This window comes from Ursus americanus, chromosome 32, assembly GCF_024610735.1.
Source record: "Ursus americanus isolate L20-20 chromosome 32, mUrsAme1.1.p, whole genome shotgun sequence".
Lineage (NCBI taxonomy): Eukaryota > Metazoa > Chordata > Mammalia > Carnivora > Ursidae > Ursus > Ursus americanus.
The window spans coordinates 29,011,400-29,288,753 of NC_142158.1; the positions used below are offsets into that span (position 1 = coordinate 29,011,400).

General features: G+C 54.8%; 7 protein-coding genes and 2 long non-coding RNA genes across 14 annotated transcripts in view; 3 read left to right on the plus strand and 6 right to left on the minus strand.

Moving 5' to 3' along the window:
• Positions 1-6,765, minus strand: part of LOC148107343 (uncharacterized) — an 11,398-nt gene extending 4,633 nt beyond the window's left edge. Inside the window, exon 1 of the long non-coding RNA XR_015722629.1 lies at positions 4,472-6,765. This is a non-coding gene — a long non-coding RNA (uncharacterized LOC148107343). The remainder of the gene's footprint in view (positions 1-4,471) is intronic.
• Positions 6,766-30,704: 23,939 nt separating this feature from the next.
• Positions 30,705-36,319, minus strand: BAK1 (BCL2 antagonist/killer 1). Its single transcript, XM_045795495.2, has 6 exons — positions 36,096-36,319; positions 33,982-34,082; positions 32,866-33,001; positions 32,358-32,501; positions 31,087-31,267; positions 30,705-30,994 (listed from the first exon to the last, which is right to left on the minus strand). Exons 2-6 carry the CDS (start codon positions 34,049-34,051, stop codon positions 30,890-30,892), a joined length of 636 nt encoding a protein of 211 aa, XP_045651451.1. The 5' UTR covers positions 34,052-34,082; positions 36,096-36,319; the 3' UTR covers positions 30,705-30,889.
• A 910-nt stretch (positions 36,320-37,229) lies between these two features.
• LOC123790913 (gametogenetin-binding protein 1-like) lies at positions 37,230-42,348 on the plus strand. Of its 2 annotated transcripts, XM_087858143.1 has the most exons (7): positions 37,230-37,779; positions 38,462-38,580; positions 39,023-39,117; positions 39,323-39,467; positions 40,348-40,487; positions 41,666-41,812; positions 42,089-42,348. In XM_087858143.1, exons 1-7 carry the CDS (start codon positions 37,307-37,309, stop codon positions 42,137-42,139), a joined length of 1,170 nt encoding a protein of 389 aa, XP_087714269.1. In that variant the 5' UTR covers positions 37,230-37,306; the 3' UTR covers positions 42,140-42,348. The 2 variants fall into 2 exon arrangements, with proteins under 2 accessions (XP_087714269.1, XP_087714270.1); XM_087858144.1 differs by lacking the exon at positions 41,666-41,812.
• A 19,082-nt stretch (positions 42,349-61,430) lies between these two features.
• On the plus strand, positions 61,431-128,447 carry ITPR3 (inositol 1,4,5-trisphosphate receptor type 3). Its single transcript, XM_045795490.2, has 58 exons — positions 61,431-61,789; positions 76,102-76,172; positions 87,456-87,577; positions 89,465-89,551; positions 90,210-90,368; positions 90,557-90,655; positions 90,973-91,056; positions 93,475-93,621; positions 93,809-93,904; positions 94,491-94,541; positions 94,717-94,859; positions 95,870-95,969; positions 96,062-96,222; positions 96,816-96,957; positions 98,929-99,090; positions 99,668-99,840; positions 100,399-100,518; positions 100,851-101,033; positions 101,877-102,128; positions 102,215-102,359; positions 102,843-102,984; positions 103,590-103,789; positions 105,332-105,461; positions 105,990-106,047; positions 107,144-107,309; positions 108,278-108,442; positions 108,533-108,607; positions 109,038-109,163; positions 110,268-110,390; positions 110,467-110,667; positions 111,583-111,834; positions 112,083-112,208; positions 112,353-112,478; positions 113,690-113,810; positions 114,367-114,557; positions 115,147-115,295; positions 115,447-115,555; positions 115,698-115,788; positions 115,882-116,051; positions 117,400-117,574; positions 117,749-117,933; positions 118,091-118,291; positions 118,422-118,532; positions 118,951-119,046; positions 119,171-119,272; positions 119,365-119,451; positions 119,998-120,108; positions 120,207-120,399; positions 120,646-120,771; positions 121,214-121,386; positions 122,083-122,247; positions 122,907-123,099; positions 123,503-123,607; positions 123,694-123,821; positions 124,645-124,810; positions 125,412-125,572; positions 126,743-126,904; positions 127,584-128,447. The coding sequence occupies exons 1-58, from the start codon at positions 61,701-61,703 to the stop codon at positions 127,650-127,652; spliced, it is 8,016 nt and encodes a 2,671-aa protein (XP_045651446.2). The 5' UTR covers positions 61,431-61,700; the 3' UTR covers positions 127,653-128,447.
• Positions 128,448-129,446: 999 nt separating this feature from the next.
• UQCC2 (ubiquinol-cytochrome c reductase complex assembly factor 2) lies at positions 129,447-143,367 on the minus strand. The gene is made up of 4 exons (XM_045795494.2): positions 143,190-143,367; positions 133,499-133,573; positions 132,616-132,685; positions 129,447-129,627 (listed from the first exon to the last, which is right to left on the minus strand). Exons 1-4 carry the CDS (start codon positions 143,325-143,327, stop codon positions 129,500-129,502), a joined length of 411 nt encoding a protein of 136 aa, XP_045651450.2. The 5' UTR covers positions 143,328-143,367; the 3' UTR covers positions 129,447-129,499.
• Positions 143,368-150,820: 7,453 nt separating this feature from the next.
• IP6K3 (inositol hexakisphosphate kinase 3) lies at positions 150,821-173,248 on the minus strand. 3 transcript variants are annotated; one of them, XM_045795492.2, is made up of 7 exons: positions 173,059-173,248; positions 163,991-164,249; positions 163,378-163,722; positions 156,875-157,079; positions 155,556-155,728; positions 154,280-154,455; positions 150,842-152,372 (listed from the first exon to the last, which is right to left on the minus strand). In XM_045795492.2, the coding sequence occupies exons 3-7, from the start codon at positions 163,574-163,576 to the stop codon at positions 151,905-151,907; spliced, it is 1,221 nt and encodes a 406-aa protein (XP_045651448.1). In that variant the 5' UTR covers positions 163,577-163,722; positions 163,991-164,249; positions 173,059-173,248; the 3' UTR covers positions 150,842-151,904. The 3 variants fall into 3 exon arrangements, with proteins under 3 accessions (XP_045651449.2, XP_045651448.1, XP_045651447.1); XM_045795491.2 differs by lacking the exon at positions 163,991-164,249; XM_045795493.2 differs by lacking the exons at positions 156,875-157,079; positions 163,378-163,722; positions 163,991-164,249; positions 173,059-173,248 and adding an exon at positions 156,684-156,868 and having other exon boundaries at positions 150,821-152,372.
• Positions 173,249-191,473: 18,225 nt separating this feature from the next.
• LEMD2 (LEM domain nuclear envelope protein 2) lies at positions 191,474-208,833 on the minus strand. 2 transcript variants are annotated; one of them, XM_045795488.2, is made up of 9 exons: positions 208,063-208,831; positions 206,401-206,441; positions 203,273-203,348; positions 200,125-200,201; positions 199,168-199,247; positions 197,389-197,534; positions 196,247-196,348; positions 196,062-196,164; positions 191,474-193,084 (listed from the first exon to the last, which is right to left on the minus strand). In XM_045795488.2, exons 1-9 carry the CDS (start codon positions 208,790-208,792, stop codon positions 192,934-192,936), a joined length of 1,506 nt encoding a protein of 501 aa, XP_045651444.1. In that variant the 5' UTR covers positions 208,793-208,831; the 3' UTR covers positions 191,474-192,933. The 2 variants fall into 2 exon arrangements, with proteins under 2 accessions (XP_045651444.1, XP_045651445.1); XM_045795489.2 differs by having other exon boundaries at positions 193,080-193,217; positions 208,063-208,833.
• On the plus strand, positions 207,756-214,257 carry LOC123790907 (uncharacterized). 2 transcript variants are annotated; one of them, XR_006779252.2, is made up of 3 exons: positions 207,756-207,934; positions 212,566-212,804; positions 213,209-214,257. It is a non-coding gene; the product is annotated as an uncharacterized LOC123790907 (long non-coding RNA). The 2 variants fall into 2 exon arrangements; XR_006779253.2 differs by lacking the exon at positions 207,756-207,934 and adding an exon at positions 208,938-209,143.
• Positions 214,258-214,737: 480 nt separating this feature from the next.
• On the minus strand, positions 214,738-223,276 carry MLN (motilin). The gene is made up of 6 exons (XM_045795726.2): positions 223,087-223,276; positions 222,651-222,663; positions 220,428-220,551; positions 218,475-218,591; positions 215,244-215,352; positions 214,738-214,751 (listed from the first exon to the last, which is right to left on the minus strand). The coding sequence occupies exons 1-6, from the start codon at positions 223,274-223,276 to the stop codon at positions 214,738-214,740; spliced, it is 567 nt and encodes a 188-aa protein (XP_045651682.2).
• Between the last annotated feature and the right edge of the window lie 54,078 nt (positions 223,277-277,354).

Below are 277,354 nucleotides of genomic sequence, written 5' to 3' on the forward strand. Positions count from 1 at the left end.
TTTTCTCATTTTCTATACTGAATAAGAATTACTTCTATAATCAGAAAATAAGCAGCAATTTTTTTTTTCAATTTTCGTTCAGATGACCTTAGGCAACTTAACCTGTCTGTGGTTTCTTTACCTGTAAATGGTAAAGGTAAAGAAACCTTTAGGTTACCAGGACATGAAAATGCTTAGAACAGGCCCTGGCAAGTGGGAATTGCTCAGGAAAGGCTAGCTATTAGCTCGGAAATTCTTGCGAGTATGGCGGTATGCGCCTGAGGCCAGGCCTGTCTCACCTGTGGTGACCCTACTTGTAAAGCCAGCCTGGGAAGCCGGCAGGCTTCTCCATCTTTCCACTGTGAACAGCTAACAAAGGTAGAAAGGGAAACTTAGAGCTGAGTTCACAAATTCCCAAGTCTTTAGGCACCAGGGAAGAAATGGAAACGTGAAAGCAGCAGCTGGGAATCTGACAAGTGGGGGGGTGCTATGGCTCCCTGGACAGGGGGACTCCCCAGAAGTACCCCGATTCAGCTCATTTATTTACTTATATGTATATATATATTTTAAAGATTTGTTTATTTTAGAGAGAGAGCTTAAGCAGGGGAGAGGAGCAGAGGGAGAGGGAGAGAGAGTCTTAAGCAGACTCCATGCTGAGCACAGAGCCCAAAGCGGGGCTCGATCCCACAACCCAGGAGATCACAACCCAGGCTGAAACCGAGAGTCGGGACGCTTAACCGGCTGCACCACCGAGGCACCCTATTTATTTTTTTAAAAGATTTTATTTATTTATTTATTTATTTATTTATTTATTTATTTATTTATTTATTTATTTATGAGAGAGTAAGCTCACACAAGTGGGGGGAGAGCAGGAGGAGAGGGAGAGAGAATCTCAATCAGGCTCCATGCCCAGCACGGAGCCCAAGGCGGGGCTTGATCCCACAACCCTGAGATCATGACCTGAGCCAAAATCATGAGTCAGACGCTTAACCCACTGAGCCACCCACATGCCCCTAAACATTTTATTTTTATGTAATCTCTCCACCCAGTGTGGGGCTCAGACTCACAACCCAAGATCAAGAGTTGCGTGCTCTACCGACTGAGCCAGCCAGGCACCCCAACTCAGCTTCTGTGAAAAGTGGGCCCTGGCCCAACAGCCCGCATCTACCCTGGGCTGCCTGGCTTGTGCCGTATCCACAGAACACAACTTAAAGTGATGGGAACTTTCCAGGTTGACGACAGGCCACCCCCATCAATGCTTCCTTCTCTTCAGGGTGTCTACAACTGGGTTTCAAGTATCTGTCAGTGCTGGGCTGGGACGTTGTCAAAGCACACAGCAATGGACAGTTTCTGTCCTCACCCACCAGCGGCCGTGTAAATGACGGAAACCGGCCGTATGACCGACCTGGGTAAGAAAGGCCGTCCAAGGGCTGCACAGCTGAGGGGCCTGTAGGCAAGTTAGTCTGACTGGTTCCAGTCTGAACGACTGGGGAGGGAATTCAGAGAGTAGGAACTAATCCTGCAGCAAATGTGAGCTGTCCGAGAATTCCAGGGACCATATGATTTATTGTCACAATGGGGATACTTCTTATTTCTCAGAGTGGAAAGGAATGCTATTAATAATCACATCGGGACATCGGGTCTTGACTGGAAATGCCTCAAACACATTGGGATAAACAGCTACCCAATTAAATTGGGTAAATTCCAGCTCTTCACCTGACAACCATCTACTTACATGGCAGGAAGAAACCACTCTTTTCAAACCACTGTGTACTAGTAAATAACCCAGAAGGCCTATTTCAAGGGCTTACTCCCCACAAAAGTTTGGGATCTCCCTCTCTGGAATCCTTGGACTGAAAGCCGACAGGCTCTACAGCCAGGATGAGGGCCCCGGTTCCCAGAGCTGATACGGTGAGAAGTGGTGCAGAAGGAAAGGCAGTAGAGATCAGCTGATCTCCCAGTCACTGGTTCCTCCCTAGACCCCTGATACCACACCAGCCTCAAGGAAGGAGAAAGGGAGCTATTCTGTGCAGCGGCTCCACCTGGACTCAGCGGGGTCAGGGGTTGGGCCACCCGTGAACCTCTGTTCCCCTTTCCTCACTGGACTCCAGAGGTTACAAGTCAGCCACTGGCTCAGAAGCCACTCGTGCAGTAATGACAAGAGGCCAGGATTACAGGCCCAAGACCATGTCCGTGGGTGACACCAGCTGGGACTGAAAACTGATGTGCGTTCTACCTAACAAGTATCTTCCAATTCTACAGATGGGAAACAGGGCTCCATTACATTCCCATGGTCTGTCAGATAATTATCCTATTCAGCCCTCTTCCTATGTTGTGAATTTTTAGCTTCTCAAATTTGCCTCTCTTTTTCCTCCTCCTGTACTAATGAACAGAATTCCAAGTCTGGCTTTGAAACTACAGAACTCCCTGACTACTGGTGAAAATGTCTCAGCAAGATCAGGGGGAAAAATATTTCTCTGTTCTCCTACAGCTGCAGAAAAGCAAGCACCATTCAAAGTCCCAAAAGTGTTCTTGCTAAGGTTATTATTTTTTTAAAGATTTTATTTATTTGAGAGACAGAGCGAGTAAGCGTGCTCGAGCAGGGGGGAGGGGCAGAAGGAGAAGCAGTTTCCCCACTGAGCAGGGAGCCCAAGGCGGGTGGGGGGAGTGGGTGCTTGATCCCAGGACCCTGAGATCATGACCTGAGCCAAAGGCAGACACTTAATCAACTGAGCCACCCAGGCGCCCCTTATTAAGGTTATTTTAAGGAGTCTTTCGAGACTCCTAGACTTCAGACATTGTTAATACATCCTGGGAAAGTGATCTTTAAAGTCTATAAATTTTAAAGGCTTTAAAGTCTCTAATTCTGATTACTTACTTAATAATTTGTAGTCCTGGGGGGCACCTGGGTGGTGCAGTCAGTTGACCGTCCCAAATCTTGATTTTGGCTCGGGTCATGATCTCAGGGTCGTGAGACAGAGCCCGGCAACCAGCTCTGTGCTCAGCTCAGTCTGCTTGGGATTCTCTCTCCCTCTGCCCCTCCCCCCACTCACATGCACTCGCTCTAAATAAATAAAATCCTTAAAATAATAATAATTGGTAGTCCTGTAGCACTACTTAAATAGATATGCTAGGTTTTTTGGAAGGTGTGATTTTTCATTCTTAAGCCAGGAGAGGATCATTATTAGCAACCTCGTCTAATCATCAGAGCATGGAAATAAAAATGAATAAAAACACTGGCTTTGGGGCGCCTGGGTGGCACGGTGGTTAAGCGTCTGCCTTCGGCTCAGGGAATGATCCCAGCGTTGTGGGATCGAGCCCCACGTCAGGCTCCTCCGCTATGAGCCTGCTTCTTCCTCTCCCACTCCCCCTGCTTGTGTTCCCTCTCTCGCTGGCTGTCTCTATCTCTGTCGAATAAATAAATAAAATCTTTAAAAAAAAAACAAAACACTGGCTTTATTGGATTTTGTTTTTAAACAGAATTTGATAATCAAATATTTAACTTAACAGCAATAAAGCTCCAACTGTTTCAATGTCTGGTGGCTGAAGTTATTCTTTTTGCCTTTAGCAAATCGTAAGAGGACTGAGCCAAGCTGTCTGGGTGATAGGGAGTGCATCAACCCTGCACTGGGGCCAGGGCCCAACCCCCAGCAACCAGGAGAGTAGAACAGGGTTGGGTTCTTGGGCCTTCGAGCAACCAGGGAAGGTCTTCACCTTCTACAGGCAAAACAGTCTGTCGTGTCAAGGTAACTTTCCAGTCCTCTTCCTGTTCCCCGGGGAACAGGAGTGATTTCACTAAGGGGACAGAGGTGAGGAAGGAGGGTTGGAGGTCCCACTGCCATCGCCCAGATACCTTTTCTCAGTCCACTTAGAAGAGGGGCCACTGGATTCAGACTGATGCTTATTTGAACATGAGGGTTCTGAGAATTTGAGGGGGTCCAGATCCAAAGTCCCGTTCTCTACTCTGCCTCTGTTTCCAAAGAAAAATGAAAATGCAAATTCTAAACAGAACATGTAAAAACTGTAAGTATTAGGGGCACCTGGCTCGCTCAGTCAGTAGAGTATGTGACTCTTGATCTCAGGGTCGTGAGTTTGAGCCCCAGGGAGACACAGAAATTACTTTAAAAATAAAAATAAATTAATTAATTAATAACATGGGGGAAAAAAACCCTATAAATGCTACTACATTCTGCTCACTCAGAAATCCTAAGTCCATTGGGAACCGAGGAGGGTGGGAAGAAATCCATCTTAAGCCTTCCTTCACAGTGACTCTGAACCACAGTTCAGACCTGAGAGAAAAGGCGTGGATAGGCATTGGTAATAGTAAAAGAAACCAAAAATAGATAAATAAAATAAACCAGAAGGAGAAAACCAACTAGAATGAACCTGTATTCTGAACAAAAGAATTCACAAGCGTTTAGCATTCCTACCATAATGGGTGCAAGCTGACTGCAGAGCAGGACAGGGGTCCCAAAGGCCTTCCTGCACTCACCTGGCTATGGTTCTCTGTCCAGCCAAGATACATAAGGCTTCCCCACTTTCCAAGTGGCTTATCACTTCAGTTTTATAGACTGAAAATCCTATTTGTGGGCAAGAAAAAGGATCCACACGTTAAGGAATCAGGGTATGAGGGCAACTCTCTGCTGATGAGCCCCCTAATTTCATGGCTCCAGGCGGGCTAACTGTCCTCCTCGTTCCTGCCCCTTGGCTCCTACCCACTGACTCTGGATATGCCATTTACGTCCTTCTTTCCTCTTTTCCCGTGACCAACTGTAGACTTCCCAGCTCCCAATATCTTGCTGTCCACTCTAACCTAAAAATACTTCTCAGATAAGTTTTTCTGAGGATCACCACAGAAATACAGAAAATGGGTAGAAAGCCTGGTCTGTGTTTCTGGTTTTCCAGATACCCTGGGAATTTCTTTTCTATCACCCTTTTGTAATCAAGGGTAGATTTCAATTCCCATTCATACATACTTTCTCCAACGCTTACACTAACTACAAAACGTGGGGGGCTGGCAAACTCCAGATGGGAATCTTCTACCTGAATGTCCTTCCAAATTTAATCTAATTAAAACATTCTGATACAGGATTACAGTGACAAAAGGAACTAAAAACTAATTTCCTGTATTTGGGGAGAAGTTGGAGAAATATGCTCTGAGGGGCAGAATATACTCTGAGGGCTGAATGGGCCTTGTCTCGCAAATCTTTTGTGTGTGTCTGGGATGAAAAGAAGACAGTGGCAGTGGGCAGCCCCCCTAGAAAGCTACCAGTCAGTCCCAGGCCTGGGATCCTGCTGTGGGGGCTGCTTACACAGAACTCTAGCTATGAGAAAGGCAAGAATTCCGAATGCTCAAAAAAACTGCCCACTTTAACAACTCTTGATCTTGGGGCTGTGAGTTCGAGCTCCACATTGGAGGCAGAGTTTATTTAGGAAAGAAAAAGAGAGAGAGAGAGAGAAAGAAAAAGAAGTATCTTGCCTCAGGGCCCAGCAGCACTTCAAGGCTGTCAAAATACTGGGAATTAGGACGTGCACCAGAAGAGCGCCTGCCATACCAATAAGGGACATTTCAAACCAAGGGACACGCAAAGTCCAAGCCTTTCCTCTGGCATAAAAATCATAATATAGGGGCGCCTGGGTGGCTCAGTCAGTTAAGCATCTGGATTGGGCTCAGGCCATGATCTCATGGCTCAGGAGATGGAGCCCCACGTGGGATTCGGCGCTCAGCGGGAGTCTGCTTGGATATTCTCTCCCTCTGCCCTTCCCCCACTCGTGCGCGCGCGCGCGCTCTCTCTCTCTCTCTCTCTCTCAAATAAATCAATCTTTAAAATAAATAGGTGAGTAATATAAATAAGAAATAAACATTGAAATAAAAACCAAAAACAGAAGGTTGAGCTCTGCTACTCGGACAGTCCGAAGCTCGGGAGGCTCTCCAGACCCCGAAGGTTCCACAACGCACGAGAAGGGAAATGCGGAGAAAGACCCACAGTTAGCGAGAAACTGCACTTAAGCCTTCCAGGCGGGCCGACTGAGGGTCACAGTAGCGCTCTTACTCAGTGTCATGGCGTTTCCGTAATTCTTTAATAGCACGTCCGGGTAAAGAGCCTTCTCAGGCCAGTCCAGGCGACTGCACTCTTGGTTTCTGAAGCCCACGTCCACATCATCGAAGGTCACCGGCCCTGGCCACGGGAAGTTTGTCCACTATGACCCAGGGGCGTCCCAGCACCTGCCCCTCGAAGGAGAAGTAGGGCTGGGAACTCGAAGAGTGGGGGATGGACGCGCCTGAGAAGAGACGGTCGGGGGACACCGAGCCGACCACCCGGGCACAAGGAGAGACACCGCTGGCGTCGACCCCCTCCGGAGGACTCGGGACCCGCACCCACTCCCCTCAGGCGCTGGCGGCTCGGCTAGGTGAGGTAAACGTGAGAGCAGAGGAAAAACGCAGAACGCCCGCCCGCAGCAGCACACCTGCCCCCTACCCTCACGGGACAGGGGAAACTGCACCGTTGGTCAACCCCGCGCCCGCAGGAACCTCGGGCCCCGCCCCCAGCCAGCTTCCGCGTCCTCTCTAGGCTGCGCGGAGGACCTTGCGTCTCGGCGGGCAGCTCCGTAGGACGCCTGGAGAGCGCGGCTGGTGTGGGCTTGGACCGGAAGCATGGCGTCCGGGGCCGCGGGGAAGGCCTGAGCGATTCGGCGAGGCTTGGCCCCTCACCCCTCACGTTTTAGCCGATCATCTTTAAAACTATTTTTCCTCTATTGTATTTCCTGTTGGACAACTAAAGAGGAAAAAAAGCCAATGGCACCCCAAATATACGGAAATAGCTACTGTTAACATTTTATTTTTTAAAATTTTTATTAAAAAAAATTTTTTTTTAAAGATTTTATTTATTTATTCGACAGGATAGAGATAGCCAGCTAGAGAGGGAACACAAGCAGGGGGAGTGGGAGAGGAAGAAGCAGGCTCATAGCGGAGGAGCCTGATGTGGGGCTCGATCCCACAACGCCGGGATCACGCCCTGAGCCGAAGGCAGACGCCCAACCGCTGTGCCACCCAGGCGCCCCTAAAAAAAATTTTTTTAACTTGAAGATTCATTACAGGATTATTACAAGTACAATAATCAATACAATGTGATATCACGATAAGGATAGACATATGCACAAATGGAACTAAGTAGACTGAAAGAATAGCAATAAGCACATAAAGGATTCGATCATCAGATTGATACAACAGATATATGCAAATTAAAGCTAGAATTAGGTACTATTACATACCTACTAGAATGAAATTTTAAAACAGTAATGATATCAAGTAAGGTAAGAATACGGAGCATCTAGAAATCTCATTTTTACTGATGAGAGTGCAAAATGGTATAACCACTCTGGGTTTTTTGTTTGTGGTTTGTTTTGTTTTATTTTTACCGTTAACATTTTAGAGAATTTTACTCTGATAATTTTCTACATATAGTTTGATATTTTTGTATCATTCCACTTGATGTTGTCATATAAGCGCCCCTCCACCCATACTGTGACACCCATTGTAATACTCCATTAACCGGATTATCATCATGTATTTATTCATCCTATATCAAATCACCCCCAGACTGAGCCCAGGAAATCAGCCTTCCACCGAACAGCACCACCGAATTGGGTCTCAGCCTGTCCTCAGGGAGGTGCTATGAAGCTCCTCACTGTTTTCTGTCCGAGGAGGACGGTACCTTTTTTACACAGCCCTTCTCTATAGGCACTCAAAGGAAGACATTTTTATGGTCTTGCTATCAAGAAAAGTTTAATAGAGCAACTGATTTGTTTTGGCCTCTGGACCCAGGGAGTTTTGCATTTGAGTTGAGTTGGCTATTAGAAAGCTAACAGAAATTAAGGAGTTGATCCCATTTACAATTGCACCCAAAATCGTAAGTTACCTAGGAATAAACCTAACCGAAGAGTTAAAGGATCTGTACTGAGAAACTATAGAACATTCATGAAAGAAATTGAGGAAGACACAAAGAAATGGAAAAATATTCCAGGCTCATGGATTGGAAGAACAAATGTTAAAATGTCTATGCTACCCAAAGCAATCTATACATTCAATGCAATCCCTATCAAAATACCATTAACTTTTTTCACAGAGCTGGAACAAACAATCCTAAAATTTGTATGGAACCAGAAAAGACCCCGAATAGCCAAAAGAATGTTGAAAAAGAAAACCAAAGCTGGAGGCATCACAATCCCAGACTTCAAGCTCTATTACAAAGCTGTGATCATCAAGACAGTATGGTACTGGCACAAAAACAGACACATAGATCAATGGAACAGAAGAGAGAATCCAGAAACAGACCCTAACTCTATGGTCAACTAATCTTTGACAAAGCAGGAAAGAATACCCACTGGAAAGAAGACAGTCTCTTCAACAAATGGTGGTGGGAAAATTGGACAGCCACATGCAGAAGAATGAAACTGGACCATTTCCTTACACCATACACAAAAACAGACTCAAAATGGATGAAAGACCTAAATGTGAGACAGGAATCTATCAAAATCCTAGAGGAGAACACAGGCAGCAACCCCTGTGACCTTGACTGCAGCAATTTCTTGCTAGACACATCTCCAAAGGCAGGGGAAACAAAGGCAAAAATGAACTATTGGGACTTAATCATGATACAAAGCTTTTGCACAGCAAAAGAGAGAGTCAACAAAACCAAAAAACAACTGACAGAATGGGGGAATATATTTGCAAATGACATATCAAATAAAGGGCTAGTATCCAAGATCTATAAAAAACTTACCAAACTCAACCCCCAAAAAACAAATAACCCAGTCAAGAAGTGGGGAGAAGACATGAACAGACAGTTCTCCAAAGAAGACATACAAATGGCCAATAGACACATGAAAAATTCTCACCATCACTTGGCATCAGGGAAATATAAATCATAAACACAATACAATACCACCTCACACTAGTCAGAATAGCTACAATTAACAAGTCAGGAAATGACAGATGTGGGCAAGGATGTGGAGAAAGGGGATCCTCTTACACTGTTGGTGCCAATGCAGGCTGGTGCAGCCACTCTGGAAAACAGCATGGAGGTTCCTCAGAAGGTTGAAAATAGAGCCACCCTAGACCCAGCAATTACACTACTGGGTATTTACCTCAAAGATACAAATATAGTGATCTGAAGGGGCACCTACACCCTAATGTTTATAGCAGCAATGTCCACAATAGCCAAACCTATGGAAAGAGCCCAGATGTCCATCAACAGATGAATGGATAAAGAAGATGTGGTATATATACACAATGGAATACTACTCAGCCATAAAAAAAGAAATCTTGCCATCTGCAAGGAAATGGATGGAACTAGAGAGTGTTATGCTAAGTGAAATAAGCCAATCAGAGAAAGATAATTATCATATGATTTCACTGATGTGTGGAATTTAAGAAACAAAACAGAGGATCATAGGGGAAGAGAGAAAAAAAATAAAACAAGATGAAATCCGAGAGGGAGACAAACCATAAGAGACTCTTAAGTGTAGGAAAAAACTGAGGGTTGTTAGAGGGGGAGGGGTGAGGGGATGAGGTAACTGGGTGATGGATATTAAGGAGGACACATGATGTAATGAGCATTGGTTATCATATAAGACTGATGAATCACTGACCTCTACCTCTGAAACCAGTAATACATTATATGTTAATTGAATTTAAATAAAAATTAGAGAAAGAAAGAAAGAAAGAAAGAAAGAAAGAAAGAAAGAAAGAAAGAAAGAGAAAGAAAGAAAACAAGCAAGAAAGCACGCTAACAGCAAATCTTACCTAAGGATTAAGGGGACTGGTAAGTGCAAGGGTAACTTTTTACCCAAATCTGTTTCTTCTCAGAATTCAACCTGCTGCCATGTTTCTATAGATAACATTCTTGCTTGGCACAACAATACGAAAATGTTGGTTTACTTGTTTTGCAGAGATTTGGGTTTCAGTAGAAACCAGCCAGAACCAGTTAGGACCTCCAACCTTCTCTTGGAGCATGTACTAGTGTCTGATGGATAAATATTTGATATAGAAGGGCCTACAACCTCATGCGGGAATCATACGAAGGGCGCCATTTTCTGATCATGGGTCGTATGAAGAGGCATGCAGAAGATCTGTAAAGATGCAGACAATGAGAGCACTTAACCCTTCCTTACTTATTAACTCCCTTTATCTGATTTTGAAATCATGTAGCTCCTCTTCCCTATACTCAGATCCTTTTTCATTTACCTTTAAATATCCCTGACTCTTCCCCCTTTGAAGAAAGGAATTTGAGGCTTGCCTTCCCTTTTCTTTTCGCTGCCGCTTTTTTTTTCTTTTCTTTTCTTTTCTTTTTTCTTTTCTTTTCTTTTCTTTTCTTTTCTTTTCTTTTCTTTTCTTTTCTTTTCTTTTCTTTTCTTTTCTTTTCTTTTCTTTTCTTTTCTTTTTTCTTTTTCAAATAATGCCAAACCTGGGGCCTGAACTCATGACCCCAAGGTCAAGAGTCACAATCTCCACTGACTGAACCAGCCAGCCTCCTCTCCTTTGGCAGCCTTTTGAATAAACCCTTTTCTTCCTGCATACTTGATGTCTCAGTGATTGGCTCTCCTGCACGTTGGTCATATGAACTTGGATTGGTCACAAATTTGGTGAGCCAGCCAGGAGCTCTTTGACCTTGGTTCGACGGCCCCAGCCATTAAAGGGAGTCCTGTGATGAGTCCAAGCAGCTGCCTAGGCTTTTCGTCCTAGGGACTTTCCCTGGGGGCCCCACCCCCATTTGGGTCCACTGACCTTGAGGCGCTTAATTAACTCTTAACTCTTGTGGCAAGGAAACAGCTTTTGGCTTCCATATGGACAGACATCTGTTTGGTGTCCACCAGTACAAGTGACCAAATGCTTCTTTCTTCCTCCCGTTTGGTTCCCTCCAAATAGGGGGTTTGGCTTTGGTTCTCTTAGCCTTTTTTTTTTCCTTGCTTTAGAAAAGGTTGACTAGGAAGCCATTTATTCAGTTGATAAAGCTCTGACTCTTAGAGTGGAACTAGAGAATCTTTGTTCACGAAGGTACTCTTGGCTTCATTTGGTTCATTTGTTGCTGTAGCTTGTGGTATCTTTGAATAAAACTGACTGTGTTGTAATTGGAAAATAGGAAATGAAAATTTGATCCCTGCATGCAGCCCTTTGGGCTATGTTCTCAAAAATTGGACTATGTTCAGTTATGAACCTATGAAAAGGAAAAAGATGATCTTCTTTTGCAGCACTGCTTGGCCACAATATTCATTAGACTTTGGGGGAAAAATAGCCAGTTAATGGGTCCTTAAAGTATAATACCATCTTGCAATTAGGTTTGCTGTGTAAAAGGGAAGGTAAATACCTTATGTTCAGTCCTTTTTTGCTTTTGTATCAAAATAAGCCAGCTCAGAAAAGATGTAAAATTCTACTCCAACAAACCAGTAACACTAAAAGCCTGTGTTGCCTGATTCTCACCAGGGAGAAGAGGATGATTTATTGATTACTTGGATTAAACTCCCCTACAGCTCTTCCACTCTATGGGGGCACCAGAGCTACTGCCTGTACTCAGCAGCCCCAGTGCCAACAACCTGAGCCCCTACAGAGCCCAAACCAGGACCCTCAGCCTCAGGGGGCCAATGGGTAGGAATGATTCTCCCCTTCTTATACCCTAACTCAATTTAGTCAAGGAGCCACTCGTTGCCAGGGAGGACAGTATCTGCTCAGGCAAGTCCCAATCCAAGGCTCAGATGGGGGGTAGGAGGGTAACCTGTAGGAATGATTAGGGTTCACTCTCCACCCTCCACCTTGAATATGTTTAGCTGCAAAAGCAATATACCTACTTACAGAGATGACCCCAAGAGGATGGAAAATTCATTCCCATCTATTTTTGCCACCCACAACCCCACTTACACAGATGTACAAAATTTGTTAAATATTCTCCTCACTTCTGAGGAATGCCACATGATGCTAAAAAAGACTAGGGAAGAAGTTACCTGGCTGCGTGCTAAAACCCCCAATAACTCCCTAAGAGCTAATGCCATGATGCCCATTCCTACTGTGAAGCCCAGCTGGAACATCATTGTTGGGGACCGAGGTTAGTTGAACAATATCGGGGTGGTATTTAGCTGGATTAGGAAAGGGGGTCCCTACACTTGTGTAGTCCCAATAGTTTAATTTTACTTTTGTTTTCCTCACCTGAGGAAAACATATCTAGAAAACTGTTTCTGTGGCTAATGTCAAAGAAATTACTGCCTATGTTTTCTTCATGCTTTAAGGTTTTAGGTCGCACATTTAGGTCTTCAACCGATTTTGATTTGTTTTTGTGTATAGTATAAGAAAGTTGGGACACCTGGCTGGCTCAGTCGGTGGAGCATGTGACTCTTGATCTCAGGGTTGTGAGTTCGAGCCCCACACTAGGTGCAGAGATTACTTAAAAATAAAATCTTTTTTTTTTAAAAGAAGTGGTGTAGTTTCATTCTTTTGCATGTAGCTATCCAGTTTTCCTAATACCATTTGTTGAAGAGACTCTTTTTTCCCATTGTATATTCTTGCCTCCATTGTCATAGATTAATTGACTATATAATCATGGGTTTATTTATGGACTCTCTGTTCTGTTCCATTGATCTATGTGTCTATTTTTGTGCCAGTACCATAATGTTTGATTACTACAGTTTTGGAGTATAGCTTGGGATCTGGGATTGTGATACATCTAGCTTTGTTCTTCTTTTTCCAGATTGCTTTGGCTAGGGGTGCCTGGGTGGCTCAGTCAGTTGAGCATCTACCTTCAGCTCGGATCACGATCCCAGCGTCCTGGGATTGAGCCTCATAGTGGGCTCCCTGCTCAGCAGGGAGTCTGCTTCTCCCTCTACCCCTCCCTACCCCTCCCCCCGGCTCGTGATCTCTCTCTCTCTCTCTCATGCTCTCTCTCCTCAAATAAGTAAGTAAGTAAATAAATAAATAAATGAAATCTTTTTTAAAAAAAAGATTGCTTTGGCTATTCATGATCTTCGGTGGTTTCATACAAATTTTAGGATTATTAGTCCTAGTTCTGTGAAATATGTTGTTGGTATTTTGATACGAGCTGCATTACACCTGCAGATTGCTTTGAGTAGTATGGACATTTCAACAATATTTGTTCTTCCAATCCATGAGCATGCTATAGCCTTCCATTTGTTTGTGTTTTATAGTTTTCAGAGTACAGGTTTTTCACCTCCTTGGTTAAGTTTCTTCCTAGGTATTTTGTTCTTTTTGGTGCAATAGTAAATGGGATTGTTTTCTTAATTTCTCTTTTTACTACTTCATTATTAGTATATAGAAATGCAACAGATTTCTGGGTATTAATTTTGTATCCTGTGACTTTACTGAATTCATTTGTCAGTTCTAGTAGTCTTATGGTGGAGTCTTTAAGATTCCTATATATGGTATCATGTCATCCGCAAATAGTGAAATTTTACTTCTTCCTTACCAATTTGGATGCCTTTTATTTCTTTTTCTTGTGTGATTGCTGTGGCTCGGAGTTCTAGTACTATGTTGAATAAAAGTGGTGAGAGTGGACATCCTTTTCTTATTCCTGACCTTAGAGGGAAAACTCTCAGTTTTTCACCCCTGAGTATGATGTTAGCTGTGAAATTTTCATATATGGCCTTTATTATGTTGAGGTATATTACCTCTAAACCTACTTTGTTGAGAATTTTTATCATGAATGGATGTTTTACTTTGTTCAGCACTTTTTCTGCATCTATTGAGATGATCAGATGGTTTTTATCCTTTCTCTTGTTAATGTGTATCATGTTGATTGATTTGTGAATATTAAACTACTCTTGCATCCTTGGAATAAATCCCACTTAATCATGGTGAATGATTTTTTAAATGTATTGTTGGATTTAGTTTGCTACTATTTTGTTGAGGAATTTCGTATCTTTGTTCATCAGCGATATTGGTCTACAGCTAGCTTCCTTCCTTCTTTCCTTTTCTTCTTTCCTTTTCTTCTTTCCTTTTCTTCTTTCTTTCTTTCTTTCTTTCTTTCTTTCTTTCTTTCTTTCTTTCTTTCTCTTTGTCTGGCTTTGGTATCAGGATAATTCTGGCCTTGTAAAATGAATTTAAAAATTAAACTATTGGGACTACACCAAAATAAAAAGCTTTTTGCACAGTGAAGGAAACCATTAACAAAACAAAAAAGCTACCTACTGAATGGGAGAAGATATTTGCAAATGATATATCTGATAAGGGGTTGATATAGAAAACATATAACTTATGTAACTCTACAAAAATATAGAACTTATACGACTCTGTGCACACACACACACACACACACACACACACACACACAATTTGATTATAAACAGGCAGAAGACCTGAATAGACATTTTTCAAAAGAAGACATACAGATGGCCAATGGACACATGAAAAGATGCTCAACATCACTCATCATCGGAGGAATGCAAATCAAAACTACAATGAGATATCATTTTACACCTGTCAAAATGGCTAGAATCAAAACCACAAGAAGTAACAATTGGTGAGGATGTGGAGAAAGAGGAACATTCATGCACGGTTGATAGGAATGCAAATCAGTGCAGCCACTGTGGAAAACAGTATGGATGTTCCTCAAAAAAATAAAAATAGAATTACCATACAATCCAGTAATTCCACTACTGGGTATTTACCCAAAGAAAATGAAAACACTAATTCCAAAAGATATATGCACCCCTATGTTTATTGCAACATTATTTACAATAGCCAAGATATGGAAGCAACCCAAGTGTCCATCAATAGATGAATGGATAAATAGGATATGGGGGCACTTGGGTGGTGCAGTTGGTTAAGAGCTGACTCTTGGTTTCAGCTCAGGTCATGATCTTGGGGTTGTGGGATCAAACCCTGCATCGGGTTCCACCATCAGCACAGAGTCTGCTTGAGATTCTCTCTTCCTCTCCCTCTACCCAGCCCACTCGTGCTTTTTCTCTTTCTCATAAGTAAATAAATCTTTTTTAGAAAAGGAAAGAAGATAGAGTATATTTATACAATGGAATATTACTCAACCATAAAAAGAAGAACATCTTGCCATTTGCAACAACATAGATGGACCTAGAAGGTATGATGCTAAATGAAATGACTAATTTATCAGAGAAGGACAAATACCATATGATTTCACTCATATGTGGAATTTAAGAAACAAACAAAGAAAGAAAAAAGAGACAAACAAAAAACAGACTCTTAAATACAGAGAACAAATTGGTGGTTGCCAGAGGGGAGGTGGGTGGGGGCATCGGTGAATAGATGAAGGGAATTAAGAGTGCACTTACCTTAGGGCACCCAGCTGGCTCAGTTGGTGGAGCATGTGACTCTTGATCTCTGGGTCTTGAGTTTGAACCCCACACTGGGCATAGAGATTACTTAAAAAAAAAATTTATCTTGACAAACACTAAAAATTGTTGAATCATTATATCACACACCTGAAACTAAGATAACACTATATATTAATTATACTTGAATTAAAAAAAAGAAAAAGAAAACCAGTCTCTAAGCAAAGAAGTTTGAATATGTTCTAAGAAATAAAGCAAGGGGCGCCTAGGTGGCTCATTCAGTTAAGCATCTGGCTCTTGATTTTGGCTCAGGTCATGATCTTAGGGCCTTGAGATTGAGCCCTGCGTGGGGCTCCACACTCAGCAGGGAGTTGGCTTGAGATCCTTTCCCTCTATCCCTCCCCCTGCTCACTCTCTCTCTCTCTCTCTAATAAAGAAATAAAAAGATTTATTGAGAGAGCATGAGATGGGGAGGAGAAGAGGGAGTGGGAGAAGCAGATTCCCCACTGATCAGGGAGCCCGATGTGGGGTTGATCCCAGGATACTGAGATCATGACCCGAGCTGAAGGCAGACACTTAACGACTGAGCCACCCAGGTGACCAAACTTAGAGACTTTTTCATGGATACTGGGGCCACAGATTCAGTACGGAACTCCTGGCTCTCTCTGCTATCAAATCAAACCAAGGCTTTAATGGGAGTCTCTGGGGGAAGTGTTGACTAAAACCTTCTTACAACCACTAGCCTGCCAGATAGAACAAATTCACCTTAAACACAGCTTTTTGTATGTGCCTGAATGTCCCATCCTTTTACAGGGATGTGACCTATTAACTAAATTGAATGCCGAAGCTAATTTTGCACCTGGTCGCATGGATATAAAAGTACCACTGGAGCAAGCTTGTGCCTTTCAAGCAATGCTTCTACATCAAGGTGGGAAGTCCTATCAGAGCTGCCTGAAGAAGTTATCCAAAAGGTTAAGATCAGATGTTTGGGTCAATGGGAAGCTGGGACTAGCAAGCATGCATGTTAAACTTTACGGTGACACTCATGCATGTTAAACTTCATGGTGGAGGGGTGCCTGGGTGGCTCCATCAGTTAAGCATCTGCCTTCGGCTCAGGTCATGATCCCATGGTCCTGAGATAGAGTCTGCTTGTGCTCCCCCTGCTCGTGCTCTCTCTCTCTCTGACAAATAAGTAAAATCTTTAAAAACAAAACAACTTCATGCTGCGGTAAAGATTATGAATGTCAGACAGTACCCATCAAAGGAACAAGCAAAAAGAGGCATTCAGCCCGTTCTCTCTGCCTTCTTAGAATTTGGCCTCATCGGCCCCTGGTAATCCCCGTACAATTCACTTATTTTGCCTCTACAAAAATCAGGCACCCAAGACTTAAGGGCCATTAACCAGATTGTGGAGTTTATCTACTAGGTGCTCCCCAATCTATATACTCTCTTAACAACCTTGTCTGGGGCCTTTAGATGGGTCACTGTTCTGGATCTAATGGACGCTTGCTTTTGCATCCTTCTCAGTTCAAATTCCTGTGAACTGTTTGCACTTGAATGGGAAGACCCCTGAGACTAAGAGTAAGCAACAAAATTGCTGGACAATCCTTCCCCAAGGCTTTAAAAACTCCCTCACCATTTTTGTGCAAGTCCTAGCTAAAGATCCGAGAAACCTCTAATTGGAGATGGGACTCTCCTCCAATGTGTGGATGATATATTCATTGCCGAGTAAAACAGAACAGTCTTCACAATTCAATACTATTTTGACTCCAGACTTTTTGGCTGAGGGAGGTTACAAAGTTTCAAGGAAAAAGGCCCAAATCTCCCATCCCACAATAACATCCCAGGGTTTCGGGCTTTCATCAGGACAAAGAAATCTGCTCCTTGATAGAAGGGAGGCTCTAGCCTGAGTGGCAGTCCCTACTGCCCAGGAGACAATTGTGCAGGTTTCTAGGAATGACTGGGTTTTGTTGAATTTGGATACATAACTGTGTTTGTCTGATAGCTAAGCCCCTTTATGAAACACTAGAAGAGAGAGATAATAAGCCTCTTGACTGGACTGGAGAATGTCATAAGGCCTTCTGGATTATCAAAGAAAAGTTGTTAACTGCCCCTGCGTTGGGCCGCCTGGATATTAAGAAGCCTTTTGATCTGTTTGTTCATGAATGACAAGGAATTAGCTTTGGAGTCTTAACCCAAAATCTTGGCAGTACTAGAAGATCCGTTGCTTATTTCTCAGAGCGTTTGAACACTGTTACCAAGGGATGGCCTGTCTGCTTAAGAGCTGTGGCTGCTGCCTGGGATCTGGTACAAGAAGGAGAAAAGTTTACTTTGGGCCAACCCATCACTGTCTACACTCCCCCCACTGTGTGTTTCCCTTACTAGAGTGAAAAGGGGAATACCGGTTAACATCTAGAAGATTGGGCAAATATCAAGCCATTTTACTAGACAACCCCAATGTTACTTTGAAGGCTGTCTCCCCTTTAAATCCTGCTATCTTGCTACTTTTTAGCATTGAGGGACCCATTTATGATTGTATTCAAATAGTTGAACAAGCTCATTCCAGCTGTCCGGACCTAACCGATGTGCCATTGTAGGATCCTGACATGGAAATGTTCACTGATGGAAGCAGCTTCATGGACCAAGGTCAACAGAAAACTAGATCTGCAGAGATTACCAGCCACGGAACTTTGGAGGTGGGAGCTCTTTCACCAGATACCTCCACTCAAAAGGCAGAACTCATTGCCCTAACAAGGGCCCTTCATTTAGGTAAAGGAAAAAGGATAACTATATATACTGACTACGCTTTCTCAGTGATTCATGCATATGGGGCCATACAGGAAATAAAGAAATTAGACACAGCCAAGAAGTTCTAAACTTATTAACTGCAGTAATGAAACCAAAAGGAACTGGCAGTAGTTCATTGCCCAGAACATCAGAAGCCAAATAATGATACAGCTCAAAGAAATAATCAGGCTGATCAGGCCATCAAGGTGGCAGCCCATATGAAGACTCCAAAATCCTCTATGATGCCTTTAGTGCCAGATGCAGACTTAACTAAATACCAACCCAAATATTCCTTGGAAGACCTAGGAAGAGCTAAGGAATGGGGATTTGGGCACAATGCTGTCATGAAAGCTAACCGGAAATATAATGAATAAGGAATATTCCTTATTCCAGAACATCTTATGGAAGAAATAGTCATATTCACCAAAGCGTCATTATGAGCGAGAGGCTACTCTTCAGTGGGTCCAAATGTATATTGTGGGCCCCAAACTCCAGAGAATTATCTCAAAGATTGTCCAGAAATGTGACACTTGTGCTAAGAACAATCCTAGGACTGGGCCTCCACCAGTTCTAAAAGGTATAAAACTTGGAGGCGCCAGTCAGTAGAGCATCCAACATCTGATCTTGGGCGTCTGATCCCAGCGTTCTGGGATCGAGCCCCACATCAGGCTCCTCCACTAGGAGCCTGCTTCTTCCTCTCCCACTCCCCCTGCTTGTGTTCCCTCTCTCGCTGGCTGTCTCTGTAAAATAAATAAATAAAATCTTTAAAAAATCTGATAACCTGAAACTTTAAGGTTTTGCTCAGTTAAATGATAAGTGAAGTTAGATTCATTAATTTCCAGGTTGTTTCTTTTTTTAAAAAAAATATTTTATTTATTTGTGAGAGAGAGAGCATGGGGGGCAAGGAGGGGCAGAGGGAGAAGCAGACTCCCCACTGAGCAGGGAGCCCAATGTGGGGCCCAATCCCAGGATCCTGAGATCATGGCCTGAGCCGAAGGCAGATGCTTAACTGACTGAGCCACCCAGGTGCCCCAGATCATTTCTAAATAAGATAAATTAACAAAACATAGGTTTACTAAAACATAGTTTCTCTGCTTTTGGCTCCCTGTTACAGAAAAACTAAAGATATTTGGGTCTATTAGTAAACATGTTTTGTGTCATGCTGAGAAATTTACTATGAGAAGGCGCATGTTTCTAAAAATTATGAAATGTATTCATAAATTAGCCAATCTAAAGAATGCTGGTGTATCAGTTCACAATTGCTTCCTTTTTCACTTTCACTAGAAATTAAGGTTCCTAAGAGTTAAGAGTTAAGGATTTTTTTTTTAAGAGAGAGAGAGAGAGAATATGAGTGAGCAGTGGGGAGGGGCAGAAGGAGAGGGAGGGAGAGAATCTTCAGCAGACTCCACACCCAAAGATTTTATCTTTAATGTAATCAGCCTAGAAAAATAAAGTTTCTTTTTTTGTCTTCTATGTTAGGTCTTTGATCACTCAAGAAAGTTGAATCTTCTCACCATTAAAAAAGCTGTTTTGCTAACAACAATGTAACCCTCTGTATTTGCTTTTAGAATCTCTTAGGGCCCCCTTGGTTAAATAGGTGACTAAGTTTTGTAATGATCTGTAATCCCATTTAGGCATGTGCTTTAAAACCTTCTGATATTTTGGGGGCACCTGGGTGGTCCAGTTGGTTAAGCATCTGACTTGATTTTGACTCAGGTCATGATCTCAGAGTCGTGAGATTGAGCCCCATGTTGGGCTCCACACTCAGCACAGAGTCTGCTTGAGATTCTCTCCCTCCCTCTTCCTCCTGCTGGAGCACTATCTCTCCCTAAAATAAATAAACAAATCTAAAAAACAAAACCTTCTGATACCAAGACATTTGCCAAAATTCAAATTTGAAATGAGGTCTTGACGAATTAGGCTTGTTAATTTGGTATGTCAAATTACATGGGAAGCATTGTCAAACATGTGATAAAAACCTTCTTAGGTTATACTATAGAAGTGAGTGCTGTAACTGTTGTAGAAATTATATAAAATTCCTAAGGTTTTGATATGTCTTGGTATAAAGTCATCACTTGCAATTCTAATTACTGAAGCGTTATGTGTCACCGAAATAACCAGATTTCCTTGTCATCTGCATTAAAATGAACTCTCATCAGATCTCTAATCGTGGGCATTTTTGAGTCTTTTGTCATTTACAGTTCTTGTTTTATTCTGATACTCTTGCAAATGTGTTTCAGCTTCAAGGAGATTCATGGAAAGGACTTTTGACAAATAAAGGTTTTCGATGCCTTTAAGATCATAAAACTAAGCTGAGTAAGAATTTCCAGAACTAATGGGGAAACTGCACTCAAACAGAACAAGAATTAATAACATGAGACTGAATGAATTGAGAAAAGATGATTATACTTTTTATGACTCTTATTTGAAACATTGCTCGTTCTCCAATGTTTGCTCTTCTGGATTTAAGGAAATTTTTTCTCTTATCTATGACTTATAGGTATTTGGTGAAATATTCTTTAGTAAACAAATACGGAACATCTTTCTCCCTATCTGATCCCCCCAGAATTTGGAAACTCAGTGAGCATTCTTACTTTCATGGTGATTAGTTGTTGGTTTTTTAGAAGATTTTATTTATTTATTATAGACAGAGAGTGAGAGAGCACGGGTGGGGCGGGGGGGGGGGCGGCAGAGGGAGAGGGAGAAGCAGACTCCCTGCTGAGCAGGGACCCCCCATGCGGGTCTCGATCCCAGGACCCTGGGATCATGGCCTGAGCTGAAGGCAGACGCTTAACTGACTGAGCCACCCAGGCACCCCTTCCCTGGTGATTAATTACCTGCATAAGTTCAATAAGAATTTGTTCTCCTTGTAAGAGGACACCATTGGAAACACTGTTCATATTACTAAGGGTTTGACTGGAATGTCGTATCTGAGGGAGACATGCGTAGACTCGGATATGACCAGACAGCTTTAAGGAACTAAGACTGACTTCATGGAGCCAGTGAAGACACCTTGAAAATATCAGCCTAGTACCTTACTTAGAGGGTTCCCAGGAGCCCCACCAGGGGAGTAAGGAAGGTCACTTCCTGGAAGATTCAGGAACGTCAGGGTATTTTGGGGACCTCGAGAAGAGAGGAGTTCAGCCAAACCTATAGGTATTGCAGGCAAAGTCTGATGGCAAGTTTCAGTTTCGCTTCTTAGCCAATTTCTATCTGAAATTCCTTATGAAAAGTTCCAGCAAAGCAGATTTAAAAGAACCTATGTGGCCAATCACTATTCTTGCTGAGCTTATGTAAATGATTAGGCCAAATTTGTTAAAACTGGACTAATTTTACAAATAAACTAGTCTTAATTTGGCTATCTTTAGTGGAAATGGGGGCGATTTTAGAGAGAAAAATTATGTTTCAGTAACACAGCTTTGTGGATATTAGATTCTAGTTCTGATTAATTGTCTTTGAGTTTTAAATGACGGGGTTGGATACTGAATTCTTCGGGTTTCCTCAAATCTCTGAAGTTTCCAACTTTTTCCCCATTCTCTTGACTTGGAATCATTGAGAACTAAAACTGCCCTTTTTCCTAAAGTCCTGCAAACTGAAGCCGAACAATGGGACATAAATGTTAGAGAAACTGTCACAATGGCCATGTGTAGACAATCTTAGTACCTTAGTGTATGGGCCACGCGAGAAGATGGCCAGAGACATTCAAACTGCAAACCAGGAAAATCTCTGATTGCCGCTGCCTGCCCTCAGTCCATCTGAAGATGCTTGAAGCCTGACATCTAGAAATCTCACTGGCACCACTCAGGACTCAGACGCTGGATTTATAATTTGCCTCAACCACTAACCTGTGTTTTTCTTTTGTTTCCATAGAAATGTTTCTATTTTATTTTATTTCATTTTATTTTATTTATTTGAGAGAGACTGCATGTGAGTGAGGAGGAGCAGAAGGGGAGCAGAGGGGGAGGAAGAGGGACAAGTAGACTCCATGGCTGAGCACAGAGTCAAAGGCAGCCCTTGATCCCAGGACCCCAAGACCATGACCTGAGCGGAAACCAAGTCAGATGCTTAACCGACTGAGCCCCCCAGGGGCCCTGGCCATGGAAATGTTCCTTATTCATTACCTGATTGCCTCTACAATATAAGCCTGAGAGCCCACCTGTAGGACCACCTCCTGAGATGAGACAGCTGTTAACTGAACTGAACTGTTCTCATATGGAGCCAACTTTGTACCTAAGGTCCAGAGCAGAACACTGAAACTCTGGCTATGCAGGAACAATGCTGATCTCTGATTTTTTTTGTTTTTTAAAAGATTTTATTTATTTATTTGAGAGCGAGAGTGCGAGTGAGAGAGCACAAGCGAGCATGAGCAGGGGGAGAAGCAGAGGAAGAGGGAGAAGCAGGCTCCACGCTGAGCAGGGAGCCCAACATGGGACTCAGTCCCAGGACCCTGGGATCATGACCTGAGCTGAAGGCAGACGCTTCACTGACTGAGCCACCCAGGGGCCTTGTGATTTTTTTTTTTTAAGGATTTTATTTATTTATTCGACAGAGCTAGAGACAGCCAGCGAGAGAGGGAACACAAGCAGGGGGAGTGGGAGAGGAAGAAGCAGGCTCATAGCGGAGGAGCCTGATGTGGGGCTCGATCCCATAACGCCGGGATCACGCCCTGAGCCGAAGGCAGACGCTTAACCGCTGTGCCACCCAGGCGCCCCCCTTGTGATGTTTTTATAAGAAAAAAATCTTGGTCAAAAGGGGGATCTTCTCATTACTTCTAACCAGCCTTGGGCTTATCTAGGTCTTGACAGTTGGAGAATAGGGGGGTCTACTTACTAGGGAATTTGGTTACCCCTTTCTCTGTTCACAATTCCAGGGAACTTTTCAACTTTTTGCTGAACAAAAAGCGAATCAACACCAGATGGGGATTACTTGCCTGGTTATCAAGAGGATGGACCTTGGTGTTCGTTTGGGAGAAACTGTTTAGCGGCCAACAAAACTGCTCTTGCCATTGTTGCCCAACAAAAAGAAAGGCAATTCGTTGGCAAAGGTAGTGCCTGATAATCACACTGCTTCGCCCTGTATTCTTGCAGAACAGGGTAGAATGCCGTCGCTACACCACTGGCTGTGTTTATATCAACGCTTCTGCTGCAGTAAAAACTGAAGTCTCATCTAGATAAAACCAAAGAGCCAGTCACTTGGCCACGGCAAATTTCCCCAGAGGTGCTTGGGAAAAGCGAGTGGTTTACTGGATTCTTTTTCTGGATTCCCCAAGGGATTAGGTAAATGTTACAAGGACTACTAAAATTTGGGTTATCTATACTTTTCATTTCATTAATTGGATATGTGCTAATCAAATGTGCTTTGCAGTGTTGCTCCAAAATGGCCAAAGAAGGAACTAATATTTTGGTCATGCAGAAGGTACTCGTTAAGCCAAGGACCAGGGAACTGTCCCGATTCCTTCAAGGCTGAGGAATGATCATAACTTGGGGGGACTGAAAATGTGCCCCATAGGATTAATAAGATTAAGACTAACAGGAAATGTAAAGCTTGTTTTTCAGAGACCTGTCTCTCCCTAATCAGATATTGTTTCTTTTCAGACCCCACACAACGAACCCACTGTTTCCACAGAGGCCTAGACTCGCATCAAAGAAGGTCACTGATTCAGTTTCAACCTGTGAACGGCAATGCCCTGCAGGCCTTCCCTGAGATAATGAGCCCAAGATCCCCTCCAGCTTATACCAGCTTTCAGAGCATAGCCCCTCTTGTCCTACAGATGACCTCCTGACAAGCGGGGCCAAATTTTGCCTCATTTTAATGTTACGGCTCCACGCCAAAGTGAACATGGGATGTATGTTACATGTATGTTTGCTCAAAACACATGCTTCATCTTTCCTCACGAGTAGTCTTTAATTTCCCTGCCCTTTGCATCAATATGTATATAATCCCACGCCTAAAATTATAAACATTTGTTCTGATCTCACTTGGGGGAAAGAGATTTGAGCCAGCCTTCTGTCTCCTCTTTTTGCTGCCTCTTGAACAAATCTTTTTGCTGCTGCATACTCGACGTCTCAGTGATTGGCTTTGCTACGCGTTGGGCAGACCAACTTGGGTTCATTTACACTATTTGCAGTTGCTCATGTAAATCAATGTTCAATTAATTAAAGTTGTAAATTTACAAACAGATTTTCCTAAGTTTTTCAGTTTAACTTGCATAACTTTGATGTTCTATTTAGAAATCTTGTGATTTTCATATAAAAATAAAAGTAATAAGTTGTTCCTTGATTAATGTTCAATTAGCCCATGGGCTTGACATATTAAATTTGCTTGAACATTACTCTTGCCATTCACAAAGTTAGCTAATTAAATTCTCTTACATATTTAAACTACATTTACAAATTTAATATACTTGATTTTTTCAAGCACTTCAAATTCCTCATAGGGCCGATTTACAAGTCAAACAAGAAAAAATCTTAAGCATGTAAATGACTCTCATAAACCTAATATTTCAAGCTTTTAAACGTGGCAAATCAAGTTATCTTAAAGATTTCAATAGTGTTTACAAACATAATCAAATTATCTTCTACCTTTCAGCTTCAAATTACAAGTCTGAAATAATTACACAATTCAATTTGAAATCACAAGACTAATCTGTCAGATTCTCTAATATGCCAACTTCTCTTAAATATTATACACACATTACACACACAGACTACCTCAATCTCCAAAAATCTTTTCCCTAAGGGGGCACCCGGCTGGCTCAGTCTGTTGAGCATCTGACTCTTGGTTTCAGCTCAGGTCATGTTGTCTGGGATGGAGCCCTGCATGGGGCTCCTCGCTCAGCAGGGAGTCTGCTTGTCCCTCTCCCTCTGCTCCTCCCCCTGCTCATGCTCTCTCTCAAATAAATAAATAAATAAAATCTCAAAAAAACACACAAAACCCCAAAACTTTTCCCTAGGGGCACCTGGGTGGCTCAATAGGTTAAGGGTCTGACTCTTGATTTTGGCTCAGGTCATGATCTCAGTGTCCTGAGATAAAGCCACCCCTTGGGCTCTGTGCTGACCGGAAGTCTGCTTAAGATTCTCTCTCTCCCATCCCCTACCCCCACCCATGCTCTATCTCTCTCTCTCTAAAAAAACAAAAACAAAAAAACATCTTTTCCCTAACCTTACACAAATGAAGGAACATTACGGACTTCTTTTTATATAGCATTTTCCTTCCCAAGGTGGTAGAATAAAATGTCTTCTGTTTGTATTTTTCTTGCCACAATTCTATAATCATCTTATTGATTTGTCCCTACAACTAAAAAAAAAGTCTTATAATTATCCTTCTATTTTTTAATTTTATTTGCAAGAGAGAGTGAGAGAAAGAGAGAGAGAGCACGCATGAGCAGAGGGAGAGAGAATCTCAAGCGGACTCTGTGCTGAGCCCAGAGCCTGTCGCAGGGCTCAAACTCACAAGCCTGAGATCACAACCTGAGCCGAAAACACAAGCCAGATGTTTATTCGACTGCACCACCCAGGCGTCCCTGATAATTATCCCTCTAAATGTAAACCTAGATTTAAACAAAACTAATCAGTGTATTAATTTATATTATTTATCTATGCAAAGGAACAGAAACAACACTTGTGATGGAGTGAACAATGCAACTGACCAGTATCTTATACCATCCTGGTCTTTCTTTAGTATACTTTTTTTTTTTTTTTTGCTTCATCTATAAAATGGGCATAGTAATTTCTGTCTTAGAGAGCTGTACAGCCAAACAAGACGTCTGTCATAAGCTTAAGAACTCAACACATGTTCATTTCCTCCTTTCTCCTTTTCTGGCACCACAATCTTTCCCCAAAATTCAGATTAAAGTGGAGAAATTCCAGGGCCTCTCCTTCTTCTAAGTGTAAGGGCAGGGGGCATATCTAGGACGCAATTTTGTGAAACAGAAGAAAAATTACTTTCTCCAGAGAGGCACCCCCTTCCTCACTCTGATCCCTCCACTGTCCGCAGTGGGGTTTTGAGATGATTTGCTGCTTTAAAAAATAGAAATAGGGTCTGTTTTAGAACTAGAATAGAATATGGGTTCAATCCCCATGTTGGGCATAGAGATTACTTAAAAAGAAACATAATGTATATATTTGTATTTTGTATTTAAAGGATACGTTAAGGGGGCGCCTGGGTGGCACAGCGGTTAAGCGTCTGCCTTCGGCTCAGGGCGTGATCCAGGCGTTATGGGATCGAGCCCCACATCAGGCTCCTCTGCTATGGGCCTGCTTCTTCCTCTCCCACTCCCCCTGCTTGTGTTCCCTCTCTCGCTAGCTGTCTCTATGTCTGTTGAATAAATAAATAAAATCTTAAAAAAAAAAAAAAAAAAAGGATATGTTAAGGATTCCAAGGTCATGTGAAGACAGTCTGTTCCATTACACTATACACTCTACTATATATCACCATACACCAGGATTGCCCCACACCCTGACCAGGACAGCACTTGGCTTTGAGCCTACACACAACCCTTCTCTCACATGGCCCAGTAGCAGTGTTATTCAGGTTCCTGGAAACCTTGTTCTTTTTCAGGAGACATGGGAACCCACATCTCTAAGCCCAACCCAGAGCTCCCCTTGCACTCCGATTCACAGCATCCACAATTCAGAGATGCAGAACGTGCCAACTTCACCCTGCCTTGCCCTGGTGTGGTCCACCTGAGAATTTGGCAAGATGTTCCCATTCTGGAGGAAGCCTACCCATCCGCGGGAAATGAACTGGAGAAGTTGCCCTCAGTAAGGTCAGAGATCAGGGGTCAGATCAAAACATGAGAAGGTTGCTGAGTGCAGCTCCCAGGCAGCCGATCGTTGCAGAAGTCCGAACTCTGCAAAAGGAGCTTCCCGGTGGACGCGATGCAGCAGGCAACTTTGAAGAACTGTCTTCATGCTATGTTCTTAGCCAAAGCTGGGAAAAGTTGAGGCATTAGGCGCCAAGAATGACTCCAAGATTGCAAATCAAGAGTTAAGTGGAACTGGGAGGTATTCTGATTTGTCCGTTGATTTCAACAATGGGTGCCCACTCGAATGTTACTCTCCAGATGTCACACACAGGCCTTCACATCCTCACAGGCATCCATTTGGTTGCCGAATCCCATACTCCAAGTGGAGGGAGATTCTGTGGCTTTAGTCCCTTCAGCTATTAAGGGACTTTTCTCAGAAAAATCTGGTTCCTGTTCACATCAGTTCATCACCTGATCTTGGTCTTACGACGCTGCCCCTCTACTGAATCATTCACACAATTTGCTGGGGATCTGCTCCCAGCCATGTGCTCAGTAGGCCAGATCACTGCTTTTTGTTCCTTTATTATCTGGTGGGCTGAATCCCCCCCCCCAGCATTTTTAATATGCCAGGAGTCTGGTGTTCACCTTTTTAACATGTCCAGCAATTGGTGAACACGCCCCAGAAGCTGTGTGTGTTTGCTGGGTTTCCGGTTCCTTTGGAAACTCCCACCAATCTTTGGTAATTCCATTCCGTCTCCCTCTCTTTCTGTCTTACACACACACCTGCCCACACACGCGGAATCAGAGTGAATTAAATCCATATTTTACAAGTGTCTTTGATCAGGGGACTTTACATCTGAGGTGTGTACAACTGGAACAGGATGTGGTGGTGGTTTCTTTTATTTTAATTAACTAAAGAATTAATTGTACTTATTTTAATGCTATTCGGATGGTTAGGCCATAAAAACTTATATTCAATTCACTGAGTGGTTTGGGCAAAGGGAGGATTTTCTTGTTCGGATGGACACCCAGTGACCTAAAATAAACTTTTTTCAGGTTGGTAAAACATTAGGCACATGAATGTAAACTGTGGGGTGGGGCGGGGAGGCAGGGAGGCTCTGGGTAAAAGGCAAGTCAGGTTTTATACTCACACAGCACAACTGAGCAAAGGACACCTGAACAGGCTTCTCTCCCCGGGCTGTACTACCTACTCCTGGTCGGTGGCTCCACAAGACAGGAATCTAGACCTCTGTGATGGAAACGAAGCTACAATTTCAGAGGAACCACAATTTTGAGAATTTAACTTCCTTAATACCTGCAGAATCCATCTGCTCCCTTGCACCCCTACGACCTCTGCCTTTTTCTGTGCCTCCCAACTTCTCACGCCCTGCTTTCGCCCTGCTTTCGGCAAGCCCGGAACGCGGTGAGATTTCGGTTTTGGAAACTTCATTCTGGCAGAACAAAGGATGGAGTGGAGGGGACCAGGGTGGACTCAGACCAAATGTTTTGGGGCTCCCCACGCCTTCAGGATAGAGTTCCAACTTCTTCCTTACAGGGGCAGAAAAAGCCACAGCTCCTGCCACTGCCCGCCGGACTTCCTCCCAGGCTTGGAAACGCCAGGTCGTCCAAAGAAGGTCCTCAAGCCGTTCTCAAAACCCCGCAGGGAAGAGGCGGGAGGTGCATCCGGAGGCCCCGCCCACCAGGGGCACGCTGGCGTGCTCGGTGCGGCGACGGCCATCTTGGATTCGGGCAGCCCGCCCATCTCCACGGTCTTCCTCTTCTTGTGGCGGTGGCGCGGCGGCTGCGCGCGGTGGGCAGAGGCGAGTTACACCCCCTCCCCGCCTGAGCCTTTGGTGGTCCTGTGCTGGAAACCAACGGCCCCGGTCCCCACCTGGCCGGCCTCTACGTAAACCATCGAGCCAGTACCCTGGTGGCAAGTGCCAGCTCCCGCCCTATCTGGGCAGGTACCTCAGATTCCTTTATCTGTAAAGTTGGAGTTTAAGCCCCCCACCTTCCAACCCCCCAGGTCACGAGCTATAACACCTACCGATTGGGCGTGTATGATAAATTCTCAGCGTGAGGCCTGGCACGCAGCGTGTATTCCCTGTAGGTTGTCTAGGAGCTTTTCCTGCGGATTGCAGGGCGCCTCGTAGCCACCACCCTTCCAGCCACCACTGTTGGGGGGGAGGGGGGCAGGGGGGGAGCGGCTTGCCATGACTGCAGTCTGTACGTGGACCCTTTGAAGACCCAAGTCCAAAGGGAGAGGGGACTGGCAAAATGTCCTCAGGGAGTGGCAGTGAAGCCCCTAAGTCCTTTAGGACTCGCATGTGACCATTTTGGAAGGGTGTCACAAACACAGACCCGAGTGCCCAGGACTGGAAAGACTTTGGAACATTTGAACGCCCCCGTCCTTGTTATTTTTATCACCCCTAGCTGCCTTCCCATAGGGACTCCAATGCAGCACATAATTCCTGGAATGAAAAGCCCTGTGTGTGTGCTAGATGTGGCGAACATGGGGAGGAGGGGGCTGAGACACTGCATCGGAGGCAGAGCCAGGTGCCAGAGGGGGCTTTTTGGGCCTGCAAGGATGGTGGCACCAGGGAGGGGCATTCAAATCAGGCCCGAGGTGGCCTCTGGGAGTCCCCAGACATGCACAACAGCTCTACCAGCTCCACGGCCAGAGCCCAGCAGTTTGGGGAGCAGTAGGGAGCTGGGGCCTGGGAGAACCACACCTAGCCTTCTACAGGATTGTGAAGTAATAAACCGGATGAATGCCAGGCATGCCCAGGTTCCCCCAATCCAGCCTGGTGGAAAGAGGGGTAACAGAGGATACAAAAATTATCACATGGGAATTAGGGGATTAAAGTTGATTAAAGTTTATTTTTAAACATTCCGAGGGTGAGGGCTGGCCAGCGGGCTCCGTCTGCGTCCCCCCCTGCATTTGGCTTACTCAAGAACTTCTCTCTCCTTACCCCAAACCTCTAGGTATGAGAGATAGACAAGACATTCCCACCCCCATCCACAGGACAGGCTTACGCAGGTGAGGAGTGTGGAGAGTTGAGGGGTGGGGGGTAGAGTTCAAGTATTCACAGTTTCCCCGTCCACACCCCCAGATTACACTGTGCCCAGGCCTTGAGGGAGGATCCTAACTCCGGGGTTGCTGGTGACGTTAACAGCCCTTTTCTCACTCAGAAACCTCAAATAAGCTCCTTACCCCCTTTCCCTGACAATAACAAACTAGTCCTAAAGTTTATAGTCTGGCCAAGGAGGGGACCGCAGCACTCCACTTACCCAAGACCCCTCCTTCCTTATCTGGAGTGATGGGGGCAAGGTGGGCTTCACTTGTAGTGAATAGACTGGGTTTAAGTGGTAATAGGTGAGGGAAAGGGGGAGCACTGAGGATCTTGGGAGGCAGGCTGGGGGGTGCTGATGAAGTTCTGACAGCTCTGGTCTGCACCCCCACTCCATCCCCATCCAACACCCAGGCCCAGAATCCCTGAGAGTCCACTGCAAAGGCAGTATGGGGTGGGGGGAGTGGGAGCAGGGCGATAGCTTAGGAAGGGCCAGGACTGGGCTCCAGGCCCAGCAATCAAGCTCTGACTTTCTAGAACAGCTGAATCCTGGGGAACACAGGGTGGCCTACTAACCCCCACATCCCAGACATCCTGGGTGGGAATGGGGGCGGGGAGAGTCCTTCCAAGGGCATTATAAAAAGATATAACCATTAAAAATTTGGGGGGAAATGACTCTCAGCTTCTTGCTTCCCCAAGTTGTCAATCTCCCATGTGTCCAATAGACAGGGCTGATGGAGTCCCAGAGAGCCGGGGAAGGCTACAGCCCCTCTCTGACAGGATGGGGCCCAGAGAGGGGGCCCATTAGCACCATGCAATGTTGGGGCACCCTGGCAGTCTGACTGGCCCCTGGGCAGGGGCCCTCCTGAAGCTGGAGTGCCCACTTGCTAAAGCTTCTGTTTGAGGGGGGCCCCTGCAGGGGAGGGGGGAGGGGAAAAGGCTTGGCTGAAGTCCAGGCAGGGGTGTCTGCTAGGATCCCAAAGGGCCCCTCTGGGAGTCATGATTTGAAGAATCTTCGTACCACAAACTGGCCCAAGAGAACCAAAGACAGAACTATCAGCACGTTGAGGATGGGGCCATTTCCCAAGTTCAGGGCTGCCACCTGCCAGGAGAGACGGAGAGGTCACAGAGGGGCTGACAGCAAATCCAGGCAGGCCAGGGCTGGGCTGGGGCCGGGAGAGAGGTGGCACTTACCCAGCCGCCCCTCTGCGCAATCCACCGGGCAATGCAATGATGCAGCATGAAGTCGGCCACAAAGCGGGTCACCTGGCCCAGGAAGCCGGTCAGCCCACGCTGGTAGACGTGTAGGGCCAGGCGGTAGCCGAAGCCCAGGAGAGCCACCACTCGGCCCCAGTTGATGCCGCTCTCAAACAGGCTGCAGGCAGAGTGGTGATCCTGTCAGTGGAGAACCCCAGAAGGCCCTGCGGCCCGCTCTTCCTCTCCCACGGCCTGGTAGCCACCCGCCCCGCTCCCGGCTGGAAAGCAAAATGGCCGAGCTGTGAACCAAGGTGGCAGAGGCTGCCCCAGCCTGGCCTCAATTTGGGCAGAGCCTGCATCTCTGTGAAAGGAGAAAACTCAAGGTGCGTATGAGCGGGACGCTGCTGCTGGGTTGTGGCCGCAGCGCCCTGAGCGCCGAGGGACAGAGGGCAGGGAGGGCAGAGCAAGCAGACAGAGGCAGTAGGGAGATTACCTGTGGCTGTTGCTGCTGGCCTGGCAGCCCGAGAGACAGCAGAAAGAGAAGGACAAAGAGGAGGTTAGGACAGGTCTTGGAATCTGAGTGGGGTGGGGATGGCCTCAAAGGACAGGGGCAGGACGTTTGGGCTCTGAGCGCTGACCTGAAGTCTGTCACCTACCCCCACCTTCACCCCAGTGTCAGTCACCTCGAGGCCGACTCCTAACCCAGATTTAACAACAGATGACACAAGTACGGCCACTGTTCTGAGACTACTTCCTCTATTTTATAGACGTGGGGCCTGAGGGCCAGAGGGTTTCATAAAGCCTGTAAGTGGCAAAGCTGAGATTTGACCCAGGCACGTGGTCTCTCTAACCACACCCGACTGCCTCTGGGACACCAGACTGTAGCAAAGGGAAGCCATGTCCAGGACATGAGTCACCTGACCGTCTTTGGTAGGAGTATGATTCCGAACTGGAAGGACAGCTGAGCCTTAGCGGGGCTGGGGAGCTCTGCCGACAGCCCCATCCTGGGTGCCTCGCTAGTCCTGATCTACCCGGTCAAGTCCTCAGTGCCCCAGCTCACAAGAGCTGCAAGCTTCTACACCTAAGATGAGGAGTCTGCGGCCCAGAGAGAGAGAGACAGGGGCCCGAGACCACGCGTGAGCTAACAGCAGATACAGGAACGGCACACACGTCTCTTGACGCTGACAGAGAAGCGTGTGTCTCCCATCCCACGGGCGGGACACAGTGTGAGGGCGACAGCACAGCAGAGAGGCCGGGGCCAGGGCTACCTCGAGGCGATCTTGGTGAAGTACTCATAGGCGTTCTCTGCCGTTGGCTGTAGGTGCTGCAGCATGGTCTGGAACTCAGAGTCGTAGCGCTGGTTGATGTCATCCCCGATGATGGCGAGCTGCCGACCCACCTGCCCCATGGTGCTGGAGGAACGGGAGCCAGGTAGGTGAGCAGGCCCAGGGCAGGCAGGGCTGGGGCCTGGGCTCACGGAGAAGGGGTTCCGCCTGAGATGCCCCCGGCCTTGTGGACCCCTCCCTAGACGTTCCTGACGGTGTGCTCAGACATGAGGGCCGAGCCCAGGGTCATGGGGCAGGCACGCGCTACAAAGGGTGCAAGGTCCCAGATGGGGGTGGAAGCCCAAAATGGAAAAGGCAAAGATGGGGGAAGGACAAGACCCCCCCCCCCGCCCCAGGCCTCCCCAGCTCCCTGGACCTACAGGGCAGTGACTTCACATGAGCCTCCACTTCCCTGAAGATGTCCCTGTGGGCCCAGGAGCCCTTTGCTCACCTGCTAGGTTCTAGGGACAAGGAGACCATTTCTGGGTCAGCAGGCGCAGCCGCCCCCTCAGCCTCCTGCTCCTGCCGATGGCGGTAAAAAACATAGCTGCGGAAAACCTCCTCGGTGTCCCGGGCTACCTGCTCCTCTGAGGATCAAAGCCAGCAGTCAGGGAGGAAGGGCTGGGCTGGCAGCCCCGTGCTCTGTGGATGGCTCACTCTTCCTCAAGGCCTCCCTGTCCTCACCCGTGCACAGAAGCGTCCCTAACTCGAGCCCTCAGTTAACACCCGGTGCTTACTGTGTACAGGACTGTCCTCACAACAGCCTTGTGCAGTAGGTGAACCCCAGTGTACAGATGGGGAAGCCGAGGCACGGGGCGTTCATGTAATTTGTACAAGGTCACACGGTTAGAAAGAGCAGTGGAGCCAGGACGTAAGGCAGGCACGTGGGACTTCTAGTGTGAGTTTTCATGTGTACAGGTACCCAGCCCTTATGGCTCAGGGAATGTGGGAAATAGAATTTGAAAATTGTAGCTTTGGGCTCAGAAAAGTCACATAGGGCCATAGTGACAGACGGGGCACTGAACCCAAAGCCCAGGGAGCAGTGGGCTGGGGACTGCAGGCGTCCCTGATGGTCCCCTTGGAAGAGGGAAGAAGGGCAGCCATCTTACCTCCTCCCCAATGCCGTAACAATCGCTTTTGCCAGTTAGCACGCCTGACGGGGTGATAAGCCTAGCAACTTCCTTCTTTCCCCTACTGTAGGAATAGGATAGCCACACCCCACTCTTCTGGCCTCTCCTCACCCCTTCCTGCTCCTCTTCCTTGGGATGGCACTGTGCCCACCTCACACACCCTCCCGGGCCTCTCCTAGCCTCTGCCCCACCCCCACCCCCAGGCCCAACCTCCTCCCCACTCCCAGGGCTTAACCTGGACTGCACTCCAGCTTCTGAAGCCACCTGCACCCACCCGCACCAGGTGGGGAGACGCTTTTCTCCTTTATCAAAGGTGAGTGAATGGGGCAGGACAGCCTGCCTGTAAGTCCTGCCTGGCCCTGTCCACTTCTGCTCTCAGCATCCTCTCAGACAGCCCTGGTGGTTATAGGATGGGTGAGGGGCAGAGAGACCCTTACCAGAAGTAGAAGATGGGGCCGTCTCTCCACAATCCTGCCTGGGAGGACCTGGGCCTTGCCCGGATGCCATTTCTCAGGTTCTGGTGGAGGACAGGGTTAGCCTGTGGGGATGGGTGAGAAAAAGCAGAGATGCGGACGGGCAGGGAATGTTGACGAGAGGGTCCCACAGCCACGGGGGGGGGGGTCCCCCATCCCCCAAAGACCCCACGGTCCTAGCTCCAGCCGCCTCTCATTTCACCACCTTGGGTCCCTGTGACATCTGCTGGCAGAATCAGAACTTCCTAAGCATTCTACTAGCAATCCTTCAAGAGAGAGGGAGAAAGGCAGGGCAGTCCGGATTCATAGCTGGGGACCTGGGGCCTACAGCCAGGGTCCTGGGGAGGGGTGATGGCAGCATTGCCCTCGTGGATCTCAAGTCATAATTCACCTCACTCCTGGGCAAATGAGGCGAGTTTTAGAGGCTGGGGGCTCTTTCCGCTGCTCCTGGGGGCCTTCTGCACCCTACCTAGCACAAGCTTACCGTAGGGTTGCCACCTTCTAGCCAATGACCCATGAAAGCTGTGCTTGAAGGTCCCACTTCCCCTTGGCTGGTCAGAGCATGCCTGTTTTCCAACTCAGGCCTCTTAGCCACAAACACTTCCTGAGCACCTATGCCTTACTTACTTTGACCACTCCTCCAAGGGTGTCAGACACTGAAAATGTACATTAACCCAGCAAGGGAAGCGTCATCATACCCATTTTACAGAGGGGGAAAGTGAGGCACCAAGAATTCAGGGCCCGAAGGCCACATAGCTAATCAGGGAGTCAGGGTGGTAATTTGAATTTTCATCAGTTCATACCCTCAATACTCACTTAAGATTTATTTTCCAGTTTGTAGTTAACTGTTGACATCTCACCTGTGCTCTACCCATTCCTGCCTTGCAGTGAGCTGAGGAAGCTGTCTACACAGCTCCCCTCCCCCGCCACGTGTACCCCCACCATATACCTGCTCTCCTGTCCCCAGCCCATTTTCCTCTTTGCGCAGTCCTGGCCACAGCCCCGATCTGCTCTGTGAACCCTCGACAGAAGGAGTATTTCCTGGACGTGAGCTGTTTCACTTTCAATTTGCACCCCTTCCTACCCACCCCTCCAAAGCTGCCTCCTTCAGCGTTTTGGGGAAGTGCCCCTCCTCTTACTCCTGCGGAAGGCACAGTCCTACCCCAGGCCGAGGACAGCCACCTCCTCCTCTCAGGGAGGACCTGAGTACCCTGCCCGCTTTCCTCCTGCCTCTCAGGCCCGGGGCCATTTTCGAAAGTGCCCCAGGGCGAGAGCTCTCAGGAGGGGTGGGGGAGAGCTCTCCACCCCTCCACCTCCAGAGGGCAGGGAGAAGGGGAAAGGCAGACCCTCCCGTCCTCCAGCCCTGGGTGCCAGTATGAAACAGAACTTTGCTTGGCACACCCCCATCCCTGTGGCTCCTTCCGGAACAAGATGCCCTTCCCTCTCCCCTGGTCCCCCCCACCCCCGAGCAAAATCGGCACCCCCGGACAGCAAGGCAGGAAGGAGGATGCTGACTGCACCACCAACTCCATCCACCGCTACCCCAGGGGTTCGCTGCTGGGGAGTGGGTGGGGCCTCAGAGCGGCCCCCAGGGCCAGAGGCCTGTGCCGCCCTGGGCCTACCCCTGCCCTCATCCAAGTAGCCTGACTTCCTGGTAAGGGGAGTCCCCTGCTCTCCATTTGCTGGGCCTAGGATGTTCCCCAGAGGGAGATGCCTGGTTGGGCGGCAGACCCGGTCTAGGGCTCTTGGGGCAGCAGGAAGTACCATGAAAGTTCTCTCCCTGCCCTTGACCTTGGCTCTGACCTCCACTCCCAACCCCCCAGACTGCTAAAGGACCTGGTTCTTTGGCACCCGACTCTTTGGCGCCCAGGGCCAGGGCAGGGCCGGGGAGGGGTGCCAGGGCAGCTGTCTGAGGGGCAGCCAGAGGGAGCCCTGGCTGGATCAGGCCCCCAGGCAGAGCTACCCAGGCAAGTCTCCAGATCTCCCCCTCCCCACCCGGCTGCCCGCGGGCTCCTTGTACCCCCCTGGGGCTGGGGCTGCCAAAAGCCGGGAGGATGGCCAAGACCCTCCCACCTTACCTGCCCGGACCCTAGCCCAGGCCCGGATGGCTCACAGGGCCGAGGCCAGAGATCCTGAGGGGACAGCGGCTGCTCCCGGGGGGTTGCGTGCCCAGGCCCGGCTTCCAGGCAAGGCGTCAGCGCAGTCCCGGCGTCTGGATGCAGCCTCCGCTTGTCCCAGAACGGCCCTAGGGACCCGCGAGGCTGCGGTGATCCTAGAGGTGCCGGCGGCTCCCGGCTCCAATCAGCTCCCTCTAGAGGAAGTTGCTGCGTAGCCGCCGGACGTGGATGCAGGGCCTCCAGCCTGGGGGTCGGTCTGGACTGGTACGGAGGGGAGACGCTCCACCCCTCACACTTGGCCCAGGTCAGGTGGCATGGCTCCCCTTCTCCCACTCCTGATCTTTGATCTGCACCCCCTTTCATCAGTCAATACCAATAAAAAAGCCAGTGTCTTAAGCATGGAGGTGTGCCTTGCTCTTTGGTGGCCGGCTGTGGTCCCACTGAAGTTTTTCATAACCGTTGGAAGTGGGTGCTGTCCACTACACCTGTTTTACAGATGAACAAACTGAGGGTCAGCGGGTTTGAGGACTCCCCAGGTCACTAAGCTGGGGTTATAATCAAGTCTCTCGATGCCCTGAGGAGTGATAATACTACATTGAGATTCGATGTGCAGTTAAGATGTGCACAAGGCGCTCTGGTGGAGGCTCGAAGTCCTGAAGGTGACAGGCAGGTAAACAGAGATGGGAACGGGGTGTCTGGGTACCACCTGGGCACGTGCCAGTGGATGCCGAGAGGAGAGAAAAAAGGGAAGACAGCAAATATCTGGCCGTGGGGAATGGTTTTCAAGGGCAGAGGCCACTCCGTGGGACCAGAGAAGGACAAGCCAGGTGTAGGGAGGTGTGTGCAGAGGCCCGAAGAGCCCCTGCCCCATTCTTGGTCCCAGGACCCCCAGCCCCCATGCCTCCTGAAGCCTCATCAGCCACCCCAAATCTGCCTCCCTATACCTCCTTCCCCTGCCTCATCCACCCCCTGCCCTCTCTGGCCCCAGCTAATCGACCGCCCCCACCGTGTCTTCCTCCCAGCCTCCCCATTCCCCCCCCCTCCCTGACCTTTGCCTTCTAGAACTCCTGGAAGTTTCCAACTGGAGGTTTTAATTTGAAAACTCCTCCTGTTCTTAAGCAGTTGGTGGGGTGGCTGCTGCAGCCCCTCCCTCTGAGTCAGGGTCTCTCAGGATGGAGGCCCCAGCTCCACCCCCTCCATCCCCTCCATCCCGACTTTTGGGCCGCTCCTCCATGTTCCGCTTTTTCCGCAGCCTGATGGGGAGCAGGGGCAGCCCAAAGAGCTCTGACAACGCCCTGATGCGGAGCCGGGCATGCCCCTCACAAGAGCAAGATGCCACCCGCCTGATGACAAACCGCCAGGGAAGGGTGGGGAGGAAGGAGCTAAGACTGCCCACCACACTACCCTACACGCTCTCCGTGGCCTTGCCACGGCACGATCCCAAAGGGCTAGGGATGGGGGACCCAGGGGCCCAGACCCCCACCCCCATGGAGGTCCTGAGGGTGGGGGCCCAGGGTGGAGAGGTGAAGCCCATCCTGCCCCGGGGAAGCCAGGAGGTGCTGGGCAACTGGTCTGAGAAGGAGGAAAGGGAAGAGAAGGAGGAGGCAGTAAGGGAGGCCTCCGGGGATACCAGGATCGAAGACAGGTGAGGGACTGGGCTGTGTGGGTGGCGGGCAGGGGCCTGGAACGGGGGTACTGGGGCAAGGATATGGGGCTGAGATGGGAGGACCCAAATTGAGGAAGGCCCAGGAATGTGGGTCTTCAGATGGATAGAGGACTGAAATAAGACCCCTACCTGGGTGAGGAAGGGACAGATGTAGCAAGGGTGGGAAGGAGCCTGGGGGCTGGGGGCGGGGGAAGGTTTGGAGGGAGGGTACCAGAGATGGGATGGGTCTTCCCACAAGTCAGGGGTTGTGGGTGGAGGCACCAAAGATGAGAGAGGGACAGGCTGGGGATTGGGAGGGGAGAGTGCCAGGGTGAGCCAGGCTGCCATTGCTTCCCAGCTCCTTCCTCGTCCCCACTTCACCCTGCCTTTCCTCCCCACTCTCTCCCTCCTGGTTCCCACTCCCATTTGGACCTGGCACCACTCCCTGTGAGTAAGGGGGCCCACCTCCTGTTCTGTTCCCTACCTTCTTCCTCACTCTGCCTTCAAGGAGTGACAACCCCCCTGAATGATGAAGACCAAGCAGGGAGCTGTTGGAGGCGGGAGGGGGGAGGGGGCTGAGCAGAGCCTATGGGAGGGCCTTGGGGAGTTGGGGGCTTTAGGGAGCCTTTGCCACATCTCTGGCTCCACCTGCCACCCCCATCTGACTATGCTTTGGGGTCAGGGGCCACTTTGCCCAAGCCTTGGAGGTGGAACAAGGATGCCCACAGAGGGCCACGGGGCCACTGGAGGTCAGCCCCAAGACCTTCACCAGGGAGGAGGAGAAGGAGTGTCTGCTTGACGGTGAGTGTGGTGGCCACAGGCATTGGGGCAGTGCCAGAAATAGGCCCTCTTCCTCAGACTCCTCGGGGGTGTGGGGCCTGGAAGGACACAGAATGGTTTGAGGGAATGCTGGGGGCAGGCTGCCTGGATTTGAATTCATTCCATTCCACTATGCCAAGCTGTGGGACAGGGGCAAGTTGCTCAACCATTCTGCGTCTCCGTTTCCTTGTCTCTGGAATGAGAATGGAACAGTATCTACCTCAGAGGGCAGTTGCAAGGAGTCAATGAGATGCTCTTTGCGGAGTGCCTAGTACTGTGCCTGGCACATAGGAGGTGTTTGCTAAGAAAACGAGGGACCTCTCCCTCACTTCAGCCTGCTCCGTGCCCCTGTCCAGCTGGGCCTACCTAGGCCTGGGCTGCTCCTTGTTCCTGTCAGCCTGTCAGTGACACTGCGCCTTCACAGGAGACCTCAGGCTGGCCTCTTCGAAGGTGGGGGCAACTCCTTGGAATCGCCTCCTCACCTTGTACAAGCAGCTTCAGAAATCAGCCATGACCAAGGTCTGTGCGACCAGGCTGGGGCAGTAGGGGGTGAAGCCTGGGTGGGGCTCCTCCCCACACTTGGCTGGGCCCCAGGATTTTTGGCTTGGGCAGACCCCTCTTAACTTTTGGGGAGCTGTACCCTCCTGCTTTTTTTTTATCTGGGGGTGAGGCTGCAGGCTTGGGTCCGTGTCCTCATCTGATCAGCGACGGGGCTTGCCCTCAGTTTCCTCTCAAGGAAGGCTTGCCTGATGAGAAAGGCAAGGAAGAGGAAATGGAGGAAGAGGACGGCTCATTCAAGCTCTGTGTCCCAGGCATTGTCACCCTACAGTCACCGCTGCATAAGACTTTTAGGTCAACAGATACAGTGGGTAAGTGCGGCATGCAACCTGCTCTCAGGCCCGGGGACTCCCCTCGGCCCCTGCTCAGGGGTGTGATACCAGTTCTTACCACCAGGTGGGACCAGAGGACCTAAGATGACCACTGGAGCCGGGGTGTGGGGGTGGGGCTGAGGACCCGTGGCTCGACTGGAGAAGTCTAAGCTAGTCCTTTCTCCAGGTCTGGGAGGCAATAGGTGGGGACGGTGACTAGGGCTTGTGCTCCCAGGAGCATCACCCTTTCCCAGGACAGACTTCTAACCCATTCGGTGCCCCTGTGCTGCCCAGACGTGGTGAGAAAGGATGGTAATAGCATAACATGATCACTGTTGACATTTGCATAGCCAAAACTATGGGCCAGACCCTCTTCTGAGCATTTTTCATGAAATGCCATATCACAACTCTAAGGTAGGTCCTCTATTATAATCTCTACTTCATAGTGAGGAAGCAGAGGCATAGAGAGTTTAAGTAACTTGTCCAGGGTCACACAGCTAGTATGTGGCAGAGCTGTGACTTGCACCTCGGCAGTTGGGGTAGTCCCAGATCCTTGTTCTTGAGTCTGTGGCTGGTGGAAGGTGAGGGCAGATGTCTGCCCCTTGCATGTTCTCCCCAGGAGGTGAGAACATGCACACTCAAGCATGCAGGAGGGAGCCCACTGGCCAGGGAATTTCCTGGGGAAGTCAGGGAGGTGGGGAGGTGGTTATGCGGCCAGCTCCAGGTAATGGAAATGTAGGGGCCAGGGCTGGGGGTGACCAGGGACTGCACAGGGCTGGGATGAGGCCTGGAGAGCCGGAGCCGTCTCTTCTCCCTTCCATCGCCGGCAGGTTGCCCCACCATCTCCTGCCTGCCCCATGCCCATTTCTCTGACTCTCAGGTTTCGTGGAGTCGGAGTTAAAGAAGCTTCTGACAGTACAACGGGAGTCCCGCCTCTGGAAGATGGGCAGCCATGAGGGCCGAGAGCTGCTGACCCAGCCAGAGATCACGCTGGAGGAGGCGGGCATTGTGGACGGCCAGGTAGGCCCGGCCTGTCCCGGACCACTGCCCCCTGCCTGAGGGCACTGGAGAAAGTGGGGCCTCCCACCTCCATAGGCCCCTGGCCCTGGCTCCAACCTCCCACGGCCTGGGTAGCGAAGGCAGCATCCCTTCTTGGTGGTGGTATTTCTGAGAGTCGGAGCCTGACCCCTGCACACACACACTTCTTCATCCGTCTCTCCGTCTCTTACTTGACCTCATAATATTGCTCTTGTTCTCTTTTCTCCCCCATTCTCGCCCACGCTTTACTCCCACAAAAACTTGTTGACACTGGCCTTCAAGGTCGGGCCTGTCCCAGCTTCTCTGAGTGCCCATGGACGGATCTGTGGTTGGAAAACGTGTTGATGTCCTTTTAAATTAATTCGCATTCATTCGTCAACTCATTCTTTCATTCCGTGGACATTTGGCCCTGACAGGCTACGTAGCTCCGTTTTGTAGGAAAGTAAAGGGACGAGCATAGGGTTCAGAGGCCAAAGGCTTTAGCCGAAGCCCTGCTCTGGCCTGGATTTGCTCTGTGGCCTTGGAGGCAGGCCTTGGCTTCTTTACCTGTAGAGGGAGACTGGTGGGAGAACCAGACGGCGCTTGATCTTAGCCAAAAGGCCGAAGCTACTAAAGGATCAAACAAAAGAGGGGATGCCTGCCAGCTGTCAAGGGCACTGGAGTGTTAGGGATGTGACTTACCCCTTTGGGGGAGTGCATAGCAGCATCGCCTGCCCCCCCTCCCCCGGTACTGAGGGGCAGCCCTCTCACTGTCCTGAGCCTGTGGGCCTGAGTCACCGGCCCCTCCGTGCTCCAGGGAACAAGGCTGTGCACCTTGTCCTAAACCACAGGGGTGGCCCCAGCTCTGGCAGGGGCCCTTGCTTCTGCCTTTTCACGCTAAAGGGATCTCTCGTCACCCTTCCCACCCTCTTTTCCTCCCAATCCCCTCCAGAACCACCCCCAAGCCAGCCTGCCTCTTTCTCAGGGGTAGGGGTCACAGTCCTGGGGTAGCCTGAGCAACATTGGGGGTCCCTAGGGAGTTTCTGGGTAGTGGCAGGTTGGGGCCCAGCTCAGGCCTCACTTGGGGGACAGAGCTGTCCCAGGAAATATCTTCCTGCTGTGGGTGTTTTGAGGGTCCTATCCTCATCACCACCCCCCACTCTCTCCTTATCTGCCCTTAGGGACACCAAGCTGAGGGGGAAGGAAGCCACCCCCCAGCCTTTGGGGAATGCTGGGGACCTAGGGGAGGGGCGCTGAGGCAGCTGAAGCACCACCCAAGGCTGGAGGGAAGGGTGCAGTGTCCCCTTGGTGTGGTGTCCAGGACAGAGGTGAGGGAGGGGAGGGCTTGGCTGGGGTGCCTGACTCCTGGGGCTTCCAGGGACCACCCCCCAACCAAGTTGGAGGGAGAAGGGTCCCTCATTTAGTGGGAGGGAGGTGGCTCAGGGTTGGTGGCCTTGGCTGGCTGTGGGGACATGGGGGAGGGTCTGGAGTGGCCTCAGGATGCTTATCTCTTGGGGGGTAAGGGAACGGTTCTAGGGGTACAGAGCAGGAAGGGAGAGCCCAAAGGCGCTGAAGGCTTTTTCTTCACCCATTTCTGCCCCCAGCACTTGCTCCTGGAGGAGATGGACGAGATGGGAAACTGGCCTCCAGAGTGAAGCTGGTGCTGGCCCGAGTCTGCCCTGCTCCCACATCCCTTCAGCCTGAAGAGGGATTTAGCCTCCCCCTCATGAGGGCACATCCAAGGCGCCCCTGGGGCCAAGGGGTCTTGAGATCAATGGTATCCATGTGTCTGCAGGTTGGGCCTGCCCAGCAGAATGTCCCCACCCATCAGACTCAGGCCTGTGCTTTTATTAATAAAACCCACTTTGACTTTGGCCTCCTTGGCTGTCTCTGGACCCCACGCCTCCTCCTCATGTAAGAGCAAGCTCAGTTTATCCAGGGTCTCGGTCTAGCCCCCAGTGTGGCAGCCCCAATCGCAGAGCCCTGAGTTCCAGTGGAGGGGCCACAGTGGAGGACAAGAGGTTTGATGGACCTGACCTGGGGCTGGGGAAGGACTAGGGGTCAGAGTGCCAGGAAAGCCCCTGCAACCACAAGACCAGACCCTGTTAGTAGGAGCATCCCTGACTTCCCTCCTAAGTTCCCAGGCCAGGCTCCCGGCCTCGTGGGGAGGATCCGGGAATTCTCCAGCAGGAAATTCCTGCCCAGCCAGCACAGGGACAAAGCCAGGAAAGCAGCCTTGGGGCCATGGGGACCTGCTTGGAGGGCTGGGCTGGGGGCAGGTAAAGGGTCCCTGGGGAGTAATGCAGGAGGGCCCCTGTTACAGGGGTAGGGGCAGGGCCCCATCCTGCTGCCCCTGGTCACAGCCCCTCTGTGCTATGCTCAGTGCCAGGTGCCTTGGGGGATCCTGGTCAGAGGGAGGTCCAGACTTCTAGAAGACCCAACTCTAAATCCCAAAAGCAAGGATAGGCTTGAGTCGGGGGCACACAATGCCGTACCCGTATTGGCTATGGAATGGGGCACCCTCATACCTGACTTTTCGGGGATCCGGTGAGAGGGAGGGCCAGGCCCAGTTTGGACACCAGGAGGTGTTGTTCGCCTGGAATCCTTGACTCAGCCTCTGGGCTGGGGGCTGGTGGAAGGGCCATCTGACTGTCCCCTGAGTCAGCCAGGAAGCAGCCTTGTGACACCATGACTCACCTGTGCCCTAATTATTTCCTCCCAGAGTGTTGGCTGTTGGGAAGGGTGGGGGCCTTAGACTGTGGCCTGTGGGGTTCCCTGGTTCCACCTGGACCCTTTGATCTCTCCCAGGACAGACGTAGCACTCCTCGTGGACCCCGTGGAGAGGATGCCTTCTCTCCCTCCCCCATCCTAATAGGCCCCGTGACCTTGTGCCAGCCCATACCCAGGCTTGAGTGGGGAATCCCAGGGCCCAGAGTACTGGAGGACAGAGCTCCTCCCCTCCCTCTTTGCCCTCCGAGTGGGGCCAGCCAGTGGAGTGCACAGGCAGCCCCATATTGGGTTGGGGTAGGCTGGGCCCCCACTGGCAGCTCAGGCTCCTTGGCCGCCTGTGTGAGCCAACTGGCCACTCATTGGTCATCTCTGCTCCTGGGGAAGGGACATCTCATCCTCGGCCCCCACGAGAGTGTGGCTGCTGGGGAGCGAGGGGGTAGGACCCTTGATTTAGTACGGGAGACTCTGAGGTGATCCCTCACTTCTCTGCTTCTCTTGTTCCCTTCCTGTCAAGTGAGGGTCATGCCATCTCCTTGTCCACCTCCCCCCATGCTCCGGGGGGTTCCTGTAGAGAAGAAGGTCTGTGAGCTGGGAGGTAGCCTGTGGGAGCAGGAAGAGGGTCTGCACACTGGTGCAAGGATGAGGACCTCGTCCCAGCCCCTTGAAGTCCTTGGTGGGTTTGTGGATGGGCCCGGTTTGACATTCCTGAGTGACAAAGGCAGGAGTGATATGGCCCAGGGACCTGCTGTAGGGGAAGGCCCAGTGAGCGAGTGCAGAGGGCTGGGCTCAGGCTCGCGGCCCACATGGAGAGAGCTGGGCATTTCCCAGAGGCTTCCAGGGACCTCTTCAGGTGCATCTGTGGGTCAGACCTGAGGACCAGGTGGCACTGAAAGTGGCCCTCCTCCTCCCTGCGCACATGGCGGGGGAGAGCTGCCATGCGATGCCCTGTGGGTTGGGCCCTGCACCAGTGTGCTTGGCTCAAAGGCCAGAAGGCTCTGGAGCGCAGCCAGGGTGCCTCTCTCTAATCCACTCCGAAGGGCCAGTGGGGTTGGCAGTGGCCCTGGGCCGGCCTGCGGGTTTGAGGGGAGCCATTACTGCCAGAACTCGCCAGGTCTCAGCTCCTTTCTGGGTTTCTTGTCTCTCCCATCTTCTTCCAACTTTCTCTGTTGTCTCTGCATGTGTGTCTCTGTTTCATGCTCCCCCACCCCCCACCATGTTTCTCTTTCTGTATCTCGCTTTTTCACTGTATCTCTGGTGAGATAGAGGTAAGAAAAGCAGCCTCCAGATTATTCTGAAGGCATTTTTGGGAACCAGAGGTGGCCAAAAGGAAGGGGGAGGGGAGTGGCGGGGAGGATGGTGCAGAAGGTCCCAGGGAAAAGTGGTTGGGGTCAAAAGCTGGGCCTGCCTTCCTGGGGAGCGGGTAGGGTCTCTCTCCCTGCGGGCTCCTGGGCAGGACCTTTAAGGAAGATGCTGCCTTGGGCCAGGTCTAGAGTCACTGGTTGTCAGTTTTGCCTATCCCAGGGCAAGGGAAGGGCAAAACCACCTGTATTCTTTTCCAGGTGGGCAATGAAATGGAAAACAGAGAAGTAGAGAGATGAGACTCATTGGGTTGGAGCCCCAGCTCCAACACTGAAAAGCTCATGTGACCACAGACAGGTCCCATAACTCTCTGAATCTCAGTTTCCACTTCTGTGAAATGGGCAATTCATGGGGCTTCTTGTGTGGGCTGAATGAAGTGCTATTTGGCATCGAACAAGTACTTATCAAGCATCCCGTTCCTATTTCAGGCACTGGGGAATAGAGCAGAGAACAAGATGTACAGAACTTTTATTTTTTTTTTAGCATTTTATTATATTGCTAGAAGGATAGACAATAAACAGATAATACATCGGGGAGTGACAAGTACTGTGAAGAAGGATGAAGCTGGATAATGGGATGCTGTTTTAGACAGAATGTTGGGGTGGGAAAGGCAGCTCTAAGGAGATGATGTGTAAGCAGGTGGGAGGAAGTGAGGGAGGGAGCCAAGGGGGTTTGGGGGAAAGGGCCTTACAGCAGAGGGCATAGCAAAGTGCAAGGGCCCCGAGGCACTGGCTTGTGTGAGGAACTGGAAGAAGACCCTTCTTCTCAGTGGGAGAGGAGTGAGTGGGAAGGGGAGGACTAGGAGGTGAGGTCAGGAGGGAAGGCAGAGGATATGTATTTTGCCCAGCTGGGTTTTTTCTAGGGCTTATTTGATCAGAGCGAGGAGCGACATGATGTGGTTTAAAAGTCTTCCTTGGCTGCTCAGGGGGCAAGGGACTGTAGGGGGCAAGGACAGACGCAGGGAGGCCACATCGGAGGCTGCTGGGGTCTCAAGGCAGGTGGCCTCACTGGCTGCTGTAATTATTACAAGGATACGGGGCGGGGGGGGGGGGGGTCTCCCACAAGGGAGCGCCCCCTGGCCGACGCCTCTGTGCGGTGGTCAGCCAGGGGCTCCCCCCGCGGAATCTCCCAGCCCCGCCCCCGAGGGCGGAGAGGGGCGGGCGGAAGGCAAGCAGGCGGCCCGGGTCGCGCGTGGGCGACTGCAGCGCGAGGGCGGGCGGAGGCGGCTGCCACGGCTGCCAGTGCAGCGTGGCCGCGGCCCCCCCGCCCCCCGGAGGCCCCGCCTCGACCGCAGAGCTTGCGCATCTGGGCGGGCACGCGAGCCGCGAACGCGGGCTCTTTCTACCTCTGCTGGAGGCGCTCTGATTTAATTTGTGAGGAGACCGAGGGTAAAAGACACCTCCCTGCCCACAGGAAATTAACAGCCGGCGCTGTGGGGTAACAGCAGACCCCGGCAATGAAAGCAGATGATGATGTTCCCGCAATAGTGGTTTGGAGACATGCGGGAGGGAGCCTGCCATTCCAGCAGGAAGGAATCCAGAAGGCTTCAAGGAGGAGGCACCGTTTGTGATTTGCGCTTGCAGGGGGAGGCGGAGTTCAACAGATGAAGTGAGGAGGGGAGGGCATGCCTGCTAGGAGAGCTCCGTGGTGATGGGACAGTGTCCAGCCGGCACCACCACCCCACGGTCCACCTCCCTAAACCATCCTGGACTCCTCTCCTGGGCCTCGTGCTCAGTCCACCTGTTCATGTGTAGTCCTTTGCTGCCCGCCCTCCATCCCTCTTCACACGTGCTCTCTCCGTGCCTTTCCTGGCCCCAAATCACAGCCACAGCTTTCCGGGCCTCTCCCAGCTGCTGCCCTACCACTGCAGGTCTTCCGTGCCCCGCCCTCTCCCCCTCCCCCCTCCTCCCCTCCTCCTCTCTCCCCCGCCGCCCATCCATTCCAGCTCAGCTCCAGCCCCTATACTCCTGGAGCGCTGGCGTCTCCCGGCTCCAGAAGAACAGGATCTGCGAGTTCAGCTGCTCTCCCCTACCCTGGACAGATACACCCTGAGGACACGCCCTGGGGGGCTTTGTCTCCCTGTCGGCTGTGGCTGGCACACAGTAGGCTTAACACCCGCTGCTAGACGGAGGGGAGTGTAGGTGGGAGGAGGGGACCCAAAGATATTGCCGGAGAGACCGGCAGGAGCCAGATTGTATAGGACCACTCTGACCAACCTAAATGGCTTGGTGTTTATTCCCAGGGCCCTGGGAGCCATAGAGGGCTAAAAGCTAGGAGAGTGGCATGGAGAGGTATACCATGGAGGGTGGAGTGGATAGGACAGGGGCTGATTGGCCAATTAGGAGGCTGTCACAACTGTCATAGTGCTCTAGAGGGTTATGGGCCCAAGCTGGGACAGTGGCAGATGGAGTAGACAGGAGGACACTTGGGTAGCCGTTCTCAACTTGGGGCTATTCTGTCTGCCAGGAGCCATTTGGCAATGTCTGCAGACATTTTTGGAGTTAGGGGAGGTTGCTACTAACATCTAATGTGTAGAGACGTCTCTAGCTCAATTTCGTCATCTTTAATAAAGGTTACTAGGAGGATTAAATGGTTTAATACATGTTTGGGGGTTAGAAAAGTGGTTGATACATATTAAATGCTATGTAACATGAGCTACTGTTATTTTAAAGCATAAATCCTCTGTTCAGAGCCCTGCACTGGCTCCCCATCACCTAAGTGTGAGCCCGAGTCCTTCCAAGGACTGACAGGGCCCCTTCTTATCCAGCTGCCTCTCCATCTTTGACCCCATCTCCTGCCCTCCTCTTGCTCTGTGTGCTTGGCCTCACTAGCCTCTTTGCTGTTTCTTGCACACACTCCCTCCACTCCTGCCTCAGGGCCTTTGTAGTCGCTGTTCCCTCTGCCTTGGAGGCTCTTCATCTAGGAATTTATGTGATTCACTTCCTTACCTCCTTGAGGTCTTTGCTTAGCTGTCACCTTCTCAGGGGGTGTTTCTTAACCACTGTATATGTTGGGGGGGAAAAAGGCATCTATTCCCCTTCGTCCCCTACTACTGGCTCTGTCCCTGTGCTCCTGTACTGCTTTATTTTCTTCAGAGCACTTTCATCATCTAACATAGCGCCTGTTTCATTTTTTTTTAAAGATTTTATTTATTGGGGCGCCTGGATGGCTCAGTCGTTAAACGTCTGCCTTTGGCTCCGGACGTGATCCCAGGGTCCTGGGATCGAGCCCCACATCAGGCTCACTGCTCCGCTGGGAGCCTGCTTCTTCCTCTCGCACTCCCCCTGCTTGTGTTCCCTCTCTAGCTGGCTGTCTCTCTCTCTCTGTCAAATAAATAAATAAAACCTTAAAAAAAAGATTTTATTTATTTATTTGAGAGAGAGTGAGCACGAGAGCACAAGCCGAGAGCATAATCCGGGAAGGGGCAGAGGGAGAGGGAGGAGCAGACTCCCCGCTGAGCAGGGCAGCAGATGAGGGATTTGATCCCAGCACCCCGGGATCATGACCTGAGGTGAAGGCAGACGCGTAACCGTAACCGACTGAGCCACCCAGGCACCCACTATTTCATTTTTTCCTGTGCTTATTGTCTCTGAAGTGGAACGTAAGCTTTATGAGGGCAGGCACACTTGCCTGCTTTGCTTGCTGCTGTGTCCCCAGGGCCTAGATACTTATAGCACATTCCGAGTGTTCCTTAAATATTGCTTTAATGAATGAATGGAGTGAGTGAGCGAAAAACCTTATCAGGAGTCAGAGAAGTAGGAAATGAATGGAGAGACGGTAGAATGGTGGAGGGGAAGGGAGGGCCTGAGTGGACCTCTGAGAGGGGCCCAACCCGAGGTCCTGGCATGGCCCAGGGCACAGAGACTTGCTCATCTGCCCTTCCCGGGCCTTCATCCCAATCTGCTCACTGGGATCTTCCTGCATGCAGTGGCCAGCTCTGCCTGCCAGGCCCTGAGCAGGGCACCCCCAGCCCAGGCAGATGGCCAGGCCTGAACAAAGTGTCCTTTCCCCTCTGATAAGCTGCCTCCTTCCAGGGGCACGCAGGCCAGGACATGTCCTGCTGCTCAGGAAGTGCCCGAGGGCCTGGGTGGGCCTCTGGAGTGGGCATGGGGCCGCGGCAGTAGCCACCCTGCCTGGAGGCCGAACAGAGGGGCAAGGGACAAGGGGCAAGGGCCAGGGCCAACTCCAGCCCACCACCCACTCCAGCTTGCAGCCACTCTTCATTCATTCCACAAAGCTCTACTGAGAGCTGTCCGGAATGTGGCTGGACGAGTCCCTGCCCCTGGGGGTGAAGGCTGCCGCGCACTGGGACGCTGGCCTGCCTCAGCTGCTTTGCCCTGGCCACTGTGCTATGCCGTTGGGCTACAGCAGCTTCAGGGCCGGCGGGGACAGGTGGGGTACTGAAGAGGTGTCTCACCTCGTGGCCTTAGGGCGGGGACTGAGGACCTTGTGTTTCTCCAGGCCTCCCTGACCCCTCAAGTCTCCACCCCCACCCCCTGCAGGTGTTTCCCTGTGCTGCCAGGAAACAACAATTTCTGATGATTGGCTGCTGCTAATTCTAATGATGTTGCTTCTTGGGGGCCCTGAACCCCAAGACCCCAGGCCCAGGATCCTAGCCCCTTCAACCCACATAGGCCTTTTTCTGGCTCGGCACACACTCTTGACTCAGCCCCTTCCTCCTGAAGCCCTATCGTCCCCATGGCCCTGCCTCAACTTTCCCACTGCGCTGCAAAATCTGTGTCCTACAAGAGCGGAGTTTGGTAACGGGGCACAGGATCTTCTAGTGAGTGCAGTAACCTCCCCTGTACATCCACACACGCCAGTGCTTGTACACGCGCACGCACACACTTAGATACCCCTTGGGCATAGGCAGCCCCCCACATACCTCTCCACGTGGCTGCCAGCCCTGGGCCTCAGCGCCTGAGGACTCCTCGGCGTTCACTGTCATGGGCAGGCAGCATGGGGCCGACGCAGGTGCTGAGAGCCAAGCTCTGTCCTCTTGGGGCCCCTGTCTTCAAATCTGTAGGATGGATGCTGGTCTCTTGGTATCCCTCGGGCCCATAACCTGTGAGGTCCCAGTTAGCATGGGGAGGGATCTGTTCTATGATGTTACCTGAGGTAGTTTAAAAACATGGTCCCAATATCCTTTGGCACTCTTTCCAGGGAGGGGGTGGGATCTACGTCCTTCTTCCCTTGAATCTGGGAGGGCTGTGGCTGCTTCCACCAGTAAAATACACTGGAAATGATGCTATGGGACTATGGAAGCTAAGTTATAACAGGCCCATAGCTTCCTCTTGCTTTTCTTAGGACAGTTGCTCTGGGATAAGCCAGCCCCTACGTGAGAAGTCAGACCACCCTAAGATTGCCCAGCTGGAGAGGCCCCATGGAAGTGGTCTCACGCAACAGCCTCAGCTGAGCTCCCCGCTATGGGAGGGAGATGTCTTGGGCATCCAGCCCATCAAGCCTTTCAGATGCCTTCAGCCCCAGGAGACATCTAATAGCATTTGTATAAGACCCCAGGTGAGAGCTGCCTAGCAGGCCTTTCCCAAATTCCTGACTCCTAAAGCTCTGAGCAGAATAAAATGGTGGTCGTTTCACACCCCTAAGTTTTGGATAATTTGTTATGCAGCAGTAGTAATCCAAACATTACCCCCAAACTGTTGCTGATCTTTCCCTTGGTCCCCTTTCCACCTTGTCTCCCAGACTGAACCCCTCCTCCACTAGACCCAAAGCCAGGAAGTGGTTCCCTGGGCTCTTGGAACGCAGTGGGGAAGCTGGGACAGGATACCCACCCTCCCTCTGGCCCCAGGGGGTAAATAGGAACTGCATGGGTTACCCTGAGGGCAGTGACCAGCCAAGCCCCTACAGAGACCTGCTGGGTGGCACCTCCACCCTCGTCCATCTATAGCCGGGGCCCGGGGGTCCCTGGTACCCACCTCTGTGCCTGTGTTGGTCCTCAGCTAGGCCCTGCCCTCAGCCCGTGGCCCTCCATGTCTCTGAGGCCCAGCCTCCTGACCCCCGTCTGTTGGCCAAACAAGGCTGGAGCTGGATGGAGGTAGGAGAGCCTGTCGCCAGAGCTCAGAGCTGCAGGAAGCTGGGGCCTTGGACGTGAGTCAGTGCTGGAACTACTGACTGGTGTGGGGAGGGTGCATCGGAGATGTCCGTCATTTCGTTGACTACTCAGCACCATCCCCTATGGTTGGTAGTTCATTATCCCCATCTGACAGATAAGGGAAGTGAGGTTTAGGGAAGTTGTTTATTCAAGGTGAAGAGCTAGGAAGGGGCAGGTTGCCTTGGAGAGCCTGGTGGTGGTCCCTGTGCACTGACTGCCCCGCAGGGAGCAGAGGTCCTCGGTGTGACCTGCTGGGGCGGAGGGGACCCTGAAGCTGAGCCCCAAGGGATGAACAGACATTGGGAAGATGGAGAATCCTGGCAAAGGCCTTCGGTCTTGGTTTCCTCACCTTTCAGGTGGACAGAATAGCTGTGCCCCTGCCGGGGGCTGTTTGAAGATTCATTGCGTTGATAGAGACGGGGAAGGACTGTAGAAAGGTTCAGGAAATGCTCATTCTTCTTGGCTCTGAATGGGAACAGGGTAAGCAGCCGGGTGTGTCCTGGTTGGAGGTCTGAACAGGTTCTGGAGGCAGCCTTCCAGCTCCCACTCCCAGCACTCAGGCCCCGAGGGGAGGGAGCTGGAGAAGCTGAAGGAAGCTAATTAGTTTGGAACCCCTGAATTTGGGTTTTTACCCCGGGCAGTCTAGCATATTCCTCTCTTAAAGAACGTCAAACCTCTGTCATCCTATCCTGCATCTTCCATCCCCGACAACCTGGAAGTCCTCCCTGCTGTCTAACTTCTTTCCCTGCTGATGTGCATTTTGTCCGTAGGGACCAAGGCAGAGCTAATGAATCATGGTGGTTGGCGCTGGAGTCTGCAGGAATCGGGGCAGGTGCAGCCTGCATGTGGCCCACAGACGGTGGTACCCAGAGAGCACCCATCCTGGGCGTGGGGGCCCACTGCAGTTGAAGTCAGAGGAAAGCTCTAGATGGAGGCTGGAGGCGCAGGCCCTGTCCCGATGGCGAGAAGCTCTTCCTGGCCACCCCTGACGAGGAGTTCTAGGCAGGGTCTGGGAAGGCAAAGGAACTGCCCTCTGGTGAGCTCTCGTGGGTGAGCACATTCTCCTCCCAGATTTCCTGTCTGCGACTCTTCTGCAGAGGGAGGATTAAGCCGGCAGGCTCTGGGGGTCAGGCAGGACTGAGCCGGGGTCCCAGCTCTGTCACTTATTAGCTGTGTGGCACTGAACAAGTCCCTTCACCTCCCGGAGCTTTCCTTATCCACGACATTGGGGACAGCGTACTAGCTGTACAACCTTCACCAACGTGTTAGATAGCTGTTTCTACTCCATCGGTAGCGTGGGAACGATCCGTTAGCCGTTTGATTGCCTTCAAGTCCCCTCCACTGTGCAAGCCTCAGTTTTCTCCTCCGTAAAATGGGACGGGGATGAGGCCGCCTGAGTGCACTAATGCAGCCATAGCACCACCTAGGGGTGGGCAACAGGTGTTGGCAGTGGTCTGTCATGAATCCTTTCCCCTCCAGGCTCCTGCTCCAAGTGCTTGGAGAGCCTTCGTCTTAGTTCCCCCAGGAAACCCCCGGACAATACTGAGGGCTGGCTGATGTCTCGGGCTGCTCCTGGGTGTGGCTAAGTTCAGAAAGAGGGCAGAGAATGACAGCAGTGCCGACCAAAGAAGGAGCTGCTAAGGTCCAGCTTGGCCCAACCCATGTAGGTCTGCTCTGGGTCAGGGGCTGGGCAGGAGCTGGGTGCCCTGGAGACTGGGGGGCTGAGGCCCTCGGGGAGCTCTCATCCTGCTGCCCCTGCAGAGTGGCCAGCACACAGCACAGACTCAATAGGTATCTGTCAACTGGCTGAACGCAGGCCTCCTCCCCAGACTGCCTTGATGGTCTGAGGCTGGGTTTGTTCATGCCTACCAGGAGGGCCCCTTCCAGAGAAAAGCCTGTCCAGCTTTGACAGCCCAGACCCAGAGGGTTTTACGGCACTGGGGCCTCAGGAAGGCAGCACCTTGCTCAACAACTTGGGGTGTTTCTGAGCACCCTGGGACTGCCTCCAGAGCTTGTGATGTCGGGGTGGGTCTGGGGGCTAGGCTTCACCAGGCCTCAGGAACCCTCCTCTCTTCATCTTGGGCTGGAGAGGAAGAGAGTCCCAGGAGCTCGGTGGGGGTGTGGGAGGAAGAGGCTGATTGCTCAGCCCGGGAGTCCCTCCTCTCCCCCCGCTACTCTCCATCTGGCCAGCAGCCTCCCCCGCTGCCCCAGGACAAGGGCCCTAGTGTCTGTCAGCTCCTGGGCAAACAGCAGGCCTTTCTCTCCCTCTCCTCTCCAGAGCGCCTCAGCCGTGACCCTTCCCTGCCCCCTCCGAAGGGCATGGCACACCCCTTGCTGCTGGACCTCTGCTTTCTGAATGATCCAGAAACAGAGGCTGGCAAAGCTGGCATAGGAGCCAGCCCTGTTTGGTGGGTGAACCCCTATATTTCAGCCATTCCCAGCTTTGGCCAGGCAGCCCAGGCAAGGGCCGGCTCACAGGGCCTCAGTCCTGCCAAGGTGGGCGTGGGGCATGGCTGGAGGCCAGGACCCAGCCCAGGTGGACTTGACGTCATCGTCTTGGTCTCCTGCCAGACAAAGGCTGCTCCTGCCTGGCCCTGGCCCCAGGGAGATTTTCCATGCTGGTCCCCTTTCCCAAGAGGATCACTGGGATGATGTCCCCTCTCCTTCTCACCGTCCTCTCTTGTTGGCAGGTGAAGGGCAGAGGCCTGGGCAGCTTCCCCTCATGGTGCAGGGCCCTTTCCCCAAATCTGGAAAGAGGCAGAATTGCCAGAGACCTGCCCCCTTCTTGGGGGCTCCAACGTGCTGACTTGGATAGAAGGATGGGGTGACCTCAGAGAGTGACTGGGAACTGTAATCAGCCTCCACTGTGACCTCCATCATTCCTGACTCCGACTCAGAATTCAGGGGGTTTTGCAGCTCAGTCCAGACTCCTGTACTTACTTCTCCTGGCCAGTGGGTGTAATGGGCACTCAACAACTGATTGTTCAGTGGGGGAGGGGACTCAGGCATGATTTGTGGAGAGCTTGATAAAATCTTCTGCCTTATCAATGTTCCCTCCTTGGTCATCCCACAAAACAAAATCCACCACTAGATTGTCATTTCTTTCGATCCACAAGCACTTCTCTTTATTCAGACCCCTCAGGACTATGCAAATAAAGACAATTGCAGAGAATATTTGCTGACTGAACTAAGGGCTTTACAAAGTACTTCCTTATGCTAGACATTCTCCACTCACCCCTCCAGGTCCACTGTCTATTCTTCTGCACTTGCTCTGGGCAGCCCTGGGAAGCTGACCTCTGTGGCCTGAAGTACTTGGCTCCCTTGCCCTCTGAGCAATGAGAGGCGCTGGTAAGACTGGAGGGCAGGAGAAGAGAGAGGTGCAGGGGTTTGTTTCATGGGCCACTTTTCAGGCTTGGAGCGGTAACAGCTCTCCACAGTTGTTAGCTCCAGGGTGCTGTACCATCCCTTCTCCGGGCCCTTGACCCTGCCGCACCTCTGTGGGTGGACCCACTCGTTAACCTCTCTTCAGTCCCTCGTTGGGGACGTGTTGGCAGTTTCCTGCTGGGATCTTGCTAATACAGTGCTCGATCCTTATTTTACACACAAGAACATGGAGGGCCAGAGGGGCTGTGCAGCTTCTCCGTACAGCAGACAAGTGGTCAGAGTCAGGACTCCAGTGGTCCTGCTCCAGAACTTCTGCTTTTCATTTCTGCTTGTGGAGGTGCCTGGGGAGGGGTCACACCTTACCTGCCCGCACACCTCAGGGCACAGGAGGAGGGAAGACCTGGGTAGACCCCCCTGTTTCAGGACTCCAGAACCAGGATGTTTCTCAAGAGGTCAAAATGAGAAGGAATCATGCTTCCTTCTGTGATCAGAGGAAGTCCCAGAAGATTCTTTTCTCTCTTCACCAGCCCAGGAGCACATGTTAAAGTTAGCTGGCCACATTCTTACCGTCCGTTTCCTCTTTGGTCCCTTGCATGTGAAGGTGGTCAGCCATGTCTGAAATAAGTAAATATGGCATCGATGACTGGGGCGTGGGGGTGGGGTGAAGGCAAACAGAACAAGTATTGTTTCCTTTCAGGCTTCCTGAGAGGGTGAGTGTGTGTGAGGGTGTGGATGAGAGTGTGGGAGTTAGAGTGTGAATGTATGAGGGAGAGTGTGTGCGTGTGTGAGGGAGAGTGTGTGACAGGGTTCGTGTGAGTGTGTGAGAGTGTGAGGGAGAGAATGTGAATGTGTAGGAGAGAGTTGGTGTGAGTGTGTGTGAGAGAGTGAGTGTGTGAGACAGTGTGTGAGGGAGAGTGTATAAGAGTGTGTAAGAGAGGGGCGCCTGGGTGGCACAGAGGTTGAGCGTCTGCCTTCGGCTCAGGGCGTGATCCCGGCGTTATGGGATCGAGCCCCACATCAGGCTCTTCTGCTGTGAGCCTGCTTCTTCCTCTCCCACTCCCCCTGCTTGTGTTCCCTCTCTCGCTGGCTGTCTCTATCTCTGTCAAATAAATAAATAAAAATCTTTAAAAAAAAACAAAGAGTGTGTAAGAGAGCATATGTGAGGGAGAGTACACGAGTATATGAGGAAGACAGTAGGTGTGGGTGTGTGAGGGAGAGTGTGAGTTTGTGAGGGAGAGTGTAACTGTGGCATGTGCGAGTATGTGACGAGAGTGTTGGTGTGAGTGTGTGAGGGAGAGTGTGTGAGTGTGTGTGTGTGAGGTGAGTATTGGTGTGTGTGAGGGAGAGTGCAAGTGTGAGTGAAGGCTTCTGAGGCGGTAGCGAAGGTGGTGGCTAAGTGGTTACTGTGGGCTGGGGTGGCCGCCCAGGGCAGCTTATGGCATGGGGAAGGAATTCTCTGGGAATCCCAGAGGGCCTGGGCTGGCACCCCACCCACGGCGGGTGACCAGGCTGGGTGGTTGCTGCACTGAGTCAGCCCTTCTGGCCCGACTCCGCCCCTCCTGGCCCTGCTACCCTATCCGGAGTGAGGGGCTGAGGAAGCCCTTCAGAAGTACCTGTTATTTGCTTCAAACCACAAGATGGCACAGCTAGCATGGGGGGTGGCATTTCTACCCCTCCCAACTGCAGTCATGGAGGGCCAGAAAAAGGTTAAAGAACAGTCAGAGCCAAGAGTGAAATCTGGGAAGGGGATGTGAACTCTGTTTACAAGAAGTAACCTGAGGCCCAGAGAGGTCTGTACTCTGTGCAAAGTCACACAGCAGAACTGGGAATGAGTCTCCAGGAGGCAGCTGAGGTGTGGGTGGGGGCATACTGGTGAAGGAGGCCTAGGATTCACAGCTGGTAGCCCCTCCTATGTCCAATTGTCTTCTTGCCCCCACAACCCCCGAGTGTTCCCTCTGAGTCCAGGGAGAGGGTCTGAGCACCACCACCCTTTCTTTTCTCACCTCTTCAGGCCCAGGTCCGACAGAGAGTGGAGGCAGGTTTCCTGGAAGTCCTGCTGGCTCTTGGAACTTGGGGGGTGATGATTTGAACATCTTTATTTTTATTTATTTTGAGTTATAGGCTGTATATTCACATAGTCCAAAATTCAAAAGTTAAGAAAAGAGATGGCAAAAGGTAATTTCCCTCCAATGTAGCCCCTATCCCCTCCACTCCCCCTCCCAGAGGCCCCCGCAATCACTGGCTCCCTGTGAATCCTGAGTTTGGGATTTCTGACCAGAGCTTCCCGTCCCTTCTGTTTTCCCTGTAGGAGAGGCTCCCATGGGAGGTGGGTGCAGCGAGACACCCAGCCATTGACGTTGGGGCCTGGACCAGGTACCCATTTGCCCTGGGGCTGGTGGTGACCTCCTTCCTGTGTCTGAACTTGGCCCCAGCTTAAGAGCATCCTGCTGGAGCCACTCAGGAGGGGTGGGGCCCACTGCTTCTCCTTTTCAACTGCTTAGAGCAGCACCCCTGGAAGCTCCCTACCCTCCACCTAGGGGACCCGGGCACCTGCACCCTGAGCTGGGGCTCCCACAGTATCCTTTTATCTCTTGATATAATTTATACACTTTTGCCACACTTTTTCTCCTTGACAGTTCAAATCTACACAGACTTGGGGCGCCTGGGTGGCTCAGTTGGCAGAGCACGTGACTCTTGATCTCGGGGTCATGAGTTCGAGCCCCACACTGAGTGTAGAGATTACTTAAAAACTATCCACACGGACTTGTTAAGCACTCACTGTGAGCCCGAGCTGGCCTGGAGACACAAAGTGAAAGGGACACAGCCTGCTCCAGCGAAGAGCTCACAGTCGCCTGGGGGAAGCCAGAAAGGAGAAAGATCATTCCAGTTCCAGACAGCCCGTGATATGTGCCTTGGTCGGAGTGGGGGAATTATAAATTCCACATTAAAGAGTCTGACAATGCCAAGTGTTGGTGAGGGTGTGGTTCAGTGGGCACACTCCTCGGGTCTGGTGAGAGGGTGAGGAAGAAGAGCCACTATGGAGAGTAATTTGGCAATTCTAGGAAGGACCTTCCCTGTGATCCAAAAATTCCACTTTTTAAAAAATTAAACCATTCTTTTTTATTTTAATTTTTTAAAAAAATTTATTCATTTGAGACAGAGAGATACAGAGAGAGCAAGCATGAGCAGGGGGAGAGGCAGAGGGAGACATAGAAAGCCAGCTCCCTGCTGAGCCAGGAGCCCCACGTGGGGCTTGATCCTAGGACCCTGGGATCATGACCCCAGGGATCATGAACTGAGCTGAAGGCAGACGCTTAACCATCGGAGCCACCCAGGCGTCCCCCAACAATTCCACTTTCTAAGTTCTCACTCTAAAGTAGAGTTTTTAAAAAATTTTGATAGTATCCTCAATAAGCATACACCGCACGTTCATGACTGATGCAACTCTCACCCTGCTAATTACCCTGACCACGTGTGATGCACGTTATTTTCGAATCAGTTTTGAGTTTTAAAAATGCTGACCTTCACCCGCTAAATTGATTTGACCCATTGATAAGTCTCCAGCCGAAGTCTGAACAATGCTCCCACGTGTGTGCACAGGAGACAAGAAGGCTTACTGCAACATTGTTGTCATAGCAAAAACTGAAATGGGGCTTTCGTGATTACCAACAAAATGGGTAAAGAAATTGTGACATGGTTGGGAAGTGGACTATCACATTGTCACGCCACTGCCGCACGTATGAAAGGGTACACCCAGGGTGAGACCATCTAAAGCCGTCCAGAAGGGAAAGCCCTGCAGAATGGTGGCATATTATGATTACGGGTATGATACACCCGTGTTATTTGTGAATACATCCCTATGTGGCATAAACATGAAAACTGCACAAAATGATGCCTACAGCAGAATAGCGTTATCTCTGGAGGGAGTTGGAGGGGAACGGAGTGGGGGGGTAGCATAAAGAACTTCGACTCAAGTTTCAAGGTTCGGTCCTTTTTTTTTTTTTTTTTTAAGATTATTTATTTGAGAGAGATTGAGTGCGAGAGCACGGCTGGGGGCTGTGCAGAGGGAGAGGGGGAGGGGCAGAGAGAGCCGAAGAAGCAGACTCCCAGCTGAGCAACGTGGCATCATCCCAGGGCCCTGAGATCATGACCTGAGCCCAAGGCTGACTGAGCCACCCAGGTGCCCCTTAAGGTTCAGTTCTTAAAAAAATATATTGGAACCAAATTTTGCAAAATATTAACATTTGACAAAGCTGAAGGAAAGGCACCAGGCCCTCACTATATTTTTAATATATTATTTTATTTAATTTTATTATTTCTTAAAATATTCCATAATAATACTTAGGGGACTGATGTTCCAGAACATCAGGGAAGGAGACTTTCTTCTGACTGTGAGAAGAAAGAGGGGAACTACGGAGGGAAGCCCATGAGCAGGTGCAGAGGTAGGAGTGGATGAGGTCCTGGGTAATGAGAATGCACACCTAGTCCTTCCTAACTGGGGACGCCTTGCTGATGGCCTTATTCGCTTCCCTCCCATGCTGGCACCACACCTTCCCTATTTAACAGATGGAAACAGAGTCTGGGACTCGAACCCAGGCCTGTGAGTCAGAGACTGTGCTCTTGAGCAGTCTGCAGGATGGTTCTTCCTTGAAGAACAACCTTTGTGTCTGCCCGGGGTGCAGGGGCAGGGAGGTGGAGAGAGGGTCTGGTGTGCTGAGCTAAGATGTGTAGACTGGATTCTGTCAGTGATGAGGACATTCAGGAGGATTTCTAGCAGGGGAACAGTGGGGTGAACTCATTATAGTTGTAGCATCTGAACCTTTCTTTAAACAATCTCTAACTCCGAACCCAGAATCTAAAAGAGCTTACAGGGCGCCTGGGTGGCTCAGTCGGTTGGGCGTCTGCCTTCAGCTCAGGTCATGATCCCAGGGTCGTGGGATGGAGCCCCGCGTGGGGTTCCCTGCTCAGCGGGGATCTGCTTCTCCCTCTGCCTCTGCCCCTCTCCCTGCTCATGCTCTCTCTCATAAATAAATAAAATCTGAAAATTTTTTTTTAAATTAGAAAAAATAAAAGAGCTTATAGTAGAGTTGATTTGACAGAAGCAGGTGACAGGGCCCTAGAGCCCCGGGATGGATCCTCTGGGAACACAGCATGGACGCCATGTTCCAGAAGAATACCTAGAAGCAGTGTGTGTGGCAGGAGGCTGGCAGTGGCATCCCTCCTCCGGTGGATAAGAGTTGTGCTGTCTTCCCTCTTCCCCCCAGTCCTCCTGGTTGGTGGAGGCACAGAGGTCCAGAGTACTCCTGGGCTGGGTGTGGAGGGAGAAACAGTGGCAAGTGCTTCTGGGGGAGAGAGGCCTGACCTCCACTTCCTGGCTGTGAGACCTTAGCTAATTTATGGAACCATCTATCTGACTCTCAGGAGTGGGAAGACATGGGTTCTTGGATGTGGCTGGGGCAAGCAAGGCGCATGTTCCGAGTGTGGCCACTGGAGAGGGTGCTTCCAGCACATTCCTCTCCATCCTTGCTGTGTGGGGAGTGGGGAGGGCAACTGGGCTGGGGCTCAGCAGAGGCCCGGCACATAGTAGGTCCTCAATAAATGCTTATGGAATGGATGCAGATGTCTCCCTTCTATCCATGGGGGCCTGACTTCTGGGAGCAAGAGTAGCTGTTTCCACAGGGCTCCAGGGATGGACAGAGCCAGCTCCAGGGCAGTGTGGGAGTACTGGAGAGAGTACTGGGCTGCCAGTCAGCGGCTGGGCTTCTGGCTCCAGCTGCCACGAATAATATACAGTGTGACCTTGAAGTTTGGTGCGCGCTTTCTCTGGGCTTTTGTCATTTCTTTTTGGCAGAGAAATCAGAATGAGGTTTTTCAAACTGCAGTTAAATGTTTGGTACATTTAAAAAAACAATTAAATGGGTCACAACCAGTATTGAAAAACCAAACAAAATACAGAAATAGAACAGAAAATATCAGAGTGCATCGCAGGTCATAAGGGTAAGTATTGTTTTGTGAAACTATTGTTTCAATTATATATAGATGACCATGTGGACTGCTGTGATGTAAAATGTATTTATTACTGTGGGTCCTGGTAAGAAACTGTAAAACACGGAGCTCAGCAAACCTGGAGGTGGCCCCCCTCCCACCTTCTAGGGGTCTCTGTGAAAAAGCTATACACCCAGGACTCCTCTCTTCATTCACTTGGGTCAGCAGCTGTCTCCTTGCTCTAGCTGCCTCCACCCCTCCCTGGGTCTCTCTTCTTCCTGCTTCAATCCAGTCCCCTCCTCCCTTTCTCCCGGGGACAACCCCCCCACCCCCACCCCCTTCCCAGGAAGTCCGGGTGGGGGTTTCAGAAGAGAGTAAATGTGATCCAGTGGGGGTGGCCGTGGGCACTCTGTCCCAGGAGTTAAGATAAAAGGACTAAGGAGCAAACACCCAAGCACCCGGGGAACAGAATAGAAAGTAGGCGAGCAGGGGACGTGGGTTTGAGGGCAGGACTTCGTGCTCCAGAGCTCGGCGGCGACACCGCAGCGGGTCACTCCCAGAGGGCCAGCACCGGCCTTGTCATTGTTGGCACTCGGTGCGCTATTAACTAGCCAAGGTAGCTTTCTCTTTCGCCACCTCCCCACCCCCCTTAAAAAGAAAGATAGAAGGAGCCAAGAGTTTTGGAGCCAACTCCTGGAGAGGGAGCGGCTGAACTGATTCGGAAGTTGGATCTCTTTGTACACAGGAATGCGGAGAGAAAAAAACAAAACCCACCCCATTGCTTCATTTCCCCTCCAAGCCCAAGCGCTTTCTATTGTGCAATGAAAGGGCTTTTCACGTTGAGAAAAATGAATCCCGATTTGCGCTGCGAAGGAATGAGCGCGTCTCTGCGTGCGAGACGGCTCTCAGCTGGGACGCTCCCGGGTCCTCCGCGCGCGGCTCAAGGTAGCGCCTGCGGGGGCGCTGGACCCCCTTCCGCGCGCGTCCGCACTGGCTCTCACCGACCCGAGGGCAGGGGAGTAGATAGCCCGGGGAATCCCGAGGGCAGAGAGCCCCCACTACGGCTGGGCCTCCCAGGGATGGCGGTTCCGCGAGTCTGTTTGGGAACTCGCTGGAGCTGTAACTCCGAAGCGGGCGACCCGCTGGAGCCCCAGGACTCCTCGCAGTCGCGCGGGGCAGGCGGCTCGTTGGCGCCCGGGAGGCCTGGCCCCGGACGCGCGAGGGGCGCAGGGCGCGGGGAGGCGGGCAGGCGCACATGGGTGCCGGCGGGCCGGAGGCGGCGGGGTGCGGGGGGGCCGGGGTGTGGCTTCCCCGCCTCCCGGGCGGGATTTGCATGTGTGTGTGGCGGCCCCAGACTTCCTGCTCCTTCTACGCTGCAGGTACGCGCGGGCCGGGCCGGGCGGGCGGGCGGCGGGCGCGCCGAGACGCGGGCACCTCCTCACCCGGACGCCACTAGCGGCTCCCGGGCCGCGCCGCGCCGCCTTCCGCTCGGGTGGCCGCTAGCCCGTCCCGGCCGCGCCGAACGCCCTGCTCGCGGGTGGGGGCGCGCCCCTCCGGCCTCCGCGGTCATCTCCGTCCTCTGCACCGAGCCTGGCCGCGCGCCCCTTGGCGCCCCCACCGCCCCGGGTCCCCGGCGGGCCGCAGCCATGAGCGAGATGTCCAGCTTTCTCCACATCGGGGACATCGTCTCCCTGTACGCCGAGGGCTCTGTCAATGGCTTCATCAGCACTTTGGGGTGAGTGAGCCGAGTTCGAGGGGGGCGCGGGCAGGGAGGGGGCGCCGTGAGCCCTGGTGCCACTTGCGGGCGTCCTGCCGCCGCCCCCGGACAGAGAACCTGGAAGTCCCCAGCTTCAAAGAGCGAGGTAGCGGTTCGCCTCCTTCTTTTAGAGAAAGGAAGTTAAATGTTTGCCCAGGTAGAAGTCGGGGACCCTGCGGGAGTTGGTGGGAGGTGCCCCGTCCGCGAAGCCTCCACCCTCGCGCGCTTGCCTTTCTTCCGACCCGGAGGAGAGGCCAAGACTTCCTCTGCAGGTGGTCCCGGGGCGGGGCAGGTGGGTGGCTGGGGCCTGGGTTGGGGGAAGGCATCCGGGCCTGGACGTGACTGGCTCTGGGGGTGGGGCGGAGCTGTAGGGGAAGGCAGGCTCAGCCCGGAGCCCGGAGTCCTCTAGTTACGGTCTGGTCCAGTCGCACCTTTGAAGGGTCTTACCTTTTCCTTCTAGTTCTCTCCTGCCCTGCCCCCTTCAGTAGGAGTGCCTTCTCTAGCCCTCCCCTTCCAGGAGTCCCAGGTCCCGGCCGGCTGCCCCTCTCCCCGCCTCTCCCTGTCAATTTCCTGCGCGGCTCATCTGGCGCCCCTCGGTCCCCGGTCCCAGGATCTCCCGAGCACTTTACAAACATTAATTAATTCTGGCCGTCACCCCCCAGGGTCTGGATAGCAGGAAATCTATTCAAGTCCCCGGAGAGGGCTGGGCCTAAAGCAGGCGTAGGGCAGGAAAGGAATTAGGCAGAGCGAAGAGGTTTATCTTCAAAGCAGCAGTTGGGTGAGTCGCTGGGGGTTGGGGTAGAGTGGTTTCTCCACCTCTCCAGCCAGGCTCCAGGGCAGGGCCTGCTGCCTTTGTCCCATTTTCAGTCTGGGGACTTAAGTTGTCTCATCCTCCCCACCACACCCCCTCCTCATCAGGGTACCAGCCAGCCACAAGGTGCCTCCTGTCTGGGGGCTTTGGAGGACAGCCCTAGAACCCTCAATCCAGGTCTGACTCTGGACCTGGCCTGGCCTCACCCTGAGCCTGGGAAGTGGGAGTCACCTGGCTCCCTCCGTGTCTCCCAGGGTTGTTGGGAGTTTGGCTCTAATCCTGTTGGAAAGCGAATCCAACAGGCCTGTGGGGGTTGGTGGGCTGGCTCTGCCAGCAGGGGATTCTCACTGGGAACTCCAGCATACCTGCTCTCCTTATCTCAGCATCCTTCGTGACTGTCTCTTCGTGATTCCCTCCCCGTTCAGATGTGGACTCCCCAGCCACCAGATTTGACCGATCTTGCTCATTGCCCCAGAGGATGGGGGTGGAACCACATCTGGGCCAGCATCTGTGCCGGCCTCCCACAGAGCACTGACCGGGGTGGTGGGGGTCCCTGGCCGCTCCTCTGGCCAGGGCTGTGCTCGGGGCTAGCCTGCACATCAGAGGCACACAGTGAACTCCTCTGGCAATGCTGAGGGAAGCAGGAGAGAGTGTGGGGGCTGTGGGGGAAATGGGGGCAGATGGTGGAAGCCCCCCTCCTAGTGTCTGAACAGCACTGGGGCTTTTGCGAAATGATAGACTTCTCTGTTGCTTAGTGCCTGCGTCAGGGCTGAGCACAGAGTGGGTGGTTTTTAAGTACCTGTGAGATCTGTCAGCATCGGGAGAAGCATCCTCTTCTGCCCTTCACACAGGCCTCATCCCCGTACAAGAGTCTGTCGCCTGCCAACATAGCTTCCTCCTGCCTTGGTCCTTCCTGCCCCCGGAAGCTGCTTCTTCCAGTCCATTTTGACCCTGGAGCAGGACCTGGTGACCTCCAATAGGGCTTCTTTCCGGGGTGCCTCTTCCCTGTGCAAACACCTCCAACAGCTCCCAACTTTCCAGCAATGGATGCCCGCCTCCCGGCTTGGCCTTCATAGCACCCTAACTTAATTTTTTTTTCTAACTTTTCTATTTTTTTCCCCCCACCTCCCCTTTCACAGCCTCTGAAGCGCTAGGTGCATGGCACTACTCTGATTCCCGGAACCTACCCCACTCTCTCGGTCTCCTTACCTTTGCTCCTGTGCTGCCCCCGCCCTTCAGCCAGCCTCCACCTGGGTAAATCTGACCCACCCTCTAAGACCTAGTGCAAAGTGACCTCTTTTGAGAGATCCAGCTCCTCCTCTCACAACCTGGCAGAATTAACCCTTCTTCCTCTGTGCTTTGCCCGGCTTTGCCCAGATTCCTCTCTGGGATTGTGCTGTTTCACGATTAGCTGGAGGTTTCTCTGTAGGGCCATCTAATGCTGGGCAATTTGCCAGGATTAACTGATTAATTACACCATGCATCCGCTCAGCGTGTCCACAGCCCGTGTACGGGGCACTGGGGACTCGGTGGCGACGGACGGAGCAGTGTGTCCCACCTTCTTGGAACTTAGAGTCAATGAGAGAATGATTTCTGAGCATTGCTAAGTCCTTGCCACTCAAAGGGTGGTCCGCAGTCCAGCAGCATCAGCATCGCCTAGAAGCTTGCTAGAAATACAGGACCTCAGACCTCTGCCTGCCCCTCAGAATCTGGATGCTCGTCCCTGTGGGATTTGGTGCCTTAAAGTGTAAGCTGTTCTGCTCTAAGTCAAATTCTCTCTGCCCCATCCTCACCAGCATCTTTCTTTCTCTTTCTTCCTTTCTTTCTTCCTTCCTTTCTCTTTCTTTCTCTTTTCTTTCTTTCTTTCTTTCTTTCTTTCTTTCTTTCTTCTTTCTTTCTTTTAGATTTTATTTATTTGAGAGAGAGAGAGAGCTCAAGCAGGGAGAGGGGTGGAGGGAGAGGGAGAAGCAGACTCCCTGCCAAGCGGGAAGCCTGATGCAGGACTCGATTCCAGGACCCTGGAATTATGACCTGAGCCAAAGACAGACAGTTAACCGACGGAGCCACCCAGGCGCCCCCTTGCCAGAATCTTTCTGCCTTTCTCCTTAACTCTGGTCCCTTTTGGCCTTCACCCTGGCTCCTGGTGCCCATGCCTGTGAACCCTAGAGGCTGATTTGACTGAGTTCCCAGGCTAGCCCAATGCTTGATGTCCAAGAGGTACCCAGTAAGGACTGGATGAAATGAATTTGTTGAAAACAGGGGCGGCCTTGGTGGGCAGAGGGCTGGCCAGCTGGGAGATGGGAAAGGGGGGCATTGGTGGAGCAGGGAGTCTGGGGAAGCCTTTAGATTCTGGCCAGACTCTACGGGGCAAAGTGGAGGAGGCCAATTAGAGCTTCCTGAATAATTAGAGCTCCCGGGGAAGATTGTACATTAACTCTGGGTTGGGAGGGTGGGAGGGGTCTGGGCAGTAGATCCTGGAGCAGGTCGAGACCTCAGCAGGGACGGGAAAGCAGGCCCACGCCTGTTCTTGGCAGGAGAGTGTGGCCAGGGCCACTGCCTCACACCTCACCCTGGATGGAAGGCAGCAGAGGCCAGGGCTGGGGCGACTGGTCAGGGCCGGGGAAAGGTGGAGGATTTAATGTGGCTCCTGGCCAGTGGCTGTGGGGACCTGGCCCTGAGTGTGCAGGCTGGGCCCCTCAGAGTCTGATATCTAGTTCCGTGAAGATCTCTCTTCAAGGCCACTCTCTCTGAGTGGCCAGAGGGGTGGACCCAGCCCACAGGGTATAAGTTGGGGAGTGTAGGTGACCTGGGTCTTGAGACTGAGCTCCCAACATTTGTCAGAGTGCCTTGGAACACCATTTGGGGGCTCTCAGGGCCTCTGGGCCTGTAATACCCAGGGCTGGGTGATCACGGGGCGTAGGGTCAGAAGGGGCCCCCTTTGGGGTTCCCCATCCACCTTCCAGCTTGACTCACTTCCCCAGGGCACTGGAGGTCAGCACCCAAGATACACGGAAGTAAATGTGGAGGAAGCCTCAGGTCCCCAGGGTCAGGACCCTTGGGTCAGTAGCCTCAGGGGCACGGCTCTCTCCTGCTTTGTCACTAACTCGCTGGGTGATTTTGGCAAGGCCCTGCCCTCTCCGACTGTGTTTCTGTCATGCCGGATGTCCTCTAGAAGTGCTCTGTTTGCACCTGACAATCCCCCTGGGATCTTTAAAAAAATTTCAGCCTCTGAGTCCCAGGTCTGACCAACTGTATCACTATTTCTAGGGCTGGAGTCTGAGGGTTGGGTTTTTTAAAAGCTCCCCAGTGATTTTAGCTGGGGGGGAGGAACCCCTGATCTAAGGGCCCTCCTCAGCTGACAGGCTATGAGGAGGCCTACCTGTTGGAACCACCTGCCCCTTGGTCCAGAGAGCTCATCTCTTGGCCGTCATCAGACTTCAGTAAGTCATTCAGCAAACATGAATCGAGCACCTACTTTGTGCCAGGCACTGTTCTAGTCACTGGGGAATCTGTAGTAACCAAGATAGAGTTCCAACTCATTCTGGGCTGTACACGGGGGAGCTGGGGGAGGTGGTCTGTAAAAGCCCTTTGAGCCTTAAGTCTCTGAGACGCATATAATTCCAGGGGGGAGGGCACTGTCCCTCCCATGCAGCCTGCATTTCTGGGGCAGATTTCAGACCTGCCCTTGGCTTTCATTTAATTGTGATTTCCCTGGAGATGCTGAAACTTCCCCTGTCCTGTGCCCCAAGGCAGGGTCTTGGCCTCAGCTAGGCTGATTCACACAACTCGTTTTTTGAAAATATATATTTTTGGGGGCACCTGGGTGGCTCAGTTGGTTGAGCATCTGACTCTTCAGCTCGGCTCAGGTCTTGATCTCAGGGTCGTGAGTTCAAGCCCTGTGTTGGGCTCCATGCTGGGCATGGAGCCTACTTAAAACACAAAAACAAAAAACACGCACTTAAAAAAATACATATTTTTTGTTGTTGTTCAAAAATAATGTATGTCCCATGGAGGAAACTGGAAAAACTCAAATAAAAAATTACGTGCGATACCGCTGTGACTTATATGAACGTGCTGTATGTGGATCTTCTAGCCTTTGGTTTTTTTAGCCTTTTATCTACACCAATAAACATTTACAAAACGATGTCAGACTGCACATACGGCTTTGTATCTGGTCATTTGGGGGGTACGTTAGGCTGTATTTTCCTATGCCCACACGCATTGTTTCGGCCACATAGCATCCCACGGTATGATGTATCCTAATTTACTCCGGCGACTCTTGCTTCTAAATTTTTGCATTATAAACAGTCTGCACAGAACATCCTAGCCCATACATGCCCGAACGCTTGTCCAGTTATCCTCTCAGGCTAACTTCCCAGACGTGGAGTTCTGAGATCAAAGGGAAGGCCCATCTTTCCCTCGCAGGCTCTCACTCTGCTGGTTTCTCTGGTGGTGGACGTGCTGCCAAGGTGACCCTGCGTCCCAGGGGCCTGACCCTGCTTCGCGTCCTGAGTTTGAGAGTGTTGTGCTAGGGGGATGTGGGGAGAAAGACCAGCCTCCGCCCTCGAAGTGGGGCGTGGTGGCTGTGATGGCGAGGAGGTGACACGGGGAGAGGAGTTGGGTGGGTGTTGGCCTGAGGACACCAGCAGCCCCAGGCTTCCACCGTGGGATGTGGGACGGACGCCAGGGACCCGGGCTGCATCCGACGCCCGGCCCTAAAGAATCTTGCTGTAGCCACTTCACACACTCTGCCCTGCCCTACATTCCTGACCCCACGTCCCCTCCCCGACTTGGCCCAGTGGGGCTGTGGGGTGGGTGGGGCAGTGGCTTGGGTTGGGGGTGGGGTGCTGTGCTGGATTTTCGGGTGGGGCCGCACCAGCCTTCTGCTCTCAGTTTAGGGGGAGGTGTCTGGATTTCTGTTGCCCCTGAGCCCGTGCCTGGAGGCCCTGTAGTCTTGCCCAGACCTGCGGTCCACGCTTCCCACCCATGCGGACTGGGGGGCTCCTCCCTGGCAGTGGGGGCAGTGAGAGAGAAGGGGAGGAGGCCTGGGAGAGGGGAGGAGGGCAGAGCCCAGATCTCCAGTGAGTTCATCACAGGCGTCTGAGTGTGAGCTCTGAGCCTCCCTGTGTGTGTCACATTGGTCGTGTTGGCAGTGACACCCAGCGTTTGTACCCGCAGTCACGGTTCCCTGCAGTGGCGACTCCTGGTGTAGCGAGGCTGAAGGACTTGCCCGGGGTCACATAGCAGGGGCCCGCTGAGAGGGGGCTGCAGGGCCTTTCACATCAGGGACAGTGGGCGCAGAGATTAATCTAGGCCTTGACAACACAGCGAGCCCAGGGTGTGGGTGGGGACACTTGGGGAGACAGGCAAGAGGGACAATGCAGGGCAGTAAAATGATCCCAGTGGCGGTGTGTAAACGTAGGTATTTTTTGGGCTGGCAGGTGGGCCAGGCCAGAAGAGGCAGAGAACGAAAATCTCAGCCCCGGGGGCGTGGTGGGGCCGGAGGGGGGGGGGCACGGGCAGGTGCAGGTGCTGGGCCAGACACCTGTGTGTATTTGGTTCGCAAATCCCTCCCTTCCCTCAGCCAGCCAGCTAGCACCCCCTTCCTCCGGCCTGCAGGAGTGCTGTCCTCTCCAGGCTGTGAGCTGAGAAATGGCTGACGGGGTGATCTAGGTCATGAAAGGAGGACTGAAGTCTGTGTCTCAGGGCTGCCCCTGCGGGCAACAGGTAGACTTCACTCAGTTTTTACGGTGGGGGGCTCTGCCTTTACCTGTCGCTTTGGCCCCTCACCACCGGCCTGAGGCATACGTATAATTCAAGAGAAGTAGAAAGAACTGTTTAGAACACCCGTATGCCCACTACTTCGACTTAATAATTGCCCACATTTTGCCATATGTGATGCATCTATATTTTTGCTGAAGTGTTTTATGGTAAATTACATAATTGCATGTTTTCACCTCTAAATACTTCATTACACAGCTGTAAGGAATAAGGATATGTTCCTGTGTAACCATAGTACCGTCATCACACCCTTTAATAACTTCCTAATAGCACCCAATGCCCTGTCTACGCTCAGATGTGCCCCATTGTCCTCAGTCTTTCTTTGTTTTTTGTTTTTTAAAGATTTTATTTACTTATTTGACAGAGAGAGAAAGAGAGCACAAGCAGGGGGAACGGCAGGCAGAGGGAGAGGGAGAGGGGGAAGCAGGATCCCTGCTGAGCAAGGAGCCCGACGTGGGGCTCGAACCCAGGACCCTGGGATCATGACCTGAGCCGAAGGCAAATGCTTCACCAACTGAGCCACCCAGGCACCCGTCTCAGTCTGTCTTTGGCCACTGGTTTAATTTGGGGTCCTCTCAAGGTCCCCATGTTACATTTGATTCTCCGGCCCTCACCTCTTTCTTTCCCACCGTGATACTGAGTTCCTGACAAGACAGGGCTCGTTATGCTATAGATTGTCTCACTTTCTGGATTTGTCAACGCTGTTTTTGCCACTGTTTCCCAGAGAGCTCTGCAGCAGTCTGGAGCCGGGCGGGCCGGGCCTCAGGGCCTGCTCTGCTGAGTCCCGAGGCCTCAGTTACTCTGTCTTGCAGGACCAGCGGAGTCTGGTTCCAGGTTATGGAGAGCAGGAGAAAGGCCTGGGCAGGCCATTGGATGAGGCCAGCTGGACGGTCCCTGCTTGCACCTTCTCTGTTCCTTCTCAGCTTTCCCGCTTGTCTCTCTAGCTCCCTGTCCCTCTTCTTAGCCTGACAGGTGCATCTTCCCATGTAACCAGCCGCACTGTTGAGACCCCAGCACTTGCCAGAGTCCACGGCCTGTGGGCAGAGGCAGCGCCCTGAAGGCTTGCACGTTAGCCAGGGATCTTTATTTCTATTGGGCCAAAAATTCATTCATTTTTGCCACCTCCGTGCCTCACTGGAGAGATTCTCGGGGTTCTCTGAGTATGTGGCTTACTGTCCTTTTTAGACATAAGGTCTTTGAAGAAAAAACCTACCTGCCTGCCCCTTGGTCCAGAGAGTCTATCTCTTAGCCTTCATCAGACTTCATGAAGTCATTCAACAAACATTTATTGATTCATGTTCTTTTAAATTCCATATACTGGTCACTCTGGTGGCAAATGGTGGATCTTTGGTACAGAAAGATATGCAGAGGTTAAGTAAATGGATGTGTTTGCAGAGATGCAGAAATGAATTTCTTTTCTCTAATGAGCCAGGGATCCCAGCCAGTGAACCAGGGTTCCTGTCCCAACATCCCTCCCCACCCCCAGCGAGTGGGTGTGACTTTGGGTATTTGGAGAAAGGGACTCCAACGCCCGCATCCACCACCAGCCAATCCCAGTATTCTAACAGTGCGCACATTGGGAGTGGCTGTCCTTGGGTCTGGCCTAGATTTGTGGGGTGGTGGCCCGTGTCCTGGGCTGGGAGTCAGCTATCTGGGGTCTGGAACTGGCTGTTCTTTAACTTGTGTGACCTGAGCTGGTCGGTTTCTCCTCCATGCCTCAGTTTCCCAGCTAGCTTGGGGAGGGGCTGTCTGGTGTCCCTCAGGCATCTCCCAGTCTATGATTCCCTGTCCTGTGGCTGATTTGGTGGTGGGTGCAGGCTTTGACTCGGGCTCCTCTGCTAGTTACTTGCCCCACTTCTAGCTCCCTTCTTCCTCTTCCTTATCTAATCTTTCCAAACAGCATTGACCCGCCCCACTGCCTTTTCTGTCGTTCCCACTTGGATCTCAAAGTCCAGCCAGGGCAGAATGGGGCCACCCAGGTCCCTGGACGCATCTGCCTTCCTCTTTTCCCTCCAACCAGGGTCTTGGGGTGCAGACCCCATGGGCATTTCAGGGACGGCACCCTCCTCCACAACTTGGTAGAGCAGAATTGTCAACCATCTCCTCTTCAAAGGGTCCAGGGCAGCCCTGCCCACAGACCTCCTGCTACACCCCTCCCCACTTATCCTCATCCCACTGCCCACTTTGCTGATGCCCTGTTCGGCCCTGCATAGTCCAGGCTCAAACTGGCTTTGTGCCTCCCAGCAGATGGAAGACTCCTAGCAGGGACTGTCCTCACGGCTCCGAGTGCCCTCTGGCTGGCCCTGGAGTGGGGAGATGCGGGGGTCTAGGACATGGCTTCTGTCCTCAGGGCAGTCAGCATGGTGGCTGTGAGCTTCCTGCCCCACCCAGCACATAATGGCTTCGCTGTAAGGTTTTGTTGAATGGATGGAGACCTAGCCTGTCCATGTGCCATCAACTGACCAGCTCTGTGGGCTGAGGGGGGCGGGGCGGCATTTAATTTTATTCAGTGAACCTCACACTGAACTTAGTAAAACTAGAATTAGGTATTGGATGTAAAAACAGCTTATAAATTAAAACATGTTTGGCACTTTGGAAAGTTGGTTTTTCTACTGTGGTCCTGGCTGGGGTGCCACCCGCTTTTAGACGAGGGGCGATGTCTGTGGTGGGGTCAGGCAGGGAACTCTGTAGGAGCCTAAGCGCGGCCTTGAAGATGGCAGGACTCGGACGGGGATTCTGGTGTGCAAACGCCTGGAGGTGGGACGATATCAGGGGGCTGGCAGAGGGTGGGCGTCGGCCCTTCCTGGGACCTTGGGAGGAGACCGAGGCTCTCGCGAAGGGTGGGAGGGGTCCGGGTGGAGTGAAGCGACGCGGCCACTTTCCCCCAGCAGAGCTCGGCTCTGGTTACGGCGCCAGGTGCGCACCCGAAGCCAGGCACCTGTGACCCGTGTCCTGCTAGTTTTATAAACACAGATGCCCCCCCCCCCCCACCGTGAGGGAGAGTCGGGGGGTACGGCCCGGAACGTGCGTGCCCCGGCGAGTCGCTGAGGGGAGGAAAGCGCGGACGCGGCGCACGTCACCCTCCCGCCCCCGCGCGTGCCTGCAGTCGAGACAGGCCGGGGCGAGGCTGCGCGGCGGGGAGACGGCCGCACGTGGGGCGGCGAGTTTCGCTGGGCGGCGGGGACAGGGGCGGGGCCTGGCGGCGGGGGCGGGGCGGGGGCGGAACGGGGCGGGACCGGGCGGCTGAGAGCGCACTGTGGACCCCGGGTCCGCGGGCTCTCGGGGGTCCTGCGCTCGGCGGCCACCGCCCGGCCGCTGCCCCCACCCGGGCTGCCCCCTGAGGCGCCCCCTCCATCAGGACTTAACCTGTCTTGGATCCCGGCCCTCGGGCCTCCTTTTGGCTTCAGGTCTCGGTGCAGCCCATCCGATAAGAGCTTCCCTGCTTATCTGTTAATGGTTTCTCGCGGCACCCCTCCCGCCCCTTTTGTCGGTAGCACCTTCATGGGTTGTCTCAGTACGAATGAGTACACACAGAGGAATGGAGGGAGGCTTTCGCGGGGGCGCCTGGGGACATTTGGGACTCTAAACATCCTGCCGATGGCTTCTTTGCTTACAGGCTAGGTGGGGAGCTGCCCTAAGCACCAGATGGGAGATAAAAGGATGAGTAGGGCAAGGTGCCACCCCTCCGACGTTCCTGGGAGGGTGCACGGAATGTAGCCCAGCGTTTCTAGGCGATGTTGATTCTGCTAGTCCGGGGCCCACACTTGGAGGACAGAGGGTGTGGAATGTTAGAGCCAGGAGGAACCTCTGAAAGGCCCATCTACTGACCTTGTTTCCCTGATACCTTCGGGGAACACCCCTGCCTCTTTTCTCCTCCCACCTGGCTTGCTTCTTTGCTCTGGTCCCTCCTACAGACGTTCCTGTCCCCTCTCAGCTGCAGGTCGAGGATGAGGATGATGTTTTCCTTCCCAACCTTGTTTGAAGTTCTCCTGGAGGCCATGTGCCTCCCTGTCCCTATGTGGTTTCAGCTCACACTCCCAAAGTATGTCCTGCTTTGTACACCACGGGGCACTGGGGAGGGGCTGAGTTGGAGACATCAGGGCTTCAGAAGCTGTGCCAGAGTGGGAGGGGACAGATGGACATCCGCATGATGACCAGGCAGATTTGTGCCAGGGGGATTAGGAAAAGCACGCCAGGCATCCGAATTTGCGTGTGTTTTTCCTGCACGTGTGGCCCAGACAAGGAGTTCCCAGGGGAGCTGTGGTGGGGTCAGGGTGAGGATGGGTTTTTCCTCAGACAAAGTCTCTGAGGAGGTGGCCTCCCCAAGGCCTTGAGCACCGGACAAGATGGGGCTGTTGGGGGCTACCCCAGCCTGCCCTCAGCCACACTGACTTCCATGATGCCCTGTGGCTGTCCAGCACCCCCAGCAGTGCCGGGTCCCGGGCCCTGGCCGGTGCTTCCTCCCTTCCCCCATCAAAACACAACCATCCCGGTGTCCCCTCCCTTCAGGGCTTTGCTAAGAGACAAGCAGCTAATCTGATCACTAATGTCTTACAGGAAATTCTATGAATTATTCAAGGCTCTGTACAGCTCCTGGCTCTTCTTTCACACCTTCTCTGAGTGGCCAAGCTCTGACCTGTTCCTTCCCTGAATTTGGACACAATCCATAGTTGGTACCACCAGCTGGCACTAATACATATTCTTTATATCATTAACTCTTCTGAGTGTGTGACTTGTCTTCCCAATGAGATTTTGAACTCCCCGAGGCGGGGACCTTACCTTTTGCTTCTCATATCCTTTCTGTAGAAGCCAGTAAAATGAATTCGTTCACTCACTGTGTATTGTGTGTGTGCGTGCTCTGTGCCAGGGATACCGCAGGAAGCCAAACAGACACATCCCTGTCCTCATGGCCCTTCCATCCCCGGTGGGGGGGTTGTAACCAAAATAGACAAACTGTAAAATATACAGCAGGCCAGGTGGTGAGAAGTACTGTGGGAACAGTGAGGCAGGGAGGACGGTAAGGAGTGTGAGAAGGAGCAGTTCCAAGTTTTAAGAAGGATAGGGAGGGAGGGTATTCAGGGGAATGGGTCATTTGAGTGGAGATCTGAAGGAGGTGAGGGAGGGAGCCAGGAGGGTGTCGAGGGGCAGACGAAAGAACCAGTTCCAAGTGTCCTGGAAGGTTTCAGGAGCCTGGAGGAGGGCTGTGGGCTGGAGTGGAGTGGGCAAGGGGCAGGGGAGGAGATGAGGTCAGAGAGGTGAGGGCTGGATCGTGTGGGTTCCAGCTCTTGTGAATTCTTGGCTTTTATGCAGAGATGGGTAGTTCTGGAGGGTTCTGAGCAGAGGACTGCCCTGACTTGACTCACCTTTTAAAGTAAAGGTGTGTGTGCTGTGTGGGGAACAGGTCTTAGGGAGAGGAGGGGGACATCAGGAGATCGATGAGGAGGCAGTTACTCACATCCCAGTGACAGCTGGTGGTGGCAGAGATGAGAAGCGGTCAGATTCCACACATATCGTGAAGATAGAGCCCACAGGGTTTCCTCACAGTTGGGGTGTGAGAGGTGAGTGGAAGAGGAGCCAAAGATCAGTCCAAGTTCTCAGCCCAAGCAATGAGAAGAATGGAGTTGCCATCAGCTGAGATGGGGAGGACTTTAAGAGGAGTGCATTTAGGTGGCGGACCAGGAGCTCCGTTTTGAACCTGCCGAGTCTGAGATGTCTCTGGACATCCAGGTGGAGGTGTTCGAGCTACGATCTGGAGTTTGCGGGGGGGGGGGGGGCGGATATGGGAGTCACTGGTGAGTGTCTCAGTGGTCCTTTGAACCCATGAGTGTGGCTGAGATGCCCAAGGGTGTGCGAGCAGATGGGAGAGGGCAGAGGGCCAAGCACTGAGCCGGTGCTGGGGGCCAGGGAAAGGGAAGGAGACAAGGGGGGTCCTCAGAGAGCAAGCTGCCTCTCCCCTCCCCGTCATTGTGAGGTCCTGCACAGCATCTGCTCTGACGCCGCTCGGCCTGGCTTCAAAACCCAGCCCTTCTGCTTGCTGGCTGTGTGTCCCTGGCCAGATGGTTTACCTCTCTGTACTCAGGCTTCTCTGCCTGCCAAATGGAAATAATAACAAAATAGATTTAGAAAATTAAATAACAATATATGAAAACATTAGACACAAAATCCTGCTTGCTTTCATTATTCTTATGGATCACATTGAGTAAAGTGCTGGTGATGCCGAAAGGAAAAACAGCGGCCTGTCCTCAAAGAACCCATAGTGTAGATATGGCAACTAGTGGCAATAGGAAGAGACAGGGCAGCAGGCCAGGCCAGGACTGGGTGCTGCAGGAGCGCAGGGGAAGGAGGCCCAGTGGGAGGGAGGGCACTGGCCAAGGAAGACTTCACAGACTAGAGAGAGGGGCTGAGGGCAGAAGAATAAATGAGGTCTGCTAGGCATGGGTCTTGGTGGGAAGCCAGGGGGAGCTGGGCACGAAGGGCATCGCAGACTGCCACTGCAGGGGTGGACACCTCTGTCACGCTGAGAGCTCCGGGGACCTTGGGATCAACTGGGGGTTTAGCATGGTTGGAGCAGGAAGTTGTGAGGCTAACTAGGGAGTGGGTAGAGGTCAGACCACAAAAGGCCTTGTTAGTCAACCCAAGGAGGGGAGGAGGAGAAGGATGTTTTGGAATCAGCTCTGTGACTTCAGGCAAATTATCTCACCTTCAAACTCAGTTTCCTCCTCTGTAAAATGGTGTTAATGACTAGCCCCTGTGGGAAGTTGGTGAGAATTCAGACGGAACAGCTGTGAAGTGCTGAGATCGACTTGGCCTCTGAAATGGTGGATCATCATCACCGTATCCTAGAGGCTGGGATGGCATTGAAGACTTAAATGCAGGGATGGGTGGATGGATGGATGGATTGTTTGGTGGGTGGATGGGTAGATGGGTAGATGGGTAGATGAGTGGGTGGGTAGATGGATGGATGGATGGATGGATGGATGGATGGATGGGTGGATGTCCTCCAGAGATTCAGGATTAATTCCAGTTATGGCTTAAGAGGGGGGATTTTGGGCCCTAAGGGTAGGCCAAACAGGAGGGTATGAAATGGGGCCTGACCGAGGTTGAGAAAGTGCAAGGTTCATTGTCCTGTCTTTGAGACCAAAGGATGGTCCCCCTCGTTTTGTGTTTCATTAGCTTCTCCCATCTGTCCATCTCTAGTCTCTCTGTGCCTCTGTTTGTACCCTTCTTATTTTTCTATTTATCTTTTCTGTTCTGCTCTCTCTGTCTCTCCCTTCCACCCTCTCTGAGTCTCTCTGACTTCGTCTCTGTCTTAGTCCTCTTCCCTTTCCTTCCTCCATTGCCCGCTGCCCTTTCAGGTCTGGGCAGCAGGGTCTCAGGGCTTTCGTGAGAGTTATATCTGCAGTGTGTGGCAGCCCAGACTGGAGGCAGACCCCCTCATGGGACATCTCTAGCTCCATCTGGCAGAGGGCGGGGGCCAGGGGTGGGCCAGGTGTGTCTCTGTGCTTTCCCTGGGGCTCCCCCATCTCTTTTAACAGTGGTGCCAGGAAAGGGAAAGACTTGATGGGTTGGGGGGGGTTGACAATGATGGAGAGGGGTTTTTTGGAGGCCTCTCTGATGCCCTGAATCCCCTGCCCCGAGGGAGGGATGCCCGGGGAGATGGTCCCTTCTCTCCCACTGACTGGGCTATCTTGTCCCCCAGGTTGGTGGATGACCGCTGTGTGGTGGAGCCCGCGGCGGGGGACCTGGACAACCCCCCTAAGAAGTTCCGAGGTAAGACCCCCGCCCCCACTCCCAGCCTTCCTCCCAGGCTGCTGGGTCCTGGCCCTGGACAGAACTCATTAGACCCCGTCCAGCGCCCACAGGCCGGGTTAGACGAGGCGCTGCCCTGCTGCCCCCATCTCCTTCGGCTTGCGCTGCCATCTTGGCACAGATGGCCTCTGCTTGCATTTCCTGGTGGCTGCACCCCACTTCTCAGGGGCACACCCACTTCTGGCTGGGAGCTGTTCTCCCCCCAGCTCCCCACCAGCCACGAGGCCTTCTTTGTCTGCATGACCGGGCATTTTCTGAGGGAGCAGGGGAGGGAAAGAGAATTTCCTCAAGCTTTAGGAGGTGCGGGGTGAGAGCTCTTCCGCGTGCTTCCGTCTCCTCATCTGCGTGGTGAGGGGATCGGAACCCATGATCTCCGGGTCCCTTCTCCCGAACCCCCTGTGTGCCCCAGCCCCGGGCCGTGTGGATGACTCCGGCCCTAGGGGAGCTTGGGGAGCCCCGACCTGGCTCCGCTGAGTGACCTTGGGCAAGGGCCTTCGCTCGTGAGGCTGGGTGTCCTCCGTGGTCAGTGGGCTCCTCAGCCCCGCCCCGCAGGCCCAAGGGCGCTGAGGGAATTAAATGCTCTCCTGCTGTCACGTGCCCAGCCAGGGTAAGGTGTTATTGTTGTGATTACCTGCGAGGCCGAGACAGACAATCAGACAGATCCTGGGTGTGGTGGGCAGGGTGGGAGCAGGCAGGAACACGCCGGGCTCCTGCCACCTTGTCTGCCCACGTGGCTGCCTCTCCGGGGAGAGATTAGCTGGGATTGTCCTTGGGAGGGATGCTGGGAGGGAAGCGGGGGTTAAGATAATCCTGTGGCATCCTTGGCCGTCTGTCTGCCGGGGCCTTGCCCATCCATGGGAGGGTGGAGGAGATGGAGGGGGGCCCTCCCAGCCCGCAGAGGGGCCCCACGCCTGCTGTTCTGCTTCTGCTTCTGCTTCTGTCAGGGGCCTCTGTGTGGGGCTTTGTGCCCGTGGGAACCGCCTCTGGCCCTGGACTTCCCTCACCACCGGAGACCCCTCAGCCCTGCACCATCGGGCCGCTGCCTCTCTCACCTCATCCCCTCCCCCCTGCCTCCACCGGGAAGGCGTTCTGGTTGCTTTGTTCGCTGTTTTATTTGCGGTATCTGCCACATAGTTGGGGTCTGGTACACATCTGAGGAATAAACGCAGGCGTCAGCCCCTCCTCAGGCTTCCTCCTGCCCCTGCTGCCTCCCTCACGCCTGGCTTCTCTGTTCCCATTGATGTGACCCATCCAGAGTCCCTCAGTTGAACCCAGCCTCCAAGGCTTTGGGCCCGGGCTTCAGGGGTTTCAGGGTGCTTGTGTGGGCCCCCTGCTTGGAGGCCCAGCTCTGACCATGCCTGCCCCTGGGTCCTGAAGGTGGAGGTGGGGCCTGGGCCTCTCCTGGAGCCTGAAGTAGGAGAGCTTTGCAGCCGCTGATGGAGGGACAGGTTTCCACTCTAGCTGGAGGATTTAGGTACATTCTTAGGAAGGGTGAGGGTCCCCAGGGTAGGCTGAGGCAGGGCAGAGAGCGGGCTGGGGCTGGAAAGGGAAGGGGTGTGCGTGTGTCAAGGTGTGTGCAGTCAGCTTTGTGGTGTGGCAGATGGTGACAGGGAGGTGGGTGTGGCAGAGGAGGATTTGCCCTAGAGTTCCAGTGGACAGAGTTTGGGGCCAATTTTTGACAACAGAAAAGCCACTTAGCAGAACAAATACTCCTTTGACTTCTCCTCCTCCTCTCCTGTTGCTCCTTCCCACTCTCTTCTTTCTCTTCCTCTCCATTTTCCCGAAGCCTGTGAGTGGGGCCCTCCCCAAGATCGGGGGGGGGGGGGTTGCCCTGTGGTCCCTGTGGCCTTGCTATGCCCTCGCTGCACCCAGCCAGCTCAGAGAGATGGAAGAGGGGACTCAGCCTTCAGCCTCCTCCCTGCCCTCTCTGCCCCAGGTCCTGGCCTGTGGTGTCTTGGTGAGGCAGGCAGAGGCCCCTCAGAACTCCCTGGGGCCCTATTTGGACCTGAGAAGAGCTGACCTTCTGGGACAGGACCCGGTCTCTGTGCAGCCCAGTGGCTGGTGGGTACAGTTGGAGTGTTAGAATTCAGGACAAGAGAATTTGGGACAAATGACTTCTTCATTTTGAGACAGAAGCTGAGAGAAGAGAAAAGCAGAGCTTGGCCTCACACCCGGGAGTCCTGGTTCTCTCCTGTAAATACCCTGGCACTGGAAGGAGGTTCCAGCAAGGGCGTGGGGGCCATGGCAGGCATGTTAGAAGTTGGCCAGGTATTGTCAGAGATGGCCGTGTCCTGAGCCCCACAAGTACTGTCCTGCCATCCTGGGGTGGGCCCGGCCATTGCTGGGAGCTCTGGTTTCTCCCTCTCTCCCCCTGCAGCTTGGTTGTCCTCACACGCTGACCCTGGAGCCCCCAGGCTGAGCTGGCAAAGCCCAGTGAAGCCCCCAGCCTGCCTCCATCAGCCCCTGATTGGCTTCTCGTTTGTGGTTTCAGCTCTAGCCATCTTTTGAGGCCATTCCAAGCCCTGACATGTTCTGGGAATTCTTTCTAGAGTCTGCAGGGCCTGGGGAGGCCCAGGCTACTGGTGCCCCAGTGTGTGGGGTACCCCATTTCAGCCCAACACCCCTGACCTCTGCCTCGCCGTAGGAATCTTGGGGTTATGGCTGCTCTGAGTCACGTGCTGCTGAGCAGGCCCTGGGGTCTGGGCATGTCCCTCCCGTGAGCCCTTTCTCTGTCTCCTCTTCCATGCGGGGGCATGGGGAGACCCAGTGAAGGGCTTGGACCGCTCTCACCGCCCAGTCTACCTTAGGGAAGCTTAGAGCCCACACCCCCAGCTACAGTAATGTACGTAGGGGCCACGTACCCACCCAGGCTGGTGGGATGGGGGGTGGTGCCAGCGAGGAAGATGACCAAGTGGCCTCCCTGTGTTCATATGGCAGGGTGCCCCCCAGCTCCCCCAAGCCTATGCTTCTGCTCTACCTGTCCTGCCTTCCAAGCCCAGTTTATTGGGGTTTTTTTTGTTATTATTAAGACATATTTCAACTCTGCGCTAAAGTAAAGAGAGCTCTGTCAAATCCTTTTTGCCATGTTCACTTCAGACCTTGTCATTTTTTAAAAAAAGATTTGTTTATTTACCTTACTGAGAGAGAGAGAGAGAGAGAGAGACAGAGAGCCCTCGCATGCGCACCGCAGGGGGGGGGAGGAGCAGAGGGGGAGGGGGAGGGAGAGGGAGACAATCTCCAGCAGACTCCGCCCTGAGCACAGACCCTGATGTGGGGCTCAATCCCACACCCCACCGCCCTGAGATCCTGACCTGAGCCAAAACCAAGAGTTGGATGCTCAACCGACCTAGTCACCCAGGCGCCCCCAGACGTTGTCATTTTTAAAGCCTCTTATGCCTGTAACTGAAGCCCTCTGGGTCTTCTCCCCGATCCCTTTCCTCTCCCTCCCTCTGCAGAGGCAAATACTCATCAGAAATTGGTGTGTATCACTCAGGAGCCTGTTTTTATACTTTTGCTATTAATCCACAGGGCTTCATTCACAAATGATATAGGGTATTGTTTCCCGTGTTTATAACCCCGTATACGAAAATCTTTTGGCACATTTTTCGTTCTGCACCGTTTTTGAGATTTCTGCATGTTGACACCCGTGGCTCTGTGCATCTGGTTAATTGCTATGTAATATTCCACTGGGTGAATGAACTGCAAGCCATTTATCGGTTCTCCTGTTGATGGACAGTTCACTCATCTCCATTCTGGCAGTTGCCGGCCGGGCTGCGGTGAGCGCTCCCATCCACATCTCTTTGGGCTCCCGGGCAAGAGTTTCCGGGGTGTGTTCTGAGGGCGGGGGGTCCTGGTTCGAAGAAGCTCTTCTGAGGCTTCCCCCGGGGCTGTGCGTGCTCAACCCCTACAGACTGTGGTTGCGTGTCCCCCCTGCTTCCACTGCGTTCTTGCCACACCTGGGTCTGTCTCACTTAAATTTCTTCCAGCCTGCTGGGTGTGAAATGGCATCTCACTGTGGTTTTAATTTGCATTCCTCTGAGGACTAGTGAGATGGAGCATCTTTTGGTATGTTTTTTGGCCCTTAAAATTTTGTTCTCCCCTCCCTTTATAAAAGTAAGGCAAATACAGATTCCAGGTTCAAGGCGAAAGCAGTGAAGGCCCACCTCACCCTCTCGTACCTTCTGTCTGCCCATCCAGGGGCAACCATATAGAAAAAGAGACTAAGTAATTTATTCATATGATTAAACCATCAAAAATTGTACAAACAGGTAGAGAGGGTCTGCTCCCACCTGCCTGGTCCCCCCACTCCCCTCCTCTATGATCATCCCTTCAGGTGACCACTTTCCTGAGTTCCTTATGCAGCCCCCAGGGTTCCTTTATGCAAATACAAACATATATTCAGGGATCCCCCCTTTTTCTTACACAGAGGTAGTATTCTATATACACTCTTCTGTTTTTTGTTGTTCTTACTTTATAAATTTTAACTATGGATCCTACTGGAGACCTTTTCATATTAGCGTATAGAGATCTTGAACTCTCTGTGTTTTGTGTTTTGTGTTTTTTTGTTTAGACACCCATTTTTGTTCCGTATCCCGGACAACTGTGTGAAAATAGTGTTTCTCCAACTTAGCTGGTTTGAAACATTTAGAAAATATTTATTTATTTTTAAACTGTGCTGAAGATCTCTAACATAGTTTCCCATCTTTTTTTTTTTTTTTAAGATTTTATTTATGTATTTACGGAGAGAGAGACAGCCAGCGAGAGAGGGAACACAAGCAGGGGGAGTGGGAGAGGAAGAAGCAGGCTCCCAGTGGAGGAGCCTGATGTGGGGCTCGATCCCAGAACGCCGGGATCACGCCCTGAGCCGAAGCCAGATGCTTAACGACTGAGCCACCCAGGCGCCCCCATAGTTTCCCATCTTTAACCATTTTTAGGTGTACAGTTCAGTGGCATTAAGCACACTGTCACCGATATATGGCCACCGCCACCATCCAGCGGTAGAACTGTTGTCTTCCTGCAACACCGAAACTCTAAGCCTGTGACGTAGTTACCGCCGCCGCCCCCTCCCCAACCACCGTGCTACTTTCCATCGTGATCAATTTGACTATTCTAAGTACCCACACGAGTGGAATCCTCCAGTATTTGTCCTTTTGTGACTGGCTTCTTTCACTTAACATCATGGCCTCAAGGTTTACTCACACGTAGCGTGTGTCAGAATGTCTAACCTCTCTCTGCTATGGCTGCAGAACATTCCATTTTGCGGCTCCCTTGGAATGTATTTAACCAGTCCTCTCTGATGGACACTTGCGCTCTTCCTAATCTCCATCTTTCCTGAAGACCCTTGTCGCTTGACATTTTGTACAAATGCAGGTGTGCTCTCCGAAGCTCGGACCGGCGGCGAGGTTGCCAATGGAGGGACCGAGTGGAGGGACTGGGGGCGGCTGAGATCAATGTCGTAGGAGAAGGCGGTCCCTTTGAGCTCTTCCTTGTTTCTCCTGTTCGCTCCCAGGTCTCTCCATGCTTATTCCAGGAGAATTTAGTGCCCCCGGGCCACTCCTCCACTTCCTCTGCCCCATCCTCCCGAGGGCAGCCTGTCGCGATTTCCCACTGTCACCTGCATAAACCCGGGGATCATGGTTCCACCGTGGTTTCTCGGCAGCCAGCCCCCCTGCGCCGCCCCACACCCCCTCCCTCTGCGGCCAGACGCACTTTCAGTTTTACATCAAGACCAAAGAACTTGCCTCCTCTTCTGGAACCACAATGGAGTCTTCCGTGTTTTGTTCAGTAGGTCGAGTGTAAATGTTGAAAATAATTAGAAGCAGGTGTTTACATGATTTACACAAAGCTTGGACGTTACCGTGACCGTAGAATTTTATTCCCAGTGCTCCGTTCTCACCTCCAGTCCTCGGCACTGGTGCTTTTCACCTTGCTGGGGCGGCAGAACTATTTGGGGTTGGGGGTGCCTTTACAGATGCATATCCCCTCACCTCGCGCCAGCCTGCTGAATCGGTGCGGGACGTGGGAGTTTGTATTTTTTTCTTTAAAGATTTAATGAATTTATTTATTTTAAAGAGAGAGAGAGCATGAGTGGGGAGAGGGGCAGAGGGAGAGGGAGAGAGAGAATCCCAAGCGGACTCCCCACTGAGTGTGGAGCCAGACGCGGGGCTCGATTTCACGACCCTCAGATCATGGCCTGGGCTGAAACCAAGAGTCGGATGTTCAGCCGACTGAGCCACCCCGGCGCCCCAGAGTTCGTGTTTTGTAAAGCTCCCCCAGGGGCAGTGGCTTTTGGGGTGTTAGGATCTTTGGTTTCAGGGAAGGTCATCAGACTTTGTTTACTATGTGAATATCCTCTTGTCTGCAGCCTCACGGGCCCTGTGTCCCCTCAGCCACGAGTGCATGTCCCCCAACACGCACAGTCCTGACTGTTAGCAAGCTCCTCAGACCCTGACTTGCTGCTGCTGCTCCTGTGTGAGCCCAGTCTCCTGGCCACCCTCCCACACGTCTTCCTCTCCACCCTCCTGCCCCGGGGTTTGGTGAGAAGAAAGGTTCCAGCCCCTTCTGGGGTTCTGATGGGGCTGCCTTTGGGCCAAAAGCACCGTAGAAGCATGGAAGTGTGCATAGAGATGGGCCACAAACATTTTAGAGGACTGAAGTCATTTATTCATTCAGCAAGCAGTTCCTTTTTTTTTTTTTTTTTAAGATTTTATTTATTTATTTGACAGAGAGAGCGAGAGAGCACAAGCAGGGGGAACAGGGGGAACAGTAGAGGGAGAGGGAGAAGCAGGCTCCCCACTGAGCAGGGAACCCGATGCGGGACTCGACCCCAGGACCGATGCAGGGCTCGACCCCAGGACCCCAGGATCATGACCTGAGCCAAGGCAGACGCTTAACCATCTGAGCCACCCTGGCGCCCCTCAGCAAGCATTTCCTGACAAGTATTACGGGCCAGGCTCTAAGAGAGGATCTATGTGAGGGAGAAAAAGACAAATGCGACAAGTTCAAGGGAGTCTGTTTCCAAGACAGAGCTAGAAGAGTCGGGAGCCTGGAGGGATCCCGTCTGGCTTCCTTCCCGCTCCTGGGTTGCAGTAGAGCAGTGTGCTTCACTCAGACACAGGCTCTGACCCATTAGTGGTTGTGCGAAGTCCCTTCAGTGGCTCCCCCATCCTTTAAAGACCTGGAGAGAATAGAATTCGGATGCGTCACCATATTAGGGGTCGCTCTTTCTTCATTCATTCTTCCTTCAGCTCCTTCCTTCCTGTTAAATGCGTTCAGTGGGTTTTTAAATGTGGTTTTTGAAGCTTTCTTATTTCTAGAGATTCCATTTGGTTCTTTTTCAGTCTGTGACGTTACTCTTTATAGTTTCCTCTTCTCTGAGGGGATCCTCAGGCTTTTGTGGATTGAAGCGGCACAGGCGTATCCGTTCTACAGCTGTTGTCTGTGCCTGGAGTCTCTTCACGTCTATTTGTACCGTCTGTTTGGTGGGTTGGTTCTCTCTCACGACAGCTAGCTCCCAAAAAGGCCCTGGCTAGCTTCGATTGTACACTGGCTATTGCATTTGAGAAATCTGGTATGAGTGGTTGTGGACCAGGAGGAAGGTACCTTCTTCGAGAGAGGGTGTGCATATCCTAATACCAGACTCCTGGGGCTCCACCTGTCCAAGAGTGCCCGAAGCCAGGCTCGGGTTCAGGGTTTCCTGCACCATCCAGGGCATTCCAACAGGGCTCTAGTTGCTGGAAGGAGCTGTTCTGCCTCGGGTTCAGCCTTCACTTGGGAGTGTAGCCCTTTGGGGTCCCAGCTTATTGAACGGGGGGTCTCCTGTTAGACTCCCACCTTCCATGGGCCTGCCTTGGATTTCTGCCCCCCCCCCCCCGATCACCTGGTGAAGCCATCCACATAAAAAGCCTGTTTTCTGGAATCAGTGAATATCCTCAGGGTGAAAGTAGCCTGGGTGTTTCTGTAGCTCTCTAACTTCCCCCCCCCTTTTTTTTTTAAGATTTTACTTATTTATTTGACAGATAGCGACAGCCAGAGAGAGAGGGAACACAAGCAGGGGGAGTGGGAGAGGAAGAAGCAGGCTTCCAGCAGAGGAGCCTGATGTGGGGCTCGATCCCATAACGCCGGGATCACACCCTGAGCCGAAGGCAGACGCTTAACCGCTGTGCCACCCAGACGCCCCTCTAACTTCCCTTTGATCCTCTGCTCGGGCCCAGTAATTCTTCACTATTTTGTCAGTTCTTTGTTCTTTCAGAAGTCTTAAAATAATACCGATTTGAAAAATCCGGTTGTGTTAGTTGTTTTCTGGTTGGGTTGGTCCAAAAGATATATTATAACCACAGTTCTCGGCCCCGTCAGAGCCTGCCCTGCTTACCAGGGATGGAAGCCCCCGTGTTGTTTCGTGAAATAGTGATCCAAGAATGTCTTTCGTCGGTGAGTCAGTTCAGAAAAGCTTACGAACCTCTGCTCTAGGGCGACCTGGGTCAGCATCTCTCTTTCCTTCTGTTCTCTTTTCGGGATTGGGGGTGGTGGGGGGGTGGAGGGGTGGGCGTGCAGGGAGACCAGGGAGCTCATGATTGCCAAGGCCTGTGGGCTCCAGGCTCACTCAGACCCAGGGTCCTGGCCTGCCCCCTCCCGTCCCAGACCCACAGTGTGACTGGCTGCTGTCACTTCACTGCTCCGTCCACGTGGCGCTCTCTTGCCCTTCCCTCCACTTGCAGTGCCTCATCCCTTCCCTCCCTTCTCGGCTATGAGTTCAGGCCCCACCTCATCCACCGGAGGGAGTTCATCTGGCAGGTATTTGCTGAGCCCCGGGCTAGGCGCTGGGGACACACGGGGATGAGCTCCGTGCCGCCCCGCCCACCTGCCGATGAGCCAGTCAGAACGGGAGCAGCTTGACTGATTAACTGGAATTCGAAAATAATACAATGCGTATCTACATTTATGTCATATAAAATGGGGGCTCCAGGGCCAGGGTCTGAGGGAGCCTGGAGCTGGAGGGGGAGGGAGCGGGGCCAATATAATGCCCTAAGTGTGAGAAAAAAGAGACATAAAAGGAAAGCGATTTCTAATGAAGTAATGCGCGTTTTAGAAGTCGATGTCGGGCACAACTAGAAGGCCCAAGGAAGCAGTCGGAGCTTGCCTGTGAATCATGACGAGGGCAGCCACAAACGCAAGCGTCTGGCGCGGCCACGAGTGATGCAGTCTCTGAAACAGCACAAAAAAAAAAAAAAAAAAAAAAGAAAAAGAAAAAAGAAAAAAAAAACTCCTGGTAAAGTTTGAACAACACAAAAGACAACACAGATTCCCTTAGCTTATATCTGAGTTGCATTCCTGAAAAATTCACTGTTTGCTAAAATCAGGCAAAAAATACTTTGTGTTTCTGTGTGCCGCTCTGGGCCCCGAGCACTGCCCGCAGCCGTCCGCTGTGAGCTTGCGCCACGCTGTTCTCAGCAGGAGTCCTGCCGGACAATCTTTATGGTGCCCGTGCCCGACACCCCTGTCCCGTCCAGCTCCCCTGTCCTGCCCACTAAATGCCAGCTGTTACCTCTCTTGGGACCACCCCCCTCCCCCCACTTTGCCAAACAATCCCTGGCGTGGGCCACTGCTCTGACTTCGGCGGGAAACCGGTGGTCTCTAACAAGGCAGTGAGATTGCTGTGGTAAGCTGGGGGGCCTGGGGAGCCCTGGGAGCTCCAGCCCAGCCTGAAGAAGCAGGAGGACTTCTTGGAGGGGGTGACACCTGAGCTGCTTCTTGTGTCCAACACACTGAGTGCTTATTTCTAGAAGCGATGCCCGCTCGTGCTGGTGGTGTCAAGGTGGGCCAGGCAGGGCAGGTCTTGGTGACTCTATCCACTTATGGAATTGCCATTTCCCCTCTCCCTTCAAGGAAGTTCTGTCTTCTCTGAACTTTGACTCCCTCAGTCTTTCTTCCTGAAGGCACCAGGGGCTGTGTGCTCATGGGTGTGAGAGAAAATCCAATTTTGCTTTTTTTTTATTTTTTAAGATTTTATTTATTTATTTGAGACACAGAGAGAGAGGGCACAAGTGGGGAGGAGGGTCAGAGAGAGAGGGAGAAACAGAGTCCCCTCTGAGCAGGGAGCCCAACATGGGGCTCGATCCCAGGACCCTGAGATCATGACCTGAGCTGAAGGCAGCGACTTAACCGATTGAGCCACCCAGGTGCCCCCCGTTTTGCTTTTAGTTCCTGGGGGCTGGGTGACCAGCTTTGACCAGAAGAGGCACTTAGCCTTCCTTTGGAGGGCAGATGGAAAGGGCCTGAAGGAGGGGCGCCCGTCCTGGGCGCCATGCTGCTGGACCCCGTGCAGCCGTGGAGGCCCAGCCCTGCGGCATGAGAGGGGTCTAAGAGGCCAGGAGCCCAACCCCTTGTCCAGGCTGTGATTCCCTCCTGTGATGGGGAACTCACTGCCACGGAGCATATAGCCAATGCCATTGGCAGCCCAGGCCAGCCACTGAGCCAGCGCTTCTCCGTGACCCAGAATCCTCCATCGGCTCCTGCCACACTTCAGAACAGGATTTTCCAGCTCATGCTTCCTTTGGATAAGTAGAAGCATCGGCACCCTCTCTGGAGTTTGGGCTTACGAAAATCCTGGTGTTTTGTCTGCTCTCCGAAATAGTGAACCTGTTTGTGGAATTTTGAGGGGCCCGGTCTTAGGTCAAGATCCCTGGAAGCAGAGCCTGTGGAGGAGGGGTCTCAGGAGGACGGAGTGAGGGAGCCTTGCTCATTCAGGGCCGGGGAAGAGCCAGGCAAGGATGTGGTTTCAGGGCGATCGTGCGGGGAGCTGGGGAGTGACCAGCACCACACACAGGTCGCCTCCAGAGGCCGGACGATTGTGTGTGCGCGTAAGCTGCTTGGAATGAGCTGCTCCTGGGGGGCCGGCGGGGGGGGCAAGATGTAACTTCCCAGGCGTCTGTGGGCGAGATGGTGGTGGGCCAGAGAAGGATGCAGCTATTAGCTGTCAGCCACCAGTGGCCACAGAAGCGTTCACAGACGGGGCTGGGGTGGGGGCCCAAGGGCCTCTGATAACTCTCCCACAGGGAAGAGGGCATGTGTCCGCCTCCCCGGTGCGATCCTGCGCTCACGCCTTCTCCAAGTTCTTCAGGTTCTTCCGACCGCTACCTCTCCACCCTAGTGGGGCGGGTGGGTGGGGAGGGATGGGGAGAGTGGAGGTGGGATTTGGGGGCCGGGTTGCAGACGGATCTCCCCCCTTTGCCTGCCCTCCCACAGACTGCCTCTTCAAGGTGTGTCCCATGAACCGCTACTCGGCCCAGAAGCAGTACTGGAAGGCCAAGCAGACCAAGCAGGACAAGGACAAGATCGCCGACGTGGTGCTGCTCCAGAAGCTGCAGGTGGGCGTGCAGCAGGTGCACCTGTGTACGTGCGTTGGTGGTCCGGGCGCACGCGGGGGGTCGCCGCTCATCAGAGCCCAAGGGGCCCGTGGCTGAGTCCAAAACCCCAGCATGCGAGAGATCGGTGTGCGTGGGTGCGAATGAGGTGAGCGAGGGGAAGTAGAGTGCCTTGCCACTGACCCACCCATCTATATGGCCCTCTGTGCCAGTTAGAAGGACGTGCTCCTTCCTCCAGGCTGGCATAGTCCTCTCTGCCCAGAGAACATGGCTCAGATGAGTGAAATGTGGACTAGATTTCAGCTCCCACCCAGCCCTTCGGCTGGACACCATGGTGCAGTGAACAACCTGTACAGCTGTACATGGATTTACCACTAGCTTCTGGTGACAGTGGTTCCAGGGAACCTGACTTGAGAACCAGTCTTAACCTCCTCCCTCATTTTATAGAATTGGATCCTGGGGCCCTTAGAGGGGCTGGGCTCTCCATGCTCATCCTGTGAGTTCGTGGTAGGGCCTGAATGGCCCCCAGATCTCTGACCCACCTTGGGCTTGTTGGACGTATCAACAGTGCACAGTGTAAGGGCCTGGTGGTTGCTCATGGGCCTCTTGGGGGCAGCAGCTCAGTGGACATCCTAAACAGTCCTCTCTGGATGGACCTCAGGGCCCCAAGCCCAGTCCCCACGAAAAAAAGACCAGGAGGCTTTAGCTGTGGTCAGCAGCTTTGCAGCCGGTTTCTGAGGCCCTCCCTCAGGCCTGGCGCTCCACTCCCTGTCATGTAGACGTTGCTTTCTTGTGGCCCCCTCCCCGAGGAGGTGGGTGTGAAATGGGCTATGAACTGGGCTGGAAAGAGGGGGTTGGGGGGTGGGCTGCCTGAGCTCTGTCATAAATACCCCATCTTTCTTCCTGGGCTGGGGTCTGTCACAGCATCCTTCCTGCTGCTGATGTAGGCCAAGGCTGAGCTGGGGATCTGGCCTGGGTGTAGGGCGTTTCCATGTGCGTGCGCGCACGTGCACACACACACACACACACACACACACACACACACACGGTCATATCGTCACACACTTTAGGTTTGTAGCAAGTCACATGGTACAGGGCAAGTTTCCCTAACAGCCACCCTTGCCCCAGTCTCAGTCATGAGGCCTGGATAATGGGACTGAGGAGAAGCAAGGGGCGGAAGGGCCAGTGCTTTCAGGGAGTGCTAGTCTGATGGAGGAGACAGAGCCCTGTCTCTAGGAACCCCCAGTCTGATGGAGGAAATAGAGTCAGTCTATCCCTAGGCAGCTTCTAGGCTAATGTGACCGAAGTGCCTAAAAAAGGGTCCTAAATGGGAAGCCAACCAAATCCTGAGGGCCACTAGGGTTGGGTCTGTCTGAGTTGCATGTGGCCCACCAGTGAGGGCTCCCTGGAGGCGGTGGCTAGGAGCACATATCACAGAGCAGAGCGGTGGAAGAGGAAGAGGAAGTAGCCCCAGGTGCATCTGTCAGAGTTTGGTCTGGGCTAGGCGTCCGGTGTTGGGGACATCGGGACTCTGCCAAGATGGGGGCAGTGAGGCACAGCGTAGGCTGTCTGCTGGTGGTGTCAGAGGGCGTGTCAGAGGGAGCTCAAGCGCTGCTGGCAGGTCCCCTCCAGAGGAGGTGGGGGGGAGGAGGCAGGGGATCGGGGTTCAGTTCCCCTGGGCTTCATGCTCCGTGCTCTGTCAGCTCCTCATCAACAGAGGGAGGGAATGGCCTGTATGGCCTCTGGGGGGTCAGTCCAGGCACAGTGCCAGGAGCTGTGTGTGTGTGTGCGTGTACGTGTGTGTGTGTGCATGTGTGTGGGGGTAGGGGACGTGGCCCCGCAGGAGCAGGCTTCTGAGCCCAACTTCCACCTCTGCGTGTGTCTGCGCAGCACGCAGCCCAGATGGAGCAGAAGCAGAACGACACGGAGAACAAGAAGGTGCATGGGGACGTGGTGAAGTACGGCAGCGTGATCCAGGTGAGACCCCCTTGCATCGCCCCGGAGACGCGGGGCTGCTGTTGGGGGCAGGTGGCGGGTGGTGGGTGGCGGCTGGCATGCCCTCCCAGGGTTGTGTCCCCAGCGGGTGGCCCCGCGGCTGTCTCTGTGACTGCATATCTGCTTCTGTGTGTGCGTCGCGCTGTGTGGCCTGAGCTGAGCCGGTGGGTGGGTTCTCCGCACACTGGACACCAGCACAGATCCTGCAGGCTGAGTCCCAGTCTTGGCACTGGGACCTCGGGCAAGTTCCCTAACTTCCCAGTGCCTCTGTTTCCCCAGCTGTAAAATCCGGCCGGTGATAGTACTTCCCTTTTGGTCATTGTAAGATTACATGAATGAACACACAGCAAGTATTTAGAAATGCTGGCTGCTTCTTTTCTGATCACCCAGGTGCCTGACTGGGGCGTGTGTTTGTGTGTGTGGCTGCAGGCGTTTCAATTTGTGTGTTTATGTCTGTGTATCTGACACTGCATGTGTGTCCAGCTGTGACCAAGGTCCAGTGGGCTCCCCAGAGCCCCCTTCCCCGCTGGGCTGGCGTTGTGGGGCCCCGTGCCCTCACCTGCGCCCTGCCTGCCCCCCAGAGCCCCCTCCCCGCTGGGCTGACCTCCCTCGGCCCCTGCACCCTCACCCCCGCCCCCAGCTCCTGCACATGAAGAGCAACAAGTACCTGACGGTGAACAAGCGGCTGCCGGCCCTGCTGGAGAAGAACGCCATGCGGGTGACGCTCGATGCAACAGGCAACGAGGGCTCCTGGCTCTTCATCCAGCCTTTCTGGAAGCTGCGGAGCAACGGGGACAATGTGAGGAGGCCCGGGCTGGAGGGGCGGGTGGGAGGTGCAGGCCACAGCTCCAGAGCCGCTCCTGCAGGGTCTCCCATGGGGGCACTGGATGAGGTCACGCCCACTTCTTAGAGGGGTGGACAGAGATCAGAGAGAGGCCTGCAGGCCTGGCCCTTCCCACCTGCGCCCTGTTCCACCCGTGCCCGTAGGTGGTGGTGGGGGACAAGGTGATCCTGAATCCTGTCAACGCCGGGCAGCCTCTGCACGCCAGCAATTACGAGCTCAGTGACAACGCGGGCTGCAAGGAGGTGAGTGGACGGCGGGGCCCCTGAGGGCCTAGACTCTCGTCCTCCGGTCCCGCCTGGCCTGCTGCGCCAGCTGGGTCTCTCCACTCCTCTGCCTGTTTCTCCACGTCCACCCCCTTCTCCTTGCCCCAGGCCGGCAGCCCTAGGCCGCCCGTGCTGGGGCCTGTAGGACCCTGGCTGAGAGAAGACGCCTCCTCCTTGTGCTCTGATGGGAGCTGGGCTGGTCCTCCCCTCACCTCCTCATCCGGGCCTTTCCCGTGCCCCAGCCTCCAACCGCTGGGGGTCTGCCTGGCGTCAGGGTTCTCTCTGCCCTTCCCCAGGTCAACTCCGTGAACTGCAACACCAGCTGGAAGATCAACCTGTTCATGCAGTTCCGAGACCACCTGGAGGAGGTGCTGAAAGGGGTAAGGACTGAGCCCCGCCCCCCTTACCGCTGCCACCTGCCTGCTGGCTGCCCTGCCCATCCCCTCCCCCGCAGGGCCCGCTTCCTCCCCCCACCCCAGCTAAGCTCCTGTTCCGACCCTCCCCTCCATGTGCCCCCTTCTCTGGCTCTGCATCCTCTTCAGCCTCCCCCACCCCCACAGCATCCCAAACCCCTGCTCCCCCACAAGCTGGACCACCCCTTCTCTTGTCTCTGGACCAAAGCCTCCCTTTCCATCCTTCCTGGGTCCGGGCTAGCCTCCATTTTTTCTCTTGCTAAGGGTGTGCCAGTGGACTAGCAGTCCCCATTCCCTCACCTTGGGGGCCCAGATCCTCTGAGCACCCTGTCCCCTCCCCCACGCTGGCTCTGTGGAGCCGGGTCAGGCGCCCTGCCCTTTGCCCTGTGCCCTCTTAGGCAAGGGCCTGAGTCTGCTGAGTCAGGGCCTGTGCTCAGGTCCCGGACCCGCTGGCGTGGGTGCTAGGACACAGGGGTTGGCAGGCGCGAGGGGTTCAGCCTGTGGGCACAGTACTGCTGGGAAACACTGTGGTAATGACTCAGGGAGGGAGCAGAGCGAGGGGGAAGGAGGGCTGCAGAGACGTGTAGACAAGCCCTGAAAACCAGATGTGGGGGAGAGAGGGGGACCCAGAGGTTTAAGTGCGGCTTCAGGGGGTGGAGCCAGCCTATTGAGGGGTAGGTCGTATGTAGAGGGGCAGATTTGGGGGGTAGCAGAGAGGGTGGGACCCCTCAGCTAGGGGAATTGGCAGGCACCGGGCCATGAAAGGGCCATGTAGGGACAGGTGACAGGCCTGAGAGCAGCCACCTGAGGAGGCCAGCTGCCCTGTGCTCACTGCCTCTTGCCCTGCTGAGAAGCCTGCAGTGGCTCCCTTTGCTCTCCTGTCCCAGCCAGGCCGCTCTGTCGGGACTGCACTGCCCCCTCAGGCTGCCTCAGCCCCTCCTCCTCCCCCCTCCCGCCTCTGCCTGGGGGCTCTTTCCCTTCCAGCCACGCTCTGTCCAAATGCCTTTCTCTCCCTCCCTGAAGCCTGCACATCATCCACATATCGATCAAGCCTCAGCCTGTGTGCCACCTCCTCCCGGAAGCCCTCTCTGATTACACATTCCCCGCCCCAGATCTGTGTGGTCCTTAGAAAATGAAGCATTGTTGGGCCAAACCCCATGAGCGGCCCAGACTGGTTTTGGTGAATCTGACATGGCTTTGATGTTAGCGGCCAGGCAGCCTGGAAGTGAGGTTTGAGTGTGCTGAGCCCACCCCTTTTGTGACTCTCACCCTGTACTGCGTGGATACAGAAGTCAGGAGGTTCTGCCAAAGTAACCGGCTTCATCTCTGTATATTCACTCACTCACTCACACACTCGCTCGCTGGCTCACTGTGCATTCACTCCACAGGTGGTGATGAGGACTTTGTGTCAGGTGCAGGGTAGGGAAGCCAGATAATGCCGTTAGGGACTTAGGGCTGGGAACAGGTGTGGCAGCCACGAGCTGAGAGCCTGGCAGTCGCAGGAAGCGTGGTGGGAAGGCGCCGGCTCTGGAGCTGCACCACGGATTCATGTCCCCTTTGCCACTAGCTGTGTCACCCTCGGCAGGACACTTAACTTCTCTGCCTGAGTCTCTCCGCCTGTGCGGAGATAATGATCTAGGTACCCAGGGAGTTCTGTGAGGATGACGTGAGAAGTCCACGTAAAGGGCTCACGCAGCGGCTGGGAGGCACGTGGAAAGCGTGCAGTGTTATTATACAAATTATAGTCCTCGCAATTTCTGCAAGGAGGTCATAGTATCCCCATTTGCACAAGAGGAAACTGAGGCTCAGAGATGTGAAGGGACTTATCCAAGGCCACACAGCTTTAGAAGCAGAACCAGGTTCAAACTTGGTCTATGTCCAAAGCTCCGGAGATGAATACGCCACAGTCTCTGCACTCCAGCTGTTCCAGGCAATGGAAATAGAAGAAATGGGCAAGAATGACCCTATTTAAGGGGTCATTCAGCACCTAGGGAGGTGATATCCCTCCTGCCTTCACAGAGGGGGTGACTCGAGTTTGGCCTTTGGAGGTCAGGTCAGGGTACTAGAGGTACAAATCAGGGAAGGAGACAGTCAAGGGTGGGCCTGACATAGGAGGCTGGAGAAGGTTCTGGATAAGAGTGTGTCCCACCCCAGTCACCTGAGGTTCTAGATTTGGGGTCTGGGTGGAGCACCTGGCTGAGGGGCCAGCCCCTGGCCCTGGCCCCCTCCGGTGGGGCTCAGCACGCGTCTCACCCTCAGCTTGCTGGCTCTGCCAGGAGCAGGAGGGGCCACGCCAGCTGCGCCTGCATCTGAGGCGGGATGGGGTGTGGGGCTGGCCCCTGGGAAGGTTCCGGTCCATCCTGAGCCCATGACCCACGGCTGCAGGGAGATGTGGTGCGGCTGTTCCACGCGGAGCAGGAGAAGTTCCTGACGTGTGACGAGTACAGGGGCAAGCTGCAGGTGTTCCTGCGTACCACGCTACGCCAGTCTGCCACCTCGGCCACCAGCTCCAATGCCCTCTGGGAGGTGGAGGTCAGCGCTTGCCTCTTACCCTGGACCCAGCCCCCTCGCCAGCCCTGGGCCCTGCCCCTTCTTCCCCCATCACCCTGGAGGGTAGGAAGTGTGTGTGGGTGGAGTTCCGGGTGCCACTTACCCAGAGCTCTGCAGGCCTCCCCAGGGTCTGAGTTACCCCTTCCTGCCTCACCCCTGCACCCCCCAGGTGGTCCACCACGACCCCTGCCGCGGAGGAGCTGGCCACTGGAACGGCCTGTACCGCTTCAAGCACCTGGCCACAGGCAACTACCTGGCCGCCGAGGTGAGTGGGGAGGTAGAGGGCGCCCCGGGAGCTCGGGCTGTGTGTGCATGTGGGTGTGCGCGAGCCTGTGAGCCGGGTGCACGTCTGCACGCGTAGACACATGTGTCTGCGGACCCTGGCTTATCCGCAGTCTTGCATTTAACAAATACTATGAAATAAGAGTGTGACTGCAGATAAGCCTAATGAATATTACTGTGCCCCTACTATGTGCCAGGAGCTATTATGCGCGCTGCGGAATCCACAGCCAGCCAGATTCCCACCCCTCATATAACTTACATTGCACGTGTCTGTCCATAACATGCAGGCTTGTGTATACGGGGGCATTCGTGTGTGTGTGTATGTGTGTACGTGTGTGTGTGTGTGTGTACTCATTTGTGGATCCATGAAGAGGGCCATGAAGGGCAGGGCCCGGTGCTCTCACTGGTCGCTTCTTCAGGAATGACTTGGGCTTTAGTGCTGGGTGGGTAGCCCTGCGAGGGTGGGGGCTCCCTGCCCCTATCTGGGGTCCTCTGTGACCGTTTTGGGGTGGGTGTCATGTGAGCATAGCTCAGTATCCAGTAGCTGTCCCCATCTTGTGTCTGTTCAGGAGAACCCCAGCTACAAGGGTGATGCCTGTGATCCCAAGGCAGCAGGAATGGTGAGGACCAGAGCAGGGCTCCAGGGCCTGGGGAAGGGGGACCGTGGGGGTTGGCCAGAAAACCCTGGGAGGTGAGCTGGAGGGAGAAGGCCCATCGGGTGGGACCCCAGGTGGTTTCTCGGGGGGCTCCGAGAGCAGGGAGAGACTTCTGCCTGAGCTGGGATCCTTATCCCAGGGTGCTCAGGGTCGAGTAGGTCGCCGGAACGCTGGGGAGAAGATCAAGTACCGCCTGGTGGCTGTGCCCCACGGCAATGACATCGCCTCCCTCTTTGAGCTGGACCCCACCACGTTGCAGAAAACCGACTCCTTTGTGCCCCGGTGAGTGGGTGCTGTGTGCCTGGGGGCTGACCGGGTGCCCAGGCTGTGCCGTCCTGTCCCTGGGCTCCCTGCATCCCACGCTCCTCTGTTCTCCTGAGCTCCTCTGGCCTCAGGACCTGCCTGTCCCGTCCTGCTGGGGACCGAGCTCTCAGAGCTGGGAGCAGCTGACCACCACCGAACGCACGCCGCGTGCCTGGCCCCGGGTTCTGTGCGCACCAGGCGCTGCCTTGGTGTACCTGCTCTGTCAAAATGCCTTCTGTCCGGTGTTATCAGCCACCTGCCCCCGTCAGTCTGCACACTCAAGCATCCGCTGCACGAGTTTGTCCACGGCACACAGCGGGGTGGGGGGGGTCCCTGATCTTTAAGGCCGCCCAACCCTAGATGTGAGGACGTAACATCATGGAACTTCCCGGGTGTCGGTCAGGCTTTGGCATTTACTAGCTGTCTGACGTCAGGCCGCCTCCTCGGTCACTTTGCCCCGACTGCCGGATCTGTCAGGTGGGGATATCGAGTCCGCCCATAACAGGGCTGATGGGAGACGTCATGGGGTCACTCCCTGTAGGCCCACCAGCCCCTACCTGAAACCTGGGGCCAGGTGCGTTTTGAGATTCAGATTGTTTTCCATCTCAGAAAGGTAATTACATTTCATAATCAGAGACAAGAGTGTTTCTGCTGAGACGCGCGCATCTTGGCGCTAAGTGGGATAGATCGTCTAGTCTCACTTGTCCAAATGAATCTTGGTTTCAAGTTTACAAACAAGCCTGGGCTTTTGGAACGCTCTGGGTTTGGGAGTGCAGGTGAGGCCCGTGGCTAAGAGCGGCACAGGGCCTCGGGGCTGTTCGCTGGCCACTCTCCTCTGGCTTGGGCCCCTCCCCCGGAGGGGACGGCTTCCCTAGTCCCGTGGCCGTGGAGTCAGGTGAAGCTGTGGAGCCGTGGTGGGGCAGGGCTGGCAGACAGCGGGGCTGCGACCTGAGGCCTGCTGCCGTGCGCCGCCCCCGCCCCGCCTGCAGGAACTCCTACGTGCGGCTGCGGCACCTGTGCACCAACACGTGGATCCAGAGCAGCAATGTGCCCATCGACATCGAGGAGGAGCGGCCCATTCGGCTCATGGTGCGAGCCGCCCGGGGCTGGGGGGCGGAGCCGGGGGGCTGGGCTGGGCCTTGGCTTGTCCCTGGGTGCCCTGCTGACCTCTGTCCCTGCAGCTGGGCACCTGCCCCACCAAGGAGGACAAGGAGGCCTTTGCCATCGTGTCGGTGCCCGTGTCCGAGATCCGAGACCTGGACTTCGCCAACGATGCCAGCTCCATGCTGGCCAGTGCTGTGGAGAAACTCAACGAGGGCTTCATCAGCCAGAATGACCGCAGGTGGGTCGCACAGCAGAGCCCTCGAAGGGTCTGCATTTCATGAACCAAGAGGTCACAAGGCAGAAGCCGGGCAGGCTTGGCTGGCTGGGGTGGGGGAGACAGAGGTGGGGACTGGTTCTGGCAGGTTCTGGTGGATGGGCCCTGGGCCCTTGCCTCATGTACTGCTCATGTACTCCCAGAACCAACCCTGATGATGGGTTGAGGCTCAGAGAGGTTAGGAGACTTGTCCATGGTCACACAGCTAGTTAAGTGGCAGGGTCAGGACGGAAATGCAGAGCCCTTCACCCCAAACATGCTGCCTTGTGCCCTGTTGTCCCTTTCCAGATCCGAGTATGCTGAGATTCTTTGTCTTGGGGGCATTTTAGAATCCAGGGTGGGTGGGGCGAGGGGCATGCTTGAGAGCCTTTTGGGGTGAAGCTGGGGAGAGAAGTTGAAGGCCGATGACGGGGTTCGTGCTTTGGATAGCAGGGCGGGCGAGTGACTTGATGAGAGCGTGTTTGGGGCAGGGCTGGTTGCCCACGAGGGGCGTGTGATGGGTGGGTCCCAGGGGTTTCCCAGGGTCGGTGCCTCACACTTGTCACCCCTTCATGAAGGTTTGTCATCCAGCTGCTGGAGGACCTGGTGTTCTTCGTCAGCGACGTCCCCAACAATGGGCAGAATGTGCTGGACATCATGGTCACCAAGCCCAACCGGGAACGGCAGAAGCTGATGAGGGAGCAGAACATTCTCAAACAGGTGCGTGTGCACACCTGTGGGGGAAGGGCTGTCTCTCTGCAGCTTCTCTTCACCTCTCTTTAGAGCATGAGTATTTGAGCACTGACCACATGCCAGGCACTGCCCTAAGCGCCCTACACCTATTGGCTCAGCCGATCCCCTCCACCTGGGGGAGGTACTAGTATGATCCCCATGTTACCCGTGAGGAGACTAACGCATAGAGGTTGGAGTGACTCGACCGAGAGTATGCAGCTAGGAAGCAGCAGGTTGGGATTTGAACTCAGGATGTTGGGTCCAGAACTTGTCCTTTTTTTTTTTTTTTTTTTTTTTTTTAAGTAACTCTGCTTACCTAGTGTGGGGCTTGAACTCACAACCTGGAGATCAAGAGTCGCATGCTCTGCAGACTGACCCAGTCAGGTGCCCCAGAACTTGTGCTTTAAAAAAATAGGGGCGCCTGGGTGGCTCAGTCGGTTGAGCGTCTACCTTCGGCCTAGGTCATGATCTCAGGGTCCTGGGATCTAGCCCCACGTCAGGCTCCCTGCTCAACAGGGAGTCTGCTTCTCCCTCTCCCTCTGCCACCTCCCATGGCTCCTGCTCTCTCTCTCTCTCTCAAATAAATAAATAAATAAAATCTTTAAAAAAATATTTTTTCTGGGGTGCCTGGCTGGCTGAGCCAGTCTGTGGTGTGTGACTCTCGATCTCAGGGTCGTGGGTTCGAGCCCCATGCTGGGTGTGGAGATTACTTTAAAAAATATTTTTTTCTAAGTTTTGATTGTGAAACTTTTCTTTCTTTCTTATTTTTTTAAAAGATTTTATTTATTTATTTGACAGAGAGAGCAAGCACGAGCAGGGGGAGTGGCAGGCAGAGGGAGAGGGAGAAGCAGGCTCCCCCCTGAGCTGGGAGCCCAATGTGGGACTCGATCCCAGAACCCTGGGATCATGACATGAGCCGAAGGCAGACGCTTAACTGACTGAGCCACCCAGGCGCCCCTGATTGTGAAACTTTTCAAATGTTGAGAAAGTAATGAAAATAGTACAATGAACACTGTACAACCACTGCCTGAATCCACTTTTTTCCATTTTGCTGGTTTGGCTTTCCGTAACTATGCATCCGTCCTTCCGCCCGTGCATTTCCAAACAGGGCGCACCTCACCCCTGAGTTTCTCAGTGTGCATGTCCGGGAGTAAGGGCATTGTCCTCCATAAGCACAATACTGTTACCATGTGTAAGAAAATTAGTAATAACACCAATCCATATCAGATTTCTCTGCTTTACCCAAAATGTCTTTTTAAAGCTTGTTTTTTGAACCAGGATCCCACAAAAGTTTTCTCATTCCATTTGGTTGTATTTCTTTGGTTTCTGTTCTAGAACAGTTTTTCACACTCGCCCAATCCCTGCTTTTAAATTTTATTAATTACATTAACATTTTTAAAAGATTTTATTTATTTATTTGAGAGAGAGAGAGCACATGAGTTGGGGGAGAGTCAGAGGGGGAAGAAGACTCCCCGCTGAGGGGGCAGCCTGCCTTGGGACTTGATCCTGGGACTCTGGGATCATGACTTGAGATGAAGGCAGACGCTTAATGACTGAGCCACCCAGGGGCCCTACATGAACCTTTTTTCTGATGAGGCAGGTTTGTGTCTGGGCTCTTAGGCTCTGGCCGCAGCAGCCTGACCTGACTTTTCTCTTAACCTGAGACCCCTGAGCTCTTCCCTCAGACGCTGAGCCAGGCCCAGGATCTGAGTTGGTGTTAGTCACGTGGGGATGGGTGGGCTGAGGCCAGCGTTGGGATCCTGGCCAGAAGAAGGGAGTAGGGGCTGGAAGTGGGGCTGATGGTGGGTGGGCTCGGGTCTCAGTCCAGCTTAGAATCAGCTTGGGGTTCATGGCGGTGTGGCTTTGGGGCAGGGGGATGTAGGGGCCGAGGGCTCCTGGGATAATGAGTGGTGCAGGCAGGTGTAGGGGGATGGCTCCTCATATTCTCTTCTCCCCCAGATCTTCGGCATTCTGAAGGCCCCTTTCCGTGACAAGGGGGGCGAGGGCCCCCTAGTGCGACTAGAGGAGCTGTCAGACCAGAAGAATGCCCCCTACCAGCACATGTTCCGTCTCTGCTACCGGGTGCTGCGGCACTCCCAGGAGGATTACCGCAAGAATCAGGTGTGCTGCCCCCCACCCCCGCCCCCGGCCTGAGCCTTCCTGGCCCCCATGGCCCCACTCACCCGCTCACCGGCTTGCTCACTCCCTCACTCCTGCTTTTGTTCATTCAGCAAATAGTTTCGGAGGCGCACACCCGCTGTGTGCCGGGCACTGTTTTAGGCCCCGGGGATACAGTAGGGAACCAGACAGTAGGGCCAGATTCGTGGGTGTGCAGTCAGCCTCTGTGCTCAGAAGGGCCTCGAGCTGGGTTTGATGCTCCGCTGTGCCCATCTTGAAAGTCTCGATTTTTGAAGAAGGGTCCTGCTGTTTCATTTTGCGCAGGGCCCCACAAATTATGCAGCCCGTCCTGCCAGACAATTTCCTCCCTCACGGAGGCTTCACTCTGGTCGGGAGACAGGCTGGGAGCGGAAGTCTGTTCTGTAAACCCAGTCCGCTGCCCAGCGCGAGTTTCCTCTCCCAGACCTCCACCTGGCTAGCCGGAGTCCCCTGCCCGTGAGGGGGACCCCTGTCCCCAGGTCTGGGGCCGTGTGCTGGAGCAGAGCTGGGCTCCCCAGCACTCAGCTCGTCTGTTCTCCAGGAGCACATCGCCAAGCAGTTTGGGATGATGCAGTCCCAGATCGGCTACGACATCCTGGCGGAGGACACCATCACCGCCCTGCTGCACAACAACCGCAAGCTCCTGGAGAAGCACATCACCAAGACCGAGGTGGAGACCTTCGTCAGCCTCGTGCGGAAGAACCGGGAACCCAGGTGAGCCCGGCCACCTCCCTGCTGCGCCCGCTCCCTCCCCCTACCGGCCCTCCCAGGGTACAGAGGCATCGGGCGCTGGTGGTTAAAATACTGAAAAACCATTGCCTCCACCGGTGAAGTGCCATGTGTCTGAGGTCCTGGCCTCTGCAGCCCCTCCCTGGGACCCCTCGCAAGTGTGGCCCAATCTTGCAGCCAGGGGGTTGATGCCCGGTACAGCAGAAGCCCCAAGACGCTTCTCTGGTGACAAAGTCGGTGCCTGTATCGAACCAGTTGTTAAATGTTCTGAAAATCACTCCTCGTCCTTGGGCCCCCTTTACTCTGATCCCTGGGGCCCCCAGCCAGCCTCCCCCTGCCCTGGGGTGATCAGCCCATGACTTGTCCCTCCCTGGGCTGCTGGGAATCCATTGTGCCCATCTCCCAAGCTTTGGGGCAAGAGCAGAAGCAGAAGCAGTAACTGGTTCCAGGGGGCTGGGGCTGCCAGCTGGGGAGGGGGGGGCTTCATCCCCACCAGGGACCAGCCTCTGAGCCCCCTCCCCACCCCTGCGGTCACCACCCCAGGTTCCTGGACTACCTCTCGGACCTGTGTGTGTCCAACCACATCGCCATCCCCGTCACCCAGGAGCTCATCTGCAAGTGTGTGCTGGACCCCAAGAACAGCGACATTCTCATCCAGACCGAGTGAGCCATTGCGCTGTCTCCTGCCCACACCCCGGCCTCCGGCCTGCCCCGCTCCTCAGGCTCCCTAGAGCTTGGGCCCCGTGTGCGTTCAGGCTGGAACCGGCACCCTTGCTGTCTGCAGATATGCACCCTTGCCGCTGCGTGCCCAGCTCTGGGCTGGCACTGCGTGAGCAAGGAGGCCTCGGGGAATGAGCCAGACCCTCTGTCCTTGAGAGGCTTGTGGTCTGAGCAGTGAGTTTGAGCTGGCACTCCGCCAAGCTCCAAGAGGGGTCTCTGCGGCCGGGCATGCTCGCGGCCCCGCGCCCCCTGTGACGGGTGGCCCCGGTTCGCAGGCTTCGGCCCGTGAAGGAGATGGCCCAGTCCCACGAGTACCTGAGCATCGAGTACTCCGAGGAGGAGGTGTGGCTCACTTGGACCGACAAGAATAACGAGCACCACGAGAAGAGCGTGAGGCAGCTGGCCCAGGAGGCGCGGGCGGGCAACGCCCACGACGAGAACGTGCTCAGCTACTACAGGTGCCCCTGGGCCCAGCTCCTTCCCGGCCTTCAGCGCTTCCGGTGCCCCCGGGCCTCTCAGAAGGCCTTCGGCCAGTCCCTGCTGAGGGATGAGCTCCAGCAGCTGTGCGGCCTTCACTGGGGAGGCTGAGTAAGGACGACTGTGTCGCCCGCAGAGCTCAGCCCAGGCCCGGGGCCCAAATGAACCCCAAACCTGTCTCCACACATATTTATTTGAAAAATAAGATTACTATAACACTGATCCAATGCTGGCCATATACCAGGCCCTGTTCGAAGTGTCTCACCCAGCTACTCGTTGAAGCCCCACCATAGCCCTGTGACTACTGTCACACTCAGAGTTGGGGAGACAGGCAAGGGACGTGAAAGGACTTGCCCAAGGTCACACTTCCTTAGTGGTGGGCCACGGTTCAAACCCGGGCTGTCTGGCGCCAGGGCCATGGCAGGTAAGGCAGGGCTCTGAGCAGGAAGCCCAGGGCAGGCCAGTCTGCGGGCCTCCTTTCCGCTGCTCTTCCATCCAGGGCTCTCCCCTGCACCTGCTGCTCTGCGGAGGCAGATCCCCCTACTGCACTTCCCTCTCCTGCCTCTCCCAGCCTCTGGCTCAGCCAGTCCTCCTCCCGTGAAGACCTGTCCTGGCTGAGCCAGAAAGTGGATTCCTCCTTTGCAAGGAGGGGGAGAGCTGCAAATGCTCACTCAGAATTGTCTTTTCTGTTACGTTGGCGGGTGGCTGGTTTGACCTAAGTCCCTTTGCCACTTTCCCAAGGCCCCCGCCAGCCCAGGCCCGAGTGCTGGTGGCCCTCGCTGGCCCCCACCTGCTGCGGGCTCACCCTCCGCCCCGCCCTGCAGGTACCAGCTGAAGCTCTTCGCCCGCATGTGCCTGGACCGCCAGTACCTGGCCATCGACGAGATCTCGCAGCAGCTGGGCGTTGACCTCATCTTCCTATGCATGGCAGACGAAATGCTGCCCTTTGACCTACGCGCCTCCTTCTGCCACCTGATGCTGCACGTGCATGTGGACAGGGACCCCCAGGAGCTGGTCACGCCGGTCAAGTTCGCCCGCCTCTGGACCGAGATCCCCACAGCCATCACCATCAAAGAGTGAGATGGGGAGCGGAGGGTGGGCCAAGCGAGGCTGGGGTGGGAGGATCTCGGGGACCCTCATGCCTCCCTGCCTCCGCCCGCAGCTATGATTCCAACCTGAACGCCTCTCGCGACGACAAGAAGAACAAGTTCGCCAGCACCATGGACTTCGTGGAGGACTACCTCAACAACGTGGTCGGCGAGGCCGTGCCCTTTGCCAACGAGGAGAAGAACAAGCTCACCTTCGAGGTTGCTGGGCAGGGGGGTGGCGAGGCGGGCCCCGGGGTGGGGGCCTGGTTCCCCCCTCACTAGGAGTCAGCTGCCCCCGGGGCGCTTTGGGGGCTCTACAGAAGCCTCACTTCCCTCCGTGCCTCAGCCAGTTCAGGGAGACCGCATAGACCGCCAGGACTCCCCAAGTGGAAATCCTCTCCCCTGCCACGTGAGAGGGCTGCCTCCCCCTGGTCCACTCACCCCTGTAGGCCCCCTGGGGGGAGCACCCCACCTTCCTGCGTTTTTGCCCTATCCCGAGTAGCCTTCCTTGCAGGCCTCGCTTCCCCATTAGCTCACTAGGGGCGGCTGTGTCCTCTCAGTCATGCGCTCCCAGAGGCCCTGCCTTTTCCGAGGAACCTCGTCCCACCCTCCTAACACCCGCTCAGCCCTATTTTCCCGTCCTGGCCCCGCCCCTCGCGAGGCCCCGCCCCGCTCACCTCGGCCCCGCCCCCTCCCCCGCAGGTGGTCAGCCTGGCGCACAATCTCATCTACTTCGGCTTCTACAGCTTCAGTGAGCTACTGCGGCTCACTCGCACGCTGCTGGGCATCATCGACTGCGTGCAGGGGCCCCCGGCCATGCTGCAGGCCTACGATGACTCAGGCGGTGAGGCCTAGTGGCCAGGGCCACCCCCCACCCAGCCCTGGCCTTCCTCCGTCTCCTAGTGCCAGAGTCCTCTCTGATCAGTCCCCCTGTGCAGCCTGTCTCCTGGCCTCTGCTGGACCAGAGGGGCCCCTGTCCAGGCGCTGTGGAGACCCCGGGGTCTGGGGGTGTTGCCTTCCAGCGCAGCTTGGTCCTGAGGGGAGATAGGAGGGAGGAGGGGAGCCACAGGCCCTGCCTGAGGAGCTCCGGGTCAGACAGGGGAGCGGGTGGGAACCAGCCCTGCCCTCAGGGACACCCCCCCCCCCCGGTGGCATACACTCCTCTAATCAAAGAGTGCAGAGTCTGACTCCTGGTGCCTGGTGCTCCCCACATGGTGTCCCCTCCCCAAGCTCTGTAGCAGCTCTCAGGATGCCCCGCAGGAGAATACTCACTGATCTCCACACACAGTTTACCTTTGCCCTGGCCAGCCCCCCTTTGCCCAGATTTGGCTTAAAGCTCACCTCCCCCAGGAAGCCTTTCTGGGTGAGCCCCGCCACTGACAGAGACGGGATCAGACCCAGGGCTCCTGCTGTCCACCCCATGACCCCCTGGTGCTTCTCCCTCCGCAGGCAAGAACGTTCGGCGGTCCATCCAGGGCGTGGGTCACATGATGTCCTCCATGGTGCTGAGCCGCAAGCAGTCTGTCTTCGGCGCCCCTAGCCTGTCTGCCGGCACTGGCCCCACGGAGCCGCTGGATAGAAGCAAGTTCGAGGACAATGAGGACATTGTGGTGATGGAGACCAAGCTGAAGATCCTGGAAATCCTGCAGGTGGCTGGGCTGGGACAGTGCGGGGAGGTGCTGGGAAAAGGGCCGGAGAGTGGGCACCTGGGACGGGGAGGTTGGGAGGTGAGCCCCTGCTCAGATCACAGTATCCAGTACTGGAGGGCTCCATGGTGACTGGCTCTGTAGCCCCGTGGTTTCCAAAGCGTGGTCCTTGGACCCGCAGCATCGGTCTCACCAGGGAGCTCAGAAATGCATGTTCTCGGGCCCCGCCCCAGACCTCTGTAGGGATTAGAGGCACCCGAGGCAGGCCCGCAGTCTGCTGTGACAAGCTTCCCGGGCGATTCTGGTGTGCATGAAAGCCTAGCTCCATCCATCCCATCTTTGTACGGATGAGGAAGGGAAGCGGGGAGGGGACTTCACTGCCATCCCACAGTGATTTTGGAGCAGAGCTAGAGCTCTGAGAGCCCATTTCCTGGTGAGGCAGACACGGTCTTTCCTGTTCCAGGTCTTGTCGGAGACCCCCTAGCTTGGAGAAGGGGCCGCTAGGACCCCGGGAGTGCTAAGAATGCTTGCTTTTGAGACTTAAGTCTCCCTCAGTTTACAAGAACGAAGCATTTCTATCAATAACCTAGCTTCCGGAAGGGAATGTAGATGCAATTAAATGTCCTTATAATCTGCAGGCTCCAGGAAGTTCCCAACCATCTTAATGTTAATGCCTTGCTAGAGTGCAAAACAACCTTAACTTGACAATGGCAAGGCCTCTGGTATCCTGTGAGTCTTCTTTAACATATGAAAGTATTTCCTCAACCTCCCCTTTTCCTTACCTCCCCCAACCCCATGGTATATAATCAGCCACCCCTCACAACACGGGGCAGCCGCTCTTTCTGCCCACGGGTCCTGTCCCCGTGCTTTAATAAACCACCGTTTTTGCACCAAAAAAAAAAAAAAAAAAAGAATGCTTGCTTTTGCCTTGCTACCACCAGAGGATGGGAAGGGTAATGCAGTGACCTCCCTGCAGTCTGGGCAGGGCCTGGGCAGGGGAGTCAGAGGATTCTGATTCATTCTAGGAGCTAAGGGCTTCCAGATCGGCCTCGTGGGGTGTGGCCAGAAGCTCTGTGTCTCATAAGGATAGAGGCCAGTCAAGGGTGTCTGCAAACCCTCTATCCTCACCCCCCACTCCACACTGGCCTCTCGTGCTCCCCGCTAGTCTTCAGTTCCACACCCCCCTGCCCTCCAGCCCCTGGCAGAGCAGGGCAGGAGGATGAGAGCTGGCTTCTGGGCCTGGGGAGCTTCGTTCTCTTTCCTGTCAGTCACCTCCCTGGGAAGGGGGGACCGAGTGGTCTCTACCTCATTCAGAGGGGAGGTGTCATCCCTCATCACTGGGGTGAGAGTGGAGGAGAGGGCACTCCGGACCTCCGGGGACGGGAGTCTTGATTTTTTAGGTCGCGATGTCCTACGTAGCTGGGACATCTATGCCGAGACCCCTGAGTGCTAGAGCTCGTAGGGGTACCCCCTCCCTGCTCCTGGGGCACGACTGGCCTTCTGACCTCAGCCCAGTCCTCAACCCATCCCTCCCTGTTTCTCCAGTTCATCCTCAATGTCCGCCTGGACTACCGCATCTCATACCTGCTCTCCGTCTTCAAGAAGGAGTTTGTGGAAGTGTTTCCCATGCAGGACAGCGGGGCTGACGGCACAGCCCCGGCCTTCGACTCCACCAGTGAGCCCCCCCCCGCCTCCCCCCCCGCCTCCCCCCCCCCCCGCCTTCAGGCTGAGGCTGTGTGACTTACCCAGGGGTGCACATTAGTGGGGTGGAGGCTGGAGGATGCCTTGGGGCCAGCTCCCCAGCCCTGCCTCTGTTTCCTAGCCCATTTAATTGCCACGGTGAGAGGCAAAGGCAGACATCATTCTCTCCATCTCCTAAATGGAGAGACTGAGGCCCAGAGAGGGGCAGGGACTTGCCCGAGGTCACAGCCAGTCAGAGGCTGAACCAGAACAGGACCCAGGTCCCCTGATGCCCAGCTCAGAACTCTGCTCGCCCCTGCAGGGTAGTGGGGCTGCTCTGGTCCCTGCCTTGGCTGGCTCCACCCCTACCCTGGGAAGGCACATGCAACTGGGGCTGCCACCCAACCAGTGCAGGGGACGGGGTGGTTTGGGTACCTCCCTGCTCCCTCACCCCTGTGCTCCCCATCTTTCCTGGGCACGGACCTGCCACCTGCCCCCATCCACCCACTCTTGCTCCCCACAGCTGCCAACATGAACCTGGACCGCATCGGGGAGCAGGCGGAGGCCATGTTCGGAGTGGGGTGAGTCCGGGGTTGAGGTGGGGGGTGGTGTGTGCGGTTGGGTGGGTGATGCTGACATGGTGTGAGTACTCCTGTCCTTGGGGTCTCCAAGGCTGGGGCTGGCCCCTCCTCCTGGGTCTGCAGGACCCTTACGAGGCTCCGGGGCGGGGGTCTCCTTGGCTCTGTGCTTTTGCCCTCTCATGCCTACCTAGCCCCGGTGATATAGGGGCCACTTGGGCTCTTGTGTCATCTTGGTCATTCCCCTCCCCTCACCCAGGGCAGTTGTGGCTCTGTGCATCGGGACTTGGGCCAGGTAGCTGGAGGGGAGCAGGGGGGAGTGTGGGGGATAGCCTGCTGTACACAGGGCTGGGGTGGGGAAGGGGCGCCCTGGGAGCTGGGGGCTCTTCACCATTTCTGTGCCATGCCCTTGGCATCTAGTGAAGCCCTGGAGCCCCGGCTCAGAATGATTTTTAAATTCATAAAATAAAGCATGTAAATTACAAAGGAAACAGGAGCTTTGAGATGCAGTTATCAAAATATTGAAGAAAACAACTTTGAAGTGACGGTTAGATATGCGGCTCTTTATTAACACGTTAAGTAACGAGCTGGGCCGGGTGTGTAATTAGTACCCCGGTTTCGGAGAAGTGAGGCATGTGAACGGGATTCGCATTTCCTGTAACAGCCGTAAGGGGAGGACATCTGTGATTGTTGTTGGTGACAAAATCACAGGTACTGCTCATTTCTCCTCACTGAAGGAAATGCTGCATTGTAGTTAGAGGTTGGTACAACCGAAGATGTGAATCTTCCCCACCCTCCGTTCCTGGCCCCAGCCGATCTCCGCGAACCCCTGGCGGTGTTGGGGGGGTGTCTGTGGGTCCCCTGTGTAGAGTCCCTGCTTCAGCTGCATAATCAAGGGGAGGCCTGCGGGATCTCAGGGAACACGGGGATCACTCGGGGAGCTCAGGACGGTGGCTGGTGACACCCTGGGGAGAAGTCGTCACTACTCTGAGGGAGTCTTACACCGGGCACGGCAGCCGCTGGCGGGGGGCAGGGAGCGCCCCCCCCCCCGGGCAGCGGGGCGCTCAGTGCCCAGCGTGCCCCTCCCTCGGCGCCGCAGGAAGACCAGCAGCATGCTGGAGGTGGACGACGAGGGCGGCCGCATGTTCCTGCGTGTGCTTATCCACCTCACCATGCACGACTACGCGCCGCTGGTCTCCGGGGCCCTGCAGCTGCTCTTCAAGCACTTCAGCCAGCGCCAGGAGGCCGTGCACACCTTCAAGCAGGTGCTGCTCCCGACGGAGCCCCGCCCGGCCCCTGGGGAGGGGGGGGGGGCTTCGCGGACTGCCTGGCCCAGCACCGAGTGGGCGGGTGCCCTGGCCGTGCTTTGGCCTGTGCTGAGCACGGGGGGTTAGCTCAAGATGCTTATTTGGGGTGCTCGGCCTTGCAGAGCTCCTGAAAGGTGAAGGCCAAGTATCGGCCACCTTTATGAGCTCTCAGCCTGACTCAAGGCTTGTCGCTTTTTATGAGGTGAACAGCACTTGATAGTTTGCAAACCATACCATGTGTGCCTTTGCTAAGTGCTTCAAATCACACCTGGCACGCAGGCAGCCCTTGCTAAGGGGACTGGTTCTGTGACCGTGATGTCGTGTGGTCTCGACAGCAACCTGGGAAAGGCGACTGGCATTTAACGGGCGTGTGCCAGGCACTGAGCCTTGGCCTTGCATTAGTGGACTTCTTGCAGCGGCCCCTGGCAACACAGTTACTATTCTCATTCCCGTTTTACGGAGGGGGCATTGAGGCCCGGGAAGCTCTCCTCCCTTACCCTGACCGGAGTGAGTGAAGTGGGAGCCAAGGTTCACAGCCGTCCTGCAGCGGGCACTCAGTGCTGCCAGTATTCTTTGTCCTGCCCTGTTTGGGGTCGGAGTGACCAAGTGACAGGCCTTAGCGGCACCAGTCAATGAGCAGCTGAAGCCAGCTGAGGGGGCAGCTCATGATAAGGAGTGCAGGGAGGCCTTCGGCCATCAGGGCAGGCTTCCCGGAGGTGGTGGAGCATGGCCCGGCGGCCATCAGCGTTGAGGAGGAGCAGAGGCCTGGAATAGGGCAGACACCGGGGGTGTCCACGAGGCAGTGGACCCGGGGTGCCCGTCTCACCAGGCACGCCCATCGCCACCAGGCATGCCCGTCTCACCAGGCATGCCCATCGCCACCAGGCATGCCTGTCTCACCAGGCACGCCCATCGCCACCCTGCAGGTGCAGCTGCTGATCTCTGCTCAGGATGTGGAGAACTACAAGGTGATCAAGTCGGAGCTGGACCGGCTGCGGACCATGGTGGAGAAGTCGGAGCTGTGGGTGGACAAGAAGGGCAGCAGCAAGGGCGAGGAGGTGGACACAGGTGCTGCCAAAGACAAGAAGGAGGTGAGCGGGGTGGCAGGGAGCTGGGAGGCCAGGGCTCCCAGCGAGGGCTGGGCTCGCCTGACCCGCACTCCCCATTCCCTGTGTCCCCAGCGGCCCACAGACGAGGAGGGCTTTCTGCACCCACCTGGGGAGAAGAGCAGTGAGAACTACCAGATCGTCAAGGGCGTGAGTGGCCTGGGACCCTGAGGCCCCCCTGGAGGCCCCAGGGCCTGGCCTCTCCTGCCTCCCCACTCTGCCGGCCACTGGCCCTAAAATACACATCTTCCGGCTTTGCCTGCGCGTTCAAGACAAGCCTGCCCAGGTCCAGATGGAATTATTTTAAAGCGGAAGGAATTTAATGAAATTCCATTTCACAGTCATATTGTTGTATTTATTTTTATGGGTGGAATTGGGTTTTTAGTGTTTCCCTGCCTTGTTGCGGTGATCTGACTCAGCGACCGTGGCCTCCTTCCCCCTTCCTGTCCCCAATGCGAGCTGGGGCTTGGCTGGACTTGGCAGCGGACTCTGACCAGCCGGAGCTGGCGGGGGGGGGGGACAGGCGGGGGAGCCGGAGGAGGAGGGAAGGGGCTCTGGGCTCACCCCCCGCCCTCCCCAGATCCTGGAACGGCTGAACAAGATGTGCGGCGTGGGGGAGCAGCTGAGGAAGAAGCAGCAGAGGCTGCTCAAGAACATGGACGCCCACAAGGTCATGCTGGACCTGTTGCAGATCCCCTATGACAAGGTGACCTCTGACTTCTGACCTCTGACTCCCGGGACAGCTGTTCCCTGAACCCTGACCTAACCCACACCGCACACTAACCCCGAATGCTGACCTAACCCGGCCTCACCGCTGATTCTTGACCCTGACCCCGGCTTCTGTCCCCCTCTGGCCTCACCCTGAACATCTCAGCTTCACTGTAACCTGTGGCTGTTGCCTCCTCATCTTTTTTTTGTTTTTTAAGATTTTATTTATTTGAGAGAGAAAGAGCGAGCGAGCGAGAGAGAGAGAGAGATCATGAGCAGGGGGAGGGGCAGAGGGAGAAGCAGGCTCCTTGCGGAGCAGGGAGCTCAATGCGGGGCTCGATCCCAGGACCCTGGGATCATGACCTGAACTGAAGGCAGACGCTTAACCGACTGAGCCACCCAGGCGCCCCTGTCGCCTCCTTATCTTGATCCACGTTGACCTTTATCTGACCCCAGCCTCTCTTTGACTCATGATGTCAACTCAGACCTCCAGATGACCCCTGACTTTGATTTCATACCCTAGCCTCACTGTGACCTCTTACCCTGACCTGTCCCCAGGCACACCCTGGTCCTGGACTCCAAATTTAGCATCATTTCAACCTTTGACCCTCCATGCCTCCCCTCGGCTGCTCGATCTTCATATGTCCCAAGCCTCACACTGGCTCTTGGGCCTGACCCCAGCATTCACCGGACCCAGACCTCTCAGCCTTGCTCCCCCACGCCGGCCTCACCTCAGCCTCTGGCCCTCAGGCCTTCACACGTTTCCTTTTTTTTAAATTAAATTAAATTTTTTTTTTGAGAGAGAGAGAGAGCACAGCAGGGGGAGAGGGAGAGGGAGAAGCAAGACCCTGCTGAGCAGGGAGTCTGACACAGGGCTCGATCCCAGGACCCCGGGATCATGACCTGAGCCGAAGGCAGATGCTTAACCGACTGAGCCACCCAGGCGCCCCACACACATTTCCTTATCCCGACCTGGAGGCCCAGCTTTCACCTTGAACCTGGCCTCCTTGTGGTCCCAATCCCAAGCCCTGAGCCCCGGCCGCACCCGTCGGAGCTCAGGCGCGAGGCCGGCCTCAACTTCGTCCTCCGCTCCGGTGCCCAGGGTGACGCCAAGATGCTGGAGCTCCTGCGCTGCACGCACCAGTTCCTGCAGAAGTTCTGCGCCGGGAACCCCGGCAACCAGGCCCTGCTGCACAAGCACCTGCACCTCTTCCTCACGCCGGGGGTAAGGGCGCGAGGCGGGGCGGCGGCGGGGAGCGGGCCCCGGGCCCCCTTGGTGACGGCCGCCCGCCCGCCCCCAGCTCCTGGAGGCCGAGACCATGCAGCATATCTTCCTGAACAACTACCAGCTGTGCGCGGAGATCAGCGAGCCCGTGCTGCAGCACTTCGTGCACCTGCTGGCCACCCACGGGCGGCACGTGCAGTACCTGGACTTCCTGCACACCGTCATCAAGGCCGAGGGCAAGTACGTCAAGAAGTGCCAGGACATGATCATGACCGAGGTGAGGACAGGGCGGGGGGCGGGGGGGTGCCCAGGCGGCAGGACCCGGAGTTCGGACAAGTCAGACGGGGTCACGAGAGGGACAGTGAAGGTGCTGGCCACCGGAGGGAGGACTCAGGCCACAGAGGCGGGTCTAGGGAGCTCCCGTAACAGGCCTGAAAGAACTCACGCTCACTCCGCTGTTTCTCCTTGTATTGTCATGTATTTAAAAGTGGCGACGCGCCTGCTGTGGGCCGAGGAGCGTGTTACCAGGGGACGTCAGTGGGGTGCAGACTCGGGGCGGGGGCCACATCCTGTGGCTTCTGCGTGGGCGCCGGCGTCTGGCGCACTGTAGGAGCTCGGTAGACCCTGTGAGCCAAAGGCACGAAGGAGGGAGGGCCGAGTCTAAGTCTGGGGCAGACGTGGTCTCTGCCCAGAAGCGTCTCACAGGGCGGTGTGGGGGCGGGGGGATGGGGGAGCAGAAAGGGGGACGAGGGACCTGATAAATGAGGTGCCCTGCACCAGAAGTGCTGTACAGTGTGAATGATTAGTTGCTGTTATTACTATTACATAATTGCTGCCACGCGAGGATGCAGCTGTGTGCTCTGGGAGGCTTTAAATTCCCCACTGGGAGCAGAGGGCAGGGAGGGGGTGAGCCAGGTGGGGGTGGGATTAGAAAGGGCTTCCTGGGGGAGGCACCTCTGAAACAAGCCTGAGTGGGATTTCTTTCCTTAGGGGAGGAGGGGGCACTTTTTGTGGGTCCAGGGTTTGGCCCTGATGGCAGGTGGCCTGAGACATCAGCCTACGGCTGCGAGCGCCAGGCAGGGGAGGGTTTTCCTGAGTGTCGGGTGAGGGCCGGGGTCAGAGTCCCAGTCTCCCTGGTACGCCGGGGCCTGCTGGACCGGGGGGTCTGACAGGGCACCCCTCCTGCCCGCAGCTGACCAACGCGGGTGACGACGTGGTGGTGTTCTACAATGACAAGGCCTCGCTGGCCCACCTGCTGGACATGATGAAGGCCGCCCGGGATGGCGTGGAGGACCACAGCCCCCTCATGTACCACATCTCCCTGGTGGACTTGCTGGCCGCATGCGCCGAGGGCAAGAACGTCTACACGGAGATCAAGTGCACCTCCCTGCTGCCCCTGGAGGACGTGGTGTCTGTGGTGACACATGAGGACTGCATCACTGAGGTCTGGGGTGCCTGGGAGAGCTGCGGGGAGGGGGGTGCAGGGGAGAAGGACTGGTGGAGCCAGGCCGGGGCAGCTGTCAGCCTTTCATGGCCGAGCAGGAAGGGAGAGGTAAGGAAAGTGGGGGCGGGTGGGAGGGGTGCGGGCAGAGGAGCAAGGGGGAGGTCAGGGGAGAATCGGTGAAGTGCAGAGAAAGAGAGCCTGGGCCAGCGGCCCTGCTCACGCCCCTGACCTTGCCGCCGGCTGCGCAGGTGAAAATGGCTTACGTGAACTTCGTGAATCACTGCTATGTGGACACAGAGGTGGAGATGAAGGAGATTTACACCAGCAACCACATCTGGACTCTCTTCGAGAACTTCACCCTGGACATGGCTCGGGTCTGTCCCCCGGTGGGGGTGGGGGGGGCAGCGTGGGCTTGTGGGGTGTCCTGCTGGGCAGGGGTGTAGTTGGGAGCCTGGCAGCCTTCCAGGGGGTGGGCGTGGAGGGGCCCCCAGAGGATCTCTCTCTCTCTCCTGCCCCAGGTGTGCAGTAAGCGGGAGAAGCGCCTGGCTGACCCCACGCTGGAGAAGTACGTTCTGACCGTGGTGCTGGACACCATCAACGCGTTCTTCAGCTCTCCGTTCTCTGAGAACAGCACCTCCCTGCAGGTGAGCTCCTGCGCGCACAGCTCTTGTGCAGGGCAGGGGGGAAGGAGAATATATATTCATGTCTGCTTGTGCATAAAGACGTAGCAGAAGGACATAGACAAGTGTGTTAGTTACATATGCTGTGTAACAAATTACCCCCGAAGTCAGCGGTTTAAAACAACAAACATTTATTCTCCTGTAACTTCTGTGGGTCAGGGATTACCGTGGGGATAGTACCCTAGAACAGGAATTCCTAAACTGACTTGGTGTGACGGGTCCCAGGGTGGCAGGGGACGGCTGGCAGCACTTACTCACTGGACAAGATGGTCATGCCTACCACAATGGTTAGCAGAGCCCGGGCAGTAATCCAGAGGGCCCAATACCCAGAGATCTTTGGTGTTTTCCTAGTCGATCGGATGCCCCTAGGACTGAAATAGACAGCCTTCTGAAGTCTTACCTGCATCAGCAGAAAAGATCTAGCTAGGGAACCGAAGTTTCTCTTAAGTCACTGGAAGAGTCATGGCCCCTCAATCGATTCCCAGATTCCCAGACTTCATAGCCCAGAGCCCCTTGAAGGCAAGAGAGACAGGTTCCTTGGGGGAGGGAGCCTGTGACAATACCTAAATCATAATACAATTAATCACTGGATGGACACAAGAGCCCAAGCAAGGGGTTACTTATAGGTAGAGGGACTGACGGTAGGGTGGGTCCTGGTCTCTCAGCAAGGGTGGGTTTGTTTTGACACACATGCGTTTGGGCCCTGGGATCTCTTTGGGACTATGAGTAATTTGTATCAGCTTTTTCCACCTCTCATCAGTCCCAGGGCAGAGGTGGGAGAATGGGCTGATCGGGTCAAGGTTGGGGTGAGACTTCTTAAAGTATGCCTCTTTGTAGCATACTTTGGGTTTTGAACCATGGGAATATATCACCTTTTCACAATATTTATTTAAAAAAAAATTTTAAAGGAAAGGAAAGGGTCAGCAATAGGACTATAAGCCCCAGGTCTGGACCTTGGGGAGTTCTCACAGGGCTGCCATGTACAGTTGGGCAGGTTGTGCACTGCTGAGAGGAACAGGGGTGCCTTTTGCCAATTGGCACAAAGCTGCATGGTAGCTATTGGAAGCCTATTCCTCCACCATGCCCATTCTCAGTGGGCCCTGGTCACTGGGCCTGGGGCCGCCCAGGGTGGAGGGCGGGCCAGGCTGTAGCAGTAGGTGTGTCGCCTCTTGCAGACACACCAGACCATCGTGGTGCAGCTGCTGCAGTCCACCACGCGGCTGCTCGATTGTCCGTGGCTGCAGCAGCAGCACAAGGGCTCCGTGGAGGCCTGCATCCGGACCCTCGCCATGGTGGGTGAGTGTGCCAGGGGCACTGGCTAGCTCCAACCGCCCCTCCCCTCCCTTCACTGGAGGGATGCCTGCCCTCAAAACAAACACGTTATTCCTAAGCTCGCCCATCGTCTGCTCCCAGGTAGTTCTCAGTAAGTCCTTCTTGGTGTCTAACTGGCATCTTAGCGATTGAGAGAAACTTTTTTCCTTTGAGCTTTGAGTCAGTTCCCCGAAGAGAATGCTGGGTGACATCCCCCGCCCATTTGCAGTTGCAGATGGTTTCAGGCGGAAGGGAGGCCTGTAGATGGTTAAGGGAGCACTGGGAAAGGGGAGAGAGAAGGTGGGAGAGAGGAGGGGAGGGCTCTGGGTGGAGCCAGGGTAGAATCAAAGAAGCAGAAACTCCGTCTTTCTACCCCAAAAGGGGAAGAGGGCACCCCAGTCCAAGTGGGGGCCAGTGCATACTCCAGAATCTCAGTTGGTTCTCCCCGTCCCCCAGTACAGCAGCTCGCAGCCTGGCCGCTCTGGCTGGCCGAGCCCCGCCCCCCACCTGCCCTCCAGCACCCCCTTGTCTCTCCCCCCAGCCAAAGGCCGGGCCATCTCGCTGCCCATGGACCTGGATGCGCACATCAGCTCGCTGCTCAGCAGTGGCGCCAGCTGCGTGGCCGCTGCCCAGCGCAACGCCTCCAACTACAAGGCGACCACACGGTCCTTCCCCCGGGTCACGCCCACCGCCAACCAGTGGGACTACAAGAACATCATTGAGAAGCTGCAGGTGGGTGCGGGGCTGCCCGGCGTTGGCCACGAGAGCTGCTTCGGAAGCGCAGTTCCGGGCAAGCATCCCTTCCCGCGCTGCCCGCGCTCCCCAGGAAAGAGGCCCTGTAAGGCCAGGCCCTGCGCAGGGGGCCGAGGGGCATCGTTCCGGGGGAAGCCAGGACAGCCCAGGCCTCCGCTAGTGGGGTTGGCGCTCGTGAGGCGTGTCGGGACACCTCTCAGTCCCGATAGCACATTCCTGTTTAGGCGACACCCTCCTACGCACTGCTGAGGGGGTGTGGGGCCTCACTGTCCCCACATGGCAGAGACCGAGGCCCAGGGAGGGGGAGGCGTTTGCCCCAGGTCACACAGCTAGAGGAGGGGCTGGGAGAAAAGCCAGGGCCTGTGGCTCCCAGCCAGGGCCTCTGAGCAGGCAGACCACCTGCATCGTTCAGGGTGGTTCTGTGGGTGCAGGGCCCCTCAGACGGGCGCGGGGAAATCCGCGGGGCCATTTGGTGTTGGGGTGGGTGGAATGGCCGTGCAGCCTCACTCATCTTGGGCCCGGACGGCACTCACCTGGCCCGGTAGTGACTGTGCCGTGCCCACCCCAGGACATCATCACGGCCCTGGAGGAGCGGCTGAGGCCCCTGGTACAGGCGGAGCTGTCGGTGTTGGTGGACGTCCTGCACTGGCCCGAGCTGCTCTTCCTGGAGGGCAGTGAGGCCTACCAGCGCTGCGAGAGTGGGGGCTTCCTGTCCAAGTGAGCAGCATGCCAGGCCGCCGGGGGTTGGGGGTGGCGGTGGAGGGGGTGGGGGGTGGGGAGAGGCTGGGGCGTGCCCCAGCACAGGGCGGGGACGGGCTGCCCACAGGGCAGAGGCCGCCCCCAGCGTGCCCTCCTTCCTCCCGGCCAGGCTGATCCAGCACACCAAGGACCTCATGGAGACGGAGGAGAAGCTGTGCGTCAAGGTGCTGCGGACCCTGCAGCAGATGCTGCTCAAGAAGACCAAGTACGGGGAGCGGGTGAGTGGCGGGGCGGCCGGCAGGGCCCGGGGAGCGGGTGGGGGAGCGGGTGAGCGCCCGGGCCAGGGGCTCGGGGCCAGCGCGCGCCGGCCGGTGGTCCGATGGTGACGGTGCACCGTGGGGCCGCGCTCCTTCCGCCCAGGGCAATCAGCTGCGCAGGATGCTGCTACAGAACTACCTCCAGAACCGGAAGTCCAGCTCGAGGGGGGAGCTGCCGGACCCCGTGGGCACCGGTCAGTACTGCCGCCCCACCACCACTGGGCCCGGGGCTCTCCCTTCTGTTCCCCTGCCCCCCAGCTTCCCTCACACGGGTTCCCCCACTCCAGGCCTGGACCAAGACTGGTCAGCAATTGCGGCCACCCAGTGCCGGCTGGACAAGGAGGGGGCCACCAAGCTGGTATGTGACCTGATCACCAGCACCAAGAATGAGAAGATCTTTCAAGAGAGCATTGGCCTGGCCATCCGCCTGCTGGACGGTGGCAACACCGAGATCCAGGTGTGGAGCGGCTGGGCGTGCTGGGGCTCCCCTCTGGGTGGCACTTCCTGCTCAACGGAGGTCCGGTGCGCTACGTTGCTGCGGGGCCGGGGCTTGGCCGCAGGGCTAGGAGCTGGTGGCCAGCAGGAGTCTGGCGATGCGTGGGCGCCTCCAGCTCCCATAACTGCCCCCACGTCACGTGGCCTCTTTCTGCCCGCGCAGACCGTCCTGCTCAAGGCAGGCCCGAGCCTGTCTCCCCTCCACGCTGCCCACATCACGTCCATCGTTCCTGCCTCTCGGTCTCTGCTCAGGCTTCCCTCCCTCCTCTTCCATGTCCCCCTCAGCCTTTGGTGCCAGCCGAAGGACTGCCTCCTCTGAAAAGTCCCCTATGATTGCCTTATCCCCATTCATTCATTCATTCATGCTTTATTGTTTTCATTTTTTTAAAGATTTATTTATTTGAGAGAGAAAGAGAGAGAGGTGGGGAGGGGCAAAGGGAGAAGGAGAGAGAGTCTTAAGCAGACTCCGTGCTGGGCGTAGAGGCTGATGCAAGGCTCGATCTCACAACTCTGAGAATCTGACCTGAGCTGAAACCAAGAGTTGGACGCTTAACTGTCTGTGCCACACAGGCGCCCCTCATGCATTGTTTTAATAAGTCTGCACTTAGGGCCTTCCATGTGCCTAGCACTAAGGACTCAGCTGTGAACAGAAAAGACAAAATCCATATATCCTATGAACTGGTCCTATATCCTAGTGGGGACAACAGCCCATGACTATAGTCCCCACATGGTCTGGAGAACGTGCTGGACAGTGCTAATAGAGGCGAGGGGCCTGGGGGCGCTGGGGCAGGGATGGGGAGAAGGCCCCCGCAGAGGGACCAGTGCAGCGAGGACCCAGAGGTGAGCAAGTGGACGAGGGGGGTGGGCCATACCAGGCAGAGCAGCGGGTGCCAAGAGAGGTGGCAGGCCATCAGGCGGCCTCATGGGCCCTGTGAGGTGGGGCTTCTCCTGTGGGTGAGATGGGGCCACTGCAGGGTGTCAGGCAGAGGAGGGACAAGGCTAGACTTCAAGGGACACCTCTGCTGCTGCGTGGGGAGCAGACGGAGGGCCAAGGGCAGATGCAGATGGTGTGAGGAGGCTAGCGCAGGCCCCCAGCATCGCAGCGACGGCAGTTACGGACCCTTCCCCTCCACCTCTGACAGTCCTAACCGCCCCTGCCCCAGCTGCAGTCCCCGGGCACATCGGGGACCCGTCTGCGGCCCAGCCTTGTCCCTGCAGCATGGGAGAGAGCTCTCCAGGGACTCACCAAGGGCTGCTTAGCACCAGGCCCAGTGCTGAGGCTGTCCCCCATGTCACTGTCTCCCCCCCAGAAATCCTTCTACAACCTGATGACGAGTGACAAGAAGTCAGAGCGCTTCTTCAAAGTGTTACACGACCGCATGAAGCGGGCCCAGCAGGAGACCAAGTCCACGGTGGCCGTCAACATGAACGACCTGGGCAGCCAGCCGCGTGAGGACCGGGAGCCAACAGACCCCACCACCAAAGGTCAGAGGTCACGGCGGTACAGGATGGGGGTGCTGGCCCCAGGTCGGAGGGCCCAGGGTGAGGGTGGGCGCAGGGTGAGATGCGCAGGCAGGGGGCCCGAGGGCGGGAACACAGGGTGAGAGTGAGGGTCCGGTCCCTTCCGGCAGCCCCAGCCTCACCAGGCCTCCCCCGCAGGCCGCGTAGCTTCCTTCTCGATGCCGGGCTCCCCATCCCGCTATTCGCTGGGCCCCAGCCTGCGCCGGGGCCACGAGGTGGGCGAGCGCGGACAGAGCAACGAGATGGGCACGTCTGTGCTCATCATGCAGCCCATCCTGCGCTTCCTGCAGCTGCTGTGTGAGAATCACAACCGGGACCTGCAGGTGCGTGGCTGCCCCTCCCCCGCCGCCCGGCCAGCACGGGGACCCCCACCCCTGCCGTCTGCCCACTGCTCTGCCGCAGGCACAGGGCGGGCTCCCCGGGGCCGGCCTCTCCCTCCCTGCGAGAGCTGTGCCACGCCCACCGTCCCGTGCCCCGCAGAACTTCCTGCGCTCCCAGAACAACAAGACCAACTATAACCTGGTGTGCGAGACGCTCCAGTTCCTGGACATCATGTGCGGCAGCACCACGGGCGGCCTGGGGCTGCTGGGCCTTTACATCAACGAGGACAACGTGGGCCTTGTCATCCAGACCCTGGAGACCCTCACTGAGTACTGCCAGGGCCCCTGCCACGAGAACCAGGTGAGCTGTCCGGCAGGGCGTGTGGCCACGTGGGTGCAGGGAGCAGTCTGGGCAGGGGAGAGACTCAGGCCTCCAGAGCCGCCAGCGTTCTGAGGGGCCCGGGCCCCGTGTTCCCCACCGCCTCTGCCAGAGCTGCATCGTGACGCACGAGTCCAACGGCATAGACATCATCACTGCGCTGATCCTGAACGACATCAGTCCCCTGTGCAAGTACCGCATGGATCTGGTGCTGCAGCTCAAGGTGGGGCCCGTGGCCGCCCACGTGAGTGTGCATACGGCTCGTGTGTGGAGTGTGCCGACTGGGGTGTGCTGATGGGTTCAACACGCGCACACAGATGCGTGTGGGAGCAAACGTGCTGCGTGTGCACTCCTGGCGCTAATGAGTTCTGGGTTTATCTGAGGGCCTGCTGTGCGTGTGTCGCTCTCTGGGATGGTGTGCTCCTGCCGCGGGGTGCGGGTGAAGGCGGGGGGGGGGGGGGGCGCTGGATTTGCAGGACGCTTCTCAGCAAGTCCTGGGGGACAGTGGGGAACACGGAGGCCGTGGCACATCTTCCGGGCCTAGAGAGGCTGTTGGGGACTAGACAGAGGAAGGGGTTGTTGGGGGGCACGGTGAGGGCTCTCACACTGCGGCCTGTCCCCCTCTCCCCACCTCTCTGCAGGACAATGCCTCCAAGCTGCTCTTGGCTCTGATGGAGAGCCGGCACGACAGTGAAAACGCGGAGCGAATCCTCATCAGCCTGCGGCCCCAGGAGCTGGTGAGGCTGGGCCAGGAGTCCGGTGGGAAGGCTTGAGTGGGTGGGGTGTGGGGGGACAGGACAGGGATTAGGGCATTCCTACGCCCCAGGAAGACTGGCGTTCAAACAGGCGCTGCCCCACCAGGTGGACGTCATCAAGAAGGCCTACGTGCAGGAGGAGGAGCGTGAGAACTCGGAGGTGAGCCCACGCGAAGTGGGCCACAATATCTACATTCTGGCGCTGCAGGTACCAGCCCCCCCCGTGGCCCCGCCCCCGGCGGCCCTGCCCCCCCGTGACCACGCCCCGTGACTCCGCGCCTCTCTCCCCCTCTCCCGCAGCTCTCCAGGCACAACAAGCAGCTGCAGCACCTGCTGAAGCCGGTGAAGCGCATCCAAGAGGAGGAGGCCGAGGGCATCTCTTCCATGGTGGGGGCCCGGGGACCAGGCTGGATGTGGGGCGGGGCTTAGACTTAGGGGCGGGGCTGGGGAGAGATTGGTTGGTGGGCTGGTATCTGGAGGTGAGGCTAGGGATTGAGGGCGGGGAAGAGGGCAGAGGGGAGAGCGGAGGGCCCGCAGGAATCAGGATGAGGCCGGGGGCAGGGCCAGGAGCTCTGGGCGGAGCGCGACCGGGGGGCGTGGCCTGAATCTGAGTAAAGAGCTAGAATTGGGGGGTGGAGGGCCGGGCTCAGGGCGGGAAGAGTCAGACGGGCGGCCCGGCTGAAACCTAGACGTACAAGTGGAAGCGAAGCTCTGGGACGGGTCTGGAAGCCCAGAGCAGGACAGCGGAGGGCGGTGACTGCCCTCTGGGATTGTCCGGACATGGCTCTCCCACTACCCTTTCTTAATTTGGGGCTGCATCCTAGTTGGGCTGGGCTGGCTCTGGTCCGGTTGGGGAACCCTCGCGCACGTAGGGCGGGGTGGCAGGCAGTGGGGAATTGCGGGGCCTGACCTCAGCGGCCCCTCTACCCCCAGCTCAGCCTCAACAACAAGCAGCTATCCCAGATGCTCAAGTCCTCAGCGCCCGCCCAGGAGGAGGAGGAGGACCCCCTGGCCTACTACGAGAACCACACGTCCCAGATAGAGGTAGGGCCGGAGGCAGAGGGGGCACTGGGAGTGAGGGCCGGGCCCCTGGCCCTTGGTGGCAAGGGCCTAGGTGTGACCTCGTGTCTGTGTGCGCCCAGATCGTGCGGCAGGACCGCAGCATGGAGCAGATCGTGTTCCCGGTGCCTGGCATCTGCCAGTTCCTGACGGAGGAGACCAAGCACCGGCTCTTCACCACCACGGAGCAGGACGAGCAGGGCAGCAAAGTGAGCGACTTCTTCGACCAGTCCTCCTTCCTGCACAACGAAATGGAATGGCAGCGCAAGCTCCGCAGTGAGGACCCCCGCGGGGGCGGGCGGGCCAGGCCGGGGCTGGAGCTGCTCAGTGGCGCCCCCTGCGGACCCCCCTTACCTGCTGGTGGTGGCCGCACCCCACCCCACCCCTGGGAGGGTTCCAGTCACGTTTTCCTCCTGAAGTGGGGCCTGGAGCTCGTGCCAGCGCTGAGGGCCCGTGTGGGTGGGTGGAGAACGTGAAGGAGAGACCCCGCTCTCACCGGCCCGCCGCCACCCCCTCCCCCAGGCATGCCACTGATCTACTGGTTCTCCCGCCGCATGACCCTGTGGGGCAGTATTTCCTTCAACCTGGCGGTCTTTATCAACCTCATCATCGCCTTCTTCTACCCCTACATGGAGGGCGCGTCCACAGGTGGGGACACAAGGCTGGCAGGCTCCCCCTCCCTGGCTGTGGGCAGAGCCTTGGGGCCAGCCGGGCTCTGCCGGGACCAGAGGCAGAGTGGGGAAAAGCACCCTGGCCCTGCTCTTCGGGCTCTGCACCCTGGCCTGGGGAGACACAGACGTGGTCCTGTGGGACAGACGGGGTCCTTGACCTCGAGACAGTACATGCCCCTCGCTCCGTCTCTGTCACACACAAACACGAGCCAGAGGTCAGATATGGTAGCAGCACCTGAATGGGCCTCCTGCCTTAAGCCCCGTCGGGCAGGTGTGATGGTGGGGGGGGACCCTAATACCAGGTGACCAAGACCTTTCTAGGGAAGGTTTCTAGGAGGAGGCGGCTTCTCGGGTGTGCCGGGGCTGGGGCCGTGGTGGGCTTCACTGAGCGGTGCTCGCCCCTGCACCCTGGCCCCCAGGCGTGCTGGGCTCCCCACTCATCTCGCTGCTCTTCTGGATCCTCATCTGCTTCTCCATCGCCGCCCTGTTCACCAAGCGCTACAGCGTCCGGCCCCTCATCGTGGCGCTCATTCTGCGCTCCATCTACTACCTGGGCATCGGGCCCACACTCAGCATCCTGGGCGCCCTCAACGTGAGTGCCGGCGGGACCCCACCCCACCCCCGCTCGCGGCGCCGTAGGACCTCGCGCCGCCGGGGCCGCCTCCCAGCAGCCGCAGCTCTGTCCTATCCTGCTTGTCCCTGTGATGGGATCAAGCTTGTTAGAGACCCACGGTTAGGGCTGTTCTGTGCCTCCTCCCCTCCCTGGACCACCTGGGGCAGCCGGCACTCAGAGCGAGCCAGCCAGGAGTCACTGGGGGCCCCAGCTTCAGGGCTGCTGTGTGCACGGTGTTAGTGGGGCGCTGCCCAAAGGCACTATTCACACTGCAGACAGCACAGATTTGTATGTCGTGACGATTCCTGACCGCTGGAAATAAAAAGTATCTGGAGCGGGGAGGGGTGGGCCAGGCGCCTTTTCTTAACTGACCCGGTCGCCGTAAAGGCCAGGGTTGGTCTGTCCAACTCCGCCCTCCTTTACCTGCATCTCACTTTCTTCCTGGAGCCAGGGACCCCAGGGGCTTCTCCCCATTCTATCCCAGGAGCCCAGATACATTTCTGGAAGCATTTTCATTAATGCCGAGCCTGCCAGGCTGAGCAGGACCGGCTCAGATCCGCTCCACGGAAGGGCCGCCAGCCTCTGAGCTGGGCACTGGGCGAGCACAGTGGCAGGGAGTGGAGATCTGGGGTGGGTGGTGGGACACTGATCCCCACGCCCTGTACTCGCCCCCAGCTGACCAACAAGATCGTCTTTGTGGTGAGCTTCGTGGGCAACCGCGGCACCTTCATCCGGGGCTATAAGGCCATGGTCATGGACATGGAGTTCCTCTACCACGTGGGCTACATCCTGACCAGTGTCCTGGGCCTCTTCGTCCACGAGCTCTTCTACAGCATCCTGGTGAGCCTGCTGGGCGCTGGGGCGGGCAGGGGCGTGGGGGCGGTCGGGGCTCTCCTCAAGCTGCTGGCGGTTCCCAGCACCAGGCTCTCCGTCCCGTCCTCTTGCTGTGGGGCTGGGAGAGATGGATTTCCCGAGTCCTCCTCTGCCTGACTCCGCCTGGCCTTCAGGGCCCTGCTGGCCACTCCTGACCCCCGTCTGGAACCAGGGTTTGCGTCCCAGCTTGGACACTACTAGCTTTATAATTTGGGGCAAGTTTCTTAACTGCCCCGTGCCTCCATTTCTGTATCTGTAAAATGAGGATAATTAATAGCACGTACCTTCTAGAATAATTGTGAGGTCGCCATGAGCTTAATACACAAAAATCACATCGAATGCATCCTGGCAGGTAGCGAGCGCACTTTAAGAGTTGGCCATCTTTCTCCCCCCGTGTGTGGGATTTGCCTGCCCATTCACACATTACGCCTTCTTCTGGGCCACACTCCCTTCTCTTGGCCTTAGAACGCCAGGTTCCTCTGAGCAGCCTCCCCCGACAGGCCCACTAGGCTGGTTCCACCTGCCAAACACAGACCCTTCTGGAGGAGCCTGGGGGAAACCACCGGGAGCCGGGCAGCCCTGGGATCCAGTGGCGCCTGCGGTCCCTCATGGCCCTGTCCCTGCAGCTCTTTGACCTCATCTACCGTGAGGAGACGCTGTTCAACGTCATCAAGAGCGTGACTCGCAATGGCCGCTCCATCCTGCTGACCGCCCTGCTGGCCCTCATCCTCGTCTACCTCTTCTCCATCGTTGGCTTCCTCTTCCTCAAGGATGACTTCATCCTCGAAGTCGACCGGCTGCCCGGCAATCACTCTGGAGGTCTGGCGGCCCCTCTCCTTGGCGGGTGTGGGGACTGAGGGGGGCTGCACACATGACTTGTGTCAGGACCAGGCCCTGGGAGTGCTTATCCACCAGGCTCCCTGCCTCAGTTTCTCCTCTTGGGTTCCAGGGGGTCTAGCTATGCCAATCTGCCTCCCTTTTCCCTGGCACAGACTGAGGGGTGGGAGAGCCCTGGTTCGGCTCCCTGAAGAGCCTCTTGCTTGCAGACCCCCTTCCTGCCCTTCGTGCACAGCCCAGTGGGGGCGAGGGCACGAAGACCCTTCACTTGTAGCTGGGCAGAGTCGGGAGGCTTCGTGGAGGATGTGATGCTGGGGACACAATCTGGGGACTGAGAAGGCCCGCTATGTCCTTATCCTGGTGACCTCATCCATGTCCTCTCTAGCCAGTCCCCTGGGCATGCCACATAGAGCTGCCACATTCATGGGCACGTGCAGCGGGGACAAGCTGAACTGTGTGTCAGGGGTCTCGGTGCCTGAGGTCCTGGAAGGTGAGGGCAGTGTGCCTCGGGAGCCTGGGGGAGGGGCGCGGGGGCAGGGGGCTCGGCCTGGGTGTGAGCACACACTCCGCGTGTAGGGAACAAGGAGCTGGAGAGCACGGAGCGGGCCTGTGACACGCTGCTGATGTGCATCGTCACTGTCATGAACCACGGGCTGCGCAACGGTGGCGGCGTGGGCGACATTCTCCGCAAGCCCTCCAAAGACGTGAGCATGCCCTGCCCCACTCCCAAATCCACACGGCCCAAGCCCTGGCCCGGTCAGCCACTGTGAGGTCCTGCCGCTGGCTCACGGCCTGGCAGAGCGGCTTGGCCCCCACCTTGCATCCCCTTTCCCAGCTCTCCCACAGGTCAAAGTGCAGTTAGGTGGTTGTTGAGTTTCCCCACCTGACTCCGCTCACACATCCCTATCAGCTCACCATAGTCGCTCTAAGGAAAGACCTTGGCAACCACGCTTTGCCCAGGCTAGGGAAGGCGTGAGTCAGACGTCGGGCGGATCCCCGGCTACGCTGGCTTCATCTGTGAGGCAGGGCCCCAGCCCACGGTGGGGGCGGGCAGGGTGGGGAAGCTGAGTCGGCTCCACGAGGCCTCAGGATTTGACTCGGGCAGCCAGGGGTTACTAGTAGTCAGTCTGTCCTCAGTCGCATGGGGGCGAGAAGCTGCTTCCTGGCCAGAGTTTCTAGAATGTGTGAGGCCAGGCATCCTCGGGCGGGGCAGAGGAATTCAGAGCTGGCTCTGCCCCCCGACCAAAAGTCAGGGGCAGAGACAAGCCTCCACCTGCAGCCTCAGTGCCCCGCGCCAGACTCCTTCCACAGGGCTGAGACCCAGCTGGTATCCTGAGTCCGCTCTTTCCTGACCCACAGTCAGGGCCTGCGGTTGCAGTGCTCGCTGCCCGGAGTGAGGCTGGGTCGGCCTTGCCGCCCTCGGGGCCCCGGGAGCCAGACGCCTTCGTTCCCCTCTGCTGAGGGCCGGGCTCCTCGGTCAGCGCCCTGGCCCCTTCCTGAGCCTGGCCTCCCTGCCTCGCCCCGCAGGAGTCTCTCTTCCCGGCCCGCGTGGTCTACGACCTCCTGTTCTTCTTTGTTGTCATCATCATCGTGCTGAACCTTATCTTCGGTGTGATCATCGACACCTTTGCCGACCTGCGCAGCGAGAAGCAGAAGAAGGAGGAGATTCTCAAGACCACGTGCTTCATCTGCGGTGAGGCCCCGATCCTGCCCTCACGGGCCGAGGCGGGGCTGGGGCAGCCTGTCTGGCCTTTCCCCGGTTCCCAGGGCCGCTGGGGCTGCGGCTCGATGGCCGTCTGCTCACCCTACCCTTGGGGAGAATAGGACCCTGCCTGGGCTGAGAGAAGGGGGTGGGAAAGAGCCTCAGAAACCATTCCTCCGAACCTCAGTTCACAGAGGAAACCGAAGCTCTCTGGTCTCCGTCCAGCGCTCTTCGGACTGCTGGTAGGAGGTGCTAGCCCCTTCGCCACAGCCTAAGGAGCAGGCCTCCCCTGCGACACAAACCCCTTCTCAACTGTTCCTGCTTCGCCCGGCTCGGAAGGCTGGCTGCCACAGTCCTTAGCCGCCGTGGAGGGCCGCAGCCGTGGCAGGGCGGGGGCCCCGCGGCCAAGCGGCTGGTGCCTTCAATAGAAATGACCTAAGTAGGCCGGGGTGGGCTGTCACACGTGTTCACCAGCCCCGTCAGCCTGAGAACGAATGCCCCCACCGCACCAAGAGGCGGGGTCTGCTCGGCCAGGGGGCCCCAGGTGGCTCTGGGAGGCCGACGGTTTCGTCCTCACCCTCGGCATCCTCAGGTCTGGAGAGAGACAAGTTTGATAACAAGACCGTGTCATTTGAGGAGCACATCAAGTTCGAACACAACATGTGGAACTACCTGTACTTCATCGTGCTGGTCCGCGTGAAAAACAAGACGGACTACACGGGCCCCGAGAGCTACGTGGCCCAGATGATCAAGGTGTGGACCCGGGAGGAGCGGCCGTGGCCGCCGGGGTGGGACCGCTGGGAACACCTGTGGAAAGGCCGGCCTCCCCGGAGCCCCGCCAGCGGCCCGTGCTACGGAGGGGCCTCTGAGCTCTTCTGCACAGGCTCTGTTGTCAGGAAAGAGCCCACAGCGCACCCATCAGCCCCAAAGGATGTGCATGGTGTCCCCGGGGCCTGGGGGTGCCCGATAGTGAGGAATCGGGGGAGCAGGGCTGACGCTGCCCCGGCTGCTGCTCTGCGGACCATGCTGAGGCAGCCTTTTCCAGCTCGGCAAGAGGAGGGGCAGCTTCCCAAAGCTTTGGATGGTCCAGGCTGAGAGGGAGCCTGGAAAAACTTGCAACTACCAGACAGGAGGAATCAGAGTTACTCTGTCCGATTTCCGTAGTGATGAAGGGAGTGAAGGCAGTGAATTACAAAAAAAAAAGTCTTGCAGTGTTTCGGGAAAAGGAAGCCCATCCGTTCCATCAAATGTCGTACATCTTCAACTTACTGCACAACGGATAAACTGCAGGCTAGAAGGAAAGACCTGTTTGGGGGGGAGGGGGGTTCTATTGGTTGTCGAAGTCTGTAATTTGAACTGATCTTTGAGTACAGGTTTATCTGTTGATCTGAGAACTCACAGCTTGTGACAAGGAGCCAGAAAACTCACGGCCCCCTCCCCCTCCTCCCGTGTCCCAGGAAACGTGGCCTTGCCTCTCCGACACATGTCAGATGCCAGCAGAGTCTCCCCTCCCTCAACGTGCCATGTGTCTGACTCGCATCTTCCTGGGGTGTGGGGTGTGTGTGGTGGGGTGGGGCGGAAGGAAGGAAGGAAGGAGCTTCAGGGTCTGGTACCGAGCCCCTCCTCCACCTCTTGCAGGGTGTTAGGAGAGTAAACAGATGGTGCCGATATCAGAGAGACTTGAGGCCGGCTAACGGAAGTTAGCCTGTCCCAGTGCACTGGCCTCTCAACGCCCCGCTGAGGGTTCACCGCCAGCTCTCTGGCTCGGGGGAGGACCCCAGTCGGTGCAGATTTTCTCATGACACATCCCTGGGGAGTAATTTGTCCAGGGTGTGACAGCAGGCTCCCCTCCATTACTGCTTTTCTAAACGAGGCCTTCCTAGGCTCAGCCCAGCTCGCTCATCCCGCCGGGATCTTTTTCAGAACAAGAACCTGGACTGGTTCCCCCGGATGAGGGCCATGTCCCTAGTGAGCAACGAGGGGGAAGGGGAGCAGAATGAGATCCGGATTCTTCAGGACAAGCTCAACTCCACCATGAAGCTGGTGTCTCACCTCACTGCCCAGCTCAATGAGCTCAAGGAGCAGGTGTGTACCCAGGCCCATCCCGGACCCATCCTTGGGGGTCCCACGCTGCGCAGCTTCAGACCGTCACTGGAGGTCACAGCCCAGCCTCCGGTGCAGGGCGGAGGGGAGGGTGCTGGGGCTCTCACGCTCCTTCCTTTACTTCTTGGGTCTGGGGTGGAAGGTGCCACAGACACTCTTCCCCACCCCCCTCCCCGGAAAGCTAGACTGAGGTTGGCAGCCCCTGTCTGTGAGCCCCCTGAAAGACAGCCAAGTGGACCCTTGGTAGAGGTGTGAGGGTTCCTCCCCCTCCCTTCCCCCCTCACCCCTAGCAGCTGCTAGGGAGGCTCTCTGAGGGATTCACCAGTGATGGGGGAGGTCAAGGCATCCTACTTCTCAAGATCCCTTCTTGCCCAGAGCATCCTCCTCTCTATCCAGCAGTGGCTAAATGAGGCTAGACAGCCCCTCTTTTAGGGGGGGTGGTTCCCCAGCTGCACCACATCAGGGTTTGTGATGCACTAATCGAGGACAAGGGTTTGGGGCGGACATCCTCATACACCCTGGGGGAGCCTTGGGCCGCTGCCAGCGCTGAACGGCAGCTGGGCCCACTGGGCAGGGGGCCGGGCACCAGCCCCACCCCAGTGCCCATGGAGGGAGGGTGCCGGGCTGCCTGAGCGGATGTGTGGGCCCCATTTAATCCTAGATGACAGAGCAGCGGAAGCGCAGGCAACGCCTGGGCTTTGTGGATGTCCAGACCTGCATGAGCCGCTGAGGAGAGCCACCGAGGCCCCGACGGGGCAGCCGTCACAGACAGCTGGGGCGGGAATGCTGCTCCTTCCCCTGGGTCAGGTGGCCCGGCCAGCCCGCCAGCCTCTCAAGGCCAGGTGCCACTTGGCTTCCAGCTCCCATTCTGCTGGACACCCCCGAGCCATCCCAGGCTCTGGCCAGCATGGAGTGGGGAGCCGCGGAGCTGACAGTCCTGCCTAGAGCCATTGGAGACGACTCAGAAAGTCACTGGGACTCAGCTTACCTTAATGCCTTAGAGGAAGAGAAGTCGTCTGGAAGGACGACCGACCGCTTTGTCCCTTAAAGCAGTAACTGACATTCCTGTGTTCCTTGCGGGTCGTTAGGAGTGGGGTTGCCTCTTTATTCTAAGCACTACATTTCGGCTTCCCCTGCTCCCGGGGGAGGTGCAGTAATGCTGTTGTTGCTAGTGATTTTAGTGCTCTGTTATTTAACTTATTCAGGGGTACCATGCTCAGCCCTGGCTGCATGGCTCCCCCCGGGCCCCAGATCTGCTGTAGACAGCACGGAGACCTCATCATCCAGGCCATCCCTCTGGCTCGGCCCCACGGAGACTGTGACCCGAGGACGAAGAGCCTTGCTCCTGGGACCTGCCTCTTCCTAGTAGGCCTGCTGAGAAGCGTCACTGACCCAGATGACAAGGCCTGGGTGTGTTTGAGTGGCTGGTTTTTGACTGCTTGTTTTATCTCTTGGTGTAACATTTTACAGATCTTTTGGCCTAAGAACTAATGTTAATTGCCTTAAATAAATTAATAGAACTCTAGTCCCTGAGAAAGGGATGCTGTTTTCTACGTTCCTCAGGGGCTGTGGGGGTTCCTGTGGCACACAGGCAGGGGACAGACTATGAGCCCTTGCCCACCAGCCTGGCCTCACCTCGGGCTCTTGGTGGACACCCCGAGTGCACCCCGTTTTGCAGCAAGGCCTGGACAGAACCGTGTTGCAATAGAACTGGTTTGTATTTTATTGTATGTGTTTTAAAACATCCTGAGGAGTCCAGGTACAGATGAGGTCAAGAGCTCACATTCACTTCTTCCCCTTGAGGGGTGCCGTCAGCCCTGCCCGACCCCTTCTCTCGGCTCTGTGCTTGACAGAAGCAAGCTCAAGTGGGGGACATGAACATTTACGAAAGAGCTAAGGTTCCGTGAAATAATAAGGTGACCCTGTGTGTGGCCCTGGCCGGGGGCTTTCGTCCAGTGACCTCCCACACAACCCTCCCAGAGTGCTAAAGCCGACCGCAACCCGAGTCCCCGCCCGGCCAAGGCCGTCCGTAGCTCTACTCTGGCCCTTAAGCTAACCTGGAACGTGGGCTTTCTGCAAGGTCAAGGGCAGAGGACGTGGCTCCGTCCTTCTGAGTCAGTGCGAATGAGGGCCAAGCAGGCTCTTCTCATCTCTCCGCCCCACCACCTCCTGCTGCTTTCTGGTTGCAACAGGATGCCTTCAATATTTACCGCTGTTTTTGGCTCTCCCCCAGGAGCTCCGGCAACAAAAGGGAGCCTGAGAGTCTTGCCAGGAGCCAGCAGACCCCCGCTGGCAGGTGGGGCTCCTGTGGCTGCGCAGGAAGCACCTTGCCCAGAGGCCCCGCCACCTTCCCTTCTCAGGCCCAGACGGCAGACCTGCATTTCCTCTCCTCTGGAGACTTCCCTACCCTGACCGGCGGGCGGGGTGGACGCTCGATGGCATCCCTTCTCAGGCAGAAGCTTTCTTCAGAGCAGCAAGGGCTTCCTTTTTGTGAAAGCTGGAGGAGATTCCCAAACCGTGAGGATGGGGGAAATCAGGGTAGTTTTATTTATGATGGCAACGTACAAGACTCCACACTTAGGTGCGCGGGCGAGATAAGGACCGAGCCCAGGCCTTCTGCTTCTCCTCGGGATTCCTGGGGGCAAACTTCTCCTGCAGTTTCTTCCACATGCCTTTATTCACTTCCTTAAACTCTTCCAAGGTGTCTGCAAGAGGGGAAGACAATAAATAAATAAATAGACCGAAGTCAACAAATTGATTATATAAATTGGCCCCACAGGCTTTTGCCATCCGAGCACACCTTGATTTATACAGTGTGGTCCTGAGAGAGGGAAGCATGGCCCCAACTTCTGATAAGCAAATCAGATGGGCTCACAGAAAAATAACCGCTCGTGTGGATGGAGCACCTTTGTAGCAGGCCCCATGTGAAGCACCCCGTGCCTTACGGCGGTCTCCGCCCACATCTAAGCTGGGCCCCCGCTGCCCGGTTCCACAGGACCAGCAAAGAAATGGCCCTGCCATGTCAGCGACACATCCCTTGGGCCCAAAGGCCCAGAGGCTTTCTCTCAAAGCTGGGCCTGCGCCACACAGACCTTGCCGTCTCCACTTCTCAGATGTGGAAACTGAGGCAGAGGGAGGCGAGGTAACTTGCTCAGGTCACACAGCTTGGAAGCGCTGGAGCTGGGATGTGGAGCCAGGCAGTGTGGGCCCGCCACATGCTGTGGGCTTGAGCGAGGGGTGGGGGCAGGTGGACCCCACTGATCATTTCCTCACTGGGAAACAAATGATTTAGCCCTGTCAGCCTCAGGTTCCTCGTCTGTAGGTGGAGAGCGCAACACCTGCCTCCAAAGTCGCGGACTAAAGGAAACAGAAGAATTTGCTTGGCGCCCGGCCTGCACTCGAGAAAAGCTGGCCATCTTCATAGCTCTGAAGGCAGTAGGGGGCTGGCTGGTGAGAGCTAGTGGGGCCCTTGTTTAAGAACACACACGCACAAACACACCCACACCCCGCAGGAACCAAACCCAGCTTCCTCAGTCTTGGCACGACTGACATGGTGGGCCAGAGAAAGCCTCGTTGCGGGGCTGACCTGCTCACTGGAGGGTGTCTAGCAGCAACTTGGCCTCTACCCACTAGATGTCAGTAGCAGCCCCCCGCCCGGCCCCTAGCTGGGACATCTAAAAATGTCTCCAGACGTGGTCACACGGCAACGTGGCAGGTTCCCCCCTCCCCCCACCCCGTGGAGAACCACCGGTCTAAAGGCTCTCCAGGGCTAAAGTTCTATGCTGCCTAATTTTTTTTTTATTAAAGATTTTATTTATTTATTCAACAGAGATAGAGACAGCCAGCGAGAGAGGGAACACAAGCAGGGGGAGTGGGAGAGGAAGAAGCAGGCTCATAGCGGAGGAGCCTGATGTGGGGCTCGATCCCATAACGCTGGGACCACGCCCTGAGCCGAAGGCATTCGCTCAACTGCTGTGCCACCCAGGCGCCCCTATGCTGCCTAATTTTAACTGTATTTTAAATTTAGATTTTCACATAGTATTGTTTAAATTTCATAGCCTAGATTTTCCTTGGTTAACAAAACTTCTAGAGAAAAAAGAAGAACCTTCCTGAACAAAAAAGTAACTTACATTTATCGTCAGTGGGCTCTGGACTAAATGAGGACATACACTGTACCTCAGCCATGAGCCCAACATCCCACCCTGAAAACTTTCCAGAAGTCTAGGTTTTCTTGTGGGCACAAAGTGGGATGCTGAGGGGTTCTTGTCCACTTGCAAGCCATGAGGCCTCTGTTTCAGAGTCTCCCATGACCCCAAGCCCCGGGGGGACACCCTTGGGCCCCAGACCTTGGCCACATTTCAGACTCGCCAGGCCCTCAAACACTGTAAGGTGTGTATTCTTGCCTTGTCAGAGGAAACAATCAGGAAGCTTGTGCCACAGAGTCGCAACAAAAATATGCGGGTTCTCGTGAAAACAAATTATCAGCAAATTTCCCAGAGCTGAACTCCTGGCCAGAACAAGGTAAAGCCACAAGCCATTGATGGGGAGTCTTCCAACTCCCCGTCCTTTGCTGCAGTCTGTTGCCCCCCCACCCAATCGCAGAGGTGTCCAGGGACTAACAAGGAGGATGGAGGCTGGGCCTCTGGAACTTATTTCCATTCTAATTTCCAGTTCAAACTTTGTTCAAACCCTCTGGGGCCCTCAGAGTGACACGGTGCATCAATGTTGGTAACTGCATGCATCCAGGGACGGGAATACGTTTATGTACATATTTTTAAAAACTGTTGATAAATTAATTCTGCCTGGCCGAAACACCTTTACCCCAGTTTTCCAGAGTACTGTAACAAAAATAGGATCAGGGTTGACATACAATAGCAGGTGACACTGCCAGGTTTTAATCTGTTCAGAAGGCAAGAGTTCTCTGGAAGGCCAAATCCCCAAAACTTAGCTGCTGAAAGGCTGCCAGAGGAATAGGAAAGAGAAATTTCTAGAGTACCAGAAGGTGAATGTTTCAGGGCCATGCCCTTGCAGAAAAGGTTAGCCTATTTTTATATATGGTATCCTTGGCAATAAAAATAGTAATTTTCCAGAACCTGCCTACTTCAACCCAGGCTCCCCTTGCCACTACCCCCAACTCCCCCTTTGGTGACAATGGAGATGGGGAAGTAAGGAGGGGACAGCTAGGCAGGGTATTTCCTTTCCTGTTAATTGAGGTCTGTCGACAACTCCCAAACGTACCTAGTTAAACCCATATCTAACCCACAAACCACGTCCCCTGGGTCAGATAACTCTCCGACGGATATCCCCATACACGCTTATTGAATGGCTTTTTGTTTTAATTAAAACCCTCATTGTTTATAAAGCCCCCTTAGGACCATAAAAATAAAATTATTTTCCTTCCATCCTGATTTCAACTACTTCCATTTGGCAAATACGTATTCCCCTGTTCCCTGCTGCCCAGCCTTGAATTTAAAAGCTCTAAAGATGGATTTTCTTTTTTTAAATAATGCCTTTGACCTTCTCCATATTCTATGGCCAAAAAGCATGAGCCCCGAGGCTTCAGAATTTCCTCTGGGCTATTCCACAAGACTTTCCATCAAGCGGAGTGATCTTATTAGACAATTCCCCTTGGCTGCTCGAACTCAAAGCATCATTTGCAAACCGACCAGAAAGGGCAGCTGGGCTGTCAATACCTGTGGACAGGATCAGCTTGTACTCTTCCACGGACAGGCCACTGAAGCTCGTGTCTCTGGGGCGAGGGTACTGGTCACATGGGACAAAGAGGACAGAGAGGGTGGGGGAGAGATTAGTTCTGCAGTACAATCTGAGACCTGATGATCCTGGAGAAGCCTTGCTCTCCCCGCACAGTTCACCGCACAGTTCAGCCCACTGCAAGCCAGAGGCCCAGCTAGAAGAGCAGCGCCACCTAGAGGTCAAATACTTGGCTTCCCTTGACGAGACCCAAGAATCCTCCGGAAAAGTAGGCTGTGTGATTCAGGAGGTCTGGGTGTGGCCCGATTCTGCATTTCAAACCAGCTCCCAGGGGATGCCTACACGGCTGTCATGGACCCCACTCTGAGCTGAGAGGATTTAGAAGAAATCCCTTTTCCCTGTAAGCCAGGCATTTGGCTGTGTGTATCTCTGGAGTTACTGAACACATTGTTCAAGCTTGGGGAGAAGCACACTCAAAGGAATTTGACAGTAATCACGCCAGGGCCTGTCTGACTGGACTTTCCCAAGGCACCCATCTTTATCACCAGAGTGTGGGGGAAATGCCAGCTCCGTCAGAGTAGATGGGAAAATACACGTAAGGCCCAACAGTTGTCAGATACACCCTAAGCACACACTGGTCTATAAAACACATGGCTCTTATTCAGAATTAGAAATAGCTTTTATTTAGGTGACCTAAAAGCCTCTACCAGGCGCCTTTGTTGGCTTGGTTGAAATTACTGGTTACATTTGAGAGTAGCAAAACCGCAATTCTTTACAAAGCACTGTATAATCAGAGTTTCACTCTCTCTCATTGGTCACTTCCAGTCCAAGGGCTGGGGATATAAAAAGGACTGGCCCACTCACCTTGTGTTTGTAATAGTTTGAATGGAGTCGTGCTAAGCTCTCATACATCTGATCACAGGCCTCAGGCTCTGCAATCTGAAAAACAAAGAACCCCCCAAGGAAGTAAGCAAACAAGCCGGCTCCAGGAAGGACCCCACTTACGCAAGGCACGAGGCAGCCTAGCAACTTAGCACTAGCTTCCCCACTCCGTGGGACGCAAACTTGGCCTCCAGCTCCAGTTATTAGAAAGTTATTAGAAATCGCCTCATCATGAGAATCCACCTCATCAACTCCCCAACCTGCAGAAAAACTCCATCGATCCACGGGCAAACATCTGTTGGGCATGTGACCTGTGGATCACCGCACCAGCTGCAGCGCGGGCCACCCCAATGAAAATACAGCATCTGAAAGGTGAGCCTCCCGGCGGTGTGGGCGGTCAGAAACGGGGGGGGGGGGAGGCACATGCTCAGCGTACAGCAAGGGAGACGGCAGGCAGCGCCAGGTTCTGAAAGATGCGCAGGGGTTGGGGAGCAGAAGGGAGCACGGAGAGGCCTTCCCAGTGGAGGCATGTGTGAGCAGGAGGAGGCACGGATGCTATCTACGTTTCAGGTCCCATCAGTCTGGCCGAGGGCCTGAATATGCAGGGGAAGAGCCTGGGCAGGTGAAAAAAGCAAGAGCTTTTTGACTCAAACCTTCCATATGAAATGTATTAAATACTCTTTTATGAAAGGCAAAAAAAAAAAAAATCATCCGAGCTTTCACCTGTGGTGAGCCGTTACAATTTTACAAGGAAAGAAACAAGAAGGCAGTAGTTGGTTGAACTGAGGAGAATCCAGAGGGAGAGTCCAATTAGGTCCTGCCAGAAAGGAGAGGGCCCCAACACGGAGGACTTGCGAAGAGAAGGGGGGAAATCAAGACATACCCTGGTGCCCTTGCTGGAAACTACGGGAAAGACAGACACGCACAGATGCGAGGTGGGTCGTCCCCGTTCAGCCCTCTCTTTAGTCATCCCTTCCTTCTGCCCTTGCTAAGATTTATCTATGGACCGTTGTGCGATTCTGCCAGGAATTCTGAAAGCTCCCCAGAAAAAAACCTTTCTCTTTTATGTTTTTCCCCAGAATTCAAATGAAGAATTTTTCCAACTTAAATCCTTTCTCGAAGAAGGCAAAGCATAAATAAATCAGTCGTTAAGTGTTTTAATAAGGCAGCTCTGCTTCTGCCTCTGTGCGCGTGTCAAATGAGGTCCCCACTTCACAGCCAACAAAAAAAGATGATCCGTCGTGTAGTTTTACTTGATCTGTCCCTGGGTTCGGGCCACTCATCACGAGAGTGCCCAGGAAGCCACATCAGAAGAGAGAGGGTTCTGGGCTGAGGAGGTAGCCCGTGTCCGCTGAGTAATAATCAAAGGCATTACTTGGATGAACAGAAAGAAGGGATGGAAAAATATAAGAGCAGGAAGGGGGCGGGGGGAATCCAGCTGGAACCGAATTCTGCAACACACACTTCGGAGGAAAGCATTTCGAACATTATGGCTTCAGCGGGGCACACACAACCACGAGCTAGCACGGAAGGTAGGAGGACAGAGGGTATGAGACACAAAAGGAAACAGAGAATAATGCCAGCACCAAGTTTTAAATATTATGGCGATTATCAAAAGAAAATCGCGTGTTTCATCTTTTGCTTGCGATCTTCATTCTTGTGTGGACGGGTTCACTTACGAATTTAAAAGTCATGCACCGAGGGGCGCCGGGGTGGCTCAGTCAGTGAAGCGGCTGCCTTCGGCTCAGGCTGTGATCCCGGGGTCCTGGGTTCAATCCCCGCATCACGCTCCTTGCTTAGTGGGGAGCCTGCTTCTTCCTCTCCCTCTGTCCCTCCCCCTACTTGTTCTTGCTCTCTCTCTCTCTCAAATAAGTAAAATCTTTTTAAAAAAAATCACATGCCAAGAACCTGCAGCGTGCACGGCCCTGTGTAGGAGCAGGTCTCCGTGGCTGTGGAGAGCAGTGGAGTCACACCGCCTGCCTCGGAATCTTGGCTCCTTCACTTATCAGAAACGGGATGCTGGGCAAATCATGCGATCTCCCCGTCCCCCACACTTCAGAAAAACACTGCCACATTCGCTTTATCACCCTCTCTATATATACACGTTTTCTTTCTGATCCATTTGAGAGTAAGCTGGAGCGTGAGGCTCCTTCATGCCGTAATGTTTCAGTCTGTCTCCCGAGAACAAGGGCATTCTCTTATGTAACGACGGGTCAGTGATCAAATTCAGGACACCTGACATTGATGCAACACTTTCATCTAGTTCATCATCCGTATTCCAATTCTGTCAATTGTCTCGGTTATAATCCTTACGTAAAAAAAAAAAAAAATCCTTTTGGCCCAGGATCACCTACGGCATTTATGTGTCGTGTAGCCCTCTCCTTTCAGCTGGGACAGTTCCCCGGCCTTTGTCTTTCAAGCACTGACATTTCTGAAGCATACCCGCCAACTTAACCTTTCTTTTAAAAGAAAAGATAATAATAGTCCCTATTTCTGAGGGTGCTGCGAGGGAAAATGAGGTAATGCCTGGATTGCTCTGAAGTTGGGGCCTGGAACACTGATCAATGTGAGTGATTAGCTTTTCTTAATATTATTGGTAGTGAACGGCTGTAGCAGGAAACGCCGGCCTCCACCTCACCAACTACCCTGAGACAGGTAATCCTGGTGACAGTGCAATGAGGGCTGCGGTGGACCCTGCCAGGGGAGATCGACCAGCCGGCCGGAGGGCCATGGCTCAGGATGAGCAGCGGCTATCAGAAGAAGGGGGGGCTCTCTGCGCACAGGGCCAGCTAAAGCACATGCCCGGGGGAGAGGCACTGAGGGCATTCTCAGCAGATCAGTGTTGCCCGTGTGACCGCGGGGCTGTGGGCAGGGATGGAGTAATGAAGGCATGGAAGATTGCCCCACCCGACCACGCCACCGGCGCAGACGCTGTTGGCTCCCAGCGGCCACCAGGCACCCCCACGTCAGTTCGATGGGGATCAAACACCGACCCTGGGTCTCTGCCCGGTGAGCTGTCACCTGTGGCACCTCTTCTTTGCCTGATGGCTGCTCATCTGGACCCTCCCCTCCTATCACCATCCGACCACCTTCCCACCCGAGCCTTTATTCACACCTGCGACTTGCCCTCCTCACAGCTCTCCTGGGCTTCCATCACTGCTGTCAGGCCACCAACACAGCGCTTCCCGATCAAACCCCCAATCTAACGTGGTCCTCGCCCTTGGAAATCTTGCCCGTGCAAGTTCTCCTCCTGCTTCTCTAATGGTGAGAATTTGCCACGGGGCTACTCAGCTACTCCTACTACACCCTTGAGGCGATGAGCAGCTGTCCTCTTCCTTCCTGTCTTTTCCTGTCTCTGCAGGGGCAGCAGGGCAGAGGAGGGGCACAGAGGGAGGCCGGGGTCACCCTTGCAGAGCGCTGCTCCTGGGAGGGCAAAGGGCATAGGGTCTGAATGCAAAAAGCAAGGGGATGATCTGAGCTCCCTCAACCTCTTAAAATTCCTTCGGTATTAACGACACAGCCTCCTAGATATTTTATATAATGCCCGGGACTCCATTAACAATCCAAGAAGGAACCAAACACCTAATAAGAACCAATCACCAAAAAATGAACTGGTCACCCAACTTCTCGTTTGAGGCCAGAAGGTGTGTACGAGGCTGTAAGAGCAGCTCGGAGGAGGAGATGAAAGCAGACAGGCCAACTTCTAGCCAGTTGTGAGTGCCCGAGAGCAAAAGCAGCCACGGCCAATTCCAGGTACCGGGCACAACCAACCCAAGCTCATTGGGTTACCATTTAAAAGGATTATCGATAGAAGTATCTGTCTGATTCCAGAAGCCTTGCCACACTCCTACATCCTACACTTTATTCACAGACTCCAGTACAAATGTTTCTGAATTTGGAAATATACCGTTTTCCTGAAGAAATGTACTGTGCACTTTTAGAAATATTCTTACACACAAGCTTTAAATTACCTGATTTTGCATTCACACCTAATGAGATTACGGACATTTTAGGACTAATAGTAGCTCTGGGTTTGAAAAAGGCAGCAGTGGGACATTATGAAAAATTCAGCTCTGCTCCCTAAATGTGAATAAAATAGATGTTCAACTGACATAGTGTCCTTTATGGCTCTATTTTTGCTCCTTTTGCATTTCCCCTGCTCAGTCGTCAGTAAATTTCTCTTTACCATATTAAACTTTTATACATACAAATCGAAATCAGTGCCGCAGGCACTGATTTCGATTTTCAAAATTGAATTTTGGGTGGTGACTGCAACTGGTACACACAGCGCCCTGATTCTAGTCACACAAAGGGACGCATAAGCACTTTTGGGAAAGGGTGTTGCAAACTGCTTTGCTAATTAAGGTAGAGCTGGATTCGGTCCAGAAGGATCTATGAAAAAAGGTTTTCATGGCTTGGTAATGAACTTCTGAAATGAGTTCATTCCGTTACGGGAGCCTGTTCCCTTCAATTCTACTGCAAATCTATTTCTTGAGCACCTACTATGCAGAGTGCTCTGCTAGGGGCCTGCGAGGGGACATAAAACCCAGCCTCGGCCTCGGAGAAGTTGGCAGTCAAGCCGAGGAGACAAGACAGGTACGCATTAAAAATCAAACATGGGCCTGGGGCAGCGTGGAACCGAGCGCTAGAGTTACAGGAAATCAGGGCTGGGAGCGGGTCACCAGGCCGGGCTGACAGGCAGGTGTCGCAGGGGTCTTGAGTTTCAGTGCAGTGACAGTTCCCGGAGTGAGGGGGAGCCAAGGCCCGCACTGAGGAGCGCAGCGGCAAGGCTGGAGCTGGGCGTGGGTAAACGGGGATGAGGAGTGGCTGGGAGGACGCAAGAAAAAGCAGGGGACAAGGACATTTTAGGCAAAGCGGGGTCTTTCTTAAGCTGAGCCAAGGCGTGCTGGGAAGGCAGCAACTCTTGGCAAGCCTTGTGTGTCTGACGGGTGGTGTCCACAGTGCACTAGATTCTCGAAGGTTAAGAAGCACTTGCGTTGCGGCCAATGGGGGAGGCAATGAGAGGCCAGGGCACGTGCTGGGGTGTGGCGAGAGGCAAAACACAGGCTGGCACCAAGGCTCGGGGGACAGTGAAGGCCTCACACACCTGCCTGCCACTCAGCCAGGAGGCAACGGGCAGACCCAGAGCGCTCCGAGGAAAGCGGAGACCCACTGAAAGTGGTCAATAATTTACCCCTCTAGGAGGATGAGCACCTAGATCTCTAACCACGCGCAGAAGGCTGCCATCTCGTGGTCTCCACGCTACCTTAACTCACTTTAGCTCCGCCTGCAACTGGAGAGGAGAAAAAAGATGGCGCTGTCCGCATTCCCTCCCAGAGATGATTCTCCTCACAACTCCTGCTGTGCAGTGGGTTCAGTATTAGAGCTAAAAATAGCGTAACTGTCCTCAGGCCATGCCTCAGAAACTGGCCTTCTGGGGGCCCGCACCTGGGGGGGGGCACGCTGAGGGGGCGTCCCCGCGGCCGGCCCAGGCCAGGCAGCGGTGGCCACACCGAGGAAGCCGAAGACCAGGGCTCCGCCGGGTGACCGAGACAAGAGAGTCATATGCAACCTTCGCATTCTCCCCTGAGAACTGCGAATAGCATTTACGTTACTGCAAACCCAAGACACAGTTCAACTTTTTTCAAACGAGGCTGATGTGATTTAAACCCGGGCATAATGCAAGAACTCACTGGTGGGTGAGCCCCTTCCTGGGTGGCCGCGCTTCCAGGCTGTTCCTCAGAGCTGTGCCCTGTGCTAGGTTTGTGGGTGCTGGTGTGCAGTCAGGGATCTTTCAGGAAGCCGCTCCGTGCACCTAAAGAACTCATTAGAAGGACTGGCCCCTTTCCCTGTACTTAAGTCAACAATGGAGAGTTGTTTTGCCACCTTCTCCCACATTGTGATTCTTTTATGAAGCTCTTGGTGCTGCAGGGGATGTGTTTTCTTGAAGAAACTGTATTCAGAGGGGGCAAAACCCATAACCATTAACTTTCAAAAAACTGCACAAAAGGACAGAGGGTGTAAGAGGTGTTAAGTGTGTTCCTGCTTCCCACCATCACCTCCCTCTTGGGGGGTTCGGGGTGGACCGTGAGACTCCCCAAAGGGCAATCTCAAGGGGAATTAGTGGAGGCAGAGGTTTCTGTACTCTGCGTTCAAGTCTGAATGACTGACTCGCTTTCTAGTGAGTCTGGCCCTTCTGCACTGGTACCCCACCTGAGGGTCATCTTTCTTCCAATCTGTATGAGGGGGGTCATGGCTGGGGCAAAGAAAAGCAGGTGGCTAAACACAGGGAGACATTTACTTCTTTGGCAAAACTGTCATTGGTTCAAAAAGGTTGGAGCAGGGCATGAGAGAAAAGGGTGGCTTGATGTTCATGGAACAAGAGACCTTTTTAGCAAGAAAGAACGTGGGAGAAATGGCAGCTGAGGAGAGATGAGGCACCAAGGAGGCAACGCCAGATCAGGACCAGGACAGCTGCTTACTTGCCTGGCCACTGACTCCCAGGGGATCCTGAGTAAGTTGTTTTACGTTTCTGCCTTGTCTGTAAAATGGGAATAAGTGATGGCCACTTTCCCCAGCTGCACTGATTAAATTCAGTGAGAATATGCATGCAAACGAGTGCCTGGCATATGTTCAGTGTTATTGTTAAGGGGCAGGAAGCCAAGAGGCTGAGAGGACTGCCTGCCTCTCTCCACTACAAGAACAAGGAGGCTGTGGAGCAGAGCTGCCTCCCTGTCTAGTCCGATCTTTCTGGCAACTGGCGTAACCAAGGGAGAGCTCCCCACCCATCAGCCAACTGGGTCTAATGCTTGCTGCCGGCTGCCAGCTTAATGAAGAGTCTACCAGAACCACCTTTCTTTCTCAAGGTTTATAAATGTTCCGGGGTGTCAGTGGGAGTGACTCACAGTGCTGCTCTCGATTCTGGCAAGGGGCTGCTCCCTCTAAAAATTATCACCAAGATTTACTAAGCCCAGCAGCATTCTCAGGTGCCATCAGGATGAGGTACCATGACAGTGGTCCTGAGTAATGTGCTTGCTGCCACCATGAAATACTGGTTCACTCTACCAGGGATGCATTCATCAGCAGCTCCAGAACCATCAACAGAGCCATGACTTGCATCTAAAACCATGACTCAAATCTGTGTGGGCCTTCAACTGATTAGAACTATCTCCCCAGGTGATGACAAAGGATGACAACTCCAAAGGAGAAAGCTCTACCCTCCTTTCCTCGGTCCTCTTACACTACTAAGTCAAGTAGGCGAACATCACACTCTCTCACCTCCCCAAGGCTCCAGCCTCTGTCAGCCTCCCTGCTGGCTGCTTTCACCACCTGAATTTCAGTAGAGTAAATTGCACATCTACCCGACTGTTAAGTTTCTTGACGGTACGGACCAGGCTATGTCCCTCTTCTGGAGTTCTTAAGGTTCCCCCCACACAGCAGGCTCTCAAATTCTTACCACTCAGGACACAGAAATAGTCCTTCTCACTCTTCTCTACTTTTCTCCACCTAGTTCTGCCACACCTGCGACTGCGTTCGAATGATTTTTGTCTCGACCCATAACCGGTCATTTACTTAATCTATTCATCCAGACATTTACTGGTTGTCCTTTATGTGCCAAGAACTATGCTAGGCGCTGGGGGAAGACAATAAATGGCATCCTCTCTATTCTTAGGAGGCTCACACTACAAATACGTTGGGAACAGAGCCCTACAAAAGTCTAAGGAGTTTGTAGAGTTGGGACTGGATACAATTCTTGCCTTTGAGATCTTGATACGTTGGACCAGTGAAGACCACTGTAAAAGGTGCATCAGTGGAGTGCCCCCCCCACTTCCCCCAAGCCCTGAGCCAGACACTTCATCCATGCCCTCCACCCAGTCTGGGATCTGGTTTCAGTGGTGCCCCTGGGCATGTTCTTGCTCCATGAGGTGGTCTGGCTTGGCTCTTTGTTGGGCTAAGTTGCAAAAAAACATGTTCCTGCTTTGACAGGTCGCGGCCAAGTTTGGCAAAAGTCATTTCTTCAGGTTGTGTGTTTATGTATCCCATTTCCTATCTCTGACCTCTTGCCTGAGCGCCAGGCTCAAATATCCCACTGCCTACTTGACATTTCCACTTGGAGGTAAGTCCACTTGGCATCTCAAATTTAACATGTCTAACACTGAACTCAAGATGTTCTTCCCACACCCCACCTGCTCCTCATCTAGTCTTTCCCATCTCAGTAAATGGCACCTCCTCCCACCCAGTTGCTCAGGCCAAAAAAATCTAGGTGTTATCACTGGTTTCTCTTTTTCCCTTTACGTCACATCCACTATATTAGCAAGTCCCATTGAAGCAACCTTCACAGTGCAACCTGCATCTAGCCACTCCGTCTCCTGTGCTGCGTCCCTCGTCCAAATCACCATTACTTCTTGCCAGAGTAGCCTTTTCTCCAGCCTCCTTGTTTCTATCCTTGCCCCCTATAATCCATTCACCACATGCAACCAGAATGATCTTTTAAAACAAATAAATTAGGTCATGTCAGTCTTCACAAACCTCCCCAGTGGCTTCTCGCTGGCCTTATGATAAAATTCAACTCCGAACCAAAGCCTATAGGACCCTACTGGGCCTGGCTCTTGTCCTCCTCTGACCTCAACTCTTGGCAAACTCCATCTCACTCATTCCCCTTCAACCACTCTGGCTTCCTTTCTGTTCCCTAACACGCCAGTCTGTTTCCTGCCTAGGGCCTTTGCCTGGAATGCCCTTCCCACCAAGTATACAGTCAGCTCATCTTCTTCCCTTATGTCTCATCTATGTGTCACCTCCTGAGCCAGGCCTTCTCTATCAGAACTCGTATTACCCTTCTATCATGCTATTCTATTTTACATCTGGCACAGGACTGATCTGGACTATCGTACATATGTCTACTTGCTTACTGTGTCCCAGACAAGAATGCAAACTTCAACTTCAGGTGGACAGGACCCCGTCTGTCTAATTCACTGCTGTCTCCCCAGCACCTAGCACAGTTCCCAGCACACGGTGGGTGCTCAATGAATATGTGCTGTGTATGAATGAGTCCCAGAGCCGTCCTAGCACCGACCTGGAGGAGAGCAAGAACGTAGATCTACTACTCACACAGGGGCAAGGGTTGAGGTCCCAAACCTGCTGCGAGGGCTTACAGGGGCCCAGGTAGCACACAAAGGCTTAGCTGGGGCCCTGCAGAGGTCCTTGGGGTTCAGCTCAGTCACTGCACAACACTGCGGCGTAATAGCACTGTGTCAGGGAAACTACAAGCCTGCGACTGTTACCATCTACGACTGCTGTGCGCCTCAACCCTGGCTGCACCTAGAATCATCTGGTGAAGTTACAAAATACTGAGGCCAAAGCCCCAACCCCAGAGGTTCTGATTCAGTAAGGCTGAATGGTTCCTGACATCTAGATTTTTAAAAAGCTTCTTCAGTAACTCCAAGGTGCAGCCAGATGAGAGCACTGGGTAAAAGGCTGGGTGGTCGCTCTCTGCAGTTCCCGGAGGGGGGGTGGTGGTACAGGAGTGTCCGCGCGCACTGCGGCCAGGGAGGGAAGGCTCGCGCATGCGTGGACCCCACTGCTCGCCCGCTCGTCGGCCCCGCCCATGCCTCGTCCTTTCCACCCCTCGCCCCAACCGCCACCCCGCTACAGGCGGACCCCACAGTCCGGTCACCTGGGTGTTTTCTCCCTCCCGAAAGGCCTGTGCTACCCGCTGCCGCAGGTAAGCGCCCAAGTCCCGGCCCCGTTTGGTCTCGTCCACTGGCCATTCCTCACAGAGCTTAAGGAAACGCCGGTAGCGGCTGGCCGCCATTTTGGGCCCCGTTCTCCCCGCCCTTGAGGGAGGAGTCGGCGCGACAGGCGGCGCTTGCGCACTTAGGCTCTCCGGCTTCCAGGGGAGTAGGGCTGGGAGGGTGGAATGAGCATGCGCGAGTTCGCGGGCTCTCCGGCGCTCTCCGGAGAGGGGCGCTGCTCTCCTGTCTCTGCGAGAGGAGCTAATTCAGTGTTCCTCCTCCTGGTAACGGCCCAGCTCCCAGGGGCCAGTCAGATGCGGAGTACCCCAGGGAGAGGTTTGCTTCTCATTTTTCAATGACTGCACAAGCTCCAGACTAACAAACTTCCTCCGAGACCTCTGCTAATTTGCATAAACGAATACATTTGCATGTAAATACAGGTTGTTATTCGATGAAGATGTGTATGAACTTAATCCCATAGCACTAGAGAAAGCTGTTCGCCTCCCCTTCTCTCCTTTCACGGCCCGGTACTTGTCACTACCAGTTGGTACTGCTCCTTAGCTCTTGTTCGTCCTTCCCCAGGCCCTGTTAGTATCCCTTCAGAGCTTCCCTCCCCACACCAGGCACGTGTCCCTGGGAGGCACAGATCTGCCAGCTTGAGCAAAGTCAGCTGGGTTGATTCAGCCTGGGAAACTTGTTTTACCAGGTCTTTTCTTATATATCTCCAGCTGCAGCATCATGTGGGATGTCATCATTTTTCTTTTCAAGATACCCCCACCAGTTTCCTTAAGAAATCCTCAGCCTGGCTTTGCTGAGCCGGTCTCTGTCTTCACGGTCATACAACATTCAGCTTTCCCCAAACCTCTTCCTTCTCACCTGCCTACTTTGTAAAGGTAAATCCAGGAGACTCTTGCCTTCAAGGAGTAGACTTGAGTAGTGGATACACAACCCGAACACAAGTTCAAAGTGTTAGAGAATGCTGGAGAGTTTGGAGAAAGAAATACCACTTCTAGCTGTTCAGGGGAATAAGGGGAGAAAGATCAGAGATGGCTTCTGAAGGAGATGGCATTTGGGCTGGACCTTGAAGGATAGTTAGGATTTGGATGAGTGGGAATGAAAGGTTCCTGAGCAGCAAGAGCCAGGCCTGGGGCAGGAATGGGAGACAGAAGAGGAGGGAGGGGTTTAATCTGAGGAAAGACCAGTGGGTGGTTTTAACAAGGATCAGCTTCGAACTGTTCTGAAGACCTTAAGAGTAAAGACCTATTAAATGAGCACTTCTGGGGACCTGGGGTGTGCAGAGCACACTTGAGGTAAATGAGTTCAGGCAGTGCCTACCTGAGGTTAGGAGAGCTCAGGAGGAGTGGAAAATGAGGTTTTCAGGGGCACCCCCATCTTTTCCCAGTCCAGCAGTACCTTCCACCTCTATCCTCCACATCAGCTATATTTATAGCCACATAGTTTTGATGGCTGCCATGAGGTCTAAAGGTCAAGGATTGTATCTGTTTAATGTCAAGTTCCAGGCGCCTAGGGTTGTGCTGGGTGCCTAGGGGCCTTGTCATTCTGCCTGAGGCCTGACCACAGCTGTGGCTTTGAAGAGCACCTGGTTGGCTGACAGTGTCCCTAGGATGCAGGGACTGAGGTCCCTCTGTCTTCAGTGAGAGGAAGAGTAGCATGAGGTGACAGCAAATGGTTTTCGCCCCACTTGAGGCACAAGTGGAATGAGAGGTTGAGAAGAACAACTAGACATCCAGGGAACTCAAACCAGTGTCTCTTTCTAAGGCTCTCCTTTCCCCAGCACAATGTCTTCTAGGTGGGTTGTGGTTGTCCCTGGTTCAAATTGCCTTGACCACCTCTCTTACCCCCACTGGAGGCTTGTTTGGTTTGGTGGTTAAGTAGTGAGGCCTTGGAGTCTTACAGACCTGGGTTGGAATGTGGGCTTGCTCATTCATTCATTCATTTAGGACTACCTATGTAATTTGTGGAGGCCCAGTGAAAGGTGAAAATAGAAAGTTCCTTGTTAAAATATTAAGAATTTCAAGACAGGGGTGCTTGGATGACTCAGTTGGTGGGTTAAGCATCTGCCTTCAGCTCAGGTCATGATCTTGGCGTCCTGGGATCATGCCCCACGTTGGACTCCCTGGTCATTGGAGAGTCTGCTTCTCCTTCTCCTTCTCCTTCTGCCCCTCCCCCTGACTCGTGCTCACTCAAGCACTCTCTCTTTCTCAAATAAAATCTTAAAAAAAAAAAAAAAAAAAAGAAATTTTAGGACGGTAACAGCAGAACATTAAACCAAGTATGGGGCTCTTTGGAGTGCAGGGCCCTGTGTGACCGCAGAGGTCACACAGCCATGAAGCAGCCCTGAGCTCCTTCCCAGTGGTGGATGGGACCGGCAAGGGCCCTGGTCCTGTGGGTTTTACATTTAAGTGGGTGGAGACAGACAACAACCGAATAGACATATGATAATGATAATAATAGTGCTTTATATATATTAAGTCGTTTAGTAAATGAACAAGATAATTTCAGATACAGTAAGTGCTAGGGAGAGATTCCAGGCAGGGTGCTGGGTCCACAGCAGCTGGCGCAGGCGTGGGTCTGGGTGGTCTAGAGGAGGCCTGTGTATGAGAAAGACCTGGGTCACACAAGGGGCAAGAGTGGCTTCCCGGCAGAGGGACTGCAGAAGCCTTCAGAGCAGCCAACCTTGGGTGGGTTACTTAATCTCTCTGAGCTTCAGTTCTTCATCTTAAAATGGGAATTCTAATGATAAAGTAACACCTAACTGACTATTTGCTCTGTGTCAGGCACTGTTCTAAATGCCTTATACAGTAGTGACTCATTTAGTGCTCATAATGGCTCTCAGAGCTAAGTACTGCTATTATCCCCATTTTACAGAGGTGGAGACTCAGGTACAGAGAGGATGAGGGCTTGCCAGGGTCCCTAGCTGGTAAGTGGCGGAACCTGGACTCTGACTCCAGAGCCCACACTCTCCCCTCCTCCATCAGGATGCCCCTTCGGTGTTATCAGGAGCTGCATGCGTGGTGTCTTCTGGGATGCATTATAGTTTCCCAGGGGGCTCTAGGATCCTCTCCAGTCTTATGTTACCTGTGCCCCCCACCTTCTCATGCCTGTGGGTGGCCGGAGCCAGAGTCTGGGCCCATTGGCTTGTCAGTCACCCAGCGCCATTCTGGACACATTAATAGGCACTGCCTGGAATGTGACTTGGCAGTGCCAGTCCTTAGGGGATTGATGACCATTTTAACACCCACCTGCTGACTGTCACTCATTCCACACTGAATGCAAGCTCCCCTGGCTCCTTGAAAACCCCCACCAGGGCTGTACCTCCTGATCCATTTGGAACGGGTAGCTGTGCTCGGTGGAGTCCTGGTGGCTCTTTATAGAAACAGGCACCATAGGGGGAGGAGAGGAGGGAGGGAGCACTGCTTCAGTTTTTCAAGTTATAATGATCCCAGTAATTGAGACCCCGAATTGCACATTTAAATCGCTTGAAAGTAAAAATATCGTTTTGTAATGCTGGTGTTAATAATGTAAACATTAAAAACAAATTAAATACTTAGCTGTATTGTGGGGCACGATTGCCTGATTTTTCTTCTTTCAACTTATTCAACCGGAGGAAGTGATTGGCTGCCATACCCAGATATGTTACCATAAAAAGTGGGTCTGGACTTGCAAGGGAGAAGTTAGTCACTTCATGCCCCTGCATATAGGTGAGCAGGAAGGGGCAGGCTGGTAGTAGATTGTGACCTTTTTCTGGAGGTGAGCTGTTTTTCAAGACTCACAGGTGTTTAAGGTATGCTGGGGTAGGCTAATGGGGTCCTAAAGCGCAGCCCAGTGTACCCAAAGCCCTTCCGCTCTGTGGAGACATCTGTCATCTCCCCTGGGCCCTGCCTCCCTCCCTTTGCTCTAATCCATGTCACCTCAGAGAGGCCTTTCCTGGCCCCCATTTCAGGAGTGGCCCTACCATTCTGGGTCCCTGGAAAACACTAATCACTATTTGACAGCAGGCCCTGACAGAGAGTCATCTCTCACTAAATGAATCTGACGAGAGCAGATCACCTCAGAGTTTGGACCCGGATCTCCTAGCCTACCCATTCCCCGCACCCCAGCGCCTGCCCCTGTGAGACAGTCCTCTTCCTCAGGTCTGAGGGAGAAAGGTGAAGGGCAAGTCAGGAGCAGGTAGATTTCTGGATTTGATACTTGGATTAGCTCTCGAAGCTCCTGTCCCATTTCAGGGCAGCCTAGTAACAGAAGGGAGAAGTTCTGAGCGATGCATAATGAAAAGGACCCAACCTGGCTGCAAGTCAGCCCGCCTGGCTGGCGCTCAACTTGGTATTGTCCCAGAGCTGCTTTTCCCTCCCTCCCTCCCCTCTAGTTCTTGGCACCCACGCCTTCATTTTAGTTCTTTCCCTCATCTTCTGTTTTATGTTTTTGGCCACAGTGGATGCAGATTTAAATCAAAAGTCAGAAGTTTAGATCATTTTGAAGAGCTGCTGATGAGTGGTCCTGCCTCGCCATTTGTTTTATGAGACCGCTTCCTGCCCTTTCCAGCACGGGCTACAAGGCTCCGTGCAACTGAGAAGGGTGATGGGACCTGCCAGGGTGCTGCCCAGAGGCCCAGGGCTTCCTGATGACATTGCGTCATGGAAAAGCTGTAATAACATTCTGCTCTTCAGCTTCCTCTTCAATCGCACCGGGAACACCAGAGGGAGGAGGCAGGGCTGGGTGACTCTCCCCGGCTGTCCTTGTCCTCCCTGCTGGGGAGGTCGGGAGCGGGTTGCCTCTCTACAGCACCTGTCTTGAGGACCAAGTGAGAGTTCCTGGGGGGCAGATGGGACAGCTGAGGTAGGGAGATGGGAAGCAAGTCGGCCAGCACTCTGGGCTCACACTCACTGTCTGAGGACACTGCCGGGGACGGGGGGGGGGGGGGGGGAGGGTCTGCGTCAGAGCCCGCAGCCCTGGCACTGGCAGGCCCCTGCTCCCCCCCACGCCCCCACTTGCTCTTTATGTCTCTCCTTCTCCCTCCTTAAATCAGGTATCAGTTTGACATGAGGGTTTTGGAGGTTATAATAGAGACTGGCTAGGGTCTCATCAAACCCATTTCCTTTTCCAGGCACACAGTTAAACGACATCTCAGCCTGCTGGCATCTGGGGAGGGCCCACGGCTGGTTCTTGCCTCTGGAATGTGGGTGTGCCTTCTCGGTGCTGTCTAACTTTTAGGCCTTGTGGTCGATTGAAGGTGGTGGAGTCACAAGATGGAAGGTCCCTGGGTGACTGTGTGGAGTGGAGGCTCGCTCTTTGCTGACCAATCCTGATTGTGACGTTAAGCTACTGTTGTTTGGGGATTGTTATAACAGTTAGCCCACCCTGACTAATACCTGTGTGTTTCTCAGTTCAGAAAAGAGAGCTCCCCAGTCTGGGGTTGGAGAGGCTGCCTGGGAGGCCCTTCCAGGCTTGCAGACAAGAGGGAGCACTAAGGCGGAAGGTGTGCAGGCCCCTGACAGCCCTCAAGTGCTGGGCTTTCTCCATTTTCATCTTAATCTTTCCTGGTGCCTCTTCACATCAGCCCCGGCAGCCAGCCCTCACCCCTCTGTTCCCTGAGCAAAATGCTCGATTCCTGTCGCTGTGCTTGTCCATGATACCTGCCTTCTTGATCCCCTCTCAGACTTGCCTCCCTTTCAAGGCACAGCGGAGACACCACCTCCATGATCGTCCCACGTGACAGTGAGCCCTCACTGCCTCTCCTCTCCTCGGTGGCACTCTGGATGGCTGCACAAATGGCCCCCGTGACTTGTTGAAGCACCCCTGATATTTTCACGTGAGGGTCTTCACCTTCTCTTTAAGTCATAAAGTTCTTAAGGATAATGACATGGTCCTCACACTTATTGTTTCTTGCATGGGTCCTGGCACTATGCTGTATGTACCAGGCACTCGGAAAATATTTGTTGGTTGGATGAATGGAGGAAAGGAAGGACAGATTAACGTAATCACAAACACATGAGCTCCTCGGCCAGATTTTCAAGTGTCTCCACCGTCTGGGCTCACTCCATTTCTCTCCTCTTCACTCTACCACTCCCAACCACAAAATCCCCATTCTGGATGGGTTGGTCTATCCACAGACTCATGAGCATGCTGGGCTTTTCCTTCCCTCTGCCCAGCCAGCCCCTTCCTTATTCTTGTCATTGTTCAGGGCCCAAGTGAAGTCTCATCTCCTCCAGCAGTTTCTGTGATGTGTGTCGGCTGTCAGGTGATGTGTGTTTCTCTGTTGGCTGTGGCCCGACCTCTTCAACTTGGAGGATTGGGCCTCTGCACCACCCAGATGACTCCAGTGTGGCACTGGGGACTGGCTTTGTGCAGTTTGCCGTCAGTTCGTGTGTGTGACTCTTGCCTCCCCAACTAGAATCTACGCTCCCAAGAGCTGGATCTCCCCCAGTGCTTAGCAAAAGGATCAGCAGGGAAGAGGTGCTTAGTTCAGTGTACATTTGCTGGGTACTGGATATTCAGGGCCCCCTTACCTCTTTTGCCATTTTAAAGCAAACTCTCATTGGAGATCAAATACATATATGCCTGCCTCTTCTTCCCACATGTCTCTGTTCTTCTCCCTCTGCCTGGGTTTGCAATGCTTGGGTGGACTCATTCAGCTGGATCAGCAAAGCCTTGTGCAAATTTCCAGATAGTGGTGACCCCTCTGAGCCCAGGAATCTGGGAAGCACAGTCTAAAACCGGTAGCCAGCTTTGCCCCTTGCAACAAACTGTACTTTTGTTGATGACATCTTCAGGGGCATGTGGGCATTTGGTCTGGGCCTCGAGGGATTGGCAGAGTAGGAAGAAGGCCTCTTGTGAAGGGCATTGTTGGATAAAGCAGGGGCTAAGGGAAGATGGGTCACATGGGCAGGGGCCAGGAGAGTGATTGCAGCACAGTTAGGGACTTGGGTGGCCAGCCCTAAAAGACTTATATTCTAGCTGACCCCTCCCCCCAAATCCCCAGGCAGGTCCCACAGCACCCAAGGCTGAGAACGGGGCCAGGAATCAGAAGCTAAGGCAGGGAGCTTCGGACTTGGTTAAACCAGATTTTCAAGCAAGAAAGTGGCCTAGAAAAAGCAGTATTTCGGGCTCCACTTTGTTATCAGCAAATAGTTAGTTTTCGGCTGACTTCCTTTTTGCCACCCAACATACTTTGACTCAATTCTCCCACCATGGGTGCAGAGCATGCAAATTAATCACGTCGTTACCTCAGCCAAACATAATTAGGGAAGTTAACTTGCTTGGAAATCCATATAATGTATCCTAAAATTAAACAAAAAAAAATTTTTTTTTAAATCCAGGCCTTTTTCCTTCTGTCAGTGTGGATTTTTGGAAGGTTGATGGTAATTAGCCATGAGAATACAACAATTATTAAAAATTGCATTGTAGAAAGTTCAGATGAAAGGACCACTTATGAGGTCCGGTACCTGCCTTGTAGATACATGCAAATATTTGATTAGCCACCATTTTCCCCCGGGATCCCCAAAGGATTGCAGGAAATCGGTGAACTGTTCTTGCCGCACGCTCTAGTCAACAAGAAATTGGAAATGCCGTACAGCGTGATGATCAGAATACACAAAAGAAGGGGTAATAAGGCCGCCAAATAATCACTGGTGACCTCAGCAATTTTGTTAACAAATTTATTTCCCTAATTGGGTAACGTATCTTCGTGCTTGACTCAAGGGCATTGTAATAGGTTTCCACACTGCAGAAGAAGGAATTAATTAGACCTGTTTGCTCTTTGTTCCATATTTACACTTGTCCACCAGTCTTGTAAACATTGCGCCTGGTTTCCTTGGCTCTCCAGGCTTCTCTCTCCCGGCTCCCCACCCCACCCCCAAAATAAATAAATAGAAAGCGGAGAGTGTCATTTAACAGCAGTGGCTCATCTTTTTGCGCAGTCCGCCCCCACCAGAAGCTGCAGTTCGTGGTTAGAGCCGTTTTGCGGCCAGAATCGGCAGAGGCGTCACTGCCAGTAGGTACTCGGAAGTCTAGAAAGAGACCCTCGTCTCCACAGGCAAAAATGGAGAACCCAGGGTCTCGATTTGCCAAGGCTGTGTCTGGATTGCCCTTGTGCATTCAGACCCTGGGTAAGAAGTTGGCAAGACGGGCAGATCTGTCCCACTTCTTCCTGCCCCACCTAAATGCGTCTTAGGAAGATAAGAGTCACTCGTGAGCTCTGTCTGCTCTTGGGGTGGGCAGCGCAGGCGATCAGAAAAACCATACACTCGTGAACTCACTGTTCTAGTCTTCTTCAAGTAGAGTTTTTTGCCTCACAGCTTGCCAAGACTTCAGCATGACAACAAAAAAGCATTTTTAAACGCAAATTCTCCAGAATCTCAGTGTAATGCTGGCTTCTCCCTCATGCCGCGGGCCTCCCATGTACTCTACGATGGCGCCGTTTCACACTGACTGCCCAGCCCCCGACGACCAGCATTAGCAGAAGAGGCCAGAGTGCATGGAATTAGCTCCAGAGCCATTAATAGGCCCTGCCACGTATGGCTTTTGAATGTGGCTATTATTATTGCAAAGACCTCTAACGGTGTCTGGGGTACCCCGGCTACCAGTAGGTCCCTTGTGAGAACTATACTCCAGAAAAATCTGGAGAGGCCCAACAAGCCTCATTCTCCCTCTTGAATATCCTGCAGGATCTGGATGAGGTTTTCTAGGCCAAAAATGTAGCCTGAATCTGGTCCGTCGTAAGTGGTGTGCTCGTTCCAGGAGCCTTTGTATGTTGTGTGAGCAAAGTCAATCATCCGGATGTCAACTTTGGTGAGACCCCCGGAAGGGCTTCCATGGGCCGTCTGTGGAGCCTCCTGAGGAGGCAGGCCCCCTGGGGTCCTTTCTGGCAGCTCCTGCCCATCGTAGATGATGAGGAGAGAGCTGGAGTAGAACCGGTATGAGCTCTGGCTCCTAATGACCGAGAGGAGGGCCCGAAGCTGGTGCTGGATGGGCTCCAGGAGCTCTGTCCGGAGGCGGGTTCCGTCATGTAGGAACTGATGGAGGGCTTGTCGGAAGCCCTCGACGGAGAGTTTTCTTCCATAGTACTTGTCTTTGCAGAGAAAGTGCTTCTTATCAACTTGATAAACCTGATAATAAAAAAAGAAAGAAAACGTGAAGAATTGCCAACTCAAGAAAAAACTTGCAATGCTATGGCTGCAGTGTTATGAGCTAACATGATATATAAACAGATTTCCAGGAGAAGCAGGGCAAGAATGGCTGAAATGAATGGAAGGATGATCTTTCATCAAGCACCAGGGGAACTTTCACATTTTAAAATGCTTTCTGTGCAAGCCCTTAATAGGAATCCAAGGTCTACATATCCTTCACCCCACAAAGGTGACCCTCCACCCATAAAGAAAAGCTTTGGATCACCTTTCTTGTGAATTTCCAGTGTCATCCTCCAAATCATGATTTAAACCCTGGCTCCTGGCCTTTTTCCATTCAAATATTAGCAAACCCAAGCTAGAACATTTTAGTAGGAATCTGAGATCACAGCCAATGGCCTTGGAAAGCCAACTAGATTCAGTTTTCCCCAGTGAAGTTTATAAAGTCCTTTCTCTGCAGATTCTAAGGGAACAGTCATGGCTCTTGGGGTAGAGCAGGGTTGACTGATGATAAAACGATAAAAAGGCTGGATGAGGTAGAGATGGGGTTTTCAGGCAGCCAGTGCAGCTGAGGGGAGCCTGGATGGAACGGGGAGGTTCGCAGCAGCTCTGTGGGGCTGGTGGCTCCTCCTTGGCACCAGCTCCTCTCCCCCTCCCCTGTCATGTCTTGGCCACCAGAAGGGAGCAGATGGAGGAGATGCTGATGGGGGGCAGTGGCAGCCGCTCCCGTTGCATTCAGATGGCACAGGCACAGGCAGAGGCTGTACCAAGGCCAGTGGCTGGCGTGGCCGTGACTTGGCTCACTTCTGTCTGGCACATCTGGGAAGGACAGCCCATACCTGGCCAAGACAGTTTCTCAGGTCTTTCCTGCCTTCAGGTCACGTGGTGTGTTTATGGAAAACCAGTGTTGAAAAAAAACCAGAAGGCTATGATAGACTTGCTTTGGAGGGCTGGAGATAGGCTGTTAAATTAGCCGTCATAAATACATGACAAGGCGTCACTGTCTAAATAAATCAGATAGTTTTCAGAAGATTGGAGGTCCGGAGAGATTCCATTTACACCCCAAATCATCACACTCCATTCTCTTGAGGACTGCGTTCCAAGCCTTCCAAGGGACATCTGTGCAACAAATTTATAGACTCCACTTCCAGCGTCAAGGGGTGGCAGCTTCAATTAAGGAAAGCTTTAACGTGTACCGTCAAATCGGTGTCTGGTTTTGCTTTGAGGAGATAGACGGTAAGGGCGAGTGGGGAAAGTTTATTTCTTCCCGTTCTTCAGCCCCTGCCACAAGCCACATCAGAGCTGCAAAAATGGGGTAGAGTCTGGGCCGTAAAAAACATTAACCGTTCCTTTGCCTCAGCTGAGCAGGCTATGACCTTCCCACTTCGTTAACCAGAACAGGTAGCAAAGAGAAGCAGAAGACGTGGGGTAGGAAGTATGGCTAATAAGGGTTCAAAGAGCAGGGTGCCTTATGGCGCCTGAGGAGGAGAGAAGGGTTCAGCTGTACCCTTCAAGAGGCTGAGGAAGCCATGGAGTGCACAGGGAAGCTCTTTTCTGTGCTCTCCCCAGCCCCTGCTCACACACTGTCACCAGAGGTCTGCTCTCAAAGTGGACAGGACCCACGCGGCCACTAGGAAGTTTCACCCGCTGGAGACCCAGAAACCGAGTTAAAAAAAAAAAAAGGGCAGCTTTTTGGCACCACTACCCTGAAAGGGGCTCTTACAGAAATCCCGGTGTGTCCTCGAGCGGGATCTGCCTTTCCTGCATGGGAGGGCTGTGCCTGGCTGCCTCCTGTGGCTCTGTGGGCAGGGCTGTCCGCTTGGGAGACACCCTGCCCCGCGGTGGACATGCCAGGACGCCCAGCCCTGCGGCGGGCCCTCGCCACCCACCTGCATGCCGCAGATGCGCACGCCCAGGCAGGCCGAGGTGCTCTGCGCACACTTCCTCATGTGGCGGGCCTTCTTCTCCTCGGACGCGTCGTCCCCGTGCTGCCGGGTCCCCATCTTCAGGTCCAGGATACAGGGGTGCTTGTACTGTGACACGACGTTTTCCAGCAGCAGAAACCCTGGTCGCGCTAAGTTCAGGAAGGCTCCGCGGACGTGGAGGCTGCTGCCGCTCCGGAGGCGGTTAACACGCCTGGGCGGCTGCCTGGGACTCCCTTCTCTGAGCGCCGTTCCTGCTCTGCCGGCGCCTCATACACAAGCCCATCGTCCCTCTTTAAGAATTCAAAGTATTAGCTTTGCAGGCTGCTTTAATAAGTCCATTTATTTAGGGGGAGTTTATAACCATGTGAGCTTCTTTTCCTTTTCCTTTTTGCTCTGAGGTTGGAATTGAAATGCAGGCGTGAAATCCCTGGCAGGGCATGCCCAATTTACATTTTATGCCAGAAAATCATAAGGCTAAAACCTCGAGTCACTGAACGGGCCAGTACCTTTTGGGAGAAGTGGGTTGATGTTAGCTTTGGAGATGAGTTGCAGGAATATTAATTTCAGCGGAGTAATTATCCTGCAAAAGCTTCTTAGGGATTAGGGTTGCAGATGTGTCTTAGTAAATACTGTGAAACCAGTCACCCGTTTGCAGGAAGGAGCCCAGCACTGACAAAGGAGTATTTCAAGCCTAAATGTACTCACTGAGAACATGGCAGCTTGAGGATGAGGGGGGAGTGCCTCCCCTCAGAGTCTCCCTCTCGGGCACTTCCCTGAGGGGGGCACCACACCCCCCACCCCATCAGCTCCATAGGAAGACATCTGCAGGGAGAATTTGGAGGGCTAGAAGGGAGCCTGGGCTTTGGGGAACCCACCCAGCAAGGCCGTCATCATTCCTATCTGCCCACAGAGACCCCCAGCCCACCCCAGCCCCTCTGCCCAGGTGGCAGTGACACAGCCAGAGGCCTGGCCATGGGCACTGTGTTCAGCGTAATTCCCAGTCTGACTTCCCCCATATTCTCTGATTTTTCTTTCGGAAGGATCAGATTTCTTCCAGGGCTTAGGTTTGAGGGCTTGTGCCTTGATGTCTCCCTCATATCAGTCTCTCCCCACCCACCCCTTCCCTGGCCCCGTGTTGTGTCAGTGTCTCCCCCTCCTGCCCCTGCGCCCTTCTGTCTCTGTCACCCCCCTTCCGGCCCCCCACACTCTCACAGGCAGCAGGGAGTGCCGGCAAGGATACGGTGCCGCTGGTTCTCTGGGTACTCGGTGCGCAGGCGGCTCAGGTGGGCCTGGTGGCATTGCAGGCCCCACGGGTTAAAGCTCCTCCTCTCGGCCTGGTTCCCTTTAGCGTCTTCCACCAGGGAGGAGACTGGGGTGTTGAGGTGGAACTCGGACCTCAGGAGCGCGGCAGGGCTGCGGAGAGGGAAGCGCACGACAGTCAGGGCAGCCGTGGCCAGAGGGCTCGGGGAAGGTGCCCGTCCCTGGGACGGGGCTCTCCTGGGCTGGGCTCTGACACGGACTGTCCCTGGCTGCTCTCCACGATGCTTGCAGGGCCTCGGAGTGCCCGTCTTGCCCCATTCAGGCCCTGGGCACCAGATTGGGCCACACTGCGGCCCTGGCAGGGCATTTCTCAGAACCCCAGAAGAACTCATTAGAGCATGTCACCACCTCTGTCACCACCGCAGAGGGCTGAGTGGTTTAAATTCACTTGTAAGTGACCTGGATTCCTCTTGCACTATCGAGGTGATGCGGTGCGGGGACAGCGACCCTGCCTGGAATCAGAAGGCTGGGGATTTAGGCTGTGAGTGTGCCCTGTCGTTATTTCCTTGAGACCTCAAAATGCCCTCAGAGGTGGGAATCCTGGATCTTTGGTCCACCCTCTCTCCTCTCCTCTGCATCTTGGCTTCCCCATCTGTGAAATGGAGATAATGCGAACCCGCTTCCTGATGCTGAGCCAAGAGGCTTAATTAGATCCACTGTGCTCCTTGGGGAAGGGAGGTACTTTCATTGTATTAGCTCCCTTTTGTTTCCCATAAATGTTTTATAAGTCCCCAGGGGTCCTTTTCGTCTGAGAAAGGTCAGCTAACGTTATCAGAGGTTTTAGAGACCTCTCTGGGACCTCGGGTGCCCTGAGCTGCCTGGTCTCCGGGGTCCCACGGGGGGCTGCGTTGACCGCTGAGGAAAGGTGATTTCAGACTGCCATGAACCACTTTTCCTTTGTGGCAACTATTCTGGGTTTCTGCACCCCCCACACCCACCCAGAGACACTGCATGGTGTCAGTGACACAGGTATTTAATTAAACAAATATGTACTGAACGCCTGCTCTGTATAGGACTCTGCGGACGCGGCAGCTTCCGAGATAAATACCTCGGGGTCCTCCCTCTAAAACTGTGTGAGGGAAAATTCATTCCTTTCTTTGGCCGCATTGGTATTTCTAGAAGGAGGCTTCCTATGAATTGGTCACTTCCTCGGCCTGTTGGGGAGCTGTAGGCCTTGGTGCAGGTGGGGGCGGTGCTGGTCCCTGCTAGGTTTCTGTCATCCTGCCACATGGCCCTCACCTCTCCTCGAGCGAGTGAGCCAGCTGCCACTGGGCGAGGGGGTGGGCGCCACCGCTGCCGCCGGTGGTCTGCTGGAGAGTCTGCCATATTGCCACTGCCGCCGACTCCGTGGAGACCTTGAAGGGCCCCCGGTTCTCCTTCAGCGGGGTGGCCACCAGGCTGAGATGGCCTCGGCTGTCTTTTTGGAGGTGCACCGTGATGGTGCCTGCAGAGCACACGGGGGGGAGGGGGAGGGGGAAACCAGATGCAATTTACCTGGTGGACACGTTGCAAGAGGTGACATCCTTTTGAATTGTAGTTTAATGGCACTGATCAACCTCCCCCCTCCCCCTTCCCAACTCCTCTCTCAAGGAAGAGCTATGGGGACTGTTCCAGAATGAGCCAGGGCGGCAGAGCCTGCAGAAAATAGCCTTGGGCTGGTCTGGGCATAGGCTCTGCTTCATTGCGTCTCTCTGGCCTTTCATGCTTTGAACAAAGCCAGCCCTGTACATTTTGTTCTCACCTTCTGGTTTCTCGGTGCACAGTGGCACCTTCCCAGTCACAAGAGAGCTGTTCCAATGGGGCTCAACCTGGGGTCATCGGAGCCCGTCCTCCACAGAGAGGGCCCCCTGCCTCAGGGTGGCTGTGAGGGAAGTTGGGGCCCATCCCATTCCTCCCCTTTGCCTCCTTCATCATCCTTTCTCTCCCTTCCCTTTTTCTCTGTCTGACCAGCTTCTTCCAGGAAGCCCGCCTTAGACAGCCTTCCGGGGTTTGGCCTCTGTGTTCCCATCATTTAGACCTTGCCCCCCTCACCCTGATCTCTGGCTTTAACACAGATGCCTGGCATCTCATTCAGTTAGACACACAGCACATGACTATTATTGACGGAACATGGTTCTTTGATGGAAAACAGGAGACTTGTGGGATTTCTCCAGCTACGGTAACTCCTGACCGTCGGTGTTTGTAATCAAGGCACGGCAGCCTGCTCCAGTCGCTGCTCGTGAGAGTGGAGAGTGTGAGGAGACCCAGTGAACAAACGTGCTAATTGGGCTTCTCCTCCAGGACATGGGCCAGGTCGGGTAATTAGGTCTGGCATGCATGTCAGTGGCTCCATGGTCACCCCTTTTGGATTTCGGGCTCTGGTGGTACAGTCCAGGTCTTCCCCCATGGGCTTAGCATCTGAGCTAAGTGGGCGCCCCGCCTCATCAGAGTTCTGGGGGAGATGGCCCCGCAGGTGACTTTGTGAGGACTGGGTTTCTAGTGTCCCTGGTTCCCTGTTCTTCGTGCAGCTGATGCCTTGACTGTTCTGATGCCTCCTTCTCCCACCAAGCCAGGCTCCACCCTGCATTGTGCCTGCAAGGCACCCTTTGGAGTGCACCAGTGGCTTCCTCACCCCTGGGTTCCCAGGGGTTGGGCCAATGGAGGACGTTGGCAGGAGATGGGGTGGGGCCGGAGAAAGATCGAGGTATTTACCCCACTGGTTCCCTCCCTGCCACAGCATGGTCCTGTCCCTGTGGCCTCCCTCTTGCTGGGTCCATGATCCCGTTCCCTCTCTTTGGCCCTTCAGGCCTAGGGATGGTCACAGCCTTTCAGGAGTGCTGGTCCCTGAGTGCCTCAGCATCCCCAGTTGCTCCCTTAATCCTGAGTGCACTTCTGCGAACCGTCCCTTTGAAAACTCCCTTCATTTAAACCCCTTTCAATGTACCCCTCATGTCCTGCTGGGACTCTGACTGAGAGAAGGTGGGCTGCATGTGATCAGGTCCCCTCAGCCACTTGGTCACTCTCTCAACACAAGTGGAAATTTCTGCTGAGCCAGCACTCAAGGCAGCTGATTTCCCTGCTCGCGTCCCTGCCCAGGCTGGTCAGTGCAGACGCTCATTTCCAGGGCTGCTCTATAATTCAGCAAGTCGCTCTTCAGGGCCATCTGTGCCTAGCTCAGCGGTCTCTCTGGGCTAGTCCTGTCGTCTCAGATTCCCGGTGCCCTAATTTCGCAGCCTGAGAGTGACATTCAGTTCTTTCCAGCTCCTTAAAAAAATTCTGCGTTGCCTCAGCTCATCTCAGGCCCCTGAGTCCCTTGAATGAATAATGATACTACTAACAATACCATACCTGAACCTGGCATTTTGTCATTTACCTGAACCCGGCATGCCCACCAGAGGGGTTCCGCTTGTGAGAACCGGAGGCTGGTGGCAGGTCAGGGAAAGAACTGCAGTCGTAATAATCACTGCCACGTACTAGCTTCCTGCTTTTCATCTGTTACCACTGAGTGACTGCAAGCCACCGAGACTCAGAGGGATGGAATGACTTGCCCAAGGTCACACAGTAAGGGGTGGAGCTCTGAGAAAGGCCATGGCAGACGTGGCTAAGGAAGAAGGAACAAGCCGTGACACGGAGCCGAGGACTTTATCGGGAGACTCCGGTGTCGTCATGCTGTGTTTACTTCAGTCTGGATGAGGGACACTCCTGCTGTGTCCTCGTCACATGTTTTGGCCATTCTGTTCCGTGGGAGTGAACAGAGAAACCTGTTTTGAGAGGGTCATCAGTACAGAGGGTTGGGAGCGCCAAGAAGCCCAAGGACATGGTGTTTCTGTTTCTGTTCCTATTTCCTCAGGCAGGAGGGCTGCTGTGCTTATTTTGGGGAGGAGGCCTGACCTGGAAGCCAGCACCAGGCCCCAGGGCTCATCCCTCCACTGTGTGGAAAGGAGAGTGCGCTGCCGTCCGTGCTTGTCCTCGGGGAGCTTGGAGCTGCTGGCTGCTGGGGATCCCAGGATGGTGTGCCAGCCAAGGGCAAGGCCCTTTTGGGTCTTTTGTAAAGTTCAGCTCACCATCTGGCCTTCCCGCTCTGGGACTATGGTGACACGCTTGCCAGAAACCACTGTCTCGGGGAGCCCCAGCCCCAGGAGGCCTCCCCAGAAGGACAAGAAATGTGACCTTCCCCTGCTTCTCTAGGCTCCAGCTCTTGTCTCATCTCATCAGATTTGAGTGTCTGAATAAATGGAGATGAGCAGAGGTGCAAAGTAACCCAAAACCAATAAAATCTAAAAATCATTTCTATTTCTCATATTGTCAGAACTATCCAGCCAGAGTCCGTGTCCCTGCCTCTCGCTCCGTCTTCCTGCATGCCTCTGGCTCTATGTCCCCACCTATCCATCTTCCCTCCCTCTCCCACATCCCTCTCCAGCTCAGTCCAGAGCTTGCAATGAAGCCTGAGACCCATAGCAGATAGCCGCCTTGCAAATGATCTCAAGTTACCAGCTCTTTACCGAAGCAGCCTGTCAGTGGAATCCAGACTTCTTGGGGCTTGGATTGGTTTTTAGTCAAGAATTGTGTTGGTCCCAGCCTGGCTTCCGGCTTGCTTTGTGTGTCCATAGGGGCTAGGCCTGGAGGGACACAGGCTCCCAGCACCCTGCCGCCTCTGCCTGGCCGGGGGAAGCGGGGGACAGCCAGAGCTTTGTCTCCCTGCTCACCAGCCCTCTCCAGGCACCTCAACCAGCAGTCACGCCAGCTGGGCAGACAAGAGTGCTTACTGCCACAATTGCCATGCCCAGAGCATCTCAGCAATTTCGGTTTGGCCAAGCAGCTTCCCCAGCCTCCGGGAATATTCTGTCATGTGTTTATTTTTAAGCTCATGAGAGCATTTATTTGCCGGCGTCTATAATATGAATCTGGCTTGTCCGTTAACTAACCAGACTTAGGAGTATGTCCTTGCTCACCCAAAGCTGACAGGTACACTGGGAGGCAGAGGGATGCGGCCCCAAGATGTTGTCATGCCCAAGGAGCCCCGAAAAAGGTCCAGGCAAGCTCCTGGGAAAGAATTGCTGTCGTAATAATCACTGCCACGTGCTAGCTTCCTGCTTTTCATCTGTTACCCTTGGGACATCACTTCCAACTGCCCGACACTCCCTGCTGCCATCACAGTTCAGGACAGTGAGAAGGGAGAGGGTGTGCTCCATGGCATGCAGTGGCCACTACAGAAACAGCCCCTCTCTCTGGGGCCCTTCCTATGGGGGAGAACAAGGGAGACCCTCCCGTGGCAGCCTTGTGGGTATTCGAGGGCCCCTGACCTGAGGCCACTCGTTGAGTGATTCTGGGTAAGTCCCATCCCCTCCTTCATTGGGCTAGGCGACCCCTTGAGCAGTGGCATGCAAGGAGCCCATCTCTTGGGTGACAGCGGCTGGTGGAGCGGGCCTGGGTGGCTGAGAGCCCACACTTGGGAGCCAGACCTCAGACCTTTAATCCTGACTCTGCCTCTCACTGGTTGTGTGACCTCAGGCAAATCATGTCACCTCTCTGAGCCTTGGTCTCCTCACCTGTGAAATGGGTAATAGTAGTGCCTGCCTTGGAGTGTTGTTAACGAGGATTGAGTTGATACACAGAAACTATTTACAGTCGTGTTTGGCACTGAACGCTGAGGGTTAGCTGAGACCACTTTTCTCATCCAGTGAAGCAAGAAGCCTGCGCAGCCTGGGAGCCCTTGGAGGGACGGTTTCCCCTCTAAAACCTGACGTCAGCCGGCTGCTCCAGGCATCTGAGAGTGTGAGGGTCCTGGTTCTGGGCCTTTCTCTACTATCTCTCTAGATGTGCTTTTCCTTAAGTGGGGCCTGGCCCATGGCACTCCACAGATGGCATTCTGGCTGTTGAGTGAACCCGTGTTTCGGCACATGGAATCCTCATGTTTGGGTGTCACCCGAGTCTGTGGGCTTTGCCTCACCCTTGCCCTCAGCAGGGCTGTGTGGTCTCCCCTGAGGGGTGTCCTGTGGTTCCCTGACCCAGTCCCCTCCCAACTTGTGTGCAAACGCCATATCCTGGCCGAAGCCCCAAGGCAGAGGCTGGAACATGCTCTGTGGCCATTGGTACACGCAGCCGTGATGTCTTGGCTTAAATTGATCTCTATCAAGTCAGCAGAGCCCTAAGGCAGGAGGTACCAGGGATAGGCCTGACCGGGCCTGGGAGGCAAGGTAGAGTAGGGGTCTGGACAGTAGACCGGTGCCTGAGGGTACCCAAGAAGGGTGCCGTTCTCCCCCGCCCAGAGGAATGGGTGTGTGTAGACAGGACACTGGGAGGGCATCGGGATGGGGTCCTGGAGACCAAGCAGCCTCTTTCACTTTTGTGCTCTGCCTGTGGCTGCCCCGGCAGTCTGTCTCAGCTCCAGAGCTGTGCCCAACAAGCGTGAAATGCTGCGGGCAGGAGGCCACCCCACGCAAGATCCTGCCACCCCTTTGCTAGGTTGAGTTCAGTTGCAAAAGGACAGCCATTCATTACAGCGGGTGCTCTGACGAGCTGGGCAGTGACCCACAACTGATGGGCAACCCCGGCCTGCAGGGGAGGCCTGCAGAGCCGCACACCAGCCCCCCACCCCTCCCTCTCAGTGTGTGATGCTCGTGGGTCTCGTCGCAGACTCTTGGAAGGTCTTGGCAAGCCAGGATTGAAGCGGTGCTTGGGGCTCAAGACCTTGGCACCCTATCAGTGAGTCTCAGTCTGGGACATGCTGAATACAGATTCCTGGGCCCTGACCCCGGTTCCTCAGGTGTGGAAAGGAGCCTGGGCATCTGCATGTGAACCCCTACACCAGCCTTGGTCAATCCCAGAGCCCACTCTGGGAAACACCCATAGAGCTAGGCCCCATCCTTCCGGTTATCTTGATCATTGAAATGCAAGTGCGTTTTTGACTGACTTATTTGGATGTTATCATCACTTTTACTACAGATGCTTGGACAACGAGGGCAGAAGCGTATAGTCACAACATTTAAAAACCTTTAAAAGAGGTCTTTTTTCTGGGCAGACATCCCGTTGAGGGGCTGGCAGCTGGCAGAGTCATGCCCTGAGCCCTGTGAGCCACGTTTACTGAAGGCCAGGTGTGGACCAAAAGCCTGCCCCATGGATGCTGGCCAGCTGCCTAGAGTGCCCCTGCCTGGAGGCCTACAAATGGTGGCCCTCCCCACCCAGCCTTCTTCACTCCCCAGAACCCACCTTGTACTCTGATCCAGAACACACACGGCTCTGTGCCCCACTTGCCCAGCTCTCCCTGGAAGGCAGTTCATGGCCCTGGCTTGGTCACTGGATGAGGATGAGGAATTCTGGTTTCCTAAACATGTCAGGTCCCAGTTCCTTCATGCCCTGACCCAGACCTGAGGCTCCTCCCACCCACCTGGGTCTCCAGAGGGAGGTGAAGGAGGCCTCAGCCTGCCCTGTCTTTCCCAGCCCTGGCCACAGGACCCAGCCATGGCACTCCTGAAGCACAGACCAGATACCCTAGCAGAGTGGGGTGGGTCCGGGGTATCATTTCATTCCATTCTCAGTTCCTTGAAGCCTAGTAGCTTAAGCTAATTTGTAGGGATGCCAAATGGCATTAGACTCCAGGCCTGGAGGCTTGAAGAGTTCAGAGAAACTAGGACAGTGAAGGCCAACCGGGCTGTGGGAGAGGGGCATGTCTCCATGGCAACCCTCACACGCAGCACAGTGCACGCGGAAGCGATGGGGGCGCGCACGCAAGCCTGGCCTGGTCCGGCCGCCTGGACACTCACCTTTGTACTGCGGAGTGAAGCGCTTCATGGCCAGAGGCAGGGATTCGTAGAACCTCTGCTCCCGGGAGATGAGGGGCTTGCACACGGTGTGCTCATCGTACTTCATCACGCTCAGGTGCCCCCCGACCTGGTGCAGGAAGGGTTCTAGCCGCACGCCCACTCTGGCATCCCCAGGATCCGTGCTGTCCTGCACAACCATGTGGGCACGGCAGGAAGGCCTGGCGTAGAAGAGGCAGGTCCCAGACGGGAGGCGGGGCTGTCAGTGGTCCTGAGCTCTCTCCTTCTGGGCCTTTATCAGCATCGTAGCACAGCTGTCCCTCTGTCTGTCGGCCTGGGAGGGGGCCCCTGGAAAGCAGAGGAGGAAGGTGGAGATGGTGTGAGGGAGATGGGGTGCTGGCAGGAGCAGAAGGACCCACAGTTCCCAGCCACGGCCCACTGGTAGTTGAACAAGACTGTAAAGAGGCATCCATCACTTCTAGAATAATCTGTTATAAGAAACTAGTAACGGTGGTTGCTCCAGGGAGCCAGGATGAGAGGTAGACTTTCTAAATACTGTCCTGTGCCTTTTGAATTTAAATATTAAAACATTTAAAAAAAATCAAATAATACACACAACTGTAGACTTCCAGAGTGCAGAGACTGTATCTCAACTCCTCATATCACATTTCCTGCCAGCCTTTGGGAACATTGGTCGCAGGCCCAAGAAGAGGGCAGAGCCCCCGCTGTCGAGGCACTCGGCCTCTTGCAGGGGCTTAGGCGGTACAGGAAAGCTTCGTTTTTGTGCACACATCCGTCTGCATCACGGCTCCACAACGTCATTGCCATGTGAGTTTGAGAAGTTACCAAACCTCTCTGGGCCTCAGTTTCCCCATCTGTAAAATGAAATAGTAAGGATACTTACCTCATGGACTTAGGACAAAATTGAGATAAAGCCCATGAAAAGGTTAGGTGAGGGCCCAGAGCTAAGTACTCAATAAATGTGATTTATCATAATTATTTCTAGCGTTACTGCCGTGGTGGTCATATTTTCCCAACAGTTCTGGGTTGGAAGGAAGGCAGGCTTTCTCCCTGCCGCTTTGCACATAAGGGAAGCGGGACCTGAAATGTCCTGACCGGGCTCTGGTGCGGGCCAGGAGCGAGGCAGGAGGAAAGCAGGGGCTGCTTGTCTCTGGGCCTAATTCTTTATGACCTGCTACTCCGTTTTCCTCCCTAAGGGCAGGCTTACTAGAACTCTGAGCTGGAAATACAGCCCCGAAAGACATTCTGACTTTATCTCAGGAGAGTGCCCAAGGAGCCACTGTGAAGGGAGGCTCTTCTGGCCACATTTGTCCTGTCCCGTCTGAGAGGACGTTCCCACAGGGGTGCCCATCACTGCCGAGTTATTAATACTCTCTCCTCTGCTGGACTCCCGGCCAAGGATGCCAGCAAGCTAGGCGGCACTGGACATGAGTAACACTCTAAATGACCTTCAGTCCAGACCATGGGCATGGCCAGCTGGCTGCATGCATGGAGTGCCTAACAATTTTTTCAGGACTCCAGCTCAGAGAGACCCCCTGCCACCTACCTGGACCTCTGGCACCAGGTGGCGCTGAAAACCTCAGCCCTCCCATTTATCCCCCTACCACTCCTGGGGGTCTCCCTCTCACATTGGCTACTGTCTTTCAGGCCACAGAGTGCCCCTTTAGGAAGGGGGAGGTGTTTTGCCTGGGGTGTGCATTTGCTTTGCTGGGTGCAGGACGAGGCTTCTGAGAGCTGCCTGTAAGGCTGGAGCATGACTGGGGAGGTGAGGGTTGCCGGGCCAGGTGGCAGGGATGGGGGGAGCCTGAGGCCTGATGGCAAGGGGCCGTGCTGACGCAGCAGCCTAGGCCTTACCCGGGGTCTGCTCTCCCTGCACAGAGGGAGCCCCACTCAGAACCTGTTCCACGAGCTGAGAAGTTGGTAGGAGGCATCTAGGAGCAGAGGGAAGTCAGGAATCGGCGCAGCGATAAGTTGATACGTGACAGGATAGCACGATGGCTTGGCAAACCCAGTCCTACTTGCAAATTTGGTGAAGGCAAGAAGGAAGGAAGAAGAGAAACACCAAGGTGGCCCAGTACCACCTGACCAGGCATGGCCTTGCCAAGCCAGCCGAGCCGTGCAGACGCATCCAGGTGGCATCCCAGGAGAGCCCTCGTGCTGCCACACGGGGCAACACACCACCCTTCTTCCACACACTCCTGTCTCCCTCAGGGGCTCCAAGGACATCAGTGTCCTCTTGCAGTGGCGGCGTGGGGAGGAAATAACAATAAATGGTAGTAAAGCCAGAGAGCCTGCCTTGTGCCAGGCTCTGTATTGTATAGACCAACCCGTGTAAGCTTCACAACTGCCCGATGAGGTAGTGCTATCAGCCTGTTACACAGGTGGGGAAAATGGGAGATTAAGTAACTTGCCCATGTGCACCCCGCCAGTAAAGGAGGGAGCAGACACCTTAGCCCCATCGCGCACTTACCCAACCATGCAGCAGGGAGGCTGAGGGCTGCTGTGTACCCACTTTGAAAGTCAGGAAATTGAGCCCCATGGAGGCTGGAACTTGGCCAAAGTCACCTGCAAGTCACTGGCTGTGCTGGGATAGGACCCAGGTTTTCTTGTGCCTGAGACCTGGTCTCTCCCTTCCTAACCAGCCCTGGCCTGCCCTCCTCCAACCTGATGAAGTGAGTGCATGTTCCAGGGATGGGGGGCTCCGTGCCTCTGCAGACACCGTCTTGAGGGCTTGGTATTGACCTCCTTGGGACTTTCTGGCTGGGGGTGTCAGCAAGACCCAAGAAGTACCCTCATTCCCAGATATTCTCAGGAGCCCCGGCTGGACCTTCTCAGCACAGAACGAGCCAGGGAGATCCTGGGCCTCCAGGGCAGCCCATGGCACAACAATGCAAACTTAGGGTGGGTTCGTAGTGATGGGGGTGTCTGCTGGGTAGTGAGCCTGTACTTCTAAAATATCTAGATTTGGGGCACCTGGTTGGCTCCGTTGGTAGAGCGTGTGACTCTTGATCTCGGGGTCATGAGTTTGAGCCCCATGTTGGGCAGAGAGCTTACTTAAAAAAAAAAAGTTAAAAAAAAATCTAGACTCAACAGGTGGGGACACTGAGGCCCTTTCTCTCAAGGCTCACCTTAGGGTATAGATGAGGTGATCTCTGAGGGTCGTCCTGCTCCTGAGCTGTATGGTCTGTGGTTCTGACACAGGTTGGCGGCAAGGGGCAGAGGGAGGGTGGAGGGGAGTGGCGTCAGCACCTGAGCGAGGCAGGTGGGCTCTGCTGCCACTCAGGGAGGCACTCTATGGCTTCCCCGTGGCATGATGCTGACCTTCCATTACCGAGGTCGTCTCTCTGTCACTGTGTACAGCCTCCTGCTCTATGGGAATGGCTGGGGAAGACCTCCATTCTTCCCCGTCCTCCCTCAGAAGTCCCAAATAAATAATTCCGGCTGACAGACCTTTTTCAACCCGGACCTTCCTTTTGCCACACGCAGGTGCATCTGTCATTGGCATGGGCCTTGGCCTTTGATCAACGCCCTGTTTCCTCAGAGCCCTGGCTAGGGAGTCAGGAGCCCAGATTTGTTCCAGGCGTTCCCACCAGCTTGCTGAGGCCCCTGGGACGAACTTGTAATGTTCGTCTGAGTCTTGGTTTCCCGCCCACTGCCATAGCCTTGTCACGACGCTCAGGTGACAGAATGCACAGCGTTCCTTTGTGGAGTCCTCTTCCCAAGCGTCTCCACCACTCAAGGCTTGTCGCTGCGTGGGTTATTCTCAGGACTGACTCAGCTCGGGTGCTGGGAAGGCAGGTGAGGCGCCTGCCTGAGGCAGGACCTTACGCCCCCTCTGACACACTTGCTAAGTACACTGGGCTCCAGCCCACACTTCCCTCCATAGCCCCACAGCTGGCCCCTCACCCAGCATCCTGTCTTAGTGTTCCATGGGGAGGGAGAAGGAGAGAGGGAGGGAGGGGGGGAAGAGGGTGAGATGCCCCAGCCAGGAGAGCTCGGCTAGAAGCCCCCTTCCTCAGGAGTCGTGGACAAATGGCCCAGATCCCCATGTCCTCCTAGCCTGTCATTGGGGTGTGTCCTGAATGAAGGAACTCTGGGCTCACTCCAGGAGATTCAAGGGCTGAAATCTCTGTTGGGTCCCACTGTCCAGCTGGTGGTTAAATGAGGCCCCGTGCTGCCTCTGTGTCCATGCAGCCCCATGAGGCCCGGGTGACAGCCAGGCTGCCACTGGTCTGAAAGGAGGGTCATGGACAGCAGGGCCTGCAGTTGTATTTGGCTTCCCGAGTGGGGACAGATGACAATACCAGTGATGCCAGACACAGGAACAGAGGCCACCATCAGGCTGAGGCAGATGCGTGTCTTGTGGCTCATCAGTAGCAGTCGGCACGTTTTATTTCCCGAGAGTCTGTGTGTACATAATCTCTACCCACATGCTGAACCCAAGGTCATTAAAAATTACGGAAGCTACGCCCCTGCTCAAGCTTGCCGCTCCGATTTTAGGGCAGATGGCAGGCGAGACCACAAATCCGACTTGTACCGGTTCACACTTGGACTAGGTTAGTCATGAGCTATGTCTTACGAAGGCCTGTCAGCTCCTTCTATCTGGAAACAGGCTGGCTGCCCGTGGTCCCCGTCGGCGCTGTTCGCGGACAGTCTGGTGTTTCCTGTGGGAATGTGGTACGATTGCACTTCCCTTGCCCTTCGAAGGTAAGTGCAGCCACAGGACTCGCTTCCGCCGACATAACGCGGATGGGAGTGACACGTGTCACTTCCGGTGGGAGCTTTAAGGGCAAGCCGCTGCCCACGTCCGCTCTCCCTGGCCCGTCTCGGAAGCGCCGCTCCCTGAGCGACTGTGCATGTTGGACGCGTAGCCCGACAGAGAAGTCCATCCCGCTGTAGGAGGCCCCTGCGATGTGGGGGTGTTTGTTACGGAGCACGGCCTCATGCATCCTGACCAGCGCACCGGCTCACAGCCGGCTCCCCGGCACGGAGCCCGGGAGCTGAAAGGGACCTCACTGGAACCAGGCACTCACATACTTCCTGCACAAGTGTGTCCTGTGCCACAGGAGCCACTCCTGTGCCCCATGGCCTGTGGATCTCCGCTTCTGAGGAGACTCACTGTCCGCTGCAGAAACCAAGGCTCTGAGGGGTTGAAGACCGTTCGCCCAGTTGGGAGCCAGTGAACACTGTAGCTGGGGTGGGGTGCAGCCGCAGCGAGCCTGGCTGCTCTAAAGGCCCCAGGGCCGGGCTCCTGTCGGAGGCCCTGTCCACGCGGTGTGCCTCCGTGGCCTGCCTCAGAAGTGGGAGGCTTCCGGGAGCTCGCCCCCAGCTGGGCAGCGCGCTGCTGGGGGACAGGGTCCACGGGGGAGCTCAGCAGTGTGGCTTCGCAGGGCCAAGGGGGAAGGGCTGCCCCCCGCGGGCCCGTCTAGACCTTCCCGAAGCCGCACCCCGCAAGCGTCATCTTCAGCACAGTAGTACCCTCGGAGCATGATAACCTCTCACATGTGTATGAACACTTCTGTGATTACCGAAGTACAAATTCATTTAAAGGCATTATTGAGTCCCTAGTAGTTTTTATCATCATCCATTTTCTCAATCAGCGGATACTAAAAGTATAATGAGTATCGCAGGGGGACTCATAGGGAAGAAATTACGTTGAAACAGAGTCCTAGTTGAAAAGGTTAGGAGAGGTACTGCTGTCTCCTAAGGCGGGCGTGGTGTCACGGGTCCTGGATGGAGACTGAGGGGGGAGAGATGCCAGCTGGGCCTGGGTCTGGGGGAGGCTGAGGAGAGCCTGTCTCGGGGGCCGGGGGGCTGGTGCACGGGGAACAACAGGGAAGTGGCCAGGACCGGCCAGGAGACCAGAGGGAGGGCTGTGAGTGGCGGGCAGCCTGGTCCGGTTCACTCGCTGGCCTGGAGGGGGCCTGGCCACGCAGACCGGGACTGCCTGTCTGGCTCCTGCTCAGGCCACGGGGGAGGGCATTGCCTGAGATGGTGAGGTGTGGAAGCCTTCGGGAGCGTATCCCAGTAAATCTGATGGGGTGAGGGGGTGGGAGGTGTTCTGGGGAGGAGATAATGAAGAAACGGCTTGTGTCCAAGGGAGACCACAGTGTAGGGTGTGTCAGGCTGCAGATTCAAAAGCAGCGTGGTTTATGGCCTGCCCTCTCGCCTCTGAAGCTCTACCATACATTCCGCAGGCCTGACGGAGCAAAGGTTTGGTACAAGTACCATTCAATGTCTTTGCGATGCCCAAGGGAGCATTTTTTAATCTATTAGAGAGGAGAGGACCCGAAAACCATTTAAAACTGCTTAGGTCGTAATGGGCAGGAGGATTTTGGAGTTTCTCATGTGGCAGAGGGTTGTGTATCATCTGGGGCCGTCTAGGCTGGGAAAGCACAAGATTATTTTCTGGGGAAAAAAAGCCACGTTTTAAAATCCATTCTAAAAATGACTCAAGGGCTGTAGGATCGTGCGCCCTCCGTCTGCGTGGCCCCCCCGCCCGATGGGATCAATACGGAACACTGGGGGACTTCACACCTCGCCTTCTCAGCCATGGCTGAAATATGTGACTTTGCAGGGTGTCTGTTCCCCAGGGAAGGCTTGATACCCAGAACCACGGAGCAATGCTTCATATTCCTCCATCACACAAACTTATTTCGGGACTGATTTTATCCTTTGAGAGATTTTTTTCTCTTTCTCCTTTTCTCTTAACATTTAAAATCTCCCAGTGTTCCTCCAGTTTGAGGATCAAATGCGATTTTAATACAGCGATTATTAGTTTAGAAGCCCTTCAGCCACTGACAAATGTCCTTAGAAGCAGCAGCAGCAATGTTCTGAGCTTGCTGTCAGGGCGGGAGACGCATGGGGCAAAGATGACTCCGGAATCCCAGTGCCACTGGAAGGGCTGCTCCGGGCGAGGCAGAGGCTAGAGGCTTCTCCCCGACCTCTACTGTGTCTTGACCTCATGACAGCACCTTTTGTCCTGGGTACCTTGGGCGTGGCTAGTAATGGCTCCAGCAGCATCCCCCAACTCCCTCAGGACCTCACCTCCTTGAAGCTGCGTCCGGGATCTTGGATACCGCTAACCACCCAGACGTGCACATTTCCAACCTCTGACACCCTCCCCCACGCCTCCCCACCTTTCTCTAAGTACCGTGATCAGCAGCCACCTGCCTTATGTAAGAGGCCTTTGAGCCAGAGACAGAAGGTTTTGGCAGTGGTTAGCATGGCAACTTTATGGCCGCAAGAAGAAACGGCCGTTTAAGGTCAAAATGTAACCGTGGGTGGAGCAAACGTGTGAGCGTGCAGATGAATTTGTGAGTGCGTGTGTGAGCGTGTGGTCTCGGTCCTTCAGACCACAGGGTGGACCTGGCCAACTCCGATGAGACCCCTGTTCAAGGAGAAGACGAGCGGGCCTTTCCCCAGCAGAGGGCAGCAGCAGACATGCCAGAACGGCCCCGAGCTGGAGTCTCTGGCCCAAACCCTGCAGCCAGCCAGCCCTGGCCTCCACCAGGGAACACATACCGGACCCGGGTTTGCCAGGCCTGCCCTCAGACAGCCCAGCAAGGCGGCTGAGGGGCCCCTGCCCTTCCCAGGGGTAGTTTTTCAAGAGCTCAGAAGTTACCAACAAGGTCGATGTCCCTCCACATTCCCTTTTCCTCTCACCACGCCCTACTTTTTCTAAGGGGTGTCTGGCTGAGGGGAGCCTCCTGCCCATGGTGAGGCATGTTCTGAGGAGTGGGGTGCCTGGCTCCATTCACGGGATGAGGGACCCCAAACCAGAGATAGGGCTTGCTGAAGAGGGGACAGGGCATACGAGCTGGAGGGTACATCTCAGCTTGAGGGGAACATGGTCCTTGGCAACCCGACTCAACCGGTCCCTCCTGGGGGCAGCTGGACCCCACAGCGCCAGCCCTGCTGGATGAGGAAGAGTAACGGCTCTCGGCTCTCGGTGAGCCCCTGAGTCCCCCATTCCTGGCGCTCCTCCTGGCCTCTCATCTCACTTCCTGCAACAACCCAACGCTCGTAAAGTTGATTGCCGTTCCCTGCGGCTGCTGGTGAACAAGAGAGCAACCGTACGGAAAGGATTTATTCAGGTGTCCTGCTCAGAGCTGAAGAACGCAGGGGGAGCCATGAGATGGCTCAGCCTGGCCTGCCACCCCCAGGGTGCCCTGGGACAGAGCACACTGGGAGGGTCCCAGGGGCCACAGGCCCTTTGCAGTGGAGGAGCTTCTCAGATCCCTGATTAGGAGCTGGCTCTGATAAGCACAGCACAGGAGGGGACCGGGAGACCCGGTTCTGCCTCACATTCCCTGTTCCTTTTTCTCTGGGCCTCAGTTTCCCTTTCTGTACTGAGAGCTGTCTGACTCAGCCATGTTCTCACTCTCCTGTGGGACAACTGGCCCTTTAATTCAGCAAGTCAATGTGGTGATGGGTGGGAGGGGGGAGCTAGGGAGAGGTGGTTGGAAGAGACACTTTCAGATTGAAAGGGACTTAAAAGACATACTGACCCATATACCTTGATTGGATCCTGGTCTAAACAAAGCAATAAAAAACACCTAGGAGGCCACTGGGGAAATTTGAATATGAACTCCAGGTAGCCATTCTTCGGGAATTGTTAGTTTTGTTAGTGGGATAATGGCATTGGGGTTATGTAAGAACCTCCTGAGGTACTTTGGGGGGAATGCTGTGATGTCCAAAAATTACTTCAAATACTTTAGCCTTAGAGCAGTCAATGAAGCAAGTATGGCAAAGGTCAAACAACTGTGTAAATCCTGGGGTAGGATATGCAAGAGTTCATCATATCATTCCCTCTACTTTTTCCTGCAGGCTTAAAGTTTGTCAAGTAAAAAAGGTTCAAATATAAACTGGTAGCTTTTAAAAACTGTAGAAGCCTGGGCCCTGCCCCATAGGATCTGAATCTCTAGAGAAGGAACCTGGCATGGAGGTTTCTAGGTCCCCAAAGGTCCTGAGGACCATGACAGGCTCAGACAGGTTCAGGTCAAGAAGAGCCCATGGGGAGGGCTCCCCAAAACTCTGCCGCTGCCCAGGGCAGGGGCCCTTGATAGTGCCCTTGGTCTACCAGCACTCCATGGGGGCGCCCCATACCCAGGCCACGGGCTGCTGCCAACGGGCGCTGACATCATCCCAGCCTGGCGCACCCCTCCCCCCTACAGCGGAAGGGTGGGGCTGCCGGGACAGGACACGTCGTTCCTGGAGCCCAGGGGTTGCTCCCCATGTTTCCTGGGACAGCTACCTCTCTGAAGGGTTAAACAGTGCAAATCATTGGCTCTCACCCCTGTACCTGCCACACAGCTTCCTCTGCGGTCCCAGCTCCCCCGAACCCCCCCTGCCTCCATGCAGGAGCCAAGGTTAGAGACTCCTGGACACCCTAAGAAGGGTTGGAATTACTCTAGGGGCAGGAGGCAGAGATGGGAGACGAGCGAACGACAGAATTTCTATCTTACTGAGCCGACCCAGCAGCATCCGCATACACACAGGTGCACATAGACGTACAGGCACACACCCAGACAGACTGGCACCTCCGCAGGGTGGACCCTTTGTTGGGGGTGGGGGTCGTCCCGTCCTGGATGGACCCTCACTCAGTCACCATTAAGGGCTCAGCAAGGCTCTCCCTGCCCTATCCCCCAAGGCGGCACTCACCAGGGCCTTCTTCCTGGAGGGACAGCAGGGAGCGTGTGGAAGGGAAGGTCCAGGGGAAAGTAATCTCCTGTTTCAGTGCCCGCCGACTGCAGGCCTTCCTGGCGTCCCAGCTCCGAGAACTCACTGTCCACTACAGCGCTGGTGGAGCGGTCTGCCTAGACTCGGGTCTGCCCGGTGGCCTGGGGAAGGGAGGTCAGCTGACCCTGGGGAAGGGCTGGCAGGGGCTGGCACGTCCAGCTGTCAGCTGGTGTAAGGCTGCACAGAGCAGGGCCTGAGGGCCTGGGAGGGAGGGGGAGTGAAGAGGAGGGGAGGTCTGCCCCGCTGCCTGGATGGATATCAGGCCCTGCGCACCAAGGGCCGATTGCATAAGGCCCCTGGTGGGTTTTTGATGCCTTGAGGTAAGGCTAGGCTAGGGGGACTTGTTCTCCTTTCCCCCACCCTGTTCCCCCACAACTTTACTGACAGTTTGCTCCAAGCTGTGGCCACCAGAGAGAGAGAAAGGCATACAGAAAGACAGTCAGCCAGTCAACAATCAGCTTGAAGACAGTCAAGTAGTTTTTGAGGCCCTTGTGTGTTCCTGACTTGCTCCTTGCTCTGCTGGGCTGACGGAGGAACCTGCCAGACCAGTGATGGTTGTCAGGGGATTACAGTGGGGGTGGAGGACGGGGTGTTCAGCAAGTTGAAGGGCGATCCCAGTGTATTTGGGGGGTGAACATGGAGCTTAGGGGGGACTCCTTGCCCAGCATAGGGGGAGCAGGGAAGGCATCCTGAAGGAAGCAGCCACTGGAGACCTGAAGGACAAACAGGGTCATCCAGGTTGGGGTGGGGAGAGGGTGGTGGGAAGAGAGTGCACTAGATAAGGGAAGAGCAGTGCAAAGGCCCAGAGGCAGCGGGGAAGAGGGTGGTCAGGGTGGTGGAGGCACTCAGAGCCCTGGAGCATGCGGTAGGAGGGGAGTGATGACAGACGAGGCTGGGGTAGGGGAGGCAGGCCTCAACGGGTCTCTAACCTTGGCTTCTCAGGACAAACTGAAGGGCTTTATATAAGGAAGGGCCAGGCCCCGGTTGGCATTTTGAGCACATCCACTCTGCTTTGAGGAGAGTGGCTCAGGGAGGAGTGGATCAAAGATGGGCAGGTAGGTCAGGAGGCTGCCAGGTGCTGTCCTCCAGGTGAGCCCAGCCTGGTGGCAGGGCTGAGGCAGTGGAGTGGAAGGGAGTGGGTGAGTTCCTGAGATGTTAAGGAGACAGGCTCGACAAGGTCTGGTGATGTGTGGGAGATGGGTTGATGGGAAGAGATGGGTGTGGACAAAGGACAGAAGCTCGTCAAGGGACAGGCTTCAGGTCTTAGTGAGTCTGGACCAAGTATTAGGTCTGAAGTCTGCCCTTCAGGCAACTCAAGCTACCCCAGACTCTGGCTGTAGTTCCCTTGGGCCCAGGGCGCCCCGGTAGCCCGGGGCCCCAGCCAGCACCTTCCCGGGCCTCTCCAAGTGTGGGCACTCGGCCCCGAGGCTCAGCAGCAGCCATGGGGCTCAGCCTCCTCTCTGGACACAGGCTCTGCCCGGGCCCTTGGTCTCATCTGACTCTGGGCCACATCCCCCAGGTCCTTGCCTCCCTCAGGGTGCCCTCACCTGTCTCCTGGTTCTCACGGGGCTCCCCCAGATTTACTGCTGCCGCACTGAGCCATGATGGCTTTTCCATCCCCTCACCCCTGTTTCCACGTGTCCACGGAAAACTCATTCCTCACCGACAGCCTGTCTGCCCTCACTGCTCACGCACGGAGCAGATGAGCCCCGGGCTTTGATACGCCCAAAATGGGAGGTGAGACAGGACTGGAATGCAGGTCTCCTGGACCTTGTCCCAGAGTCCCGCCGTCACTGTCTGCGCAGTGCGCCCACTCTGGGGCCTGGCCTATCACCAGCTGCCCCACATGTGTGTTAGCGGCCGGAAGGCCTCGGCAGGCTTGGGGGCTGCCAGCAGCTGCCCTTCCTGTGGCCACCCTCCTTTCCGGTCCCCACCCTGAGTGCTCCCCACACCCAGACAGGGCAGAGCCCTGCAGGCATGACAGGGATTCCTGGGCACCCTGAGGCTGGGTTTAACGGGCTGAGGAGCCCATGCCCCTGCTTGCTCCCCAGGGCATCGGATCACATTTCACCAGGGCAGGCAGATGGTCCGGCTGGGCTGCTCCGAGAGCCTCCTGCGTACTTGGTCTCTCAAGCTGCCCAGCTATGTGCTGGGCTCCGGTTACCTGGCCCTGGAAGAGAGGGTGTGACCTCCTTTCCCCCCACCCTCCCCCACCTCCCCCTTGCCACCTGCTGGACTCCAAGCCCGTTCAGGGAAACCTTGAATCAACACGGCTGAGTGGCAGGCCCTTCAGGGCAGAGGAGAAGGAACCTCCCACCGGAGCCATTTGGCCAGGGAGCGGCCCCAGGGCCTCAGAAGGGTGGGGCCACATTCCAGGGCTGGTGTTCTGGTTTTATTTCGTTGTTGTAAAGAGCAAGGTTCCATACTGACTTCCGACACATCCATTTATTTCACATCTTTTCTGAGCCTCCACTAGGTGACCCGAGATAACACAGCAGTCAACAAAATGCGCAGGGCCCTGTGGTCACAGAGCCCGGGATCTGGTGCTTTCCTATTACGCAATCAAATGAGCCACTTTGTTTCCCGACTATGGCCAAGTGCTCCTCGTGGTGATTTTTCCAAAGCTCTGCTTTACCTGCAAGATACCTGCAGCTAAGCCTCCTTCTACAGCCATGTCTGGGACCACCTCTGCCCCACGACAACTCCCCACCCTCCCTCTGGGCCTGACCCTGCCTCTTCTCTAGGAAGTCAGCCCTGACCCATGAGGCTCGTCTGTGGACACGGCATTCCAGGCCAGCTCTTGGATGCCACCATTTGGAGACAGAAAATGGCTGGGGCTCATAAGCACACAGCCACCTATTGGGGGGGGCCACCCTGCTGGCTCAAGGCAAAGGGGTACTCCCCCTTTAGGCCCCCCCCAACTAATCTTTTAGGACCCCACCCTTCATTGCTGCATTCCCTGGCAGTTTATCCATCACCACATCCTGTGAATTTCAAGTCCCAAACTGGACTCCTTTTTTCCGTCTCCACAACCACCACCCTGTCCCACCATCTTGCCATCTCCTACATGGATGGCTTCAGTGGCTCCTTGTGGTATCCTCCCTTCTCACCACACCCCTGCTCCTACAATCCATCCTCCCCAGAGTGATGCTTTGAGACAATTCAGGTCATGTCACTTACCTGCTTAATACTTCTCAGTGGCTCCTGGTCCTTAGAATAAAGTCCAAAGCCCTCCCTGGGGCCCAGCCCTGCCCACCTTCCCAGCCCTATCTCCCAGGGCTCCCCCTCTCCTTCTGTGGTCTAGCCACACCTTGTGCAGGGCCTTTGCACCTGCTGTGCCTTCTGCCTAGGATGCCCTTCCCTCATCTCTCTGCCTGCCTAACTCCTCTTCACCCTGCAAATGTTAGCTCAAGTGTCACCTCCTCCAAGAAGCCCCCCCTGACTTCTCTGACATGGTCTGCTATCCAAGACCTTTCTTTAGAAGCATGGGTCCTAGATATAGTTGTGCTTGTACTTGTGTGATTATTTGCTCCCTGTGTGTTTTCCTTCCATGAGGGTAGTGACCTGGATCATTGTGCCTAACGCTGGGTCCCCAGCATGTAGCGTGGTGCCAGCCTCCTGGTACCTGTTTGGTGAATGAATGAAAGAATAAATGTAGGAATTCATTCTGGGTCTACAACTCCCCTTTCTAGGCTCTTGATGCCCTGGCTTTCACAGCTGGGGGTATGAGGATTCATGAGCTGGTCTCAGGGGGTTCCTTTTCTCTTCCTGGCCTCAGACATGGAGGCCCTGCCTGGTCACTGTGGCCTGTGACACCCTCCCTCCCTGCCTCCCTCTCTGCTGCCCCCATGACTCAGTTATCCCGCTCTAGAGACAACAACAACATGTTCCAGGACATGTCATCACCCCCTCATGGCATAAACATCATGGCAGCCATGGCTGCTGCTGACCCCCCCCGGGCTCCTGCAAAAGCCCCTACTGCCCTGTGCTGGGCCCCTCTTGCTGCACCCAGCTTGGCACGCCGCCTCCCCTTCCTTCCTCTCTTCCACTCCCTGGCCATGTGGGGTCCTCCAAGCCCAGTGTGCCCACCGCCCCCTCCACGGCCCTCCCTCACGTCCATTCTGTGTGAGGAGCCCCATTTCACAGGCCAGCACATTGAGGCTCAGAGAGGGGAAGCACCTCAATCTTGCGATTCCCTCCACAATCTCGTTTCTTCCTCCTTTTCCTGCCCGCAGGTTATTTCCTGAGCTGTCCTGGCTTTTTCTGTGTCCAGTTTTTCTTTTTTCTTTCACATTCTCTTGTCGCCTTTTCTGTTTCTACGGGTACTTCCTGTTCTCACTCTGCTGTGTTCTGGCCACTTGTGGGTGTGTGAGTGCCTCAAGGCGATAGAGCACATGGGGCTGAACAAGTATGTCCTCATCGGTGGGCTTTTGGGAATGGGTGCTCTGGGGATGGCAGGGCTATGAGATTCTGCCCAGAGACTCGGGCGCCGGGGGACCTCACCCAGGTCCTGGGTGCCTCGAAGGGAGTCCCAGAGCAAGGTGGCAGGGATGGAGCCCCTTGGCTTCCTTCGCAGTTGACACATTGATCTCACCTGCCCACCGGTGGTCCAGAAACTCCCCGGATGGCGGTGACCTGGGCCCTGTAGGGGTCAGCTGCCTCCCACATCAGCTACCGCCCCATTCCCTGGAAAGCCTGGGATAGAGCACACACAGAGCGAGGTCACTGTCCAGCCCCTCGCAGTTGGAGGAAGGCTGAAGGCTGGTGTCTGGCCACTCGCAGAGGATTGAGTGTGTGCTGGCCCCACCTGGCGCCCAGCTCCTGGCCCCACCTGGGAACTTCTGGCCTGGGCATTGGGATCCTGTCCCACAGCCCGCCTGGGCCCGTGTTGGACTCCCAAATGGCTGATGCACGAAGACCCCTCGAGGCACAGGCCTCGGCAGCCGCTTCCCCCTTACTGACCTCCTCCTGCGTCCTGGGAGCCTGGAATCTGAGGAGACTATGCAGCTGGGCAGGCAGGACCCCCTCTGTCAGTCTGATGCACCCCCTTGACTGGGACGCTGCAGGAGTGTCATCAACCAGTCCTGGGAGGAGCGTCAGGAGCACCCAAGACGCCAGGTGGGGGGTCCGGGCCTGACCTGGCTCAGCGTCGTGGGGGGCTCTGAGGGAGCCACTGCAGCCACCCTGTGGGTTATCCTTTCACGGGGGCAGCAAACATTCACATATTTCGTGGCCCCTTGTTCTTTACACACACACACGCACACACGCATGCACACACACACTACCTCATTTGATTCTCATAAGGGCCCTGTGAGGGGGGGCCTTTATCACTCTCGTTTTACAGCTGAGAAACAGAGGCTCAGAGAGGCTTCAGGTCACACGCTTTTCAGTGGCAGAGCTGGGATTTGAACCCAGGGTCCCCATTCCTAACGACTATTTGACTCACCAGCAGCCCCGCAGACGCACACTGATGCAAGGACGCAGCCCCACACCCAGGGGGAATGCCCAGGGTGACCCCTCCACTTCCCCAGTCAAGCGCACCGGCCAGCTCTGGGCAGGGAGGCGGCAGGAGGGAGGCGCTGGCTCATCGGCGTGTGCGGACACAGCTGGGGACCCCAGCCCAGGGCTGGTTCTCCATGCCGGGTCCCCCAGCTCACAGCTGGCTGAGGCGCAGCTGACGTGGGGCGCAGAGAGCCCAGTTGCAGCTGTGGGTACCGCAGGGCGAGGCTCCTCTGCCCCCACATAGTCGCAGTAACATCTAGCGGCCGACATCAAAGGCCACTGGAGGAAGGACCCTGCCCTGCCCGCGAAGGCCCAGAGGACTTTGCCACCACTGCTCGACTCAGGAGCTGCCCTCCTGGAGAGAACAGGCTGCCTGCCTTCGGGCCCACGGGGACGGCCACTGGCAGGGCCCTGCTCTAGGGCATTCCCCAGGAGATGAGCCCACCCTTCCAGCTTTGTTGGTCCCGCTGGTCAGAGCAGGGCTTTCCGAAAGAACCGGCATCTCAGAGCATCGGAGCTCGAGGGTCCCTCAGAGGCCCCTTGTACAGTCTTTTCATTTTACAGCAGGGAAGAGACAGAGAGGCTGCAGAGAGATGCCCGGAGTTGCACGGAGGCCAGTGGAAGAGCCACACTTGAACCCAAGTCCTGAGACTACTAGTCCCCCCCTACCCCCCTCCCTCCGGGCCGGTGGAGGACAGGCAAAGAGCCTGGCCTGTGGGTGGGGATGCACCTGGGTTTGAGTCCCCGCCCTGCTATTTCCCAGTGATGTGGCCTTGGACCAGCATCTTCACCTCACCGAGCCTCCGCTTCCTGATCTGTAAAGCCGGGATAATTTTCTTAGGGTGATTGTAATGTTGTAATAACATATTGCCAGTGAAAACCATTTCACACGGTGTGTGACCCCAGGCCTCCAAGATACGGGCTATCAGTGTAATTCTAAACGGCTGGCAGGGCCTCATGCAGACCGGACGGTCAGGGAGGGGACACCACAGTGGCTACCCTTCCCAACCCTGAACTGAGATTCATGCCCTGACATGGTTATGGGGACAGTGGCCCAGAATATTTGACCCTGGGACTGTCTCCCAAATGCACAACCTGTAGGTACGACAGGGACACACAGTGCGGTGGGAGCCTGAGGAGGGAGACGTTAGTATGCTTGCCGTGGGGGGCAGACTTCACGCCTCCGAGGGGAGGTGGCGTCCAGGCTGGGCCGAAAAGGGTGCCCAAAGTCCCCAGGCCGAGAAGTGAATGAAGGGAATAGCAAGGGGACTAGCATGCACAAAGGCACGCCACTAGAAGAGCAGGGCGTTTCTGGACGCCTGGAGTGGAGGTGCCCGGAGTGGAGGTGGGGGTGCAGGCAGGTAGGGAAGACACCTGTCTCACCTTTGACTCTGCCCACGTTCTGACCGTGAAGCGAGGACCACAGCTGCTTACAAGGGCCGCACTTCACAACTCGCACAGAATGTTCTCTCATTCCACACATGAAGAACCAGAGGCCTGCCGGAGGAAGTGGCCCCCCAGAGATGCATGTCTGGGCAGGAAGAGCCAGGAGGGGCCCAGATCTAACAGCTCTGCGGCCAGGGATGACTTTCAGATGTGGGGGGTGGGAGCTGAGGAGGATTGACTTGGGGGACAGGGACGCGCACCGCGATGCTCCTGTGCCCGCAGGCAGGTCCGGCCTGGGCCAGTGAGTGATGCTCAGGGATGACAGCCTGGGGGGCGGCTGATGCGGGTTATTTATGGCTGTTTCTCTGTGAGTCCTTCAGGGCCGAGAAGGTAATTGAATAAGTGAGCGTGAGCAAACTCGAGCGATCATTTAATTGTGACAGAAAATGAAGTTGGTTGCAGCTGGGGGCCGCCAGCCCATTACGGCCGGCCCTGGTTTCTGCTGAGTTGGGCAAGTGGGGCTGGAGCGGCGATCCGTCCTTGCTCTGCCCCCAACCCGTCCCCTGGCAGCTGTCCCCACGTCCCCACGTCCCCGGGGCCAGAGGCGTTGGTGGTCAGGGAGTTTGTTCTCTGGGCAGGCCACTCCCCGTCTCCTTCTTTGCCCCAGGAGAAGGCCCTGGAGGCCGCTGCAGACAGTGTGGGGCTGGGAGGACCTGGGAGCTCTGGGGGAGGCTTGTGGCCTGGGGGCAAGAGAAGGGGCTCAGATAATGAGGTTTGGAACAGCAACATCAGCGGGTACATATGAAGCCCTTGTTATGTGCCAGGTACTGTTGTAGACACGAGTTCTCTCAACTTAGTTAACCGTCCGGTCACACTGAGCTGGAAGCACCATTATTATCCCCATTTCAGGGATGAGGGCGCTGAGGCACTGGCTCCCAACTCAATGCGCTTCTCCTGGAGAATCCCCTAGGAGGCGCTGAGGTTCTGGGGTACAGCAATGATCCAGGTGAAATGCAGCGAGGACCTGGACCTATGGGTCCCACAGGACCCTGCAGGCTTTCTCTCTCACCTCTTTTTCAGCCCAGCTGGCCACCCACTGTCTGCCCCCAGGAAGACCAGGTTAGAAGGCTGGCCCCCAAGTTCTGGGACTGGAGTAGGCCCTCGCAGCCCTGGACCAGCTTAGCCCCAGAGAGCCTTGCGCCCTCTGGCACCCTGTCCAGCTCTTCTGAAGGAGCCGATAAAATTAGGCCTGCAATGTGAGAAGCCCGTTCACCTTCCCAGGCGGGGCCAGCCAGAGGCCCCAGGGCAATGCTGGGGAAGGCAGCTCCAGGCTGACTGGCAGGAGCTGGGGTGGGGTTGGGTCTAGACCCAAACCGGGTGAACTCAGGCAAGTCCCTGGGCTGTTGCATCCTATCCAGCAACACTCATGGCAGCGCCGGGCCTCAGTATTCTTCCCTGTGAAGCAAGATCTGAATGCTCCCTGCCGCTGTCACTGGGTGACCCCGTTGTGAGGAGCTGGAGACATCGAGAGAGGCTCCTCTTTCATGCATTCGTTCATTTGTTCATTCATTCGTTTGTTCATTCATTCATCCATCTATGGGACACCTGCTATGTACCAGCCATGAAACATGATTTGATTTTTAAAATGATGTCCCTGTGTTATTTTTGTAAAAATTAAACTTACTTCAAAAGAAGGGGAGGGTATTTTACCATAATTAAAAAAGAAAAAAGAAGGAAAGGAAGAGGAGTCCTTCTGGGAGGACCCCCGTTGCCCTGCTGAAGCCCACAGAGAGGTAGCTCTGGTTCAGGAGGGTCCGTGCAGGGGGTGCTGAGCTCTTGGAGGTGGGGGGCACCATGACTGTGAAAAACTCACCCCCCGTAAAGGGTTCCTCGAAGGGGTTAATCGCTGTGCCTCTCAGATGTCACAAGAGTATGACGGCAGCTTCCTGTAAACTCTCTATAAATATTCACTGGCTGCAAGCTTTGACCCTAAACCAGAAAGCAACTCCTGGCGGGTATGCAGTTCCAGGCACCCACTCGGAGAGGTGTTGGGAGGGAACAGTGGAGACCCAGCCCTCCCCAACGGCGGGGGTCTGGACTCAGAGTCTTCTTGTTTCCTGGATTCCAAGTCAGGTGCAGGACCAGGAGGGAGGGCGTAGTGATGGGGGTGGGGCGTGTTTGCATGTGGAATCTCTCTGATGTGCCCATGCACACCTGTTCCCACATACGTGGGGGTGTGTGCAGGTGTGAATGGTGTCTTTGGTTGGAGGGGTGTGAGTCTGTTCTGTCCAGTCTCACTCCCTGAACACAGGAACAGCCCTGGGAGACTCAGCTTCCTTCCCTTGCAGGTGTCTTTAGAGCTGGCTCTTGGCCAAAGCTGTGTAGCAGGCAAAGTAAATCCTGGGAAACCCACCCCCACTGCTGCTCTCTCCATTGGCCTCCTCAAGGTGTTTCTTCATAGGGGATGCTATGCATTCTCTCTTTTCTTTCCTTTGACAAACCTACTTGAAGGTGAGACTCTGATAGGTTTGCATTTTTAAAAAGGACAAAGTGTTAAGCTAAAGGAATGAATCTTTAATGGTGGAATTTCAGACCTCCTCCTCTTAGGAGAAGTTTTATTTGTTTTGGCTTTGGTTTGGTTTTGTCAGGGAAGCTTCCCTGTGTCCCCAGAGCCACCCTGCTGCCCCGGGCTCCCTCCTGGACACCCTTGGTCAAGTTACTTTCTCCATCACTTGCCAGAGCGTTAGGGGGGTGGGGGTGGGGATCAGCCGCTTCCTCTGGCTCTGAAATGGGCCCCCAGCCAGGGAAATCCACTCTCCACTCCTGCATTCGGCCTGTCCCTTTCCCTCCTGCCCTGGCACACCCTCCCCAGAGGGAGGTGTGGGGGGCACTCTGGGAGCCAGGAGTGATCTGCGCCCCCTCCTGTGGGGCTGGGGCTGGGCAGAGGACCCCAGCCACATCCGAGTCTCGAGTCTCGTTGACGGCTCTTGCGCAATGTCAGCTCTTACCTGGACCTAGCTCTCCCTGAGTGGGAGGCCTCAGCTGGCAAGCGAAGGAACGAACCCCTCATGCTCCCTCCGCCCCAGGTGGGTGCCCCAACAGCCAACCAGGCTGGGGGGCTTTATGCACCAGGGCAGGCTGCAGGGGACCGATCAGGCTCCCCCCCTCGTGCCCACCCCTCACCCCACTCTACCCCTTTTCTCCCAGAGCAGCCTTCTCCCAGACCTTGCTCCTCAGTCCTGGAGTGGGAGGAGGGAGAACGCCGTCTTTTTTTTCTTTTTTTAAGATTTATTTATGTGTGTATATATTTATGTATTCATTTGGGGGGAGGGGGGAGGGAGAGGAAGAGCTGACTCCCCGCTGAGCTCAACCCAGGGCTCCATCTCACAACCCCGAGATCATGACCTGAGCTGAAATCCAGAATTCGGACACTTAACCGACTGAGCCACCCAGGCGCCCTGAGCAGCGCCATCTGTAGGGATCTCTGGCTGTATCAGCCGGGACAGGGCCTGGGGACATGGCTGAGTCCCTGGGCCTCCCTGGCCGGTCTCTTCATCCTCAGTCTCCTGGCTCCGGGAGGCCCCCGGTGGAGCTGCAGGAGAGCTCAGCACTGAGGGTGGGGTGCGGTCACTCTGTCAGCCCCTGCTGTGGAGATCAGAAGGGAAGAAGGCCTCACCCCTCAGACCGAGCGCTAAGGCGCCTCCGGTACAGATGGCTTGGTGAGTGGGTCCCAGCTCTGGCCCCCTGAGTGACCCTTCTGAAGACCTGTACCTAGAGCTTCAGATCCTGCGGTGCCAGCACCCTGTCCTGACCTCCCCAGTCAGCCCAGAGCCCCCCGCAGCAGCAGGGCTCCTCACTGGAAGTCTCGGAGCTCGCCTTCCCCATCACCCCAGCCCAGCCCGCTGGGTGGCGGAACCCTGGCAGGACATGCCACAGCCTGGGTCAGGTCCTGTGGATCCTGTCTGCCTGGAAGCAAGGCAGCCTGACAGTTGTCACTACTGTTCCCAGAGCTGGGGGTAGGGGAGTTGACTGGCCATGCCTCCCTTCCGTCCTGCTGTGTTGCTGACCCCTGCTGGCCATCTCCACACACACCCTTCCCAGTCCAGGCATCCCTCCACAGAGGCCTGGTGCTTGAATGCTTCCAGAAGCCTGGCGCTTGAATGCTTCCAGAGGAAGAGTGTCACCTAAGTGTATCACAGAGCCAAGCAGTCACAGAACCTGGGTTTCAAATCCAGAGCGCATGCCCTTGCCGGCCAGGGATAGCCCCGTCTCACCCCCACCTCCCACTCGGCTCCATCTTGTTGTTACTTTTCCACCAAGCCCTGCTGTCCCACATAAACTCCCACCTTCCCCCCAGAACCTGCAGTGGATTCACTCCTCCTCCGGGAAGCCCTCCTGGACAGCTAAGGTGTAGGGAAAGAGGCTTCTTCCCCAGGTACCTTCTCACAGTGAGAGGAGGGGAGGTGGGGAGATAGGGAGCCCATGCCTGTGAAGTGAGTGAGTCCGTGGTGACACAGGGAGGGGCGTCTGTTCCTACTGCTCCTCTCCCCTCCAGATTTGGTCAAGGACCTTCTTGGCGCCTGGCAGGACCCCAGGAGTCAACATTTGGGAGTTCCTGCCCGGGCCTGATCTCATACTGACCCTTGGCAGGATGGCAGGGTCTGTGCCAGTGGGCACTGGCATCTTCCTGAAGGCCTGTGGCCCCGCCCTGCCTGGTATACCAGGTTCCGTTGGGGTCAGTGCTTGAGGGCACGGCTGGGGGTACAGACTTCCTTGCCCCTTAAAGGACAAGGAGCTGGGAGGAGGCACAGAAAGGCTTCCTGGGTTTGGTCAGCCCCTGCAGGGCGAGCAGCTATGGGGGTGTGCGGGTGGGACACAGGACACTCTGGTTACCGGGGTCTGCATTCTCCCCCTTCCTTTGATGACCTCTGGCACCTTTCCGTGGCCACAGTGACCTCGGTCATGCTCAGGCACCCTCATCCCTAGCTGCTGCCTTAAGCTCTTTCCATTTTCAGTCTAACTGTTGAGACCTCGGGGAGCAGCACTGCATTCAGAAGGATTCGCATGGGTGAAAAACTCCGTCAAGATCTAACCAAAAGCATCTCATGTAGGGCAAAACTGTCAAACTCCTCTAGTTCCATCCATTCATTCCATGCTAGCATCTCTGCTGAGTGCTAAGGCAGTCTCTGCTTACATACCTCCAGTGACATGAGGCTCACTACCTTTTCAGGCAGTCCAAGGCTCAAAATAGTGAGGACTTTCTTTCTCCTACAGAGCTGAGGTTTGTCTCCCTGAGGCTTCTACTCACAAAGCCTCAGAATCCCCCTAACCCTTCCCCTGATGTTTGGAGCGAGTGACCATCTTATTGCTTAATGTTTTCCCCAAAGTGAAGAGAAGAGGCCATTAAGAGACCCCTCTGAGAAAGGGGGAGGTGCCTGCCAGACGGGAGATGCATCTCACACCCAACCCTCAGCTGAGCTGCTGAAACTCCAAGCTCAGCCCTGCCAGCTTTGGGTGGAGAGTGGAGAGAGTTCTTGGGGGTCTCAGAGGTCTAGGCCTGATTCTTGGTGGGACATGTTTGAAGAGGGAGGCTGCCCTAGGGGTGTCCTGGCCATAGGAAAGGAAAGATAAGGGTGCCTGGGGGGCTCAGTCTGTTGAGTGTCTGCCTTCAGCTCAGGTCATGATCCCCAGGTCTTGGGATCGAGCCCCATGTCGGGCTCCCTGCTTCTCCTTCTCCCTCTGTCCCTCCCACCTGCTTGTGCTCTCTCTCTCAAATAAATACATAAAATCTTAAAAAAAAAACCAAAAAGGAAAGGAGAGATGGACGTGTGGGCCTGATTCCCAGGTGAATGGCATGGAAGGAAGCTGGGCTTGAGCTGCCTGAAAGACCCCTGCCCAACAGGACAGCCAGTCCATCCCGGACTTCAGACTCGGGCGCCCTGGCTCCCCAGTCCCTACTACCCTCCTCAACCTGGATGCTATACCTTTACTGATGCAGCCACAGACCGACACCCCCTCTCAAGTTGCTGCCTATAGAACTGACCATCAACCCTGGACCCCCAAGCCCACACTGGAGTTTTGTTCCACACCCCTCCCCCCCCGAGCCCCCAGGTCTGTGCAGTCAGGTCTGTGGCCCTGAGTGCAGTAGATTTACTTCCTTCCTCCCATGAGCCACTGTTCCTCCCCATTCCTCCGCGCATGGAGGCAGGGCACAAATAGATAAATAAAACGAAATAAACACGTTCATCCCTGTTAAGTTTCATCTCGTTAGATCCACCCCATCGCTCCGGCCTGTCAACTTCTCTTTGGATCCCAGCTCTGTCATCTGGCGTATTTGCCATCATCCCCCCCAGCTGTGTGGCATCTGCAAATTTGATAAAGTACATGGAGCGTGTTTGTCTCAGAGGAAGCCCCCTCCCCCCATTGGGTGGCGGAGGGCAGATGTGCACGGGCGCGTGTGTATACATGTGCGGGGTGTGTGCGCGCACACACACACACACACACACGCGCGCGCACACACACACACACACACACACACACACACGTGTGCGTTTTCCCCTTTCTTTTCTGGCTGAGGCTTGTCAGCCCTGTCCAGCCACTTGGATCCTGGTGGGGATCCTGGGCACCTATGTCCCCCAGAGGGCTTGGCACTCAGCAGCCACTCGCTGTGCCCGTGTCCCTGGGGCGATGGGAAGCTCCGGGTACATCCACATGTCCTCGCCTCCGTTGGCTGCTGTTTAAAGAGCCCCTGCCCTGGCAATGCCCCACTGGCCCCTTCTACTGAACTGGAGGCAAGGCTGGCCAGCCAGCACAGGCCTTGGCTCTCCCGGCCAGCGGTGCGGCCCTCCCTCCGCAGGTAGATACGCAAGACGCAGCGCCCCTGCGGCTGCTGATGGTGGAGTCAGCACCGCCGCATGGGGTGAGAGCTCCTTCTTGCCAGTGTACCTGCTGTGTGCTGTTTCTCTGATCCTTCTCTTCAGGGGACCCCAGACCTTCTCTTTGAGGTGATTACATAGCCGGGATAGGCAGCTTGGGAAGAGCCAGATCTTCACTGCAGAGCCTGCCTTAACAGAATGAAAAAGATCCCAGGGCCTAGACAGACCTTCTAGAATCTTCTAGGCCCTTCCCTAGCCTCCAGGCACTGTATGTTAGCGTACAGCGTACAGGCCTGTTCCCGTAGATCCCCTGGTACGATGGGAGCTGTTTGTCCTTCCCGCAGGGTAGGAAGGTAAAAGCTGGTTACCTACATCAGGGAGCTGAGGCTGGTAATAAGCCACCCCAGGTTCTTGGTAGTGGTTTCTACCAACATGCATTGATTTCTTGCTCACACTGCTACATGGCAGGTCAGCTGGGGATTCGGTCCCAGCCATCATGGCTCTGGGACCCAGGCTGAGGGGGTGGCCCCAGTTGCAGCACCACACCCTGGCAGAAGGAAAGACATCACAGATCGCGTACTAGCTCTTAGCGTTTCTGCTTCCACGTGCCATTTGTCACTTCCATTCCACATTTCACTGGCCAAAGCAAGTCATGTGGCTGTGCCTAATTTCAAAGAGAATGAAGCAGTCCGATCTTTTCCAGTGCCAGGAATTCTGGCAAATGGCCTCAGTGACAACTCTGCATACGGGCTGCTCCTGTCCCACAGAGCCATCCTGAGCTCCTGTCATACCACTTGGACGCTCATTCTCTGAGTCTGGCGTGGAAGGTTCTTCCACTTCCCACCCGAGGGGCTGTGTAATACACGCTCTTGGGAATTTTGTCCGTGTCTGGATCAGTTATCCGTTACGAGTCACAGACCACCCCAAAACTTAGTGGTTCCGTGTGACAAAATGTCATAGAACTACACACACACTCTCACACACACAAGAAGCGCCCAAATAAGGTCTGTGCCTGAGTTCGTAGTAGTGGTCAAGGTCATTTTCCTGGTTTTGACAAAATGCCATAGTTATGTGGGAGCTGGGTGAAGGGTACATGAGAAATCTCTCTACCCTTTTTGCATCTTCTTGTGGATCTCAAACCATTTCAAATTAAAAAGTTATAATGGTAATAATACGGGCTTAGTGGCTTAACACAGCAGCTGTGCGTGTACCCACGACTCTGCCACGTGGGCAGTGCTGGGCGGGAACGGCTTCTCCCTGCTCCCGTGGGACCAGTAAAAATGGCCTCACTCGTGCGTCTAGTGTGCCAGCTGGGGTGCTGGGACAGCGGGGGGCAGGCGGACAGTGGTCCCCCACGAGGTCTGTCCAGCAGGGCGGCTGGGCCACTTTCGGTGGTGGCTCTGGGCTCAGGGGGTGAAAGAGGACATGATCAGGCCTGAGGCTGGCACTGGCCAGTGTCCCTCTGACCATCTCCCTTCGGTTAAAGCAGTCGCAGAGCCCACCCAGATTCAAAGGAGAAGAGGTAGATGCCACCTCTTGATGGGAGGGGCGCCATCTCCAGTACATTGCCATCACCAGCTGTGTCAGAGGCTTCTCGATCTGCCACCCCGGCTCCAGTCCAACCCCCTCACCTGTGATGTGGGGGGTGGAGGCTGGAGAAGGGAATGGCATCAGCCATGCAGAGAACATCACCGATTCAGGGGCAGAGCTGGACTCCCACCCCAGGGCTTAGCCCGCCTCACCCCTCCGAAGCCCCGGCTGGGCGGTGGGGGCCCCCCTCACCAGCCCGGCACCGCTGCTGGGGAGTCTGTCTTGCACACGCTGGTGTTTGCAATCAGAAAGTTCAGCGGCCCTTCCAGTGTGCTTAAATTAGTCCCCATGAAAACCAAATCATTTCATTTGCAGAGAAGGGCTTAATTGCAAGGGGAAGGAGGCAAAGGGAATTCTGTTGCCTGTTTTCATTGAAGAAAATTGCTGTACTTTCCCCTGTCTCCTTCCTAAACAGAAGCAGCTCAGAAATTGGGCTGTAATCACAAGTGATACCTCCGCTTTCCTTTCTTCTCAGAGCTTGTTCCTGCTCTGACCTTCCCCCTGCGGCCTGGCACCTGCAGGAGGCGGTCCCTCCACCGTGGCCAGCACTCTCAGCACACTGCTGCTGCCGGGTTGAGGGGTTCGCCCTTGAGGTCCTGGGGGCCTCAGCCCTCGACTGGCCCTAACTCTTGGCAGGAGGAAACATCCTGTCACTTCCTTCAGAAATCTCGGCCAATCTGCTCCAAGCCCCCACTCCAGGAGAGGAGGGAGGGAGCCGCATGGCGCCCGGGGGAAGAGCAGACCAGGTGGAACAGTGAATGCAGAGGCTTAGTGGCAGCAGGGGGCAGGTGGGGGCGAGGGAGCAAACTGTGTGGCCTGAGAAGGGCAAGAGGGCAGGTCAGAGGAGCCTCCTAGAGCCTCTCTGAGGTCCTGGCTCTTCCCTGGGACTAAATGGTTTTACTCTTCTGGCGAAGCCACTGCACCTCAACAAACAGTGAGTGGCTCCCCTTATTTTCTTTGGAGAAGGGAAGAGGGTCTGAGTTCAACCGCAGCTCCACTACTTGCCCGACCAACCCGTACCTCAGTTTCCCCTGCCCCCTATAAAGGGGATAACAACACCTACGGCATGGGGGTGTGGTGGCCGTTCAGTGGGCCACGGCTCACTAGGAACGTGTCATAATGCTATCGTGTGTTGGTTAATGTTAACCATTTCTTTCTCAATAACGTCTCTTGCTACAGGGATGAAGTGATTGGTTAGCCCAAGGTCCCAGCCAATAAAGGACAGAGCCAGTCGTGAGGATGCTGGGGGCGCAGCACCAGGTGGCATGCCGCCCCCCATTCATCCCCTCTGCTTCTTTTCCCTGGTGCCTGCGCCATGGGCCCCTCTGTCGATTCTTTCCTTGTCTCTACAGCTTTCTCTGGGGACAGGGGTGGAGAAGCTGGCCTGGCTGCCCGAGCAGCCACTCCCCTGCCCTGTCCCTTGGTGGAGGCCGACAGGATAATGGATTTGAAGTCCACACACCTGCCTCAACTAAGGGGTGTGTGTGTGTGTGTGTGTGTGTGTGTGTGTGTGTGTGTCTCAAAGTCAATGGTGTATTAATTAAGGGGAACAGCTGCTACCGCAGTTCTTATGATAAGTCAGTGACAAATAGCCGTGTTTACCTTTCTTCTGTGTACCTTTCTCCCAGGCTCCGGGAGATGGCCTGGAGCTCCTGGGTGGATGTCCACGGCCGAGATTTGTGGGGTACAGCCTCTCCCTCCCTCACCCCCCCCAGCTTCTTTATCAGTGCCACCAAGCCCAAGAGGGCAGTTTGTCCCTGAGGAAAGACAGGTCTGCGGCCTTGGGAGCCTTGGAGGGACTGGGCGGAGCAATGGAAACTTCCCAACAACGGCTCCCACTAAAAAAGAGGCCCCGGGACCCCCTCCTCGGGCAAATCCCACCACCCTGCCCTGTCCCTTGTGCAGTAGGAGCTGCTTGAAAGAGAGACTTGGCCCTTCAAAGCGGAGGAGGGCTGCAGGGCCAGATCTGAGCCCCTGCGGCAGAGGACGCACCTTCCGGGCCTTTGTGCCTGCGCTGTGCTCAGTGCTCCAGAAAGGCCGGCGCGGCTGGCAGGGGCCTTTTGTTACCTCGCTTATTTTGATCTCGCTCCACTCTCCAAACAGCCTCACAGAAATAGAGCCGCGCATTAGCTCCCTTCCCAGCTTAAGACAAAACAGGGCAAAGGGAAAAAAATCTTTCGCCGAAAAACAGAAACGGGAAAGGGGGGCTCATTTTTGTCTGGGTTGTGTTTCTGGGTGCTTCGGCGATCAGTTTCTCCACCGAATTTCCCGCAGATGGGAGGAGAGCAGGACGGTGCTCCCGCGCCGGCCACCATCTACAGGTGGGACCCTGTGGAGGGCGCAGCGGCGCCAGCTGAGAAGGAACGGCTGCATCTTAGTGCCAAGCCCCTGCCTGCTGCTCTTCCCCACACCCCACTGTGCCCTCAGGGTAGAGACCCTCCCAGACCGCGGCTGGCCTCTGCAGGGGTGGGGCCCAGACACTAGTCTGCGGGCAGACTTTCATCTCCACCTCCTCAGAGGACACCATCAGCCGCAAAGGAGCCCCATCCAACCTCACTCTGCTCTTCCTTCCTCCCCCTCCCAGGGCTGAGAGGGACCAAGCACCCCCAGGAGCCTCTGGGGCCATGAAGGGTGGCAGAAATGGGGCCAAGGAAAAAGGTTCTACTGAACCCCACCCCTTGCCACTCATTCACTGGGACCAGGTGGGCGTGTTTTGAGTCCACACTGGGGGGGGGGGGGCTAGCCACACAGAGTGGTAATGGGGAGACTAAGGCTCTGGGAGCTTTTGTGGCTTGCCCGAGAAGCCAGTGGTGGAAAGGCTGGGGCCCAGAGGGGACTAAGGCCAGCCAGCCGGAGAAGGCCCAGGGCCCCTGCTTAGCCCGCCCCAGCCTCCTCTTCCGGCTGACCTCTCCGCAAGCTGCCATTCCTTACAATGTTGCTCTGGGGGGGGGGGGAGGGAAAGAACCATGGATGAGAAACACATCCATTTTTAATAAATAGTTTATTTGTCCAACAGTTTCAACCCTGATATTGAAGCCTGTCGCGGTGTTACTTATTCTTCTGGCTGGAGCCTGATGATGAGACCATCTCCTTGCCATGGGGCCGGCACTCAGGTTCCAGCCCCGGCGATCATCCAGACATCAGAGGAAATGAGAGAGTATTGCTCAAATGAGGGAGACGGGAGCTTTATTAAGGAAACAAAAAATACCAGGAAGACCGAAAGGGGGTGGTTGATGCCTTCTGGAGGCAGCTGTTTCGGCTCCTCCGCTTGCCCCTATCCCGCCTAACGCGGGTGAGAACATATGGGAATGAGGCTCTGCTGGAGAGGCTCCCCGCACTTAACTAATAAGGCCCCCCGCCAGGGCGTTTCTGGAGCTGGGCGCCCGCGCCGCTGGCTCACGGGCTCGGGGGCTGGCGGGGGGCCAGGATGAAGGTCTGCGGCGGCGCGGGCACGCTCCGCGCGGCCAGCAGGGGGCAGCCGAGCGGTCGCTGCGCAGGTTCTGGCTACGCGGCCCCGCAGTGGGGCCGCTGTGGTCGCCCTAAGACAAGGGGACCGTCGCACACTGGAGGCGCCGCACTCCCAAGGCCCCAGAATCCGCATCGTCGCCCGATGCAGTGCCGTGGCTGCGGGTCTCTCTGGTCTAGAACCGCGACTCCGTGAGAAGCACCACTGAAGAGGCCTGGAGGCCCGGCCCTGGGAGGCTGCCTCCGGCCACCCTGCCCTCCTATCTGCTCTCAGGCCTGTGCCTGCTCCAGGTTCCTCTCAGGCGGCCACGCTGGCAGCTCACTGCTCCTGACCTGAGGGTCCTGCGTGCCAGGACCTGTCATTTCTAGATAGTTCTTCTACGGTACTTATCCTACTTTCTAGCACCTTCCCCCTTCAGGATAAAAGAGGCCCAACCCAGCTAGAGGACAGGCTTTCTCCCCTCACCCTTGAGCTCCCAGGTAACACCCTCTGAAGGCACATGGACCAAACTGTTCCCCAACCCCTGCCGCCCCAGCCTGCCGCCCCGACCCACCTCCCACAGGCACGATGCCCACCCTGCTGAGCACTCACCAGCGGAGGGAGAGCTCCAGCCCACCTAACTGCACACTTGCTCCACAGGCTCTCACAGCTGCTGCTCTTTCATCTTTTCTATGCATCAAAACAACCCTTCTCCCCTTTTCTGCCAGCAATCAGGGCAGAGAGGACTGGACCAATGCAGAGGACAGCTACCCACGTGGCCTCTGACTCTTCCCCCCTGCTGCCCTTCAAGGAAGCCCATGCTTTCCTACAAGCTAATCTCTGAAGAGTCTTACAAGAGAGACCTTTGGAACCAGAGTCGGGAGGAGGGTGAAAGTCAAGGCAAGTGTGAATTCAGCACTGGCAGGTCTGGTGGCCTTGCACCCCTGGAAGGGACTGGCCTGGGACAGGCTGACTGGGAACAGGCCCCCCGGCCGGGATTTATCGCTCGGAGTCGGAGAAGGAAGAGGGCTTAGTCCATCTCCACACCAGCATATCTTCTCCAGCCACGCGGTGGGACTCTGTCTGGATCCGGGATTCGTTGGATGCCAGGAACTCTACAGCCCGGTCCCAGACCCGCTTCATGCGCCTCCTGCAACGAGAGGGGCCAGGCTCAGCAGGCCAGCAGCGCCCCTCGAAGCTCCATGCGGCGCTGCCCAGAGAGCAAGCTGGCCCGTGCACACCCTTTGTACAAACTGGGGACAAAATTCCCACGCGGAATTTATCTGTGGGAGGAAAAGGCAGCAGGTACTAAGAGAACTCCTGCAGAGGAGAGAAATTTCTTGAGCCACAGAGAAACGATTCCTCAACCTTCTCTGCTCTAAAAGCATTCAGTGAAAGGGAGCTGAAGGGAGCCGGAGGTGTCCAGAGCACCCCAGGTGTCCAAGTGGGAAGGGGCTGTGCCGGCATTGGCCAGCTCCTGCTGGGGGCTGTTACTGCAGCAGCCCTGGCCGGGCGCCCCCCACCCCCACCAGTGCTGGATGCATTTTACTGCCCCATGTGCGCCAATTAAAGAGTGGCCACTGGGCTGTTGAGTCCAAACTCGACAGTACTCTGGAGCATGGGGATGAGCTCAGCATCCAACTGGGGAGGCCAAGAAGCTGGAGCGGCTCCTGGACCAGAGCTACCAGGCAGGGCCCCTTCTCTGTGGCTCCCCGGGGCCTTGAATCCCCTTGGACAGCCCGCTATAACCTCTTCCCCCTCCAGACTAGACAGGAAGATTCCAAGCCAGTCAGGGAGGCTTGCTGTGACATCTTCTCTCTGATGAGTTCCTGTCTTTCGTCAGCTCTGCAGACTACCTCCCCGTGACCCCTCGCGTGGAGAGGGGCTGTGGGTGTGTACGAGTGGGAGCAGGAAAGGTTCAGCCCGGGGGAGGACAAAGGAGGGAAGCTCCTGAGGTGGCCTGTGGGTCAGGAGTCGGAGCGGGGCTACCAGGGCTTTCTACCTCAGAGGTCGGGTCCTGTCACCGACGACCCCTCGGCCTGTTTCGCAGCACCCACTCGGCTGGTCTAGCGCAGCCCTCCCTCCCAGGCTGCCCACGAACAGGCATCGCACAAGCTCCTGCGAGCCAGCTGCTCTCAGCTCCCCTACTTTCCTCGACAGCCAGGCCCCTCAGCCCTCCCTCAGTCTCACGGGCGGACCCTCCTCTGCAGGGCAGACCCGAGGGGGCCCACGCAGGGCCTACGGCAGCGGATGTGTCCTCACACCTTGAGGGCTCGGCTGCACTGAGGGGGGGCGGGCGGTGCTGGGAGATAAATCAAGAGGCTGAGAGCCACTGGGGGGTCAGCCCACCTGTGGTCTGTGCTGCCGCAGGGGAGCGGAGGCCGGGCGGCTCAGGCCCGAGACCGCGGCAATGGCACTCTTGCTCTTACCTCAGTCAATGTGTGGACGGCGCATAACCGAAGCCGCAGCACTAAGGGCTGCCCTGACTTAATGAGCTGCGAGGCCATCTCCCGACACCCCTGCGCCCCTCTTCCTGAGGACCTGTGGCTACCGAACAGCACAGTTTCCTTATGCCTTTCTCACGTCTTCGTCCTGAGAAACAACGCTCTAGCAGGGTGGGGGTCTGCACTTCCATGCCCACCGTCTCCCTGTGACCCAGGAGTGTGTGGCCCGCGGCGGGTGCTCCACAAACACTTGCTGACTTAACGAGGGCTTCGATGCCGCCCTCTGCAAGGCGGTGGTGCTATCCAGGTGACGGATGACGAAACTGGCTCAGAGAGGCCATTACCCACGGCCACAGACGACTCCAGGCAAGCCAGGAATTTTGGGGTAGTATGCATGTACCAAGTGACCTCCCCCTGGGAGTGGGAGGGCCATGTGGCTGCCTCCTGCTGGGGCCATGCTCCGTCTGCTCTCCCTAGGCTTCCTGCTGCACCTTTCCAAGGAGTAGGGTGGGCACGAAAGTTCTTAAGGATCTTCACCTTTAAAAGGGGTCTTAAATGTTTACTCTTCCAATTCCTCTTGGGTTGCACAGAAATACCACCAGCAGTGGGCCTCGAGCAAGTTCCTTAACCTCCTCGTGCCTCAGTTTCCTCATCTGTAAGATGGATTACTTGCTGTTCTCATGTCCCAGCGCCGCAGCGAGGATCGAGTGAGGGGGGGATGCGTCCGCGGAGGGCCCGGAGCAGTGCCAGCTCACAGCGAGCACTCGGCAAGCGCACGTGCTCGTGACCCTCTGAGGGGATGGCATCCGGCCGTTGACGGCAGCAAGCTGCTGAGCAGGGCCCACAGTCTGGGCCGACACCTCGGCAGGCCCTGCTGGCCAGCCCCTGGGACCCCATGCTCCAAAGCTACCCCACACTGGGTTTTGTCAGGGTCCATCCAGCATCTGCGGCCCAGGCATGACCATGGCCCTGCCACCCCCTCCTGTGCAGCGGTGTGCCCTGGAAACTGACCCCAGCCGTTGCTGTGAAACTCTGCTTTCAGCTACAGGCACGCACGTGTACATGTGCATAAGTGCATGGGAAGCGAACCAAGGTATTTTAGGTAACGTGTCATGGGTCATGGTTAAAAATGTCTGAAAAACAATCTCCTCCTTGCTAGTGACTGATTCAAAAATAGACAAGTAACCAGTTCTGGCCAGCAGGGCTTCAAGGAGCGTGTCACTGGCAGCTTCTGGAAATGTTTTCTCCTGCCTGTGAGAGCGACCAGAGGCCCATCTCTCCCCTACTGGCAGTGACAAGGCAGACGTTGATCCCGCTGCTGTGGGACCGGGACCACAAACATCACAGGGAAATGGAACCAGAGACCCGACTATTCTATACCTGGAGCCCACATGACTCTGGACTTCCACTCACAGAAACCCAGCTTGAGCCACTGGGGGGAGGAGGGCACTAGCGTCTGCCACCCAAAGCTCCCCAGTCAGCACTGATGCCAACAGAGGAGTGGGGTCACGCTTCCAGACCCCGTCTGTGCATTCCACCACAAAGAGCCGAGCGCTGGAGCGGTGGCAGGAGGCGTGCACAGCCCCCTCGCCTGTGTCCTCGGGGCTGAGCTGCGCCTCCCCCCCATAATGGGTGCTCTGGGCCTTCTCCTGTGGCACTTGCTGGGCTCAGCCCAGGACTCACCGGCTCTGTGGAGGGATCAGGGTGTCGCGCACGTGCAGGATGCCCACGTACGGGTAGCGCTCCATGTCCTGCTCCCAGTCCACGTAATGGTCCTGGACCACGTCTGCAGGGCAGGACAGAGGGCACTGTTTAGGGCAAGGCCCTTCTGGCCGGTGCCAGTGGTCCCTCCCCCAGGGGCCACACACCTATAATCTTCTTCACCATCTCATACATGGCTTGTTCCTCTTCTTCCAGCTTCCGCCACCGGTATTTCAGGAGGATGAGGAGCCCCCACAGAAAGGCCAAACCTATGAGGGAACGCAGGCCCCGTTATTGGTCACGTCACTTGTGGCCGTTCGGCTGCACGCCGGCTCTCCGCACGGGCTGGCCGCTGTGCTGGAGGCTGTGGGTGAGCCGCACGAGTGTCCTGACTACCTACTACGTGCCAGGCCCAGGCCGGCCTGCAGCTTACACAGGATGTGGGGATGCGGAGGGGAGGCGGGCTCTGAAGCGGTCATCTTCCTCCCGCCGGCTGTCGCCGCAGAGGCCTCCCCAGCTGTCCAGATTGCAGCCCCTCCCAGCCCCATTCCGGGCCTTTCATCTCCTCCCTTGTGAGCCGGAACACGGCGTTTCATACATATATACATGCAGGCCCTTTGTATTCCGAGATGCTGCTGCTGATAATGATGTCTGTGCCCGATGGCGTGGGTGAGGGAGCCGTGTGCACGCCCAGATGGCCTGTGATTTGTAACGCTGCCGTGTCTGCAGAGCCGGCAGCTTCCGTGACTCGGCCTTTCGCCTTCAGAGACACCCCGAGGTCTCTGCTCAAAGGCAGCCCCTGATGACAGGCGACAAGACCTGCGCTCTGCTTTGCAGCTCAGCCCCCTGGGCCCTTCCTGCTTTCACTGGGTACCTAGAGCTCCCAAGGAGATGTTTACATTGTTCACGGAGTAAAATTAGGCCAAGCCTCTGCTGCGCCTTCTCCTCCTTTGAGAGGCTTGCACTCTAGGGCCCTGGGGGGCGACGATGCTGGGCTCCAGCCAGGGCCAAGCTCCCCCCTCGGGGACACGGACAGTCCCCGACCCTGATCAAGGCTATTTTCCAGTTACCCTCCTGCTCCTGCCACCAATCTCTACAGGTAAGATGACCCCGGGCAGAGGCTGACTTGTTCATCTCCTCTGTCTTATTAGACAGACCTCAGGTTCACTAGACAGAAATGAACTCTCTCGGCCTGGGTTTCTGTAACTCATCACTCACGCCTGGGAGTGTCACTGAGCTGGGCTCCTGGGGAGGTGCTGTGTGAGCAGTCCCAATGGGCGAGGGAGGAGAAGGGCAGCCAAGGACTTACACCAGAAGAAGATGAGCAGGTTGGTGATGGCGGTGAACAGGGCGCGGCTCAGGCGGCAGCCCACACCCATGCGCGGGCGGGCGGACTCCAGGCAGACCACTTTGTCCACAGTCGTTACCAATTCCGACGGGTCTTCCCCTTTCAACCTGAAACAGGACACGGGGCTGCAAAGGCGTTCAAAAGCTCCCAGGAGCTGCGGGATCAGCCCCATTTTAAAGTAGAAAGAGAAGAAAGGAGGAGCTTCGAGGCCTTTACTTCTTAAATTGACTTGGTATCCTGGTTGCATGCTTTCCAGAAATTTCCCACGTTGGCTACTTAGAAAGAATAAAGCTTTAAAGACGGCAGCAGGCTTGCACCCCTACTGCTAAAGTGACGTCCCCCTCTGTCGGGTCTTTTGACAGCCCCTCTCAGCGTGTGGAAGATTAAACTGTAAATTGGATTCCCACCTCCCAGCATAGAGAAATGGAAATGTTTACTGAATCGCTGGCTTTGCGCTGCATGGCAGGAACTGAAAGAGTCTGGGAGGGTGTGCTTTTCCTTGGTGACGGTGACAAGGAGGCACATAAGCTGTTTAAGTGTAAAGGTTGGGGTGCTGTGAGGCTCGGGGAAGGACAACCCCCGGGCTCTCCGAGGCCAGGCCCCAGCCCCAGCGCCTCCACCCTGGCCCCTGAGAGGAGGTGTCAGGAGGATGGCCACGCCTGCTCCTTTTTCTGGACAGGTGACCATCTCGTGCTCCGGACTGCACACGGAATGCCCAGTATCTGAAGTGTCCCGATATCTCACGACCCACTTTGAACACTGGTCGTCTGAGCTGGCCTCGGCCACCCTCCCGACTGCCTTCCCCCAGTGTGAAAAGGCGAGTGCCATCATTCTTCTGTGCTAGCAGCTTCGGTGAGCGCTGCCGAGGATAAAATCCATATTCTCCTCCGCCGTACCTAACACACAGGAAAATCGCTCAGCCACTCAGGGAAGCAGTATTTTTTTTTAAGCCAACGAATGTTAATCGTGCCCTGCATCCAGTTATCAAGCTTTAGGCTGAGCTGCCCGAGGGGCTTCTGGTGGAGGCACGGCTGATGGAATTAGTAGTCTGGGTGGATTAGAGAGGAGGGAACAAAGCCCTAGAGGATATTTGAGTATCGGGAGCTGTGGCCTGAACAGAGACCCTGACAAACCCCGGGAAACGGGAGGGAGTGCCAGCGTGAAGAACTGGGGGGGGGGGGGGGGGGGAGCATCTCTGGTGTGCCCCTCCCCCACAGGCTGAGCAGCCAGATGGGGCCTTTCAGGAGGGTGAGGGGGCTTGCCATCTCTGCCAGCAGTGCTCCCCAGAGACAGAAATGAGGCTGAATTGCTCAGTCAGAATAAAATCCAGTATTTCCTTTTGCAGTGTCCATGCTGAATGAAACCAACAGACAGAAACATTTCATCTAGGAATGAAAACTAGCACCGGACGAACGGAAGTGCAGAAAAATGCCTTCTCTAGCCATCCATGTGGGACCAGGGAATTTAAAGGACGCAGAGGGAGTTACTTGAAACGCTTAGCTGGAACACCAGGCTCACATCCTGATCCCTGGATTTTGTGTCTTATCTTGAAATAATGGCTCCTATGCTGCCCCCCGAATGCTTCCTCCTTCCCTTGCCCGGCTGCCGGCTTAGCCCACGAGGACTCAGCCAGGAGGCCTGCCTCTAACTTCAGCCCCAAGACACATCTGTGAGCGCACGGCAGCCGGCCGATGGGTGAGGACCGTGGCCGCCGCTCCGCGAGGCCTTGCCCACACTCACCAGATGCCCACGTCCTTGTTACTGCTCAGTATCCAGGTCAGCGCCGCTTCGAACTTGGCGGACGAGTTGCCAGTCACATTCTGTGGGAGGGGGCGGGGGTTAGTGCTGCGTCTGCGCGGCCCAGCTGGAACATGACTCTCCCGCTGCATTAAGGAGGCCCTCTCCCGTGTCCTCCACAGGCCCCAAAGCCCCGTTCTGCTAAATGCACAACAAAGTGGCAGGTGGAAATCTGGGCTGATGAGAGCCAGGGAAGAGCTCTTGGGAGGAGTCGATGCGGAAGCACACAAGAGAGCAACGCAAGTCTGAGGCAGCCCAAACCAAAGAACCTTCTCAAGGCCCAAAGCGTGAGGCCAGAGAGCTGGCAGTTCACCCTGGGGAAAATGAAAAAACGCGTGGGGATGGGGCGGGGGGGAGGAGCGGGCAGTGGTCAGTCCCTGCCCCTCTCTGGGCCTCAGTTTCCTCATCTGGGAAATGACAATGAGCTAGGAGACCCCTAAGGTTTCTGCTGGCTCCGAAGTTCCAGAATTCTATCAAACTGGGGCCAGGCCACCAGTCAAACACATCCCGAGCAATCCGCACGGCAAACATAAAGCAGAGAACAGACAGGTAAAGTGTAGATCTGTAAAGCTGCTGGGAAGGGGAGAAAAGCGGGGAGCAAGTTACAGGGCCACTGAAAGAAGAGGCAGCCTGCACTGGCCGACCAGCTGCCGCACGCGGTGGGCTGGGCTCTGGCTCACAGCTCACCTTGGACCAGTCACCCCTACTGCTGCCTAAACTGAAAGTAGCCTAACACTCAACCAAGTTTAAAAAGAAAAAAAAAAAAAAAAAAAAAAAAGGGAAAACAAAAAAGCCAAAAAGCAAACACAAAACGGAAAGGGAAAAAAAGGCAGGGCTTGCAAGATCAGTACAAAAGCACCAGGACCTCTCGGGACCGGGCAAGCACCGCAGCCTACTTACTGCTAGGTATTCCTGGGCTTCCATTACAGGAATGCATTTGCTTTTTAGCTTCTCTGGATTTCCACATTCAAAATTACCTAGGAGGAAAAAACACACATTCAAACACAAAGAAGAGGTGGAAAAAAATTACTCTGAAATGGACTAAAAAAAATGCAGCAGGAATCAAGCCATCAGCTCTGATGGGGAGCATGTGGCCCCGCGGCTCTGGCTTCTGTGGGGCATCTTCACTCTGCAGCAAGATCAAAAGCCACTTAGCTTGGATCGATTCCAGATCATTAAAACCTGACCTGCAAAGCAGTACGGTGATTTGCATTAAATGACTAAAAAGCTGCCCAATCCTAAGGTCTGTTTGCAATTGATCCCTAAAAGGATCAGACAGATAGCTTTGGAAGGTACCAGAATGGCACTATAAATAAACGCAACCTGGGAAAAAAGAAAGGCGGGGAGGCCGTAGGCACTGCAGGGATTCTGACCGTGACATAGGCAGGACACCTAGAACTCCAGGCCCCGTTTTGAGGGGTTCTGGGGAGGGATGTCCAAAATGCCCCACAGAGAAAAAGGGTGTCTCTGTGCTGGGCAGTGGGGCCTCAGTGTGGTGCTCCAAGGGGCTGTTCCCTTCCGAGCACCCTGGGTGACCAACTCCCACCTAGGATGAAGCCCACCCAGGGCCACCTCCTCTGAAAAATCCCCGGCCTACAGCAGAATCTTGTTGGACCAAATCAGTCTGGACTTGGGGGCCTGCCACAGCCACTGGCTCTTGATAGCCCACTACGGTCCACCCACCACATGCTGCTTCCCTTGGGTCACCAGACTCCTTGAGATCAGAGACAGCACAGGGTGGGCCTGTACAGATCCTGAACTCCCAAAGAGCCTGACTGCTCTTAACCTGGCACAGCCTAGGGGCTGCGGATAGCCAGTCTGTGTGCTGGGGAGGGAGTGGCTGAGAATGAACTTGGAAAATCTTGAGAATGAACTAAAGCTTATCCCTCCTATGCCGAAGTTGATCTTGACCTTATGGGACCTCTGAGATCAAGCTGGCTTTTCCTGCCCCACCCTGATCGCCTTGCCTCGCTTAAGCCTGCCTGGACCACGGCCATGGTCTCCTGATGGGTTTCCTCCTCTCCCCTTTCCCATCCACATTTGATCAACTAAAGTTTGAAATGATTCTGCCTAAATGGCACTGTTACACGCAAGCTGCTGTCACCTTTGCCTTCCTGGCTCCTGGCTCTCAGCACATCACTCCCTGCTCAGAAGCCTCCCTGGCGCTCACTGCCCGCGGTGACCAAGCCCCCGCGGCCTGGCATCTATGGCCATCCACAGTGGGGCCCAACTGACCTTTCCAAACTCCATTCCTTCTGTTTCTCCTTCCCTGATGAGGCCAACTGCTTCCACCCTTGCCCCTGTCATTTCCTGCCTCTTCGGGCTCCGCCCTGCCCCCCACCTACGCAGAATCGATCCCTCTCAGGCTTCAGGGCCTGGCACAGACACCGCCTCCCCTGTGACGCTTTCCTGACTGCTCCAGCTAAAAGGCAGCGTGTCTCCGGGAACTTCTGGCCTCTCAGTTCTCATCCAGTCAGACCTCGTAACAGCCAATGGTCAGGGAGATATGCGGCCTGTCTCTTCTGCTAGACCAGAAGCCGCCTGTAGGCTGCAAAGGCCAGCACAATGTTCTGCCCACAGGTGACCTCCAAGGTGGGGGGTGCTGTGGGGGGACTACGGCCTAGTAGAGCCCTCGTTCCCCTGCAGTGAGACCCTCAGGGTCACCCCTGCCAGGCTTGTCAGAGGACCGGAGGCACTAGGCCCCTTGGCGGCATAAGCCAGGACTAGATATGGAGGGTGGGATGGAGGAGAAAGCTCTCCAGCATCCACAGTTTAAGACAGAGCTTCTCTAATTTATACTCTGCGGGTCTCTTGGAAATGCGGACTTTGATTCATAGGTTTGGAGGGTCCGCAGATTCTGCGTTTCCAGGAAGCTCCCAGGTGACCCTAACGCTGCTGGTCCCCAGACCACAACTGAGTCACTAAGGTCTGGAACACCCTCTTAGGCCAGAATTTATATTGCAAGCACTTGGGCCACGGAGAAGGGCCCCTGAGGCCTGTGATGCTGTGAGCTCCCACTCCACTGCTCCTCCAAGGAGCTCACAGATGCCTCCCTGACCACCACCAGGCTCCCGCCAGTCTGGAGGGAGGTGGTGGCAGAGCTGAGGCCCACAAGACCGGCCCCGAGGGCTGAGGGCCCAGCAGAGGTCCAGGCAGCCTTGGTTCCCGAGCAACAGCTTTAGACAAGGGTGGGCCCCACAGGTCAGAGGTACCTCCAAGAACACCTCGTAAGACTGAGTAGCGCCGTCTGGTTCTCGTGCCAAGTGTGTTTCTCTCAGGGCACAAGCTCTGGCCATTCACCTGTGCCTTTAGCAAGCGATTCTGAGAGGTGTGGGGAGCTGATATCTCTGCCTCAAAGAATAATTTTCTAAATAAAACAGTAGGGGAGCCTTCCGGGTGGACACTTTTTAGGGGGTATTTCGTGGGGGGGGGGGTGAAAATGCCCTCCTCTAGAGCACAGCACTTACTTTTCACTTTGTAAAAAAACAACCCCCCCCCAAAAAAAAACCGACCCAAGACCACTTGCTTAGATAGGGAGACAGCTTCTGAGAGGATAAGGGACTCGTCCAAGGTCCTGCGGCCAGATGGGGAGGTCAGGACCAGAGGTGACACCGGAGCCCTGGCAAGCTGCCCATCATGCAGACCCCTGCCACCTGCATAGGCCTCTCCCCCTGGCCTGGCCGACCATCTGTACAGGGAGGCCCTTCAGGTCAGAAGACCGGAACTGAGGAGTCCTGGGGCCTGGCACCTGCCAATGCAACACGAACCCCCAGAGCATCACCTGGTGAGCATCCAGAGAAAGCAGAAAGGCTTGTGCATGGGCCAGGACCCCTGGGACCCCTAAAGGGGATGTGAGAACCAACTGTAGGCTTAAAAAAGATGTGTCTGAGTGCAGAAGTGGGGAAGGCAAGACTTGGTTTCCGAGTATGTCTTCTGGGAGATCACGACAGAGCATCTCAGCCACCTGCCAGCCAGCCCCCGCCTGGCAGATGAGGGTAAGAGCCCACAACCCTCACAAGGGATCTCGGGCCCCGAGACGTGCACTCACCGGCTTGGATGGCCAGGAAGTTGTATAGCTCGTGCAGCAGCTCCAGCAAGGCCGCCTTCTGCTTGGCCTGACAGAACTGCAAGGGCACAGGACAAGCAGTCAGCAAGGAGGGGCGGGGGACGGGGGCTCTGTCTCTCTGGCTGGACCTCCTCCGCTGCACTGTCAGTGCTAAGCGGCAAGGAACCCCTCAGGACCCACATTCTGCAAAGCGGTGGGTGCAGGGACAGGCTGGATGGGTAAATATTGTTAACCGTAAAGCCTGAGGCGGAGCTAAAGGCAGCACGGTCACTAAGGGGCGGCCATCCTGGAGGCCCCCGGCCTCTGTCCTGCGGCTCTCACTGGAATAAAGGCCGTGAGGCGGGGCTGCGGAGCAGAGGCGATGTGGCTGCAGGGGGCTGCGGGGGGCTGCGGGGGCTGCGGCAGTCGGGCCTCCGCGGCGGGCCCGGCAAACGCCGTACTACTGCAGTCTCGGCTTCCCTAGGGCCACTCCCGTCTGCTTCTGGAGTCAGGTGTCTACATTCTGCCCATAAATCGTCTGCTCTGTGGATGAGCTGCAGCAAAGTCTTCACCTTAGACTGGATTCTAGACTGGAAATGGGAAATCTCTAGACATTGTGAAGCTATAGGGGACGAAAGTCATCTGTACGAGAACAGGAACAGGAAGAGAGGCACACCTAGATCTCCTGCACTTGTAGCAGAACTGACGCCATTTTGCTAGGCTGCTAGCTTTAGAGTATTTGAATGAAAGGCTGCTCTCCTTGAGAGTGAACGACAGGCCATGGGCTGCCGTGAGTCCGCAATGAATCTTCACCACAATCCTGACCGCACCCCGATTTCTCAGATGAGGAGCTCAAGGTTTAGAGACCTGCTAGGCCCCCAAGATCCCCTAGCTAGCAACTGCTGGAGCAGGTCGGCTCCAAGCCTACACCGCCCCCCTCAGACCTCCTCTGGGGTGTCACTGGGCAGGGCGCCCGACTGACGCCGAGGGTCTGGACTCGGGGCCTAGCCCGCGACAACTACAGAAGGAACCACGGTCCCCTTCCTTCTCGCTTGTTGCCCTCATCTGCAATGTGCGGGACTTGGTTTCTCATAGTCTCAGAGGCCAAGATATGTCCCCTCGTGTTGCCTAAAGACCCAAAAGCCTTTAAAAGGTACAAAGTGGCGTAACTAAGATTTACAAGTATGACCATTAACGTTCAGAAACAACTCTCCAGTCTGTAAGTAGAAGCAGGTACCCAAACTACCTTTTAAAGACGAATGAGATGGGAAGTGTTGTGATAAGAAATGTAATGAATACACAGGGAGATCCCAATTCTATAAACATATGTACACAGACAAGAGGGGAAGGAAATGCCTCCAAAATGTCAATGGCGATCAACTCTTGGTGGCAGAATCATGGCTGATTTTGTCACATTCTTCAAATTGTCTACACTAAACATCTCTTACTGTCACAACCAGATAAACAAACAAACAACAAAAGCGGTCACAATGAACTCTGCTCTGAACTCACCAACACTTAGGCAAAGCAGGGCTGATACCACCTAAAGGCAACAGAAGGAGAGAAGGCACCAGACCACGAGACGGCCTGACTGAGACAGCACACCCACTCCCAGCCTGTCCACACGTTTTCAGCAGCACAAAGGCAGAAAGAAAAACGCTAAGTGTCATAGTTGGCTGAGAAGGAAAAAAACACGTATATCTAAAACTCCAATGCCCATCTGGGTTCTGGGGGAGCCTGAGCCACACAAAGAATGAGACTTTGAGCAAGAACCTCACCAGAGCTGAGAAGCATCTCCCAACCTGCCTGTTTCTGTGTCCACCCTTCACGAAGGCCAAGAGCACCCCGTGAAGTCTCAGCTCAGTGGAGCCTGCCAATGATGCCCAGACCCTGCGTTTCGATGCTTGGAGGTTGCACTGAGCACATTTTCAGCAAGGCCCCGGACTGTGCCTGTCGGGGCTCACTCAACTGGGGCAAAGAACCAAGAGACAGAAACCAGAGAAGTCTTACGGACTTGTTTCCCGTTTTTGCTTTCAGGGTTCAAAATTCTCGTTTTCCTTCCAGCCACTACCTATTTTTCTGGGCCACTTCCTGTAATCATCAACTGTGGTTTTCATGACACAAGGCAGTTAAATTAAACTTAATATGAATCTGTTTTCACAAAACAATTGAGAGTCAAAGATACTTGGTGGATGAACGCAATAAAGGAAATAAAACACCCCCAAATGTATAGCAGAAGCCAAAGAAGAGATAAAACCTATTATCTGCACCAGGGCACCCCTTCAGTAACATGGGTAAGAGAGTGAACTCGTGACACTGTATTGTTTCATTCCCAGCCCCTGGGCTGCCAGACGTGGAGACTGAGGCCTCGGGAGAGGCCTGGCATTGCACACTTAATAATCAGACTACTAAGTCATGCCCTCTGGCAGCAAAAGGCTCCTCCTGGTAGGATTTATGACCTGAAAATCTACTGCCTTCTATCTCCCCCAGACTATCACCTGTGCCAGCATCCCAGCTCCCGGCTAAGGCTTCGTGCATGACTCATAAATGGATGGGGCTGCTAGCCTTCCCCAAATATTATTTGTAGGGAACATTAAAGCTTCATAAAACAAATCTATCGACTAGGAGGGCTAATTCTACTTCAGATATATTTAAAACAACCCCCCCCCTCACCTCATGATGTTCCAAATCCGAACAGCACTGTCAGCCACAGACGTACTACTTGAGGGAACGTGGACCTGAGAACCCCGCCTCCGGATGCTTAAAAACTGCCAGCCCTTCCTCTGGAAGCCAGGGAGCTTGAGAAGTCCTTCAGCCCCAACCTACTGCATCCCCCTAGATTGACTTAGGCAGAAGATCAAAGTCCCCAGCGCTGTGATTGATGGGAGCGCTTCCGTAACAAGCCCAGGGTTGGATCTTCGGAGTTCAATTCCCTCTGTTTCAAGTACTCCTTTGCCTGCCACAATTGAGTCTGACACAAACATCACAGAACACGATGTGATTCTGGTACATTACAGGAAGCACTCCTGAAAATGATCCTATTATGATCTTTTTCTGGGCCAGTTTACCTCCTGACGAGGCTAACATCCTTGGGAGGAATAACAAAAGCTAGAGAAGAAACTCAGACTCACCTTATCTGTTTTGCTTGCACAGTCCACTGGCAATAACTTCACTGAGACCAAGAAAAGAAACACAGAGGAAATTAAAAGTGTGGGTTGAGGAAAAGATCGCAAAAAGGGACCACTCTCAAAATTCAGGGGAAGTAAAACATTACCAACATAAGGGTGGGGATCAGGAAGATGTCATCTAAATGGGGGCACTTTTAAAATGCAGACAGTAACATGTAAGGGTTTCCCAATCCTGGATTAGGAACTAGGACGAGGACAGCTGGGTCCGAGGACAGCTGGGTCCAAGTCCTAGCTGGAAAAGATTAGCCACGGGCTCTTGGGTAACTCAACCTACTCTGAACCTCCATTTCCTCATTTGTAAAATGGGATCAATAAAGCTTCCCCTGCTTAACTTGGGGAGTTAACTTCACACAAGTCAATATACATGATGGTTTTGTAAACTGCAAACAGTTATATGCTGAACAGGGATTAGTACCATCATGGGAGGGGCGCTCCAGGTAAATCCCAGTATATCCAAGAGCTGCGGTCTTAAAGCGTCTCAGCAGTGAGTATGACAGTATACTGTTTGTTGTGGTACCAGTACAGTCCCACAGCACTCCCGGGTCTGCTTAATTTCTTTAGCAGGTGGATAAACTGCTCTCAAAGCCAAGAAATTATTCGGGCGTGTGCATGAGTCTGGGATCCCCATGCCCACAGACTTGTTCATATACCCAAACACCCATCTGCTGCAACAACTAAGACACAATTTAGCTTCTCCCTGCATCTTGGCTGTTCCTGCTAGGCATGGAAAGATGTGGCCTTGGCTTGAGGCTGGGAGCAGTATTAATCACAATGCTTTGCAAAGAATAGCAAAAGTTGGTGAACTCACAATGTCACTTTATACTTTAAATTTATACGCTTTACCCTTTACATTTATAAAGAAATGATTTCTATGTTGTTTTCTGTTAGACGAAAGCCCAGAGTTATCCAAGAGGCAAATTTCCCTTTTAAGAAACATACCAATCCTTAACTATTCATACTGTATCCTGCAGACCTCTTACTGGCATGTCTCATCACTAAAGTGTGGACAGAAGCATGGCTGGGAATGTCCTTGACTCACAGAACCCTCTCTGCACGCACTCCAGGAGGATAATGCAAGCAAGGATAAACGCCTCCATTTATATCAGTTTAAACTCTTCTGGTGCTGCAAAGCTGGGAACCCAACCAGATCCAATCTGTGGGCAGTGAAACCTGGGGTGACTTCAAATGGGCACTAATGTGTGAATGAGCAAGAGATCCAAGTTAAGAAAGAACTAAAAAGGAATGGGGGTGGACCTGTCTGTTGGAGAGGGGTGTGGTTTTCTCTAGAGAGGGAAAACCAGAGGTTGGGGTGGAAGTGACTAGGAATGAAGACTGCTTCCAGCACGTGGTTGAAAGGGAGATTGGTAGGGAGGGCTAGGGCAGAAAATGAGAACAGGAGAGAGTGAAGACAGAAATTATTGCAGGAACTCCAGCCCTCTTCTTTCACAGCCAGAGGAAGGAGAGTCAGGGTCTGGAGGTAAGAAGACAGCCAGAGGCATCTGACAAGGCCCGGGAATGTGCAGCCTGGCGCTGAGAGGAACGGGTGGCCATTCTGGTGGACACTCGCGCGCCCAGGGCCCTCCCCTGCGCCGGCCCGGGACGTACTGTTGTCCTCCGCCTCCTGCGGCGCCGAGGGCTTGCCCATCTTCACCCAGAGGATGCCCAGGAAGACGAGCAGCAGCCCCAGGCTGGCCCAGAACAGGAGCCGGGACAGGCAGCGCTCCAGCCGCCGCCCCGCCTCGGGCCGGCCCCGCGCCGCGCCGGCCGGGCCAGTTCGCGTCGCCCGCAGGCCCGGGCGCGGGTCGGCGCCGAGGAGGGCGGAGGGCGGCCGTGCCGGGGTCGGGGTCGAGGCCCACCAGCGACGGACTCCGTGGCCCGGCGCGGCCCTGTCGAGAGGCCGGGCGTCCTCGTCGTCCTCGGAGCTGCCCCGGACCGAGGCGCGACGCCTGAGCGGCGCAGGGCGGGCGGAGTAGGCGAGGCCGCGGCTCCCGGACCAGGAAGCCGCGGAGGCCCCGACATCGCCGTAGGCCCCGGAGGTCGCGTAGGCCGAGCCCGAGGCCGACGGGGAGAGCCAGGGCTCCGCTCGCAGGGAGGCCGCGGCGGGCCGGGCTCGCAGCGGCGCCTCCTCGCGCAGCCGGGCCTCCTCCCGCAGCCGCTCCTCGCCGCGCAGCCGGGCCTCCTCTCGCAGCCGCTCCTCGCCGCGCAGCCGGGCCTCGCCCCGCAGGCGGCGCAGCTTGTTGCGGTAGACGTCCCGGGTGGTGTCGGTGATGGGTCCTGGCTGGAAGCCCAGGGCCTGCAGCTCCCGCCGCAGCTCCAGGTCCGACAGGCCGGCCATGGCCAGGACGCCGCCCCCCGCCCGCCCCCGGCGCGCACCGCACCCGGAACTGCTCCCGCCGGCGGCCGCGGCGGAGCGGGCGGGGCCCCGCGCCATGATGGGAAGGTCTGGCTGTGCCGCCATGTTGAGAAGGTCCGCACCTCCCTGATTGCCGGCCATGATGAGGGGGTCAGACTCGGCCCTTTAGGCCGCCATGTTGGGGAGGTCCGAGGATTTTTTTTTTTTTTTTTTAATTTTTACCCCCCTCTTCTTCCTTTTTTATTTCCCCTTCTTGCTCAGTCCAGCTCGTCCGTAAGACTGATCGGTGTTTCTTTGCGAATATTCCACCCCATGCACCGTCCCCGGCACGCGGTAGGCATTGAGTAAAGTGTTGATTTAGTGGATGCATTGCTTAATGGTGAAAGACAAGCCACTGCGGAGAATGGAGAGATGGGATCCTTTGCCTCTCTCTGTGCTTGGGGAAGGGCTTTGTTTGGGTCGCGGGCTAGACGCCGGGCATGTTTTGAGACCCAATCCGAGGGCGGCAGGCCTCTCTCCTATGTAGGCCCTGCCCGAGGCCAACGTCGAGTGCTTCGAGGGGCCAGAAGAGCCAAATGCCCTTGGACTTAAGTGGGCAGGACAGGCTTCTGGTTGGTGGGATTTTCCGCGAGAGAGGGTAGGGGAAGACCCCCGAGACACAGTCTTGTGTTACTTGCAGATTTAGGTTGGCGACTTCCAAACCCCAGCAGTGCCACTATCAGATGTGTGATCATATCCAATTAACATTTCTAGCCTGCTGGCCAGTAAAGTTGGTAGGGTTGCTATGAGGATTAGAACAGGTAATTTGTACAAGGGGTTCAAAACAGTGCCTGGCACGCGCTCCTAAGTGTCTATACTTAACCCCTCTCTCTGCAGCCGCAGCGCTAGAACCTCCCCGCAGGGCACCCTATTTGATTACAGGAAGTCTCTTAGCGGAGAAGCTCCTAAGGGAGGCATGGGGAGGGGTGGCAAATGGAAACAGAGCTATGGCTCGCAGTCTCCCTTCCACCTCCCTCCCCTCTTGGTAAGCCTTCCACATCCTTCTTCAACTCCCTGTCCCAAACATTTGTGGCCGCCCTTGGCCTCTGAGGTTCCATGCCACTGCTACTCCTCTAATTCAGTTCTCCCCTTCCCTGCCTCTCGCCCAGCCCCCGCCTCATCTGCCCCTATTCCTTCCCTGGGTGTGGGCAAGGCCCCTCTGCCGGTGGTTTGCAGCCCTGCCACTTGCTGTACCACAGGGGTATTCCTACACTGGCCACATTGCTGGGAAAATTACAGCCTCTGCTCAGTCAGGCTTCCATTGTTAGCCTCCCCATATCCCCCAACTTAGCTGTTCCCATGTGGTGCAATTTTTCTCACCAAGTGTTGTTTTCCTTTTCTCTGCCTGTGTTTGCACGGAATGCCATGAATTTGATATAGTGATTGCCTAACACATATACCACATAATAGTATTTTATTTCTTTCTGAAGCACTGTTTGCATGACAAATGAGTTGGTAACATTTGTGCAACTCCTTGCAGCTGTGCAGTTTAATATATAAGGAATGAGCCTTTCGGCATCAATACTGGCCCCGTGTATTCTAAGAGGGCTTGAATCTGACGCTTAAACAAAGTGAACGTTCTGGCATTTCGCAGAGTTACGGTCTGTTTCATCACAATGGATCCCAGGGCGATTTAAAAATATGTCCTGAACTGGAGCCGCCCCCAGCAGTGGTCCCCAGTGTGGGCTTTGTCAGCCTGCCTTGCATTTGGGGACGCGGCGGCTGCTACCCGTACCTAGGGCCCAGTGAGCCCCACCCGCAAAGCCTGTTGTCTTTTCTCTAGCCTTGAACCCACCATGTTGGCAGCCGTGGCTCTCTGCTCCCATGTGGTCTACCCTCTGCCTCCACGGGGCTTCTAGCAGTTGCTGGATTTGTCTCACTGGTTCCAACGGGCCTTTGGGCTCGTGCACCACCCCTCACAGCGGGTTTGCCAATCCGCGCTCCCCTGGGGAAGAAGCCTCACCATCGGATTGAGAAAAGTCCATCAGAAAAACCCTCATGAGTCAGTCATCCCTCTCAGGTCTGGGGCCTTGCCATTTTCCTCCCGAGCTCCCTGTTCCAGTCTGTTCCAGTCCTGCCCCTTTGGTGGATTGATAACCCCTCCGAGGCCCTCCATCCACACTCTCCACCAATCTGCCCTCACCTGCTCGTTGCTGCTCCTGTCCCCCTGAATGGGCCCCCCCACCCTTTCTTCACTGCCCCCCATGTCTTCCCCGCTGCGGGCTCAGCCCTGGTGCTTCTTGCCACCACTGCCTCGTATCAGGAGCTGCTCCTGAGACTCTTTCGGGCACTCTCAGAGTTTGCGTCCAGTGTCGAGTATGGGAATGCATATTTTAAAGCAAAGGGCAATATTGCAAAGTCAGTGGCTGCCCTGCGTGCCCCCCTTTCTCCTCACTTTCTTGTGGGTTTTTTTTTAAGGTGAGCAGCTCAGGCTGTGGGCGGTCCTCCTGATTTATTAAAGGCAGAAGAGGAAAAACAAGCGCCCGTGTCCAAATCTACTTAGTAACCACATCCACGCGTTTAGCTGAGGTGAGGGGCCTCTAGGAGGAGGCTCTGGATTCCCAGAGGGCCGCCGCGCTGCCTGCCGTCCTGCTGACCTCTCTCTGTCTCAGCAGAGCCTTATAATAACAACAGCTATAAATCTTTTAGTGGGTTCCATTCTCCTTCTCCTCCTGCAAAAAGCCCTGCACACATTTATCAGGTCCTTAAAGATGCTGGGGGACTAGGGCCTCGTCACCTCCCCGCCAGCCTCGTGCACTCTCTGGGCTTCCTTGGAAGCACATCATGGGCGGTGCCATGCTGTGGGATGGTGGGGCACTGGGAGAGTGTGGTTGAAAAGTGGGGGACACAGTGGGTGCCATCTAGGCTCAGGTTTTGACTGGAATGGTCCCAGCGCGGCCCAGCTTCGGGCTGCCTTATCTCCATGCCCCCGGGAAGAGGAGAGCTACCTTTCATCCCTCCAGGTCAATGAGGGGCAACTAGAGTCACAGAGAAATGCCAGAACAGGTATAACGGGCAGTTATGTTGGCTGCTTTTCACAATTCGCTGAAATATAACAAAACTCTCATTCTTTTGGCCACACTTTGATACCTGTGGGTAAGAGTTCCTTTAGAGGCATAGGAATACATTCCTGATGTCAATAACGAATTGTGTATGAAGAAAAATGTAATGCTTTCAGAACACTTTCTTTTGGGCTTTGTCCATGATTAGATTATACTAAATTACAGAGTACAGATATCAGGCAATTACTCTTTGCTTTTAACTATTCAATTTCATGGCAAATCCACGTAGCTCAGTAATTATAAAATCATGCCGATGTGGTTACGGAGAAAATACCTCATCATTTCCATCTTGTGAAGCGAGGTTCAGGTTGCCCTATAATTACCCGTGGTCCTGTTAAGTGTAAAGTACATTCCAAACGAAGAGGGGTAATCTGTAACTCTCTGTAATTGCCAGTTTTCTGGAGAGATTCTTGCCGATTTCCCTGGATAAACCTCAGTAAGATGTGAGGAAGATCGCTGTCCTCACCTGACTGGTTCCACCGGGCACTTTCCCCTCTTCCACCCTGGCTGGGTCCTGGTGCTGGCCGTGGATAGCTTTAACCAAGAGTGGATCTCTCTTTACTTCCCTTTTGTGAAAATATGGTCATTTTTGTCTCGGCTCCGCTCAGGCTATTCTCCCCAACCTCCCCCCTCCCTGGTTTTAATTTCTTCCAGGGCTCTGCATGTCCTGTAAGCAATCGAGTCTGCTGTCCTGGAAACTGGAGGAACTCGTTGGAGAAAAGGAATTATTTGAGCCGATTGTGAGAAATTGAACTGTGGCAGGAGGAGGAAAAGGAGAGAAGAAAGGAGCCGACACATCTACCCAGGCGGCTGGGGCACCATGCATACAGATGCAGGTGGCGGCTGGGTCCCTGTTGCGGCTCATTACTGAGAAGCACATCAGAGGCCACTGGGTGAGGGTCAGGGACAACCGGGCTGCAGCGCTGAGCTTTGAACGGGGCTGTTCTGCAGAACGAACAGCATCCTCGTGCCACCTAGGTGCTGGGGCTGTGGAACCAATTCCCATTTTCAGAAATGCAGACCTCCTGGGCCAAGTCACCTAGGGGCCTCATTTCCTCTTTGGCACCTATTTCAACACTGCTGTCCAACCCCAGATCTTAAGGAAAATTCCCCAGTGGGGTGGTGGGCATGGGGGGGCAGGTGTGGGGGGCTGGGGTAGGGGGGAGCGCCCCCCTCTGGTGATGGGGGAAGGTAGTCTCACTGTAGCAACAGATCTGAGCAGAGAGTGAGGAAAAGACACAAAAGCTGTGTTTTCCGCCTAGAAAGAGACAGTGAGCATTTCGTTTGTTTTTTGCAGTGGGTTTCGGGAAATGGCGTGAACGGCACAGCGGAGCTCCGGAGGGCGAGAAGGGGTCTTGGATCTTCCCAACCGCATGCTTTGTAGATTTTCCTGCCTTTCTTGCTCCATTTCCTCCCCTGCCCCGTGCAGCCCTTTCTCCGTTTCTGACAGGGTGTCTTGGCAGGATTTCCCGAGAACTTGCAGCTGGGCTTGGGCTGAACCCTACGTGTCTGGGAAATTGTGTGACTGTGGAGCGGGAAGGGTCTGGGTCCCACGGAAGGTTCTGGTGTCCCTCAGGAGCGCTCAGAGCACCCCAAAGGAGCATCCTTTCTAAGGGTGGGGGTCATCTCTTTCCGCTAACTACGATCTGTGGCTAAGCTCACGCAGTGGTTGGGGTGGGTGGAAATGTGGAAGGCGCAGCATGTCTAATAGCTGGTAACCTATGGACAGAGGGAGATGTGGTTCCTCTAAGGCTCTGGTTTATAAATAAATGAACATTCATTAATGCAAAATTAAATTAGAATGAAATTTTCCCATCCAGTTTTGTTTAGAAGGCAGAAATAAGTGGGTTGGCTGTGGAATTTTGCTGCGGATGCTGGAGTGTGTGGTCACAAGACGATAATAATAATAGTGATTTGCTGGTGCCTGTCCCCCTATCTCAAGGCACACATTACCACCTTGCGTTTGCAAAGGCTCATTGAGGTTGAAGGGCTAGCTGGGGTTGAGTGCAGAAGTCTTACAACTCTCCGGCCCATTAGACCTTGAGCTTGACAATAAACAGAAAGGAGACTGGGGTTCAGGAGACCTGAATTCCAGTCCTTGCTCTGCCATGGACTGGATTGTGGGCAGAAAATGCCATCTCTCCTCAGCGGCACAAATCTTCCAGTTCCGTGGATCTGACTTAATATTTGAACGTAGAATTTATCAGAGGCACATGTTTTGCTCCTGTATGTACCACCACTGACGGCCAACTCCCTCTGAGCTTTATTTTTCTTTTACCCCTTTATGGAATGACCCAAGTTTGACCTTTAAAAATTAAAATATTAAATAAAAGAGTCTTTTCTGGATATTTCCCGCTTTATTTGCTGGAAGGGGGCTTGCCTGGGAGAGAGTATTTTCCTTGGGAGCCCGGCTGTTGGCCATGCAGGTTTCGGATTTCACGGCGTTCCTCTGGTGGGAGGGGGCTCCCGGTTTTCCACCTGCTCCCCAGAGGAGCAGTGGAGGAGCGGGCTGTCACTCGTCTGCTGGGAAAAGGTGGGGGGGTTTGCAGCTCAGGAACACCAGTGGGTCCGCCTATAAAACTGACTTCCATCTAAACCTGCCTGCGGACTGAGGGAGGAGTGGACACTGTGGGGGAGGGGACAGGTTGCTGACCAGGCAGCTGGAAGCTCGGCCTCTAGCTTTCTCTGTAGCCTGGGGCAAGTCATTTAACCTCCGGTTTCTCCACCTCTAACACTTCCTCCCCGCCTCTCTCCTCTCCTCTCCTCCTGGGAGCTCTGAGAAGTAATTAGTGGCCGTTCGTCAGACAAGTCCTAGCTTTGCACAAGTTACTTGGGCAGACCTGGAACCCGGCAAGGCTAAGTGGAGCTCAGGACTTCAAGTTGTAGAACAGATCAGGAAAATGCAGACTTTTGGGGCCAGACTGTTCCAGAGTTCCCTGCCGAGGAACTGCCCAGCCTTGGTGGTGTTTGGAGGAGGGAATGAATGTATCTGGAGCAGGGGGAGGGGTGGGTGTGTTGTTGTGGTCCGCTCTGCCTGGAGGCTGGGAAATTCAGGGTCTGAGCCTGAGCCTTCGGGGCAGGGCCTTGAGATGCCCCTGGTTGAGGAATTGGGCCTCCGTGGTCCCCAGTAGCTATCAGAGCCTGCCCTGCTCTGTGATGAGGCTCCCCTCAGAGACAGGGGCACCCTTTCCCGAGAAGACAGCTTCATGCTCTCAGGTGCAAAGCAGCAAAACAAATCGCCCTCCGCAAACCGCACTCAGATGCGCTCCTGGAATATTAACGCGGGGTGGTGAGGCCGGGCCCCAGCCACAGAGGCGCCCGCCTTCCCTTACCGTTCTGGGTGGACAGCAGCGCCTCACTCAGCAGCCCTTCCAGGGCGGCCCGGTACTTTTCCAGCTGCCTGGAGTTCATCTTCATTCCAATTTCCACAGGAGCAGTCAGCTGTGAAATAAGGCAGAGTTAACAAGAAGGAAGAGACACGGAGAGCGCCATTAACCCCTGGGTGCCTTACAAGTGGCAGGAGGGACTGCCAGGAGCCACGCGGCTCTGCGGCGGCCCCATTCTTGCCATCGATCCGCTGGGAGCCTCTGGCCTTCCAGGGCCGGCCAGGGAATTCTGGCAGCTCCCCCCAACTCAAACCAGGGGGCTGGATCCTGGAAGTCACCCAAGACTTGCTGGGAGGAGGATCGACAGACATCGCCTGGTGGGGAAGCTGGGACAGGAGGGGAGGGGTCGGCAGGAAACCCCCTGGCTTTTCCCGTGGGAGGAAACCCTCCCTCCCCCTTCTCCTGAACAATGATAGCTAGTCCCTGGAGCCAGAGAGCACGGGTGTCATTCCAAACGCTTTATGTGTATGAAGCCTCTCAGTAACCCTATGAGGCAGAGACCAGTGGTGTCCCCGTTTTGCAGATGAGGAACCTGAAGACAAAGAGGTAGAGTAATTTGCTCAAATCCACACAGGTACTAAGTAGCAGGTGTGACACCCAGGGGCCCTGACTTCAGGGTCTGTGCCACCAGGTGAGATACTCTGGCACTGTGGGGACACAGGCGAGACCCCAGGGAAGCCATCCGGAGGCTCTCATCAAGAGAGGTGGTTATGGCCAAGCCGGCGGGGGGCGGGGGGTGCTGACTGATCTTGCTGTCACCCCCAGAGCTTCCTGCTTCAGTGGTCTTGGTTCACAAGCCAGCCACGATTCCCTGCCTGTCTGGAGAGCTGTGATGGAGGCATCCCAGGGGCTCCCGGGTTGGGAAACGGGCTGGGGCTGCCTGAAGGGCCACTTGGAGGGTGGGTCCGGTTGCTGTGGGTTTCAGCCTCCAGTCATCCTCTACGCATCAGTGTCCTCACCTTAAAATGAGGAAGATGGATGGAATGATCTGGAAAGGACCTCCTGACCTGTATATCCTGTTCTAGGGAGATGGAACGGCCTCGCAGAGATGTTCCCTAGGATGTAACCCGTCCTTACACTGCTCGGGGTGGAGGTAGCGGGTAATTCTGATTGAGCTTCCCTTGGCCAGCTGAACCAGTCACTCCCAGTTCCTCCTGGGGAGCCCAAGGAGCGGGACAGGAAGGCACACTCCCCTACCCTTGCCACCCAGTGTGGTCACAGCCCCGAGGTCCCTCTCCGGGCCATGACTCACCTCCCTGTTTGTGGACAGCTTGCTGTGGTGACCGGACAGGGTGGGAGGGTCCTGGGCCAGTGTCCGGCAGGAGGTGGGAGGCGGGAGGGCTGGAGTCTAGCTCAGTGCTGCCCTGACTATTGTGTCCCCCTGGCAAGGCCCTCACTCTCTCTACATATCACTCTCTTCCCTTCCCAGGCCCCTTTACAGGGAAGTGTCCCCCGCTCAGTCCCGGGACCCCCTTCCTTCTCCATCCACTCCCCACCTGGTCCTGGCTTGAAATTCCAGCTAATTGCTGATGCCTCCCACATGGATGTCTCCAGCCCTAAGCTCTCCTGAAGTCCAGTTGTCTATATCCGCCTGTCTGTCCAACGCCTCCACCTGCACGCCCACCAGGCATCTTACAGTTCACAGGTCCTGTCTGACCTCTTGACCTTCCTCCTGCCCTCCTGCAGCCAGCCATAGGCTCCACCGTCTCCATGAGCGGTGAATCCATCCTAGGTCCTCTGGCCCAAACACGGGGCTTGAACTCATGACCCTGAGATTAAGACCAGAGCTGAGATCAAGAGTAGGGTGCTTAAGGGAATGAGCCCCCCACGCCCCTGGGGAGATTCTTTTAAAAGGTAAATCTGATCATGTCCCTCCTTTGCTCCAAAGCCCCCAGTGGCTCTCACCTCATCAGAGTGAAAGCAAAGTCTAAACAATAGCTTACAGAGTCCACGGGGTGGTCTCACCTCTCACTTTCTCTCTGACTCCTTCTGCCCCAGCCACTCCAGCCTCCTCACTGATCTCAGAATACACCAGGCCTACTCCAGCCGCAGGGCCTTTGCACTGACTACTCCTGCTGCTTGGAGTGCTCTTCCCCCAGACAACTTTGTGGTTCAGTGTCTCACTGTCTCCAGGTCTCTGAGCCAATGCCACGTACTCATGAAGCCGGCTCTGACCACCCTATTGAAATTGCAACTCATCCCTCTTTATTCTCTGCTTTATTTTCCTCTAGGCACCTGTCACTACTGGCCACACTATGAAGCTTGCTTTTTATCCTGTTTGTAGTCCATTGCTAGTCCTTCTGGTATCTCATTTCTGGCCCCTCACTGGAGTGTGAGCTCCACAAGGTCAGAGGATTTATCTGTTCTGTTCACTACTCTATCCCCAGGGCCCAGAACCATGCTTCGCACTTAGGGCTCAGCAAGTACTTACTGCCTGGATAAATTAGTCTGTGAAATTAAAGAGCTGCACTGGACAAGTTCAAGGCTGGCTCCGGCACGACAGTCTGTGCACCCTAACTCAGCACTGACCCGGAGGTCTTGACAGCGTAGTTGTCTCCTACGCTAGGGAGAGGAGCCGGCACTCTTGTCATCTGTCCCCTGAGACTGCAGTTGCCTCCTGACTAGTCTCCTGCCTCCGCTTGTGCTGCCCCAGATCTTCCTAAGTCAGATCAGGTGACTTCCCTGCTTTGAAGCCCAGTGACCTTCTAGACATCTTGCCTGGACCACCAGGCCCTGCCAAACTCTTGTCCTGTCCTGGCACGCCCTGGCCTTGAGGGCCTCACACCTACTATGTGCTTCCTGAGCAGGGCCTTTGCACTTCCTTTTCCTTCTGGAATGTTCTTGCTCTAGCTCTTTGCATGAGAGACTCCTTCATGTCATTCTGGTTTCAAATAAAATAAATGTCACCTCCTCTGAGAGGCCTTCCCTGACCCCTCCTCCAGCCAAAGCCATGCCCCCAAGCTCCACCTCGTTATTCTCTATCCTGCCTCCTTATTTGGTGCCTGAAATGGTTTATTGTCTCATTGTTGGTGTCTGTCTCCCTTTCTCCTAGGATGGAGCTTGTTGCCTGAATGTCTGGTTCGCTGCTGTATCCTAGCACAATCTGAGGCTGGCCGGGGGAGCCATTCCCTGCCCCCCCCAACTAGGTTTCTCTGTATTGTTGCCCTGTCTGCTCACCTTGATAACTTGGTTTTCTTCTTCCTCTGTGGGCTCCACAGGGTCCAGAGGCCCCACTTCCTCAGACCTCTTCTGTAAAGCCAGGGACTTCTTTTGACTTCTGTTGCGCTCCTTTTCCTAAGGGCAGAACACAAAATGGCACAAAACCCGGGTCTCTCCACTGCCCAGATGGCACTTGCCTGTCTCTGTCCAGGGTGCTAAGTGGCCTGAGCTTCCCATAAGCCAAAAGAATTCCTTTTCCCCAGGTGCCTCTACAACAAGGAGTCCAGAAATGCAATGGCCACAAAGGCTTCCGAGTTGCCCACCAACAGGTCAACTTGCAGAAGAATCCATTCCTTTGTCGTTCTAACACTGCACCCAGGTTGTTACTGTTAATTAAGTTAAAAGGCTGAAAATAATGGCTGCCCTTCATGCATATTAAGAGTGAAAATGTGTTTTTCTTAGCAGAGAGCCTATAAAAAAGGTGGCAAGACAGCCTAGCCTGCGAGGGCACCATGGGGTGGCCCAGAAACTGGAGTCCCTGGGAGGTGATTTATAAGAGGCGAGACAGGGAGATGAATTATGGAGGAAGGAGATTGCAGCTTCTTCATAAAAATCCTGGTGCCTGGCAATTACAAGGAGAACCACAGAGCCGATTAATGCAAAGTGTCCTTTGGTTGCCATTTTGCTAGTTTATGTTCTACTGAGTTTGACTGTTTCTGCCCCAAATCTTATGCGGCGTCCTGCTTGCCAGATCCCAGGGCACTGAGATCAGACACACCTCATTCCTCTGGTTTCTCTAATGGCACCCTTGGGATTCAGCTCCCGGCCTTGCCTGAGACATGGTGATTCTAGAACAATGGGCCGTCTCTTCTGGGGAAGCGTGGTGGAGGAAGTGTGTTTAGGGAGCCTGCCGCATCTACTCCGCATCTCCACGGCAACCCCTGAAGACAGGGGTGGGGGGGTGGGGGCTGGGGGCAGGGGGCAGCCTTGCCTCTGCAGGGGACACGGGTCACTGGGTCTGCGGCAGCCTGCTCCAGACACAGCATGTAGGTCCCTATTGGAACCTTGGTCTCAGACACATGGGACTCAAAAGTCCCATTTCTTCATCGCCTCAGGTTAGAGAGAAACACCTATCTGCCCAAGAAACTCAGAATCCCTTGATACCTAAAGTCGAAGTCATGGGGAACAAGGTCTGGCAGTCACTCTTTCGGAGGCCCTGCCGCCTGAGTTCGGTTAAGCCTGCCTGGTTTTCTTCTGGGTTCTCAAGAGGCAGCGGCTCTGGCCAGCACTCCACGGAGCAGCATCTGCTCTCCCACTCTGGGCCCACCGAATCCCCCTCCTTCTCTCTGCAGACGCCCAGCTCAGCTCTTACCTTTTCCCTGCAGGCTGCGACTCGCGTCAGCCCGCAGAGACCTCTCCCTCCTCCGAACTTAGCACTTACCATCAGTATCACTTGCTGGGCAATTAATCATGTCCTGCCTCTGACGTCTCCTTTGTTTTCTATTGTTAGTGAATTTTTCGTGTGTTTGTATCTTGGCTCCTGAGCCTGCTCCTTGAAGACGGAGGTTCTTAGATCTCTGCCTATGCCTGGCCTCTCACCCGGGGTGGCTCTTTGTATTCCAGGGATGCTCAGCAAATATTTATTGGCTTGTTAATTGAAAATCTCCGCTGAAGGATGGGCAGGGGTGGGAAAAGGTGTCACTCATGGGAGCCGTGGTCACCTTTGAGTGGTGCTAGGGAGGAGTGGAGGTGGCAGGGAGATGGCTGGAGTTTGGGGTTAGCTTGGGTCCAGGTCCTTTGTGCTGTCCTCAATGTGGCTGGCATAGCTGATTAAACGTGGGTTTACCAAAGGGATACTTGTGCATTAGAGAGACTAAGGCCACCTGAGTGCTGAGCAGGGCTCTGAGTCACTTGGGCCACACGGCGGGGGGAGGCAGGCAGCCTGGGCGGTGTGTGTGGGGGGGGGTTTACCCGAATCTTCTGGAGCTCGCTGTGGGTGAAGATGGGGACGAAGGCTTCTGTCTGGGAGGCCAGCATGGCAGCCACGTGCACCAGCAGCAGAGCAGCCACAGCCTTTCGGGACACCATCCTGGAGCTGGACAGGTCAGCAGGTTTAGGGCGCACACCCTGCCTGTAGCTGTGACCGTAAGTGAGCCACTTAGCCTCCCCTGATGTGGGTGCGGAGCTTGACCGGAGGAGCTCAGAGCCCCTTCTTTGTCGCAGAGCCAGGGGAGGTGAGCAAGCGCCTGGGAGAGGCTGCCTGGCCCCTGCCGCACGCTGGCGGAGAAGCATTCCACATGTCAGCCCCCCTCTTTGTTACAGCTGACGTCTTCCAGGGCCAGCGGGGCTCATGAAGTGGGAAAGACCACATGTCTCAGAAAAAAGACTAGCTTATCAACAGAATGGTGCCCCCCTTGAGCCCCCCCTGCTCCCTGAGCTGATGAGGATGACCAAAGGGATGGACCCGGGCCCAGATGACCCCGGCCCTCTCCGAGAGTGCCAGACGGAGACTCTGGGTCTGGAGAGAAAGGGGCTGGAACCCTCTGCCCAGATGGAGCCAGAGCCAAATGGAAAATTTCAGCAGGAAGCAGCAACCAAGAGCTGGAAGTGGGGTCTCCACCCCTCTGGGGGCCAGCACCGGCTCTGGAACAAGACCCTCCTGAGCTCCAGCTAGCTAGCTGCCTGTTGGTCATCTAGAAACAGCAGGGAGTCTGTCTGTTCCCTGCAACCTCCTCTCCCGACCCTCAGGCTGGGGGTGCCTGTGTGCGTGCGTGGGGCCTCCTGCATCCTAGGAAGAGGGTATGTCTGGATTGGCGGGCAGGAGGGGCAGCCGCAGACACCCGCCAGGAAACAGGTGGGCGTGGTGACCCCAGCAGAGCAAAGGCTTAAGAAACAGAGGTAGTTGGGCAGACCTCGAGCCAGGTCCGGATGGTCCTGCGGTGGAGGCTGGGGGAGGGTGCTGCCTGCTGCTCCCCAGCCTCAGCTGATTCCTCACCCAGTGCACGGTGCCCCCTTCAAAGCCCTCTCCTACACGATCCGCCCACTCACCTGGGAGCAGGTGCAATCTGGGGAGGGGAGGAGACCTAGACAGGTGAGGGGATTCATTCAAAGGTGGTGGGGGCTAGAAGGCTAGCCTTCTGAGATCTGCTGCTTGGCCCTGCGCCCCACTCCACGTTGCCTCTGCCTACAGAAGGTGGAGAAAGGCATGGCGGGGGACAACCTGCTGAATGCTTTCCGGGCCCCAACATTCCTTTGTTGAGTGGGGGACCAGGCCCCAGAGCAAGGAGGGGAGACCGGCGCAGCCTCTGCGGCAGGCGGAGTGGGGGTAATTATAAGGTTGCAGATAAACAGCTCGGGGCTCCCATAGCCCTTGGGCAGCCTGGATTCTGTTCACAGGAGAAGGTCCTGCCCTGGACTGGCCTCCAAGCTTCTCTGCAGGTCCAACCCCAATTACCCCTCTGGGGAGAATCGTCCAGGGCTGTGGGCTTCCACCCTGCCCCTCCTCCAGACCCTTCTTCTCAGTCACCTGAAGACCCCTCTGCTAAGCAGGACACTCCCTCTGCCTTCTTTCGTCCTGCTGTCTCCGTCCTACTTTCTCCCTCCATCTGGCTAACACTCCATGAGAAAGAACGTGAGAGCTCAGCCCGCCAAAGCCTCCCATGCTAGCTACATGCCAATTCCTAGCAGGGACCACCCACCCATGGAAGGCCACCTCTGGGGAAGCCGAGACCCTGTCCGAAACCCCAGGAGGATCTGGAGCGGAGCAAGGGTAGTGGGGGTGGAGGGCTCCCAATCACTATTCTCCCTCTCTGTTCCTCTCCTTTCCCTATGGAGTCTGTGGGGCTCGACTTCCCTCCCAGTGGAGACGGATGTGTCACTTTATGGTGTCCCATTTCCTTCACGGAGATGTTATAGAGCCCTTTTCATTCTGGTGTTCACATTTAATTCCCTTCATAAGAATCAATAAAAACTTTAAATAAAAAAAGGAAAAATCCAATCACTGCTCATTTTCTTGATCCAACTGGCAGTTGGCATGTCACCTACATTCATTTGTGTTCCTGGGAGCTCGGAGTGGGAGAGCTTTCACTGTACGATGAGATACTGACTTCGCTTTTCCATCTCCACGGATGGGGCTCCAGCCTCCAAGCGATCAGCTCTGGATAAGGGGGCGCCTGTCCCTCTGTCCCCTCCCACAGTAGCACCGGCCCTGGTGAGTCTGGCCTCATCATACACTCTCCCTAGGGACCAGCTTTACCGTTAACTTTCCAGGGTGAAGCCTCCGTGCCAAGTGGGGTCCTGTGTCCATGCTGAGCTCTGGCTTGGGTTCCTGGCCTGCAGTCAATGGCACCACACACCCCAGACAGGCTCTCTTTTGCCAAGAATTGTACCCACCTGCTCCTTCCTCCAGCTTCCATGCCTCAGGGCGGTCCTGCTTTTGCTCACACTATGTGTGGCGTTAACCTGCTGTCTTGGAAATCGGCTTAGTGCCTTCAGTCAGAAGCCTAGCTAAGTATTGGAAGGTGGCAGAGGGGCCATAGGGGAGATCTCTGGACTGGGCTGGCTCTGCTCACACCCCTGTTCTGCCCTGGGGCTCATGCTGAACAGCCTCCCCCCTTCTATGGCTACTCACAGCAGGGCGGTCTGAGCGGGGCTGGTGGAGTCTGTCTCTGCTTGTCCTCTGGTATCTGGCTGATCTGACCTGTCTTTATATCTGGTATCCAGCTGGTCTGATGGGCCCTCCAGCCCTCCCTTGGGAGCCCATTAACCTTTGGCCACACCTTGGGGGCTTTGGGTGGGGAGCCTGAATTCTTGGAGTTCATGGAAACAGCAGGCAGGGCCTGCCACGTGTGGACTTCTGGGGACTTCCTGGAAGGCCTCTGCCTCCGGCGACGGTCAGGATGTGGTGGAGGCCAACTCCCACCCAGTTGGCACTCTTGGGTCCACCTAGAACTCAGCTGCCCGGGGATGCCTAGGTGGCTCAGTCAGCTAAATGTCCAAAGGGCTCAGGTCATGATCCCAGGGTCCCCGGATTGAGTCCCGTCCTGGGCTCCCTGCTCAGCGGGGAGCCTTCTTCTCCCTCTGCCCTCTGCTGCTCCCCCTGCTTGTATGCTCTCTCTCTGACAAATAAATAAAAAACATCTTAAAAAAAAAAAAAAAGAAAAAAGAACTCAGCTGCTGCTGGGAGGTTCATTTTAACCAAAGCCCTTTCTTTTTTGTTACTTAAATATACGATGTCGTTGAGCGTCTCCAGGCCAGCTCTTTAGCAATCAGATTCTCTGTTGGCCTGTCAGAGAGAGTGCTGTATTGGAAAGATAACTTGTCTTCAGCCTTCCCCCACCGAAGCCCCTCACACAAGAAAGAAAGGGTTCAGGACTGTGTGGCAGTTTCAATCGATTACTGAGAAGGAAATGGCAATCCAGACCCAGGGCTGTGGAGCACGGGGAGCTCCGTGGGAGCCGAGGAACTCTGCAGAAGGTTTATAGGTTTGTAGCCTAAATGGGGCGATGAGATGCCTATCTGGGAGCAGTTCATGGTACTGTGAAATCAAATGGCAAATTGAAAGATTTAAAGAGGGAAGAGGGAATGTAATCTGGAGTCAGACAGGGCTTGCTGCCGCGGCTGGCCGGTGCCGCTTCTGGAACGCCGGCACGTCCAGCGCCACTCAGGGAACGCTCGACACGCAGGTTCTAATTAAGCCTCAGCAATGCCATGACGTTGGTGCTCCTATGTCGCCCATTTTGCAGATAAGGAAACTGAGGCACAATTAAATAGCTCCTCTGTGACCCCACTGCAAGTTCTCTCTCTCTTCTTTTAAGTAAGCTCTACCTGCAACATGGGGCTCAAACGCACTACCCTGAAATCAAGAGTTGCATGCTCTACCGACTGAGCCAGCCAGGCGCCCCCAAGGTCTCTTTATACAGGGTCAAGGCTGGACGTGGCCAGATGTGGCAGCGGTGGGAGTGGGGGCTTCTGGGATGCAAGGCATAAATAGGTGTGCAAAGGATGGCACAGGATGGGGGGGGGGTCACAGGGAGGTCCCCTCTGAGGGTTGGGAGAGGGTCATTCCAGGGTCTGAGTGTGCGGGGTCCTTAGAAACCAAGCAGAAGGATTTGGATTTGATGGGGGGAGAAATTGGGACCCTTCCGGTGCCTTGAAGGGGCTTTTTGACAAATGCATCATGCTGGACAGTCACGCCGTGGTGGGGGACAGCCATCGGGGCAGGGTGAGGAGGAGAGGCTAGGAGGAGGCTGGGCATAGTGAGTGTGAGGTCCAGAGGGTCTGGACTAGCAGAGGCCTTTTCCCCAGGTAAACCTTCCAGAGTGGCTGCCGCAGACATCCAGATGGGGATTGCTTCTGGTTCAGGAATCCCTCCCCTGTCAGTCTTTCAGTCTGCTGTGGCTCTTCCCCTAAGAAAGAAACAAATGCCTGGCGTGCTTCAAACCCCACCCACACACCCTCTAAATCCCCTGCCCAGCGAGGCTTCCTGCTGGCAGGGTCTCTGCATTCCACTCCAATGCCAGGTCAGACCTCCCCCAGCATGCGATCGGCTGCTGTCATTCCACACGTGCGCTGGGTCTCTGCAGTCTTTGAGATTTGGCCCAGAGGAATTAGAGCTTGCGGGGCTTGAAACTGAGATGCCACTGCCCACCCTGCCCCAGGTTGCAAGAGCGGCTTTTAAGACATGGTCACACACCTCGGTGGAGGCAAGGTAGCATGGGGGCAGTGAAGGAACTCTGCCTTCCCGGCTCTGGGAGGTTCCATCTGTACCAGGGACTCCTACTGGAGCTGGGGGGGGGACAGGTCAGCACCTGCTTCTCCAGCACATAGAGATGGCCCCCGTGGGCCATATCCAGCCTATGAGCTAAGAGTAGTTTTTACATTTTTAAATAATTCCAAAAAATCAGAAGAAGAAGAATATTGGTGATGTGTGAATTTATACAAACTTTGAATTCCTGTGTCCATAAATAAGGTTTTATTGGAACACGACCACTCTCATACATTTATTTATTGTCTGTGGCTGCTTTGGGGCGACAACAAGAGAGTTGAATAGTTGGACAGAGACATTAAGACCCACAAAGCTGAAAATATTTATTATTTGGGCCTTCTAGGAAAAGTTTGCTTACCCTTGGCCTCGACAGTGTCTGAGCATGGAAGGTGCTCGATGTGTAGAAAATAACAGCCAGACATCCTACGTATCAGCTTTTTAAAATCTCACAACACTCTGAGGCTAGTGTGGATAATTGTACAGGTGGGAAAACCGAGGTGAAGCAATGGGCAGGTCACAATGGGCAGGGCCCAAGGTCACAGCAGTTAAAAACAGCAGGGCCCAGATTCAAACTCGAAGTGGCTTCAGAGTCCGCCTGATGTTTGATGAGTGAGCACGGGGATGTTTACAGCTGGGGAAGGCCCTTCATAGTGCCCTGTGGAAATTCTACAAACTGCCACTTTCTCTTTTTTTTTTTTTTTTTTAAGATTTTATTTATTTATTTGACAGAGAGAGACAGCCTGTGAGAGAGGGAACACAAGCAGGGGGAGTGGGAGAGGAAGAAGCAGGCTCCCAGTGGAGGAGACGGATGTGGGGCTCGATCCCAGAACGCTGGGATCACGCCCTGAGCCTAAGGCAGACGCTTAACGACTGAGCCACCCAGGCGCCCCTGAGCCAGCCAGGCGCCCCCTGCCACTTTCTCCTAACCCAGCCCCCCAGCAAGGTGTCTGAGCATGACCCAGTCTGAACAGCCCAACTGTGAAAACCACAGGGTGTTCAGGTGTGTTCTTGGATTTGGAGAGGCCAGACCTGGACCTGGGGACCTGGGGAGAATGGTGGGCCAGGCCATCTGCCACGCACAGGGGATAATTTGAAGCCTCTCCCCATCACCCCTCTACACCAGGCCTCTGAGACCTGTGCCCTGCCTCTGCTGGGCCAGTCCAGGCTCTGGTCCAGAGACACTCCGTCTGAGAAATGATAGGAACCTGGGAACCCGAGACAGGCCCGCAATGAGAGATGGGGAGAAGGGAGGTGCTGGAAGCAGTAAATAACCCGGGATCAATTTTCTGGGCGTGAATAGCATTATCCCGGAGCTCTCCTGTGATTCAGTACTTCTGATCCAAGCAGTTTGCAGGGTTACAATATGATATCTGCAGTTTGGTCTGGAAGAAAGGCAAATTGGGGTTCACGGGGAGCTACTCTTTGTAACGCAGAGGAGCACATGGACTAGTGGGGGGCTCTGCTGTGGTCTCTGCTCTGGGGTCACAAGCTGCAAGGAGGAAGGGGCCTCTCCTTTGTGCCCCTCTTGGCTGCCGATCGTGAGGGTCAGCCCATGAGGAAGCATCCCACCAGGAGAATGTCTTCTCTCTCCTCTCTGTCAGGTGCCTTGGTCCTCGAGGTGTATTTTCAGCTGGCAGGCGTAGTGCTTCAGAAATGGAGAGACAGGTAGATAACGAGCCTAATAACGGCTACGTTGTCTTTACCATGAACACCTTCTCTCCCTACAAATGCTCAATTAGTGACTATTTCTCCTGCTAGAAACGGGACAAAAATAAAAGGAAAGCATAATCTGATGTTCTTCCTTCTCTGAACGGGGACCGCCTCGGATGTGCAGCGGCTGAAGCAGAGGGGAGGCAAAAAACCTAACCCACGTCTGGGAAAGGAAGTTCACAAAACTCAGAGGAAACGACTCAAACCACATGTGGGCACTTGATTGCCTCTTTCCCCCATGTTGGGCAGAAGTCTTAGCAGTTCAGCTCTCTTCTCCTCATGACCTTGAAAATATTGTTTTCTGGGTACTGCATAACATCTTCATTAATGGCCTGGAACAGGGAGGCAACGGCATGTTAATTAAATTTGCAGATGATACTAAATTGGGAGATGTAGCAAACATCAGGGAGGACAGAGCCCTAATACAAGAAGACGTCGGGAGGTTGGAACTACAAAGGCCAGGTGAGCTGCTGGACATATGTCACCAAGGCCCCGAGGACATGAGATGAGGATGTGGACGGCGAGGAGAGGCCAGCAGAGAAGGAAAGCTACAACTGGGGTGACCTGGGAAGGGGGGTGGGAAGCATGGTGGTGTACACATTGCCCTGTTTTCCAGATGGCTCCCTCAAAGAGGCAGAGGATGGTGGCTAGAGGAGGACAAGAGTTCAGATGAGTCAAAATCACCCAGAGATTGCTGGGAGTGCCAAAGCTTAAGGTATAAAAATGAAAAATGAAAGGTTTCGAAAGGCCAGCTTGCCCAGAATGCTGGTAAGAATTAAATGTGCATTCCCGACGTTGAACAAAGGCCAAGGACAGGCAAAGAACGCAGTGTCTCAAGTGCAGGAGCAGTGGGGGCGGTGGGGGGGCGGGGTAGCCGCAGCTCCACCTGCAGACGGCCCTCCCGGGGCGGGAGCTGTGTGACTGGGCTCATGAGCACAAATACTGGTCAACGGTGATGGCATTTCAAACTAGGGTGAGCCAGGCACCCCTGGGCGGCTCAGTTGGTTAGGCGTCTGCCTTAGGCTCAAGTCATGATCCCGGGGTCCTGGGATTAAGCTCCTTACTCAACGGGGAGTCTGCTTCTCCCTCTCCCTCTAAACTGCCCCCCCGCCCATGCCGGCTTGTGCTCTCTCTCTCTCTCTCTCAGATAAATAAATAAAATCTTAAAAAAAAAAAAAACAAAAAAAAAAACTAGGGCAAGCAAAGCACTGAAAGATGTATTTTAGGCAACAACAGTGCCCTGGCCCATGGGACCCAGGTTTTGGTGACCTGTGGGGTATTTTTATTCTTTTCCTTCTATGGCTCAGGGTCTTTTTTAAAAGTCACAAATGATTTGTTCAGAACTGATACACAGCAGACACCATATACCAGGAGCCCCTGGTATAGAAATAGTGTGAGTGGAAAGGAAAACACAAACTCGGGGAGGGTCCGTCCAGGGTTAATTTCCAATTTGTTGAGCTGCTTGTGTGTTACACCTGATACTTGAATTAACATTCCTGCATCTCCGACTTCCTGTTGAGTCCATTCAATGTGCACCAACAACCCTGGACCCAAAACAATCCAATAAAATGCTTTCCTGTTAAGTTCAGCTCTATGGATTATTGACAGCGTGCGCAGAATTTGGGGACTCGGTTGTTTTACAATAGCATTCCTGCCGACTTCCCGGTCAATACTTCCCCAGGTGGTTAATATACTCCTAGAAATGTCCCAGTCGCTAACGTGCTTCTGGGTTCCCTTTCTATTTATGGGGGTTTATCACAAAAGCTGCTGCTGTAAAACTTCAAAAAGAGGTCACATAACTTTTTTTCCAGGGACGATGCAGGTGCTAAGAGCTGAGTCTATGGGCCGGACTTCAGTGGGATTTGTTTTTTCTATTCTTTCTGTTAATTGAGCTGGTGACACCAAGTCTCCTTTTAATTGAATTTTAAATATATGTATTTATAGTTTTATAGAGATGATGGATGTGTGTGAAGGGAAAGCAGGTGGCATTGGGAATGACGAATTAATTATAAGGGAAGCCAAAGCCTCTCTTTTCTCTTCAACTCCTTCAGGGCAGGCGGCTCCCAGCACCCTGATCCGAGGTCAAGAGGTGCTAGAACAAGGAGTCAGGGACAGCTGACACCTTTCCATAAGTGATTAAGGAAGTCAGTGCTTGAGAAAAGTTCGCGCTTTCATGTTTTAGAAGGAAAGAAATCTCCGTAGAGGTTTTACGCCATGTGGATGGGAGCCAAAATTATTTCAAATGTCAGCCTAATCCAGGGTAGATTCAGGTAAAAGGAGCCAGGTGTCCAAACTTTTCCTCTTCCATTGCAACGATGGACCTCATTTGTTGACTTCCCCACACCTGCCGGGCTGGCGGGTTTTGGATTTGGGGGGCTGCCGGTGGCTGCTGATGGGAACAATGGGTCACATGCCACTTCTGCCATTGACACCTGTGGCAGCAGTCACACAGACCTCCTTCCCACCAGCCCACTCTGGAGGCAAGTGGCAGGGCAAAGAGGCGATTCTGGTTCCTCTGTGGTCCATGGCTAGTGTGGGGTGACTAGTGGGGTCTGGGCAATTGTGCAGGACAATGAAGGAGGGTGAATTCACCCAGGAATTGAGCAGAAATTGTTGGTCTGGTGCTCAGGAGCCATTCACAGCTCCAGCCCCTTCATCAATGTCTGGCTGAACAGAGACCTGGTCTCCCACCACAGTGAGTGTGCTCCTTAGGTCCTCAACCCTTGTGGTCGCCCGTGTGGCTCATCTAAGTGAGGCTTGTGCCAGGTGGGCATGTCCTAAAATCGCAGTTGGGATAGTAGGGCAAGCCAGAGGGACCACAAGAGCCAGGCTGGGGGCAAGATGAGCTCGGAGAGAGTGACATAGGTAGTGGCAAGCTTCGGCTACTCCTACCAGGATCTTGAACAAGAACTGCCCTGAGCAGCTCTGAAGACAGTGCGTTAGAGCTCGTCCTCACCTCCCCTGGCAGCACTCGTTCCTCTTTTTCTTTTTCTACTTCCTGGAATAATATTTCTCTTGGAAGAGCAACCAAGTTACTAGGGAACTGCAGCCAAACAACACTGCAGGACTTTGAGAGAACACCCCCAGGTCCCAGGCAAGGCCCAATCATAGTGGTAATTCATCTAATCGTTATTCACCCAGGGCTCTTCTCCTGAGTGTTTGACTGTCAGAACTGAATTCCACCCCAAAGAAAAGCTATCCTCAGAGAAGATTTGCAGTTGTCCTTTGTAAAAGGAGAGAAAAAAGGGGGAATTTATTTAAAATAGGCACGTGTAAGCTCCCAAGGGACAGGAGGCATAAATTGCAAGAACAGCTCCAATCAAACTTGAATCCTCCTGGTTTAGGATTTTGCTAAGGAGGATGGAATTTGAAAGGAAACCGAGTATCCCGACTCACTTCCAAGTCACATCAAGGCAGTCAGCTTGTGACAGGAAGATAACCTGCAGGAGGGCTTTATTTGATGTGAAAAGGGTTAACGTCATTTTAGCAGATTAGAAATTCTCTGGGTCTCTTAGGAATGAAAAGCAAATTCAGAGCTTTTACATGAAGGAGTGTGCATAAACCCTTTTTAGACACTGGAAACAAAAGGGGGGAAATGGCCAGACTTGCTTTATGTTTGACACAGGCTCATGAAGATCGTGAGTTTTATGATTCTCATTTTACGGATGGCCTTGCTGGGTGGTGGGTAAGTAATGAGGGGAAAGGTAGGACTATGTTAAAAGCACCAGCCATCGAACCAATCAATGAATAGTTAATGATCACCTCGGCAGGGTTCAACTCTGTGCTAGGCGCTGGGTGGGGTGGAGGCAGTGGACACTGAAAACATACGCCAGCCTAGCCCTGCAGGAGCGTATGCTCTGGTTGAGAAGGAAAGATGACAGCAAGGAGCCAACGCTGAACACCGTGAGGTGGCAGTAAGCTCTGGAGGACTCCAGAGGAGAGAACTTCTTTAAAGCCAGAGTCATCAGTGGGGTGGGTGAGCAGGGTAGTGGGAAAGCATACAAGCCTCAGTATGCTCTCCACTGCCACGCCACCATCTCTCCCTTTTCCTTCTTTCGCTCCCCTTGTTGCTGCATCCCTCTGCCCTCAGCACCTCCCCACGCCCCACCTCTACCCTCCCCAGAGACTGGAGACACATTTCAGGCCAGCCGTGTTATTGGATTTTAAATGATGCTATGGCTTTTTAATTCTTGCTTTAATTGCCTTTCTGTGCAGGGCACTGAGAATGGTTGATTACGAGGCAACTGGGCCTGGCGGTGACATTCCTTATCCGATGTCCCTTCAAGGTGCAGTGAAAGGGACATGCTCTTAGGGCCTCAAGAGTGGACTTTTATTCGGCCTAGCCCTCAGCATCCTCCAGCTCTAAGGCACCTGGTGCTTGCTCCGGCCTGGGGCGCTGTCCGTGGTGCTGAGGACCCCAGGCTGCCTGACTTAACCAGGTTCTCTGGACACCCCAGGGCACACCTTTCTGCAGCTTTAGAACTTGGGGGGCTGAATAATTTTTTTAATTTCTAATTTTCTTTTAGAGAGGAAAGGGAGAGAGAGAGATATGGGGGTTGGGGCAGAGGGACAGGGAGAGAGAGAATCCTAGGCAGGCTCAAAGCTCGGGGCACAGCCTGATGTGGGGCTTGATCCCATGACCCTGAGATCATGACCCGAGCTGAAATCAAGAGCGGGATGCTTAACTAACTGAGCCACCCATGCACCCCTGGAGGGCTGAATAATTTAAACAAATGGATATATTTCCCCTTCCCCTATGAGTAGCAAAACAACCCCTGCTGCATCTCTGGGAAGATTACCCCTCATTCAACAGTACTCAGCAACCCTGCTGGGAGCTGGGAGAATAAGCAAGGTGTGTGGGCAGCCTCCACTGTGGTGTTCCTGCTGTGGGTGGGGCTCACTATTAGCAGGCAAGAGAGAGGAGCCCTGAGAAGAAGAGCCAGCCCAGCCCTCCTTCCCTCAGCCTCTGGCTTTGTCAGGCTCATATGGGGACAGCAGGTCCAATATGTCCCCTTATCATTCATGACAGGCCCAGCACTGTGCCAAGAAGAAGGCCCTACTTTGTCCTAAAACATAGCTGCTTAGCGAGGCCAGGCTGTCACAGACCAGCACCACACAGACCCACGCAAGCAGGTGCTGCGTGGGGCCGGGAGGGCTCATTAGAGAGGAAACAATCTGGGTGTGGCACTAACTGTGCTGCTGGGCAGCAGACCTTTCCTTCACCCTCCAACTCACAAGCTGCCTTTCCCGAGGTCCCATAGGACCCTTTCAGGCCTGGGTCCAGCTTGAAGCTGTAGTCCATCTTGTCAGTTCAGATGAAAGATTGGACACTAGAGGTCATATCGCCCCCCTAGGCAGGGCTGGACCAGCCAAAGAACCTGTAGGAATGCAACCCCACTAGCTTACAAGTAGTTAGTCAGCACACCCTTAAGATATAATCTTTATATGCCTGATGAACCAGATGTACCTAATGAAATCTCTAACATAAACAATAAAGATATGTTTCAGATTCCAAGTTTCCTGAGATGGAAAAGATCTCCGGGAAACCAGACAAAGCTCCACCAGAGCACCTGCTAGCATGACCTCATGGGCCTCCCATCAATGGCATTCACCTTCTCAGGAGACCCCTGGCCTCACATTTGCCCTTAAAAACCCTCACTTACAAGCCACTGGGGGGAGTTTGGGACTTTTGAGAGTTAGCTTCCCATTCTCCCGAGTGGCACCATGCCAATAAATAGCCTATGTTTCTTCACTGCAAGAGTTCGGCGTCAGTTTTTATTGGCTTGTTGTGCACTGGGTGGGCAAATGCTCACTTGACTCAGTTACAAGCTCAGGTTCCAGGAGGGGTGCCCATGCCCCACCCCGACTTGGCCCCTGTTCTATCCTACTCGCTCCTCTCTGGGTTTCTGTCTGTTCTCTAAACGTTCTTCCTTTCCTCTCTCACACCCTGTCTTACAGCTCCTCGTTGAGTAGCTACATCTGATGGGCCCCTGTCCACAGTTGTCAGCCACCTTTCTCCCCCTTTCCTCATCCCCCCGCCAAGCTTAATCCACCTGGAAGCCTCCCGTAGTCAACAGATCCTGGTCACGGTCAATGACCAGGGGACTGAGTGTCTGTAAGAAACAGGAATGTAGTCCATCTCCTAGGGGGCTCAACTCTCTCTGGGACAGAAGTGGGCAGGAGGACCAGGCCCCGAGGGGGCAGATTCTAGATTCTTTACCAAGCTTGCTGAGGCCATCTCCAATGTGTGTCTTCCCCAACAGCACCAAGCAATTCTGTGACACCAGTTGGTGTCCATCAGTTTAACTCAATTCTGACACTATCTATCTAGACAGCTCACTCCCACAAGACTGCCCTCATTTCAGATACTAATCAGAAGTCCAGGTTGTGACCTGTGCTTCTGACTGGTTGGCTATAAACTGGAGATTCCCCATGAGCCCCTCCTTGGGTTTGATTGATTTGTTTACAGAAGGCAGCTTCTGTGACTTGTAAGCTTACGTTTACCAGTTTATTATAAAGGATACAGATAAACAGCCAAATAAAGAGGTATGCAGTGTGGGGTCTAGAAGAGTCCCAAGCACAGAAGCTTCTGTCTCCACGGAACTGGGGTCCATCACCCTCTTGGCATGTGGTTGTGTTCCCAACTCAGAGGCTCTCTGAACCCTGTCCTTTTGTGTGTGTGTGTGTGTGTGTGTGTGTGTGTGTGTTTGTGTTTTAATAGGAGTTTCCTTACATCAGCACAATTGATTAAATCATTGGCCACTGGTGACTAAACTCAGTATCCCTTGGAGGTGGAGGAAAGGGGCTGAAAATTCCAATCCTCTTAGTCAAGTGACTGGTTCCCCTTGGCAACAAGCCCCCACCCTTAGGTGCTTTCCAAAAGTCACCTCATTAATATACACCCAGGGGCAGTAGAAAGAGGTTTGTTATGATAACAAGACACTCCTTTCATCATCATGGCTCAGGGGCTATTTCAGGAACCAAAAAACAAACTTCAACAAAAGATGCTCCCATTGCTCTTCTCACTTAGGAAATTCCAAGGGTTTTAGAAGCTCTATACCAGGAAGGAGGAAGACCAAATATGTATTTCTTATGATAAATTCCAATATCAGTCCACCATTAGGGAGCACTCTCCTAAATGATGGGTGGCAGTGGGGGTCTTAAGGACAATTTGGTGGTGGTGGGGCAGAGGCAGGAGAGCTCCCCCAAACCCAAACTCTCTAAGCTAGAGGGGGAGACCAGGAGGGTCCAGGGCCTGGAGGGAAGCCATAGCAGGAGGGAACCCAAGAGCCAGCAGAATGGGGGCGCTGATGTCAAGCCTCACAACCTGACACTGCCTTCCCCCCACCATCACTACACTGTCGTTGCCAGAGCGCGGGTGTGACAGGCTCCACCCGGCAGTCCCACTTTCATCACCAGCATTTTAATTCGCTGATTTAACATTTCCCCAGAATGTAGGGTGGATTTTTTTCACCACTTGATTTCCTACGGTTTGTCTGTTCATTGTTTTTCTTCTTAAAAGAATAAAGCCAAAGACAAGCACCTGTCTTTTATGCTTTTGCTGAAATTTTGCAGCTGTCGGTGGTAAGGGGGGTGATAGAAGGAAGTGCATTTGGGAGAAGGGATGAAGAGGGACTGGATTCTGTGCCCAATGAAGTTGAGCTCTGCCACTAGAAGACGCGCCCCCTGGAAGATGCTAAGTCTGGGGGAGGGTGTGGCTGGCTTTGGAGAGTGCCCCCTTGGGAAAAGCAGCCCTGTGCCATAAGCTACCTTGACAACACCCTGGCTCTGAGAATGTGCTGGCCCTGAAGGCTGGATTTAGGGTCACCCTCACAACTGACTAGAGCATGGCCTGGGCACCTACTGGACACAGGATTAGCTCCCTCACCCCTCCCTTTCTTCCAGCATGGAAAGCTAAACGAGGAAGAGGACTGTGGGCAGCAGGGCTGATGAGACACCTCTCCTCTATGAATGTCAGCCCTGATGGAGACTGTAGAGGCATGAAAGAGCTTGACCATGTTCTAGAAACTGAGAGGTCAGCATGGTGTGGAGTGAACCCAGGAGGGAGCTGGTGGGAAGTGAAAACTGGGGATGAGGAGAAGGAAAGAGCTGAATCATGCGGAAGGCCCCCTGTGGATATTTCTCATGCTTTGGCTGTCCAGCATCCACCCTTCCTCCCTTCTGGCGCCAAGAAAGGAATCTTGCCAGAGGGGCCAGATTCTCTCTCTTGGCTGGGATATGGACTTTAGCATAGCTTGGCCAACTGCTCCCTCCTGCCCTGGACTTCAAGTCTCAAGTAGCCAAAGATGGGAAGAAAGTCAGGCTCTCTGGGTGGTGATAGGGGAAGTGGGGCCTAGCAGCCTTGAGTGTGTTCTGTCCTGGCCATTCCTGCCCAAAAACGGTTCTTGTCTGTTTTCCAAATCTTGAGTCTCCTGTCATCAATTCTAAGGACTGATACCCCCAGCAGAGCCTTCTTTTCTTATGCTAGACAGAAAAAGGTGGTGTTACATGTGAATGAGCACATCCTGATTGACCCTGGATGGGAGTCTGGATTCAAATGGGATGCCACTGAGGGGTTTTGGGCAGGGATTTTTTTTTTCCTAGAGAGAGAGAAGGAGAGAGAGTGTGTGTGCACACAGGCACACAAGGCGGGGGGCAGAGGGAGAGAGAAAGAGAATCTGAAGCAGGCTGTACGCCCAGCACAGTGCCTGACAAAGGTCTCTAGCTCACAACCCTGAGATCATGACCTGAGCCAAAATCAAAAGTCAGATGCTTAATTAACCATCTGAGCCACTCAGGCACACCTAGGCAGGGATCTTTTATTTATTTATTATTTTTTAAAAAGATTATTTATTTATTTCAGAGGGCGAGAGCACAAGTGATGGGGAGGGGCAGAAGGAGAGGGAGAAGCAGGCTCCCCGCTGAGTAGGAAGCCAGGACATATGACATTCAGGGCTCCAACCCAGGGTCCCAGGATCATGACCTGAGCTGAAGGCAGACACTGAACAGACTGAGCCACCCAGACGCTCCCCAAGGCAAGGGATCTTTTTAAAGATCCTTCTGGGTGCTGTGTGGAGAGTGGATTATGGGGAGGCAGGAAGAGAAGCACGGATGCCATCTGGGAGGTTAGAGGCCAGGTGGGAGATGATGGTGGCAGGGAAACCAGGAATTCAAGATCTGTACTTGGAAATGGCCTTGGTGATGATGGATAGATGGAAAAAGGAATCAGGGATGGTGCTTATGCTTCTGACTTGGATACTGTGTGGACAGTTCTGCAGAGGACTGAGGATGGAAGAGATCTGTGTTGGGGCAGGTGGAATCGACAGCCCCATGTTGCACATTTTAAGTGTGAGCAGCTATGTTCCATGAGGGTCCAAGCAAGAAAACAGAACTTTTGCCAGGCAGTTCAGGAGTGGGAATACAATATGCAGAACCAGTTGCAGAGGCACCGGAGAGCTCAAACAGGAAGTGGGAAAGCAGGTGTCTGCCCCTTCTCTCCCACAGCCGTCGGCACACCCCGCCCCCAGGATAGAGGCAGAAGAGAAAGAGGTGATGGTACCAGCCCAGGATCTGAGGCTGGCCGGTGGGAGCTAGGATGTGGGGACGGGGCTTTCCCAAGGGGCCTCCCAGGCTGGGGAGGTCGAGGCCACAGCAGAGGTGTAGCCACTGCCAGGTAAGCAGCCACTGGCAGAGACACAGCAAGTCAGAGAGAGGGAAGAAATACCCCGGCTTCTCCTCTTCTCCCTCCTACCAGTCTCCAGCCATTGGCTGAATCTGACCAGAAGCCAGCAGGCAAGGAGCCTTGGAAATGTAGTTTTCTGGGGGCAGTTGCTACGCTAGAGAGGAGCAGGGGGAGGGCAGGTGAAGCAAGCAGGGGTCAGACAGATGTGTACCGGAAGTCACAGTGACAGTTTAACTAGTTTTCTTCCAGAAATTATTTGTATTTTTAACATGCCCTTTTCAAAGGAATAAATCTCTAAGAAGGGGATTCAGGCATTGGCGACAGGTGAGCCGGGGGGCATGGAGGCCTAAGAGTCTCTCCTAGTTTCCCTGCAGGGTGGTCCACCTTGGAAGTCAGAACCAGCCTTGCTCATATTCTGAGAAAGCTCCCTGGCTCCCCTGCCGCTCCCAGCCTCCTTGTCCAACATTCTTCTGTCTTTTCACAGGGACAAGGAAAGAGCCGACTTGTCAGAAACCTGCCTCCAGAATAAAGAGAAGGAGGAGAAATGTGGCTAGGAGAGCGGTGAAGTGGTGATGACAGCTGCTGCTTAATATGGAAAAGGGGACCCTAATTATTGCTTGGACAAGCAGGGGAATAAAAAGTCAATCAGACACCGTGGGGAGCAGCCAGGCGAGGCAGGGCAGGCTGCCTTCCGCTAAGAACCCTAGATCCCTTCACCGAGGGGGACGAGCTTCTGGTTGAGAGGAGATGGTGACCAAAGGGACCTGAGCCATTCACTCACTTGGCCCCGAGGGGGACCTCTGGTTCCAATGAGGAACAGGGTGGGGTGGGGGTGGGGCTGAAGCCCTAGAGTGGCGTTCCGGTTCCAGCTGGAGAGCAGGGCTGTGGCATAGCCTTGGGAAAGCTGTCTCATCTCTCCCCTTGGGACCTCAGTTTTCTCCTGCCTGCTAACCCGATGCCTCCTCCTTCTCCCAGTCTACAGAGACTGGGATTCTTGCAACGCCCACACCATCAGGCTCAGAGCCCCTCCCGCCGTGCGCAGGAAGTCCAGTCCCGCCCAGGTTCGCCTCCAGATCTGCTGGCATTTCACTCCCCTGTTCCTGGGGTCCGCTGTCTCCGCCTCATGTGGGCATTTTCAGGCCAATTCCTTCCTTCTCAAACTCCTTCCCTCCAAGCGGGGACACAGTCCTAATCCCCGTAATTCCAGAAGCCTGGCTAAGTATGAGTAGGCGCTCAGCCAGTGGCAAAGTAAAACGGGTTAGCAGCTGCCCCAACCGCTCCATGCGCACCTCCCCCACCCCTCTCCCCCAGGGTGGCTCTCCTCTTAGCTTAGACCTGATGCTATGGCCCCCCCTCATACCCTCAATGACAGTGCCTTTGTCCATGGCCCTGTCACCCAGAGCCCAGGCCCCCAACCTCTTCTGGACTCAGAGAGAGAGGCCACACTGCCTTCAAAACCGTGTGCTTACCGGATCCATCCTCTCTGGTCCAGAAGAGGAGTTTGGCTGCACTTTGACACAAGAAAACCTACTAAATCATTTTGCCTAGAACAAAAGAGCTCTTTCCACAACATGGATCAAAGAACTGCTGATGGCTTTGATTGTAGAAGTTTGTTCCCACTTCTGGCCAGTGAAGCTGCGCAAATATTGGGGTTTGGCCTGGGTAGAGCCCCTTTTCATGTGAATAATGGGAATCATAAGGTCTGCCTGGCTGGAGCATTGTATTAAATAGAGAATGAATACAAAGAATCCAGTGCATACGGTAGGTACTCAATAAATGCTGAGGCATTTTCCCCCTCTTGGCTCAGGTACTTCAACTGCAATATAAGGAACTGGGGAAAAGAAGGCTGTACTGGAAGGTTTGGGATGCCCCTCCCAACTCTCTGAATACCAGAGACAGGTAGAAGGAGGCTTTTCTGGGTGATGACCGGGACTTGGAAGGGGCCAGACCAAGCATGGTGGTTATGGGGCCAGGTCTCTACTTAGAGTGGTCCCTGGTGGTCAGCTGAGTGGACCACTGAGAGGTGTAAAGAGCTGAGTTCATGTCCAGTTTCTCTCCCTCCTTGCCTTGCTGTGTGTCCCTCAGGCAAGGCACAACCTCTCTGTGTCTCACTTGCATCAACTGTCATCGCTGCTGAGGATGGGCCAGAGTATCTGATTCAGGTTTGAGTGGCCAACACCTGGATGCGGGGCAGAGCCAGGCCTCGTGAGGTTGTGTGAACCGAGGGGTCGTGGGGCCTGACCTGTGCATGGAGGGTTTGGAGAAGCTGTCTGTAGTCACGCCTACAGATGTGGGATATTGTCTTGGGCACTGAGCCCCTGCTGACCTCCCCTTGGGAGGAGTGGCCTCTCTTTCTCCTCTCTCTAGCCCCCAAGAGCTTGACCTACACCCAGCACACAGTGGTGCTAAATAAATGGATAAATGGAGTTTGCTAAATAAATGGATTTATGCGTGAGAAGCCCTGGTTTTAAAAATGAGAAAATGAGGGGCGCCTGGGTGGTTCAGTCGGTTAAGCATCTGCCTTTAGCTCAGGTTATAATCTCAGGGTCCTGGGATTGAACCCCAACTTGGGCTCCCTACTCATTGGGGAGTCTGCTTGCCCCTCTCCCCCTGCCCCTTCCCCTGGTCATGCTCTCTTTCTCTCAAATAAGTAAAATCTTTATTTTTATTTTTTTTAAGATTTTGTTTATTTATATTTGTGAGAGAGAGAGAGCATGTGCGAGCCTGAGCAGGGGGGAGGGGCAGAGGGAGAAGCAGACATCCTGCTGAGCAGGGAGCCCGATGAAGGTCTTGATCCCAGGACCCTGGGGTCATGACCTGAGCCAAACAAAGGCAGACACTTAACGACTAAGCTGCCCAGGTGCCCAATAAATAAACTCTCAAAAGAAAAAATGGTTAAAGGGTAGACAGAATTAGTGGGGGGGCAGGGAGAAAGAAAATCTCAGCGTGGAAAGATGGTCTGCTATTTCTTAGCTGGAAACAGTTACTTAAAGCGGGGGTGGGGAGATGGCTGAGGCACCTCCCCAGCCTTCTGGAAGTCACAGCAAATGATCCACAGGGAGGGGTGGGCCAGGCGAAATCTGGAGGCCAGAGAGGACAAAGTCGGTGGGCCTTCGGTGGCAGGTAGGCTCCCGGAAGGCTTACTGGAGGAGGCGCATTTAGAGGCCGAGTGGGAGCAGGGTCTCAGGGACAGCTTCTCTCAAGGCCTGATGAGCTGGAAGAGGTCAGGAGGGGGAGGCCCTTCAGGTGTGTGTCTGGGAATGGGGGCCCTGTTCTGGGCACCTAGAAGGGGAAGCCGGCCGTGTTCCCCCAGCTCCTCTGCTGGTGGGTCTTAGATTTACAGCTGTGTTCAGCAACAGGGCCCAGCTCGTTGAAGCACCCGCCGTGGACCCCACAAGTGGTGGTCCTGACCCACGTCTCCCCTGGGGGTGAGAAGAGGATTTTGACCCAGTTTCTGGTCTGTGATGGTTCTCATTCGTTGTGTTGGAGGGTGACTTGGGGTGGGGACTAGGAGGAAGGCACAGTTACCATCAAAGGAGACATGAAGGCAGAGACAATCGGGCTCCCTGACTTTTTCAAGCATCAGGATCCATGTTTGACATAAAAAACTTTCAACAGCTTTGAACACCGACTGGCTATGACCGAGTTACCATTAAGTATTAAGTGTGACAATGGTATTTTGACTCCACTTCAAAGTGAAGCGTCCTCATCTTTTGGAGGTGTGGACAGATGAACCCGAAGGACATGTGACACTGGGACGCCCTTCCCAAGAACGGGGAGGGGCATGGCTGGGGTGTGGCTACCAGGCCCGGCCATGGGCTGACTGTCGATGCTGGCTGAGGGCTACCTGGGCCTTCGTTAGAACCTTCTCTGCGCTTTCGTGTAGTTTTGCTATGCTCTATAATAAAGAGTTAAAACAAAACAAAACAAAATCCAGCATTCCTTTGAAAACAAAAGCTTTCAATCGCGCTTGTGGTGGAAATGTGATGCTGTGTGGGAAACTCACAACAGCGGAAATCCACTAGGGGGTCAGGGATGCTCGGGATGAATTTGCATTTCATTATCACAATAGCATCCTCAGACAGGTGAAATATGGACAAAACAGGACACAGGAGGAGGGCAATGGCTAATCTACCAGAATAACCTCCAGGGTGGGGGAGGGAAGGGGACGGAAGGTTAAAGGAGGAGGGGGGCAGGGAGCAGGGCTGGAGTGAGAAAGACAGTGGGGAGGGCACCTGGGCAGAGAGAGCTCGGGAACAGGGAGGCAGGGCCTGCAGAGCTGGGGGCCTCCTGCTGCTCTCCAGGCCGGGCTGGTCACCAGAGCGGGGTTACTCCTGATCTGGCGGGGGGGGGGGGGCTCCAGCTCTAGATGCTGCCACATCGTACTTCTGCTCCTACTGCACAGGTATAACCACCTGATGTCTGCGTGGACTGATCTGCGGGTCAGGCACCCGGTGTCTGTCACTGCCGTCACTCCATTCGGATCCCTACCACCAAGGAGAGCTCTCTGGCCACTCAGCCTGCCACCAGCTTCTTTCACTTCCTCTTCCCCTTATCCGAGTGTCTGGCAGCTTGTGGCTCAAGCTCTGGAGGGAGGGTTTAGAGGACTCCCCCCCCCCAGCCGACCGGCTAGAACGGTGGCAGCTAGAATGGGGGGGGCACAGAGGTATGGGTCCAAAGTTCCTGAGGTCATAGCACTGGTCACCACCTGACATCCTCCACCCCTCCGCCCCCAGGTCCAGCCTCCTCTCCTGGGCCTCACGGGGCCTGTGGCTGGAGCCGAAGGCTTTTCTGGGTGGGTCTGCCCCTCTGCAGAGTGGCCCAGGCTCCAGGCTCTGAGTTGGCATTTCTGGGCCAGTCTTCAGTGTCCTACTCCCCAGGGGAAAGAGGCCTGGATCTGGGGTTCTGCAGGGCCACTAACTTGCTGTTTGACCTGAGGTGAGTCTCTGCTCTCTCCATGCTCATTTCCTCAGCTGCTGGGAGCCCATACTCCCCACCAGAGCTGCTCTCAGAGACCCCAGGCCAGAGGGGCCAAGGGGGCGAGGAAGTCAGAGCTTCTTCTGAGCTGCAGGGCTGGAGGGGGTTAGAGTTGGCCTTTTGAAGGACCTGCTTGGCCCTGCGCCCCTGCCATGGCTTCTGCCCTTCCCTCTGCCCATCCAAATCCAACGTGTTGCTCCAGGAAGACCTCCATGAGAGCAGTCCTTTCAGTCTTCCTTCGGAATGAATACCATGCTGAGTGCCCAGTCCTGTGCTGGGACCAGGAGGGCGGGTGTATCAGGGCTGAGGCTCTTCGCTGTATATCTGTTGCAAGGAATCCTCTAGAGCATGGCCCAGGTGGCAGGCTTTGATCCCGCCCCCATTGGATCATGTCCCCGAATGTGGACCAATCGGCTGTGGCTAGGGAAATGAGGCGGGGTCACATGATCATGGTGTCAGCACAGTCCTAGGGCCAAGCTGGGAACCTCAGGGCCCATCTGCTTCTTCCTCTCCCTGTCCCTGCCTGAAGTCTGGCAGCAACAAGGGGCATTCTCTGAGCCCACTCCCCTTCTGCCCCCCAGCCCAGGACCCCATCAACCCCTGGTCTCCAGCCTCTTTTCTCTGCCTCATCCCATTCAATCCGCCCATATGGCCGCAAAGACGTCCTAATGAAACCGCAGCGGAGGGTCTCATCTTCTTGCTTCACAACTGGGAGGGCTCTCTGTGGAGTCACAGCCACTTAGCTCCATAGATAAGGGTTTTCATCACCTGCCTGCCACCTGCTTTTTCTGGCCTGCCTCCAGTACCTTCCATCCCCCCAGCCCCCATCCCAGAGTCCTCCCTGCACCCCAGGCTTGGTCTGGTTCCTTAAAAATGCAGGTACCGTCCTCCTTCAGGTCTGGACACACTGTTCCCCTTGGCCGGGGTCCTTCAAGGCTGAGGGAGAATGCTCCCTTCTCTGGCAGCTTTCCCTGACTCCTCAGGTGGAATGGATGGCCACCTGTGCTCTTGTAAACACCTCCAGCGCGGGCCCCCCTTCTTTCCGTTACTGCAGCTTTATCTGTCTCACTCCTCCATCGCATTCTCATGTCCAGACAAAATGGGGACTGTCTTACTCGTTTAAAATTTTGCCCTGCACACAGTAGGCACATAATAAATGCTTGTTACTTTGAACAGATAATTGCCACTCACACCATGCATGAATTGCTTGTTTTCTTTTAAGGCTTTAAAAACTATTACGAAAATCATCCCCGCGGCTTTTACATATGCATAACCATACCAACGTGGATAAATAAAAAGCGAAAGTCCCTCATACTTTTCTCTCTCCCAGTCTAATTCCCCAGGGTGAGCCTGTCAGCCTCGGGGAGTGCTTTCTCTAGCCAGGGGTCCTCAAAGCTGGCGCCCCCCCCCCCAACGGCATCAACCTCGGCATCAAGGCATCAACTTCCGTTAGAAATGCAGATTGCGGATTACAAGCCCCGGGCCAGGGGCCAGACCAGCTGGAGCCACAGGAGCCTGGGGACCAGGCCCCGCACTCTGTCCCCAAGTGAGAGCCATCGAGTCCCAGCCTGAGAATCACTCAATGAGTGCTGAAGCCCCTGGGGCCAGAGCTACCCCTGACCCCTCTGGCCCAGCAAGGAGTGGGGGCACAGCAGGTGCAGCCCCTATCACAGACCCTGGCATTTTATTTTGGAGCTAAACCCCAAAGTCAGGTAATTTCCTTGTCTTTGGCCTCCTTCCGTCTCAGTGGGTGGCAAAAGAGAGCCAGCGTGGGCTGATGGCCGGTTGCCTTCCCGTGGGGCTGGGATGGGGTGGCAGGGTGGGGCTCTGGCTGGGACGGGAATGCGCTGTGTGGTACTGGGCAAGTGGCTGTACTGCTCTCATCTCAGAAAGGCCCTGGCTCTCTAGAGGCCCTCCAGTACGGGAACGGCAACAACAAAGAGGTGTTTTGAACTCTCTGAGGGCTTGAAGTCCAGAGCAGGGAATTTTATGGGGGTTTCCAAAGGGAAGGGGTGAGACCCCAAAGTAGTATGAAAGGACTCATTCCTCTCCCGTGCTATCTGCTTTCCCAAACGCAGAACAAACAAACCACTGCCTATCAGTTGCCTGTGTGGCCTCCGTTTATGGATCCATTGGAAGAAAAACTCCATTGCATAAATTCAATCTTTGTAAAGAAAAGGATATAACAAACATTTATTCAGCAACCCCCATGTGCCAGGCACTATTCCAGATGCCAGGGGTCCGGCCGGGAGGAAAATGGACAAAACCAGCCTGCTCCGATGAAGTTTACATTGTAGTCGGAGAACTGGGCCATCAACAGCGTGGGGAGAAGGGCCATGGGCTAAGCAGGTGCGGTGAGCCGAGAGGGAGCGGCTCAGAGCGCAGAGCCAGCAGGCCGGGGTGCCATCGGGCCCCTTCTGCACAGCGGGGAAAGGGAATTTCCAAGCGCTCTTCACGGGAGCCAGGGCTAGTGCCAGGCTCTGCCTTGAAGGGGCTTCTGGTGTATTTACAGAAAGAGACCAGACTGGCCCCAGGGGCTCAGGTGATTCTTTCTTGGACAGGATTCCATTTGTGAGCTGGCTTGGCCCTTCCGGGAAGGCTGGCCAGGAGGTTGGAGGGTTCAGAGTGGGCTTCTCCGAGGAGGCGGCCCCCTGGCTGGGCCACGAAGAATGAGTAAACTCACAGCTGCACAGGAGGGAGAGGGCACTTCAGGCCAAGGTACAGCGTGAGCCAAGGGGCTGCCCAAACCGCCCCCCTCCAAGTATCCCCCTGCAGGAGGGGATGGGCTGCCCCACACCTGCCTCCTTCTACTCAAAGCCCAGCCCCCACCCGAGTTTGGCAGGTGCTGTCAGCACAGAGTCCTCGCTAATTATACCCTGGACAGATGCTGAGCTCTCATTGCCCTGGCACCTTTTAGAGGCCTGTGATGCCAGCCTCCACTCTGGGATGTCATTCTTTTGTTTCTTCCAAGGCCTCCCCTTAGCCTCCCCTTCACCTCCCCACACCAGCCTTACGTAACCAAGAACTGTTTCTGGGCAAAAATCCAAAGAGAAAGTTTTTATCTGGGGGGTGGGCTACAGGAAGGCACAGATATTCATTCCCCTATTTTTTTTTAAAAAGGTTTTATTTATTTGAGAGAGAGAGAGAGAGAGAGAGAATGTGCACACGATTCGAGGGGAGGGTCAGAGGGAGAGGGAGAAGCAGACTCCCCTGCAGAGCCGGGAGCAGGGAGCCCAGCTTTGCGAGACTCAATCCTAAGACCCTGGGATCATGATCTGAGCCAAAAGCAGACGCGTAACCGACTAAGCCACACAGGTGTCCCTCCATTTCTGTATTTTTTATGGAGTTCCCCAAACTGTCATTCTATGAGCCCAAGTACAACTCTGGTCCCTTGCAGGCCCCACTGGGTGGGGGAAGCCAGCACAATGAGTAAGTCTGGTGGTCCAAAAAGGGGTCGGGAATATCTGTGCCTCGGTTTCCCTGTAGTTGTGCTGTGAAACTGGGGTGGGACAGTCAAGGCGTCACAAGTTCTGTATCTCGCATCAGAAGGGCCTGGTTTGTCAGCGAGCTGACCACTGGTGGGCATTTTACACCTGTCCTGCGGCTCATGACGGGATCGCAGGCAAGTCTGGGCTGCGGGGCCCTGGGGTAAAATATGGCCCGGGGAAGGGGGGTGTGTGGGTGGCAGAGCCTGATGAAGGCGGCTGGCCATTACTTAACCATCCTGATGAGCTTTACACTCCCAGTGGTGACATTTTTGCTTCAATTGCTTAAAAAAACAGAGTGGCGCCTCCCCCGGTCATTTTTCTGCTTTTTCTTCATAAATGAAAAGGCAGATGTTTCCCAGAAGAGTTCCAGCTAGAATCTCATTTCTCCTTAGTGCCTTGCAGCTCGGGATGAGATGAGAGATACTGCTGCCCCCTCAGGCCCCCCGCAGCCGCCTCTTCCATCCCGGTTCCCTCCCTGCCCCCCCATCCCCCCTTCAGCATGCTTTCTTGGTGGTCTCCCCTCCGACTCCTGCTCAGGGCTTCTGGGCTTGCTGCCCCCTTTTCCTCTGCCCTCCCCTCCCTCTCCCCTACATCCTTCCCCTTTGTCTACTGTGGGAATGCTTCCCCATTCCCTCCTCCCCTCCTCCCTCAACCTTTCCTCTTCTCTCCCACTTTCCAGGTCTCTCCCCATTTTGCAGATGAGCAAACTGAGACTCAGAGAGAAGGAGTTTGCCCAGGAGCACCTAGCTCATCCCCCTGGGTGGTCAGTGCGCTATGGCTGCTGGTCAGGTCACCTGGGGCTGGACGATTGTCCCTCCAGCTGGGTTGTCTGTGTTGTGCTGTCCACCCGGGAAGCCACAGGTCTGGCCAGACCAGACCCTTGCTCTGTGGGTGAGCAGCCTCGATGTCAGCTGGGAGCCGGCAAGAGGTGCAGAGCCTCGGCCCCCCTGCAGACCTTTTGAATCAGATTCAGCATTTGAACACTATTCCCCTGGAGACTCACAAGCACGTCAGAGTTTGTGCTGGCGTGTTTTCAGGCGAGGGTCTCCAGCCTGCCTGTCTTGCCTCCAGGACGCGGCAATGTATACCCCTCGGGGGTCCCCGGTGTGTGCTCACAGCCACTGTGGCAACCCTGCCCTCCGCTGCTCTTCTGCGCCGGGGAAAGCCTGTCTGAGTCCCCACCAGGCGACCCAGCCCAGAGTTGGGCAGCGGTGATAGCGGCTTGGCTGATTGCCCCTCTGTCTTGATGCACAGTTAGGCCTTGATAAATAAGGGCTTGGAGACATCTGGAAACCATAACCTGGCATTAGTGGGCTGGGCCCTTCCACCTCTGTCCTGAGGGTAGGCCCTGCAGGCCCTGTGGCCTGGGCCAGGCCCGCTGTGGCGGGGAGGGCTGCATCTGGGCCTAGCAGAGGCAGGATGTGAAGGGGACGCGGAGAGCTGGGATCCTGTTGTGTGGTGCCTCCCAGGTCCAGCCGCTCTGGCCCCCGCCTCAGGCCTCCCTGCCGGGGATCTGAGAGCAGCCCTGGCAAGAGAGGTCATTTGGGGGCGCCTGGGTGGCTCAGTCGTTAAGCGTCTGCCTTCGGCTCAGGGCGTGATCCCGGCATTCTGGGATCGAGTCCCACATCAGGCTCTTCCGCTGGGAGCCTGCTTCTTCCTCTCCCACAGGGGGACTGCTTGTGTTCCCTCTCTTGCTGGCTGTCTCTCTCTGTCAAATAAATAAATAAATCTTTTTTTTTTTTTTTTTTTTTTTTAAAGAGAGGTCATTTGTCTCTGGGAAGCCACAAGGCAGGGTGCTCTCAGCCCCTGTGGCTAGTGTACCTGGTCTGGAAAGGACGGCTGTCTCCTAATTCAAGCCCCTCGTTTGACAGGAAGAAACAGGTCCAGGGAGGGGAAGGACTTGGCTAGGGTCACACAGCTTTGTCTCTGGGTGTAAATGGCAGCCCCAGTCAGCTGTGGCCCAGCTCCCAAATCCTGCAGTCATCCTTAACTCACCTCTTTCCCTCACACACCCTGTAGCAGATTAGCGATGGCCAAAAATTCCCCACTTCTCCTCCCACTGAAGGATGAAGCTCGTGGCTAATCGCCCTCCCCTCCTTGAGTCAGCACTGGCGCTGGTGTGGTTTGGCCAGTAGAAGGCGGTGCAGTGAGATGCTAGGACCTGGTGCTTGATCCTAATGGGCTTCCATCTTGGTTTGTTGGAACACTTGCTTTTGTCTCCAGCTGCCATGCTATGAGAAGCCCAAGGAACCTGGGAGAGGCCCGTGGGTAAAGGGATAGACCTCGGGCCCACAGCCCGGGCTAGGCTGCCAGCCGCTGCCAGCACACACTCGCTGTGACTGAGCCATCTTGGAAGTGGCTCTGGTGGCTCCTGTCAAGCTGGCCCAGCCGATAGCGCATGGAACAGATGAGTCGTCCTTGTTGAGCCCTGCCAATTTGCAGACTCATGAGCAAATCAATGAGTGTGGTGGTTTTGAGCCACAAAGGATTGGGGGTGGCTTGTTATGTGGAAATACATAACTAGAACGCACTCTGAGTCAAATCTGTCAGCTCTGCCCTCTAAATATATCGAGAATCCAACCTCCATAATCTCCTACTTGGAAGATTACAGTAGTCTCCTGATGGGTCTTCCTGCCTCTGGTCCCTCGCCCCCTGCAGTCTGTTCTTCCGCTAAAACAGAAGTCAGATCATGCCCTTCTGCTCAAACCCTCAACAGGCTCCCCAGTTCACTCAGAGTGAGAGGCAAAGTTCTTTCCGTGGTCCAGCAAGCCCTGCAGGAGGGGATGCTACTTACGTCCCTGCCCTCATCTCCTCCTCTCTCCTTGGCTCCGTCCACTTCAGCCACTGGGCTGGTTAGTTTTTCACCATTCTATGTTCGCACCTGCCCCAGGGCCTTTGCACCTATTGCTTTCCTGAGCCTGAAGCTTGTTGCTTGTGGATACCCTGCTGGCCCACTCCCTTATCTCATTTAAGTCTCTAGTCAGATTTTCCAGAGGGACTTCCCTGATCACACTACATAAATCAGCATCTCTATCCCTCCCCAGCTCCCTTATCCTGGTGTTTCCTTCTTCACAGCACTTAGCACTGACATTCCATATGTTTCTTTTATTATCTCTCTTTCCCGACTGGAACATGTACTCCTTGAGACGGGGGATTTTTGCCTGTCTGCTTCACTGCTGAATCCCCAGCACCCAGCTCAGGGTGTGGTCTGTTGTGGGTGCTCAGAACGTATTTGTGGGAGTGGAGGAATGTGTGAGAGCTGACCTGGGCTGGCAGGGGGCCCTGCGGTCCCAGGGGCTGTCAGGCTCCTGCCTTTCTCCTGCAAACTTCATTTCCCCGGGCCCCTTGTTGTGGGCTTCTGGTTCCTAGAAGGACTCCCCTCCTCCTGCCCCCCAGCTTCGGTCCTCCAGCCTCTTTCGCACTTAGTATCTCCCTTTGGGCCCCGCTCACACTTGGCCCTGCACCTGAAATGGCTTCCTCCAGTCCCTGCTGCTCGTCGAAATCTCACCTGGCTCCCATCTCCACATCAGCCACGTCCTCCCGCAAGCATCTGCTCAACTGGCCATTTGGGAGCTCACACCTCTGGAGAACAGAGAGAGTGGGTTCCTGGCTGCCCAGTGAGGCTGTTCCCTGGGGAGCCTGCCCGAGGGGTCTCTGGGCTGTCTGTGGCCAGACCAGGCCTAGACATGCTTCTTCCCCCCTGAGCTCAGCATCCCTGCTCCTGCAGCCTTGCCTTTCCTCTGGTGCAGCATTTTCTTCCTCGGGTCCCAGGCTTTGGACAGCTGCCCCCCCCAGGGCTGCTCCCCTCACCCCAATATGGCACCAGGCCCGGTACCACTTTAGAAGGCCTCACTGGGCAGCGCAGCCCCGTGCTCTCTCCCCCAGAATGTCTGCACCCACATTGACACCCCTGACATCCCCCCAGCTGCACACAGAGGACCCGCTTCCAGCTACGTTCATTTCTGCCTCAGAAGGAGGCTTGTAGCCGCGGTAGATGAGGTCTGCAGGGCACCGGAAGTGAACCTCAGCCCTGAAGCTCTAAAAATAATTTTCTGTTTGGCTCCGGAACCTGGTTCTGCCCTTCATCTGACTGCAGGAGGCCTTGGGAGGGCCTCGATCCTGAGGCTGCACTGTGAAAACCTCAGGTAGGGAGGGAGTGCTGAGTCCCGTCCAGCTCTGTCCCCTCCCCTCCCCCACCTTCGGGTGGCGGCTCCTCTCAGTCACATCAGATCTAGGATTCCATGCATTTAAAGAGTGACCATTATTGTAGGTCCAAGAAGGGGAAAAATGCTGCCGATGAAACGGGATAAGCCATCAATTACTGGACATACTTAGTTTCAGGGACATTAAAATGTAAGAACCAGTGTGCGTCTTTGATAAGATATGGTTGTTATCGGTTGTCGTGGAGGCGGAACAGCCCCTTCCTCTCCAAGCTAGGCACTCTCTGGCTCACACCTTCCCTGGAAAGGAAGGAACGGAAGAGTTGCCTCCGATCCAAAGGCTTTGGCTCCCACCCTTGCCAGGCCTGTCTGTGAGAAGAACCGGAGATGGGGGTGGTATCAACAGAGGACTGGGGAGACTGAGCAGGGGATCCTGGCAGTAGAAAGTGGGAAGAAATCTACCACCCACGGAGCCTGTTGAATAATAAAGTCACAAGCCCACGCCACTGTCTTGTCAACCCAGAGCAAAACAGATGGCCTCAGCCCCTGTCCCCCTGATCTGAGTCATGGAGGACTAACAGGCAGGCAGAAACGATCCTACCCCCTCCCCTGATTACTCAGCTCGCCGTGCTCAGCGATGATCCTGGCTCCCAGGAAAGGAGGGAGGGGGGCTGCTGGAGGGAGCCTCGTCCTCAGCTTTCTGGGAGGGAAACAGAAGCCTGCAACGTGGAGTTGTCAACACCAGTCCAGGGAGATGGGATGATGTGGGAAGGACGGACAAGGGAGCAAGGCCCAGAAAAACCCGAGAGGAGCATCTGACTGCAGCAGGAGGGACCGAAGTCTGGCCTGCAGGTGGAAGGGGGTCGTTTGCCGACTGCAGCGGATGCCACCGTGCTGCCCACATAACCCCCTTAAGACTCAAGTGTCTGCTCTCCCCGCGGTGGGGAATGTGGGCAGCTGGCAGCTCCAAGGTGAGCCCCTCTTGCTTCTGAGTGTACTTGGCTGAAGGGACCCTCCTTCCTCAAGGGTACCCCATTTTCTGGAGGTAGCCTGTGTCCAATGACTGGAAAATGCACAGGGTAAAGGAAGGTCCTCCTTGCCTCCTGGGGGGGGGCGGGAACAGGGGGTGTGCTGCCTGCAGGGCCGTCCCTGATCGGCAGCTCCCGGGGGTGGGGTGGGGGAGTGGCCAAGGCCTCTGTTGCACCTGCATCAAGGCCCAGCCCTCACTCTGCCCAGTCCTGCCTCCTTCACTCCCCCATGGGTTCTGTTCTCAGGAAACCTGCCCATGAACCTCCAGCTCAGGGTCTGTCTCCCGGGACCGACCAGTCGCAGAGACCTGGAGGAAAAAGGGGGAGAGGTGGCTGCAGGAAGTCCCACTCTGAAGCTGGCAGGTGGCCCAGATAACCCTGGAGACTCCTCCCCAGCCTGTGGGTCCTCCGGGGAGGAGGGAGCTCTCAGCGGCAACCCTGGGGGTGTCCTCCACGTCAGCCCTAGCTCCCTGCCTCGCCACAGGGCCAGAGGAGAGGCAGCAGGTGCAGGGACCATGAGTCTGGACAATGGCAGGGGCCGGGGATGCAGACAGTCCAAGCAGGGGCGCTTGGGGACATCTGGCAGGTGATACAGGTGCTGGGGGCCTCAAGTGGGACCGGGGGCAGTGGAGGCCCCCCTACCTGTGTGCAGAGCAGAGCGTATTTGAGCTACACGCAAAGCAGCATTGGCCAGTCTAGGTCTATATATGATTGCATGGGTGGTTGCATGGGTGCATATCTGTGTGTGTGTGTGCACGCGTGTGCGCACATGGAGGTACGAGAAAGCTTGTGTGTGCTTATACCTGGCACGTAAGCACACGGTTATGAACGTGCACGGCTGAGTATGTGCGTCGTAGGCGTGAGTGTATGCACACAGGCCCGTCTGTTTACCGATGTGCCTGTGTGTGGGTACAAACTCATGCAGGAAACTCATGTCTGTGTCATCTCCCTCACCAGCTCCAGCCTTTCTGTCTTGCCTCAGATCCTCTGCCAAAGCTGTCTTGAGACCCGCTCTTCCTCCCTAAGTCTCAGCCTCCTCCATGAAGCCTTCCTTGGTGAAGCCAGCACCCATTCCAAGCCATCCTTTCTTGTCATGGTGTGTGCTCAGCAGAACAATTTACTTGTAGGTTTGGCTCCATGTATTTGTCTGTGTCCCAAGATCAGACTGGGAGGTGCCCAGGCCTGGGAACAGCCTCTCCCAAACGGTCAGCGTCTCCCCAAAGATGGGGACTGGAATCCTAACTCTGTCTTCCAGACGGAGCTCAATAAGCCCCACTGCGAAGGCCCTGAGAGAAGGTGGAAGGCTGGGACATCACTTCCTGCACCAAGCCCAGTCTCCTCTCTGGATGACGTATGTGGTGGTCCAACAGAATGAGCTTCGGGCTGGGCCTTGGGACACCTGCGTTCTAATCTTGACTCAGCGTGACACTTGAGAAATCATCTGCTTTCAGGCTCCAGGTGCCTCATCTGTAACGTGAGGGCTTAGACGGGTGGTCCCAGGGCGCCCTGCGGCCCTGCCCTCTGCCAGCACAGCTCTGGTGATGTACAGACCTGTACAGCCCCTCGTCCCTCCCCCTGACCCCGGTCCACCTCTCCGTCTTCATTTTAAGCTTGTCAATTGACCTGGCTGCCAGAGGTACCCACCCCCCTTGGCTGTGCAGGGGGAATGAGGAGGGTCAGTGGGCCACATGTCCTGTGTTATTACATTGAATAAGCTGACAAAAGCCATCAGAAGATATATCATTTAATAGGAGATTAAAAACCAACGAGAGCAGCTGGGGTTCTGACCCAGAGTCTCTGAGTTTTTAATTTAATTTCTTTTGCTGCTCAAATCACAACATTCTAAAATGATAAAAGTAGCTGTGTTTGCTCAAGGGTTTTATCATTAATTGATTTGGCTGAAGTTTTCCCATAAGCCTCATCTTTGGGAACACGCTTCTCATTGTAAGCCTCCAGACTCGGTGAGAAGGGGAAGTGCAAGACATGTGGGGACAGGAGTGGGCCCGGAGAGTGTGCCCTTGGCAAGCACCTCCCCTCAGGTCGGCAGGCCCGGGGCCTGTGTGGAAGCCTGGTGGCAACGTGGTGGCGTTGCTGCTCCAGCTTCTAGAACAGGCTCCTCCACAGTCCTCAGTCTAAAAGGCCAGAGCCTGTACGGTCTCCCCTGATGCTGGGCAGGCCAGAGGCTTGGGGTGGGGTGGGGGGTGCTGTCTGGGTTGTTTTCTGGCCAGGCCTCATTCCCCCCAAGGCCACTCCAGCTCACAGGGCTTCACCTCCTTTGTCCCTCCACTCCCCAGCTCCATCGCGACCCTTTCCCGAGGAGGAGCTCACTACTGCCCTTATTTCCCACAGTGCCCTGGGCCAGGCCCCATCTCTGACAGCCGCTGGTCAGGGCTTTGGCCAAGTGATCGGAACAGGCTTCATGAAGACAGGCGTTTGTATCTAACCTCCAAAGACGAGTAAGAGTTAACAATATGTGTATTATTATTGAATTTCTGATTATAAATGGTAACATATGAGCCTATTGTCGAAAACTTGGAAAATGCGGGCAAGTCTTACGTTACTCAGAGCCCTTTTGGTGGCACGTGAGGGCCACCAATTGGAGCTCATGCAGGCAGGAGGGAAGCCATTACTTGGTGACCAGGAGGGCTGGGGTGTGCTAGACATGCCCCCCGCTCACTCCTTTCCCCTCAGCATGCACGTTCCTTGGTCTCAGGTGGCCTGTCTCTCTGAAGTTGCAATACTGTCTTACAACCTCACACCTTCATGATGGAGGAGTAGGGAAATGATCTCTGACCGCTCCAGTTCCGGAAACCCCAGGGAAGAGCTCTGGTTGGGTCACGTGCCTCACCCTGGGCCAATCACTGTGGCCCCTGAGGTGGGATCAAGATCCCATTGGCCCACATGGCTGGTGTGGGTGGGTGGGTGATAAGGAGCAGAGGCTGGGTGGGGCGGTGTTTCCCAAAGTAGGGAAGGCAGGCAACTTAAGTGTGCTCTTACTGTGAAGTGCATTTGCTATTCGCAAGGCAAACACTTCCGTCGAATCGGCGAAGGCATGTAACAGAGGAGGAAACCAAATGGGACGGACATATGGAAAGACGCTGGGCGCCGTAAACAGGGACGTCCACATGGAAACGACAGCGAGAGACAATTTCCTGCCCACTGGATTGACAAAAGTGAAACGTCTCTCCATCCCGGTTGTGGGAAAGGGGACTCTCCACTCTTGTGTCTCACTGCTTAGGAGCACGCTCTTCCAGCGTCCTGGGAAGGGGAAGGTGGGCATGCCCTGCCACCCGGCAACTCCACTTTGGGTATAAATATAGAGACAGTCTCACTTGTGAGCACAAGGAGACCTGAGAGCTGCAGCATGTTTGTTTGTTTGTTTGTTTGTTTGTTTGTTTGTTTTGAGGGGGGGTGGAGGGCAGAGGGAGAGAAGAGAATCTCAAACAGGCTGCACTCAGCATGGAGCCCTATGCAGGGCTTGACCTCCTGACCAGAGATCATGACCTGAGCTGAAACCAATAGTCGGGCACTTAACCAACTGAGCCCCCCAGGCGCCCCAGAGCTGCAGCATTTCATGGGAAAAAACTATTGTCCATAATCTCAGCATTTATTAACCAGAGAATGGATAAAGTGTGGGATACTTATAAATGGTATTCTTGACAACAGTTAAAATGAATGTTACTTGCTACCAAGATGGATTAAGTGCACAAACATATTGTTGGTTGAAAAAAGTAACCTGCAGAAAGTCTTATGCTATTTAAAAAACTATTAAAACCTACAAATATTATGTATTACTTATGGATACATTCGTAGGTGGTATGTAGGTTTAAAATCGTGCATGGGAATGCCATCAGTTTAGGGTGGCTACATTTGGAGAGAGAAGAGGCTATGTAAGGAACCGGGGAGAAGTATACAAAGGATTTCAGTTGTACGTGTAATGCTTTATTTCTTAAAATTAAATAATCTTAAAAAATGATCTAAGACAAAATTTAAAAATGGGGTTCATTCTGTGTGTGTGTGTGCATAGCTTTGATGTCCTGCTTTTCACTTAACAGTTTATAATGAGAGGGGCGCCTGGGTGGCACAGCGGTTAAGCGTCTGCCTTCGGCTCAGGGCGTGATCCGGGCGTTCTGGGATCGAGTCCCACATCAGGCTCCTCCGCTATGGGCCTGCTTCTTCCTCTCCCACTCCCCCTACTTGTGTTCCTTCTCTCGCTGGCTGTCTCTATCTCTGTCAAATAAATAAATAAAATCTTTTAAAAAAAACAATTCATTATGAGCATGGAAACATGATTTTTAATGTCTGCGTAATATCCCCCTAAAGGGATGTGCCATAATTTATGAACTCATGTCCTGTGGTTACATATAGAGGGGTTTTTTCCCCCCAATTTTCCACATCACCGTGACTCTCCTTAAACAAACGCTTTTCTTAGGGCAGAAAGCTGGGATCACTGGGTCAAAGATTTGAGCTCTTTTTAAGGCTCTTGGTATAATTCTTGGGGGAGAGGGTTAGTCAGAACTCTTTAGGTTGCAAGTGACAGAAAACCAGTTCAAACGGGCTTAAGTAAGGAGAGAAGTTGTTGGCTTATGTTGCTGAAAAGGCCAGGAGGCCCCCAACTGCCTTGGCTGCTCCTGTTCTCGGAACCCCAGTGAGAATGTGGGGAGAGCTGGGATGGATCTCCCAGCCCCGAAGATGCCCTCTGCTCCTCTTGCCCAAACAGGTGTGTGTATGAAGACTGCCTTCAGGGGTGACCTCCTGCAGGCTCTGCCCACCCTCTAGTCCCCCTCTCTCCACACTCACCTCAGCTTTCCTCAGAATCAGCTCCTTCACAGACAGCCCCCCCCACCCAGATGCTCACCGTCTGTATTCATTCCGTAGGGCAGGAGTAACAAGTTATAACAGACTCAGTGGCCTCAAACAATAGAAGTGTGTTTTTTCACGGTCCTAGAGGCCAGAGGTCTGAAATCAAGGTGCCAGCAAGGCTTTGCTTCCTCCCTTTGGAAGTTCCGGGGGAAAATCTGTTCCTTGCCTCCTCAGCTTCTGGTGACTGTCCTCATTTCTTGGCTTGTGGCCCCCTCTCTCTGTTCGTCTTTCATGTCACCTTCTCCTCTGAGTTTGTCCTGTCTCTCTTATAAGGATACTTGTCCTAGCAGTTAGGGCCCACCTGGATGATCCAGGATAAGCTTCTCCTTTTGAGATCTATAACTTAATCATATTGTTGGCATATGAGGTAAACTTCATAGGTTCTGGGTGACTATATCTTCAGGAAGGAGGCATGTTTTCAGCCTGCCCCTACCATCCTTATCGCTCAGAATCCCAGAGGAGGAGCTCAGGCAAAAATCCCAGGGGAGGGCTCTGATTGGCCAGCTCAAGTCATACACCCATCCCTAAGCCAATCACTGGGGCCAGAGCACAGAGGGCATCTGATTGCTTAAGCCCAGTTACTCCTAAGCTCACAGGCGGGAGAGAGGAGCCAGCCCCACCCAACCACGTGGACTAAGTGGTAGCACTGCGGGATAGACAAAGGAGGAGGCCACTTCTCCAAGGGGGTGGGTGGGTGGAGAGAGGGTGTCCTGTCTGCCTTGCAGCATGTTACACTCCTGGGTGGCTTGTCCCTACCCTCCAGCGACCTGGGCTCAGCCAACATGCACCCCTCCCTCCTAGGAGTGGCGGTCCCTTCATCTTCCCAGGGAGCAGTGCGGGGCCACAGATGAACTATGTAATATGTGCAGGGGATGGAGGGGTCCCACTGGGGGTTCCAGCAGAGTAGCTCCTGGGTCTGGCCTCTCTGGTCCTCTCAGTCCTGCCCTGGACCAGCGACCTGCAGAGAGCTGTCCACTGTCGTAGGTGGGATAGGGGTGGGGTGGGGTGTCTGAGCCCCAGTGCGGGTATGTCTCACCCCAGCAAAAGTTCCCTCAGGGGACCTGCAGCCAGAGTGTTTGTGTCACAACTGCATTTTGAAGAGAAGGACTCTCAGGTAGTCTGGTTTTTGAATTCAAAATGCTGGGACATCCCACAAATGAAGCTCAGGGCGAGATAAAGTCTTGCGCCTTTGTCATCTCGGAGATGACTGTAATGACTCAAGGCTCTAGGGTGTTCCACACCGTCCTTCTGACTTCCGCACTTAATGCTAGCTGCCTTGGCTGCTCCTATTCTCAGAGCCCCAGTGAGAATGTGGGGGGGAACTGGGATGGATCTCCCCACCCTGAAGATGCCCTCTGCTCCTCTCCCCCCAGACACGTGTGTGCATGTGTGCACACACACTCACTCACAGATGTGTACCCAGCTCTTCAGTCTCCGGCCCTGCCCATCAGCCCAATAATCCCTTCTGTGTTTACACAGCTCCCCCATGGCCTGGCCTCCACCGAAAGCGGTCAGCCTGCCCTGACTGTAAGAGCTGGGCCGAGTCAGCCCGTGGGGTCTCCGGGCAATCTGGTACTCTGGGCTCTGAGATGCGTGCTCGGACTTAACATCTCTTCTATTCCTTCTGGTGCTGCGGAGGCTGCAATGCTAACGACGATGTTTCCCAGACTCCCGTGCACCCAGGCTTGTAGTTCTCACTGGGTTCTGCCGCAGAGATGCCCGCGCATGAAATCGGGAAGGGCAGGAGTGAAACAGAGAGGCTTCCTGCCCCTCTGGCTGTTCCCTGATGGCACATGGGCATTCCCACCTCCAGTCACCGGCTTTGTGGGAGCCCAGATGCAGGGACGGTGGTGACAGTTGCTTGTAGCCCTGTGCCCCACTGGTGGCTCTGGATTCCCCACCTTCCTGATGGGGACCAGCACCTCCCCAAAGGGGCCATTTCAGCACTGTTGCTCTGAGACATTCCTGGAGGCCCAGCCTGGGGCTGATACCTACAGCCCTGCCCATGACTTGGTAAACACCTCCTTCCCTGTATGGCTTCCCTCTCTGCCTAAAATGCCCTCGCTGCTTCTGTTTCCTGCACTGGACCCTGATTGAAACAGACACGGATATACTTTGTGCAACAGTTTGGATTTTCAGCATGAAGCCAATACTTCATGAGGGGCCCCGGGACCAGGGCAGCCTCGAAGGACCACACAGAAGTGAAATCGGGAGCAGTGTCTGCAGAGAAGGGCCCTCCCACCCACGCATAAGCATGCACACACACACACTCACACTCACACACACACACACAGACTCTGGAAGGAGGCAGAGGGGTGCTTTCTGCCTTCCCGGCACTCCAGCGTTTGGGGTCTTTGTCCGCACGTAGCCTAGGATCGCAGGGTGACGTGCTGAAACGTTAGTCCCTAGTCCCTCATCCCTGACCTTGGCCGTTCCCACTCAGTAGCCAGCAGGACAGCTGTTGTCTCAGGGAAGGGATGAGTCAGCATAAAGAGAGAAACAAGCAGTCATGGCCTGGCATTTGAGTTTTCAAAATCTCATCCCTCAAAGGGAAACGGAAATGACTCACGTGGATAACAGTTCAGGAGACCGGAACAGGTGGGATGACAGAACAAGCTTCTCACCCTTCTCCCCTCTACACACACAGAGTTTTCTGGAGAAAGACTTGCGGGAGAGGTAGAGGGAAAGTAAGCAGGGCCGAGAGAGTTTGGGCACCTGAGAAAGAGGAGTCCTGAGGTCACAAGTGACCCTACAGCTTGGCTCACGTGGCTACCTGATTGGGTTGCTGAGTTCTAATTCCAAATTCTTCCAATCTCATTGGCTTAGCTCATCTTTTCCAGCTGGGCTCCAAGTCAAGGTCACTGACCAGCCTATGAGATGGCCTTTGGCTCTGCTGACCACCTGTGGGCTAAGCAGCTGTGGCCAGGAAGTGGGTCACATGGATGGAGGTGTGGGTGCCACGCTAGGAGGTTTAGAGGAAGCCGCAGTTGGGGCAGAGCAGACACACCTCGTTCTGGAATGTACTGCTCCTCTCACAGATGTCGCGTCCTTCAAGGCGGGGCCCGGGAGTTATAGCGTTTTTGTGGTTCCTTCACCTCATTGGTCGGTAATGGAGCCACGGCGATGTCCCCTCTGGGAACAGGGAGTTTTGCCAGACGGAGAGTTTATCTGCTTTTGATTTGGTTCATGTTGCAGGCAACTGCTTTGTTAAGAATTCCAGGCATTCCAGCAGCAAAGTCCATGCCCCTTTTCCTCTCGACAGTCTGGGCCTGTCACCTGAGTGCACTGTGCCTCAGTTTCCTATTTTGTAAACTTCCTGGGAAGTTTAGAGGACATTCATCAGCATAGAAATGCTACGGAGAAGTGCAAAGTAGAGCCTGTAAATAAAAACCCTGTGGGGGAATGGTGAACTCAGACCCCCTTTTTCTGTCTGTCCCCTACCTGGGCCCCCAGCCCAGGCCACCCTCCACAGTCCCCTCAGACCCAAGGCGGAGAGAGTAGGAGTCTCCTTTGCCCCCTGGGCAGGCACAGGGAGGGGCTGGGCGCGGCCTGGCCAGGGGCAGCGAGGTGCTGACAGAGCCCTTCTCCCCGTGATGGATGGCCCGCTGGCTGGAGCCGCAGTTCCAATTTGCTCCCCATTTGGACAGCCGCTCTACCCACAATTCAGCTTGTCAGGGCCACAAATCACTCTGCGCCATCAGACCGAGGAGGCGGTGGGGGAGCCCGGAGGCAGGAGCACAGTGGTTCCTGGAGGAGCCAGGCTGGGGAGAGGGGCCATGGGGTCGGGGTGCTGAGGCTATGAGGTTCGGCTCTATCCTGGGACCTCTGGTCTTCCACACCGCAAGCTCCAGCCAGCCCCACAGTTCCAGATGACAGGATCTATATCCACTCCTAAGCCCTACCCTCTTCCCAGTTCCTCCTGAAACAAGTACAACAAACCCTGTGCTTAGTGTCCTACTGCCTCAAACTGTCCTCTGCCCAGCTCAGCAGCCCGGGCTCTACCCGTGTTTTTTTTTTTTTTTAATGATTTTTTATTATGTTATGTTAGTCACCATACAGTACATCCCTGGTTTCCGATGTAAGGCTCGATGATTCATTAGTTGTGTGTAACACCCAATGCACCATGCAATACGTGCCCTCCTTACTACCCATCACCGGTCTATCCCATTCCCCCACCCCCCTCCCCTCTGAGGCCCTCAGTTTGTTTCTCATAGTCCATAGTCTCTCATGTTTCATTCCCCCTTCTTCTACCCGTGCTTAGAAATCCCCAGGGCCTCCTGCTGTCTTCCAGTCTCTCTGTGGGACTGATCCACTCCATTTCCAGGCCATCATGGGAGTTAGGGTTATTCATTCATTCACTCATTCATTCGTTCATTCTGAAAACATTGATTGAGCGTTCATTATGTCACCATGGTGAGCAAAACCGGGAGCCCACAGTCTAGGTGGCTGATATAAGTTGAACAATTAGAGAAGCGTACAACTTCAAACTGAGACAACAGCTGAGTGAGGAGGAAAGATCCTGGGACCCATGAGGTCATGTTGCTGGGGAGTCCACCAGGTCTGCAGTCTCTCTCCACTCCCTTCCTTTGAAGCACTGCTTAAGCTCACCTCCTCCAGGAAGCCTTTCCTGATCACCCATCCATATACTCCATTAATGGGCACCTTGTGATGGGTCTCTGGATTCAAGACTTTTGGTGGTGTCTTTTCTTTCTGTTAAGCCCCCAAGAGTAAAACTCCCTCGGCATAGGGGTCTGCCTCCCCAAGCATGGTTTGGATACCACCAGCACCTCCTTAGGACTCAGCTCAGATGCTTCCTCCTATCCTGGCCTGTGTCTTGGGCCTGGAGCTCCTCCTTGGTCTCAACACATGCTGGGCTCAGAGGGCATTGAAGTTGCCCCTCTCACCTCCACCAGGTGCCCCTGAGGCATCCAGCTTTTACTCTATAGACCCAAAGATCCCTCCTCCAGTTCCGCTCCTGCCCCCTGGCTTCCCCCTCCCTCTGCCCTCTGCTAATGATGATGTAGAGGCAGAGAGAGCAGGCTTTGATCTACAGCTGCTGCCTCCCTCCTTGATGGATTTCCCGGCCTCAGATACTGCTTTCCCCAGCCTGGTTACAGTGTGCCCGGATTCATCTTTCCGAAGGGGCTGGTGCGGCTGTGCTTGGAAACGCACTGGGAAGGTGACTCTTCCCCATGTCCCTGCTGGGCCAGGATCTGGGAGCAGATGGTGGTTGAGGGAGTGATGGCCGGGCTGGGCAACCGGCAGGCTCCAGTGTTGATCCATCAGTTTACCTCTCTGCAGAATGGGTAGAGGCGTACCCACTTTCCCTCCTCAGACTGACCGGAAGATGGAGAGGTGTACAAGCCGCCAACCTTCCTTGAATCCTGGGGCCTGGCAGGCAGAGGCTGCCCATCACCCATCACCGTCCTCCAGAATGTCCCCATGATGAAATCTTCTAGAAAGAGCCAGCCCCCTTTCAGCCACTTCAGTGTGTGAACATCTGCTTTTAGACATAAAACAACTGGGGAGGACAACTGTCCTCCGCGGAAGAGGAGCTCACCATAGGATCCTCAGCGATGCGTTTTCCTGGTGAATTTCAACGAGTATTCTTTTGCCTGGCATTGATTTATTCTCCCAACCTTTCGGGCACTCATGGCTTGTATAAAGGGAGGACGGCGCACATCAGAGGCGGGTCTGCTGAGCTGATCTCAGCGGAGAGCCTTCCGCCCACCAGATGTGTGGGAGCAGGCAGGAGTGGCGGGGAGGCCAGGCCCGTCCCTCTGTGGGCTGCGCTCACATGTCTGCCCCCCAGGGTGTGCTGTTCTGGTACCTAGAGATCTGGGGGTTTAAACGTGGCAACCACCCCATGCTTCTAGAAGGGGCAGAACAAAGCTGCTTCCACCCCTGAGCCTCCCCGCCCCCTCTCCCTTTTGGTCGGCCCTGTGTTTCATCTCCCCTCCCTCCTCTTCCGCTTCCCACAGGCTTCTCCTAGTCCTCCCTGAGCTGGACGATCACCATTTGCCCCCAGTCTCTCCATTCCCCACCCCCCCAATGCCCCAGTGTCATTTGTACAGACGGCTCCCTGCCCTTGGGGGCCTCTGATTGGGCAGAGAGGAGGCACCAGCAGAAGATCAGAGGGTGGGAGGGTAACAGGATGGGTGTTTATGGGTAGAGAATACCAAAGCCCTGGGGCACCTGGCTGGCTCAGTTGGAAAAGCCAAGGGTGGGACTCTTATTCTGGGGGGTTGTGAGTTTGAGGCCCATCATGAGGGTAGAGGTTGCTTAAATAGATAAAAATTTTAAGAAAAAATTTTTAAAAAGTACCAAAGCCCTGGCAGTTCCTGTCCGGCAGCTTCTCCATGCTCACCCTCCCTAGGCCACTCTCTCCCTCACCCCTGCAGGTTTAGGGGTGGTCATGAGCCCCCAGGCATGCACCACCCCACCTGGTTTTCCAGAGTCCTGTGTGCATGTTTGGTGGGTCATCCCCGTTTGAGGGGCCATTCACTTCCTGTCTTGCCTTCCACTCTGGTCCTGGCCCGTTTTCAGTCCTGGTCCTTTTCTCGCTCATCTTTTTCGTTTTGCCCCTTCCACAGCTCATTCCGGCTGGGAAGGGGCTGGCAGGGGAAAACCAGCGCCTTGAGAGCCGGGTTCCTGGGGTGATGGTGGCCTCGTAGGGCCTGGAGTCCCAGGCGTGGTGAGGCCCATCAACTACTTGGAAGGTTCTGAAATTGAGTTACAGTTGATTCATGCAGGGGTGCACAGTCCCGAGGGAGCTGCTCCAGGTTAGTCAAACACCCAGGAGGCAGGTCTCTAAATGGATCTCTTCCGTCTGTGTGTCTAACAAGGGGACGTACCCAGTGGGAAGGATGTTTCCAGTTATTTGTCTAGGATGCCCCCTTCCGGGGGACCACCTTGGGGCAGGGAGGAGAAATTCGGTTCCTTGCAGCATTTCCCGTAAAACCTAAATCTCATGAAATGCTCTTTACAAGATGGGGCTTTTGTGGTCAAATAAGTTAGAGAAATTCTGCATTCTGTAGACTCCCGGTATGTCCCTCTGTCAAAGGCGCTGACATGCTCTGTGGTAAAGAATATCCTGCATATTATGTGTTCGGCTCAGTGTCCCCAAGCTGGATCAAGGAACCAAAATACCTTTCTTCCCCCAAAGACTCATTTCCTGAGCCCAGGGTTCTAGAGAACACACTTTGGGAAACCTTGATCACAGGCTCCGCGCGTGCGGTTCTGCGCAGGAGAGAAGTAAGAGCAGACTTGGAGCCAGCCAGGTGGGGCTGGAATCCTGGCTCTGGCTCGGAGTGGCAGCCAGGTGCGGGGCGGGGAGGCATTTACAATCTTTCAAGTCTGCATTTCTTCATCTTCTCACAAAAGGGAAGAATCCACTGCTCTGAGGATTCAAGATGATAATCGTATCTTAGTGAAGACTCTCTTGGTTGCAAGAACAGGATTCATGTTCAACAAAAAGGGGAATGCATTGGAAAGATGGTGGGTGTCTTCGGGGACCCCCCAGGGCAGAAGTGCAGCAGGAGGGCCAAGAACCAGGAGGGGAGTGGTAACCTTGGCAGTGTCCACACCCCATCCTTCATCTCTCCTTCTCTCTGCTCATCTGCTTCCTCTGCAGACCACATTCTTGGCTTCCAGGGGTGTGGGGTCAGCTTGCTACCCTCAGCTCCCATGACAGCCTCAGCTCCTGAGCTCCTGGCACCTCTTCCCCTCTCAGTCTCAGTCCAGATGGAGGGCAAATTTCAACCCCCCAGAAGAAAGTGCTTGATTGGCTCGGCGTGGTAAGTGTCTGCTCCTGTCCAGCCACCTGCCGCCAGGGTGCTGGGGGCATGTGCCAACTTGGCCACCATACCGTAGCTCCTCTGGGTTGAGAGCTGTTCTCAGCACAGGTGGCCCAAGGGACACAGGCTGAGCAGATGCCCACAAGGCTGTGTGGTATATATTCATATATATATATATATATATATACACATAAAGCGCCCGAGAGCAGGGTAAGTACCCCTCGCATGATGAAGTGAACTCTGTCTCTGAGAAGGAAGTGGCATTTAGCAACAACAAGGACTGCTGTCCGTCCAAGGGGCTCCACTCCCATCCCAGAAACTTCCATGTGCTTAAAATCACTGGGCTGCAAGACACAAGAAATATTACCCACAAAGTGAAAAAAAGTTGGTAATTAGGACTATATTCAAACAAAAAACCTCTGTCCATCAAAAGACATTGGTAGGAGTGAGAAGGCAAGACACCAAGTTAAGCTGAAGAAGATATTTGCAATGCATGTGTCCAACGAAGGCCTGGAATCCAGAACATCTACAGAACACCTATAAATCGATAAGGAAAAGACAGACAATCGGATTACAAAATTGGCAAAAGACCTGAACAGGCATTTCATAAAAGAGGAGGCCCAAATGGCCAATAAACATAAGGAAATGTGCTTAACATCATTAGTCACCAGGGAAATGCACGTTGAAGCAGAAAATGGTACTGCTGCACACCCACCAGAATGGCTCAAATGAGCGGAGAAATGTACCGGCCGCCCGGGAGCATGTGGATCGAGTGGGGCTCCGAGACGGTGCTGGCGACAGTCCCCATTGGTGCAGCCACTTTGGAAAATCACCGGGCAGTGTCTTTTACACCTGAGCACAAGCAAACCCTAGGACGCGACAGTAGCAGATAGATCGGTACCCTTCGGAAATGCGTGCAAGTGCAGAGACAGGTGTATCGGTGTTCACAGCAGCCCAGTCCCGGAGCTGGGAACACCCCAGGGCCCAGTCCCCGCAGGGTGCAGACGCGTCCTGGCCAGCGGGCTGCCCTGCTGGTCAGGGGCGCGCAGATAAACCACAACGGTGCAGAGTATGAGGGAGCCTCCCAAACAGTGTCCTGCGGAAAAGGCCAGGCGCAAACGTCTGTGTGATTCTCCGCGTGAGAAGTTCAAAAGCAAGCGAGACGGATCCAAGCTGTTAGAAGTCAAGATAGTGGCACCCTCTGGGAGCGTTAGTGACAGGAGGACGCGTGGGGGATTCTGAGGGCTTGTTGGCGTTCTGTGTTTTGATCTGATGGGGATTAAAGGGGTGCAATTTGTGGGAATGCGTGACGCCATTCTCTTAGGGCTGGCCAGTCTTCTGTGTTCACATATCCACGCATAACGTTAATGAGAAACCTCGGAGAGCTGAGTGTAAATGCAGGTTCCTAGGACCCGCTCCCAGAGACTCGGATTCATTGGGTCTTGGGTGGGACCTGGGAGTCTGCATTTGAACCAGCTCCCCGGGAGATTCTGGTGCAGGCTGAGTCCAAGCAGCAGGCTTTAAGCTGGTCCTGGCCAGTGCTGGAGAGCGTCAGGTGGAACTGGGCCATTCTTGGTGGCCTGCCCTGTCGGCCCAAGGCACTGAGGGAACTGAGTGGGAGATGGGGGGAGGGAAGGGGCCGGCTGGAAGGGCAGGTAGAGCCCGGGCACGAGCCCCCGCTCGCCGGAGCACTCTCGGTGGAAAAAGAGGTGTGGACGCTCGCGCAAGAGCTGCCAGAGGGTGAGAGGTGTGAGGTGACCCTCGGACGGCCAGCCACTCTCAAGTCAGGTGTGGACGCGGGGTGGGGGGCTCCATTAGATGTCCCATTAAGTGACTCTCTGGATCTTAGTTTGTCTTGTTCACCGTGAGGAGGGACACTCTTGGTGGCCTCAGAGATGGGTTCTAGCCTGTGTTCCAATTCCAGTCCTGCGCTGCAGTAACTGTGTGGCCTTGGGCCAGTCCCCTGCCCTCTCTGGGCCTCAGTTTGCACCCATAAAACAAAGGGTGGGACTATATGATCCCGACCTCTCTGTTCGCCTGGCTACTTGGCTCGTAACAGCTCTATCCCCCGCCCCCCGCCCGGCCTGAGCTGAGACCCATCCCTCACACCTGTTAGAGGGTGCTGCTGTTGACAGCACGGGCTGTGGACGCTCTGACGAAGGTCCGAGGATCTGTTACTGGTCTATTTCCTCCTCACTTCCTGCCCGGTCTGCTGACAATGAACTCTTGCAGGTCAGGGCTGGGCTCCAGTTCATCTCTGTCCCCAGCAGTGTCAGGCAGTGTTGGGCACCGTAAATGATGCAGGCTCCGGGGCCTCTCTGCTCGGGCTCCGGTTCCTTCCTTTCTGGGAATAGTACAAGGACACACAGGTCCCAGGGGCAAAGGGGTCTGCAGTGCCAGCCCCTGTCCAGCTGGCCTATGATAAGACTTGACTCCCAGAGGATAAGGGGAACCAGAGAGGCGCCCCCACCTCTCCCTCAGACCCAGAGCCCAGGCAGGCGGGCAGGCGGGTAGGTTCTGGCTGTCTCTCTGCTGAGTTCATTAGAGGGTGAATTATCAACTCCTGGCTGGGGCAGGGCGGCCGGGGCTCCGGGCGCCCCCTGGAGCCGGCAGGGGCAGGCCTGCGCTAACTGAAGGCTTAATGAATTTTCCCCATGGAGCCTGCTGCCAGTGCCTTCCCTCTGCCATCTGGCCATTTGTCTTCTCCTGGTGGGATTACCCGCTGCCTGTCCGGGATGCTGACTGCTCCTCCGTCTGGGCCCCGAGCACTGCGGGCTCCCAGTCTGGATCTCCACCCCAGGGGCTCCTTCCTTGGCCCCTCAGCCCCTCAGCCCCTTGGCCAGGTGCTAGGCTCCCATCACTCCTCATTCTTTGGCCTTCAGGCTTACTCTAAATTTTGGGTGTTTCCTTAGGCCCTGGAGACTCACCAGCCACCCCTGAGTGGTTCGCCAGAATGTTCCAGAGGTGGGCAGCGCTGAATATTCTTGGCCAGCCTTTCCGTGGTTCCTGAGGACTCAGGGTATCGGTCTTCACAGCCCACCACTGCTTGTGTGAGCAAGCCCCCCCCCTCAGGCCAGGTTCCAGAACTGAGTGCGTGGTCCCGGGGGATTTGCTGGCTACAGAGGCAGGTGGGGGAGAGAAGGGCAGGTAGGGGAGAGAGGTGCCTCCCCAGAGATAGGGTGTGGCAGACAGAGGGGGGATCTTAGGTCAGGGAGCTCCTACAACGAGCCAGGCATCCCTCATCTGACCCCAATACTCAGCAACATCCTTTTTTTTTTTAAAGATTAATTTAATTGAGAGAGAGAGAATCCTCAGGCAGACTCCTGGAACCTGCTGTGGGGCTCGATCCCAGGACCCCAAGATCATGACCTGAACCAAAATCAGGAGCTGGATGCTTAACCGACTGAACCACCCAGGGGCCTCTACTCATCAGCATCTTGATGAAGCTATAAAGTCCCATTGTACACATGGGGACGTGGGGGTGCAGGGAGGTAGCTCATTTGCTTAACATCCTGCTGTTGGTACAGGGATCTCTGGGGCTGGCTATACCAGGGCCCATACAGCCTCCCAGTTAAAGGCACCTGTGAGTTCGTATTGGCCACTCACGGGCACGGAAGTGTTTCTGGCCGGTCTCCAGGTGTGAAGACTAGTTCCATTGTCTGTGATCTTGGGCAGTTTCCCACTTTATCTCTTCCTCTACACCCGATGGCTGTCCCACCCCTACAGAGTGGGAGGAGGGCAGTGTGGGGCAGTGAGAGAGCCCTGCGGGGGCTGTCAGGGGACCTGGGCTCCTGCCCTGCCCTGCCACCGGCCTGATAAGTGACTTTGGGCTTTCCACTTGGGCCTCAGTCTTCTCGTCTATAAAATGGAGATTAACAATCACTGACTGTTGACTTCTCCAGCTGCTGTGGGACTCTCACCGTCAGAGCTCTTCTGTGGAGGGCTGTCACTGTCACTGGCCTAGGGTGCCCACCGTCCCCCCAGCATCTTCCAGGCCATCTGCTACCCACTCACACCAAGAAACCCCAGAGACTCAGGGACCTAGGCTCCAGGCTCACTTCTGCTATTCACTCTGCATAACCTAAAACAGGTTACCTAATCGCTTGGAACCTCCCACCACCTGCCCCAAAGCAGGAGTGGAGATGGACCCAGTCCCTGCCCCAGGCAGGGCTTTGCCCTGGGACCTGGGCAGGACACTCATGTGCCTGGGGCCCAAGCTGGGACTGGAGAGGTGGTGGGAGGACAGGGGTTAGGGTTGCTTTAGGGACGGCAATTTATTTGGAATTGGGATAGAATCCAGATTCTTGCCAATTCCAGATTAGGAACAAAGCTTCAGAGCAGATTTGGGATTGGTGTTCTGAATGCTGTTTGGTTAAGGACTGGCCTCAGGAGTGGGGTTGGGTTGGGGTCTGCCTCTGGGACCGCTGTGTTAGAGCCCAAGACTGGGGCTGTGGAAGCCTGGGGAGGAATGGAAAGTGGGAGTCGGGGACTGCAAACTCAGGGCCTGCCTTTGCCCTGACCCACTGCTGGGCCCTGGGCCCATCGTTTTGTGCCCTTTGGCCTCAGCCTCCTTCCTGGTCTGCGACTAGGGGGTCGTCAGTCTGTCCTGTGTCCTTACAGCTCTCACAGAACAACACTAGTCACCATGCCACGAGCGGCTCCTGCCTTAAGCTCGCTGCTAATGGCTTTTGTGTATCTTCTTTAATTATGACAAGCAAAGGAGAGAAGAGATGGAAAATCGCCCTGACAGGCTACAAGGCCCCATAAGCTAGGAAATACATGAGGGTTATATTTGTGCCAGGCTTTGGGTGTCTCTTGCTTTCTGTAGATCAGCCCCCTCCAGCTGGGCCCCCAAATAACAGCTTGTCTTCACCGATTCTGGCTGCAGAATGGGCAGCTCTTTGGTTCTTTCTGAGCCCTGGGGCCAGGGAGAGGGACCTGGAGCTGCCTTTGAGTCTCCAGAAGGACACCGGGGAGGCCCCCCAACCACTGCCACGAGCTCCCTGCTCCCCCCGCTCCTCCCAGGGCCTCCAGAGACCATCACAGCTTCCAGCCCAGGGCCCTGGACCGCTGAAGTGAGGGAGGAGAGTTGGGCTGGGTACCCACCTCTCTCTCCCAGCACCCAGTGTGTTAATAACACGTACAAGTTGCTTGGAGATGTGCTGAGCTGTCAAAGCCTGTCAGCTCTTTAAAGCCACTCTTGGGGGCAAGTGGCCCCGGGGCTCCACTGACAGAAGCCATGAAGAGGGGCAGGGCCTTTCTTTCTGGCCTTGCGTCTAAGACCCACGGTGCATCATGCTTACCCCTATTCCCGCCCTGCACCAGGCTCTGGACCTCTCTGCCCTCCTGGCAGAGACAGGGGATGGTTCATGTAGGAATGGTCTTCCTCTTCCCTTGTCTGGAACCCCTGAATCATTTCCATCTACTAAGGGTATTTTGATAGTCACTCAGAGTGGCCGCTCTGAGTCCACTCTCAGGGGCCCACACGCGCCCCCTGTTCCAGCCCCGAGGCCTCGCTGTGTCCCCGGAACGTGCCCTCCCCTCCTGTTGCAGGGTCTCGGGGCTCCCGGCTCCATCTTCTCCAAAGGCTTCGCCCACGCATGCGTTCCTAAGTTGGCTCACGGGGACCCAGAGGCAGACACGGGCGCCCCCGGCAGGGCCTGGTGCAGGGGTAGGTGGCTGGGGGAGGTGGAGCCGGGGTCAGTGTGGGGGCAAGCCCAGCCACAGAAGTCACTCCAACGGCAGCAGGACTGGGCCTCTGCAAAGCAGGCCCTGGGTCCTCGGCCAAATGAGGATTCACTGTGGGCCCGGGATGCAGACCTTGGCGCCATGTGCCCTTGTTGTCTTGGTCTTCACGTCTGCGAAGGACCTTGGGTCCCTGTACCCCTTCTGGCCCAGACATTCTGGGATCTGCCCGGAGAAACTGACTCACAGAATGGGAGGGTCTGACTGGGCGAAAGTGGTCGGTGGAAGGTTTGGGGCTCAGAGGGGGAGGGCTTGTTAAGAGGGCAGCATGAGGTCCACACGGTGGGCAGGTGGGTCAGAAACGTACCCTGCCTTGCCTCACTCCTGTATTTAGGGCCCTTGGGGTGTCTCTCCTTTTTTCCAGTAGCAAGACTGGCTCCAGGCCTGGGGAGCTTGGGATGTGCCCTGACCAGACGCTAGGGGGCGCTGGTCTCCTTGTGAACTTGGCTGAATTTACACTCTGGGAAGGGGTAGATGGGGGAGGGGTATGTCCAAGCCCTGCTTTTCTGGGTGAGGTGAGCCTGGGCTGACCAGCCAGGCTGCTGAGAGGGTGGCCACCAGCAGGGTCCTTGTACCAGGACCCGTCCCAGCTGCCTGGAGGCACTGGCCTCAGGCCATCCTCAGTGGGGTGAAGGATCCTGAGCCTCAAGGGGGTTCAGTCAGGGGGAAGGGAGAAATGGGGGGAGAAGCTACCACCCTGGCCAGTGCGTGTCCTGCCGCAGCTTGCTGCTGGGGTACGAATATTTTCATGCCCCTTTTCCATCCCCCTGCACCACTGAGCGGCTGGGCAGGGGACTCCGTGAGACCAAGCTGACGCCCAGGGATCTTTTACACCTCTCCTCCCAAATCTGGAAGTTTTCAAACCACCAACTGGCACTCATAAATCAAAAAGGAATTTTTGGGGGCGCCTGGGTGGCTCAGTGAGTGAAGCATCTGCCTTCGGCTTAGGTTGTGATCTCAGGGTCCTGGGTTCCCGGCTCATCGCTCAGCGGGGAGTCTGCTTCTCCTTCTTCCTCTGCCCCTCCGCCCGCTCATGCTCTGTCTCTCTCTCAATCTTTTTTTTAAATTTAATTTTATTATTATTTTTTAAAAGATTTTATTTATTTATTTGACAGAGAGACAGCCAGCGAGAGAGGGAACATAAGCAGCGGGAGTGGGAGAGGAAGAAGCAGGCTCCCAGCAGAGGAGCCCGATGCAGGACTCGATCCCAGGACTCCAGGATCACGCCCCGAGCCGAAGGCAGACGCCTAACGACTGAGCCACCCAGGTGCCCCTCAATCTTTTTTTTTTTTTTAAAGGGAATTTTGGTTCTGTTCTTGGGGTGAAGCAGGATGGGGGACAAAATCTGGGTGCCAATGTTGGCGTTTCCAAGATGTCAAGGGTCATGAGGACAAGGGATGGGATGCTGAGGACATGACTCCTCCCTGACGAGGCAGCAAACTTGTCAGCTGGACTCTGGCTCCCAGCCTCGACGACAGCGAGGCTCTCAGGGCTGGGGCCTTTGCTCTTACGGGATAGAAGAGCGTGTGGCTCAGGATGGCCCCTCAGCACTGCCTATGAACATCAGGCCGCAGACCCCTGCTTGAGGGGGCCCTCCTGGAGGGAGAGGAGCCCAAGTCCAGGCCCTGGCCACCTCTCCCTGGGTGCCTGGGGCGCACTGAGGCCTGCTGCCAACAGCTCTGGCATGGGGAGGGGGGCCGGGGGCGGGGGCGGCTCCCATAGAACCCGCGGAGACTCCTTGCAGCCTTCTTGTTAGGCATTCTGTCTGCTGGCCCTAGGCTGGTGTTGGAGCCTCTGGCTGGAGCCCCTGTCTGTGTGGAATTCTCCCCTCCCTCCCAGATAGGGTCTGATGGTCCAATCTGCCTCACTCGAGCCTGGACGGTGCTGCCACCCAGCCTTCTACATGGGGCCTCCAAACACAGAAGATTATACTGTGCGGTGGGTACAGACCAGAGGCTCGGGGTTCGCACTGCTCGCACGGGAGAACCTTGCACTGCTCCGTAGAGCTGAAGGCTTACGGGCCTCAGTTTCTTCATCTGTAAAATGAGTAGAAGAAAAGAATCAACTTCCCAGGATTGCTGTGAGGATTCCAGGTAATAAGGCAGGTAAAGCTCTTAGGGGAGTGCCAGGTACAGCCAAGTGCCCGATACATTTTATTTATTTTTATTTTTTTAAAAGGATTTTATTATTTGAGAGTGAGAGAGAGAGAGCAGCACCTGAGCACGAGCAGGGGGAGGGACAGAGGGAGAAGCAGACTCCCCACTGAGCCGGGATTCCCGTCTGGATTCCAGGACTCTGAGATCATGACCTGAGCCAAGGCAGAAGGCAGACGCTTCACCACCGACTGAGCCCCGCAGGCGCCCCTGCCCAGTACATTTGAGATTTTATTTTTGGCAGACCTGATAGCGGGGACGAAAAGAACAGGATACGCAGTCAGGCAAATCTGGGTTCAGTTCCTGGCTCTGACGCTAGCTGGCTGTGGGACTCCAGCCAAGTCAGTTAAGCTCAGTTTGTTCCTTTGTAAAATGAGGTTTAAATAATGACCTACTTACCTCCCTAGGTTCCTGTGAGAGTTGAGGGGTCCATCTGCAACTTGGCTCTGGGTTAGCACGTAGCGGATGCTCGTTATCAGTTAACTTTTCCTACTCTTCTTCCCTCCTGCCCTCGAATCCCCCACCCGGAGTCGGAACACAGCTTCGCCGGTCCTCTTTGGCCACTGTGCCTTGACTCAGGTCGCCGTCTGGTCCCTGTGTCCTGTCACACTCATTAGTCTTGAGCTGCTGCAAGTCAAGGCTGCCCTGACCCCAGGGGGCAGATGCCGGCCTCCTGGGCTGTTTCGAAGTCAGGTAAGACAACAGGTGGGAGAGCTCTTTGCTGAGTAGAAGGTTCTGTACACGTGAGGGGTAAAGGCACTGCCTGCATGTGGCACAAAGAACTGAGAGCAGTCCTGCCGGAGCCTTCTAGAAGCAGGACGTCCTTGGCCCACCACCTCCTTCTGAGCCAGTCTGGAGTCTGCTCCCAGCTAGCACTCTTGCTTCTCCATCCTAAATGCCATTTCCCCCCATCTAAATGCCATTTCCCCTGTCTGGGCCCGAGCCACTGCCTGCTGTCTGGGGCGGCTGGAAATTTCTCAAATGTCGCTTTGATTTATGGCTCTAGTTAATTCTCGAGGAGGCCCGTGAGATGCCCTGAGCTCTGGAGCCTCAATGGGATAAATCATTTAACAGGTGGTTAAATATTCTTTAAGGTCTGAGGAGCACAGGCAGGGTAGAGACTGGGCACCGAGGCTGGGGGAGACTTGGCAAATTTCTGAACAGCAGAAGGGATAACTCTGAAGCCATTTCAGAGCCACGGGGGACAATCTGTCATCGGCCGTGTTTGGAGGTGACACCGGTGGGCCCCTTCATACCCACGGACCCAGGAGGCAGGGGGTGCCTAGGCATCGGAGGGTGCGGGGACGGCAGCAGGTGGGCAAGAGGCAGAGGCAGCATGCTGCCCCCCCTGCCAGCTGTGTGCTCCAGCTGTGTGGTCCCTCTGTGGGGAGGCGCCCATAGGACCCCAGAAGCCTTTGGTTGGGAGTGAGGACTCTGATACTGTGAACTCAGGGCTGGACACAAAGGCAGCGTGACGATGCGGCTGGCCGGTGTAAAAGAGTAGGCGGTGGGGAGGCCTCGGGCGGATTGGGCAGTGACCGCCCAACTGATGGCCTTCAAGTGTGAAATGACATGGGACAAGCCAAACCAAGCAGAGCTGGGCTGTCACTCTGGAGACCCCAGAACAATGTAATCCCTCTATTGCACCTCTGCAGGGAGCTTTATGGCCTCGGGGCACACTCCTGCCCTTGCTAAGGTTAAAGCCTCACGCAGCCTCCAAGGGCAGCGGGCGAGGGACCCTGCCTGGTGTAGGAAGGAGCGAACAGGCTCAGAGAGGCTGAAATCCTGCCTGAGGGGGCACAGCTGGTCACACGCCAAAGGGAATCCAGGAGGAGGCAGCTCACCCAGAGGGAAGAGCCCTCAGGTGCGGGGGCATCAGGAAGGGGACCCAGAGGTCACAGGCCCAAAGCACCCATTTTAAAGATGAGGAGACAGGTCCTGAGAGGCGAAGAGACGGACCCAAGAGAAGGATAGTGGCAGAGAGGGGGATGAAGTCTCGGGGAGACAGCCCAAGGGTGAATGTCTGTCCCCCACCAAGTGTCCTCCCCTTGGGACTCTTTCCTGTAAATGAAGGTTGTATTAGAGTCTCGGGAGTCTGTGAAAATCGAACCCCCTCCTCCAGGATAGCCTCCCCTCCCTCCCCAGTCCCCCATACTGTCCCCTGTGCTCACATCTCCCTCCTGGTCCCCTACCCCCACCTGTCCGATGCAGCCCTGGGGTGAAGGGCCAGGCTGGGGTAAGGCATCTCTGTGTCTCGTGGGAGGACAGATCGTTGGGGGCGGGGGCTCAGCTCCATGGGTGGGGAGGAGCAGGAGAGGCTGGGGCTGACATCCTGCCTGAGCCCCGACCGACAGAGAGGTGGGTCGGCTTCGGGGCTCAGGGCTGCTTGGGGCGGGGGCATTCCCAGGAGCGCCTCCTGCCCCCAGCTTGCTTGCTTTCTTTCCTTCTTTTTTTAAGATTTATTTATTTATTTGAGAGAGAGAGAGAGAGAGAGAGCCCGGGTGAGTAAGGGAAAGGGCAGAGAGAGAGGGAGAGAGAATCCTCAGGCAGACCCCCGCTGAGCATGGAGCTGGACTCGGGGCTTGATCCCAGGACCCCGAGATCATGACCTGGGCTGAAACTGAGAGTTGGATGCTTAACTGCCTGAGCCACCCAGGTGCCCCTGCCCCCAGCTTTCTGAGGGGTTCTTGTCTATGAGTTCAGAATGCACAGGAACAGCTCGAATGGGCACAGGGCCCGCAGGTATGCAGTGGGCTGCCCTCCCCTGCACGGCCCTATCAGAAAGCTCTAGGAAGGTGATGCTCGCCGCGGTGGACCAGTGGGCCCTGTGGCTGATGGGACTTCTGGAGCCCCTCGGGAGGTTCTGAGGGCTCAGGAGGCAATCCAGGAAGCTGAAGTTGTAGGACCGACTCTTGTTTTGGGGACAAGGCCAGTCCTGTCTTTCCTAGGCTCTGACCAAGCCCTCAGGGGACCCTGGAGCTGCCGTAGACAGTGCTGGGTCAGGGTCGGGGGGTCCCTGGGGCATCTGCCACCCACCCCTGCCCCTGCGTGTGTGTGCGGGACAGGGAAGTGTCACACCACAGCACCCACACCCACGGCTCTAGCCCACAGTGGCCAGTGCTCCCAGCTTGACTGCTTGTGCCCTGGCTGGGAGTTCCCTGTGCCGTGGTTATTCTGGCTCCCAGGCTTGAGCCTCTTGCAGCAGGTGGAGGTCTTGGCCCCAGCAGCAACACCCCCCCCCCAAACCCCAGGTTACATGGCACAGGGCTGGGTCCTGGCAGATGCCCCACGGGTGAATATGCAAGTGTTGCCAGGGCTGGAGAGGGGAGGGCAGGGGCGCAGGGGCCCCCAGTGAGCCGGGCCGAGTCACATCCGGGTGGAGGTCAGGGCTGGGGTGGGAGTGAGAGGAACAGGTCTTTCCGGGTGCAGGGACAGGAAGCTCCTGGAGCGTCTGGGCACCCCCATCTTCTGAGTCATCCCATCACTCTTTCTTACAACCATGGAGGATGAATGAATAATTCACAGGTGGCTCTAGCTTTATGAAGTCTTCATCCTTCCCTGGCCTCCAGAGTAATTAACTCTCATGCAGGCACACGAGCATCATCAACAGCCCATTAACACCCTGTCCCTGGTACCTCCATCAAACCGCTGTCTGGGTGGGGCTTCCTGGGAGTGAGTGGTGGGTGGTTTGCCCGGGGAGCCCAGGGCGAGCAGGGTCTTGGTTCTGGCTCCTGGGGTTTTCCATCTGGAGCAAACTGTTGCTCATGGATTTTGCAGAGAGCTAGGGCTTACAGTTAGACGCTTAGAAGGACTTCCAGAAGGTGAGGCTGAGGTTAAGAAGGGTCTTCAGCCTCTGGGGCTGGTGGGGACTTTCAATATCTTTCTTTTTGTAGCTGAGAGCACTGAGTGGGGGAAATTGCTGGCTCCGCATCCCATAGGCTGTGGGTGGTAGACAGGGGAGCTCCAGTCCAGGGCTCTTTGCATTAGTTAGGCTTTCTGCCTACCCTCTGCTTTAGCTCGAGCCCAAGCAATGTCTCCAATGGGGAGCTCAGAGATCGTAGAGACAGCCCTCCAGGAAGGGATGGGTCCTAGGGGACCTAGGTCACCCTGCCCTGGGCCACCTACCCCTCAGGTGCCCGGGAGGGGGTCTAAAACCTAGAGGATAAGGAGCCCGGGGTGCAGAGGGGCATAAAGCCCCTCCAGCCCTGGGTCCACTCACTCAGTGTCTACCGCTCTCTTCCCAGGCTCTGTGTGGGCACCATCGCTGTCCTGTGGAGGACCGCGGCAGACGAGGACTGGGTAGGCTGGGCAGCTCAGAGGCCTGGAGTGAGTGGAGGGAGCACAGGGGCCAGCAGGTGCCAGAGGTCAGGGCCCGGGCTGAGGGTCCACACTGGCCTCGAGTCGTTGGCTGTTTTGGGGGGATCCCCCTCCCCAGCTGGAGCCAAAGATATGGATGGGGCAGGGGGAGGGAGAAGGCAGAGCTTTGAAAACCAGTTGAGAGTATAGGGTGTAAATCCTCAAAATGATACACAGCCTTAGACAGACTAGTACCCTCTCCAGTCCCCTAACAGCACATTGCACCCTCGTGCCCTGCTTTCGTCTGAGCCGTGCCCTCATTAAAAGAGCCTCTGGATGGCTCTGTCCACTCTGTGAACAAACGTCCATCTAACCACGCAGCTCCCTCCTCCAGGAATCCTTCCTTGATCCCTCCTTGCCTTTCCTCCCTCCCAGTCCCCACCCGCCACCTGGGGATTGGGCCAGGTGTCCCTCTCCTGGGTTCCCCATACACCCCTTGCACGGAAATGGCTTCTGGGCCTTAGTCATCCCAGCAGCCCTGTCCCAGCACCCAGCACCTGCAGGCAGAGATCAGGAGCTCCAAAACCAGCTGCTGAGTCAGCGGGTGGGCTGCCAGCCAGAGGACCTCAGCTCACTGCCCAGCCCCGCACCCGTTTGCTGTGTGACCTTGCAGAGATCACTGAGCCTCTCTGGGCTGGGGCTGAGCTACTGTTTTCCACACGATTTTGAAAAGCATTTAACATTATGACACCATATAATCACAGCATGTTAATTTATAAAACCTAAAACTGAGACCAAATTTTGTAAATTGAGGTTTCTCTTACTACATGCGTCCATACTCTTTTATTTTGTGTTCTCTTCCCCTTACCACCCCCCCCAAAAAAAAGGCTGGTTCCAATCCATGAACTGTTTCTCCCATCATGGGTGGCAACGTGCAGTTGGAAAATACTGCCTGGGATGGCCGCAATCTTCTCTGCTGCTCGTTGCTCCTGCGCTGCCTCCTCCAAAGACTTTTCCGATGTCCCCAACAAAGACACGAATCCTGCCACCCGGTGTCCCCAAGCAGCTTTGTTTATGCCACTGACCATCTTCTGTCCTCCATCTTGTGCTGGCCTGGGACATCCAGCCCCAGGGGCTGGCACCGTGTGCCTCGGCATCAGGAATGAAGCTTGAGAAGGTCATGGCCTGGTCCTCAGCTGTCCGGGGTCACTACTGGCCCAGCTGTGCCCAAGTGCCCGAGCACAGAGTACATGAACCCCTGCCAGGCTCTCAGAGCAGAGTGGGAAACTGAGCCCCGGCCCCCAGCCCCATGCTCCTGCCTGGTTGGGAAATTCCAGCAGAGGCACTTCCTGCCCCAGAGATCTCCCCAGCCCTCCTCTGCTCTGGGGCTGCAGGGACCCCAGCCTCCACCTTCTGGACCCCCCAACAGGGAAAGGAAGTGCAATTAGAAAGGACACTGGGACGACGGGCAAAAATCAGGTGTCTGGACAAACCAGGATGAGTGGTGACCCTATGGGGCTACCCAGCCCTCCTTCCCTTCCAGGCTCAGAAGCAGGCAGGAGGCTTGCTCCACTTTGCCTGAGCCTCAAGAGGCGTGCGGACGCCGAGCTTCAATCTCTGCCTCGCTGTGGCCCACCTCCTCGCTCTCAACAATGTGATCAGCCCCCTGAGCAGACCCTGCTGACTGCTGTGCCCCTTCCTCCCACCAATCCCCAGTGTTAGGTGAGGTTTAAAGCTCCAGCTCTGCAGGGACACGAGGACCAAGGAAGGGCGGCCATGTGACCCAGTCCTGGCCAAGGAGATGCGAGGGGACCGTTTCTCCTGCCACAGAAGCTGGCAGGGGCAGAGGGCCTGGGCCCCTCAGCCCACCTTTGGCCGTCTGGATGGTAGGGTGAGAGCTCAGAGCTTTGGTAGTCATGGCTGACCCCGAGGACGACGGAGCAGGTCGATGGAAGGAGCCTGGGTCTTGGTGACATGAACCCTGGGTTGGCTGAGGGACGGGGGCCACTTAGTATGAAGTTGTTGCACAAAGGCGGGTGTGGTAGACTCTGTGGTGTTGCCTGCTGGACACCCATTACCCCTCCCTCCTCAAGAACGCTTGGGCTTTCCTTTGAGGAACCAGCCCTTTGCCTCTCTCAGTGTGTGGGTTTGTGTAGGAGTCCCCACTACACACATGTGCGCACACGCAAATACACACGCACACACCACGTGCGCATGCACGTGCACACACACAC

What these genes read in the sequence shown, in the direction of transcription:
- BAK1 (XM_045795495.2), bottom strand. Translation starts at nt 34,051, where the DNA reads ATGGCATCCGGGCAAGGCCCAGGTCCTCCCAGGCAGGATTGTGGAGAG. An exon ending in GGCCCCATCTTCTACTTCTG is followed by an intron (nt 33,002 to 33,981) that starts GTAAGGGTCTCT and finishes TTTGATCCTCAG; the next exon opens with AGGAGCAGGTAGCCCGGGAC. An exon ending in TTCACCAAGATCGCCTCGAG is followed by an intron (nt 31,268 to 32,357) that starts GTAGCCCTGGCC and finishes CTCTGCCTGCAG; the next exon opens with CCTGTTTGAGAGCGGCATCA.
- LOC123790913 (XM_087858143.1), top strand. Translation starts at nt 37,307, where the DNA reads ATGGAGGCCCCAGCTCCACCCCCTCCATCCCCTCCATCCCGACTTTTG. An exon ending in AGAAATCAGCCATGACCAAG is followed by an intron (nt 39,118 to 39,322) that starts GTCTGTGCGACC and finishes GCTTGCCCTCAG; the next exon opens with TTTCCTCTCAAGGAAGGCTT. An exon ending in GTGTGGTGTCCAGGACAGAG is followed by an intron (nt 41,813 to 42,088) that starts GTGAGGGAGGGG and finishes TTCTGCCCCCAG; the next exon opens with CACTTGCTCCTGGAGGAGAT.
- ITPR3 (XM_045795490.2), top strand. Translation starts at nt 61,701, where the DNA reads ATGAGCGAGATGTCCAGCTTTCTCCACATCGGGGACATCGTCTCCCTG. An exon ending in GGCTTCATCAGCACTTTGGG is followed by an intron (nt 61,790 to 76,101) that starts GTGAGTGAGCCG and finishes CTTGTCCCCCAG; the next exon opens with GTTGGTGGATGACCGCTGTG. An exon ending in TGCTGCTCCAGAAGCTGCAG is followed by an intron (nt 87,578 to 89,464) that starts GTGGGCGTGCAG and finishes GTGTCTGCGCAG; the next exon opens with CACGCAGCCCAGATGGAGCA.
- UQCC2 (XM_045795494.2), bottom strand. Translation starts at nt 143,327, where the DNA reads ATGGCGGCCAGCCGCTACCGGCGTTTCCTTAAGCTCTGTGAGGAATGG. An exon ending in GGGAGGGAGAAAACACCCAG is followed by an intron (nt 133,574 to 143,189) that starts GTGACCGGACTG and finishes TTTGTTTTTCAG; the next exon opens with ATTGCAGAGCCTGAGGCCTG. An exon ending in CAAGCTGATCCTGTCCACAG is followed by an intron (nt 129,628 to 132,615) that starts GTATTGACAGCC and finishes CCCCTCTTGCAG; the next exon opens with ACACCTTGGAAGAGTTTAAG.
- IP6K3 (XM_045795491.2), bottom strand. Translation starts at nt 163,576, where the DNA reads ATGGTTGTGCAGGACAGCACGGATCCTGGGGATGCCAGAGTGGGCGTG. An exon ending in CTTCACTCCGCAGTACAAAG is followed by an intron (nt 157,080 to 163,377) that starts GTGAGTGTCCAG and finishes TGTGCTCTGCAG; the next exon opens with GCACCATCACGGTGCACCTC. An exon ending in CCCAGAGAACCAGCGGCACC is followed by an intron (nt 154,456 to 155,555) that starts GTATCCTTGCCG and finishes TAGCGCGACCAG; the next exon opens with GGTTTCTGCTGCTGGAAAAC.
- LEMD2 (XM_045795488.2), bottom strand. Translation starts at nt 208,792, where the DNA reads ATGGCCGGCCTGTCGGACCTGGAGCTGCGGCGGGAGCTGCAGGCCCTG. An exon ending in AACAAGGACGTGGGCATCTG is followed by an intron (nt 197,535 to 199,167) that starts GTGAGTGTGGGC and finishes GTCCTGTTTCAG; the next exon opens with GTTGAAAGGGGAAGACCCGT. An exon ending in CTGATCCCTCCACAGAGCCG is followed by an intron (nt 193,085 to 196,061) that starts GTGAGTCCTGGG and finishes CTCTCGTTGCAG; the next exon opens with GAGGCGCATGAAGCGGGTCT.
- MLN (XM_045795726.2), bottom strand. Translation starts at nt 223,276, where the DNA reads ATGAACTCCAAGAATTCAGGCTCCCCACCCAAAGCCCCCAAGGTGTGG. An exon ending in GCGAGCTCCAGAAGATTCGG is followed by an intron (nt 218,592 to 220,427) that starts GTAAACCCCCCC and finishes TTCTGCCCTTAG; the next exon opens with GAAAAGGAGCGCAACAGAAG. An exon ending in AAGAAAACCAAGTTATCAAG is followed by an intron (nt 215,353 to 218,474) that starts GTGAGCAGACAG and finishes CTTATTTCACAG; the next exon opens with CTGACTGCTCCTGTGGAAAT.